At 39.7% G+C, this 250,392-nt stretch overlaps 8 protein-coding genes across 19 annotated transcripts; 7 read left to right on the top strand and 1 right to left on the bottom strand.

The window, feature by feature from the left end:
* The first annotated feature begins 18,620 nt into the window (after positions 1-18,620).
* On the top strand, positions 18,621-80,953 carry sertad2b (SERTA domain containing 2b). 10 transcript variants are annotated; one of them, XM_060926140.1, is made up of 4 exons: positions 18,621-18,864; positions 71,121-71,243; positions 76,478-76,567; positions 77,114-80,953. In XM_060926140.1, exon 4 carries the CDS (start codon positions 77,118-77,120, stop codon positions 78,180-78,182), a length of 1,065 nt encoding a protein of 354 aa, XP_060782123.1. In that variant the 5' UTR covers positions 18,621-18,864; positions 71,121-71,243; positions 76,478-76,567; positions 77,114-77,117; the 3' UTR covers positions 78,183-80,953. The 10 variants fall into 10 exon arrangements, with proteins under 10 accessions (XP_060782123.1, XP_060782126.1, XP_060782130.1 ...); XM_060926139.1 differs by lacking the exon at positions 18,621-18,864 and adding an exon at positions 49,379-49,538; XM_060926138.1 differs by lacking the exon at positions 18,621-18,864 and adding an exon at positions 64,547-64,902.
* A 19,019-nt stretch (positions 80,954-99,972) lies between these two features.
* On the top strand, positions 99,973-109,743 carry lgalslb (lectin, galactoside-binding-like b). 2 transcript variants are annotated; one of them, XM_060924782.1, is made up of 5 exons: positions 99,973-100,208; positions 100,619-100,702; positions 100,811-100,899; positions 106,404-106,593; positions 107,133-109,743. In XM_060924782.1, the coding sequence occupies exons 1-5, from the start codon at positions 100,176-100,178 to the stop codon at positions 107,274-107,276; spliced, it is 540 nt and encodes a 179-aa protein (XP_060780765.1). In that variant the 5' UTR covers positions 99,973-100,175; the 3' UTR covers positions 107,277-109,743. The 2 variants fall into 2 exon arrangements, with proteins under 2 accessions (XP_060780765.1, XP_060780766.1); XM_060924783.1 differs by lacking the exon at positions 100,619-100,702.
* A 19,860-nt stretch (positions 109,744-129,603) lies between these two features.
* echs1 (enoyl CoA hydratase, short chain, 1, mitochondrial) lies at positions 129,604-150,285 on the top strand. The gene is made up of 8 exons (XM_060924781.1): positions 129,604-129,783; positions 145,204-145,401; positions 145,503-145,630; positions 145,736-145,835; positions 145,938-146,042; positions 148,796-148,915; positions 149,170-149,237; positions 149,318-150,285. Exons 1-8 carry the CDS (start codon positions 129,693-129,695, stop codon positions 149,381-149,383), a joined length of 876 nt encoding a protein of 291 aa, XP_060780764.1. The 5' UTR covers positions 129,604-129,692; the 3' UTR covers positions 149,384-150,285.
* Positions 150,286-152,625: 2,340 nt separating this feature from the next.
* fuom (fucose mutarotase) lies at positions 152,626-159,663 on the top strand. 2 transcript variants are annotated; one of them, XM_060926137.1, is made up of 6 exons: positions 152,636-152,937; positions 155,858-155,926; positions 156,043-156,113; positions 158,150-158,248; positions 158,716-158,789; positions 158,875-159,663. In XM_060926137.1, the coding sequence occupies exons 1-6, from the start codon at positions 152,853-152,855 to the stop codon at positions 158,939-158,941; spliced, it is 465 nt and encodes a 154-aa protein (XP_060782120.1). In that variant the 5' UTR covers positions 152,636-152,852; the 3' UTR covers positions 158,942-159,663. The 2 variants fall into 2 exon arrangements, with proteins under 2 accessions (XP_060782119.1, XP_060782120.1); XM_060926136.1 differs by having other exon boundaries at positions 152,626-152,937; positions 158,716-159,663.
* A 47,336-nt stretch (positions 159,664-206,999) lies between these two features.
* On the top strand, positions 207,000-209,368 carry msx3 (muscle segment homeobox 3). The gene is made up of 2 exons (XM_060924780.1): positions 207,000-207,517; positions 207,799-209,368. Exons 1-2 carry the CDS (start codon positions 207,112-207,114, stop codon positions 208,215-208,217), a joined length of 825 nt encoding a protein of 274 aa, XP_060780763.1. The 5' UTR covers positions 207,000-207,111; the 3' UTR covers positions 208,218-209,368.
* Positions 209,369-209,756: 388 nt separating this feature from the next.
* Positions 209,757-213,912, bottom strand: znf511 (zinc finger protein 511). The gene is made up of 6 exons (XM_060926135.1): positions 213,640-213,912; positions 212,435-212,508; positions 211,534-211,735; positions 210,438-210,562; positions 210,111-210,290; positions 209,757-210,008 (listed from the first exon to the last, which is right to left on the bottom strand). Exons 1-6 carry the CDS (start codon positions 213,868-213,870, stop codon positions 209,939-209,941), a joined length of 882 nt encoding a protein of 293 aa, XP_060782118.1. The 5' UTR covers positions 213,871-213,912; the 3' UTR covers positions 209,757-209,938.
* A 5,621-nt stretch (positions 213,913-219,533) lies between these two features.
* Positions 219,534-229,144, top strand: adam8a (ADAM metallopeptidase domain 8a). Its single transcript, XM_060926134.1, has 25 exons — positions 219,534-219,739; positions 219,926-220,026; positions 220,859-220,932; positions 221,034-221,112; positions 221,205-221,281; positions 221,802-221,991; positions 222,295-222,357; positions 222,481-222,549; positions 222,661-222,830; positions 223,591-223,672; positions 223,799-223,941; positions 224,043-224,220; positions 224,326-224,415; positions 224,853-225,048; positions 225,488-225,554; positions 225,637-225,811; positions 225,900-225,977; positions 226,244-226,328; positions 226,468-226,579; positions 226,981-227,164; positions 227,251-227,286; positions 227,819-227,875; positions 228,037-228,108; positions 228,259-228,333; positions 228,452-229,144. Exons 1-25 carry the CDS (start codon positions 219,688-219,690, stop codon positions 228,500-228,502), a joined length of 2,556 nt encoding a protein of 851 aa, XP_060782117.1. The 5' UTR covers positions 219,534-219,687; the 3' UTR covers positions 228,503-229,144.
* A 9,097-nt stretch (positions 229,145-238,241) lies between these two features.
* Positions 238,242-249,289, top strand: spef1 (sperm flagellar 1). Its single transcript, XM_060924779.1, has 7 exons — positions 238,242-238,353; positions 239,072-239,183; positions 241,240-241,390; positions 241,534-241,576; positions 244,430-244,499; positions 244,607-244,703; positions 249,169-249,289. Exons 1-7 carry the CDS (start codon positions 238,242-238,244, stop codon positions 249,280-249,282), a joined length of 699 nt encoding a protein of 232 aa, XP_060780762.1. The 3' UTR covers positions 249,283-249,289.
* Positions 249,290-250,392: the final 1,103 nt, after the last annotated feature.

The raw sequence follows: 250,392 nt of genomic DNA, 5'->3' as shown, positions 1-250,392 counted from the left end.
GACCGGGCTTCCTGGAAAATTCAAGGTGTGGATGTACCAACATGGACTACTACCAAGATTAGCATGGCCACTTATGCTATACGAGATAACCATGTCATCAGTTGAGGCAATGGAGAGAACCATCAACAAGCATGTGAGGAAGTGGCTTGGTGTACCTCCATGTTTTACCTCAATTGGACTCTACAGCAGGTCATCCAAGTTGAAGCTCCCAATAACATCAATCTCTGAAGAATTTAAAGTTGGAAAGGCATGCCTAATAATGACAATTAGAGACTCCAAAGATGACAAAGTGCAGACATCTGGAGTAGAAATTAAGACAGGAAGGATGTGGTCAGCATCAAGAGCAGTCAATGAGGCTGAGAGCAGATTGTGCCACAAGGACATCGTAGGGACGGTAGCAGTAGGGAGGCAGGGGCTTGGTACAATCAAGAGCTGCTACTGGAAGGATGTGGATGCACAAGAGAGGTGGATGCTGGTGCAGAAGGAAATCAAAGCCAGAGAAGAGGAGACAAGACAGGCCAGAGCTGTGGAACTTGGAATTCAGGGGGCATGGACAAGGTGGGAGACAGAACAGTGTGAACTCACTTGGCCAGAGTTATGGAGATATCCACAGTTCCAATTCCAGTTCCTGCTGCGATCTGTGTACAATGTACTTCCAACACCAGCAAACTTATATAGATGGGATCTAGCAGAAATGCCCGACTGTTCCTTGTGTGGAAAGAGGGGAACCCTAGATCATATTCTCTCGTTGTGCAAGGTAGCGCTATCCCAAGGGAGGTACACTTGGAGACATAACCAAGTATTAAAAGAACTGGCAGATGTGGTTGAGAAGGAGAGGAAGAACGTAAAGAAACATCCGCAGGGAAAGACCACATTCATACAGTTTGTGAAACCAGGTGAAACAACTAAAGGAGATTGCAAGACAGGGTTATTGTCACAGGCAGGGGATTGGAGGTTAGAAGTCGACCTTAACCAGAGGCTAAAATTCCCAGAGATAGTACCAACCAATCTCAGACCGGACATGGTATTATGGTCACCAGGGAGTAAGAAGATGGTCGTAGTTGAATTGACAGTGCCATGGGAAGAGAGATGCAGCAAAGCTAATGAAAGTAAAAGAGCCAAGTACGAAGAGCTGATGGCAGAGTGTAGAGATAAAGGGTGGCAGATATGGAACTATCCTGTGGAGGTAGGATGCAGAGGCTTTCCTGCACAGTCAGTGTGGTGAATGTTTTCTGCTCTAGGAGTTACAGGGCGAGTCAGATGGACAGCAATCCATAAAATGGCCCAAGCAGCAGAGAGAGCATCATGCTGGGTTTGGCAGAAGAGGGATGTCAGTAGCTGGAGACCCACCACCGACGCACAGTGACTGATTACCACTGTGGACCCCCCATCCTGAGAGTGTACCGAGCTAGGGGTTGAAACACACGATGAGGGATGGCCTCAGCTGAGGACGTCGGTGGTGTAGCAGTTTATAAGACCAGTACTGTATTAAGGTAACTTACACTCATCTCATCATCTCTAGCCGCTTTATCCTGTTCTACAGGGTCGCAGGCAAGCTGGAGCCTATCCCAGCTGACTACGGGCGAAAGGCAGGGTACACCCTGGACAAGTCGCCAGGTCATCACAGGGCTGACACATAGACACAGACAACCATTCACACTCACATTCACACCTACAGTCAATTTAGAGTCACCAGTTAACCTAACCTGCATATCTTTGGACTGTGGGGGAAACCGGAGCACCCAGAGGAAACCCACGCGGGCACGGGGAGAACATGCAAACTCCGCACAGAAAGGCCCTCGCTGGCCACGGGGCTTGAACCCGGACCTTCTTGCTGTGAGGCGACAGCGCTAACCACTACACCACCGTGCTGCCCCACCATAAATCTACATCAATCAAATCAATTGTTTGCTAAACTTACTTACATGTCACAACATCAAACCACATATCAGCAACAGCCAGTCATTACAATTTAATTTACAACTTTCCAAATAGGACTTAGATCAAGTTTCTCCTGCCTTTCCTGTCTCTGTCTACATGCTCCCGGGGAGACTCCCAGAGTGTCCGGGAGACTAGGGATGTCTGAATCGTTTAATTTTGTTATTTAGTCTAGTCTTAGTACCCCACAGCAACCTCATAACTTTGGTCGAGCGCGCTAGCCAGTGGAAAAGTCCAGGCTGCCAGTTCTCACTATCACGAGGGAGGTTTGCTAACGTTCCATGCACAAAGATAGGTTAGCCGGCATCCATTAAATTAGCTAACTCAATTTTCTGATATTTACCTAAAAGCTAAAAACACAGAAAACAGCTACAACTTAGTAAATGAAGATAAAATATGACAGAACTACAGACAAAAAGATCTGAACTTCAGCAAATGGAGGTGTGAATTTTTTGACTAACATCCTATGTCTGTCAGTGTTAGCTAACGTTACTTATGTCATCTGCTGCACTAGTATATTTTGCCTGAGAAAGTTTCTCAACTAAAGACAAAATAAACAAAAGAACCATGACTTAACTCTGTCTACTTTGCAAAGGCATCGTGTTTAGCAGATAGTTACAACTTTGTACAACATAAATCCTCATAAAATATAAAGTATGACGGACTGATAGAAAACAGTGGCGCCAATTTCTCGAGCTGAAGTCCATTAATGTTAACATTAAACGTATGATGATGCTGTGTGATGTCATGCATTTTTACAGCGCATGTGCATTCAATGATAATTCCAATGAAAATGTTTTTTAAAAAATTGATGGGTGTAATTCACTTTAGCTTATTTTTTTGTTGTCTAAATCATTATTGATGAACTCTCATATTGATGGTGTTTTTAGAATAGATGAAAATGAATAAAAGTATTATATTATTATAAACACTGAAGCAGAGGGAGCTCAGCTCCTGCTGGCTGTACTGCCGAGGTGAGGAGGCGGAGCTGAGCTCCAGAGGGCTCTGGCCCAATTTAATCTCTGAATATGAATAATAATTCAAGTCAAGTCAAGTTTATTGTCAAATATGCTATACATGCTCGATATACAGCACAGATGAAATTTCAGTCCTCTCTGACCCACGGTGCAAACAGGCAATGCAATAAATAAAAATAGAATAACTGAAATAAACAATATACACTACCGTTCAAAAGTTTGGGGTCACTTTGAAATTTCCTTATTTTTGAAAGAAAAGCACTGTTCTTTTCAATGAAGATCACTTTAAACTAATCAGAAATCCACTCTATACATTGCTAATGTGGTAAATGACTATTGTAGCTGCAGATGTCTGGTTTTTGGTGCAATATCTCCATAGGTGTATAGAGGCCCATTTCCAGCAACTCTCACTCCAGTGTTCTAATGGTACAATGTGTTTGCTCATTGCCTCAGAAGGCTAATGGATGATTAGAAAACCCTTGTACAATCATGTTAGCACAGCTGAAAACAGTTTAGCTCTTTAGAGAAGCTATAAAACTGACCTTCCTTTGAGCAGATTGAGTTTCTGGAGCATCACATTTGTGGGGTCGATTAAATGCTCAAAATGGCCAGAAAAATGTCTTGACTATATTTTCTATTCATTTTACAACTTATGGTGGTAAATAAAAGTGTGACTTTTCATGGAAAACACAAAATTGTCTGGGTGACCACAAACTTTTGAACGGTAGTGTAAACAGTATAAACACTCTAGATAAGAAATAGACATAGACTAAACACTCACAGGTGTGTGTATTCAAGGGACAGCACGGTGGTGTAATGGTTAGCACTGTTGCCTCACAGCAAGAAGGTCTTGGGTTCGAGCCCAGTGGCCGGCAAGGGCCTTTCTGTGTGGAGTTTGCATGTTCTCCCTGTGTCTGCGTGGGTTTCCTCCGGGTGCTCCAGTTTCCCCCAAAGACATGCAGGTTAGGATAATTGGTGGCTCTAAATTGACCGTGAGTGTGAATGGTTGTTTGTCTTTGTGTCAGCCCTGTGATGACCTGGCGACTTGTCCAGGGTCAGCTGGGATAGGCTCCAGCTTGTCTGCAACTCTGTAGAACAGGATAAGCGGCTACAGATAATGAATAGATGGATAATAATTCAAGGCGACTTTCATTGCACTGTATCTGCATTGCCACGTGCCCAGTCTGGCTGTGTAGACCCCTGAATTATGGCATACCAGATCCTGGGCATTAATCATTGCTTTTTTTCTAGGACAAAGTCTGTCGCAAATGCTCCACTCATACCTGAAACTGATATAAAGTCAACTGTCCCACACAAGCTAAACCATGAAAGCAAATTAGAGGTCTATAATATGACTGTTTAATCAAGAGCTTTCTGAATATCCCCTTTCTCTCTGATCTAACAAGCTCTGGTATAATTATTCCAACAGTTGAAAAAAGTGACACTAAAAAGTGGAAAATTTTCAGCAGAATGAAGCTTGCTTGGGCAGTGAAAGTTTGCGTATATAAAACAAGGTAAGATATTTCTGATAAAACAAGCCTATTATATTAGATTAAAACTTGAATAGTGGAAAAACTGTAACTAGTCTGCTGATGGAAGGGTTATTTCAGTCTTAGCATACTATGTTTTTAAACATACAGGAATAAAAATATCTTGTTTAGGCATGCAGTTTCCATAAAGAGTCAAGAAAGTCAAGGTGAGAAGCTATTTTCTTTACAAAAAAAATGCATTTGTATTAATTACACAGTCTCTCTTTCATGAGCAATGGCAATGTTGCATCTATTTATCTATCTATCTGGCTGGCTGACTCGCCAGCTAACTCTATGCCCAAAAGTATATGGACACCTGACCAATACACCCATATCTGGGTCTTCCCCAAACTGTTACATTGCATTAATGGCATTTAGCAGACACTCTTAGCCAGAGTGACACACAACATACCCAGAGCAGCAGAGCAGCCCAGGAAGCAGTTAGGGATTAGGTGCCTTGCTCAAGGGCACTTCAGCCATTCCTGCTAGTCCAGGGAATTGAACCAACGACCTTTTGGTCCCAAAGTTGCTTCTGAAACCATTAGGCGATGGCTTCCCATGGCTTGCCACAAAGTTGGAAGCACACAATTGTCTAGGACATCTTTGCTGCTGTAGCATTAAGATTGTCCTTCACTGGAACTAAGGAGCCTAGCCCAAATCTGTTTCATTATGGCAGTGCCCCTTTGCACAAATCAAGGTCTATGAAGACATGATTGTCAAGGCTGGTGTGGAGGAACTTGAGTGGCCTGCGCTCTGACCTCAACCTGACTGAACACCTTTGGGATGAATTGGACCATGCACCAGGCCTTGATATCAGTGCCCAACCTCTCTAATGTTCCTGTGGATGAATGAGTACCAGGGCACTTTCACACCAAAGGTTGCCTTTTTCAAGTTTAGCTTCTAGGGTCATAAAAGTAAACTAAATGTGACATAATGTATCACTTTTGTTCACTGTTTTTGTCTGAGGGTCGGAAAGAAGCTACACAGTCAGTGGTTCTTCCATCCTATCATTATTGTGGAAATATTAGCCATTTTTAACATGTTTTTGACAGAATCTGCAGTCCCAAATTAAATTTTAAAATATTGCATTGAGTATTAAATAATTTCTGTCCCATGCATGGCTGAGCATGCTGCTTCCTTATATAGGGGGTGAGTCAAAAAATGTCGATTCCAAATTTCATGAAAATCGGTAAATTTGTTTGGCCGCTATGGTGATTTAACTGAATCATGGCATTCCGTGTTAAAACAAATAAAGTGATTGTCCTTTCCTGAACAACATGAGTAACTGATAATGTGTTGTGCATTATCAGTCTAGAATAACATTTAAGAAATTGTTTTTCGTCACTGTTTTCACCTCATTTTCAATTTGAACTGTTATTAAGCAGGTAGTGGGTTTTTCAGCTATTCGAAATCCTGATGTAGAATCTGCGTTAAAAATCTGTCCTCTCCAGAATTTAGGATAATCTGTAAAATTTACCTCAGTTTTATGGAGAAATATTCTTACTGGATTAATTAGGGCCCAACAATATAAAACCAATGAGAAACTATCGCATTCAAATGCATGGTTGAGATACATTTACATAAAAATGTTGTTAAAGGGGATGTCCTCTCCAGAACAGGATATTTAATATCATAATAGGCATATTTTGTACTGCGTACAAAATTGTAAGCGGGATCAATACTACTTCAAGTTACCAGAAAATGTCAACTTGGAATAGTTTTATCATGCATTTGTTTCCACATGCCTACTAGTACTACTAGTACATTCATGTGTAAATGATCTGTTTGAATGTAGTCATTGGTAGAACCAATGTATTGTTGTTGTTTCATAGTTTTACTGTTAGCATTTTGGTTCTTGTTTAGCCATGTTAAGTGAAAGTTGATGTTGATAATGTCGGTCCAATGCTAAAGAGGCATAGTGTGTATGAAATGAATAGATTTTGTAGACGACCAGGACTTTCAGATCAGACATTCTGTGTTCATGGGAATTTCATGTTCAATTATGGCCACTGGAAAATAAGTAGGCATAGTTTTGGTGTTGTTGTGTTTCACTGTTATGTGTTGTTCATTGTTATTTGATAAAAAGTTAAGTTTTTGTAGCATTAGGCCTTCTTGACAGGTTTTTCTACTGATGTGTAGGAAAGCGAGAATAGACAGATGAGGAACTTCTGAGATTGAACTAGGTGGCAATTTGAGAAAGAACTTTCACCTCAAAGTTACCATCTGGGGACTAGTACTAGTACAAACAAAGACCTGTCGGTCAGACAAGTCAAATAATTTGGATGTAAATGTGCCCAGGTTACAATATTGGTTAATTTTCTGAGAAAATTAAGCGTTAAAGAAAAATGTCCTCTCCTGAACAAATGCCCAAGACTCCCAACACTATTAATTCTCTCTCACTGACTAGATGTTAAATGTTTGCTCTCATCAAATGCATAGTTTAACATATGAAATTTGTGGCTCCATGTGTTTTGGATGTAAATTGCTAACTTATATGTTAAGTACTTTTAGGATAATAAGGATAAATAAACCTTCATTAGTGTAAAGGTCCAAGAAATAATATAATGGTCCAAGAAACTGTGCAAAAGGTTCTTTTTTCAATCAGAAAACATATTCAAAATTGTTGCCATAGTTTTCCTGAGTAATTTTTCATTTGAAAAGTGATGTTAAACATTCTGTCCTCTCCTGAACAGAAATATGGATTTTGTGACCTGATTTGATTTGCGCGGTGACCGGAAAGTAGATACAGTATGAAGTTGAAATTTTCTAGTCACCTACCAGATTGGTGTATCTTTCTAAAAAGGCATTTTAGCTGATTTCCTGGACCTATTTCTCATTTCTAGCTCTATTGATATGTGAAGTGACTCCTAAAATAGACTGAAAAAATTCACCAAAAACTAGATTTTCCAAAATATGTCCACCATTGATGGATATTTTGGTGTCTCTTTGTTCCATTAACATCTCTGCAATAATTAGGTGGAATGTAGGGGACCCAATCCACCAATTAGGCTTAAATCTGAATGATAATGTAAAAAAATCCAAATTTGTGAATTTTACCTTCCTGCTATGTTAAAACTAATAAATTTTGGAATTTGAAATGACTTGTAGCCTTGATACTTGAGGTACATGTTACCCAATATGTATTCTATGGAATTCAGGATGGATTTTTGCATTACATTGAAGTTCATTTTCAACTGTTTTTGGGACTTTTAAGGCAACCTTTGGTGTGAAAGTGCCCCCAAATCCCCACGACCATGTTCCAGAATCTAGTGAAAAGCCTTCCCAGAAGAATGGAGACTGTTATAATCGCAAAGGGGTGACTAACTCTATGTTAATGCCCAAGGTTTTGGAATGGGCACATATGGGTGTGATAGTCATGTAAGTTTCCCTCCACATAGGTTGTATTCAGTCACATGACTTTTGCTTGCAAGTTTACTTCTGGTGAATGAAGTGGTGGTCAGACAACCCAATTTGGCTGCCATGATGCAGAGAGCTAGTGAAACCATCTCTGACTATTTTCGCAGTTTAGAGGCCAATATACAATCAAGATACCTTCAGAAAGTTGCTCTTTGTGATGGGATGGATCCTTACATGCTAACAAATAAAGATTTGTCCTAGGAGTTGGAAAATTATCCATCTATTGAGTTCCCCGACATCTCAAACTACCTGGTGCTGCAGACATCATTCTACACAGATAAACAGATGAAAACCTGGAAGAGCATGGAGGCATACAACTTTTTATATGTGGCTGAGTTAAAGATCTGGGGATCAGGACACTACAAGATAAATCATGTATTGTTTATGCCTGGGTAAGTGGGTCTTTATGGGCTTTATGTATGCATCTTTGCAATGATTGCTAGGATGCTACAAGTTTTAGTATTGGGTGTAAACAAACCACAGCTCCTCGATTCTCAATCCTCCCCAGTTCTTCTCTTCTGGGTAAATCATTCACAGAGATCCACAGAAACCCCTTTCAAGACCTGGGTACTGGTGAAACAGGATAGAGAGGTTATCATGGCTCACTGTAACTGCATGGCCAGGGAAGCAGTTTTGTGCTGTTAACACGTGAGCTCTGCTTTTGTGTTTATGTGGATCATCTCGATTATCTTATCTATCTAGTTCAGTGTAGGAGCCCAATCTATATCATCGTGCTTATAAAGATTGCTAGGACATCCTGATAAATAAAGTGAAAACATACACGTTAGTTTACAATATGGTGACCATGATCAAACAGTAAACAAAAACACATCTGAGGACTTAAGTATCTCCTGAACTTCAAAACATCACAAAATAATGGAAAATGGTGAGAAAAGTGATTTGCGAATTCAAATGAAATAAATCAGAGGAATTTACAAACCTTTCACGAAGTGATCACTGCAAACTTGAGCATTCTTTGTCTCAGGTCCCTTCCATCACAGCGAAAGGTTCAAGAGCCACCTTTCCCATTGTCTTTTGGTAAAATCCTTTGCCCTTTCACTCTTAATCACTTCACAGGGAACCCAGAAGAAACTTTTACCAGTTTCACAGTTTGTTTGTTTCGAGCAGCTCAAAACAATGTAAGTGTAGGGCATTTTAATGACTATCAAGGCGCCCCAGTGATAGTAACACTTTGTGAACGGTGAGCTGAGCTGACCACTACTTCATGTCTTGCATATCTAATGAGGCAGATGTGACGCCAGATGCAACCCACCTATAAAGGAAAACATTCATTCATTTATTCAGCTTCAGTAAGTGCTTTATCTTGGTCAGGGTCGTGGTAGATACAGACCCTATCCTGGTAAAACTGGACATGAAGCAGAAATACCCCTTGGATGAGACATCAGTCCAACACAGGGCACCATGCACACCTATGGACAAATTAGACAGGAGTAGGACACTGGAGAAAACCACAGAAGCTCCCCACAGGAACACAGGGAGAACATTTAAAACCGCACAGACTGAGTTCATGATCAAACCAGGAACCTTGGAACTATGAGGCAGCAATGTTACATACTGTCCCACTGCTCTCCCACAAGCAAAACAGCTGGCGAAAATCTTCTGATGTGGTGTCCTAACACCCATTAGAAGTAACATTGTGTTAATCCATGCACCTTGATAATATTTACATGATCAGTTAGTCTATGCTCACAAAAAAAGTCTGGCTGAACCTGAGTAAAAGGAAATTTAAATTAGCTGAAAACAAAAAGGTGGAATGTGCTTTTTGTTAAAAAAAATTATATATATATATATATATATATTGCAAAGCATAGGGTGGAATGTGCTGTGTGTCACAAGACAAGTTATTTTATTTGTTTTAATCATTTACATTAATGTCAGTAATAAAAGTATGAAAAAGCATTTGTTGGTCAAAGTATTTTTACTGATTCTCAGATCTACAAAAATAGTCAGTTAGTCAACAATAAGTACCTTACTATCATGTGCAGCATCATGTGTGACACAGACTACTGACCAGACATGCACTTTAATTTTGTAACAATTGTATAAAAAGAAGATACGGGGGCGAAATTTATACAGAATTGTATAAAGGGGGTGGCACGGTGGTGTAGTGGTTAGCACTGTTGCCTCACAGCAAGAAGGTCCTGGGTTCGAGCCCAGTGGCCGGCAAGGCCCTTTCTGTGTGGAGTTTGCATGTTCCTGTGTCTGAGTGGGTTTCCTCTGGGTGCTCCGGTTTCCCCCACAATCCAAAGGCATGCAGGTTAGGCTAATTGGTGGCTCTAAATTGACTGTGAGTGTGATTGGTTGTTTGTCTCTGTGTCAGCCCTGTGATAACCTGGCGACTTGTCCAGGGTGTACCCCACCTCTAGCCCATAGTCAGCTGGGATAGGCTCCAGCTGGCCTGTGACGCTGTAGAACCGGATAAACGGCTACAGATGATGGATGGATGTATAAAAAGAAACATTTAGCATATTAAGATTTATTGTTTATTAAGATTTTTCATTTATGCATTGCTTCCTTACAACTGCAGGGTTTCTGTTTGATTTTGAGCCCAGGATACTCTCAGATTTTCTGTGGTCATTCTCCCCATGTGATAGAAATATATGTTTGAAACTGGTACAAGCTGGTCTGATTGCTACTTGATGCTTGAAACTGGAAGGCTGTTCTGATTGATATTTGTTTTAGCTAGATAAATCCTTGAGATTTATCTTCGCTCACATATTCTGCTATCTGCTTATTAAGGTTATGTTAACCAGTAATGTCTTTCTTATTTTCATAAGATTACGATCGTGACGGGTGATGTAGTGGTACATAATGTCTCTCTTCTTTCATAAAGTAGTGTAGTCTAAACCAGTGATGTAGTGCTTCATCACCCATTTATGTTACCTTGTCATACATAGATAACTTAGCTTCATCAATCACATCATCGCCATCCAGTCACATAGCTACAACACCCTCTTGAATGTGAATATATACTTATGTTTGTCCTACAATAAACTGGGCAACATCTCTGAACAGCTGTGTCTGTGTCAGTGACTGTTTGGTCCCAGATATCCATAAGGCAGAATCTCTTAGGTGGCAGAGGTCTACATTCTTAGATCATACTTTGTCAATTCAATCTCCTTCAGTACAGACAGATCAAAACCTATGACCATGCCTGTGTGGGTTTCCTCTGGGTTTTCTGGTTTCCTACTACCTACCAAAATACATAACAATAGAATAAGTGTGAATGTGCATGTGCAGGCTGTGCAGGGGGCCCTGCCCTCCATCCCCACCAATTTTCAGAGTTCCTGGGAAAGGCTCTGGACCCACTGTGGTTCTGACCAGGATAAAGCGGGTACTTTAAGTAAGTGAGAGAGTGTGTAGGTGGCGTGTCTGACATAGACATATAAACATAGACGCTGCCTTCTGCGTAGAATCATACGTCATCCTCGCCGCCATATTGGATGTGGCAAAGTGGAGATTCTTCAACCGTCTCTGGCATAGTGTCTAGACAGTAGCCGAGAATAAAGATGCCTCATTCATGTGCTGCGTTTAACTGTACCAACAGGTTTACCGTCCAAACGAGATCACATGGGATTACCTTTCACAGGTGAGACTGGAAAAATTCTTTTCATTGTATTTGGTCATTATAATGTAATTTTATGAACAGATTTTTCTGACTTTGTGGCTAATATGAAGTCTCGCGCATAATAGCCGCTCGGTGAAACCTGTCTCCAAACAACGAAGTATTTCCTTCGTAACAATGCTGATTGTTGTTAGTTGCTTAGCTAACTTTTCACATACTATGTAGGTTTCCCAAAAATAAAGACATGAAAAAGCAGTGGGAGACAGCTGTGCAACGGGAAGGGTTTTCTGCTACTCCATCATCCATGCTCTGCAGTGAACACTTCAGAACGGAGGATTTTGACAGAACAGGTCAGACAGTCAGGATCAGAGAGGGAGCTGTTCCTTCAGTCTTCAGTTTCCCAGCTCATCTCCACTGGGTAGGTGTATAGTTATAAGCAGTGAGAATTAGATAATACAGTGCCACACTATGATGAACGTTTTTGAACGTATGATGAATGTTTTTAACCTTTCTGAATGTGAAGAAATCAGTGATGTATTTTGTTTTGGTATGACGTTAGAACCTGGCCGAACTCAGTTTGGCGCTCATTCAGCTCACTTTATTCAACGAGAGTAGGTCTGTGTGGTGACTCAGTAAATAAAACAGTAAATTTTTATTTTCATTCACTATTTCCAGTTTTTCCACTATTTCCATCATTGTAATGTAATTTTATGAACAGATTTTTCTGGCTTTGTGGCTAATATGAAGTCTCACGGTAGGCAGTCTTGTAGGTTGGTTATTTTGGCCTCAGGTTTTGGTAGCTTGCTACGGTATGCTGACTGATTAGCTTACCTGAGCTATCTATCGCGTATCTGTCGCTAGTTTGCAGTGTACAGGGGCTGGGCGAAGCCCCCAGTGGCGTTTCAGCTGACAGGGCTTCAGCTGACAGGGCTTCAGCTGACAGTGATGCCGCTGGTGTGTTTGTCAGTCTGACTAGCATAATTAGAAAGCGACTTTAAAACGCCACCAAAGGCTACAAAAGTACCCATTAATCCAAGGACATGCATGGTGTCAGAAGATTGTATTAATAAATACATAAAACTGTAATAAACGTAAACTGGCATGACTATTGCCTCGCTCCGAGGTTTGTATAGAAAATAAATATAGGCTACTATGATGAGTATTGGGCATTTATAGATGTCTGGATACCGTTAGCCTGGGCTGCCAACTCTCACGCAATGAGCGTGAGACACACGCATTTGATTGTCTTCACACGCTCACACGCCATACCTCCGATTTCTCACGCTAGAAAAAAAATCTAGTTTATCTATCTAATCTAGGCTACCTATTGCGTCGCGCCAACCACTTGTGATTGATCAATTACACCTTACGCACGGCTAAACAGGCAGAGAGGTGTTCCCTTCTGTACACACTCCCCTATGGTAGGTGGCGCATCTAATGATGCTGCACTCGCCGGAAGTTGGATAATTGCCTACCGTCAATTTAGAGGAAGAGGAGAGAGAAGAAGGTATCCGAGTTGAAGACGGGTGTCTCAGACAAGTTTGTACATATGCACGCCAATGTGTGGTGTTACTGGCGTAATTATGAACTTGTATAAAGTTTCTTAATCGTTTTAGCCTATAAGTGTTGTGAGAATATTTAATGCCATATCAAGAGCTGTGTACTAGGCATGCTAAATCATTATAGGCCTACTGCCATGCCACAGCCTCTATCTTCCCCAACAAGCAGCACGGGAGAGCACCTCCTTAGCACACGTTTATTAAGGTGCATTTTTAGTTTGTTTACTGTATGTTATCATACTTTATGACTTTATTTGAAGCCATACTGGAAATGTTGTAAAATAAAGCAAGTAAGAGATAATATTACAAATGCAAGAAGAGCCATTAGCCACCATACCTATTGTTTATTTACAGGGTATTTATTTTTAATTATTTATGATGTATGTAATTGCTCAGTTAAAGTAAATAAAGCATGGTCACCTGTAATATCAAAGAACTTAAACTTGTGAATAATTAAAAAAAAAGACAGAGAACAATATATTGAGGAGACAGGGTTTCAAAGAGGGCAAGACAGGTAGAGAATATTTGTCAGATAACAGGCCCTGACGAATGCTCTATTACTAATAAGAAACATAGATAAGAAATAAATTAATAAGAAATATATTAATATAGCTTATTTAAGTATGACCAAAATTTTTAAGCCCAACTTTGTGTGCACATTCCCACCTATGGCCAAGGTTCAGCTTTTTGTGTTTCAATACTGTTCAAACTTAATCATTTTAATGTTTCTTGTAGCACATGCACATTTTGCTTACTGTTTAAGCATTTTATTTGTTCTTTTGCTGTTAATATTTTTCCCCATGCCAATCTTCTGCTGAACCCAGTGGTGGGGAAAGCCCTTAAATGCATAATAAATAGTCAGTGAGGGACAATCTTATTTTTTACAAGTTATTAAAAACTTAACATTTAGTTTCAATTCAGAAGGTGTTTAGGCTTAGCTGATGAAATATTTTCAAACATGAACTTGCCTTTAAATCTGAAACACAGGTCTATAGGGCTACAGGAACATTAGCAGTCATCTGCAGTTTTCTAGTGTGGGGGCTTTTAAGCCAAAACTTGGTGCTTTTGTTGGCCACAAGCTGAAGGCCTGGCAAGTCAGGGTGTGTAAGAATGTAGGTATGGCACAGCAGGCCACTCCAAAAAATCCACCAGAATGCAGGAACATCTACTAAATCCAAAATCCCCCCCCCCCCCCCCCCCCCATTGTCCATCTCCAGCTGGACGACCCACAAACAAAACACCAGAATGCAGGGGGACAAGTGAATATCAAACTGAATACAAAATTCCCACTTACTGCATGGTGTGCGGAAAAATTTTGCCATTGACACCCCCCCCCCCCCCCCCCCAAAAAAAAAAAAAAAAATCTCACTCCAAGGAATTTCAAAAAGTTGGCAGCCCTGCGTTAGCCAATATTAATTATTGCAATGCGGACTCTTCTGTGAATGAGGTTACTGGACGAACAGGTCAACGAGAGGAAGAGACCATCCCTTTCCCCCAAAAAAATATTGCTGGCATTTAGGGTTTTAATGCATGCTGATGCTGCATGTATGAACATATGAGCGACCAGTCTGTTTGCTCAAACGTCTCATCTCAACTCTAACACATTACGAACCCTGATTAGCTGGCTATAGTTATAATTATCCCACGGAATATTGACGGGTATTTTGCACACTATTTATAACCATCACATTAAAAGTTATATATGTTGTTTTGATGCCTGTTTGTTTCCCAAATATATACGTGTGTGTCTTAATGAGTGAATAAAAGGCATCGAGTTTTTACTTGCATTGGTTTACAGGGAAGATTTGCCACATCCAATATGGCGGACACTCTGACGTATCCCAGCAACGGGGCCACCAGCTCGATGCGGCGTCTATGTTTATGTCTATGGTGTCTGACCCACAAGGAAAATACCCCAATATGTGCACTAATATTTCTTTTCCACTAGATGGCACAATAAGGCCTGATTTTCTGTCCTTGCCGTTGTTTAACCCCACTATACGGAAACGTGCGCTGTCTGGAAAGGTCCAGCAGCAACAAGCTGCTAGGTAGCTAGGCTCTTGTGTGGCAAACATATTTTATAATTTTGGCTAATGTTAAAACATCTTGTGTATTTTATGTTTAAGTCAAAAATAGTGTCATACAATGAAGAACACTAGGAGATGGCAAAGGACACCTTGTACAAAACTGTTTTTCATGCTCACATCAACCTTAAAGACTGATATTTCCCTTTTCAGCAGTTCTTTCTGGGTCAACTCAAGAGTAGGAAATCACATAGAACACAACTGATGCTATGACAGCCTACAATATGGGAAATATTCAGCCAAATGCCTATGCAGGGCACTGATACGTAATACAAAATGAAAGGAAAACAAAAACAAAATAAGGTGTTGGCCCAATAGAGCAGCTTCAATGCACCTTAGAACAGATTCTCCTCATCCTCGGAACTCTCATGGAAGAATGAACATATTTTTCCAAAAGTTTTGATGATGGCGGTGGTGGTGAGTGCTGTCCAACATGTCATTTAATAATCTCCCCATAAATGCTCAGTTGGGTTGAAATCTGGCAAATGAAATCTGGTGACTGTAGTAAACATAATCAAATAATTCAGTAAACCTTCATGCTCCATGGGGGCCGGGTCATCCACTCCCACTGGATTAGAAATGTTTCAGCATAGGTTAAAGGTGATCAGTCAGAAGAACTTTGAACTATTGATTTGCACTGACCCTTCCCTCTAAAGGGACAGGTGGAGCTACACCAAATCAGAATGGGAAAATGACTCCTACTGCATAATAGGGCCACATTTTTCCCTTTAATTTGTTTGTATGTCTGGTTGTATGTCTTCTGGCATTTTTTGTGCTATGTAATCATTATTTATTGCTTTTTTTTTAATATAAACTGGTGCTATACAAGTACTTTATCTATAACACATTTAAAGTTCTATATGGAATTAATGTTTTTGTTTTAGACACAACAAAATAGTAGCAAGTACAGAGTGATTAACCCTATAACTGACTTTTAAAAAAGCAAAGACTTTAAAATAAGTTGCTCATTCATCACATCACATCACATCACATCACATCACATCACATCACATCACATCACATCACATTCATCAGGGTCCTGGTGATTCCCTGGTTCAGCACACCTGGTAATTAACTGCTGAATTGACTCAGTTATACACTCTAAGCTTTATCACTGCACATTTTTACATACACTGTATGGCCAAAAGTTTGTGGACACCTGACTGTCACACCCACATGTGCTTTCTGAACATCCCTTTCCATACTTATTCCCCCTTTACTGCTATAATAACCTCCACTCTTCTGGGAAGGCTTTCCAGTAGATTTTGGAGTGTGGCTAGTGGGATTTGCTCATTCACCCACCAGATCATCAGTGAGGTCAGACACTAATGTCATGTGAGGAGCCCTGGGCTGTAGTCATTGTTCCTGTTCATCACAAAAGTGGTCAGTGGAGTTGAAGTCAAGGCTTTGTGTAGGACGGTTGAGTTCTTCCACTCCAACCTTGGCAAACCATGTTATTATGGACCTTATTTTGTGCACAGTGGTAATGTTATACTAGAATATGTTTGGGCACCTTAGTTCCAGTGAAGGGAAACTGTGATGCTACAACATACAAAGACATCCTATATAACTGTGTGCTTCTAACTTTGTGACTATAGTCTGGGGAAGGCCCACATATGGGTGTGATGGTCAGGTGTCTGAAAACTTTTGGCCATATTGTGTACTTTTACTTGAAGGCCTACATCCTGCTTTATTTTACACACAATTTAAGCATTACACGTGTCATTTCAGCTGCAACAGCCACTTTATGGATTATATGGATATCTATCAGTTATATCTTCTGTATGCTAAACATAGGAATGAATGAATATATGGATGTCTTCTGTGTTATTTGTATGCTGGATAGGTTTTATATGGTCTTAGTGTATTTTATGAGAGAGAGAGAGAGAGAGAGAGAGAGAGAGAGCGAGCCTGGTAAGCAGATAATCACTACTCAGACAGGACAGCAAACACTACTTTAACAACTGGCATGGCCCAAGATTAATCACTGTTTTCACCAAACCACCAATTTCATATTCACTTTAACTCTTAGGATAACTGATTCCTCACAGATGCTTCTTAAAGTTCATAGTCTCCTAAAGTGTTACACTTTAAAGGGCTTAAGGGTTAGCATGAGCAGCATGGCGATGCAGTGGTCAGCACTGTCGCCTCACAGTGAGAAGGTTCTGGGTTTGAACCTCATGGCTGATGGGGGGCTTTCTGTGTGGAGTTTGCATATTCTCCATGTGTCAGTGTGGGTTTCCTCTGGGTGCTCTGGTTTCCCCCACCACCCAAAGACATGCGGTTAGGTTAACTGGCTACTCTAAATTGCCCATAAGTGTTAATGTTTGGGTGGGAACTGCTCTATGTCCTCGATATAGAAGCTTTAATGGTTTTCCAGAAGGACAAACTGAACAGGCCTGAGTTTCCCAAAAGTATTGCAGCACAAAGATCATCGTTAAATGATAGAGCGAGCAGCACAATGAACGCTTTCTCTCCTAAATAAGACACAGCGTTAAGAGAGTTTTGGGAAACCCACCACAGTGCTGTATGGTGCTTGATGGAAACATTTTTTCCCTAAAAATGTATCCATTATTGACTATGGACTACATAGGTGGTATACATCCATCCATCCATTATCTGTAACCGCTTATCCTGTTCAACAGGGTTGCAGACAAGCTGAAGCCTATCCCAGCTGACTATGGGCGAGAGGCAGGGTACACCCTGGACAAGTCGCCAGGTTATTGCAGGGCCGACACATAGAGACACACAACCATTCACACTCACATTCACACCTACGGTCAATTTAGAGTCACCAGTTAACCTAACCTGCATGTCTTTGGACTGTGGGGGAAACCGGAGCACCCGGAGGAAACCCGCGCAGACAACATGCAAACTCCACACAGAAATGCTTTCGCCGGCCGCTGGGCTTGAACCTAGGACCTTCTTGCTGTGAGGCGACAGTGCTAACCACGACAAGGTGGTACACATTGCCTGGAAAAAAAAAGATACAGTCTTCAAAAGACTCTCAGATAAGGCCTTTTTCCTGGTTTTTATGTCTGTTTTCAGCACTGGACGGCATCTTGAGCACTCCAGTTCCTTTCACGCAGCCTAGATTGAACTTAGCATGAAAAGCATTGAGCCAAGCAGTTGGAAGGCTTTCTGCCAGAGCATGCTGCCTTTTCTTTACTTAACCACTACGAGGAGAGACTGATGTGCCTTATGCATACCATAGGGGGGCTGTTCACAGAGATGCCACTATATATAATATAATATGAGCGCGATGAGTAATGAGGGGGCTGAACGGATGATCCTGCACTGCACTTGGAAAGCAGCAGTACAGCTACCATTGCTAGACACCAACAGAAGGTGTATCTGAAGGGTGCATTTCGATGGAAGTTAAGCTCCTTGTGTTAAAAACAATTTGCAGCAGTAGCTTCTTTAACACACGCGGCTGAGCGCGCGCCGCCTCGCCATGCAGCCCTGTTGGCGGATTTACACACAGTGGGCGGGGACAAGAGACGCGTTTCAGCCCTCGAGTCACTGCTCGATCTGTCAGTCTTTCCCGAGGTTCTGCAATTCCAATGGAGACATGCGGTTAGGGAATCTTTAACCTGCTTCACACGAAAGGACAGGCAAGACTCCTGACGCTAAAATGATCTGACGGATTACATCCAGAAAGTGCCATGTGAGATCAAGCAGCCGTTGGTGATCTCCTGCACAGTGCAATAGTTTACTTCAGAGCAGTCTCTGGATGAGTTCCTAAAGCGGCCCGGACAGATCTGTACAAACGGGGTAAGTGACACAGCAACACTGCTACAACTAATGTAAGCGAGTAGCTTGATTGAAGTCACCTTTTCAAAGTGCTTCAAAGGGCATGACGTGCCTCAGTGCGCGCGCGTGCGTGTCTTTTAATTCCGTTGGTGTTCAAGCAGAAGCACCGCTGATGTGTTAGATGACCGTGGACCACGTGACTTGTCCGCGAGCTCGGACCGATCATGCACGTCAGTAGCTACAGCAGGACGCGCGTGGTCGCGGTACAGTTACGTAACGTGACTTATGATAAGAGCTGCTGCAGTGACCTCTGATGACTGACAGTAAAATCCCCAGTGATGAATTAAATTTTGATACATACACACACAGTGGTGCTTGAAAGTTTGTGAACCCTTTAGAATTTTCTATATTTCTGCATAAATATGACCTAAAACATCATCAGATTTTCACACAAGTCCTAAAAGTGGATAAAGAGAACCCAGTTAAACAAATGAGACAAAAATATTATACTTGGTCATTTATTTATTGAGGAAAATGATCCAATATTACATATCTGTGAGTGGCAAAAGTATGTGAACCTTTGCTTTCAGTATCTGGTGTGACCCGCTTGTGCAGCAATAACTGCAACTAAACGTTTCCGGTAACTGTTGATCAGTCCTGCACACCGGCTTGGAGGAATTTTATCCCATTCTTCCGTACAGAACAGCTTCAACTCTGGGATGTTGGTGGGTTTCCTCACATGAACTGCTCGCTTCAGGTCCTTCCACAACATTTCGATTGGATTAAGGTCAGGACTTTGACTTGGCCATTCCTAAACATTAACTTTATTCTTCTTTAACCATTCTTTGGTAGAACGACTTGTGTGTTTAGGGTCGTTGTCTTGCTGCATGACCCACCTTCTCTTGAGATTCAGTTCATGGACAGATGTCCTGACATTTTTAGAATTCGCTGGTGTAATTCAGAATTCATTGTTCCATCAATGATGGCAAGCCGTTCTGGCCCAGATGCAGCAAAACAGGCCCAAACCATGATACCACCACCACCATGTTTCACAGACGGGATAAGGTTCTTATGCTGGAATGCAGTGTTTTCCTTTCTCCAAACATAACACTTCTCATTTGAACCAAAAAGTTCTATTTTGGTCTCATCTGTCCACAAAACACTTTTCCAATAGCTTCATGGCTTGTCCACATGATCTTTAGCAAACTGCAGACGAGCAGCAATGTTCTTTTTACAACCCTGCCATGCACACCATTGTTGTTCAGTGTTCTCCTGATGGTGGACTCATGAACATTAACATTAGCCAATATGAGAGAGGCCTTCAGTTGCTTAGAAGTTACCCTGGGGTCCTTTGTGACCTCGCCGACTATTACATGCCTTGCTCTTGGAGTGATCTTTGTTGGTCGACCACTCCTGGGGAGGGTAACAGTGGTCCTGAATTTCCTCCATTTGTACACAATCTGTCTGACTGTGGATTGGTGGAGTCCAAACTCTTTAGAGATGGTTTTGTAACCTTTTCCAGCCTGATGAGCATCAACAACGCTTTTTCTGAGGTCCTCAGAAATCTCCTTTGTTCGTGCAATGATACACTTCCACAAACATGTGTTGTGAAGATCAGACTTTGATAGATCTCTGTTCTTTAAATAAAATAGGGTGTCCACTCACACCTGATTGTCGTCCCATTGATTGAAAACACCTGACTCTAATTTCACCTTCAAATTAACTGCTAATCCTAGAGGTTCACATACTTTTGCCACTCACAGATATGTAAAATTAGATCATTTTCCTCAATAAATAAATGACCAAGTATAATATTTTTGTCTCATTTGTTTAACTGGGTTCTCTTTATCTACTTTTAAGACTTGTGTGAAAATCTGATGATGTTTTAGGTCATATTTATGCAGAAATATAGAAAATTCTAAAGGGTTCACAAACTTTCAAGCACCACTGTGTGTATATATATATATATATATATATATATATATATATATATATATATATATATATATATATATATATATGTAGAGAGAGAGAGAGAGAGAGTTTATCAACCTGATCTACACAGTTCCTCATCTCTGCACCTGGAGTTCCCCCTGTCCTGTACATTTGAGTGTTTTCCCTGCTCTCACACACCCTCTTCAACTCTGCGATGTAGCTGATTAGTTGAATCAAGTGTGTTAGACACTCATTTGTGTTGGACAATAAATCAGCATCATGCATATTTTTATGTTTGTGCAGACCATGATCTATTTGAGCAACGAAGGGAAAATCCAAGTAATTACTCATAGGAAGCTGTGTATTCAGAAGCGATTCTAGAGTCTGTTGTGGCCCCAAGCAAAAATTTCCAAGGGGCCCTTCTGACCAGTGTTCATCACCAATATGTTATAAATAATCTGACACCAACGAAAAATGTATGAAACCAAAGTTTTTTAAATTCCAAATGTGAAAATACAATGGTAAAGAACAATAAAAACAATAAAAAACAAAATAAATAAGCTCTCAGGCCCCGACTCTCGGGGTGCCCCTTGGGCCAGGGGGCCCCAAGCAGTTGCCTGCCTTGCCTGTTCACACACAAGTCTGTGTGTATTGAGACAAACTGTAGGCATATTAAGCAGATTCTGTAAATAAAAGGTTTTGTTTTGCTGTTTTTTTTTCTCCCATGATGCTGGACGTAAGGGACACTATAGCCAAGACTTTTTTAAAAAGTTTATTTTTATTTTTTATCCATTTTTTTTTAAGAAACACATTTACTCAGAACTCACTTATAACATAAGACTAAGGATAGGTGTTGGTCAGTCAGTACACTGTACACCTTCATACAAATCGTATTTCTAAGAGGTTTTCGAAACTAAATTAGTCTCTATACTAGACATACAAGTTATTTCTCAACAATAACGCTACTGTTTTAGTCCCAGAAAAAAATATCTTGATGCCCAGGAAAGAATTAGTAAGTTGATTTATGTTTTGTTCTCTTGCTCCAGTTTTCAACCAAGTGGAAACTAAAATATAACTAAATATGAACAGATTTTGGAAGACATACTCTCATGTGTGATTTAGTCATCAGTTTAAATCTTAGCCTATAAAATTGTAGTGGGTGCTCGAGTGCTTAACTCTGAACAATGTAATTGTATCCTGTCTCAATTGTCTAAGTCACTCTGGATAAAAGATAAGACATTTATTGTCATGTACTGTAGGCCTATTTAATCAAAAATACATTGATCAAAGGTTTTGTCCTAGGAGCAGTCATTATACACAGCAGGTTTTCTGGGTGCTTGTTGTTTGTTTGTTTGTTTGTTTGTTTGTTTGTTTGTTTGTTTTTTCAGAAATTTGGTACCAGTCAAATGTTTGGACACACCTTCTAAGTCAATGGTTTTCATTATTTTTATTAAATAAAACACATGTCATGTCTTAAAGTTACACCAGACTGTTGTTTATCTTTACTTAGTTGAACTGTTCTTCACATAATATGGATTACTACAGTTGTGGAATAGGGCTATTAAAAAAAATGAAAAAAAAAAAACTACTTACTGTTTGATGGTCTCAAATGCAAGAAATTCCATGAATTAACTTTTGACGAGGCTCACCTGTCAATTGAAGAGCATTCCAGGTGACTACCTCATGAAGCTGGTTAAGATAATGCCAATAATGTGCAAAGTTGTCATTGAGGTCAATGGTGGCTACTTGCCATTCCTTTTCACAGCACTTACAAGATGTTTAGGGACTGAAGACACCAAGTGATGAACCGTTTCAGGTGTTATTTTGTCCAGTTCTTAAGTTGTGCAACAGTACATGGTTGTTGTCATGTTTTTCGTTTCAAAATTCATCACTCATTCTCTATTGGGGACAGAGGGGACAGGTGCCCTCTTCTTCCACAACGCACAGAATGCGGTTTTTCTTGTTGAAATATCCCTGCAAAAGATGTCGTCTTGAAGACAATATAAGTTGCTCCAAAATCTCAATGTACTTTTCTGCATTAATGCCACCATCATAGAAGTGTGAGTCATCTTTGCCAAAGACACTGACACAACCCCATACCATGACAGACCCTGGCTTTTGGACTTGTGGTTGCTAACAGTCTGGATGGTAATTTTCGTCTTTGGTCCGGAGAACACAGTGTCCATTTCTTACAAAAAAGACCTGGAATACTGATTCATCTGAAGACAATACACACTTCCACTGCGTGATGGTCCATCCCAGATGCCTCTGAGCCCAGAGAAGGTGCTTCTGGACACACTTGTTATAAGGCTTTCTTTTTGCACAGTAAAGTTTTAACTGGTATTTGTGGATGTAACTCTGTATTGTAGTGCTTGATAAATATTTACCAAAGTAATCCTGAGCCCAGGGGCAGCACGGTGGTGTAGTGGTTAGCGCTGTCGCCTCACAGCAAGAAGGTCCGGGTTCGAGTCCCGTGGCCGGCGAGGGCCTTTCTGCGTGGAGTTTACATGTTCTCCCCGTGTCCGTGTGGGTTTCCTCCGGGCGCTCCGGTTTCCCCCACAGTCCAAAGACATGCAGGTTAGGTTAACTGGTGACTCTAAATTGACCGTAGGTGTGAGTGTGAATGGTTGTCTGTGTCTATGTGTCAGCCCTGTGATGACCTGGCGACTTGTCCAGGGTGTACCCCGCCTTTCACCCGTAGTCAGCTGGGATAGGCTCCAGCTTGCCTGCAACCCTGTAGAAGGATAAAGCGGCTAGAGATAATGAGATGATAAAGCGGCTAGAGATAATGAGATGAGATAAGATCCTGAGCCCATGTGGTTATATCAACTATAACAGAATGATGGTTCTTGATGCAGTACCATCCGAGAGATCACGGGTGGTCAGTTTAGGCTTGTGCCGTTGCCCTTTATGCAAATAATATATTGATATTATATTATGCACCGTCGAGGGTGAAATATCCAAATCCCTTCCTGTCTTTTTTTTGAGGAACATTGTTTTTAAACATTTCAAAAATTTTCTCTGATGTTTTGAAGTTCAGGAGACGCTTACGGTACGTCCTCATGTGTTTTTGTTTACTGTTTGATCATGGTCACCATATAGATGGGTTGCATCTGATGTCACATTTGCCTCATTAGTTATGCAAGACATGAAATTGTGGTCAGCTAAGCTCACTGTTCACAAAGCGTTACTATCACTGGGGCACCTTGATAGTCATTAAAATGACTGACGCTTGCATTGTTTTGCGCTGCTCAAATCAAACAAACCGTGAAACTGATAAAAGTTTCTTTTGTGTTCCCCCATGAAGTGATTAAGGGTGAAAGGGCAAAGGATTTTACCAAAAGATGACGAGAAAGGTCCTCAGCCCATCTTTGCTCCTCAAAGACTAGGCCATCCATCCATTATCCATAACTACTTATCCTGTGTAGGGTCGCAGGCAAGCTGGAGCCCATCCCAGCTGACTATGGGCGAGAGGCGGGGTACACCCTGGACAAGTCACCAGATTATCACAGGGCTGACACATTGAGACAAACAACCATTCACACTCATACTTATGGTCAATTTAGAGCCACCAATTAGCCTAACCTGAATGTCTTTGGACTGTGGCGGAAACTGGAGCACCCGGAGGAAACCCACACAGAGAACATGCAAACTCCACACAGAAAGGCCCCCATTGGCCACTGGGCTCGAACTCAGAACCTTCTTGTTGTGAGGCAACAGCGCTAACCACTACACCATCGTGCCACCTAAAGACTAGGCCTTTCCTGGATACTGATTTTGTAACAAATCATGATTACAAGCACTTGTTGATGTCATCAGTTTCAAATCACATCATTATTTAATTGTTTTACCTCATTACTAGTCCTAAATTGCCCACTTCCAAGCTTTGTTTTTGGAATATGTTGCATGGCTGAACCTCAGGAATGGATGTATATTAACAAATGAAATGAAGTTGACCAGACAAAACAAGAAATATATTGGGTTCATACTGTCTACAATGAAATACAAGTCAAAGTAAATTTGAAAATCACTGTGGGGGTTCTATCTATCTATCTATCTATCTATCTATCTATCTATCTATCTATCTATCTATCTATCTATCTATCTATCTATCTATCTATCTATCTATCTATCTATCTATCTATCCCATCCCATCCCATCCCATCCCAATTTTTTTCTGATTTGAGGTTGTAGTTGCGTTAATATCAGATATGATAATTACACATAAATATACATCATATAACATACAGTTAGGTCCATAGATATTTGGACACTGACACAAATTTTGTTTTTTTACCTGTTTACTGAAACATATTCAGGTTATAGTTATATAATGGACATGGACATAAAGTCCAGACTTTCAGCTTTAATTTGAGGGTATCCACCTTAAAATTGGATGAAGGGTTTAGGACTTTCAGCTCCTTAACATGTGCCACCCTGTTTTTAAAGGGACCAAAAGTAATTGGACAATTGACTCAAAGGCTATTTCATGGGCAGGTGTGGGCAATTCTTTCGTTACGTCATTCTCAATTAAGCAGATAAAAGGCCTGGAGTTGATTTGAGGTGTGGTGCTTGCATTTGGAAGATTTTGCTGTGAAGAAAACATGCGGTCAAAGGAGCTCTCCATGCAGGTGAAACAAGCCATCCTTAAGCTGCGAAAACAGAAAAAACCCATCCGAGAAATTGCTACAATATTAGGAGTGGCAAAATCTACAGTTTGGTACATCCTGAGAAAGAAAGAAAGCACTGGTGAACTCATCAATGCAAAAAGACCTGGACGCCCACAGAAGACAACAGTGGTGGATGATTGCAGAATAATTTCCATGGTGAAGAGAAACCCCTTCACAACAGCCAACCAAGTGAATAACACTATCCAGGAGGTAGGCGCATCAATATCCAAATCTACCATAAAGAGAAGACTGCATGAAAGTAAATACAGAGGGTTCGCTGCACGGTGCAAGCCACTCATAAGCCTCAAGAATAAAAAGGCTAGATTGGACTTTGCTAAAAAACATCTAAAAAAGCTAGCACAGTTCTGGAAGAACATTCTTTGGACAGATGAAACCAAGATCAACCTCTACCAGAATGATGGAAAGAAAAAAGTATGGTGAAGGCGTGGTACAGCTCATAATCCAAAGCATACCACATCATCTGTAAAACATGGCGGAGGCAGTGTGATGGCTTGGGCGTGCATGGCTGCCAGTGGCACTGGGTCACTAGTGTTTATTGATGATGTGACACAGGACAGAAGCAGCTGGATGAATTCTGAGGTATTCAGAGACATACTGTGTGCTCAAATCCAGCCAAATGCAGCCAAACTGATTGGTCACCATTTCATAATACAGATGGACAATGACCCAAAACATAAAGCCAAAGCAACCCAGGAGTTTATAAAAGCAAAGAAGTGGAATATTCTTGAATGGCCAAGTCAGTCACCTGATTTCATCCCAACTGAGCATGCATTTCACTTGTTAAAGACTAAACTTCAGACAGAAAGGCCCACAAACAAACAGCAACTGAAAACCGCTGCAGTAAAGGCCTGGCAGAGCATTAAAAAGGAGGAAACACAGCGTCTGGTGATGTCCATGAGTTCAAGACTTCAGGCAGTCATTGCCAACAAAGGGTTTTCAACCAAGTATTAGAAATGAACATTTTATTTACAATTATTTAATTTGTCCAATTACTTTTGAGCCCCTGAAATGAAGGGATTGTGTTTAAAAAATGCTTTAGTTCCTCACATTTTTATGCAATCATTTTGTTCAACCCACTGAATTAAAGCTGAAAGTCTGAACTTCAACTGCATCTGAATTGTTTTGTTCAAAATTCATTGTGGTTATGTACAGAACCAAAATTAGAAAAATGTTGTCTCTGTCCAAATATTTATGGACCTAACTGTATAAACAATTTTCACATATTTTGACATTTTTGGAAGTTCTACTCAAAATACCCAGGAGTGTCAGAGCAAGGAGAATATTGGAACTGACATCAAGAAATGGGAAGGGTGGCAACACAAATGGCATTGTACATCTCCTTGTCTACCAATACTTGTTCACTATTCAAATTAGTTTTTATTTTTAACATTTTCAGAAATTAGTGAAACCTCATTAAACTCTGGTCACTTATGGTGTAATGTCTGGTAATTCCACCTCATGATAATTGTTCCAAATTATTTTTAGCATAGAGTTTTAGCAATAACTCTTACTCATAATGCACTTTCTGAATGGTGACTTTTAGATGTTTGGCAGCTGGACTCAACCAATTCAGACAAGTATTTATGTCTTTTCTGTTCATGTGTATCCTTATTATACTTTTATAATAATAATAATAATTATTATTATTATAACCAGTTTATGCAGGGGGCGGCACGGTGGTGTAGTGGTTAGCGCTGTCGCCTCACAGCAAGAAGGTCCTGGGTTCGAGCCCCGGGGCCGGCGAGGGCCTTTCTGTGTGGAGTTTGCATGCTCTCTCCGTGTCCGCGTGGGATTCCTCCGGGTGCTCCGGTTTCCCCCACAGTCCAAAGACATGCAGGTTAGGTTAACTGGTGACTCTAAATTGACCGTAGGTGTGAATTTGAGTGTGAATGGTTGTCTGTGTCTATGTGTCAGCCCTGTGATGACCTGGCGACTTGTCCAGGGTGTACCCTGCCTTTCGCCCGTAGTCAACTGGGATAGGCTCCAGCTTGCCTGCGACCCTGTAGAAGGATAAAGCGGCTAGAGATAATGAGAATGAGATGAGTTTATGCAGGCTGCAAGGGCTGGTTTAAGTTGGCCTAGGATGAGATCTTTGAGACATAAACTGAACTTTATGGATCTTCCACCCTCTCCACCTGCACTTCCTGTTCTTGTCGCATATAGATGTGGTCTGGGTTTTGTCTGCGTTGGATTAGAGGAGCACATCCAAGTTTGCTGATAATCCAGATTAGAGTGTTGCTTGGGACAACTGAGTTTAGAGCTCAGGCTGATTGTAGTCACCTCATTAGCTTAGTGGTACTCACAGGCTCTGTAACATTAGCTCTTTGGCCTAAATGTAGCTGATTCAACTGTGTGTAACTTATTTCCATTTGATTTATTGATTTAATATATATTAGTGATTAAATACAAATTTGATGTGTAGGTTTTATGGTAGCTTCTGTGTCTTCGTTAATCATTTAAACACCCAAAGCTTGTTGCTCTCGATTTACATTTCTCAGTCTTGTAACTACATACCTTTCCTATTAATTTCATTGTTGTTATTGAGTTATTAATAATTATTCTGAATTATGTACTTTAAGGAGAATGGCTGAATAATTACCCAAACCTTTAAGAGGCTAAAGTTGTTGCTTGTCTATCGGGAAATTCTTCCCAGGAGCTGGAAGAGTGACCTGTTTTCTGTTATGACTCACAGGAAATGTATTCTCTCTGCTGAAGACTGTAAAAAGCAATGCTGCATTTTACAGTGCAAGTTCTATTGTCGTGTGTATATGGAGTGTTTTAGACGTTCAAATGAATCAAATTCTTCTGACACAGCAGCAGAGCAACATAAATATGGGACACTTTACAGACAACATAAAATATACTCAGAGAGGTAGTGCAGATAGTGTTATTGCACATACAAGAAGGGGAATATTGCACATGTTTCACAAAACAAATAAATGTTAAGTGGTTATGGCAGGGTTAAACAATGATTGCAAATTACATATTTATGGCGATCACAGTAATACATGTATTAAATGTATAAATGTATATACATTGTACTCAGATTCTTGTTCTTGGCTGATAGGAGTGGAACCCAACATGATCTTCTGCTGTTGTAGCCCATCCACCTCAAGGGTTAATGTCTTATGGATGCTGAGATGCTTTTCTGCTCCCCAAGGTTGTAAAGAGTAATTATATGAGTTACTATATCCTTCCTGGCAGCTCAAACCAATCTGGCCACTTTCCTCTGACCTCTCTTATAAACAAGGCATTTCCACTGACAGAACTGTTGCTTACTCAGTGTTTTACACAACACCATACTGTGTAAACTCTAGGAGATTCCCAGGTGTGTGTGTGTGTGTGTGTGTGTGTGTGTGTGTGTGTGTGTGTGTGTGTGTGTGTGTGTTAGAGAGAAAATGTAGTGGCCATATACACTATATATAATGACTAAGGAAATTTGGCCTGTGTGTCACCTCATATTTGTACCCCAATTAATCAGGAAGTCATGGATTACAGCTTGAAAGTTCCTACACATGCCAATCATGTAAAAATGTACAATTTAAATGGGAAACATGCGTCAGTTACATTGTGCTCACTATAATTTCCAGGGGTGCCAATAATTGTGTTACACGTGTTTTTGTTGAAAACAATTATTTCTTGATGAGGGATTTGTTTTTCTCTGAATAAATTTATTTCAGTTAAAGGTTGGGATTTTTCTCTTTTTTTTCAGCGTGAGATGAAGCTACTTCACCAAAGGGTGGATTTTTTTTAACCCTTTTGCACTAATCTTTACAGGGGGTGCCAATAATTGTGGAAGGAACTGTACATTTCTAGGTAAAATATACACATTTATTACATTTCTGTGAAAATATACATATTAAAGGGACAGACTATGTACTCCTGAGTATACTTCCCCAGTGACAGGGAAAGGTACACTCAAAAAAATAAAACATTGGATTTACTTAACCGAGTTATGGCAACCGGTCCCACGAAACTGTGTTAATTTAGATGTATTGAATACAGTTATGTTTTGAATAACTCAACATAACTGTATTCAATACATCTAAATTAACACAGTTTCGTGGGACTGGTTGCCATAACTCGGTTAAGTAAATCCAATGTTTTTTTTTTGTTGAGTGTACAGTTTTTTTGTGTGATTATACAGTAATGTTCCTGGAGTGCTGATTACTGATCGGTGTTTAAGAAAAGTGCCACTCTAGAAGTAGCAGTGATGGAAACTCCAGAGGTGCATATATCAAATGTCTCTGAAGCAGTAGCTACACACGCACGCACACGCATACACACACACAAAGAGAGAGAGAGAGAGAGAGAGAGACTTTCCTTCTTCTGCATTAATATTTCATCAGCCCACCTTTAATGGAGGAGGAGGATGGGGTGAGCCACAATAGTCGTAAAGACAAGCAATGCTCAGAGGCAGAACAAAGCATGCTAAGCTTTGACAAAGCTACATGTAACTTCTCACACTCTTTACATACCATTCATAACGCTGTGTACTCCAGCTCAATGTTCAGCTAGAGTAGGTGCATATTTTAATTGAACATTTTTCTTCAGTGCATCCATTATTCATTGCTCAATCATGTACTGTAAATCTTTGAAGATCTTCCCATCATTGTCTTTGGGAGTGCATATTGGGCAATTCTTGACCCATGTAAAAAGAAAAGAAATAGGTCTATGCTTGTGCTGTAAAAGTATTTTATGCCCTGTGTTGGTTATTTAGATATTATAATGACTGTATTTCAGTGCAAGTCTATGTTCACGTCTGATCAATTCTGGTTGGGCAAAAGGTTGATTAATTTTCTATAAAGCTGTTTTCACAACAACAACTGTAAGGCAAATCACAGGTTTATATTATTGTGCTCATTCTGATACATCATAATTTATTTTGTAACAATTTAAACAGGGGTTTGTGTAGTACACAATAATAAACAGATTTTTGTATATTAATATAGCTGTTGATATGGTGAAGCTTAGACATTTATTTATGGAAGGAGACACCATATAAAGTTTTCAGAATGGTAAGAACCCAAGATATCGGGTGTGTATATGTGTTTTATATGTGTTTTCATGTGGCTGGGACTCTATAAGCAATCAAGTATGCTGTGCTTCTTGCTTGCTGTTTGGTGTTTAATATTTACAATGCTCACTGTCAAGGAGGTCATGACAACTCCTGTTCTTCATATTAAAGCATATTGTTCAGTAAATACAATGAATTTTTCAGTAACTATGAAACTGATAGTAAAGGTATGTAGTTACAAGAGTGAGGAATGTACATCTGGAGCCACCACATGGTCTTGGGTTGAAGTATAGGGAAAAAAACCCAAACAAATCAGACAAAGGTTTACACTTTGTTACTGTGAATAATGGAATAGTTGGTCAGGGTTATAAAAATAATGATAATACTTGCAGTATTCCAAGTGTATTATCACGTAGTTTTTCAGTGTTGATATGATATTGACTTAACACCAGCTGAAACCCAATATGGATTTATTTAGTTTATTCTATTGCCAAATTATAACTTTAATTGAGACAGTAACTAAAATATAATGTATTCACACAGAAATAATAACAACTATTTTTTTTATTAATAGGTAATAATAACATCCTTTTATATCTCAGCCACATCTTGTATGTTCAGTGTTGAACACTATGTAAGTAGTGTATTGGGTAGCAGGATTTGCTCTTCATGCCTGCGTGGCTCTGTGTTTCCTGCTTCAGTCTCGCTTTATTGTGTTCCAATATGTAAAGCTAGACAGCAGGGGAATTCTGATGACTAAGCACCCAGATAGTTTCTGCTGTTAATGTGCACTTGATATTACATGACTAGTGCAAGAAACGGTTTTGCCACAGTTTGACTTTTATATGATTAATTTCTGTTGATACTGCAGATTGTAAGTCTTAAATTGCATCAGTAAACAATAGGCAGATTGGAAATGGTACTGTGTAACTATTTATTTTCATGGTTGTGATTTGTTATTGGCCAAAATACAATAATCAGAGAGAATTTTACAAAGGCTGTTTTTTTTCTTTGCATGGGCAGTAGATAGTTAAGAAGAATCTTCTCCTGTATTATTGTGCTGTGCACTGTAAAAAATGATTTGTTGTTTTAACTTAAAAAAGTTAGTGCAAGGGTTGCCTTAAGGGCTGCCTTAAAATTTTGAGTTCACTGAAATTAATATAGTAAGTTCACAACAATTTAACTTACTATGTGAATTCCAGTGAACTCAAAATTTTAAGGCAGCCCTTGCACTAACTTTTTTAAGTTAAAACAAAAAATATTTTTTTTACAGTGTGAATTGGTCATGGTGTGTGTCTCAGGTAAGCAGGATCAGTAGTCTGACCTCACACACCAGACTGCAGCCGAGGTCACAGGGCTCTCTCTCTCTCTCTCTCTCTCTCTCTCTCTCTCTCTCTCTCTCTCTCTCTCTCTCTCAGTCAACTGTTGGACACTGACTGATAGCATTAGTGGTTGTTGGTCTCCTACAGTCCTGGCTCTTCTCAGTGCTGGTTGAGCAGGTTGATTCGACAGGAGAGTGGGTTCTCTGGCTGTTCAACTTACAGTAGCAAGTCAGTGCAGGAAATGAAAAGTGAACAAAACAAGCAAACAGCATAGCATCCTCATAAAAATACAATATATGCCATTTTAAAAACTTTTGCTCATCTGCTGATTAATTCTCAAATTCTACCTATCAAGAAATAGTTGAGCAAAAGGTTTCAGGTTCAAGCAGGCCATTTAAACAGATTCGGTGTAAAAGAAAGAAAGATAGAAATGAATGAATGAATGAATGAATGAATGAATGAATGAATGAAATAGTTTGTTTGGCTACATCCCACATTGCATAATACCAACCAAATACCATGTCAAAATAGTGTACATTATATATCATACTTATAGGTGGTGTACTATTTTAACATATTATTTTGAATAAGTTTTGGGACCCTGATCAGTATTTTGGTATTTTGGCCAGTATTTTTCCTTTCAGACAGAAATATATTAATTCTTTGTGCATAGGTGAATACGAAATCAGTCGTCGTCTTTGCAGTGTGCTTGAGTATAACATTTTACCAATGGACTGGGATGTAATGATCAGTTGGTCTGGGTTGGCATTAATTCTTTGACATCTGCTTAGTATGTTATGCTCATTATTAATACTAGTAAAATCAGCCATAGGAATTGAGCACTTGAAGATATAATCAGCTACTATGAAGATGCAAAAGGAAACTAAACATAATAAATAAGTGTGTGTATACACACATCTCTCTCTCGCTCTCTTTATATACTAGTGCATCTCAACAAATTAGAATATTGTGAAAAAGTTCAATATTTTCCATCAGTTATTTAAGAAAGTGAAAATGTTATATATCATAGACTCATTACACATAAACTAAAATGTTTCAAGCATTTTTCTATTTTAATTTTAATTAGTATGGCATACAGTACAAAATCATAAAAAAACCCATCTCAAAATATTAGAATATTTCATTTTGAGTTTGAGTAAAACAGTATGAACACAGTGTATCTCTCGGTCTAGTTCAGTACACACAACCACAATCATGGGGAAGACTGCTGACTTGATTGTTGTCCAGAAGATTATCACTGATGCCCTCCACAAGGAGGGTAAGCCACAAAAGGTCATTGCTGAAAAGGGTGGCTGGAAAAGGTGCACAAGCAACAGGGATGGCCGCAGTCTTGAGAGGATTGTCAAGAAAAGTTGATTCAAGAACTTGGGAGAGCTTCACAAGGAGTGGACTGAGGCTGGTGTCAGTGTATCAAGACCCATCACAAACAGACATCTTCAAGAAAGGGGATACAACTTTCGCATTCCTCATATCAAGCTACTCCTGAGCCAGAGACAATGTCAGAAGTGTCTTATCTGGGCTAAGGAGAGAAAGAAATGGACTGTTGCTCAGTGGTCCAAAGTCCTCTTTTCAGATGAAAGTACATTTTGCATTTAATTTGGAAATCACGGTTCTAGAGTCTGGAGGAAGAGTGGAGAGGCACAGAATCCAAGGTGTTTGAAGCCCAGTGTGAAGTTTCCACAGTCTGTGATGATTTGGGGTGCCATGTGATCTGCTGGTGTTGGTCCACTGTATTTTATCAAGTCCAAAGTCAACACAGCCATCTACCAGGAGATTTTAGAGCACTTCATGCTTCCATCTGCTGACGAGCTTTTTGGAGATACCGATTTCCTTTTCCAGCAGGACTTAGCACCTACTCACAGTGCCAAAACTACTACCAAATGGTTTGCTGATCATGATATTACTGTGTTTGACTGGCCAGCCAACTTGCCTGACCTGAACCCCATAGAGAATCTATGGGTTATTGTCAAGAGGAAGATGAGAAACACCCGACCCAAAAATACAGATATGCTGAAGGCCACTATCAAAGCAACCTGGGCTTCAATAACACCTCAGCAGTGCCACAGACTGATCACCTCCATGCCACACCGCATTGATACAGTAATTCATGGTAAAGGAGCCCCAACCAAGTATTGAGTGTATAAATGAATATACTTTTCAGAAGTTGGACATTTCTGTATTGTAAATCCTTTTTTTGATTGATCTTAGGGAATATTCTAATAATTTGAGATACTGGATTTCTGATTTTCATGAGCTATAAGCCATAATCATCAAAATTAAAACAAAAAAGGCTTTAAATATTTCACTTTACATGTAATGAATATAGAATATATGAAAGTTTACCTTTTTGAATTAAATTATGAAAAAAAGGAACTTTTTCATGGTATTCTAATTTTTTGAGATGCACTATATCAGCCATAACAGTATGACCACTGACAGGTGAAGTGAATAATATTGATTTTCTCATTACAATGACACCTGTCAAGGGTGTCACTGATATATTATATATATCATTGGCATATATATAATATATGCCAAATATATTAGGCATGTATATGCAATATATGTATGTAGTATATGCAATATATGGCCTAATATATCAATATATTGGTATATTAGGCAGCAAGAGAACAGTTAGTTCTTGAAGTTGATGTGTTAGAAGCAGGAAAAATGGGCAAGCGTAAGGATCTGAGCGACTTTGACAAGGGCCAAATTGTGATGGCTGGACCAGTCAACTGAGTCTGAGCATCTCTAAAATGGCACATCTTGTGGGGTGTTCATGGTATGCAGTGGTTAGTACCTACCAAAAGTGGTCTAAGGAAGAGCAACTGCTGAGCCGGTGATGGGGTCATAGGTGTCGAAGACTCATTGACTCGCATGGGGCACAAAGGCTAGCCCATATGGTCCAATCCCACAGAAGAGCTACTGTAGCACAAACTGCTGAAAAAGTTAATACTGGCTAAAGCAGAAAGGTGTCAGCATTAACTTTTTCAGCAGTTTGTGCTACAGTATCTCTCATATATAACTCATATATATAATGAGTATTATTACAATATAAGCAAGTATTCACAACTTTACTGAAGTGAATGTAGTTAAATAAACAATGATAGTTCCTATTAATCATCAAATGCCTCACTGAAATGTATGATCACTCTTGTGTATCGCTATAATGACAATTAGCAGCTGATTGGCAGCTGCACCTCCATTTCCCAACATTCTATGTTTCTTACCAGCTGAGCCCAGCATTGTAGTAAGAGACACATAACTAGTGCTGGTTTGGTGCCTTGTATCATAAATGTGTGCCAGGCCTGCTGAACAGAGGCTGCAGTCAGGCGACAAGCAGCAGGAATAAAGGGCACATTCTCTCATGGCTGGCCTTCTTCTCCAAGCCCCTCATTATGTGGATGGAGTGGAGTTGAGTCCGCTCCACCCTTATTATAAAACTCCCCATTATCACACCGCACTGTGCCGACTCTAAGACTCCTGCCTGCATGAGTCTGGCTAATCACTGTTTTTTTTGTTTGTTGTTGCTTTTTTAGATGCCAAAAGAAGTCTCTTTGTCTTGACAGTTGAAGAGTATGGTTATTTTACTATTTCTTCATGGATGTTTATTATTCTTGACCTGAGCTTTCAAACACCACCAACTACTTGGTGTAATTTTCTCAATTTGTTGATTTTATAGAGCTCAAATATGTCACATTAAGACTCTAGCATGTGAATATGCACTTCAATTTGGCTCAGCAATGGCTCCCTCTATGGAAGTGTGTGCTATTATTAGTTCACGTGAGGCCCAATGTGACATAACGTGGCATAAAGCACTCCAGCTGTCTCAGTGAGAGGTGTGGCAATCACACACCTTTGATTTGCCAAACAGATGCTTGATTTCTAATCCAACCTACCCAACACTATAATGAGTGAGGGACAGAATGGCTGGATGAAAATAAGAGTGAGCAGGAGGCACCGTGTGCCAGATGAGCTCCACGCCTCCAGCTTGCCACCAGTGCTAGTAAGGATACTGCCAAGATTGTGGCTGGCAGAGGCGAGACGTATTGGATCAGCTGAAAGGCTTTGTGATTCCCTATTGTCTGTTGGCAGTAATGAACATAAGTGCAGAGCAGTTATGCGATAAAGATATTGTCTTTCTATCTCATTCTGCTAAACAGTTAGGAAATCAAAGTGCATGAGACAGAAAAGAGAGCTGCTGGGAGTCACAACCACAGATGCTGTGAGAACAGAACTCACTGATGGCCAGCTGCTCCTCTCTCGCTTTCTTATACATTCTCTCTCTCTCTCTCTCTCTCTCTCTCTCTCTCTCTCTGAGTCTCCTTTCTCTTTCTCTCATTCTGTTTCTCTCCCTGTCTGGCTCAACCACATCTATCTCAGTCTCTAATACACATACTGGTTGACTCTCTCTCTCTCTCTCTCTCTCTCTCTCTCTCTCTCTCTCTCTCTCTCACTCTCTCTCTCTCTCTCTCTCTCCTCTCTTGCTCCCTGAGAGAGATGATACATATAGATATATCGTTCTCTGTCTCTTGCTCTCTCTCCCTGTTTGATTTTCCCCTTCTATATCTCTCTGACACATATTGACTGACTCTCTCTCTTTCTCTCTCTCTCTCTCCCTCCCTCCCTCCCTCCCTCTCTCAGGCTTACAGGCTCTGTGTCTGCCTGTCTCCCTCTATCATTAGCTGTCTTTTTGCCTGACTGAGCACACCAAACATTATTGGTTTATTTCAACTCGTTTATACAACAGGTTGCATATAAAAATATATGATTATAATATGCTTTGTACAAAATCATGTGTATAATTGAAAAAAAAAACCCCATTGCTGTATACCTGTAGTTTCATCATAACCAGTCAACAGTTCTCTTCCTCTCAGATACAAGCATCTCTATGTCCTCATCCTTGAGCAAACTGTCCAAACTGAATGTGCCTTGTCTATATCCTCAGGGTCACAGGAAATAAAGACACTAATAAAACAGTCAATTCAGACAGATAGTATGATACTTGATTATCTGGTTTGTTGTTGCAGTTTATTTATAGTAACCAGCAGCAGTTCAGACTTCAAATCACTGTTACAGCACAATATGTATTTTGCCTAGTGAATGTGGACAAAGGACTTGGCGTTTGAGTATGAGGGTGGTGGGGGTGGCAGGAGGTTTAAAGGGTTAGGGGACGGGGTTGGGGCGTGAATGTGTGTGTATGTGGGTGCTGGGGCAGGGGGAATGGTTCATAGAGTGCAGGAGGGAGGGGACAGAGGAGGGGATGTGCTTTTGTTTTGTTCTCGGTTGCTGAGCAATAGGGACTAAAGCATTGGGAACAGCTGTGAGGGCTGAAGCCTTTTCTTTCCCTTTGCCGGAGAAGCCCTGAAGGCAACACGCAAATCGAGCGCTTCGAAAGAGAGAGAGAGAGAGAGAGAGAGAGAGAGAGAGAGAGAGAGTGGAGGGGGCGGAAGGCTTTCTGATGGCATACTGGGAAGGAGGAAAGTGAGGCAGAAAAGGAGGGAAACAGTGGCTGGCCAGTGGACAGAGATCAGAGGAGAAATCATTTCTTATAAATGTCTGGTGTGCAGCAGGGACAGTCTTGAACCAGTTAAGCAGAATGCAGATTGTCATGGGAGAAAAAACAAAAAGACATGTTTGTGTTTTGTCTTTGTAAACTGTATTACTGAATACAGTACTAAGTTTTAGCAGAGGATTCAATGGAGGTGAGACAAGCAGCTGGCTCATGGCCTGAAAAGGACAGAACAGGTGCAATTAGGGAGGGACAGTGTATCCTTCAATTGATATCATACTATAATGTCAGGTTTAGATGGTAATGATATATGTCATAACTTGGTTATTTTACTTTTCTTAAAAAGAAAAGAAAAGAAAAGAAATCCAGCTTGGGGAACACTTGGGTTCTGGAATGTATAACTTTATCCATATAGAACATTTCCAGTGTAATCTCTGTCTACTAGTACAACATCAATAGTGTATGTGCAATTACCAAAGATAATTTTGTTTTGGGGGCGGCACGGTGGTGTAGTGGTTAGCGCTGTCGCCTCACAGCAAGAAGGTCCTGGGTTTGAGCCCCGGGGCCGGCGAGGGCCTTTCTGTGTGGAGTTTGCATGTTCTCCCCGTGTCCGCGTGGGTTTCCTCCGGGTGCTCCGGTTTCCCCCACAGTCCAAAGACATGCAGGTTAGGCTAACTGGTGACTCTAAATTGACCGTAGGTGTGAATGTGAGTGTGAATGGTTGTCTGTGTCTATGTGTCAGCCCTGTGATGACCTGGCGACTTGTCCAGGGTGTACCCCGCCTTTTGCCCGTAGTCAGCTGGGATAGGCTCCAGCTTGCCTGCGACCCTGTAGAAGGATAAAGCGGCTAGAGATGATGAGATGAGATGAATTTTGTTTTGTTGGACTCAGAAAAGTTTTTTACACAAAACGTACAGTGTATTAAAAATAAATAAATACACACACACACACACACACACACACACACACACACACACACACACACACACATATATATATATATATATATATATATATATATATATATATATACTAGTGCATCTCAAATGATTAGAATATGAAAAAGTTTATTTTTTTGTAATTTAATTCAAAAAGGTAAACTTTCATATAATCTATATTCACTGCATGTAAAGTGAAATATTTCAAGCCTTTTTTGTTTTAATTTTGATGCTTATGACGTATAGTGCATGAAAATCAGAAATCCAATATTTCAAATTATGAGAATATTTCCTAAGATGAATCAGAAAAGGATTAATAATCCAGAAATGTTCAACTTCTGAAAAGTATATTCATTTATACACTCAATACTTGGTTGGGGCTCCTTTACCACAAATTACTGCATCAGTGTGGTGTGACATGGAGGACTGTGACACTGCTGACGTGTTATTGAAGCTCTGGTAGCGGACTTCAGCTTGTCTGTATTTTTGGGTTGGGTGTTTCTCATCTTCCTCTTGACAATAACCCATAGATTCTCTATGGGGTTCAGGTCAGGCGAGTTGGCTGGCCAATCAAGCACAGTAATATCATGGTCAGCAAACCATTTGGTAGTAGTTTTGGCACTGTGGGCAGGTGCTAAGTCCTGCTGGAAAAGGAAATCGGTATCTCCATAAAGCTTTTCAGCAGATGGAAGTATGAAGTGCTCTAAAATCTCCTGGTAGACGGCTGTGTTGACTTTGGACTTCATAAAACACAGTGGACCAACACCAGCAGATGACATGGCACCCCAAATCATCACAGACTGCCGAAACTTCACACTGGACTTCAAGCACATTCGATTCTGTACCTCTCCAAGGCAAGGCAAGGCAAGTTTATTTATATAGCACATTTCATACACAATGGCAGTTCAATGTGCTTTACAGAAGTAAAAACAAAAACAGTAAACAATAGAGAAATAAAATTACATAAAATAATTTTATTTTTATTCTAAAACAATTAATTAAAAGAATTAAAAGAAAAATAATAAGAATTAAACAATAGTAAAAATAAAATAATAAAATGAAGTAGTAGTTCAAATAGGATGAGAAGAAAAAAAAAACTCTTCCTCCAGACTCTAGGACCTTGATTTCCAAATGAAATCCAAAATTTACTTTAATCTGAAGAGAGGACTTTGGACCACTGAGCAACAGTCCAGTTCTTTCTCTCCTTACCCCAGGTAAGATGCTTCTGATGTTGTCTCTGGTTCAAGAGTGGCTTGATATTAGGAGCGCAACAGTTGTCGCCCCTTTCCTGAAGACGTCTGTGCATGGTGGCTTTTGATGCACTGACACCAGCCTCAGTCCACTCCTTGTGAAGCTCTCTCAAGTTCTTGAATCGACTTTTCTTGGCAATCCTCTCAAGGCTGCGGTCATCCCTATTGCTTGTGCACCTTTTCCAGCCAGCCTTTTCAGCAATGACCATCTGTGGGTTACCTTCCTTCTGGAGAGTGTTGATGACCATCTTGTGGATAACTGTCAAGTCAACAGTCTTCCCCATGATTGTGGTTGCGTGTACTGAACTAGACTGAGAGATACATGGTACTTATACTGCTTTACTCAAACTTGAAATGAAATACTCTCATATTTTGAGATGTTTTTTTTTTTGCACTATAAGCCGTAATTATCAGAAGTAAAATAGAAAAATACTTGAAACATTTTAGTTTATGTGTATTGAGTCAAGAATATATTACATTTTCACATTCTTATATAACTGATAGAAAATATTGAACTTTTTCCATGATATTCTAATTGTTTAGGATGCACTAGTCTGTATATATATTACTGTGCAAAAGTCTTAGGCACCCTATTGTTTTTCATCCAAACTTTGTTATAGATTTCTATTTTATGATTTCTACATTATCGAGTCAGTACAAAAACATTTTAGAGTTCCAAACATTCGTTTTCCAGCACAAAATTAAATGTTATAGAGAAAAAAGTTTGTATCTGAGCAGCATATTACATAAGAGCCTGCTTTTCAGATTAAAAGAGAAAACATAATGAAGGCTACTGGGTTTTACTGCAAAATTAAGAAGCAGGTATGACAGTCAAAGTGTCCAGAAGAACTGTGATTGGTTCTTCAAAATGCTCAGTAAAACCTACAGCTCATTTCAAAACAGCTGCTCAGCAAAAACAGTTCATTTCCTTATAAAACTGCACTAATTGTACCTGAGACTACTTTTTTTTTTTAAAGCAAAGGGTCGTCTCACACCAAATATTGACTTTGTTTCATTTATCATGGCTTACTGCTGTTTATAATATTTTGTAATGTTGAAATATTTCATTTAATTATTTTTAAGCCATTTTTGGTCCACAGCATTTCTTTACATGCACCTAAGACTTTTGTACAGTACTGTATATTTGTGTACAGTTAAGCTAATTTCTTATGTTTTTGGTTAAATATGATATCTAAATTAACATGATTGTTTCTACAGATATCATGATAATTTTAAGTAAAGTTAATATACTGCATACTGTATGTATGCACTGAAATGCATGTCATTACTAAAATTAGTTTCCATTCCTTGGTGCATCCTGAAGCTGTGCTGATATTTTGACTAGATTGCACTTGTAATTTTATGAAAGAAGAGGGTAATATTTATCATTTAACTGTGGAATAAGCATGCATTAAAATTTTACTGCAGTCCATGCAGAGATGGTGCTGACAGAGGTAACCAAACGTAACCTGGGCTATTTTGCACTGCTAAATAAAATGTTTGCTGCTTGTGGAAAGTGCAACTAGATGGATTATAGACTGATGAGGAAGTTTAAACATCTCACCTAATTTATTTTCCTGCTGTGAATCTTTCCGTAATAACTCCGGATGCTGTGTCGACTTGCAGATCATTTGTTCTATCATTCCAGGCACTGTATGTCTGTGTAATAGTAAATTGTATGTATGTGCACAACACACAGTTTACTTGTGTGTCCAGTATGCAGTGTAGTGTGGAGATTCTGGGGGTGTAAGATTGTTGTCACATTCTGCTAGTTTGAGCTGTTTGCTGTGGTAGCTTCCAGCTACAGAAGCATCAAACTGCATGTATGCTCATGCTATAGGGGTCTCCTTTATCTGGATTAGTGTCCAGCAATTGTGCCACAGCCTTACACACAGACGCACATGCACACGTACACCAGAGGACCATGAAACTTTTGTTTTTAAAGGATGCATAGCTCCAGTACTGAGAATCAATATTTGTGTTTGAGATGCTGGATAGGTATCAGATTTTGGCAGAGGAACATGAGGCTCAAGGCAGGAATACACCCTGGATGGGACGTCAGTCCATCACAGGGCTCCGTTCATACATTTTTTTTTGCGAGAAACTGGAGGAACTTGCATTGTCCATATTTCTAATCCTAAACATACAACATGCTGTTACTCTCATTCTGATACTGGTATTACAATTTTAGTCTAAAATAATTATTCAGAAGCAATTTGATCATTATATCTAATTACTGGTTTAAAGGGTGCATGACTGGACAGCTTGTTACAAGCTCCCCAATGCTGAACAGTTTTTGAAAGCAGTATTTATTCATCTGTTGGTCAGAACTGCAAAATAACCACTGCATCTGGGCCTATATTTAAAATTTTACAATCACATAATAGGAAACATGGCATAGTACATTCTCATTGGCTTCCTAAAATGGTTCTACCTTGAAACTTTTCTCAAAGTGGAAACCTCTGTTGTAGGGTTTTACATAAAACACGCAACGAGCCCTTCATGTAAGTACAGAGATTTTTGAACTGCACATTGATCACAAAATAATTAAATTCCTTATCATTTATTTTTCAAGTTTGATGTCCTTGTGAGTTTTCATCTTTTAAATTAAAAGTATAACATTTTCTTTTGCCTGTGTCATCATATGTGACAGCAGTAAGCTATAGGTTTTGACAAGATCTCTTCTTTACTCTCGACAGTCTTAAATGTCCAGTTGTGTTTGCGTATCCAATGATTGATTTTTTTTTTCAATGACCTCAATGCTTTATTTTGCTTAACACAGCACTTTAACCAGAAAAAAAGAGCGTCCATTAAGTGGCTAACAGTTAAACTAAAGCTGAAAAGCACAAAATACCAAAATAAAAATAGAAAGTTAAAAAAAGAAGTAGGATACCAGAAAACTGTTTTAGAGACATTCTTGAAGAGGCCACAGTTTGGAATCACAACTGACATTGTAACAAGTGGTTGATGGTTTGCAGAAGCACTAAATACCAAAATGATTGCTTTTTACTCGAGTTATTTTTCACCATGTTATTTGATCTTGCTTCATGCGTATTCTGCTGTTTTCCCTTTCACCATCTGTCATATCTGATAATCTGAATTTGGGTGGCTAAGTGCAGACTAGCAAACAATCATACTACCTCTAACAACTCCTGTCTGAGTTAGACACCGTTGTGCACATCTACAAAAGATTAATATCCATAAATCTTTTATCTGTGTGGCTGTCTATTATCAACTGTTTCCTATCAAATCACTAGTTAATGTGGGCTCAGGAAAATGAGAAATGTCCCTGTGGAGATCAGGAGGGAAAAACAGTCTCCAGCACAGAAGACAGGGCAATGTCCAAACTATGGAATGTTTATTGAATTAGTCAGCTCAAGAGAAAAGCATGTCTCGATAGAGGAGTGTTTGCCATCAGCAAAAACTGCATAACTAGTTGCTGTGCTTTCCAAGTGTAGGCTTGGTTCTGTGCAATTTTTCTATGAATAGTTCTTGTGGAATGTATCACACTCATCAGGCTGGTTTTGTCTAACAAGGGCAACAGTAGAGGTTTTGCTCATAGTGGGTTGTGTTTGTTCACATGTACAGATAGTGTTTAGACACCTCTACTGACAGAACACCTACATAATAATAACACAATGATGTTATATACACCAGTGTTTCTCAACCAGTGAGTCGCAACCCAAAGGTGGGTCATGGACCCTTTAAGACTGCTGAGGAGGAACAAATTGTTGCTAAATACAAATGGTAAACCATAACAACATGGAAAACCATGGAAAATATGACAATAAAGTAAATTATTGTTTCAGAAAGGGAAAAATAATAACGATAGCAATGGAATGCCCCCTGTAGCCGTTGAAAAATTCAGTCATGCCATGTGTGTCCCAATAAATGCTGTCAATTTTGGTGCTAATTCATCTGTAAACAATTGGTGTTCACGTTGAAAAATGAAGTGAAGTTCCCTTTTCCTATAAAGGACTGGAAAAAACTACATAAGGTAAATGAAAAGCATGCTGTTGTTTTTTTAAAGCATGGTAAATGACAAGCATGGTTTATGCAGACCACAGTGTGTTTTGCTTGGTGAGTTATAGGCTTGAAACAAAAATTAAGACAAACTAAAATTCTCATCTCATCTCATTATCTCTAGCCGCTTTATCCTGTTCTACAGGGTCGCAGGCAAGCTGGAGCCTATCCCAGCTGACTACGGGCGAAAGGCGGGGTACACCCTGGACAAGTCGCCAGGTCATCACAGGGCTGACACATAGACACAGACAACCATTCACACTCACGCTCAATTTAGAGTCACCAGTTAGCCTAACCTGCATGTCTTTGAACTGTGGGGGAAATCGGAGCACCCGGAGGAAACCCACGCGGACACGGGGAGAACATGCAAACTCCACACAGAAAGGCCCTCGCCGGCCACGGGGCTCGAACCCGGACCTTCTTGCTGTGAGGCGACAGCGCTAACCACTACACCACCGTGCCGTCCAAACTAAAATTAGCAGTGAAAAATAATTTGCTAACTGAAATAAAAATAAAAATGTCAGCTTTCAAAAAACCCTTCAAAAACTAAATAAAAACTATAATGAACAATGCAACACAAGCTAAAACTAAATAGAATTGCAGGTAAAATCAACTTCATTTTCATTTCATGTTCCCTCTCAAGACAGTGAGCCAAATTATGCTTTTGCGGACCTGGCTTTGCACAATGCAGATGTGGACGTGCGCATGGGTGTCTCTAAAGTACACTCGATTTTGCGGACGTGCGAATGCACAAGCTGAATGCATGCGCACTACTACCATTGAATCAGTGTGAGCTGCATACTCACTTTTACGCATGCACAGTCAACATGCACAGTCTGTGTGAACACAAAATCTGGGTGCTGTGCAGACTGTGTGTGAACCGCAGCTGCTGAAATATACTTGGGCCTACAATGAACACTCTGCATCGTACATATTGGCGAGCTGTGGGCTCTTCATGACGCCATCTTAGAAAGCTAATTTTTCAGCATCCTTTAAGCGAGTGGACGAAATTCCTTGGAATGAGCATGAATGCTTCGCAATTAACTGCACCCATTATGCCAACAAATATTGGAAGTCAAGCGGGATCACCTACCACAAGTAAGAATTCAAGTTCAAAACACATGTTTGGGCTATTTATGGTATTTTGGCATTTGGATGCGCTGATTTTCATACAGTACACTGATAAAGGGATATCTATATAATATGATAATATGTTCTTACATGGTTGCCATTATAATGATTTATGCATGGAAGAAAGGGTTTAGAATAGACTAATAGTTATTGCCCGTGAACCTGATTTCCTCTGAATGGCCCAGTGGAGAGTTGAGTGGACACATGTGATATATATGTTTTCACTATGTTCTGTTAAAATGACATAAATCACTCCCTGCGTCTCGTCAGTGACATAGTCTCGGCCCTAGTAGAAGTCTCCAGCGAGGTGCGCTGATTGTGAGGTCCTGTACAATCGAAACTCTCAGGCGAGTCAGGGAGGGAATTCCCCGCCGAGGCTGCGCGCAGTGTGTTAGCGTGAGCATGTAACCTACCGAAAATGAATAGTGTGTTGGATTAGCACTAACCCCATGTTTTGGAAAATCAAAAATGTCGTCTTGGGTCCTTCTGGGGTGTCACCAATCCATGTGCAAAGTATGGAGTATGTGCGTCCAGCCGTGTCGATTTGCATAGGTGAACAGACAGAGAGACAGACAGCCTTCCTTTAGTAGTATAGATTTATTTCAAGGATTAGATGACACTGCATGGATGGATGGATGGATGGATATGAAGATTAGTAAAGTCCGGTGTACAATGTTTTATAAATTGCTGAATTCCAAATAGTTCCAAAACCCGGAAACTAACTTTACTGGAGGAATTTATGCATGAATGAACATGATGTTAAGCAAGACAACTCCCCTGTTTTCACCTAGCTCAAAATCATATTTACACACTCTTATCTATGATGATAAGTCTCAATGTTATGACAGGTATGGTAACTGACACATGTCACCAACATTACAAACAAACCCCATTTATTTACAATAATTTTAAATTGAGCAATACTTAGTGACATTGAAAAATAGAAATAAAACTTATATTTGTTAGGAACAAAGCAGAATTCTCGATCAGAAAGACCTATGACAAAACACATGATAGTCTGTCGTGTCATAATATCCAGTTTCATTTAGTTGAGCAAACATGGATATCTTTCATGTTGGCTATAAACATGCGAAAATCATGCTCCTGGTTGAAACATTCAGAGTGATCACAAACCCTCTTTGTCGCATATTTTCATTATTTTTAAGCATCATTTCAGTGATACAACACCTCCTGCATTTTCACTGATACCGCTGACAACATAATATAAGTAACAGCTACACTTTCAGAAATAGGGGGACAGTTGGAGTCTATTTCTGTCCCCCAAGGTACAATCTACACTAATGTACCCCTTAGGATTTATTATTGGACCTCAAGGTAACTATGTGTAACTTTTTAGAGCCAAGAAGGTACATATATGTTCCAAAGCAGGATATAAAGGGTCCAAATAAGTACCTTAGAGGGTACTGCCCCAGTGACAAGCCATTGTACCCCTAAAAGTACAACAATGTACTTTATTTTCTGAGAGTGTAAACAGCTTGTGTCCTATTTCGCTATTATGGAATATCTATGACTTTGCAATACCTGAAAAACTAAAACTAAATAAAAACTAAACTAAAACTAGTCAATTCCTCAAAATAAAACTAATGCTAAAACTACTTAAGCACTTGTAAAACTAAGACTAAACTGAAATAAAAAAAAGCAAACTGAACGACTCAATAAAAATTAATGAACATTTTCAAATTATAATAACTGTGCTGCGGAAAACACGAGATTCATAAAGTAGGCTAGTTAGAGACAAAACACTCGAGCCATGAAGACAAGCCAGCTGGGTTTTTGTCAAAAGAAAGCAACGGGATCTGGATACATCTCAAAAAAATGATTAAAAACGTGTGCACTGTTCAGGAGCAAGCACTTCGCACATCGTACAAATTCGCATTTCAAAATGCAAAAATACTCACACAGTTACAGAGGATCTTGTTTTACCCGCTGCTGTCACCATGACGAGAGAGAGCCTCTGCACTAATCTGCTGCAAATCAGATAAAAAACCTCAATCTCCAACACCACCATACCGAAGAGAATACAAAGGGACATAAATCAGCAGAAGGTAAGACGCATTAAGGCGAGTGACTATTATGCACTCCAACTAGATGAATCAACAGATGTATCTGATCATGCCATTCTGATTTTGATACACTTATCAAAAAGAAATCACACCCTCACGTTTCCCATTCATTTGCGTAGGCTATGATTTCAGCTCTGTTCTTGTTACATCTCAGTATTATGTTTATGCGTTTTATAGTTGTGCATTTTTTTATATTGAATGTACAATTTATAATTCAGTATTCGGTTCAGTGTTTGTTTTAGTGTTGTTAGGTTATGTCAGTTGCCCTTACTCTGGATTATGTTCATGTATTTATGTAGTGGTCCATTTTCATATTAATGTCATGGGAATAATTAATTTTGCACTTGATTAAGCATATGCATTGCATTTAATAAACTGATATTTTCCATTGTAAATACTTAATGTACAATCTTAACATGCCAGTATGTAAGCTGATTTACATTCACCGGCCACTTTATTAGGTACACCCATCCACCTGCTGTTTTGTGCCGTTATCTAATCAGCCAATCCCTTGACAGCAGCACAGTGCATAACATCTTGCAGATACAAATCAAGAGCTTCAGTTAATTTTCACTTCAAACATCAGAATGGGAAAAATTGTGATCACTGTGACTTTCACTATGGCATGGATGTTAGTGCCAGATGGAGTGGTTTGAGTATTTCAGAAACTACTGATTTCCTGGGGTTTTCACACACAACAGTCTCTAGAGTTTATACAGAATGGTGCGAAAAACAAAAAAAACATTGAGTGAGCGACAGTTCTGTGGGTGGAAACGCCTTGTTGATAAGAGAGGTCAGAGGAAAATGGAGAGACTGGTTCGAGATGCCAGGAAGGATATACTGTAGCAACTCATATAATCACTCTTTACAACCATGGTGAGCAGAAAAGCATCTTCGGCAATAGCAGAAGTCCACATTGGATTCCACTCCTGCCAGCCAAGAACAGGAATCTTACAATCAAGAACACGTTCCTATTAAAGTGGCCGGTGAGTGTATTTTCTGTTATCTGAGATAGTAAATGATTTTTATCTAACTTTATTAGGCTGATGCAATGGATAATTATTCGTATTAAAAACATTATTATCAAAATTAACATGCATCTCTTTGTTTACTTCCATATGATAAACAGCATTTGTGTAGTGTTGGGTCCTGACTTGATGTCTAACATAAAATGTTGGTCCTGAAGCAAAATCAATTGAGAACCTCTGATCTACATGACTATGATGCCACTGTTTTTTGTAGTTATCTGGACAGTACACACACACAGTATATTAATATTGTGATAAATTATATTGTAGTGCACTTTTTTGAGATATAGCAGGTATTGTCAGTACTTATTTTTAATGTTGCTTGATGCTGCTGTCATTCACAGTGTAGCAAGTAACAGATAAGAAGGCAAGCTGAAATATTAACTTTCTCTCCTTTTCCGTGTTTAATATTTAGTTAAACAGAAGAAAGATAATTGTTGATCTCATACTTTTCACAGGCGGCACGGTGGTGTAGTGGTTAGCGCTGGCGCCTCACAGCAAGAAGGTCCTGGGTTCGAGCCCCGGGGCCGGCGAGGGCCTTTCTGTGTGGAGTTTGCATGTTCTCCCCGTGTCCACGTGGGTTTCCTCCGGGTGCTCCGGTTTCCCCCACAGTCCAAAGACATGCAGGTTAGGTTAACTGGTGACTCTAAATTGACCGTAGGTGTGAATGTGAGTGTGAATGGTTGTCTTTGTCTATGTGTCAGCCCTGTGATGACCTGGCGACTTGTCCAGGGTGTACCCCGCCTTTCGCCCGTAGTCAGCTGGGATAGGCTCCAGCTTGCCTGCGACCCTGTAGAAGGATAAAGCGGCTAGAGATGATGAGATGAGATGAGATACTTTTCACACTAAAACACTAACAATCACAAATAATCATGATAAGATATAACATCAGCCAGGGCGGTACGGTGGTGTAGTGGTTAGCGCTGTCGCCTCACAGCAAGAAGGTCCGGGTTCGAGCCCCGTGGCCGGCGAGGGCCCTTCTGTGCGGAGTTTGCATGTTCTCCCCGTGTCTGCGTGGGTTTCCTCCAGGTGCTCCAGTTTCCCCCAAAGACATGCAGGTTAGGCTAAGTGGTGACTCTAAATTGACCGTAGGTGTGAATGTGAGTGTGAATGGTTGTCTGTGTCTATGTGTCAGCCCTGTGATGACCTGGCGACTTGTCCAGGGTGTACCCCGCCTTTCACCCGTAGTCAGCTGGGATAGGCTCCAGCTTGCCTGCGACCCTGTAGAACAGGATAAAGCGGCTAGAGATAATGAGATGAGATGAGATAACATCAGCCACCCCACGAGATAGAATGACATACAGAACTGCATACACACAGTATATAGGCATGTGTATACAATCAAAATTTTAGCAACATCAGCTTACAGATACTATTAATGTTCTAGTGTACAGCGTCCCTTTAAACATTTCTTCTTCTGCATGAAGAACATTCATAACTGCTGAATCAACTCTTCATAGACTCCTCCTTTTTTCTACAGAACTTTACTGGAGTTAACACAAGTCAAAACCTTTTATCTACTTCTTTAATGTTAGACCTTACCGCTTTTGTTGCATTTTTTTGTCTTTTTGAAAAGTTTGTTTTCAGTAAATGCGGCTGAAGCTTTTTTCAAAATGGCTCTCCAGCTCCATCCAGGAGAGGCGAAATGAAAAGGAAAAACAGGGTGATGAATGGAGGCCTGTCACATATGGAGCCCACTTCTAAAACCACAGCCATTACTATCTTGGTTTCCTTCCAGCAATGGTGGGTGTGTATGTATTTGTGTCTATGCACATGTTCATGTGTTTCAGTGTGTATGAGTGCGTGTTTGCGTGAAGAAGGGTATTAAAATCTGGTGTCATATCAATATTGTTCTGTATGCTCTCCATGACAACAGAATAAACTGTTGGTTTGATACACAGTGTTGGGCTTCACTTCTATTGACTGTAAAAGCACCATTGTATTTAGACAATATGTTTTTGAGCTTAAACACACTGCATCTCTGCCCTACAAGTGAGCTCCACTAGTAATCCAATTTTACGGGCATGATGGTAGTTATTATACATTCATTATCACATACTCACATTTTAGATTAACACTGTAGTCTACAATATATTTCTTTCTGAATATTATGCTGCATGCCATATTTTTCCATGCTTGTATGCAGGGGAGTGTGTCCACGTGAAGGACACAGGGTGGCAGCTGCCATCCTAAAATAAACCCCCAGATGCAAAAAACCAACATCTTAGCAAATGAAAACATCTTGAATATAATCAGTTTTATCTAGTATTTCCATTTTAAAGAATACAAGAAGTCAAATATAAGATTATCAGACCTTTTTCGAGACAATTTTACTAATTTCAAGATTGAAATAGTCTTGTTATTTTGGCTGATAATTTTGCTAATTTTAAACATTTACTTCTAGAAAGGAACAAAATTATCTGGATAATTTCACTAGCGCTTACAGAAAGGGGGGCATTCAAATAATTAAAGATTTTTAGATTTCTCCTCAATCATTTCTGAAAGGCAAATTTTATGTTGTAGGGTTTTTTTTTTTTTAAATCAAACATTTAAGGGGTCGTCTGGGGTACAAACTGGTTCCTGTAGAGTTTTACGTAATTTAATCAAGCCCCTTGACATTTGAACTATAGTGCAAATATAAGCCAATACATTCATTAAATGTTATTTTGTGTATATTCATTTAGCTTCAAGGAACAAATAAGATATTCTGTAAATACAAACTCATTACATTCTTTTAAAAAAACAAGATTCTGTTTGTCCCTCCTTCTTTTAATGAACCATACAACCCTTAGAAAAAAAATGTTTCAATAAAACCATAAAACTATCCAAAGAACCCTAGAGTATATATAAACATTTGGGTGGTGTCACGTTTTAGTGTGCTTTGGTCCCCGAGTTTTAAATGGACACACCACTGACAACAGTCACAATTCCTCCCTTTTCCTCTGTTTCCAAACTAGGGTCAAGCTGTGCCCCCAAACCAAACAGCACCTGCCCCCCCCCCCTCCCCCCCCCCATTTCTTTTTCCAGTCAAAATGCCATTGTCTTAAATAAAGATGATCAGCAAATTAATTGTTATATTCATGTTTGTGTTATTGCTACGCTGATCAGTGAGTCCAGTAAGACAGCTGAAAGAGGGCAGGCGGTTATAGATAGAGGGAGGGATGGAGGGCTGTTCTGTAGGTTTGGGCAGAAACAGACTGGCCATGTAGTCTCCTTGATTCAGGAGATGGTTCTGTCTGGGTTTTACTCAACATCATGCTTGCCTGGCTACACGGAATGTAGGATCTCTCAGATGCACAATGTGGCAGGTAATAAATAAATAAAGACTGAATTGGAATCACATTTCAGATCTGCTTTAACTCCTTACCTACTCTGCGCCACCTCCCTGAGCTGCTGCCTGCAACACACAGCTGTTTATTGATAAGCCGTTATTAATTATGATGTTAAAATGAGACAGCACACTCAGGCACCCCCTGCTGATGTTTGGCTGCATGGCTAATGAGCCAAATTAGATAATGAGGGGGGCCGAGGCGTGCCATGTACCCTCCACAGGATGATGAGGGGGAGTGAAGTGGAGCAGAGATACAGGGTAGCAGAGAGGGGAAGTGTGAAGCAGAGGGGAGACATGGTGGGAGGGAGAGTTTAGCTGGCACCACGGCTCTCTGTGGCTTTTTCACCAAGACCCTGAAGAGGCCTGTAATTAAGAGCACTGTAATCAAGCAGCCTCTTTGTCTGTACGTACATGTATGTGTGAAATGGTGAGCTTTAGATAGTGTCATTTTGCAGTACTCTCAATGACACAGATCTGTTTTAGATTGGTAGAGTCTCTCTCTCTCTCTCTCTCTCTCTCTCTTTTACATAACAGTAGTCTCAGCTTTAAATAAATCAGTTGTTCATTCACATACAGTGATATAATAAATCCTAGTCACAAGCAGGATTTTTTCTAAATAATCCTTTTTTATTCTAAATATAGTAGTTGACATTAGCAAGTCTGAATTATGTTATTTTGGGATTCCAACTGTTGCTCATGATTTAATGGTGACTCATGCTGCCCACACTATTCGTGTGGTGTTCAGTGCGCAGGCAGTTTTGTGGAGAGAGTGCATTAATGTAATGTAAGTGATCAAACAGCATTGTAGTGTGTAAGATAATGTGTAAGAGAGATAGAGAAGGAGATATTATTTAGATAGAGAGGGCTATAGTTTCTAGTTGTGTAAGGGAACAAAGGGGATGTTGTGGATGCCGCCCAAAAGCCAGCATTTCTCATTCCTGCCCTGACTGCTCACTGAGCCATTTCCTGTTTTGACCTGAAATCTTTATTTAGAACCACCCCTCTGCTCACCACTCTCCTCCTCACTCATGACACAGAGAGATGGGCAGAAAAACTCAGCTTCACACCAGCTCATATCCCTTCCAAAACAAGTCTTTGGCAGGGACTTCTTGTTGACACTTCTAGTGGTTGCACCAGTCTAAATTTCAAGATATACTTACATATTGGAGCAAAGTGACACTACTCTATTATTGTAGAACTTCATTTCTATCATCAGGCAGTGTTTTCTCAAACGAAGTTGCTGAATAACTGTAACAAGTTAGCGCCTGAGCATGCTTCCTTTAATCTGACCATACTGGAAAAAGTGAAAGCCCATTCAGTGGCTTTCACCACCTCAGCAGCAGATACTAGAGTGAAGCTGGACTCACACTGTGTGCACTATGTGTAGCTGTTCTGAATAAACTAAATGAACATGCAGCTGATTCAGAATGTTTTTTCTGTATGATTGGAGGCAATGATACATCAAACAGCTGAACTCATTTGAATGAGCAGTATAGGTTTCCCATTAAAACAATCTGATTGCTCAATATCCATAATAATTCATATCCATGAAATTTAAAGCGAGGACTGTCAATGAGTTTGACACAAGTTTAAAGGGGTAAAGAAGCAAATCATTGTCTCTGATTTGCAAGCTATGACTTGTTGCTGGCAATGGAGCTTTGCATGGTTCTGTAGATGAGAGTTGCAGCACTCCTTGTTCTTGAACTCTTTATTTCAGATTTAGGGAGCTGGGCACCAAAAGGTTTTCCTCAGGCTGGAAAACAAACAACATATGGAAACAACACAAAGCCTTTCTTGGACTGTATTCTGTCCCATTTTTAATTGAATTTTGAAAACAACAGCAACAACAACAACATTTGACAAGAATAAATGTAAATTTAACCTGTCAGACAGATATGTTGTGTGGTACTGAGACATAGCAAAGAAGAGTGACTTACTGTCCACGACTCAGGGACTCAGCTCGGTTATCTTTATGGCCTTGGAGAATAAGCACATAGTCCACTTGCAATACAGGATTGCCTTATTTAGTCTTTTCCCTGTATTACAAAATAATAACAAATTATGTAAGATAATAACGTCTTTCCCTTCAAATAATTTTCTTTATGAGATCAACATTTGAATTAACAGACTGACACTTCAAGAGTACAACTCGTGTATGTTTGTATGGATGTTTAAAGACTTACACTAATATGGCAAAGGTTTGTGGACACCTGACCTTGACACCCATAGCTGAGCCTTCCCCAAACTGTTGCCACAAAGTTGGAACCACACAATTGTATAGGATGTCTTCATATGCTGGAAACAAGAGACCTAGTCCAAACCTGTTCCAGCATGACAGTGCCCCTGTGCACAAAGCAAGGTCCATGAAAACATGGTTTACCAAGATTGGCATGGAAAAACTCCTGTGGCCTGCACAGAGCCTGGACTTCAAGCCCACTGAAAACCTTTGGGATGACCTGGAATGCCAACTGCACCTCAGGTCTTCTCACTCGCCATCAGTGCCTGACCTCATTAATGCTCTTGTGGCTGAATGAGTAAATCCCCACAGCCACATTCCAAAATTGAGTAGAAAGCCTTCCCAGAAGAATGGAGGTTATTATAACAGCAAAGGGGGAAAATTTGGAATGGGATGTTACACACATATGGGCATGATGGTCAGGTGCCCACAAACCTTTGGATATATTCAGCCATGGGAAAAAGAAAGTATACCCTCCTTTAACTCTATATTCATAAATAACAATAGCGTGGTCTAGACCAAATTCTATAAACAAACAAATAACATCAGATGACAACAAAAATGCAACAGATTTCAAGATGTAGTCATTTTGTTAAACAAAAAGTTCAGAAACCAGAAAAAATAAATACACCCTATAATTCAGTAACATATAGAACCACCTATAGCAACAATAACTTGAAGTTAATGTCAAGTAAACATCATTTTAGGACATTTTGGCCCACTCTTCTTTACAACATTGTTTCAGTTTGTTGATGTTTGAGGACATGTGTTTATGCACAGCTCTCTGAAGATCCCACTGCAGCATCTCAGTGGGGATAAGATCTGGATTTTGACTTGGCCAACTCCAACACCGTATTTATTTATTTATTTATTTATTTATTAGCCATTCAGGTGTTGATTTGCTGGTGTGCTTGGGATCATTGTCCTGTTGCATGACAAAATTTCGACCCAGCTTAAGCTGCTGGACAGATGGCCTCAAATTTGTCTCAGAAATAGTATGGTATAAAGTGCAGTTCTTCATTGTCTCCATGATTGCAAGTTTCCCAGGTCCAGTGGCTGCAAAACAAGCCCAAATCATCACCCCTCCGCCACTAGGTTTGAAAGTAGGTATGAGGTGTTTTTGGTGTTATGCTGTGTTTGGGTTTCACCAGACATAGTGCTGTACATGATGGCTAAACATCTCCACCTTGATCTCTTCAGTACAAAGGATAGTGTTCCAGAAATGTTATGGTTTGTTCAGATGCAATTTTGAAAACCTAAGTTGTGTTGCTGTATTCTTTTTGGAGAGAAGGGGCTTTTGTCCTAGCTACCCTTCCACAAAAGCCATACTTGTTCAGTCTTTTTCAGATTGTGCTGTCATAAACATAAACATGTCATGTGACCTACAGGCCTCTGCTTACAGAGGCCTGTAGGTCACATAATGTAGCTCTTGTTTTTTTTTATATATATCTCTGAGCATTAAACAGTCTGACCTTGGACGGAATTTGCTGGGATTCCCATCCCTGGGAAATTGGCAACTGTCTTGAAGGCTGCATTTGTTAAAAAAGTCTTTCTCACTGTAGAATGTTACATTTCAAGTTGTTTGGAGATGGCCTTATAACCCTTCCCAGATTGATGAGCAGCAACAGTTGCTTCTCTAAGGCTTTGGCTGATGTCCTTTCTTCTTCGCATGATGTAGACACACACCTCAGTGCTCCAGAGCACCAATCTGCCAGAAGTGCTGGTTTTAAAGAGAAAGTCACACTTCTTGATGATTAATCTTGCACATCTCATTAGTAACACCTGGCTACTAATTATTCTTTTAAAGACTGTTGAAGTAGGAAGGGTGTACTTATTTTTTCCTACCCGGTTTCTGAATGTTGGTTTACTTCTTTGGAAAAAATGACTACATATGTTTGAAATATGTTTTGAAATATGTTTTGTGGCGTGTGTGTTTTATCGCCTGAGGTTATTTGTTTCTAGAAGTTGATGAGGACCACACAATTAGGCCCTGATAAATAAAACCATAGAATTGAAGGATAGTGTACTTTCTTTTTCCCATGACTGTAATGTATATTTTTCCCCATAAGTAGTAGTGGATAAAATTAATGAGAGATTGAATTACCCAAAAGGTTTTTTTTCCTCATGAGCATCACTGTTTTCATATAATTTTTTTTTTAAGTTAGGCCACAGATCCCTCTGATAATGCAATTGGTGCAGGATTTGTTCCTCTAACTTTAAGGTATACATAGCTTAGTATCTTAATTCTGGTGACTTGACAGCCACATAGCCACATAAGCTACTTTGTGACCAATAGGGAAAGGGATCTTGAACCAGTTCTGTTCAGGATTCTTGAAACCTTGGTGCCAACTAGTAAACCAGCTCATGTTTTCACCAATTTTGAGTAAAGCCATTGTAATCAGGGATGCATCATGAATGAAGGGTGTTGCACAATACACAGCGGAAGTAAACAGTAATAGCAAGATGATGGAGCGCATTGATTACCTGCAAGCTTTTGTTCTGTTATTGCAGATATTTGTTTCTTTCCATTTTTTCTGAAAATGTAATATTTTCCAATGCGTTGTCCGTTGCTGCGCTCTGCTTCCTTTTCAAACTAATGGCATGTCAACTGATGTTGTCATGGTTCACACTAAAAACAGCTATCTTTTGGTTCCAGCTGGGAATCAACTTTTCAGGTTCTGAACCAATTTATTTTTGATCTCTGAATGGTTCAAAATTTGGTGTGCAAACCAGAATGGAACCCATTCCCTGTTGGTGGAGAAGGGGTAAATATGACAAAATTGTGCCCTCATTGTGCCGTACTGATTTAGTTGCTTGTGCCTGTCTATACTGTTCATTTGTGTCAATCACACAACACTGTCTCATCTAAAGTCATCCAGGGTCAGGCATACCCACTCATCCACTCACACATCAACCACATGCTCATTTACATTTATTCTTTTTGGCAGACATACAACTGAGATAAGATACAACACATTCATGCTGCTAAGCAGCTGAGGGATGAGGGTCTCTTTCAAAGGTCCAGCAATGGCTCTCTGGCCATCCTGGGATTCTTCCACAGACTAGCATAACCACTAAGTTACCACTGGAAAAGCCAACAGTGCTAATCAAGGTCTTTAAAATGTGTCCTTCTCTGTCCCTGAGCTGTGTAGATGCTGATATATTTGTATATATTTTAAATGAATGAAAACTTTCTTTGGTTTTGGACCATTAGCCCCCCTTTTAAGACACTGATAATGGAAGGTCAAACAGCATTAATATTGTGCAATATCCTGACCTAGTATAGATTTCCAGCACTTTAAAAAGAAGGCTAGCTAGGTTTCAGAGTGGTGCTCTGGGTGGGAGAGAAAGCATTATAGTCTCTCCTCTGCCAATCAGAGCAACACTAGCCAGTTGCAGGTGTCTGTGAGCTTATTTATGCAAAACAGGGTAGACTGTGCTTTCCTCCAAGTGTGTTACACTGCCCTGTGATGCAGCATGAGCAGCAGTTCTAAAAGATGTGGAGTTTGGCTTCACATGTCTCCAGTGGTTAAATTGGCTTTTGTAAGGAGGGGGAGCCCTTCTTCACTCACAGTGGTCAGTACCTCTCAAAACATTTTTATTTATCGCACCATCAGTTTAATACATATTTTATCAACTTATGGCCTACTTATTTATATCTCACATCAATGTACATATTGGTAACTTATTAAGCCTACGTTTCACCATCAATCTACACTGTAATTTGTAAAACTTATTCACAATATACACCACCAATTCACATATTAGCAATAGTTATTTACATCTCATCAATCTACACTATTATTTGCATTACTTGTTTACATCTCACGCCATCAATTCACATATTAACAATAGTTCTTTATATCTCACACCATAAATCTACAGCAATCAAGTCAATTGTTTGCTAAACTTACTTACATGTCACAACATCAAACCACATATCAGTAATAGCCAGTCATTACAATTTAATTTACAACTTTCCAAATAGGACTTAGATCAAGTTTCTCCTGCCTTTCCTGTCTCTGTCTACATGCTCCCGGGGAGACTCCCAGAGTGTCCAGGAGACTAGGGATGTCTGAATCGTTTAATTTTGTTATTTAGTCTAGTCTTAGTACCCCACAGCAACCTCATAACTCTGGCCGACCAAAGCAACATTGGATTGGGAATCGAGCGTGCTAGCCAATGGAAAAGTCCAGGCTGCCAGTTCTCACTATCACGAGGGAGGTTTGCTAACATTCCATGCGCAAAGATAGGTTAGCTGGCATTTATTAAATTAGCTAACTCAATTTTCTGATATTTACCTAAAAGCTAAAAACACAGAAAACAGCTACAACTTAGTAAATGAAGATAAAATATGATAGAACTACAGACAAAAAGATCTGAACTTCAGCAAACGGAGGTGTGAATTTTTCGACTAACATCCTATGTCTGTCAGTGTTAGCTAACGTTACTTATGTCATCTGCTGCACTAGTATATTTTCCCTGAGGTTTCTCAACTAAAGACAAAATAAACAAAAGAACCATGACTTACCTCTGTCTACTTTGCTAAGGCATCGTGTTTAACAGATAGTTACAACTTCGTATGACATAAGTCCTCATAAAATATAAAGTATGACAGACTGATAAAAAACAGTGGCGCCAATTTCTCGAGCTGAAGTCCATTAATGTTAACATTAAACGTATGATGATGCTGTGTGATGTCACACATTCTTGCAGCGCATGTGCAGTCAGTGATAATTCCAATGAAAATGTTTTTTTAAAAATTGATGGGTGTAATTCACTTTAGCTTATTTTTTTGCTGTCTAAATCATTATTGACGAACTCTCATATTGATGGTGTTTTTAGAATAGATGAAAATGAATAAAAGTATTATATTATTATAAACACTGAAGCAGAGGGAGCTCAGCTCCTGCTGGCTGTACTGCCGAGGCAAGGAGGCGGAGCTGAGCTCCAGAGGGCTCCGGCCCAATTTAATCTCTGCATGTCTCGTAGAAAGAACATGTTTGCCCTACCCAAACATCCACTTGGTACATTTGTCATGTGATGGGGAGAGTTAGCTGATGGGTGGGAATTGGCAAGACCAAATGGGGGGTGTGGGGGGTTAAAAATGAAAAAGTAGGCAATCAAAAACTCATGGTGGCATGCAAACCTACTTCGGACTGTACAAGTAGATTTTGTTCCCCAAGGCACACTGTAACTGAACCCTCAGAAAAGTGGTTCCTTAAAGCATATATGCAGAACCATGGCCTCACTTTTTGTTTATAAATGTCTTGAGACCTCAAGAATGGCACAGAAATAGTTTTAAGTGTTAACAATAAATCTAATATAGTAATTTTTATGATTAAAGTGATTCATATAGGTAGCAGTCTGAGTGAATGACCTTGACGTTCGTGACGTCACAGCAGGAAGTCTATCTGTCTCATCGCCATTTCAGCTATACTAAAACACAGAGCTGACTGCAACTCCGATCCTCCATTTTGAGCTAATTTATCACCATGCCACGTAGATGTGTTGCTGGCGGGTGCAGCAACATGACAGAAGGTGTATTTATGTTGCATTCTTGGCCCAAGAATGTTCAAACTGCAAAGATTTGGGCGTGTTTTGTGAGAAGTTCACGGGCACATTGGGTGCCTACAAAGTGGTCTCTCCTCTGCTCTGCACATTTTACTGAAGATTTGTACAAGACCTCTGATCTGTTGAGGAGCATTGGCTATAAGCCCATATTGAAAGAGGGTGCAGTACCAACAATTAAAGGAAAATAAAACTATAAGAAAAGGAAAGTAAGTTCAGTTGCACCAGTTCTCCTGGAGTGCGAGCCGACGGTTGTTGCTAAAACCCAGGATGGAACGGGACATATTATTGCTCGGGCAGTGACCTCCCCGCGGATGTTGCTAAAACCGGTGACATCCCGTCCTGTCCCAGGTTTTAGTAATTGCCTGAGCCGAGCAGTAATGGCAGAGTACTCAGTATGGAGAAAATGGAGAATGAGTGGACCAGCCGTCTGATTTCTCCGGTGGATATGCTTGCCTCAGCAGCAATATCTTGCCCTTACGTGGAAGAAGCGAATGAAAGGAGAACTGAACAAACAACTGATATTCAGATTGTTTCAAAACAATCGGCCATAAGATCAGCCTTCAAGAAGCAAGAACACAGACGGGTAAGATGCGACTCTCATTTGGATACAAAACAACAAAAACAACAACACTCATTGTTTACCTGCATTTAGATTAATACATGTAACTTGTATTGTGTATTGAAGTTACCGGTATAAGATTATTTAATTTACTTCAGAATGTGATTGTCTCAGTTCATCTGATTATTTAATTAGCCTTTTACTTTTTATCAGTGAAAATGCATGCATGTACATGTATGTTGCATGAGTTATAACACCTATCCTGTTTTAATGAGATTCAACCCACAATCAGTGAAGTCAAATCAGTCTTAGTTGAGCAAGTCGGTAACAGTATTTCTTACTTTCACCATGAATTTTTATTTATATGACTTTGGTCTATAGCTGTAAAAGGCCTCAGCCTTAAAACCGGTTCCCGCTGTGACGTCACACACTCAGGGCTGGCTGACTCAGCAGGGCAGCTCAAATGCCAACTTTGTGGTCAATTTTAACTCTCAAAAATATATATTTCAATTCCCATTTATGCAGCATACAAGAGTCAAGGATGGAGATACTATCCACTCAGAAATTTATTTAAAAATAAAGGTTCTGCGTATCTCATTTAAGGTCTAACATAGATAAGGAGAAGGGGATCTGTGTTTTTAGGGACAACAACCTTACAACTCACAAAAAACTCACAAAACCCCTCTATTTGACAGTAAATTAAATTAAAATTGGTAGTTTATTTTAGCTAGATGTGTACATTAATCTGGCGACACGGTGGTGTAGTGGTTAGCACTGTCGCCTCACAGCAAGAAGGTCTGGGTTCAAGCCTAGCGGCCGGCGAGGGCCTTTCTGTGTGGAGTTTGCATGTTCTCCCCGTGTCTGCGTGGGTTTCCTCCAGGTGCTCCGGTTTCCCCCACAGTCCAAAGACATGCAGGTTAGGTTGATTTGTGGCTCTAAATTGACCGTAGGTGTGAATGGTTATTTGTCTCTGTATTAGCCCTGTGATGACCTGACGACTTGTCCAGGGTGTATTCCTTTCGCCCATAGTCAGCTGGGATAGGCTCCAGCTTACCTGCAACCCTGTAGGACAGGATAAGCGATAATGAATGGATGGATGGGTGTACATTAATCTACTATAATCACAGGTCATAGTTACGTGTTTACTGAGCTTCACTGCATATTGAACTGAAAGAATCCTGGTGTCCCATCCAGGGTGCATTCCTGGGATAGGTTCCAGACCCACTACTAACTTCATCCGAATAAAGTAGTTTCAGAAAATAGATGAATGAATGAATGAATGAATGAATGAATCTAATCATGACATGTGGCTCACTTTGATTATTCCAACATAGAAAACAAGTGTGGGGATTTATATTTTTTAGGGAAAACAACCTTTATATCACACAATTTTAGGTACAAATTGGTATCAAATTAATTGATATAAACCCACAAAAAAATTTACAAACTTGATGGCTCAAATGACCCCTCAATTTGACACCCTGGTTTGATCCAATAGCCTGTTTTTCACTGTAGCCATAAATTCTTCTCTCACATGACTTGACCTGTGTTGAAAATGCTTTTCCGTGTCTTGTTCTCTACACTTTCTATTCTATAAGAACTAATTTGCACCCAAGTTTAAAAAATGGAACGAGTAAAAATACTGCTTTTTTCATGTGGCATTGGTAACAATATCTGATTTATGCCCTCAGTTCATCTGAATCATAGGTTTTTGTCACTTTTATCACTTTCTTTGCTTGTTCATGAATAACTTACTCATTTCAATCAATCCTTGTGGGGTTTCACAAAATGGATGCTTTTCCAATGATAATCTTCTTCTTCGCTGGCTAATTTTATTGTTGCCACATACCACACAAGACAGTGTAGTTGTTCATGTGGTAAACTGCAGGGCAGCCCTAAAGGTTAGAGAAGCAGCCTTGAGCTCAAAGGGTTGTTGGTTTGATTCCCTAGACCAACAGACAATCCATGGCTGAAGTACCTTTGAGCAAGGCACCTAACCCCCAACTGCTCCTCAGGTGCTGTGTGTGTGTGTGTGTGTGTGTGTGTGTGTGTGTGTGTGTGTGTGTGTGTGTGTGTGTGTGTGTGTGCTCGTTGTACGTCACTCTGGATAAGTGTCTGCTAAATGCCTGTAATGTAATGGTAAACTAGACAATCAGGAACTGTAGCATGCCCCATGCAGTGCTTATACATGCCATGTGGTGGCAGTTTAGCTTGTTTATATCAGTAAAGGCTACTGGTGTATTTTTTTTACTGGTTGCTGAAGATGAAAATATAGACAGAACATAGTTACAGAAAGGAGAGAGAGAGATAGAGAGACCTGTGATCTAGGCTTTATAATATAATTATAATATCTGTGACAAACTGTAAACTGGCATTTATTACAATAGGTGAAGCATTTTTAGTGAATATAGTTGATTACGGTATTAAGAAAAGAATAGAATTGGAACCTGGTGTGGACTGATCAGGAACCAGGGGTGAATGTAGTAGGTTAGAGGGGAGAGAGAGAGAGAGAGAGAGAGAGAGAGAAGTTCTGTAATGTCTTATTTATTAATTAAAATATCTGTGACAAACTGTAAACTGGCATTTATTACAATAAGTGAAGAGTATTTAGGGAATATAGTTGATTATGGTATTAAGAAAAGAAAAGAATTGGAACCTGGTGTGGACTGATCAGGAACCAGGGGTGAATGTAGTAGGTTAGAGGAGAGAGAGAGAGAGAGAGAGAAGTTCTGTAATTTCATTCATTCATCTCATTATCTCTAGCCGCTTTATCCTGTTCTACAGGGTCGCAGGCAAGCTGGAGCCTATCCCAGCTGACTACGGGCGAAAGGCGGGGTACACCGTGGACAAGTCGCCAGGTCATCACAGGGCTGACAGACAACCATTCACACTCACATTCACACCTACGGTCAATTTAGAGTCACCAGTTAACCTAACCTGCTGGTCTTTGGACTGTGGGGGAAACCAGAGCACCCGGAGGAAACCCATGCGGACACGGGGAGAACATGCAAACTCCGCACAGAAAGGCCCTCACTGGCCATGGGGCTCGAACCCGGACCTTCTTGCTGTGAGGCGACAGCGCTAACCACTACACCACCGTGCCGCCCCTTTCTGTAATTTCTTATTTATTAATTTAAATATCTGTGACAAACTGTAAACTGGCATTTATTACAATTGGTGAAGCGTTTTTAGCGAATATAGTTGATTACGGTATTAAGAAAAGAATAGAATTGGAACCTGGTGTGGACTGATCAGGAACCAGGGGTGAGAGAGAGAAGTTCTGTAATGTCTTATTTATTAATTAAAATATCTGTGACAAACTGTAAACTGGCATTTATTACAATAAGTGAAGAGTATTTAGGGACTATAGTTGATTATGGTATTAAGAAAAGAAAAGAATTGGAACCTGGTGTGGACTGATCAGGAACCAGGGGTGAATGTAGGAGGTTAGAGGAGAGAGAGAGAGAGAGAGAGAGAGAGAGAGAAGTTCTGTAATGTCTTATTTATTAATTAAAATATCTGTGACAAACTGTAAACTGGCATTTATTACAATAAGCGAAGAGTATTTAGGGAATATAGTTGATTACGGTATTAAGAAAAGAATAGAATTGGAACCTGGTGTGGACTGATCAGGAACCAGGGGTGAATGTAGGAGGTTAGAGGAGAGAGAGAGAGAGAGAGAGAGAGAGAGAGAGAGAAGTTCTGTAATGTCTTATTTATTAATTAAAATATCTGTGACAAACTGTAAACTGGCATTTATTACAATAAGCGAAGAGTATTTAGGGAATATAGTTGATTACGGGGCGGCACGGTGGTGTAGTGGTTAGCGCTGTCGCCTCACAGCAAGAAGGTCCTGGGTTCGAGCCCCGGGGCCGGCGAGGGCCTTTCTGTGTGGAGTTTGCATGTTCTCCCCGTGTCCGTGTGGGTTTCCTCCGGGTGCTCCGGTTTCCCCCACAGTCCAAAGACATGCAGGTTAGGTTAACTGGTGACTCTAAATTGACCGTAGGTGTGAATGTGAGTGTGAATGGTTGTCTGTGTCTATGTGTCAGCCCTGTGATGACCTGGCGACTTGTCCAGGGTGTACCCCGCCTTTCGCCCGTAGTCAGCTGGGATAGGCTCCAGCTTGCCTGCGACCCTGTAGAAGGATAAAGCGGCTAGAGATAATGAGATGAGATGAGTTGATTACGGTATTAAGAAAAGAAAAGAATAGAATTGGAACCTGGTGTGGACTGATCAGGAACCAGGGGTGAATGTAGGAGGTTAGAGGGGAGAGAGAGAGAGAGAGAGAGAGAAGTTCTGTAATGTCTTATTTATTAATTAAAATATCTGTGACAAACTGTAAACTGGCATTTATTACAATAAGCGAAGAGTATTTAGGGAATATAGTTGATTATGGTATTAAGAAAAGAATAGAATTGGAACCTGGTGTGGACTGATCAGGAACCAGGGGTGAATGTAGGAGGTTAGAGGGGAGAGAGAGAGAGAGAGAGAGAGAGAAGTTCTGTAATGTCTTATTTATTAATTAAAATATCTGTGACAAACTGTAAACTGGCATTTATTACAATAAGCGAAGAGTATTTAGGGAATATAGTTGATTATGGTATTAAGAAAAGAATAGAATTGGAACCTGGTGTGGACTGATCAGGAACCAGGGGTGAATGTAGGAGGTTAGAGGGGAGAGAGAGAGAGAGAGAGAAGTTCTGTAATGTCTTATTTATTAATTAAAATATCTGTGACAAACTGTAAACTGGCATTTATTACAATAAGCGAAGAGTATTTAGGGAATATAGTTGATTACGGTATTAAGAAAAGAATAGAATTGGAACCTGGTGTGGACTGATCAGGAACCAGGGGTGAATGTAGGAGGTTAGAGGGGAGAGAGAGAGAGAGAGAGAGAACTTTGAATTGAACTGAATCGAAATGAATGAAATAGAATTAAACTGAGAGAAAGAGTGTATGAGAGTGCTTTGGGAGGACTGGGTGGAAGCCCGGTGCCCACGCAGGGCTGTGCTGTATCGGATAGGGGCGGAGTGTTCAGAGGCGGTGTGTGTGTGTTCAGAGGCGCTGTGTGTGTGTGTGTGTGTCCGACCAGCAGTGAGCGCCGCACAGCAGTCTCACTCTACGTCACACCTCTCCGACAGCTACTGTGCTGAGCGCTGTTCTCTGTGCCTCCGCCGTCCTACAACTGGCTGCCGATGTTTTTCCCCTCGCAGTCTCTCGCCACTCGATCCGCTGAGCGACCGCAGACGGTCCTTTTCTCCGCTGTGTGCCAGGCTCGTGTGTGATATCTCCTCTCAGACCTCAGCTTCGTCGCTGCCCGTGGCTCCACTTGGAAGTAGCGCTGTCGACATTTAAGCGATCTCTTTCCCCCATGCTTCATTTTAAAGCGCCACTCGACCTGGCCGTGGTGAGTAACGTTAGCTCTGACACGAAACCGCAACTGAAACACTGTAACTCGTCTGGCACACTGACTTTACTGCTTTACACGCTGATATATTCCAGTGTTAACTTACACACAGCCTGCGTGCCACTGAGAGAAAGCCAGTAATAATGTATTCGGGGTATTGTTGTCTGGTCCTTGTCGTCTCCTTCTTGTCTCTCTGTAAAGTTCAGCAGCTCGACTTTTCCTCTCACAGCAGCCTCCTCATCATGTCCACCACAGAGATGAGCTTTAAACTGCCTCTACACGCTTCTGTTCGTGACTTCTGCTAGTTTTGGAAGTTCGCATATCGACATATACTAGGCTATGTCTCTCACTAGGAGTGTGCGATATGGCAGAAAAGATTGTATCACAATACCTGAAGACATGTTCATGCTACACGATATATCATCTTGCTAACAGGGGCAGCAAAACAGTAGACCTAATGCTGCATAGGAGTTTTCTGATACCTTCGTTTAATATCTAATATTTAATAATTTACAAAAATATAACCTAATCCAATGTCCAGTCAGCTGCTCGGTATTGAGGTGAGCAGTGGTATATCCTGTAAAAGTACTAACAGTACCTGCGATATATCAGAGAAGTGGACCTGTATTGTTCTGTAACTTATAACAGTATCATCTATTTAATTTTTATACACGTAGGCTATTATTTAAACGATCCTAAAGGTCATACACAATAATATAGTTGGTATTGGCTTAATAGTATACCGTAAGTAACGGAAAGTTAATAGTACAGTATTTCTTCCATATTGTCAGTAAGGTGGACTGTTACTACTAACGGTGGTCTTTTCTTCAGAAATGCTGCTTCGGGGGTCACCTTTTCATCATACACTTACTGCTAAGCGCTTAAATGAAGTGTCATTTGTTTTCAGACAAATTCCTACCTTGAAGAGATATATCAATGCTGGGGTAGCATGTTAGGATAATGCTGAGTGAATATAGCTGTGGTATTTGACTGAGAGTGCCATTTGGCAGGTGACTGGAAAAGAAAATAGCCGGTGACCTGCTTCAACTGTTAGCTGGAGCTTAAATTTAGAATGCATGCAAGAAAAGGCCTAGGGCTGAAACACAGTGTTTGGAGAAGAGTTGAGCTTCTGTTCTCTCTTTTTTGTCCGTATTGTCTGTTTACTGCAGAATTGTTGAATTACTTTTTTGCTATGTAAGCATAAGCAAATGAGTATTCCATAGTGTTCCATGTATATGGTTTTGGCCTTTTGGGTTCACGTAGAGCGGGATATCTCAAGACCTTTGAAAGAAAATCAGCAAAATTTACAACTGCGGTCTACAGTACTCTAATGAGTCTCCTTGTAAGACATAGGCAGTGTCCAAAGGACACTTACATGCATACATGCGCTCTCTCTCTCTCTCTCTCTCTCTCTCTCTCTCTCTCTCTCTCTCTCTCTCACACACACACACACACACACAGTAAATTCAGTAGAGATCAAGGTCCAGTTAGATCTGCTTCTGAATGTTCACGTTGGAAAAGATTATATCCACTACCATTATTCACGTCCAACTTTTTTTGTCTTGTTTATGATACAGTGCTGTACAGTAGTGCTGTAGTACAATACAGAACTGTATCAAGATGTATGTGAATCTCCCCTTGCCATTTTGCCCTCATGTAGCATAAGAATGTAGTTATGTGCAGCTTGTTTGTGTTTAATAATGTTTAGCGTGTGTGTGTGTGTGTGTGTGTGTGTGTGTGTGTGTACCACTGTAGTAAGACCCAAGCATGCTAATGTAGGATGGGCCAGGCATGATTTGCCAAGGCTAATTGACATGCAGCAAGGTCATTTAAGTTAATGCAGAACATGTAGGCAGCTTTCACATCTTGACTTGCTGGATTCAGTTAGTCCAGTGCAATATGCAGCATTCCCGAAATCAACATATCCATGTACCGTTAGTCCATTGTGTGGGTATAAGTGCTTCTTTTGTGCGGCGTGTAGGCCCTCAAATCAAATCATACTGCAGACTCTCTTTAAACACTTTGGCATTTCTTTGCAAAGAAAAATAAAGGATCTACTTGCCCAAGACAGGCCTTCCTTAAAGTTACCCTCTTAAAATATTTTAGTAATTTGCTCGATATTCTTATTAGTAATCAGAACTCATAAACCTGTATAGACATCTTTGCATTAACTGCTTATCAGTAAAATTTATTGCAAAACAGTAAGATCCTTTGGAAATGAAGTCAGTGTGCTTTCTGGATTTTCTTAAGCCAGTAATCTTTATTGCTGCTAGTTTGATTGTATTTTTCCTGAACCAGAGTGTAAGCGTGTCTTACACCCCCACACACACATCAAGCCTTTGGCCCCTCTCGTCAAACCGGTTTAAAGCGTTCTTCTCTCTGCCAGCATTTAACTCTCCAAGCTGAAGACTAGAGTTCATGGAATCTAAACTCAGTTCACTTTTGAACTACTTTCAGTTTTGATGCATTGTCTTAGAGCAGTATTCAGCGCCGTTTGTGAAAAAGAAAATATACCTCAGAAGACGTTTGAAATGCCTCAATTACAAGATTGTGTTTTTTAAGCATTACTGCATTATAAATCTCACAGAAAGTCTTCTTCAAGGCATGTGCAAATCCCACAGCACACACCCGTAATATGCACAAGTGTAGTCTTATACAGAGTGATGTATGGTACATTAATTTCTTCTCTAGTCTGCATGGTGGGGGCTGTTCAGTGAGTTCTCTAGTTGCTGATGACGTAAAGCTGCGCTGCAGTCTGCACGCTGCTGTCTCACTGCACATGTGCCTGCCTGCTCCCTACGGCCACCATGTCCTGTCCATTCCTCCTATATACTGTATTGAGCAATAATGCAGCATCACTGTGGAACAAATAATATCTGTTAAATAAAACACATCATTGATCACAGGATGTCAGTTAGAAAATGAGTCACTCTAACCCACCTTTCTCTGATCTACTTGACAGTAAAGTTCATATGGTTATTCTCTGTACAGAGTTAATTTTGTCTTTTCGGTGCTGGTTTTTTTTCTTTTTGCAAAGGTCTCAGACACCCTATTTCTTTAGTACAAGCTTTGTTATAGATTTTTATTTTGTGACTTCTACATTACTGTGTCAGTACAGAAACATTTTAGATTTCCAAACATTAGTTTTCCAGCACAAAAAATGTTTGTATGTCGGGAAAAGAAAGCGGCATATTTCATAAGAGACCATTTTTCAGCCAAACAACAACACCAACACCATAATGAAGGCTGCTGGTTTTTGCTGCAAAAATAAGAAGCAAGTGTGACAGTCAAAGTCTTTGGAAGAACTGTGACCGGTTTTACAAGATGCTCAGTAAAACGTACTAGATGATTCCCTTATAAAACTGCACCCATTGCACCTGAGACTGCTTTAAAAAAAGAAGAAAGAAAGAAAAAAGAGAAGGCTTGTCATACCAGATATTGGCTTTGTTTCATTTTGTTCTGCTCTTTATAGTATTTTTAGTGCAGAAACATTTAATTTCATTATTTTGCTCTACAGCATTTCTTTGCATGTGCCTAAGACCTTTGCACAGGACTGCGTGATTCTGTGACACTCTCCCAAAGGTTATGTAGTTTTCATCTGTGATCAGGTTGAAAAGCAAGCCCTTAGTGTTTCACACAAATTCCTGGACCGTCCCATAAATTAACCTTTGACTCCCATTTATGAGTAAGTAGGCAGGGAAACATATCCAAATTATTATCTGTAATCACACATACGCTACATATGCCATGGCTTTATTGCTTTAAAGAGAGGATCCTACAGCATTAAGGTGTTTTATTAATGTGTTTTTAAAGAAGATGACTGATACAGGTTCGAAGGTTGAAATGCTTGCAAACACACGAAACTAACTGTCTGTCTAGCACCTGATTTTGGCATTATGAGATAATCGGCAAGTGTAGTAGTACAGTTTTATTTAACTATACAGCTGGATTATAGGTATGAGGTACACTAATGTATTTCATGCATGATACCAAACTGCTGTGAAATGTATGCCATACCGTAAACATGCCATTTGGTCTGCTTGTTTCTGTACAGTTGTGTTCTCTCTCTTTCTCTCTCTCTCTCTTCCTCTCCTGCTTGTGCTCAGTATTGAGCCTTCATCAGGAGAGCCCACACAAATGACACCCCGTCTTTGTGCCGTCAAGTGCCGTGACAGAGCACGCTGAGTAAGTACCGAGGCCAGGCGGAGAGGAGGATGAACATGTATTATGCGCCTGTAATGATACTGTAAAATGACACCAGAGAGTGTGCGCCTTCTCCCTCGTTCTTTATCGCTGTCATTCTCCCTCCATCTCTCTCTCATTTGACAGTAATGTGTGTGTTATTACATGCAGACCAAGCAAGTGATGTTCACCTGTCCAGGCTGTCTGTGTGTTTCGTAGCCTTACCCGCCATCCTCATGGTTCTGTAACGGAGCTTTGCGGCAGAGCTGCGACCTATGCATGGACACATGCATGCATGTTAGTGTGTGTGCGTGTGTGAATCCGTCCCCTCAGGACCTGAAATAGCAAAGCACCGAGGTGAAGGGGGAGGGGAAGTCAGAAGCACAGGCATGGAAACTTGCAGATCCTGTTACAGGATCATAATATCACTGATGATTCAGCGTGCGCGCGCTCGGTCGTTCGAGTCCCTCACTCATTCACTTGCCCATGCACCCCTTTCCTCTGCACACTAACATGCTCGCTCATTCATTTGTTCGGTAGATCATTCATCCACTCATGCATGCACTCACTCACTCATCACTTGTTCACTTCATCCACAGAGAGTTCTCCTCTTCTTCACTAACACATTTATCTTTAGTCATTTGTGCGATCATGGAGGAAGTGCGTAAACAATAAAAAGAATTATACAAAGATGAATACTTAAGCTATTCCACGAAATCAAGTCGTACATGAGGGCTGTAAGCCATGTATGACAAGATTGAGTGGAATAACTGTTTTACTCTGTCTACATTCACTGGATTTTGAAAAACAGAGCATTTTTATTTTTTGCAAATTTGATAAATAAAAGCTTTATACAAGACGTCTGACAAAATAATTTCCGCTTAGAATGCAAACAAACCAGCGAAATGACAGGAGCAATTTGTGAAAAATACTATAATAATAATTGTTGAAAAATAAAAAAATGATACGTTCTTACTATCAAATACTTTTATTCCATATTTTGTTGCTTTTTTGTATTTTTGGGGGTTTTGTTTTCGAGTAGAATTTTTATTTCGTCCTTGGTTGGTTCAGCAACACGCTCTGCCATTTTGTTTTTCTCTACTCATGGTATATGAGCTGATAGCGTAGTAGTAGAGTAGCTAATCAGAGCGTGCGATTGCTCATATCCAGTGAATGTGGATAGAATAGAAAGTATTATCCTAGATATTGTTGGAAGAGTTAGGTCTTTAGACCTTTGCAGATGGAACGGAAGAAGAAACTCGGGCCATTGAAGCAGTGAGAGCATGCTCTGATCTTAGAGAAGACCTTTCACACATTTTATCCGTAGTCTGGTCTGTCACATGAAATTTCTCTTGTGTGTTGATTAGTATACATTTTGCAGCCAGCCTAGCAGCACTGCAGTGTTTCCAGCCTCTGCTCTGACAGCCCTGTGTTCTCCTGTCCAAAGGCCCCAGCCTTGCTTTTACACTAATTCTGGAATTATCCGGTGCTCTGTTTCACACGCTTAGCTACTGCCAGGAGTGGTATCCAGGAAGTGAGCCGCAGCTGAGCCATGCTTTTAAAGCTGCACTGTAAAACCAAGTCATCTTCCACTATTTTACAGCATGAATAAAGAAGAAAGAACAAACGCTCTTTTAACATAGCATCTTTTCTGTTCAAGATTTTATGTAGAGGACGGATGGAAACAGGGTCATTTCCGAGTGCTGGTACAGCAGTGATGGAGAGGCAGTTTGCTGTGTGTTTCTCGGTGTCTCTGTGTGCGAGGGAACAGAGCGTGCTGAGTGAGGTGGGAACATGGCGCTCCCCACTCATTCTCTCTCTCTCTCTCTCTCTCTCTCTCTCTCTCTCCTGCTGTTGTCACTCTCTAACTCTGTAGTTTCAGGTCAGAGGCAATAGGTAGCGGCTGTTTTTTTTACACCAAGCCAGAACAAACGTTCCCTCCCCAAATCCCAACCTTAACCACTATAAAACAACCTAATAAAGTCCTCTTGCTACCATACTGTCCTAGTCTTGGCTCTTTTCCTCTACTCTCTCAGTGACCTTTCACCCCAGAGATGGAGGGAAGAGGATGGAGGAGGAGGAAAAAGGAGAAGAGGAATGTGCAGGGTGGAGTAGTAATGGCGTTTCAGTGCTGAACATATCTGCCTCCACTCCTCAGAGTGAGTCACAGGGACCTGTTCAGCTACCCTGACATTTTTTTTCTCACTAGTTCTCTGAAAGGGACTTTGATTTGTTTTTTCTTCCCTGCCCAGAACTTTCTTTTTTTTTTTTCCCGCTGGCATTAATGTATCCAACCATCATGAATTCCACAACAGTGTCTGCTTCTCTGTTCCCACCAAACACCAAACGCAAAGGAAGAGGACAGTAAATCAGAAGAAAACCACTAACTTGAATCATGTTCCTTCCCTGTTTCCACTGATATGCCAACAGCTGCCCAGGCCGTTCAGATGGCTCGAAAGTTGCATATATATATATATATATATATATATATATATATATATATATATATATATATATATATATACACAGTGGTGCTTGAAAGTTTGCAGACCCTTTAGAATTTTCTATATTTCTGCATAAATATGACTTAAAACATCATCAGATTTTCACACAAGTCCTAAAAGTAGATAAAGAGAAACTTGGAAGAATTTTATCCCATTCCTCCGTACAGAACAGCTTCAACTCGGGGACGTTGGTGGGTTTCCTCACATGAACTGCTAGCTTCAGGTCCTTCCACAACATTTTGATTGGATTAAGGTCAGGACTTTGACTTGGCCATTCCAAAACATTAACTTTATCCTTCTTTAACCATTCTTTGGTAGAACGACTTGTGTGCTTAGGGTCGTTGTCTTGCTGCATGACCCACCTTCTCTTGAGATTCAGTTCATGGACAGATGTCCTGACATTTTCCTTTAGGACTTGCTGGTATAATTCAGAATTCATTGTTCTATCAATGATGGCAAGTCATCCTGGCCCAGATGCAGCAAAACAGGCCCAAACCATGATACTACCAGTACCACCACCATGTTTCACAGGTGGGATAAGGTTCTTATGCTGGAATCCAGTGTTTTCCTTTCTCCAAACATAACGCTTCTCATTTAAACCAAAAAGTTCTGTTTTGCTCTCATCCATCCACAAAACATTTTTCCAATAGCCTTCTGGCTTCTCCATGTGATCTTTAGCAAACTACAGATGAGCAGCAACGTTCTTTTTGGAGAGCAGTGGCATTCGTCTTGTAACCTTGCCATTGCACACCATTGTTGTTCAGTGTTTTCCTGATGGTGGACTCATGAACATTAACATTAGCCAATGTGAGAGAGGCCTTCAGTTGCTTAGAAGTTACCCTGGGGTCCTTTGTGACCTCGCCGACTATTATGGCCCTTTTCCACTACCCTTTTTCAGCTCACTTCAGCTCGCTTCAGCTCACTTCAGCCCGACACGGCTCGCGTTTCGACTACCAAAAAACAGCACGACTCGGCTCGCTTCAGCCCTGCTTAGCCCCTAAAACTCGCACGGTTTTGGAGTGGGGCTGAAGCGAGCCAAACCGAGCCGAGTGAGGCTGGGGGTGTGAGCAGACACTCCCCTGTGCACTGATTGGTGAGGAGGAGTGTCCTCACATGCCCACACACGCCCCGCGAGCACGCTGGGATCTGTAAACACCGCAAACCCGGAAGAAGAAGAATTACGAATTACGAGAATTTCTGAAGCCTTATGCGCCTCGCCTCATCTATATGCTCTTGCCAGTATCTGTTGGCGTTGTCGGTGACAACAAGCCACAGCACCAAGACCAGCAACACTAACAACTCCATGTCCTCCATGTTTATTGTTTACTATCCGGGTCGTGAGACTACCGCTTAAAAGCTCACTGATGTCACTGTTTGCGCTGCTTAACGACATCACGTGACGTCCACCCACTTTCGCTAACTCCACCCAATGTGTCCACCCACTTCCAGCCAGCATGGTTCAGCGCGGTTGTAGTCGAAATGCAACTCCAACAGCCCCGCTCAGCTCGACTCAGCTCGACTCAGCACGGCACGGCTCAGCCGCGTTTGTAGTGGAAAAGCGGCATTAGACGTCTTGCTCTTGGAGTGATCTTTGTTGGTCGACCACTCCTGGGGAGGGTAACAATGGTCTTGAATTTCCTCCATTTGTACACAATTTGTCTGACTGTGGATTGGTGGAGTCCAAACTCTAGAGATGGTTTTGTAACCTTTTCCAGCCTGATGAGCATCAACAACGCTTTTTCTGAGGTCCTCAGAAATCTCCTTTGTTCGTGCCATGATACACTTCCACAAACATGTGTTGTGAAGATCAGACTTTAATAGATCCCTGTTCTTTAAATAAAACAGGGTGCCCACTCACACCTGATTGTCGTCCCATTGATTGAAAACACCTGACTCTAATTTCACCTTCAAATTAACTGCTCATCCTAGAGGTTCACATACTTTTGCCACTCACAGATATGTAATATTGGATAATTTTCCTCAATAAATAAATGACCAAGTATAATATTTTTGTCTCATTTGTTTAACTGGGTTCTCTTTATCTACTTTTAGGACTTGTGTGAAAATCTGATGATGTTTTAGGTCATATTTATGCAGAAATATAGAAAATTCTAAAGGGTTCACAAACTTTCAAGCACCACTGTGTGTGTGTGTGTGTGTGTGTGTGTGTGTGTGTGTGTGTGTCCCAGTTAGTTTTTTTTTTTACTCTTGCACTTATTTTAAGTATTTTTACTTGTTTTTTACTCTACATATCACCCACTCTGAATTCAAATGATAATTTGATTTGATTCATTTGATATTTCATCTTTCAGAGCTGTTGTCCTGCATCTATGTAACAAAACCTTTTTTTTTAATCAACAGAAGCAAAAGAACTGGAGGAAAGTGTTTATGACCAACACACACCTCTTTTTCATTTCTTACTCTTAAAAGCACTGTTTATCTCTTCATTTCTGAGTAGCTTGCACTGTGTCTGTGAGCACTGGAATTCACACAGCGACAGGAGACAGAACTTGTTTTGCTCTCCAACACACATTTTTCTGTTTCAGTTGCTTTGCCTCAGAAGCAGTACACCAACAGAAAACATTTCTTTTTTTTCCCTTTAAGTTCCCTCATCCCCACCTCCTTCTCTCTCTCCCTTCTCTTCCTCCCACCCTTCTCTCTCCCTCTTTGTCATCTCTCTGGGCGGATTCCCAGCTGACCATGTTTGTCATGGTAACAGGCAGCGAGGCAACAGGCCCAGCCACTTGCACTTCCTGACTGAGTGGAAATGCCTGACAGAGGTGCGCCTGCGCGCTGTTTGCTTGCTTGCTTGCGTGCGTGCGTGTGTGTGTGTGTGAGCACATAGACAGGACCAGGGTGCACGAAGCTGTCAGCCTGGATTAGGTTCAAGCACACTGCAATGCTGCCTACTGCTACTGGGCTTCACTTTATGGTAATGAGGAGAGGCCTCGGGAACAGGCTTCTTTCTCTCTTGCTTATTTTTCCCCTCTTGCTCTCTGTCTCTGTCTTTTCCTTTCTGTTTCTCTCTTTCCTCCACTGGTTTATGGTCTGCTTCTTTCTCCTTCACACTCCCAACTTATCTTTGTGCTTCTGCTTAGATAACGGTGCTCATGGTTGTTTTCCTGCCTGTGCCCTTTATTAGATGTGTTCACACTGATAAGAAAAAAATATATATCATTTTAAATATGAAGACTTCCTCATTGTGTTTCTCTATAGCATTTAGAATTCAATTAAAGCCTGCAGTTGAATGTACCAGACTAGAACTCGCGCTTGTCTGTGAGAAATGGCTCCAGACCAGTATGTAAAAATGCCCAGTGAGAATTGAGCTTGTCACTCGAGTAGTGTGAGTAAAACTGAAACTTCGGCGTATAATATGCACGCCGTTAGTCCGATATGGACCCTCTATGGCCAAGAATGCTACATATACACTTATGGCACAAGCAGCTGAGCTTTTCTTTATGTTTAAAATGTTTGTACGATACGTTTTACTCCAAATTCATGAAAATTCTCCTCTTCTTTGTAAACAGAATCAGGCTTGCAAGTCACATGTGAAGTGAAAGTCATGCAGTACACAAAGCAGGTATTTTCAAAACATGGAAAGTCTCTGTGTTTTCAATAACCTAAAAATTTACCACCTAAAAACTATCTGCATTTTGGAAATACCAGTATTACAGTAGTACAGCATTCCCATGTGACTTAAAAACCCAAGTGTGTTTGCAGAGAAGAGACGTTTCATGAACCTGGCAAGCTTAATCATGTGTCATGAAACATTATGCATGAACTGGGTAATTGTCAATATGCTATGCAGGGAATGTTTGTGACAGAATGCTGAGGAAAGGTGTTGCAAATAAGTTGCATTCAAACCTGTTTTTTCTTCTGTGAGACTTTGGTTTATTTCTCCAAAGTCATTAGCAACGCCATATCGCCAACTTCCTGATGTTGCTTCTTGTCAGACTTTCATCCTCTAGTCATTGAGTCATTGCTATTGCAAGTTAGCGATTTAACTAGCAGCTAAATGGCAAAGCATCAAGTTGGACTCCACGGGCAGTTTGTTTGTTTATTTTATTAATGAGAAATTGTACAACTGTACAAAAGCATTTGTACCATACATACAGTGAAACTGAAAGGGAATGTGGTATGTAGTTACAAGCTTGAGGAATAACTGAAAAGCACAGATGTTTGATTACTCATAAAATATCCAAAACTGTTATGATGTTTTATGTTGCAAGTTAGTAATTAATGTTTTAACCAGATATTATATTAACCTTTAACAGATATTATATTAACCCTCTGCCCAATCCCACCCCTTTTTCCAATTGTCACGCTGTTGTATCGCTCTCTGTCTGTCTGACTCTTGCTGCTCTCTCCACAGCACTGTACTATAACAACATGGCAGCTCCTGAGATGGGCTGTAAATCTGGTGTGTATTGTGCTGGTACAGTAGTTGAGAGCTCTGTTTCCTAACATGGGGAATGAGAGCAGCTTCGTTGCTGCCCCTTTCTTTCGCCCAGCATGCCGCTCTGCCTTTTCCGCTTCCCCCTTTCTGTGCATACTGGAGTAACACACAACACTGCGTTTTTCATATGACACACTTACACGAGCTCTTACTGAAAGTCTGACACACACTTGCCTCCCTCTCTTAGCAGCAGGTCTCAGGAAGCAGTAGTCAGAACAGGATTCCTGTAATTGCCCCTATTTCAGTGCACTGCTCCTGTCTTTTTAAAGTGTGAATAGTTCTGTATGGTGATTAATAATTTGAGTGAATCAAAGCAGTTTGAAGAGTTTGGTTTTACATAAAGTCCTTTCCCCATGTTGTGTTACCTTATCTGTTTGGCACAGTTGTAACGTGAGTCGCTGTGTGCTCTTTCCTCTCTGCGGCCACCGTACAGATATTGTAGACTCTCACCCCAGTGGAGGCTCAGAATGCTAATATGATGACAGCTTGCGGGCCAATGTCATGGCAACAAAGCTACGATCTGGTAACAGAAATGGTCTTTTATTTTTAACCCAAGTCTACCTGTTGATGCTCAAGCCAACTGCTGTTTGGGTTGGGTGTCTGTTTCATTGGTCGTGCATTCTGTCTAACATACCATGTAGCTGTTCATGATGTTTATTGCCTTTATTTATGGTTACTTTAATTTATGTGCCTAACAAGTTTTAACATACCATCTCATTGACTAAACACCATGTGTTTCCTTCCAAAGGAGCGTTTTTGTAATTTACTGTTGCATTTTGCCTTTATGAGTTGGCTTTTTGTGGATTTATCTTGTTCGGTTTGATAAATCATGTCATTGTTTTCATTTAGCATCCTTATTCGGGATGAGAAAACATCTAACACATTTTACACATGGTGTTAGATTTTCCTTCGCTCAGTCCTTAATGAAATATGTATATGAACATGGTTTATGCACTTAATTGTACATATTTTGGTAATCAGCAAACAAGAACTAAGCGATAAAGAAAGAGTTTTTGACTTTGGATTTAATATTTTCTCTTTCTTTTCTCATCTTCTCTCTCTGGTCCAGATATATGTTGGGTAAAGGAGCAAAGCGGAAGCTAGATGAGGATGATGAGGGAGTGGAAGGCAAAGCGCTGGCGATGACTGATGGCCTCTCCAAGGTCTCATACACTCTGCAGAGGCAGACCATCTTTAACATCTCACTGATGAAGCTGTACAGTCAACGAACGCTGGCTGAGCCGAGCCTGGAGAAGCGCGTGCTCATCAACAACATGTTGCGGCGCATTCAGGATGAGCTGAAGCAGGAGGGCAGCCTGCGGCCACTCTTCTTTCCTCCCTCACCTCCTCCAGACCACCCAATGGATGAGGGATTCCGGGAAGCACAGCCTGCTTTTGGTGTACTGTCTGTGGTGGCTCCACCCCCTGTGCTATCCCAGCAGTCCCCAGTCTCACCTCCGTCCCCGGCTCTAGCCAGCTCCACGCCGCTGGATGCTTGCCTCACCCCGGCTTCTCTGCTGGAAGAGGACAGCGCTGTATTTTGCACTTCTCCCTCTTCACTCCATCATTCTCCATCCAGACTCCGCCCCCCTATGGCCACTGACAGCTTCTCCTCGGCCCTGGATGAAATCGAGGAGCTATGTCCATCATCCACAGCGGCAGGGTCTATCACTACCTCCTCACTCACCGTGCCCCTTCCCATGCCCCTTCAGCCCTCCAGCCAGCCCACCACAGCCTCAGACTCCAAAAACTGCACCAAATCCTGCAGCTCAAAGCCAGAGGGGCCGAGCCCACTAGCTGTGGAGCGGTCAATAACAGGTACAGCAGGTACAGCAGCTACTGAGCCCAGAGGAGTGGACATTCTCCCTACAAGTGGCTTGGACATGAGCACTTTGCCATCCTCCTCTTCTTCCTCAGGCTTTCTCACCGATCTGGCCCTGGACGATATTCTGTTTGCTGACATTGACACCTCCATGTATGATTTTGACCCATGCACCTCGGCAGCAGGGGCCTCCCCATCCAAACTATCGCCTGTGGTGACGGCTGATGACCTCATCAAAACTTTAACCCCCAACCAGCCTTTCAAAATGGACCTCACTGAGCTCGACCACATCATGGAGGTGCTGGTAGGATCGTGACCACGTTTGACTGGGAATGCAAAAATAAATAATTTTTTAGATACAAATAAAAAAAAAACCTTAAAGACTTATCTCCATGGGTGTTTTGTACAGTTTTTATTTTTAAGGCAAGGCAATTGTTATAATGAGTGGTGATGTCACCCAGTACTACTTTTCAACACTGTGCATGCACTGTGCTCGCCTTTCCAAATATAAACATGAAGGAACACACTTGGCTTCTGTCAGATTCGAGTGCCTTCATCAAAAATGACCACTTGGTAAATTCCTGTCTTTTTTTTTATTATTATTGTCTGTATTTAATTTCTCAAGTAAGCAGAGAAGGAGTAGCAGTTCTTTTTTCCCCCCTCCTCAGCGTACAGGTGCAAGAATGTGCTTAACCAAGTCTATTTTCGTATAACTCTCATTTTCATAAAGCACAACAAATTTAAAAGAGGAACTTGGTTTATGTGCTTCTTTAGTGTTATTGTTCATATGATAATATTATAAAGAAATATTTAAGTGAATTCTCTTTAGATTTAATCTTGTGAAATAACTTTTACTCTTTAGTATGAAATGGACATGCTTTACCCCAACTGATGTATTTATATATGAGCTTTGGTATGAGATTTACCTTTAAAAAAAATTTCACATGATTTGCAGTGACGATTTGGTTCAGGCAATAAGTGCAAACTGTGCATTTCATTTAATGTGACAAGGAGTTCTGTTCCTCTTCAGAAAAAAAGTCAAGGTTAAGTCCCTTTATGTGATGCAAATACCCAGAACTACAGCCTTCTTTATTTTCAGGTTTCCAAAAAAATTTTTTTACATTTATATTATTTTTAAAATGTAATTTCCTGTTTAAAAAAAAAAAGACACTAACTAATAGTAACGGCCTGTATGTGCCTGGTAATGCAATTTCATTAATTTCATAATTTATGACATCAATAAACAAAATTAACAATGATTTAAAAAAATAATCAAAATCAAAAACTAAACATTTTCTACTTCTATCATTGGCATCATGTTTCCTTGTTTTATGAGCATTTCACTCAAGCCCTCGTTGTCAGCGGTACATTATTCATATTGCATGCAAGAATACATCATAACTGTACAAAAGCAAGCTGTAGGATTTTAAGCAAGTGGGTTTTATTTGACCTTATTCATGCCATTGGTTAAGTTTTGCCGATGGTCACCGTGTCCTGTCTCGGCACTTTGTTGTCTCTCTTGACAGTTTTGGACCATTAGAAATGGTCAGAACGATTGGGGACATAAACATTGGAGACTTTGAATTTAAAGCATGCATAAGTGATGCTTATCCACTTTTATGGTTCAACTTACCAGAGGAGATTTTTCTCGTTTATATTTCTGAACGTTTGCATTACCAGCCTTGATTCCATGGTTAAAAAGCCTGTGTGTGCACCAATAGGCAGCAGATTCCTTCAGCATTGAAACCCACTTCAAACCACTTAATGCAATCAGACTGGATGTAGGGGATTTAGACTTTGTGTTTTCAGTTCATTTCTGACTAATCACATCATACATGTGCAAAGGGACCATTTTTCATATCAGCTGCTTAGTATTATAGACCTGTTTACTGGAGAGTGCTGTTAATCAGTGATGACTTTGTAACAAATATCATTTCCCGTCACAGATTTCAAGAGCATGTTAGCTTCTTAGCATAGATTCACACAGGCATTATCAGACAGTGAACTGTAATACTGGTTCTTTACTAGTGTGACCATTTTAGCTATGGGATATCAAAATTTCTATTTACAGAGCAGCCTTCAGTGGGAGTAATGGATCACATCCTATAGTGCTCAAGAGATTATATAAGAATTTGAAAAGATGATGATCAGGAGTATATAAAGCCAAGCAGGCAATACTATTCATTAATAATTATAATTACTGATTATTTTAAGTTGTTTGGATTTGGAGTGATTTTTGTTTTAAATTATTTATTTTTCATTTCCTGTGTAAATATATTTATTTTGATGTGAATCTACCATCTGGATTGTAATGTGTACAGAATGTATGGTAGGAATGTACTTTGCTTATAGGAATGTATTATACAATGAATTGGGTTGGAAGCCATCTTTTTTTTTCTGTTTTGAAACTGTATTGTTTTTGTTTCTGTTTTGTTTCCTATATTATAATTTTTGGGGTGGTGTTTGTGGCAGTGTTTAAGTCTACACTCCCTACCCCTGTTTAAATATGAGTATTTAATGTCTATGTACTTCAGTGTGCAAGGGAAAACATTGTGAAGCAATACTTTATTCTCTTCAAAAAACTTCTGAGGTTCAGACTCCAAAGCTTATTTTTAGGAAAGTCTATCTATAACCCTCAATGCCAAAATGTATGAAGAGCAGAAATGAGTGATGCCGGTTACTGTTAGTATAACATGGTGTCTCCCTGTCTTCAGCCTATACCCCAGACCGCCTCTTTGGGGAAATATAACGAGTTCAGTGGTTTTTGAGAGAGACCACCAGGAGCTGATGAAGGTTTGTCTGTCTGTGTGTGTTGAAAGGGGTGGGGTGGGGTGGGGTGGGGGCTTCCCTTTTCTGCTCAGTAAGAGAGGCTGTATTTTTCACAGACCTTGGGAGCTGTGCCTTTTCTATGCAATTACCAACATATTCATTTTGAGGAAAACCCACCCACCAACTGATGATCACTGTATTTAAAACAAGGTGTGGACTGTAGAATATATATAAAATATGGACAGGTGTCTATGAATTTGAAACAGTCTTACTTTTGTAGTTTTATATCATACAATAAACTATTCAAATTAAAATGAATTCGATCTGTCATTTTTTAAAAATCACACGTTTACAAAATTCAATTGAAGCATTAATCAAGTATACTGTATATGAATGATTAATTGTTGTACATATAGTACAATATGTCCATACACTGCACACTCTATGGTAATCAACAGCTTATATGATCTTTTAAGTGTTTACATCACTTTTCTTTCTCTCCTCTGTATCTCAAAGCTAAATATCAAGAATTTCTGCATCAACAGTTGCCACCATTTTGTAACTGTGACTCATGAGCTGTTACTGTGAGCCTATTTCCAGCATTGGGGCCACACAGCTGCAGAGAGCAGAGCCACTTTTAGTTCATACAGCATGGCTGTGTCTCATTTGCGTTCATGAGGCAGTAGGAAGGGAAGCCAGGCAGAAACATGGCCTAGTCATCTAGTTAGGACAGTGAGGATGTTTTTTCCTTACATACAGCACTGTCTTTATATGAAGGAGTGAGTCACTCATGCAGCAACCAAGGCACCACACAGTTATGCTCCATGTACAACACTCTTAGCCTGTCTGTTTGCAGAAGTGGATTTAATTTGACTTTCATTTTGTCACTGTTTTGTCTGTTGGTCATTGTAATAGTCATGTCGCTTCTCGAGCAGGTTGATTTGTCATATTTGGGTATTTCAGTGATAGTTTGGAAAGTTTTAGAGGACAAAATATAGACGTCGGCTTGTGTTAATTTCAAAGGATTGACTGCAGTGTTAATTACTAGCTTCATCTTCCAAGCTGTGTCAGAACAGCAAACTTTATGTGTGTGCCACAACTGTGTCAGAGTTAAACTAGCAAATTCATTTTGTGAAAAAATTCATAGCCTGTCTGACATACTTTAAAAGTCAGTTGTGTATCTTAAAATATTCAATGCACTTGTTACAACACAAAGCTAGTTAAACCTCTATATGTATTTCAGAATTAGCGATCAAGTTTTTATTGAATTTGCATTTAACTACTTTAGTCATCTCACCCTCGGGGTGTTTTCACACTTTCATTTCACACAAGTCCATTTCATTATCAGATTGATGACTCAGCATTTTTTTTTTTGCACACACAAACACAACACTTCTACAATGACCCACAAGCAAACCTCCAGAGGTGATCTGAGTATGGTTTGTTTGGGGTTCATTTTCTGGTCACCTTCATGCTAAAAATGACTAATAATTACTCAAATACTGAAGTAATTAATAACAATTACTATTGTAATAATATATGTCATACAGTGGTGCCTGGAAGTTTGTGAACCCTTTAGAATTTTCTATATTTCTGCATAAATATGACCTAAAACATCATCAGATTTTCACACAAGTCCTAAAAGTAGATAAAGAGAACCCAGTTAAACAAATGAGACAAAAATATTATACTTGGTCATTTATTTATTGAGGCGGCACGGTGGTGTAGTGGTTAGCGCTGTCGCCTCACAGCAAGAAGGTCCTGGGTTCGAGCCCCGGGGCCGGCGAGGGCCTTTCTGTGTGGAGTTTGCATGTTCTGTCCGTGTGGGTTTCCTCCGGGTGCTCTGGTTTCCCCCACAGTCCAAAGACATGCAGGTTAGGTTAACTGGTGACTCTAAATTGACCGTAGGTGTGAATGTGAGTGTGAATGGTTGTCTGTGTCTATGTGTCGGCCCTGTGATGACCTGGCGACTTGTCCAGGGTGTACCCCGCCTTTCGCCCATAGTCAGCTGGGATAGGCTCCAGCTTGCCTGTGACCCTGTAGAACAGGATAAAGTGGCTACAGATAATGAGATGAGATGATCCGATATTATATATCTGTGAGTAGCAAAAGTATGTGAACCTCTAGGATTAGCAGTTAATTTGAAGGTGAAATTAGAGTCAGGTGTTTTCAATCAATGGGATGACAATCAGGTGGGAGTGGGCACCCTGTTTTATTTAAAGAACAGGGATCTATCAAAGTCTGATCTTCACAACACATGTTTGTGGAAGTGTATCATGGCATGAGCAAAGGAGATTTCTGGGGACCTCAGAAAAAGCATTGTTGATGCTCATCAAGCTGGAAAAGGTTACAAAATCATCTCTAAAGAATCTGGACTCTACCAATCCACAGTCAGACAGATTGTGTACAATTGGAGGAAATTCAAGACCATTGCTACCCTCCCCAGGAGTGGTTGACCAACAAAGATCACTCCAAGAGCAAGGTGTGTAAGAGTCGGTGAGGTCACAAAGGACCCCAGGGTAACTTCTAAGCAACTGAAGGCCTCTGTCACATTGGCTAATGTTAATGTGCATATCACGGGTAAATTCAGGAGCAAGATCAATATAATTCTCATATTTTATCTTTAACTTTGGTCAAATATCTGTCACATTTTGCATTTTGTGCAATTTTTTTATCTTGCACAGTACCAGAAAAAATCAGTTGAAATCAAGCCATTTGAGGCGAATTCGTCTGCCTCTGAAAAAACTTGCCATTTGGATTTCCCAGGAAACATTGATTTTCGTGACGTCACGTGCGGTACGCCTCCCTCTGAATCCTACGTCAGCGCTGGTTTGTTTATGAGAAAACAACCTGGTGGTTTTCTGCAAATTTCTTCAACGTTATCACATAATTATTAAAATGGTTAACAGATGTATCGTAGGAGTGCGTAGCAACACCAATCTTGATGGGATTAGTACTCATCGTTTTCCAAAAGACCGGACAATGAGAGAGAAATGGGAGTGCTTGGTCTACACAGGCTGTGCACTGAAACCATGCAAAGCTCGTGCAGCCTGCTGGTGGTTCTACAGGTGACGTCACGAATCTGGCTCCAGACTCCCTTGGGATTTTTCCAGATGCGTTTTGTCATTTTATTTTTTTCTGCTGTAGACAGATGGCCTTGTGCAAAATTACCCTTCTGGATGAGTGTGTAAAGGGACATACTTTCATATAAAAAAAAAAAAACGAAATTGGTCCAGGATATGCACTTTAATGCTCATGAGTCCACCATCAGGAGAACACTGAACAACAATGGTGTGCATGGCAGGGTTGCAAGAAGAAAGCCACTGCTCTCCAAAAAGAACATTGCTGCTCATCTGCAGTTTGCTAAAGATCACATGAACAAGCCAGAAGGCTATTGGAAAAATGTTTTGTGGACGGATGAGAGCAAAATAGAACTTTTTGGTTTAAATGAGAAGTGTTATGTTTGGAGAAAGGAAAACACTGCATTCCAGCATAAGAAACTTATCCCACCTGTGAAACATGGTGGTGGTAGTATCATGGTTTGGGCCTGTTTTGCTGCATCTGGGCCAGGATGACTTGCCATCATTGATGGAACAATAAATTCTGAATTATACCAGCAAATTCTAAAGGAAAATGCCAGGACATCTGTCCATGAACTGAATCTCAAGAGAAGGTGAGTCATGCAGCAAGACAACGACCCTAAGCACACAAGTCGTTCTACCAAAGAATGGTTAAAGAAGAATAAAGTTAATGTTTTGGAATGGCCAAGTCAAAGTCCTGACCTTAATCCAATCAAAATGTTGTGGAAGGACCTGAAGCGAGCAGTTCATGTGAGGAAACCCACAACATCCCAGAGTTGAAGCTGTTCTGTACAGAGCAATGGGCTAAATTTCCTCCAAACCGGTGTGCAGGACTGACCAACAGTTACCGGAAATTTTTAGTTGCAGTTATTGCTGCACAAGGGGGTCACACCAGATACTGAATGCAAAGGTTCACATACTTTTGCCACTCACAGATATGTAATATTGGATCATTTTCCTCAATAAATAAAAGACCAAGTATAATATTTCTGTCTCATTTGTTTCACTGGGTTCTCTTTATCTACTTTTAGGACTTGTGTGAAAATCTGATGATGTTTTAGGTCATATTTATGCAGAAATATAGAAAATTCTAAAGGGCTCACAAACTTTCAAGCACCACTGTATATGCATGGATTTTGTCTATACCAATCACTCACATCTATTACACAGCGATTACACTATGGTAAATTAGTTGTAATGTGGACAAGTGGACTGAGATCTCACCAATACTAGTTGTACAATGTCCAGAAAGAGAACTGAGTCCCCTTTTGAGTCCACTTGTATTGTGAACACCAAAAGCAGTGAGGTCTTTTTCAGCTAGTTCCCTTTCAGGTCCACTTTAACTGGACTGAGTATGATTCATTTAAAAATAACTATAGGTGTAAACACCTTTACATATAATTGTGTCTTATAACAAAGCTGAATAAAGTTTAATGAATTAATGTTTCATAAAATGTAAAGTAACTAAACAAATAATGTGTACAGTAAAATCATCATCTTCTCCAGCACTGTTGTCAGGTCGGGGTCCATGTGGACCCTATTGATCCACATGTCATGTTAATTGGAGTATAGTTTTACGCCAGATGCCCTTCCTGCCAAAACCCTCCCATTTCTGGGCTTGGGAAACAACCATTCATGCACACATTCACACCTATGGGCAATTTAGAGTAGCCAGTTAGCCAACTGCAAGTCTTTGGACTGTGAGGGAAACCGGAGCACCCGGAGGAAACCTGGACAGACATGGGGAGAACATGCAAACTCCACACAGAAAGGCCCCCATCGGCCACTGGGCTTGAACCCAGAACCTTTGTGCTGTGAGGCAACAGTGCTAACCACTACTACACCACAGTCCCACCCATAACGTGTACAGTAAAATAGACAGGTAATAGATGCTGTATATGCTAATTGTCTGGTTTCATGCTGAGGCACTGTACTTGAAAAAGGTGACACTTTGGATATATTTGATATTTGATATCATTCCAGTCGAATCTATTCATCTCTCTCTCTCTCTCTCTCTCTCTCTCTCTCTCTGCGCTTGTGTCTTCAAGAGGTTTACTTTATGAAGACTCTGACACAGTTGCAGTCCCTTGGTGCATGTACAGTATCATGATTGTCAGACAGATGGATGCAAGTGCATCAGCATTTATTAAAACAATCCAAAGTCTTGTGTCTGAGGGTCACATGATGTGCAAACTGGATCATGGTGGTTGCATTTGACAGTAAACCTGTCAGTGGGAGGTACTTCATCCATGGGGCTGGATATTATGTGATTGAGGAATAAGACATGGAAACTGAATGAGATGCAGTATTGGTGGAGTAACAGGAGTTTATTTATGTACTCATTGATGTGCTGAATGACTTTGAACTGGCCAGTGTAGATGTGGATGAGATTCTGACCACCTCTGAAAGTCTGGTGTCGAGTCGGACTCCATTTCTGGGTTCTTAGGTGGGTATTACTGATCTGCATGCAAATTCTTTGTCTTTATGTCCAGATGCTTGTTGGTTTCCTCCAAAGCCCTATCACTTTTTTGTTACCAATGTCAGATGCATCCACTGAGCGTGGTTTTCTAAAGGAAATGGGAGTTTGGTAAGCGAGCATGCACTGGTATGGTGTGAGTTGACTGGCAGAGTGACGGAAGGAATTTTTGGCTCATCTTCTCATCAGTTGGGACAGAAAGTTTGTTTGTTTGTTTGTTTGTTTGTTTGTTAACACCTGTCTAACACCCAAAATCACTTACATATAAAGTATGTAACACAAAATAATATCAATTTTAAAAGGTTCCAAGGCATATTTTTATGTCTTGGTTAGCTCTCTCAACTTGCTATTGGCCTGTGAATGATCACCAAATGATAAACTGACTAAGATTCCCATATTTTCCAAGAATGCTTACTTCACTTTTGAAGTGAACTGAGATCCCCTGTCAGCCATTGTATCTTCAAGGATGTCAAAATACTGGTTAACATGCTCAGCAGTTTCAAAGGCCATATTAGGGATTTTGATAATCTGTCCACAACCACTTGAATATTTGTCATGCCTTGGGAGAATGACAGGTTTGTAACAAAATTTAAGGTGAGGTGCAACCATGGCTATTGAGGAGTGGCAAGTATGCCAGTGGAAAGAATCATGGGGACTTTGGATTGAGCACACAACAGGCTTCATTAGATAAATTACTGAAGTATGGATTCTCACCAGTATTTAGTGGCAAGCAGCTGGTAGGTTTTGGTCACCCCAGGTTAACAAGTAGCTAGAGAAATATATGCACAGGTGAAGGCATCACAGACGTTAGAGAAAATAAATGTTTTATCTGAGGCCACTATGTCAGGACTGGTTAATGTCTTAGGGCCTGCATTATTTCATTCATAGTTAAGGTTCCAAATAATGGTGTCCACAAAACAGGATCGTTTCTGTGGATTCAGCTTTGCAGCTTGATGGGTAAATTTGTGATAAAACATCAGCTTTGACAGAATTGTGTCATATAGTAAACTGAAATATTGAAGAAAAAACCCCACCTGATAGTGTGAGATGCTTGCCTGTTAGATATTCGGGGTTTTCATGGTTGTAAAGGGGTAAGTTGATGTAGATGTAAAGGGGTAATCTGTGCCCTCTAGCCAGTGATGCCACCCATCTAAGGCTAACTTAATGGCCATTAGTTTCCTGTTACTAGTGTCTTTCTTTAGGTGAGCAATAGCTTTTTTGAAAGGAAAGTGATAGGCTACGTTTCGGCAGGAGAGCCATGAGAGAATGACATCTGCCTGCTCTTATGAGGCATCAACCTCAACTATTAATGCCAGGCTTGAATCTGGAGGTTTGAGGATGGACACTGTAGTAAATGTCTTTTTGAGATAGATGAATGCCCTTTCTTCTTATACATTCCAGATAAGTTTTTCTGTTCTCCTTTTAACAAGGACATTAGTGTAGGGCTGAGCTAAAGTTTCTAATAAATGTCTGGCAAAGCCTAGAAATCGCTGAAGTTTTTTGAAGTTTTGAGGCCAGTTAATGACTACTTGGACCTTGGCATCATCTGTGACAGCTCCTTCGTTTTTTATAATGTACCCAAGAATTGCCACTCGGGGTACACTGAATTTGCATTTTTCTGCTTTGATCTTCATGATTTTGCACGATTTGGATGTTTCTCTTTAGGACTGTCTTTACAAGGTGGATGTGCTCCTCAAGGGACTTGGAATATATTAAAATGTCATGAATGTAAGCAAATACAAATCAAGCTATTGACTACCCATTATTGGACTTAATGTCTTGTATTGAAAATTACAACAGACAAACCTGAACACTTAGACAGCTCTCCTTCATACTAGTTGGGCTAAGCAATGTGTAATTAGTTGCTAGTGGCTGGCATAATTGGGAGCAGGACCAGAAATCCCCAGTTGCTGGAGTTGTGCAGTGAAGTTTCCTCGTGAGAATTGAGGGGCAGAGTTTTGGTGCTGTTGTCACGCATTTCATGTCTTAATGGCAATGTCTGCTTTTATAAATGGAAGACAGATGGATGCAAAAACACTGAAAATCCTGATTATTTAAAGGGACTGTGAGTGAGTGAGTATAGGTGTGTCTTATTAGAAATCTGGAGATTATGATCATGGCTATGTTTCAGTTTGGACTTTGACTGAGTCATGCGATATGAGAACTGGCCGAGGATTGTGGGAGTTGGAGTTTGTTCCTGCTGCAGACTTGGTTGTGAAGTTGAAAAATTCTTAATTCTGCCAAATGCACTCAGACATCAATGCTGTACAAGATTTTTTGTTTGTTTGTTTGTTTCAACCACAATTCTGACCAATGCCAACTGCAGTAAAAAAAAAAATACAATAATTTCTGTTTCAGGTACACCTGAATTACTGGCTGATTGTGCTGATGGTTCAGTCTATATCTCACACATCTTCCTTCTCGTTCTCTGCTTTCCATGTGTAGTGTTGTGTGCAGCACAGTGTAAGAAGGGAACTTAAAAATTCTAAGCAGTCAGATTATTATTTGATTATTCCATAAATGATTACGACCAGTATGACAGAGTAGCATGCAGAGTTATTCAACTATTAGAACCAGTGGTCATAGTTGCAGAGACAAATTGCCTAAGCAGCTGCATTTATAATTGGATTCTGCTCAGTTCACAGAGGTCATCTACAGCCTTTCTTGTTTCTGTGAAAGTGTGGGGTGGGTGGGGTGGGGTGGGGTGGGGGGGACGAGACATTGCAGTAGAGTTGCACTCTGCTCTGCCCTCCTTCCCCCCTCCCTCCACCTCTCCCTGTCAGGTTGGCTTTGTGCGGCTATCTGAATGATCCTGTTCCGCTCGGCCTGTGGAGGGAATGAAGCCACGCCTGCTCTCCGCCAACCACAAGCCCAGCTCAGCACACACACGCGTGCGTGCGCGCATTTATATAATGCCTATGTCAGCACAGCACTGCCCCCACTGGCTGGAATGCAGAGTGCATTGTGTGGAGGCCCCTACAGCTCTCTGCACTCCACCCTCCAAGGAACATGGTTAACTGGTGATGATAAATTGCTGCATTGTTGTCACTTTTTGTACATTAGGAACATAACGTTTTCATACCAATACCTGCAAATGAAGCACATTCCAAAGACTCACGTGTTCACTTGCTAACTAAACACATTCCAAGAAAAAGGTAAAGCTCCGAGCCGAGTTTGTGCAGAAGTGTGTTTTGTCACACCATATCTACTGACTAGATAAACAGTCAAGTCAGTCATATTACCAAGGTCATTTATCATCACAGTAGAAGTAAAGACCTTCGAAAACAAAAGATAACTTTGCTCTGATCATTTAAAACAGCAGACTTAACCATTATTCTAGAATAAAACGTCTCACGATGCACATAGATTGTGCAAAGTCTGTAGACCTGTACTGGAGGGATGAACACCATTCTTCCAGAAGATAGTGGTGGAGATGTTGTTTAACATGTCAGCCAGAAACTACTATGTGTTTTCACTTGGTGACTGTGAAGGCCATAGCAGATGATTTACACCATTTTTATACTCGCCAAACCATTTGGTGAGCCCTCATGCCCTGTGGATGGGGCCATTATTGTCCTGCAAGATCATTCCCATCAAAATAGAAATATTTTATCATAGGATAAAGGAATATAGTTAAAATATCAAAATATCTGTATTGATTTGCAATGACCCTGCCCACTACGGGGATAAGCTGACCAGAACTATATCCACAATAAATGCCCCCACTGCATAACCGAGCCATTCATTTTTCCTTTAATTTCAGTGCTGGATGTCAGTGCCAAAGGTCTCTGAGAGTTAATGATTATGAAGGACGGAATGGATATACCAAAGATCAGCTGAGATGAGGGTAAATTTGAACAGTTTGACTTGAAGCTATGAGACATAATCTATATTAGTACTCGTCTAGTAATATGTTTAAGCTAATATGGCACTGATGACTAAAGTGACATTTGTTTTATGTCATTTCATGAATACCATTTAGAAAAAGTCACATTTGTCTGCAGATATTAATCGATATGTACTCATGCCAGCTCTTTCATACATACTAATAAAGTAGTAATTAAAGTTAGTTATCACATCCATGCTATACAAAAAAAAAAGTTAAAAGAGAGGACAGTAATGAGGTCAGAATTTTGGAATCTTGACTATTATGAACAAATTGTTCAGTTTTTGCATTTGAATTTAGGTTATGTGAGAAATGCATGTGATTGCACGTGTGCGTGAACAGGTTCATGTGATTTCCAGTGTGCAAGTGTTGAAGGGAAAGACCCAGAGTGAGGAGCCAGAACAGGAAGTAAAAGGCAGACCACACACAGCTGCAGCATGGAAGCAGTGGGTATGAGGAAGTGTGTGGGAGTGTGACATTAAAAAACAGGCAAACAAGGGAGAGAGAGAGAGAGAGAGAGAGAGAGAGAAAGTATCATAGAGGAAAAATCTAAAACCCATGCTTGAATATTGTGAAGGTTACAGACTATGAGAATCTATTTCATTCTTTATTAGGCAGTATCAGATACTATTAAACATGGGCCCATTATTATTATTATTATTATTATTATTATTATTATTATTATTATTATATTCATTTACATAACACAAAAGCCCTATTTTTCACCAGACCCATGCTGGTGGTTGACAGTTGGTGTCAGTTAAAGGGCTGGATGCTGTGAGCAGGAGAAAGAGGTGTATAGACAGATGAGGTGTTCAGCAGGCCCAGGTGCACCCAGTCAGATCACTGTGTTCAGTGTGAAGCCCTTCTGCACGCGTTTCCGCATGAGAAGGTGAGGAGAATGGAGCAGTGGGAGAGGAGCACTGTGCTACTGCAGCATTAACCTAATTACAGCCAGGCCATACTAAATAAACACTTATTAAATTTGCATGCTCAAATACACTTATGAACAGAGTCAGAATGTGAGGTGCTTTTCACCCTCATTCAGGAAACACGAAGAACCCACACAGTTCTCGCTGAACTCATGGGTGGGCAATATTTGCTTATGCTAAAGCCTGGTAAGTTGATGTTACTGATGTCAGGAGAATAGTGTACTATACTTGATCTATACACTGACAGACATTGCCAAACCCTAAAGAGAGCAAACTGAATCTTTGTGACTATAATATAACTTACTAATGAGGACCTTTAATACAATTATCCAGAGACGATTAGTAATAATGTGACATTAAATATTAGGTTTATGTGGCCAAATTATTATATTACCAATGATCTAATGATCAAATCCTCACAGATGGTTGAGCGCATTAGACAGTTTGTTGGTTTATTGCACAAGGCTGCCCTCTAGTGGCTAAAGTAACCCCAACGTCTGAAGCAAACTTGCATGAAATTGCATCAGTAAACAAATACTACACACCTGTATATGATTTATGAAATAAATGGTCCAGATAAATCAAACATAAATACAACTATTACAAACAAATTAAACTGAGATGAAAGTAACACAAACGAATTATTGTAAAAAATATATATATACAGTGGGGCAAAAAAAGTATTTAGTCAGTCACCAATTGTGCAAGTTCTCCCACTTAAAAAGATGAGAGAGGCCTGTAATTTTCATCATAGGTATACCTCAACTATGAGAGACAAAATGAGAAAAAAATCCAGAAAATCACATTGTCTGATTTTTAAAGAATTTATTTGCAAATTATGGTGGAAAATAAGTATTTGGTCAATAACAAAAGTTCATCTCAATACTTTGTTATATACCCTTTGTTGGCAATGACAGAGGTCAAACATTTTCTGTAAGTCTTCACAAGGTTTTCACACACTGTTGCTGGTATTTTGGCCCATTCCTCCATGCAGATCTCCTCTAGAGCAGTGATGTTTTGGGGCTGTCGCTGGGCAACACGGACTTTCAACTCCCTCCAAAGATTTTCTATGGGGTTGAGATCTGGAGACTGGCTAGGCCACTCCAGGACCTTGAAATGCTTCTTACAAAGCCACTCCTTCGTTGCCCAGGCGGTGTGTTTGGGATCATTGTCATGCTGAAAGATCCAGCCACGTTTCATCTTCAATGCCCTTGCTGATGGAAGGAGGTTTTCACTCAAAATCTCACGATACATGGCCCCATTCATTCTTTCCTTTACATGGATCAGTCGTCCTGGTCCCTTTGCAGAAAAACAGCCCCAAAACATGATGTTTCCACCCCCATGCTTCACAGTAGGTATGGTGTTCTTTGGATGCAACTCAGCATTCTTTCTCCTCCAAACACGACAAGTTGAGTTTTTACCAAAAAGTTCTATTTTGGTTTCATCTGACCATATGACATTCTCCCAATCCTCTTCTGGATCATCCAAATGCTCTCTAGCAAACTTCAGACAGGCCTGGACATGTACTGGCTTAAGCAGGGGGACACATCTGGCACTGCAGGATTTGAGTCCCTGGTGGCGTAGTGTGTTACTGATGGTAGCCTTTGTTACTTTGGTCCCAGCTCTCTGCAGGTCATTCACTAGGTCCCCCCTGTGTGGTTCTGGGATTTTTGCTCACCGTTCTTGTGATCATTTTGACCCCACAGGGTGAGAGCTTGCGTGGAGCTCCAGATCGAGGGAGATTATCAGTGGTCTTGTATGTCTTCCATTTTCTAATAATTGCTCCCACAGTTGATTTCTTCACACCAAGCTGCTTACCTATTGCAGATTCAGTCTTCCGAGCCTGGTGCAGGTCTACAATTTTATTTCTGGTGTCCTTTGACAGCTCTTTGGTCTTGGCCATAGTGGAGTTTGGAGTGTGACTGTTTGAGGTTGTGGACAGGTGTCTTTTATACTGATAACGAGTTCAAACAGGTGCCATTAATACAGGTAACAAGTGGAGGACAGAGGAGCCTCTTAAAGAAGAAGTTACAGGTCTGTGAGAGCCAGAAATCTTGCTTGTTTGTAGGTGACCAAATACTTATTTTACCGAGGAATTTACCAATTCTCTCATTCTCATTATCTCTAGCCGCTTTATCCTTCTACAGGGTCGCAGGCAAGCTGGAGCCCATCCCAGCTGACTACGGGCGAAAGGCGGGGTACACCCTAGACAAGTCGCCAGGTCATCACAGGGCTGACACATAGACACAGACAACCATTCACACCTACGGTCAATTTAGAGTCACCAGTTAACCTAACCTGCATGTCTTTGGACTGTGGGGGAAACCGGAGCACCCGGAGGAAACCCACGCGGACACGGGGAGAACATGCAAACTCCACACAGAAAGGCCCTCGCCGGCCACGGGGCTCGAACCCGGACCTTCTTGCTGTGAGGCGACAGCGCTAACCACTACACCACCGTGCCGCCCATAATAATAATAATAATAATAATAATAATAGGAGGAGGATTAGTTGTAAAAACAACAACAACAACATTATTTTTGATATTTAAAGCTTTGCTGCCTCATAGCTCCAGGGTTCATGGTTCAATCCTGAACATATATGGAGCTTTGAGTTTTTTCCCTTTGTCCATGTGGGTTTCCTCTGGGCTATCTGTTTTTCTTCTACCTCCAAACACACATACTGGTAGGTGGATTGGCTATGCTAAATTGCCCCTGTGTGTGAATGTGTTGTGAATGTGTGTGCATACTGCCCTTCATAGTCCTGTCCAGAGTGTATTCTTGCCCCATGCCTAGTGTTCCAAGGATAGGCTCCATATCTGCTGTGACCCTGTGAGATTCATGGGATTAGGGTATAAAGGGTATAAATGTGGTCAGTCTATTGATCTTTGGACTCTCTCTCTCTCTCTCTCCAGTGTACATCCATGGGACCATGGATATCAGATGTCACTGCCAGAAATAGGGGTACAGTTCACTCTCAGAAAATCTCATCTCATCTCATTATCTCAAGCCGCTTTATCCTTCTACAGGGTCGCAGGCAAGCTGGAGCATATCCCAGCTGACTACGGGCGAAAGGCGGGGTACACCCTGGACAAGTCGCCAGGTCATCACAGGGCTGACACATAGACACAGACAACCATTCACACTCACACCTACGGTCAATTTAGAGTCACCAGTTAACCTAACCTGCATGTCTTTGGACTGTGGGGGAAACCGGAGCACCCGGAGGAAACCCACGCGGACACAGGGAGAACATGCAAACTTCACACAGAAAGGCCCTCGCCGGCCATGGGGCTCGAACCCAGGACCTTCTTGCTGTGAGGCGACAGCGCTAACCACTACACCACCATGCCGCCCCTCTCAGAAAATAAAGTACATTATGATACCTTTAGGGGTACAACGGTGAGTCACTGGGGCAGTACCCTTTAAGGTACATATTTGTACCCTTTATAAACTGCTCGGGAACATATATGCATTTTTTTTAGCCCTAAAAAAGGTACACATAGTTACCTTGAGGTCCAATAATGAGCCCTAAGTGGTACATTAGTGTAGATTGTACCATGGGGGACAGTAATGGACTCCGACTGTACTCCTATTTCTGACAGTGAAGGAGTTCATTAGTGTCCCTCATGATACAGTCTACACTAATGTACACATAGTACACATTAGGGCTCATTATTGGACCTATGTGTACCTTTTCAGGGCCAAAAAAAGTATGCATATTTCCCAAGCAGTACATAAAGAGTACCTTAAACAGTACTACCCCAGTGACTAGCTGTTTACTATAATGTATTATTACCATGGGGGACAGTCATGGACTCCTACTGTACCCCTATTTCTGACAGTGAAGGAGTCCATTAGTGTCCCTCATGATACAGTCTACACTAATGTACACATAGTACACATTAGGGCTCATTATTGGACCTATGTGTACCTTTTCAGGGCCAAAAAAAGTATGCATATTTCCCAAGCAGTACATAAAGAGTACCTTAAACGGTACTACCCCAGTGACTAGCTGTTGTACCCCTAAAGGTACCATAATGTATTATTACCATGGGGGAGAATAATGGACTCCTACTGTACCCCTATTTCTGACAGTGAAGGAGTCCATTAGTGTCCCTCATGATACAGTCTACACTAATGTACACATAGTACACATTAGGGCTCATTATTGGACCTATGTGTACCTTTTCAGGGCCAAAAAAAGTATGCATATTTCCCAAGCAGTATATAAAGAGTACCTTAAACGGTACTACCCCAGTGACTAGCTGTTGTACCCCTAAAGGTACTATAATGTATTATTACCATGGGGGACAGTCATGCACTCCTACTGTACCCCTATTTCTGACAGTGAAGGAGTCCATTAGTGTCCCTCATGATACAGTCTACACTAATGTACACATAGTACACATCAGGGCTCATTATTGGACCTATGTGTACCTTTTCAGGGCCAAAAAAAGTATGCATATTTTCCCAAGCAGTATATAAAGAGTACCTTAAACGGTACTACCCCAGTGACTAGCTGTTGTACTCCTAAAGGTACTATAATGTATTATTACCATGGGGGACAGTCATGCACGCCTACTGTACCCCTATTTCTGACAGTGAAGGAGTCCATTAGTGTCCCTCATGATACAGTCTACACTAATGTACACATAGTACACATTAGGGCTCATTATTGGACCTATGTGTACCTTTTCAGGGGCAATAAAGTATGCATATTTCCCAAGCAGTATATAAAGAGTACCTTAAACGGTACTACCCCAGTGACTAGCTGTTGTACCCCTAAAGGTACTATAATGTATTATTACCATGGGGGACAGTCATGCACGCCTACTGTACCCCTATTTCTGACAGTGAAGGAGTCCATTAGTGTCCCTCATGATACAGTCTACACTAATGTACACATAGTACACATTAGGGCTCATTATTGGACCTATGTGTACCTTTTCAGGGCCAAAAAAGTATGCATATTTTCCCAAGCAGTATATAAAGAGTACATTAAACAGTACTACCCCAGTGACTAGCTGTTGTACCCCTAAAGGTACTATAATGTATTATTACCATGGGGGACAGTCATGGACTCCTACTGTACCCCTATTTCTGACAGTGAAGGAGTCCATTAGTGTCCCTCATGATACAGTCTACACTAATGTACACATAGTACACATTAGGGCTCATTATTGGCCCTATGTGTACCTTTTCAGGGCCAAAAATAGTATGCATATTTTCCCAAGCAGTATATAAAGAGTACCTTAAATGGTACTACCCCAGTGACTAGCTGTTGTACTCCTAAAGGTACCATAATGTATTATTACCATGGGGGAGAATAATGGACTCCTACTGTACCCCTATTTCTGACAGTGAAGGAGTCCATTAGTGTCCCTCATGATACAGTCTACACTAATGTACACATAGTACACATTAGGGCTCATTATTGGACCTATGTGTACCTTTTCAGGGCCAAAAAAAGTATGCATATTTCCCAAGCAGTATATAAAGAGTACCTTAAACGGTACTACCCCAGTGACTAGCTGTTGTACCCCTAAAGGTACTATAATGTATTATTACCATGGGGGACAGTCATGCACTCCTACTGTACCCCTATTTCTGACAGTGAAGGAGTCCATTAGTGTCCCTCATGATACAGTCTACACTAATGTACACATAGTACACATCAGGGCTCATTATTGGACCTATGTGTACCTTTTCAGGGCCAAAAAAAGTATGCATATTTTCCCAAGCAGTATATAAAGAGTACCTTAAACGGTACTACCCCAGTGACTAGCTGTTGTACTCCTAAAGGTACTATAATGTATTATTACCATGGGGGACAGTCATGCACGCCTACTGTACCCCTATTTCTGACAGTGAAGGAGTCCATTAGTGTCCCTCATGATACAGTCTACACTAATGTACACATAGTACACATTAGGGCTCATTATTGGACCTATGTGTACCTTTTCAGGGGCAATAAAGTATGCATATTTCCCAAGCAGTATATAAAGAGTACCTTAAACGGTACTACCCCAGTGACTAGCTGTTGTACCCCTAAAGGTACTATAATGTATTATTACCATGGGGGACAGTCATGCACGCCTACTGTACCCCTATTTCTGACAGTGAAGGAGTCCATTAGTGTCCCTCATGATACAGTCTACACTAATGTACACATAGTACACATTAGGGCTCATTATTGGACCTATGTGTACCTTTTCAGGGCCAAAAAAGTATGCATATTTTCCCAAGCAGTATATAAAGAGTACATTAAACAGTACTACCCCAGTGACTAGCTGTTGTACCCCTAAAGGTACTATAATGTATTATTACCATGGGGGACAGTCATGGACTCCTACTGTACCCCTATTTCTGACAGTGAAGGAGTCCATTAGTGTCCCTCATGATACAGTCTACACTAATGTACACATAGTACACATTAGGGCTCATTATTGGCCCTATGTGTACCTTTTCAGGGCCAAAAATAGTATGCATATTTTCCCAAGCAGTATATAAAGAGTACCTTAAATGGTACTACCCCAGTGACTAGCTGTTGTACTCCTAAAGGTACCATAATGTATTATTACCATGGGGGAGAATAATGGACTCCTACTGTACCCCTATTTCTGACAGTGAAGGAGTCCATTAGTGTCCCTCATGATACAGTCTACACTAATGTACACATAGTACACATTAGGGCTCATTATTGGACCTATGTTTACCTTTTCAGGGCCAAAAAAAGTATGCATATTTCCCAAGCAGTATATAAAGAGTACCTTAAACGGTACTACCCCAGTGACTAGCTGTTGTACCCCTAAAGGTACTATAATGTATTATTTCCATGGGGGACAGTCATGCACTCCTACTGTACCCCTATTTCTGACAGTGAAGGAGTCCATTAGTGTCCCTCATGATACAGTCTACACTAATGTACACATAGTACACATTAGGGCTCATTATTGGACCTATGTGTACCTTTTCAGGGGCAAAAAAGTATGCATATTTTCCCAAGCAGTATATAAAGAGTACATTAAACGGTACTACCCCAGTGACTAGCTGTTTACTATAATGTATTATTACCATGGGGGACATTCATGCACTCCTACTGTACCCCTATTTCTGACAATGAAGGAGTCCATTAGTGTCCCTCATGATACAGTCTACACTAATGTACACATAGTACACATTAGGGCTCATTATTGGCCCTATGTGTACCTTTTCAGGGGCAAAAAAGTATGCATATTTTCCCAAGCAGTATATAAAGAGTACCTTAAACGGTACTACCCCAGTGACTAGCTGTTGTACCCCTAAAGGTACTATAATGTATTATTACCATGGGGGACAGTCATGCACGCCTACTGTACCCCTATTTCTGACAGTGAAGGAGTCCATTAGTGTCCCTCATGATACAGTCTACACTAATGTACACATAGTACACATTAGGGCTCATTATTGGACCTATGTGTACCTTTTCAGGGCCAAAAAAGTATGCATATTTTCCCAAGCAGTATATAAAGAGTACATTAAACAGTACTACCCCAGTGACTAGCTGTTGTACCCCTAAAGGTACTATAATGTATTATTACCATGGGGGACAGTCATGGACTCCTACTGTACCCCTATTTCTGACAGTGAAGGAGTCCATTAGTGTCCCTCATGATACAGTCTACACTAATGTACACATAGTACACATTAGGGCTCATTATTGGCCCTATGTGTACCTTTTCAGGGCCAAAAATAGTATGCATATTTTCCCAAGCAGTATATAAAGAGTACCTTAAATGGTACTACCCCAGTGACTAGCTGTTGTACTCCTAAAGGTACCATAATGTATTATTACCATGGGGGAGAATAATGGACTCCTACTGTACCCCTATTTCTGACAGTGAAGGAGTCCATTAGTGTCCCTCATGATACAGTCTACACTAATGTACACATAGTACACATTAGGGCTCATTATTGGACCTATGTTTACCTTTTCAGGGCCAAAAAAAGTATGCATATTTCCCAAGCAGTATATAAAGAGTACCTTAAACGGTACTACCCCAGTGACTAGCTGTTGTACCCCTAAAGGTACTATAATGTATTATTTCCATGGGGGACAGTCATGCACTCCTACTGTACCCCTATTTCTGACAGTGAAGGAGTCCATTAGTGTCCCTCATGATACAGTCTACACTAATGTACACATAGTACACATTAGGGCTCATTATTGGACCTATGTGTACCTTTTCAGGGCCAAAAAAAGTATGCATATTTTCCCAAGCAGTATATAAAGAGTACATTAAACGGTACTACCCCAGTGACTAGCTGTTTACTATAATGTATTATTACCATGGGGGACATTCATGCACTCCTACTGTACCCCTATTTCTGACAATGAAGGAGTCCATTAGTGTCCCTCATGATACAGTCTACACTAATGTACACATAGTACACATTAGGGCTCATTATTGGCCCTATGTGTACCTTTTCAGGGGCAAAAAAGTATGCATATTTTCCCAAGCAGTATATAAAGAGTACCTTAAACGGTACTACCCCAGTGACTAGCTGTTGTACCCCTAAAGGTACTATAATGTATTATTTTCTGAGATTATTCATGCTTTGTGATTTGATTTAGGATTGATTTATGTCAGGTTCTTTAGACCACGCCTACACTAGCACGGTGATTCCAGTAACACCTGAATAAGCTACTTTAAAACATGCAAATGTAAATCAGTCATTTGTTCTCGACTTCTCGACGCACCTTGGGAAATTTGGGTAATTGCACAGAGGGCTGTGAATCCTTTCCAGCATGCTACCATCCTAAACAGTAGGCTGATTTAAGCAGTAGTTGTATAGACTGTTATTTTGACATGAGCCAGTCTACTATTGAGTAGTAGCATTTGGGACGTTGCCAAGATTGGATGTAGACATTGGATTAAGCTCCGTCCATGCTCTTACACACGTCAGCGTAATTCCCCGGTGCGGTGCGGTGCGGTGCGGTGTGAGGAATGAGAGTCGAGCTTTTGTGTCCTGTCTCTCATCAGATGAGTCCCGGTGACTGAGTCCCGGTGATTGGGTCTCCCGGTGATTGGGTCTCTGCTGTACCAGTCCACGGTGAGAACGCAGGCGCGCGCCGCTCTCACATTCCTGCGCTGCTATAAGCATCCTATGGTCTTCTGCACAAGATGGCGGAACCGAGCACGGAAAAGGACGCGGTAGTGAGTATCCCGAAGCCTATTATAACCTCACTGCATTAACATGATATATATGTTTCATATACTGCATGGTTGGAAATCCGGTGAGCGCGTTATATCGCATGTAGTATCAGTGGAGAGTAACATGAACCTGTAATCATGGACTAATTGGATATTTAGGGCGATGTTCATTAAATTCCTCATCGCTGAAGAATAAAACAAGACCTGAACCCTGTACTGATATACTGATTAGGTCTATAGCCATAATCCATAAACGCTCGGTTTTGAGAAATATCTGTAAGGTGTGTGCTTTTGCATTGTTCTTGTCCGCATGTAAACACAATATACATTGCATAGGCTTTTGGCCTTCTCACCCCCCCTATGGAATCTTCTGAAAGCATGTTCTCTCTTTTCTACCTTGGATAAAACTGAAGGCAACCGAGGATGATCATCTAAACAACTCATTAGGAGAGCCAGGCTTGATCTCCCCTGACAAAGAGGATATCTCACGAATCCTGGTGGAGTAGCTTCATATATCATAGTAAAAGATAAAAGCCATATAATAGGCTGCTGCTCATGCCTAGGCTGGTCTTTGACTAATCCCCCTTTATATGTTAATCTCACAGACAGTGCCGTTCAAAGGCCGGATCAGAGGAGGGATGAGGCCTGGGAAGAAAATCATAGTCATGGGTATCGTAGATGCAGAGCCAAACAGGTAAGGATGATCATATGATCAGTCATTTCATCACTGTCATTTCGATTTGGTCATCGCATTGTTAAAGAAAAGAAGAGGTATAGCCTTCTTGTTCAGAAAGAGATTTCTCTAGAGCCCTGTTGTCATGAGTGAAAGTTTCAGTTTATTCTCACCTTGCTACTTGTTCACTGCTGGATCAATATTATTAGAACCACAACGTCAAATTAGTTTATGGATGTCTAGTTAGTGTGTGAATTGAACCATATCATTTATCGTCATGCCAATGTTGGCCTTTGCAAATACTGATAGAGTTATCATAGCCTACAATATGCAAATGGACCTCTGATTATTCACTGAAGTTTTATTATGCATTGGGAGCATCCTGATCTTAAACCCTGCAGATGAGTTTCTGAGAGTGTTTCGATCATTGATTCCATAAATACTTTTATATGGGTTTTATTTTATATGATCTTTAACCATAGACAATAAAATGTTTTAACATACTTTAATATAAAATCTCAATATAGGGCTTTATCCATATCCTGGAGCCTGTGCATGGGCATGTTCTGGATCATGTAGATAAATGGCATGTGTGTAATGGTTGTTTGCCTACTCTGACAGAGAGAGATTTTACAGCAGTTAGAGCTTGTGGGTGTGTCACTGAAAGTCACCCTGTGCAAATCTGTTTTGTTTTTATCCATACTGATAAGTTGTACGCCCATTTTGACATTTCTATATCAATAAGTGGTGCCAAGACTGGCCAAATCAAAGTATGTGTCTTTCTGAAAATTGACAGTAACTAAAACATGCAGATTCCCTTAGTTGGACATGCTGTTGGTTACCATAGACATCAAACACAAACAGTATTTTGGATTTTGCCCGTTCTCCTTCAGTAGTGGCTGATTGATTTGTTGCTTCTTAATATAAAGGTAAACTGCCTTTCAGATTTTTCAAGTGTAGGTCATAAAAATAATTTTTCCTGACACCCAATTATGTTTGTTTAGTGGACTGAAAGCTACTAAATTAGAATCCAGACCTCCAGTTTTATTCAGGGCTTTGAACCGGTTCAAGGAACGAAAACGAAAACCGGGAACTTTTTCTATTTCACATGGAACAGAAACGAAACCAGAAACTTTATTATTTTTTATGTTCCGGAACAGAAACGCTTATTAAAAATAATGGTAACCGGTTAATACCGGTTTTTATTTTGTTCCTCAAAGTTTCCGTAGCCTACAAATAAAAAAGCCATTCTTCTCCTGCGCAAGTTTCTATGACCCGCTGGGGTTCACTTCCTGTGTGACGTTCGCTGACTGAATGGAGAGAGCGGGAAGGTGGACTACTATCACGTCTCCATTACTGAGTGTCTGAGCAAAGAAGAGCCTGAACGATGCAACCTCCCTATTGGCTGTTTGTAAAAATGTATCAATTGTTGCCCTTCCCACGGGAATCATCGCGGGCTCGAGAGACGAGACCTGACGAGTTAGTTCGTTGGTAGCAGAACAAAATGTCTGGACACAAATCGGGTTTTCAGAAAAGGAAAGAAAATAAACGGAGGGTTGAAAATACAAAAAAGGAGGCAGAAAATGCAAAACGAGTTTTAAGGTAGGACAAATGGTTACTTTTCTGAGGCAGCCCGCCGTGGCTGCAGGCTTTCAGTTGTGTCATTGAATGGTTACTTTTCTGAGGCAGCCTGCCGTGGCTGCCTGCAGGCTTATTTATTATAGCCCATTTAGTTAAAATAGTTGATATAAAATGTTTATAGTTATAGTTATGTGATGGTTGTCCTGATTTAGACTGGTGTTTTTTTTTTTTGGGGGGGGGGGGGGGGTTTGCGCGATGTTGCACCTGGGTCCAGATTAGGGCAGAACCGGCCCTGGCTACATTTCAGGTGTAGTTTGTTTTATGAATGTATGTACTTGCATAGATGTGTACTTGGTCTTCCAATATGGCACCTAACAAAATCTTGCGGCGCGGGTGACGTCATGCGGTAGCCCTCTATAGGGCCTGACTAGCCTTTGGTAGCACACTAAACGAATTATCTTTCATTTTTGGCACTTTTTCTGTTTGTGTAGATGGGAAGACATACTGAGAATCCAAATCGCCAACATTTGAAATAATAATTGTTTTGAATTATTTCTTGTCTTATTTAATGAAGGTTGTAATAGAATTAGCCTACATTTGGCTTAAGCTGGATGAGACAGAGGCATAATTTTATAGCCATTTCTTAAACAGCTGACAGGGAACGTAATTAACCGTTCCAGGAACGAAATTTTTTTGTTCTAACCGGTTCGGGAACGTCTATTTAATGGTGGAACCCAAAACCGGAAATGTTAAAATTCCGTTTCTGTTCGGAACGAACCAATAGGAAAAAAATTCTGGTTCAAAGCCCTGATTTTATTAGTTTTTTTTTAAAAAATAGAACAATTAATGGGCGGCACGGTGGTGTATTGGTTAGCGCTGTCGCCTCACAGCAAGAAGGTCCTGGGTTCGAGCCCTGGGGCCGGCGAGGGCCTTTCTGTGTGGAGTTTGCATGTTCTCCCCGTGTCTGCGTGGGTTTCCCCCACAGTCCAAAGACATGCAGGTTAGGTTAACTGGTGACTCTAAATTGACCGTAGGTGTGAATGTGAGTGTGAAGGGTTGTCTGTGTCTATGTGTCAGCCCTGTGATGACCTGGCGACTTGTCCAGGGTGTACCCCGCCTTTCGCCCGTAGTCAGCTGGGATAGGCTCCAGCTTGCCTGCGACCCTGTAGAAGGATAAAGCGGCTAGAGATAATGAGATGAGATGAGAACAATCAATGAATTTAGGGCCACGTGGCCCTAAATTCTCCGCTATTTTTTCTTGCTTCACCATGACTCAATTCAAGATACTATTACCCCTTTTCCACCAAATCAGTTCCAGGGCTGGTTCGGGGCCAGTGCTGGTGCTGGTTCACAACTTGTTCAACTTGCGAGCCAGCTGAGAACCAGTTTGCTTTTCCATAGCTCGCGGTGCTAAGGGAAGCCATGTCATTACGTCGCTGTATACGTCAGTTACGTCGCTACATACGTCAGTTATGTCGCTATGTTTGCATAAACCTTGGCGCGAATATTGAAGCAAAAACAACATGGAAGAAGCAGCAGCAGCAACAACAACAACAATAATAATAATAGATGACTTTGCGTTTGTACAGCTGCTGCTTCTCGTCGCTTAAAAATGGCGATCTTTCGCGGTCTTGTTATTGTTGTTGGTCTTAACATCTCTGCCCCCCCCCTGACGTAAGCAGTTCTTTCCTCTGGCCCAGCAGAGAGTTGGTGCTAGCCTGGAACTGGGTTTTCTGGCCCCAGAGTCAGTTCTTTGTCAGTGGAAACAGAAAACCCAGTTCCAAACGAAGCACTGGCCCCGAACCAGCCCTGGAACTGCTTTGGTGGAAATGCATCATGTGGTGGGCTTTCCCTATTTGCGCTAGGGATTGTGGGATATAGATTTGAAACAGGAGAGGAAAATGGAGGACGCGAATGAAATGTGAAAGACCAACTACAGTAACAGAAAGCGAGAAGAAAAGACATTATGTTGTGAAGGAAAGGAAACACAGGACCAAACTAATAAATATTGGCGGTCAGCGAGCACCTTGATGTGATCAGCTGTTCGTTTAGTGACAGAATGATGTAACTATCAGTGCACGGTCAAGGTAAACTTGTAGGTGACAGTAATGCAACACTGGATGCCAGCTGCTGTAAAACCCAAAAGAAGAAGGTAAATCTGCGCATGTGCACACAGACTTTCTCTGTCTACTTGACTGCGTGACATAAACGATTTCATGCACATTATTTGCTAGGGAATCCCCTCAAATTAAATAACTTCCCAACCACAGAATGGCCTGTTTTTTTTTTTTTGAGATATTACAGAAATAAACATGTATCACAATGACCAAATTTTAGAGGGAACTAAAGTTCACCGACTTTATGAAATTGAAAGGTCATCTAGCTTTAAACCACATTTCATGGATCTTGACGTATTAATAGTAATATTTGAAAACTTTAAAAACATGAATGAAGTGTCTTGTAACAGGATTTTTCTTTTTATTTAATTTTTTTTACAATTTAAGGGTCATAGGAAGTATTTATGGTATTAAATAATTATATTGGACTATGGAATGCCAATTGAACCATAACATTTAGTTCAATGTCTGCATTAACACCTCACATTTGAACATCCTAAGATGACAGACAATACTCTATTAACATGTCAATTTTGAAGGTCTCAAGGCATTTACAATTGGGTGCTACCACTTCATCAGTTTCTGAGGGGAAACCCTACATACAGTCATTACAAGAGAGACAACAATTCTCCACTCAGTATAACTTGTGTAATATCTCATCTCATCTCATCTCATCATCTCTAGCCGCTTTATCCTGTTCTACAGGGTCGCAGGCAAGCTGGAGCCTATCCCAGCTGACTACGGGCGAAAGGCGGGGTACACCCTGGACAAGTCGCCAGGTCATCACAGGGCTGACACATAGACACAGACAACCATTCACACTCACATTCGCACCTACGGTCAATTTAGAGTCACCACTTAACCTAACCTGCATGTCTTTGGACTGTGGGGGAAACCGGAGCACCCGGAGGAACTTGTGTAATATGAGGCTAAAAATAATATTGATTGAATTGGGCTTCTCATCTCATCTCATTATCTCTAGCCGCTTTATCCTTCTACAGGGTCGCAGGCAAGCTGGAGCCTATCCCAGCTGACTACGGGCGAAAGGCGGGGTACACCCTGGACAAGTCGCCAGGTCATCACAGGGCTGACACATAGACACAGACAACCATTCACACTCACGGTCAATTTAGAGTCACCAGTTAACCTAACCTGCATGTCTTTGGACTGTGGGGGAAACCGGAGCACCCGGAGGAAACCCACGCGGACACGGGGAGAACATGCAAACTCCGCACAGAAAGGCCTTCGCCGGCTACGGGGATCGAACCCGGACCTTCTTGCTGTGAGGCGACAGCGCTAACCACTACACCACCGTGCCGCCCCTGAATTGGGCTTAAGAAATAATATTGATTCATGGTGACATTATTATATGGATTTTTTGTAGGCTATTGGTTACTTATTGAGAAAAAAAATGCAGCTTGTATACAATATCATACCTGACATAATTATTAATGTGATGAGTTCTCCTCAGCTACCAGAGTTCAAAATTACCCATTACAAACTGATCCACCGCACACAAACGGACTGTCCCAAATACATCACAGTTGCGAAAATGCCAAAAAGGGGTTTATATGTTGATGCCAACCAATAGCATGGTATCGCCAACAGCCTTAATGGTCCAAATGCCTTAAGATGTATAAAATTGACATGTTAACAGGGTCTTTTCTGTTAAGACTCTCAAATTTTATACATTAATGCAAACGCTGAACTAGTAGTTATGGTTCAGTTGGCATTCCATACTGGACATGTCAAACGTGCATGTTAAAATCAATGTCCTATAGGTCATCTCTCTTGTTTCTCCTTGCTAAATGACTGTTTTATGTTCAGCTTTGACGTTAGTCTGACCTGTAGCTGCAATACAGAGGAGGATGAGGAGGAGGTCACAGATGTGGCCCTGAAACTTAGTGCCCGATTTGCTGAACGGCAGTTCTTGAGAAATGCAAGGGTTTCTGGGAAATGGAGTGAAGAGGAAACAGCCATTCCATACTTCCCCTTCATTCAGGACCAGCCATTCAGGGTAATTAACAGACTTTAATTTGTAATGTGTCTCTAGGCATTACCAGTGATACATTTCCTGGAGGACGATATTATGAGTAAAATCATTATTAGCAGTTAAGTGTTTCAGATGTCTGGATGTCTAGGTTGAGATGCTGGCAGTCTTTATTAAGTCTATTTTTTATTTTTTTGCAGACAATAGATATTAGGTTAAAATCAAACTAAAAGTATATATCACAGAAGTATACTTTTTATGAAATGGGATTTTTGGATTTAGTTTGTGCAACTATGCATGACAGTGAGCTGTACAGCAGATGGATGTAAAGAAGGTTGAGATAATGAGGTTTTAAAGGGGCTGGAGGAAACAGGTCACTCTACTTCCAGATCAATCAGTGATCCAATACAAAGCTGAGATAAGCATGCAAAACTGGATAAGTGCTTCCTTTCAGCATACTGAACCTACAGTGTGTAATTCAGTGACTTTTGTTTCAACTTTTCTATTACTTCCCCTCACTCTCTGATTACATGTACTTTCTGTATTTTTAATTCCTATCCATGCAGATTGAGATCCATTGTGAACACCAGCGCTTTAGGATCTTTGTCGATGGACATCAGCTGTTTGACTTTTATCACAAAGTGAAGTCTTTGCTGACCATTGATATGATCAGGATAGATGGAAGTCTGCAAATCACCAAGCTAGGTTAATCCAACACACTGACGCACGTTCCAGAGAGGACTTCTGACAGGTGACCAAACCCACCTTTGTCTGGTGATATTTTTGAAGGCCTGAGAAGTTCTGCTCCATCAAACACATCATGACCACCTACATTTCTTCACTCTGTTCTTTCCTCCCCATCCCATTTTCTAGCTGCACTTCTTTATAGGTTGAGCTGCAATGTGAATCTTTGCAATGACAGCTATGTGTGTCCATAGGTGTATAAAATTAAACAAGCTTTGTTGCGTCGACTGTTTGAGGGACCTTGTGTAATTGCTCAATAAGGTACTAAAAAATTAAGACACTCTGGCAATTGCACACACACACTACAAGTCAAAAGTTTTAACACACCTAATTCATTAGTTTTTCTTTATTTTCATGAATTAAAAGGCACTTCATGTCTTAAAGTAATGATAGATGTCGTTTTTCTTTACTTAGTTGAGTGGTTCTTGATATAATATGGATTACGACAGTTGTGGAATAGAGCTATTTACTGTATTTTTATTATTTACTATTTACTGTTTGATCTCAAACACATTACGAAGGCAAGAAATTGCACTATTTAACATTTGACGAGGGTGGCATGGCGGTGTAGTGGTTAGCACTGTCGCCTCACAGCAAGAAGGTCCTGGGTTCGAGTCCAGTGGCTGATGAGGGCCTTTCTGTGTGGAGTTTGCATGTTCTCCCCGTGTTTGCGTGGGCTTCCTTCTGGGTGCTCCAGTTTCCCCCAAAGACATGCAGGTTAGGCTAATTGGTGGCTCTAAATTGACCGTAGGTGTGAATGGTTGTTTGTTTCTTTGTGTCAGCCCTGCGATGACCTGGTGACTTGTCCAGGGTGTAACCCACCTCTCGCCCATAGTCAGCTGGGATAGGCTCCAGCTTGCCTGCAATCCTGTAGAACAGGATAAGCGGCTACAGATAATGGATGGATGGACAGAACTTTTGACGAGACACACCTGTTAATTGAAAAGCATTCCAGGTGACTACCTCATGAAGCTGGTTAAGATAATGACAATAGTGTGTAAAATGTCATGGTGGCTACTTTGAAGAGTCTAAAACATGAACCATATTTTTAACACTTTTTTTTGTTTACCACATAATTCCATACATGTTCCATATGTCATTTCATAGTTTTGATGTCTTCAGTATTGTTCTGCAATGTAGAAAACAGTCAAAATACAGAAAAACCTACAACTGAGTAGGTGTGTCCAAACTTTTGACTGGTACTGTAATATTTTATATTATGTGTGTGTGTGTGTGTGTGTGTACACAGACACACACAGGTACGCATGAACAGAGTTAATACAAAATGTTGCAAATTACAGTTGCAAATAACATTATTTGATTTACTACAGCCAAAGGCTTACACAAACTAAGAATTTCATGTATTACCCGTGTCAGTGATTACTGTTTTACTAACAGGCAACAACGATTGTAAAAACATTTATGACTGACAGTATGAATAACTGCTGTTTATTGCAACCATTCTTTTTTCTGGGATAAATATCTTGCACTGACCTAATGTGGTACATTGTGGAATAGTTAGGTGTTTTATTAATGTCATTGGAAATGATGACAGAAATAACTGGTTTACAACAAGCCATTGCAAATCGTAACGAGCAGCCAGTGATTTCCTCACTGAAAATCCTTCAGTTTTTGGTCAAAGTAGCCCTTTTCATTTTGTTTTGTCATGTGTTGTACATTTATCTTGAAGAAATTCACCTCATGTTTACAACCTCTTTTATTTGAGCTTAGTGATGATAATAATAATGATTGTAGTTAAATAAATTCTTCTTGGAATGTAACATGATCTATGCTGATAACTTGGCTAATAAGGAGGAAGAAGATGATGAAGCAGCTTTCAGTTGTCTTGACTAATATATGCTGTTCCCCCAAACCTTTGTCATTCATTACATAGCTACTTCCTGGACTGTATGCCCGAGGGATGGCCTCCTCTCATGTGTCCTATATTTCTGTCATCTATTCAAGATGTCTTTGTGATTTCCTGCCTCTCCCTAGAACTTTTAGTACCATGTTGGTTTCCCCCCAGATGGAAGGGCTCACAACTGTTTCTTTATTACCTTGCACCTGCTTACATAGAGTTGGAACATGAGGATTATGATGATTATTATTAGCACCACATGCGAGTCATTAATTACATCTCATAAGCCCGAGCACTCTCTGAGGCCAAGTTTACATTAGACCGTATCTGTCTCGTTTTCTTCGTGGATGCACTGTCCGTTTACATTAAACCGCCTGGAAACGCCGGGAAACGGGAATCTGCCAGGGTCCACGTATTCAATCCAGATCGTGTCAGCTCCGGTGCTGTGTAAACATTGAGAATACGCGGATACGCTGTGCTGAGCTCTAGCTAGCGTCGTCATTGGACAACGTCACTGTGACATCCACCTTCCTGATTCGCTGGCGTTGGTCATGTGACGCGACTGCTGAAAAACGGCGCGGACTTCCGCCTTGTATCACCTTTCATTAAAGAGTATAAAAGTATGAAAATACTGCAAATACTGATGCAAATACTGCCCATTGTGTAGTTATGATTGTCTTTAGGCTTGCCATCCTTCCACTTGCAAGTGGTAAGTGATATGCGCTGGGATCACACACACAGCGGCTCAGTCCCGAATCACAGCTTGTGCACTTCACTCGCGCGTTCTGTGAGCTGCGCAAGGCCGGAGTGCGCACCCTCCAGAGGGCACTCGCTGTTCAGGGCGGAGTGATTTGGAGCGCAGGATGCCTGCGGAGCCGAGCGTATCCGTGTATTGGTGTTGCTGTGTGCACGCAAATCGTGTATTGGTGTTGCTGTGTGCACACTAATCGTTTTAAAAACGTTAATCTGATGATCCGCTGATACGGTCTAATGTAAACATGGGCTGAGTGTCATGTCTTGCTATGCAGAAATGCAAAAGGACAGTATTGGGTCTCTATCCAGGTCTGTGCGAGTATAAAGGTTGATGTCTTAATCGTACTTTCTGCATTGGGATTTTACTCAACTCTTTCATTACGTATTTTAACTCGGCTCTGTTATGTCTTTATTTACATGGCTACAGGAATGTGAAATACCCACATGATGAAATAATTAAGCTCATTAAGCTCTGATGACCTTTTCTTCACATTCTTTAATAAACCGATTAGCACTCTGAACTAAATGAATTTCAACAGCAGAGAACAGAAAAAGCATGAGACTCTGATATTTGACAAGCCAGAGAACATGATACAGCCATTATTCAATTGCACTTCCACTGATTGTAGCCACTTGGAATATTTGCAGGTTTTACCCTGTAGGTGCTTAAAACTCTACATATTAAATCAAAGATGCTGTTTTAAAAAAGTAGCGTAGCATTTGTTTAACCGTTGCTATGATTTTGTTTTAGAAACCTTAAAGAAAATATTTTGCAGAGCTACCAGTCATTTAGCAACATGAGAATACGGCCATTGTTCAGGTCACAATTTTTAGATTAATTTTAACTGCCATTTAAATATAACTCTTCCAGAAGCAGGTTCTGATATGAAACTGCAACACTGAAGATCGACATGTTGCCCTTTTCATTTGGAAACTTCCTCTCTGACAGTACGGTCATGGTTTCTGTTGTTCCGCATTGTTTTCTGGACCGTCTTTAGCAATGTCTGTGTAGCCAGACCCCAGTATACATAGTCTTTCCTCTGAAAGTATGGATGAATTTTAGATGCTAACAGGTTGGTGTCTTATAGAAGGCATTTACATGTAGTTAAATTATAGTAGGACATTTGATTACATATTTGATTACGAGTCCAATGCAGGGGATTCCATCATAGATAAAATATATCTAAAATATAGATACAGTATATATAAATATAAAACAACTGATGGTCAGAAAAGTTTTTTAATAATCAAAACAATATCGCATTTCTAAAGCCAACACCATGCGTCTAGAATGTATTGTGGCTGTAATTGTTGTTTATGTTGCGAGTTTCCATTTGGTGGTGTTTATTTTGCTGCTTGAACAACTGCTAGAGCAAAGGGGAGGGAGCAAGCTGACTTGAGAACCCACATTTACAAGCATTCACTGTACACTCACTCTATCTGACCCTCTTTCTCCATTCATCAAAATTTGGATCTAATGCTAAAGGTTTGGCTCCTTATGATCCTGATTGGTCTCTCGGGTCTACAGATGGATATTCTCTGTGCTTAATGTTACATCGTTTTTCACCACTAATGTAAAAAGCTCTCAGACCAGATTCAAATGGATTTGAATTGGATGACATTGTCACTGACTGTACACTATAATGTTATGACTTTGGATGTATATTATTTTGATCAGGGTTTATTTTCTATGTAATGTAATTTAAAAAAAGAGTGCTTGTACATGAGATATTTAAACCAACTGTTCTTAGCTTAAACCATTATACTTCTAATTCCATAGCTTTTTTTAATATTGCATAGCATGATAAGTATGTTTTTGTTTTTTAACCTGAGAATTTGTAGTTTGGCATTTCAGTGGCCTATTACATACAGCTAGCTTGTGGGATCAGTCATGTTCATTGTGGTTGCATAATCAACTGAAAGGGTTAATCAAATGCCTGAAGTGTATACATTGGTTCTTTTCTGTAGTTGCATTTTTTTATTGAAAGATGTGCCTATAGAATAATGGATTTGGCATCCAACATTTTACCAAAATTTTTCACTGATTGACTCAGAATTTCTTTAGCACTTTCCAAACTGAGCTTAAAATGTGTGAGAGATTACTCTGAACTTCTGTAATGTAAAAGCATTTTTATAATGTATGAATGGCTATTGGTAGAATATCAAAGAAAACCACACAAAACAACTGACTAAGCAATACATATTTGCCCTTTCCTGATATTCACTACAAAATAAACTTTCAATGACTGAAATACTGCTTTGATTGATCTATTTATGTTTATTGATAAAACAGGATCCAATAGGTTGTTTGCAGCCATGTGATTCCAATGATGCGTATAATCCAGATGGGGCAGGAAGTGAAAAGCAGAACGGGCGAGGCAGAGGAAAGCCAATACTGTGCTAGTTTAGAGGATATTACGTGAGAAAGGTGTAAACAGAAAATCACAACATAAGCTCCTCATGGTTTCTCAGTTGGATCGATTTGAACAACTAAAAATGATGCAAACCTTCGCCATTTTTGAGAGCTTGTGAATGTGCTTCCTATGAAGAAAATAATTTCCTGACCTCCAGTGGCAGTTTGCGCCACAGCAGTGCAGTGATATGATGTCATATACAAACATCCTGGATTAGTCACGGATTGCTGCTGTAGTAGTAGAACATTTTGAAAAATTAATCGCATGATAACTGCACAAGCCCTGCCCAGGGTGTACCCCACCTCTCGCCCAAAGTGACCTGGGATTGGCTTCAGCTAAGTACCATTATTGGGGCCAATATTGGCTTGAAACACTGGATTAGGGGCATTGGTGCAGCAGGAGTGTTGCTGGTTCAACACTCCAGGGTTCTCGGTTCAATCTTGACCTTGGGTTGTTACGCTGGCATGCAAAAGTTTGGGCACCCTTACTGAAAATGTCTGTTACTGTGAATAGTTAAGTGAGCAGAAGATGAACTGATCACCAAAAGGCATAAAGGTAAAGACGACACATTTCTTTTCAGTGTTTTCTGCAAGATTTGTGTATTATTTTTGTTTTGTACAATTGGAGAGTGAAAAAAGAAAAGGAACACCATGCGAAAGTTTGGGCACCCTAATACATTTGAGTTCTCAGGTAACTTTTACCAAGGTTCCAGACCTTAATTAGCTTATTGAGCTGTGGCTTGTTCAAATTCTTCATTAGGAAAGGTCAGATGATGCAAATTTCAAAGCTGTATAAATTCTCTGACTCCTCAAACTTGTCCCTAAAATCAACAGTCATGGGCTCCTCTAAGCAACTCCCTCACATTCTGAATAATAAAATAATTGATACTCACAAAGCAGGAGAAGGCTACAAGAACGTAGCAAAGTGTTTTCAGGTAGCTGTTTCCTCAGATTGTAATGTTATTAAGAAATGGCAGTTAACAGAAACAGTGGAGATCAAGGTGAGGTCTGGAAGATGAAGAAAACTTTCTGAAAGAACTGCTCATTGGATTGCTAGAAAGGCAAATAAAAACCTTGTTTGACTGCAAAAGACCTTCAGAAAGATTTAGCAGACCCTGGAGTGATGGTGTACTGTTCTACTATGCAGCGACACTTGAACAAATATGACCTTCATGGGAGAGTCATCAGAAGAAAACCTTTCCTGCGTCCTAGCCACGAAATTCAGCATCTGAAGTTTGCAAATGAACATGTAAATAAGCCTGATGCATTTTGGAAACAAGTCCTGTGGACTGATGAAATCAAAGAACTTTTTGGCCACACTGTGCAAAGGTGTGTTTGGAGAAAAAAGGGTGCCAAATTCCAGGAAAAGAACACCTCTCCAACTCTGAAGCATGGGTGTGGATCGATCATGCTTTGGGGTTGTGTTGCAGCCAGTGGCACAGGGCACATTTCATTGGTCGAGGGAAGCATGGATTCGAATAAATACCAGCAAATTCTGGAAGCAAACATCACACCATCTGTAAAAAAGTTGAAGTTAAAAAGAGGATGGGTCCTACAATAAGACAATGATCCAAAACACACCTCAGAATCTACAATGGAATACCTCAAGAGGCACAAGCTGAAGGTTTTGCCCTGGCCCTCACAGTCCCCTGACCTAAACATCATTGAAAATCTGTGGATAGGTCTCAAAAGAGCAGTGCATGCAAGACAGCCCAGGAAACTTGTAGCACTGGAAGCCTTTTGCAAGGACGAATGTGTGAAAATCCCTTAGGTAAGAACTGAAAGATTATTAGCTGGCTACAAAAAGTGTTTACAAGCTGTGATACTTGCCAAAGGGGGTGTTACTAGGTACTAACCATGCAGGGTGCCCAAACTTTTGCTTCAGGCCCTTTTCCTTTTTTGTCATTTTGAAAATGTAAAAGATGAAAATAAAAAATTGTTTTTGCTTAAAATATAAAGGGAATGAGTCATCTTTAACTCTATGCCTTTTGGAGATCATTTCATCTTCTACTTGCTTAACTGTTCACATTAACAGCAATTTTGACTAAGGGTGCCTAAACTTTTGCATACCACTGTATATGGAATTTTACAGTCTACCTATGTCTTTCCTCTGGGTTCTCTGGTTTCCTCTGACTTCACAAAAATATGCTAGTATGTTGACTATATATTTAGAAAATTATTCAAAATTCTTTGTTTGGAATATTTTAAGGCTGTCCTAAGTTGTTTAAACATGGTAGGAAGTAGGAAACTGTTGCAAAATCATTATTTTAGATTTATTTATGACATTGTCATAGCATTATGCCTTTACTCCCCTACTTATTAGGATGTAATGTGTACCTGATCTGTCAAAAAAAAAGTAGCAGTAACAAAAACATTTCTAATAAGAAACTTACACCATTTAGCAAGCCCTTAACTTCTGTTTCGAAGCTGGTTACACTCTCTCACTGTAAGCACTTGGTTGAAAATCTGCTTTTCAACTTAGAATTTGTTAAACAAGAGGGTCTTTGTTTAGTCATTGTAAAGCAACATTGTTTTCTCTGATTGTACTGCTGTTGTTCATTGTGTTTTTATGCAGATATTTCCACATTGTTTTAGCAAAGTGCTTTGTCATACCTCACACACTGCCTGACTGAGCTTTACAAACAACATGGTTTATGAAATGAACTCAGTTTTGTGATTCATTCTTGTTGTGGAGCTTGAAATAAATGTTCAGAAGTATTTATTCGTGGCAAAAGATTAGCTCTTTTTTTTAAAGCTTTGCCATAGTGAGATATATATGTACATACATTATGGCTGGGAAACCACTACAGCTTGTGCCAATTACAATGGCCCCATTGTACCTAATCTGCATGTCTTTTACCCCTTTTCCACCAAATCAGTTCCAGGGCTGGTTTGGAGCCAGTGCTGGTGCTGGTTCACAACTCGTTCAACTTGCGAGCCAGCTGAGAACCAGCTTGCTTTTCCATCGCTTGTGGTGCTAAGACACGTCATTACGTCGCTGTATACGTCAGTTACGTCGTTGTATACGTCATTATGTCGTTGTATACGTCATTACGTTGCTGTATACGTCAGTTACGTCACTACGTTTGTATAAACCTTGGCGCGAATATTGAAGCAAAAACAACGTGGAAGAAGCAGCAGCAACAACAACAATAATATTATTATTATTATTATTGTTGTTGTTGTTGCTACTGCTTCTTCCGCGTTGTTTTTGCTTCAATCCATGGATGACTTCGCGTTTGTACAGCTGCTGCTTCTCGTCGCTTAAAAATGGCGATCTTTCGCGGTCTTGTTATTGTTGTTGGTCTTAACAACTCCGCCCCCCCGCTGACGTAAGCGGTTCTTTCCTCTGGCCCAGCAGAGAGTTGGTGCTAGCCTGGAACCGGTTTTTCTGGCCCCAGAGCCAGTTCTTTGTCAGTGGAAATAGAAAACCCGGTTCCAAACTAAGCACTGGCCCCGAACCAGCCCTGGAACTGCTTTGGTGGAAAAGGGGCATTTGAGGGAAACCAGAGCACCTGGAGGAAACCCGACACAGGGAGAACATACAGAAAGGACCCCGTCGGCTGTTAGGTTTGAACCCAAAACCTTTTTGCAGTGAGGCAACAGTGCTAACCACTGCACCACCCTGCCACCAATAGTATTAGTAATATTGGTTATGCAGCCTAATATTATTACTATTCCAATAAACAGTTTTGAATATAATTTTAACTTAAGTAACTTATATTAGCTAACGTGCTTATGACGTAACCATAATTTTTTTAAAATATAAAAATAGTACTTATGGATTGTCTCAAATCACACACTTCCCATAATTAGTCCATGTAAGTGCTGGAAAATCAGACAAGACGCAGTGTACTAATATTACCTGGGTGTGGACAAAAAAAGTGTCCTGGCCTAAAAATCTCTAGCTGTATACCTGTTTGTGCATGTGAATGCCTCTACTCCAGTCTGTCCTCCTTCAGTACATTCAGTCACCAGAGGGAGACAGTATGACTGTGTGAAGATCTCATCTCATTATCTCTAGCCGCTTTATCCTTCTACAGGGTCGCAGGCAAGCTGGAGCCTATCCCAGCTGACTACGGGCGAAAGGCGGGGTACACCCTGGACAAGTCGCCAGGTCATCACAGGGCTGACACATAGACACAGACAACCATTCACACCTACGGTCAATTTAGAGTCACCAGTTAACCTAACCTGCATGTCTTTGGACTGTGGGGGAAACCGGAGCACCCGGAGGAAACCCACGCGGACACGGGGAGAACATGCAAACTCCGCACAGAAAGGCCCTCGCCGGCCACGGGGCTCAAACCCGGACCTTCTTGCTGTGAGGCGACAGCGCTAACCACTACACCACCGTGCCGCCTCTGTGTGAAGATACTGCCTAAAAATATGATCATCCAAACTGAACTAAAGCGTCTTTTCTCCCCTGCTCATGTTTACTATGGTCCTGTTAGACCAAGTGTGCTTCTGATGATTTTTAAACTATTAGGTACTAGTTACTCTGTGGTTAAGGCTTTGGGCTACTGTTCAGAAGGTTGTGAGTTCAAATCCCTACTACTGTTTAATTTTTGAGCAACTCTCAATTGCTCATTTTTATTCTGTCTTAATTGTAATTTGTTTTGGCTTAAACCAAGTTTTATCCAAATGAATAGAATTAAATGAATGTTTATATGCTGTAAAATAGAAACAAGCCTGATCCATCTGATGGTTATGTAGATTCCATACTACTTTTTTAGTACAAACTTTGTTACAGCTTTTTATTTTGTGACTTCTACACTATTGAGTCAGTACAAAAGTTAAACATTAAAACATTAGTTTTCCAGCACAAAATTCAATGTTGCAGAGAAATGTTTGTATATCAAACGTTAATTAATTAAGAAATCAGCATTTTACGTACAAGACAGTTTTCAGACTGAATAAATAAATTAAAAAAGCATCATTAAGACCGCTGTGTTTTGCTGAAAAAATAAGAAGCAAGAGTAAAAAAGTCTCCAGAAGAACAGTGGCTGGTTCTGTAAAATGCTCAGTAAAACTTACCAGATAATTTCCCTGAGACTGCTTTGTTATTTTTATTTATTTATTTTATGCAAAAGGTCGTCACAGCAGACATTGACTTGCTTTCATTTATTACTATTTACTGCTCTTTATAGTTTTGTTTTTTTTAAATGTAGTAACATTTATTTTCATTATGATTTTTGAAGGCATCTTTGCTCTATAGGATTTTTTTTTGCATGTGCCCATGACTTTTGCACACTACTCTCTCTCTCTGTCTGTGTGTGTGAGATCAGCACAGTTTGGATGTGATCGTGTTGGTAAGTCTAAAAAATATAAGACTTCCTTAAAGCTATACGGCCTTTTGAGTTCATAAAATACGTGAAATTTAGTTCCCTCTGAAATTTGGTGAGTGATATGTTTATTTCTGCAATATCTCTAAAAAAAAAAAAAACCAAAAACCCAGACCATTATGTGGCTGGGAAGTTATTTAATTTGAGGGGATTCCCGAGCAAATAATGTGCATGAAATCGCTTGCTTCGTGCAGTCAAGCAGACAGAGGAAGTCCGTGTGCACATGCGCAGGTTTACCTGCCTCTTCTTCTTTTCCTTCTTCTTTTGAGTTTTACGGCAGCTGGCTTCCAATGTTGCATTATTACCATCTACAGGTTTACCTTGACCGTGCACCAGTAGCGGCTGGCTTTTGTAAAAGTGAGGGAGGAAGGAATGCTTGGTTGAAGGTCACGGGCCCCAATGCGACCGCACCTGCTGGACCGGCTATAGTTACACGCACGGGTTGAGTTGATAATAGTTGAAAAACCTATCATTTTAACGGGGTGTGTACACTTTTTATAGCTGCTGTACACATTACTTTCAGGTGTTCAACACATCTTTCTCTTTCAAAATTCTCTCAAAATCTTCCGTATTTAATGAAGCAAACCTGGCGGCCATGTTTGTAGCTCAGCCCATGGAAGGGTTTTGCAAGCAAAACATTCACCACGTCCTCTGTTTCCATTACTTTATTCGTAGAATATCTATAACATAGTCAATCCACTTCCACCTCGCCGTTCTCACTCTGACTGCCGAAGTGCCCGAGTCACCGGATCTAGAAGTTAAGTTTGATAAGATAACCCCTCCCCCCAGGCAGCTAAGGCCTCTACTTATTGGTTCATTGCGCAACGAGGGCTGCAGCCTATTGGTTGATATTTTGTAGCACTTGTCAGATCTCTTAGCTAGTCCCACCCTCTTAGAGGAGGATTTTCCTCCTCTCTCTCATTGAAGTCTATGTTAACCACGAGCCGCCAGTGCCGGAGACTGTTTGAATCGGAGTGAATGGGAGCCGAAGGGAGGAAGATCCTCCGTGCAGTAATTTCTAATAGCGAGCGATAGGGGGTGCTAATGTAATTTCACCCAGAGAAAGGAATATAATGTACATGTCGTATTTGGCAGTAAAATAGTAATATTCAAGGACAGCAATTCATTAAATTGGTCAAGACAATTTCAACTTTTTATTCTTAGAATTTTTAAGGAGGATCTTCCTCCCTCTCCTCACTGGAGAAGCCACCTGTGCCGTGCACTGACAGTCACATCATTCTGTCGCTAAATGAACAGTTGTTCGAACACCGAGGTGCTCACTGACCGCCGATGTTTATTAGTTTGGTCCTGCGTTTCCTTTCCTTCGCAACATAACATCTTTTCTTCTCGCTTTTTGTTACAGTAGTCAGTCTTTCACATTTCATTCGCATCCTCCATTTTCCTCTCCTGTTTCAAATTTGTATCCCACAATGCCTTGCGCGAATGGGGAAAGCCCACCACGTCATGCATGACATAGTATCTTGAATTGGGTTAAGCAAGAAAAAAAATAGCAGAGAATTTAGGGCCACGTGGCCCTAAATTCATTATTTGTTCTCTTAAACATAATAATAATAATAATAATAATAAAATTGGAAGTCTGTGATTCGAATTCAGTAGCTTTCGGTCCATTAAACAAAAATAATTGGGTGTCAAGGAAAATTCTTTTTATGACCTATGCTTGAAAAATCTGAAAGGCAGTCCACCTTTAAATGTTATGAATATTCAGGCAACAAAGGTGGTTTCTGGTCTCAAGCACCGTCGAGTGAATGAAGTCAGCTGATGGTCTGATTGGTGGGTCACGGCATGCAACTGGATTGTGAATGGACAGAGGATGGCAGAAGGTTGTGACGGATCAGGAATGGATGAGGGTGGCTGGAAAGACCAAGGTTGATGTACTGCAACTTTTAAAAATAGTCAGAAATGAAGGAAGCATAAGCAACTAGGGAAAAATTCGAGTGTTGAAGACACTGACAGTGATCAAAGCATGGTAGCTGCAGGGAAACAAGTTGAAGAGTATGAAATGATAATTAAACTAACTCAAGAAGGCACGTCATTCAGTGAGTGGAACCTGATTCAGCTAACCAAAGCGAACTGGTAGGTGAAGTGAAGAGTGCCAAGATACTACTAAGTGGAGCACTTTTAGTTGTTTGCAGAGATAGTACTCAGCAAGGGAGGGCTATCAAACTGGTTAAAATTGAGGACAAAAGAGTGCAAGGAACATTGGTCAAGGACAAGAAGTTTGTATGAGGAGTCATTTCAGGGTAACCCATAGCTGCGCCAGTGGACCAGATTAAAGAGAATATAGTAGGGACAAAAGTGATTGAGGCAAAACAACTGAGAATGACAAGAAACAGGGAGAAGTGTGATAGTTTAGCAGTAATGATAAAAATTGATGAGGAAAAGCTGCCAACTAAAGTATTACATGTACTATGATGTTAAGCCTTATGTTCCCCTGCCACTGAGCTGCTTCAAATGCCAGAAATATGGGCACGGAGCAGCCATATGCAAAGGAAAACAGAGATGTGGAAGATGTGCATGAGAACATGAATACAAAAAGTGTGAAAGTGGAGCCAAGTTAAAGTGCTGTAACTGTGGAGGGGAGCATAGCTCAGCCTATCGCGGATGTGAGGCCAGTAAGAGAGCAGCAAAGGTGCAAAAAGTGAAACTCTCACAAGGGATAGCATATGCAGAAGCAGTAAGGAGAATGTCTGGTCAGACAGAGAAGCCAAAACAAAGTAACACAGAAACATCATTCATTAGAAACATTAATTCAGTATAAAAGAGCACAAGCAATAGTTCGAAGAATTATTAGAATAACAAAAAGTACATATTGGAGACACTACTGCAATAGCATTGGCAGAGAAACGCAGTTGTCAGATGTCTGGGGAATGGTCAGATGAATGAGTGGTATAAGAAGGAGGTATGAAATACAAGTAAAACCAAGGAACTGGTGGTGGATTTCTGCAGGACAAGGTTCTCTTCACCTACCCCAGTGAACATTCAGAGAAAGGACATTGAGATTGTTAGGAGCTACAAGTACCTGGGTGTTCATCTGAACAATAAACTGGACTGGACTGATCACACACATGCCCTGTACAAGAAAGGCCAGAGCAGACTCCACCTGCTGAGGAGGCTCAGGGCCTTTGGAGTTCAGGGTCCACTTCTGAACTCTTTTTATGACTCTGTGGTGGCATCAGCCATATTCTATGGAGTTGTCTGTTGGGGAAGCAGCATCACAACAGCAGAGAGGAAAAAACTTAACAAACTGATTAGGAAGGCAAGATCTGTCCTGGGTTGTGCACTGGATTCAGTGGACGTAGTGGGGGAAAGGAGGATGTTGGCCAAGTTGTCATCCTTAATGGCAAACACCTCCCATCCACTGCAGGAGACAGCAGCAGCACTGGGCAGCTCCTTCAGTGACCGGCTCCTCCATCTGCGGTGTATTAAGGAGAGATATAGCAGCTCCTTCCTCCCTACTGCTGTGAGACTGTACAACCGGCACCTCACCAAACACAGCACCAGACACTCCTCACAATAATGAACAATACTGTCCAGATCACTTCTACATCCATAGAAACCCCTCTGAATGCATACTGTGTGCACTGACTATCAGCATCAGTACTTTACAGCGAACTGCTAGCTACACATGGTTAAAATGGCTCTTGCGCAATATACCTACTTACTTGTGCAATACTACCTGGGTAATACTGGTAATAATACCTGTGCAATACGTGCAATTCTACCTTTGTAATACACTTAGGTTAACTGAATATCTGCAAACCTGTCAATTTATGCAAATTTGTTAAATTTTTTTTTGTAAATTTGTAGTTTATTTCTTTTATATACATCCTTTTTTGTATACTTAGTACTTTTGCTTTGTCCAGGCCCAGCCTGAATGAGCAACACGGAACCACTCTCCTGTGGACCCACCACCCGCAGGAGGTGCCATAAGGGTCCGGCGCACTGTGGATCGGGTGGCAGCCAAAGGCGGAGGCCCTGGCGTACTGATCCCCGGCTGACAAAACTGCCTTTTGGGACATGGAATGTCACCTCTCTGGTGGGAAAGGAGTCTGAGCTTGTGCGTGAGGTTGAGCGGTACCGACTAGATATAGTTGGGCTCACCTCAACGCATAGCTTGGGCTCTGGAACCAATTTCTTGGAGAGGGGTTGGACTCTCTTCTATGCTGGAGTTGCCAAGGGTGAGCGGCACCGGGCGGGGTGGGGCTATTGGTAGCCCCCCAGTTTGGCGCGCTAACATCGGAGTTCTCCCCAGTGAATGAGAGGGTTGTTTCCCTGCGCCTTCGGGTCGGGGAACGGTCTCTGACTATCATTTGCACTTATGCGGCACATGGTAGTTCGGAGTACCCGGCCTTCTTGGAGTCCTTGAGTGGGGTGTTAGACAGTGTCAAAGCAAAAGTACTAAGACACCAGGTCATCAGGTCTACATGTGTTTTGTGGACCTGGAGAAGGCTTATGACCATGTCCCTTGTGGTACCCTGTGGGGGGTGCTTCAGGAGTATGGGGTTCAGAGCCCACTACTGCAGGCCATTCGGTTCCTGTATGACCAGAGCAGAAGTTTGGTTCGCATTGCCAGCAGTAAGTCGGACTCATTCCCGGTGCACGTTGGACTCCGCTAGGGCTGTTCTTTGTCACAGGTGGAAACAGGTGGAGTGCCTAAGGTATGTGTATATCTTGTTTATATCTTTTTTTATTCTTTTGACCTCAGTATGTTATTTTATTTTGACTTTAGTACTTTATTTTATTGTATTTTTTATTGTGTTCAAATTTACCAGACTGCTATGACAATTTAATTTCCCTTTGGGGATGAATAAAGTCATCCATCAATCAATCCATCCATCCATCCATCCATCCATCCATCCATCCATCCATCCATCCATCTATCTATCTATCTATCTATCTATCTATCTATCTATCTATCTAGGTCAGGGGGAGTTGCTACCTAAAGAGTTTAAGTATCTTGGGGTTTTGTTCACGAGTGAGGGTAAGGGGGAACAGGAGTTGGACAGAAGGATCGGGGCAACGTCAGCAGTGATGCAGATGCTAAACCGGTCTGTTGTGGTAAAGAGAGAGCTGAGCCAAAAGGCAAAGCTCTCAATTTACTGGTCCATCTACGTTCCCACTCTCACCTATGGTCACAAGCTATGGGGTAGTGACCGGAAGGATGAGATCACAGAAACAAGCGGTAGAAATGAGTTTTCTCCGCAGGGTGGCTGGGCTCTCCCTTAGAGACAGGGTGAGAAGCTTGGTCATTCAGGAGAGACTCGGAGTAGAACCGCTGCTCCTCCACATCAAAAGGAGTCAGTTGAGGTGGTTTGGGCACCTTGTTAGGATGCCCCCTGGATGCCTCTCAAGGGAGGTTTTCTGGGCATGCCCCACTGGGAGGAGACCCTGGGGCAGACCCAGGACACGCTGGAAAGATTACATCTCTCAGCTGGCCTGGGAACGCCTCGGTATTCCCCCGGAAGAGCTGGTGTAGGTGGCCGGGGAGAGGGAAGTCTGGGCTGCTCTGCTTAGGCTGCTACCCCCCGTGACCCGGATCCAGATAAGCAGTAGAAGATGGATGGATAGTACTTTTGCACTACTCCTTCACTCCCTTATCTTTTTCTCTTTATATATTTTGCTGCTGTAACAATGTAAATTTCCCCTTGTGGGATAATAAAAGGCTTATCTTATCTTAAATAATAAAATAGCAGTTACAAACAAAGCAGAGCTATTGGCACAAATGTTTGTAAAAATTCATAGATTACAGAATCTATCAAATACAGCTAGACAATCTAGGGATAATACACTAGCATTAAATCCAGGTGTTGAGGTGAGGAAAACTACATTAGGTGATAGTCTAGACTTACCCTTCAGTCTATTTGAGTTAAATAGAGTAATGAATAATAAGGAATGTATGTAATGTATGTATGTAATGTATGTATGTAATAATGAAATAATGAATGTAAAGCAAACTTCCTCAGGGAAAGATGGTATTAGTTTTGCACTCAAGTTTCTATCAATGAAGAGTTATAACATCAACGAAACTGACTTCATGTTAAAACTGTTAAAATCATGTTGTCTGTTATCACCCAAATGAGGATGGGTTCCCTTTTGAGTCTAGTTCCTATCGAGGTTTCTTCCTCATGTCATCTGAGGGAATTTTTCCTTGCCACTGTCACCGCAGGCTTCCTCATTGGGGATAGGTTATGGATAAAATTAGCTCATGTTTAAAGTCATTTAAATTCTGTAAAGCTGCTTTGCAACAATGTCTATTGTTAAAAGCGCTATAAAAATAAACTTGACTTGATATTAGCTACTGTATAGCATGTTGGAACATATGGATAATAGTTCACTTGGTGTATTTTTGAGACTATTTAACATGGTTTGGGAAACAGGAATAATTCCAACAACTTGGAAGCAGTCTATCATTGTGCCAGCTTTAAAGCCAGAATCAGTGCAGCATGTGGTAGCGGAATGTGACTTCTATAAGGAGGAGAGAAAGAAACTAAGTGAAAAGAGATACGCAGAACCATGGCCTCACTTTCATTTATAAATGCCTTGAGACCTCAAGAATGGAACAGGAATAGTTTTAAGTGTTAACAATGAATCTAATACAGTCATTTTTATGATTAAAGTGATTCATATAGGTAGTGGTCTGAGTGAATGACCTTGACATCCGTAACGTCACAGCAGGAACTCTATTGGTCTCATTGCCATTTCTGCTATACTAAAACACAAAGCTGACTGCAACTTCGATCCTCCATTTTGAGCTAATTTATCGCCATGCCACGTAGATGTGTTGCTGGCAGGTGCAGCAATATGACAGAAGCTGGATTTCCATTGCATTTATGGCCCAAGAATGTTCAAACTGCAAAGATTTGGACACATTTTGTGAGAAGTTCACAGGCACATTGGACACCTATGAAGTGATCTCTCCTCTGCTCTGCACATTTTACTGAAGACTCGTATGAAACCTCTGATCTGTTGAGGAGTGTTGGCTATAAGCCTGTATTGAAAGAGGGTGTAGTACCAACAATTAAATAAAACTACAAGGAAAGGAAAGCATATATTTTATTTTTTTATTTATTTTAAAAGGAAAGTAAGTTCAGTTGCACCAGTTCTCCCGGAGTGTGACCCAAGGGTTGTGGGTAAAACCCGGGACAGAACAGGATGTGCCATATTATCTCTCGGGCAGTGACCTCCCCGTGGTTGTTGCTAAAACCGGCACGGGCGCAGATAGAGGGGGGGACGGGGGGGATTCGTCCCACCCAGATTTAAATTCACCTCGTTCGGTCCCCCCCACTTATAGGGAGGAAAAAACGTCTATGCTGTCTTTCTTTGCATAAGGCAAACCTCACAGAAAAATCAAAAGACTAATTACCATTCGGTTTATTGAGGTGCACAGTAGTACATACATAGTTGCAACTGCGCAGACTGCACAGGTTGCGAGCTCGAGCTTGGTTGCTATGGTTACCCACAACAAGTTTGACAGGCATATCGGGGACAGCTCCTAGTTCAGGACCCCAACATGGCATGATGAAGGGTGCCAAAAGGCAGAAAACGATTGCATCGTTTTTTCAAAAAAAAAAAAAAACGACTGTGAGTAAACTGTGCCTTACTTTATCATATCACCTTGCAATTTTTTGATAGTCTGTTCAAAGTAATGTCGTAGTGAAAGTAAAATCGTACGGAGTAGAGATGCCTTTCTGGTAGCCTCCTTCTTTCGGTAGTAGCCTGTAGATACAGTGCTCAGAAGGCAGTTTTAATGTTTAATCTGGCGTTCCCTGCCATAATTTCAGCGAGCATATTGTTTCATAAGGAAACTTTGCAAAGAGTTGTTGACTGACTGCCGCTCACGCAACACACAGGCATAGTTAGAAAGTCAGGATGCACTGGTTTACACTTTACACACACACACGTAGCCCAGCCTCTCGCTATGTTTAACAGTTGGAACTTAGCGGTTTTAAAACTAGTTTTGCAGTTTTGCAATTTCTGTGCGTGATGATAATGTGTAAACTTTGGATTTCCATAGGCTATGTTAAAATGTTATCATTGTCCTGGCCTGCAGGTAGTTCCTGGTGATGGCAGTGAGGGAGGTGAAATAACATGTATACACACTACCGTTCAAAAGTTTGGGGTCACCCAGACAATTTTGTGTTTTCCATGAAAAGTCACACTTTTATTTACCACCATAAGTTGTAAAATGAATAGAAAATATAGTCAAGACATTTTTCTGGCCATTTTGAGCATTTAATCGACCCCACAAATGTGATGCTCCAGAAACTCAATCTGCTCAAAGGAAGGTCAGTTTTATAGCTTCTCTAAAGAGCTAAACTGTTTTCAGCTGTGCTAACATGATTGTACAAGGGTTTTCTAATCATCCATTAGCCTTCTGAGGCAATGAGCAAACACATTGTACCATTAGAACACTGGAGTGATAGTTGCTGGAAATGGGCCTCTATACACCTATGGAGATATTGCACCAAAAACCAGACATTTGCAGCTAGAATAGTCATTTACCACATTAGCAATGTATAGAGTGTATTTCTGATTAGTTTAAAGTGATCTTCATTGAAAAGAACAGTGCTTTTCTTTCAAAAATAAGGACATTTCAAAGTGACCCCAAACTTTTGAATGGTAGTGTATATATATATATATATATATATATATATATATATATATATATATATATATATACGCACACATACATATATACACAAAATGGAATCATTTGCTGACAGCTCAGTCCCCCCCAGTTCAAAAATCCTATCTGCGCCCCTGAAAACCGGTGACGTCCCATCCCGGGTTTTAGTAATTGCCTGAGCTGAGCAGTAATGACGGAGTACTCAGTATGGAGAAAACAGCGAATGAGTGGAGCAGCCGTCTGATTTCTCCGCAGGATATCGCTGCCATCTCACCCTTATGCGGAAGAAGCGAATGAACAGAGAACTGAATGAACAACTGAAAGTCAGATTGTTTCAAAACAATCGGCCAGAAGATTGGCCTTCAAGAAGCGAGAACACAGACGGGTAAGCTCCGACTCTCATTTGGATACAAAACGACACGTTGCTTACCTGCATTTAGATTAATACATGTAACTTGTATTGTGTATTTAAGTTACCGGTATAAGATTATTTAGTTTGCTTTAGAATGTAGTTGTCTCAGTTCATCTGATTATTTAATTAGCCTTTTTCATTTTATCAGTGAAAATGCATGCATGTACATGTATGTTGCATAAGTTATAACACCTATCCCGTTTTAATGAGAGTCAACCCACAATCATTGAAGTCAAATCAGTCTTAGTTGAGCATGTCAGTAATGGTATTTCTTACTTTCACGATAAATTTTTATTTATATGACTTTGATCTATAGCTGTCAAAGGCCTCAGCCTTAAAACCGGTTACCGCTGTGACATCACGCACTCAGGGCTGGCTGGCTCAGCGGGGCAGCTCAAATGCCAACTTTGCAGTCGATTTTAACTCTCAAAAAATATTTTTTTTTTATTCCCATTTATGCAGCATACAAGAGTCAAGGATGGAGATCCTATCCACTCAGAAATGTATTTAAAAATAAAGGTTCTGCGTATATCCTTTAAAGAAATAAAGCTTAACCTCACACTAGAGCATATCTTAGGTAAGGCATTAGGACATATATATGGCCAACTAATAACATTTTTATAAGAAACAGGTGTAATAGAGAAAAATTAGGGTTTTTTTCCCTGCCAATCTTCTGTTCCACACTCCAATCCAGTTGGTGGCGGTAATGCATCTTTAAGCTGGCTTGCCAACCGCCATTAAACCCAAAAGAAGAAGAAGGCCACAAAGGAAGAAAGCATATGATATGCTATGGAAAGAAGGTCTGCTGCTTAAACTGAATAGGATGGGCTTTGATGGCAAAATGTTTAACTGGGTCAAAGATTTTCTAAAGGATAGAACTATAGAAGTAAGAGTTGGGACAAATCTATCAAGTATCTACTCAGTAGAAAATGGAACACCTCAGGGAAGTGTGTGTAGTCCTGTTTTATTCAACATTATGCTAAATGATGTTTTTAATGCAATAGAAGATATTAGAGTTAACAGAGCTTTATATGCTGACGATGGAGCTCTTTGGATAAGAGGCCGAAATATAGATAACTTAAGAACCAAAATGCAAGCAGCAATAAACGAAATAGAAAGGTGGGCTAATGAGTGGGGTTTTAGGTTGTCTATAGAGAAAACACAATATATCTGTTTTTCAAAGAAAAGGGTAAATCCCACAATTCAGCTTAAACTATATGGTCAAAATCTTAAGCAAGTAAATGTCATCAGATATTTGGGTGTGTGGTTGGACATTAAGTTAACTTTTAAGGAGCATATACAGAAAGTAGTAGGAAAATGCAAAAAAGGTGTTAATATACTGAAGTGTATTTCAGGATATAGTTGGGGAGCATCAGGGTCCTCCTTGAAAAGGATCTATATAGCTTTGATTAGGTCAGTGTTGGACTATGGATGTATTGTGGTTATGTCAGCATGTAAGACATTAAGTGAACTAGATAGAGTCCAAGCTAAAAGTTTAAGAATATGTTGTGGGGCATTTAGAACTTCCTCAATACCAGCAATACAAATTGAAACAGGAGAAATGCCTTTATATCTTAGGCGTATTAAACTAAGCATGGCATATTGGGTTAATTTGGGTGGGCATGAGGAGTCACATCCTACTAAACAAGTTCTATTAGATTGTTGGGAGTATGGCAGATCTGTCCATAGTTTTGGTTGGGAAGGCAATAAGAAGGCAAAGGAGTTGGAAATAGATGCCATTCCATGTTGTGAAACTGTTCCATTAGTTAGAACTCCTCCTTGGTTGTTTAGTACACCTGTTGTAATAATGGAAACAAAAGAAATAGCTAAGAATGGTGGAGTATATCAGGATGTAGAGCAGTATCTAGAGATTATGTACTGTGACACTACTCAAATTTATACAGATGCATCAAAAGACACAGAAGGTAAAATGGGTATAGGTATACACATACCAGAATATAAAGTTAACATTAAAAAGAGAACTTCTGATAACATGTCTATTCTAGCAGCTGAAATGTCAGCTATTGTATTTGCTCTGCAATGGATAGATGTTAAGCCCCCTAAAGCAGTCATTTGTTCAGACTCCATGTCATCCCTGGTATCCATACAAAGTGGTAATTCTTCATGCCGTCAGGACCTATTGAATGAAATTAATCACCTCTTATTTGTAATACATCAACAGAGAATAGTCATCCAGCTTGTATGGGTTCCTGCCCACAGTGGAGTGAAGGGCAATGAAGAAGCAGACAAGCTAGCACAAAGGAAGCTGTCAAAAATGAAGTCCAGCTGAATATTCCACTTAGTCGTACAGAAATCAAGGTATTAATCAAACATAAGGTAAATAAAATCTGGCAAGCAGATTGGGACAAGGAGAAGAAGGGAAGACATTTGTACAGCATACAAAAAGAAATATCAAGCAGCAAATCAAGTTACTCAGGAAGATAAGAAGAGGTATGGTTCACACGTATGAGAATAGGCCACACTGGATTAAATAGCAGCATACATATTATTCATAAGCATCCCACTGGCATGTGTGAGTTTTGTGGAGTTAGAGAAGATGTGGAGCATGTATTAAGATGTGTAAAATACTCAAGACAAAGACAAGGTCTTGAGAATAGTTGAAGCAGCCAAAAAGGTTTTCTCTTTAGAGACCCTACTGGGGGAGCCTAGATCAAGGCATATCACTAATGCAGTAACAACTTTTATTAAAGACACTAAGATAGCTGGTCGTATTTAATTTTATCGTTTTTTTTTTTTTTTTTGAAATAATGTCCGCGTGATTACACCCCAGTCCAGTAGTTGGCGGTAATACACTGTCAACTGCCATAAAACTTAACAGAAGAAGGCCACAAAGGAATCGCCTGAGGATTGTTTCTGTAATATTTGGCAACCCTGCGTCAGCATTGCTCGCCTTGTGGAGAAGTGCTGTTGAGGTGAAACAAACTTGAGAAAAAATGGCAGTGTTTTGCAGATCAGCTGTTTCAGTTTTGAAACCAGTCAACTTACTGCCGTTTGCACCTGCAGCTATTCGACAGTGCAGCTCAGGTAAAAATAATAAGACCCGTGCTGCACTTGCTCCTTCAATGTCACACAGCAGTTTGTGCGTCCTGCCTGGTGTGAGAGGAAGCTAAACATGCTAACAGCACGTAGCTGGAGCTGTGTAACGTTTTATATACACACAACTTTAATCACGGTTCACTTCATTTTTGTCCGGGGAAAAACGTATTGTTGGCGTTTCGCGACTTTGTTTCTGCAAAGTGCAGAATTTTCTTCCTATCGAGGATAGTTTATAACAGTTTAACGTGGGAAAGCTAGCTCACGTCACTCAGCTAACCGACCTTCCTTAGTACTGAAGCGAAAAAAAAAAACTTCTCAACAGCTACTCGTTCATTAGCAAACGGGGCCACAGTGAAAAAGCTTGAACACTTAGTTGCTAATTTATTAGTTACACTTGCATTGTTGACTGATTCATTCACCTACCAGTCTAAAGAGCACACATAGTACAGTGCTTCTTCTCATGCTCATTGTCTCTGTTAGCAGCTCTTTTTAAGGGGGAACGTAGCTAATGCATGCTCTAGAAGTTGCCAGGTGAGGTCATATATTTGCATATTCATCGTCATGCTCATTTGCATATGTATGTGTGTGTATATATGTGTGTGTGTGTGTATGTGTATATATATATATATATATATATATATATGTGTGTTTTATTTATTTATTTTAGGGTTGTAACAATATGCGAATCGAAATCGCGATACAAGAAGGCAGAATCGCGGTATGCCCTTTCAAACTTCTCCTCAGCCCAAAAACAGAGGCGCTTCCAAACTTCAATTTATGAATACTTTTTATTTAAATTACATTTTAAACTTACTTAAATTACTTTTATTTTTTATATCTATTAGTAAGTCGTTTTTTCGCCGACCTGCGACAATCTTCTGCGAGTCACGCAACGTCCACACTCGCCACTGGCAGAGCATTCATTTCTTTTAAGCGGTCGCCATTCTGGTTGCGACGCGGGGAGCGAATCTGTAAACAAGCAGCTCATTGGCTGGCTAGGTGTGCCACAAGCCAATCACAATCACTTGACCGGAAAGGCATGCAGTGTTGCCAGATTGGGCAGGTTTAGGTGCTATTTGGCAGGTTTTGTACATGTTTTGGGGTGGAAAACGTTAGCAATATCTGGCAACACTGAAGGCATGTCTGCTTGGGCGGAAGCCTTCTGCGGCAGTTACGTTTTGACACGCGAGCAATGTTTCACTATAAAAATTCCGTAATTTCCATCTGTTTTCCGCGATCACAGAAAATCATTGGCCCTATGAGAGTGAGACAGTGAGAGAGCCACCCCCCCCCAAAAAAAAAAATCTTAACGGATTTACACGATTTGGAAAAATGACTTTTTCAGAACCGAAAAAAACAGAGCTTCCGGCTCAAGTATTATTTTGAGAAAGAAAACAATCTTTGGATATACATTTGTTCATTTTTGCATACATATTACTCATTCTCTGCAGTGGTCTGAATTATTTGTTATTATAGTTAATGTAAGTAAGTAAATGTTAAGTCAAATTTACTACTTTAAAAAAAATAAAAAAAAATCGTGGGCGTATCGAATCGTGAGTTGGGTGTATCGTTACAGCCCTTATATATATATGTGTGTGTGTATATGTGTGTGTGTGTGTGATTTACCAGCTGGGAGGTCCGTATGGTGAAATACCGTGTCTTGAAAGTACTGAGCGAGGCCCTCTGGGCTGAGGTCAGGGTGTTTCACCATACAGACCGACCTTAAGCTGGTAAATAATATTTATTTTGTTCTTTACCAAATTCTAACAGAAAACGAGAGCTCCCGAAAGGGAAAACCGAGCCGCTATTTTGGATCCTCATTCACGGCTTTAATGCAAATTGGTTCCTCCTCGGTATACAAGTGCACTTTCATGGCAGGGGAAAAAAAACCTACATTTTGCTGCCTATGTAGTCCCCTATTTATACAAATAGGAGTCATTCAGGATTCAGCCATGTTTTTGCTCGACCAAAGTTATACAGTATTATGACCTTTATATTGCATAAATAAAGCCATTTGGTGAAACTCTGAAGAAGAGATTGTACTGGTTTAAAGTTTTTACCTAACGTAATATGTATTAGGATAACATGGTCCAAAATGGGCCTCATTAACTAATGAGATTCAGTTTTGGGCAAGTTACTTCAAAACTGTTTTGCGTTATTTATTACTTGCTACTGTCATTTTAAAGTAATTCGTTACATTACAATATTACTGTATTTAAAATGTAAGGCATTACACTACTATTGCATTACTTTTAAGTTACTCTCACCAAAATAACTGGAAGTATGGATTTGGCAATCTAAATGTAGCTCAAGACGCTCAATTAGCTCATCACACATCCAGTGGAAGGTGATGTGGTATCTGACTGAGCTAGGCTTATGGTTAAAAACACTAGAATATAATAGCCACAGTGATGGCTAATGGCACAATACAAGGAACAATCATCGCAAGAACAGACTGGCAAATTGTGACAGAAATACTGTAACTTTAGGCCTATTCATATTAACATTAATTGAACTGTATTGTAATGTCTAAAGATATGACAGGATATAAAATTAGCATTTCTATGCCTTTATTGTTTTCAAGTTTACAGCATTAAGCATAGTTTATGCTTCATTAAAAAAAAAAAATTAGCCCTAAGGGATATGACTCCATTTCAGAAATTTAACAAAAATGAACATATGGCAAATTGTATCCTACAATAAAACTGGCCTGAAAAAAAACAAGCCTTTTAAATCACGGCTAGACAATGACTGACTATTAGCTATATGAGACTACCCAGTCACATTTCGAAAAACGGAATTAGAAATAAAATCAAAATGCTTTTAATGATATTGAAGTGCTTAGGCCTATTAGCCCTCGAAGGAAAGGCAGCTCAATCACTTTTTAGTCTGACTTCTGACCAGAAAAAAAAAACCTCAGTTATACAGGACAAAAATGTAAACAGACTGTCAGCATATCTTCAACAACATACTCCGCCACAAGTCTCCTAACCTCCTGAGGCTGAAGGAGCATCTCAGAGCGGCAGAACGTTAATTTTGGCTGCTTTGTGATTTTATCGCCACTCTCATCCTCTGCTTGCTTCCTTGCTAACTTCATGTTACTATGGCACCTCTGTAAATGTTTAGTTAAATTACTGGTGCTATTTTGGGAAGTGGACAGTTCTTTAGGTTTAGCACACAAAGTGCATTTGACTACGATGTTCTTCACATCCTTATTTTTCACAAACTTAAAGTAATGGGCGTGTGCCCATCTGAAGAATGTGCTATCCGACGTTAGATCAGCTGCAGGCTCACTCATCTCTCTCTTCTGTCTGACTAGCCTAAAGAAAAAGGAAACGAAATATTTTGAACGGACGTTTCACCTCTGCTGATCTCGCGGTGATTTTGGCGAATTTGTATGAAGGAAAAAAAGCCCACCACTTCATTCCAGGTTAAAAATGCGTTGTAATGCGCGTTACTGACATTTGTACCGAGTAAAATATTACCAATTTTTTTTTCTGTAATGCCTTACATTACCACGTTACCGCAAAAAGCAATGCATTACAGTAATTCGTTACTTTTATAACGCGTTACTCCCAACACTGAGATTAAACTGTTAGCAAGTGAGAAGTTTTCATCTTTCTCCTGAAATGTTTTATTTTATTTTGTCTTCCTCAGGGTAGTAAAACTCGCTTTCGCTGTGAACACTATGGTTATCGCTACCATGCTGTAAAATTAATGCTATTCTCCTGAGAAATAATATATTTATTTTTTTCTTTACCAAATTCTAACAGAAAACGAGAGTGCCCGAAAGGGAAAACCGAGCCGAGCCGCCATTTTGAATCCTCATTCACTGCTGTAATGCAAATTGCTTTCGCCTCAGTATACAAGTGCACTTCCATGGCAAGAAAATAAAAACTACATTTTGCCGCCTATGTAGTCCCCTATTTATACAAATATGAGTCATTCAGGATTCAGCTATGTTTTTGCTCGGTGTTAGCAAATTACAGGTTTTTAGCTTTCTCCTGAAATGTTTTCTTTTATTTCTTCTTCCTCAGGGTAGTAAAACTCGCTTTCGCTGTGAACACTGCCGTTATCGCTATCCATGATGTAAAATTAATGCTATTCTCCTGAGAAATGCTGGCAAAAATTTATAAGATTTTTGATAATCTTATAAATAAATATTGTAAAAAAAGATAAATGTTGACAAAAAATGCTACTATGTTGTTTGTTGTTGTGAACGACCGAGTTGCCAGAGGTCCGTAACTATGGAATCAATTTTGTGCCAAAATGTTCATACAATACTTTTGAAATATCAAAAAAATGACAAATCAAAAAACAAAAAAAGTCAATTTTTTTAGACTGGCAAACAAATTATTCGTGTAATCGTGCGAAATATCAGTCTATTACTCTTCAGAAACCTTTTATTTTTGTTCCGCGTCTTTCTCAGTTTTGCTTGACGTAATTTATTTGGGTTGCGATTCCAGCTTTCTCGTTTGCGCTCCCTGACTTTTTGCTTGCAGTTTTGGCACAAACTTCATGTGTGGGTGGGCTGTCCAGGAATGCATTCCCATTGGCTAACTTGTGTTTGACTGACAGCTATGCTCAGCCATTCCCCCGGAGGCTGTTGCGGCCATTTCCTACTCGGATTCTGGCGGACTGTTTGACGAGTGACCGATCCATTGACGGTAAGCAAGGATCAAGGGGACTTCAGTGGCAACTATGATATTGAATTTACACTTTGTTGAATTAATTCAATATCATAGTCGCCACTGAAGTCCACTCGATCCTTGTTTACCGTCAATGGATCGGTCACTCGTCAAACAGTCCGCCAGAATCCGAGTAGGGAATGGCTGAGCGTAGCTGTCAGTCAAACACAAGTTAGCCAATGGGAATGCATTCCTGGACAGCCCACCCACACGTGAAGTTTGTGCCAAAACTGCAAGCAAAAAGTCAGGGAGCGCAAACGAGAAAGCTGGAATCGCAACCAAAATAAATTACGTCAAGCAAAACTGAGAAAGACGCGGAACAAAAATAAAAAGTTTCTGAAGAGTAATAGACTGATATTTTGCACGATTACACGAATAATTTATTTGCCAGTCTAAAAAAATTGACTTTTGTATTTTGATTTGTCGTTTTTGTTTGATATTTCAAAAGTATTGTATGAACATTTTGGCACAAAATTGATTCCATACGTAACCAGGGTCCGTATTGTAGGATACGGACCCGCTCGCCAGCCAATCAGAGTGCAGGATTTGGACTGCGAAAAAAATAATAAACATTCAGTACATTTCGCCTGGCTCCACACTCGAGGATAATTGGGCCAATTTTGGGTCCTATTTGCCCCTTCTGATAATCGCAGGGACGTTCCTGATTCCAGACTGGTCGGAACCGATTATCTGCCCAAATAATCCTGTAGTGTGAGGGGGTTTACAGACATAATCTTAAAGTGCATATCACGGGTAAATTCAGGAGCAAGATCAATGTAATTCTCCTATTTTATATTAAACTTTGGCCAAATATCTGTCACATTTTGCATTTTGTGCAATTTTTTTTACCTTGTGCAATACCAGAAAAATTCAGTTGAAATCAAGCCATTTGAGGCAAATTGGTCCGCCTCTGAAAAAACTTGGCATTTGGATTTCCCAGGAAACATTGATTTTCGTGACGTCACGTGCAGGATGCCTCCCTCTGAATCCTATGTCAGCGCTGGTTTGTTTATGAGAAAACGCCCCGGTGGTTTTCTGCAAATTTCTTCAACGTTATCACGTAATTATTAAAATGGTTAACAGATGTATCATAGGAGGGTGTAGAAACACCAATCTTGATGGGATTAGTACTCATTGTTTTCCAAAAGACCGGACAATGAGAGAGAAATGGGAGCGCTTGGTCTACACAGGCTGTGCACTGAAACCGTGCAAAGCTCGCACAGCCTGCTGGCGCTTCCGCAGGTGACGTCACGATTCTGGCTCCAAAGTCCCTTGGGATTTTTCCAGACACATTTTTTTTTTCTGCTGTAGACAGATGGCCTTGTGCAAAATTACCCTTCTGGATGAGTGTGTAAAGGGACATACTTTCATATATATTAAAAAAAAAAACGAAATTGGTCCAGAATATGCACTTTAAGGTCACAGACTGGATTGGAGTCTCCTCAATTTTGAATCAGACATGTTTGATATTTACGGCTCAAAATCCTGTAGTGATGAAAGGAACAGCCATGGGATATTGAGCTGCAATAGCCAATGAGAGTGAGCTGAACTGCAGTGGAACGCTGCTGAATAGGCCATTTGCAGGAATTGGTCACGTGTCAGTTTTCCCCATAGCAACAAGCCTGTGGTGGGCAAGCTAACTTGACATTCCTTGACAACCATAAGAGTTTGACTGGCAATGCAAAGCAATCAATCTCTATAATAGCTGTTTTTACCTTTTCTACTGGGTTTTTTTTTTTTTACCTGAATTTTCGTGTACTTGGAAAAAGTTTGTGGCTTTAGCTTCTGTCGGAAGTTAAAGCGAATCATTGGCCGTAAAAGAGTTTTTTGGACTCAAGTTGGTCGCCGCCGAAAGAAATTCACGTGCGAAATGGCGGATTTCTCAGGTATGTTTATAACTTATTTCTCCTTTTCTACCTTTATCATTCACTTACTGTAGTTTGCACCCTGTCCAGATTTTTTGACCATGAGATCCTGCACTTTTGGCGGCGACCAACTTGAGTCCAAAAAACTCTCTTTTACGGCCAATGATTCGCTTTAACTTATGACAGAAGTTAAAACCACAAACTTTTTCCAAGTACACATGAAAATCCGGATTAAAAAAGACGGTAGAAAAGGTAAAAATTTTTATAGAAATGGATTGCTTCGCATCGCCAGTCAAACGCTTATGGTTTTCAAGGAATGTCAAGTTAGCTTACCTGCCATGGGGTTGTTGCTATTGGGAAAACTGACACGTGACCAATTCCTGCAAATGGCCTATTGATCATTTAAAAAAGACTGCATTTCTAATCATCACAGGTTTCCCGCTCCCCTCCACCTGTATACAAATAACAGTGCTTGTAGCAGTAGCATGCACTAACTCACCTGCAGCTCACGCTGCAAAATGATTCTTCTCTGCGGAGCCCTGGAAGGGACATGGTTTTTTTTTTTTTGGGCGGGGGGGGGTTAAGTTTTGTGCGATTGCAAAACTACATCCTTTTTTTGTCAACGATGTCCCTTCCGGGGCTTCCTACTTCTCAGCCATGACTTTATGTACATTTTCTTTTCTTGTATTTTGTTTTTGGTGCAAAAACATAGCGCACACAAGCAACCAGCCGGTGATGTCAGTCCACCGGCTTGTTTTGCTCTGAAGTCACTATTGATCACGCGAGTTTCTGTGAAAGCCCCAGTCCCTGAATCGCCACTCTGAAATCGGTTTAGTATAATCACCAAGTGTGTGCTTCTTTGTCTTGACTGACTCATCTGGTGTGTGTGGCATTATGTTGAAAATATTAACAATCAGTTTAATCTGTCCTTATGTCTGTGGTCTCCCATGTTTTTAACATCACTTAAGATTTGAAAGTCCTCTAGTGTGCACCAGGCCGTAAATGCAAACTAATATTCCGCTTTTATTCCTGAGGAGACCAATTGCCGTAGTTTTGAAAGAGAAAAGTTGTCCCATTCTTGCCTGATATAGGATTTAAATTGCTTAACAGTTCAGGGTCTCCTTTGTTGTATTTTGTACTTGTTAATGCACCAAATGTTTTAAATGGGAGACAGGTCTGGACTGCAGGCAGGCCAGTTTAGCACCCGAGCTTTTTTTTTTTTTACTACGGAGCCATGCGATTTTAATGTGTGCAGAAAGTGGTTTGGCATTGTCTTGCTGAAATAAGCAAGGCCTTCTCTGAACAAGATTTTGTCTGGATGGTAGCATATTGCTCCAAAATCTGTATATGGGTCAATCCATGTGAAATCACCAGAGGCCTCGCCACTGACCGTCTCAGATTTGCTTCATACTTTCTGGAAATATTGTCAGTGTGCTCAATAAATAGTGTACAAAATTTTAGGCTTGTACCTTCATTAGTTTCTGAGATATAGGGGCTTAAAAAAGGGGCGTGGCCCCAATTTCACTGTTAAAACGCGTGCTACAGAAAATGGACCTAACTTCCATAAGTCATTTCTTTTAAACTATTCATGCAAGATGCATGAAATTTTCAAGGATTGTTCTTCAATGCCAGACGCCTTTAAATACTAAATTAGAAAGTTCACAGTTCAATATTTGCCAAGTTATGGCTTGCTGAAAAATCATAAAAAATGTGCTTTGGAGCAAATTTGATGCCCCATATCTCCACATTAAAGCACACCAGATCTCTCAAATTTTCTTATTTATTACTCATGTTATGGTACTCTTTAGGCAACTAGGTATGTCTTCAGAAGAAATCAAACTTTCTGATTTATTAGGCTTTAAAAAACAAACATTTTGCGCCTATAATTCAAATGCATATTACAAATGTATGACAAGGTCTACCATAAAAACAATTATACCACTGGAAAGAGTTTGTTTTGATTAGCAAATGCACAAAATGTGAAGTTGGTACCCTAAACCAAACTCTAAATATTAAGGTATCAAATACGGCATGTTTTACAATAGACGGAAATGCTGTTTTAAGGCATATAATCTATTAGCAGACAAACTAGCAAAGCATCATTTCATTGCCAAACACCAGAGTGGATATTTGAAGGAAAATCTGTCAGCGGATGAATGTATTATGCTTTTGGATTTTGCCAAAAACTATTAATTCTGTGTACAGGATTCTGCCCAGGGATACCACTGGGACAACAGCCAATGCACTCTTCATCTATTTGCAGTGTACATTAGAGCAAAGAATGAAGATGGTACAAAAGTAATGAAATGCATCTCTATCTGCATAATAAGTGACTGACTGCCTTAAGCATGATACAGTGGCCATGCATGCATTCTTAAAGGTTTTACCATATGTATGCCATTTACATCCCCAGCTGAAAAAGGTCATTTACTTCAGTGACGGATCAGCAGGCCAATACAAAAACTATAAAAATTTCACAAATCTAATAAAGCATGCAGACGATTTTGGACTTTTGGCAGAATGGCATTTCTTTGCCACTTCTCATGGTGAATCACCCTGTGATGGTATTGGAGGCATTGTAAAGTGGTCAGCAGCTCGAGCTAGCTTACAGGCAGTCACGAGTGATCACGTACTAACCCCATCTGATCTGTTTTTGTGGGCAGAAAAACACATCAAGAACATCCATTTCATCTAGGTTGGTACAGGGGAAGTCATGGAGAGTGGAAAAAGCATTGGAGACGAGAATTTCAAGGTCAGCTACTATTCCCGGAACAGGAGACAACCACTCATTCATTCCAATCATGTCCAACCAGCTGCAGGTCAGCAGGGTGTCAGGTGGTCCTAGCTTCGTTGTGGATATGAGTGGGAATTGGCCACAAGTGATGCATAAAACCCCTGTTAAATCAGCAGTCTCTGGCAGATACAATTCCTGGTAAATATGTTGTATGTTTGTATGACAGACAGTGGTGGATAGGCAACATTCGTGCATCATCAGAGGAACAAGATGTACAAGTAACATTTATGCATCCTCATGGTCCCTCTCAGACTTACAGCTGGCCCAGGAGAGAGGATAACTGTTGGGTCCCTCTGGTGCATGTCATGAAAATCATTGATGCCCCACTTACATCAACTGGCAGGCAGTATAAACTTCCATCTGATGTGGAAAAGCAAATCAATACATTGTTTAAGCTCTTCAAATAAAGTATTTTTAAGGTTATTTTTCCAACACTGTAGGTTTGTACAACCCCGATTCCAAAAAAGTTGGGACAAAGTACAAATTGTAAATAAAAACAGAATGCAATGATATGGATGTTTCAAAATTCCATACCGTATTTTATTCAGAATGGAACATAGATGACGTATCAAATGTTTAAACTGAGAAAATGTATCATTTAAAGAGAAAAATTAGGTGATTTTTAAATTTCATGACAACACATCTCAAAAAAGTTGGGACAAGGCCATGTTTACCACTGTGAGACATCCCCTTTTCTCTTTACAACAGTCTGTAAATGTCTGGGGACTGAGGAGACAAGTTGCTCAAGTTTAGGGATAGGAATGTTAACCCATTCTTGTCTAATGTAGGATTCTAGTTGCTCAATTGTCTTAGGTCTTTTTTTGTCGTATTTTCCGTTTTATGATGTGCCAAATGTTTTCTATGGGTGAAAGATCTGGACTGCAGGCTAGCCAGTTCAGTACCCGGACCCTTCTTCCACACAGCCATGATGCTGTAATTGATGCAGTATGTGGTTTGGCATTGTCATGTTGGAAAATGCAAGGTCTTCCCTGAAAGAGACGTCGTCTGGATGGGAGCATATGTTGCTCTAGAACCTGGATATACCTTTCAGCATTGATGGTGTCTTTCCAGATGTGTAAGCTGCCCATGCCACACGCACTAATGCAACCCCATACCATCAGAGATGCAGGCTTCTGAACTGAGCGCTGATAACAACTTGGGTCGTCCTTCTCCTCTTTAGTCCGAATGACACGGCGTCCCTGATTTCCATAAAGAACTTCAAATTTTGATTTGTCTGACCACAGAACAGTTTTCCACTTTGCCACAGTCCATTTTAAATGAGCCTTGGCCCAGAGAAGACGTCTGCGCTTCTGGATCATGTTTAGATACGGCTTCTTCTTTGAACTATAGAGTTTTAGCTGGCAACGGCGGATGGCACGGTGAATTGTGTTCATAGATAATGTTCTCTGGAAATATTCCTGAGCCCATTTTGTGATTTCCAATACAGAAGCATGCCTGTATGTGATGCAGTGCTGTCTAAGGGCCCGAAGATCACGGGCACCCAGTATGGTTTTCCGGCCTTGACCCTTACACGCAGAGATTCTTCCAGATTCTCTGAATCTTTTGATGATATGCACTGTGGATGATGATATGTTCAAACTCTTTGCAATTTTACACTATCGAACTCCTTTCTGATATTGCTCCACTATTTGTCGGTGCAGAATTAGGGGGATTGGTGATCCTCTTCCCATCTTTACTTCTGAGAGCCGCTGCCACTCCAAGGTGCTCTTTTTATACCCAGTCATGTTAATGACCTATTGCCAATTGACCTAATGAGTTGCAATTTGGTCCTCCAGCTGTTCCTTTTTTGTACCTTTAACTTTTCCAGCCTCTTACTGCCCCTGTCCCAACTTTTTTGAGATGTGTTGCTGTCATGAAATTTCAAATGAGCCAATATTTGGCATGAAATTTCAAAATGTCTCACTTTCGACATTTGATATGTTGTCTATGTTCTATTGTGAATACAATATCAGTTTGAGATTTGTAAATTATTGCATTCCGTTTTTATTTACAATTTGTACTTTGTCCCAACTTTTTTGGAATTGGGGTTGTAATTGTATTGTAATATGCCTTAAAACAGCATTTCCGTCTATCGTAAAACATGCCGTACTTGATACCTTAATATTTATAGTTTGGCTTAGGGTACCAACTTCATATTTTGTGCATTTGCTGATCAAAACAAGCTCCTTCCAGTGGTATAATTTTGTTTTTATGGTAGACCCTGTCATGCATTTGAATTATAGGCGCAAATTTTTAAATTTTTTTTAAAAGCCTAATAAATCAGAAAGTTTGATTTCTTTTGAAGACATACCTAGTTGCCTAAAGAGTACTATAACATGAGTAATAAATAAGAAAATTTGAAAGATCTGGTGTGCTTTAATGTGGAGATATGGGGCGTCAAAGTTGCTCCAAAGCACTTTTTTTTATGATTTTTCAGCAAGCCATAACTTGGCAAATATTGAACTGTGAACTTTCTATTTTAGTATTTAAAGGCGTCTGGCATTGAAGAACAATCCTTGAAAATTTCATGTATCTTGCTGAATAGTTTAAAAGTAATGACTTATGGAAGTTAGGTCTGTTTTCTGTAGCACGCATTTTAACAGTGAAATTGGGGCCACACCCCTTTTTTAAGCCCCTATATCTCAGAAACCAATGAAGGTACAAGCCTAAAATTTTGTACACTATTTATTGGGCACACTGACAATATTTCCAGAAAGTATGAAGCAAATCTGAGATGGTCACTGGTGAACATTTTTCCAAATATGGTGATTTGGGTGGAATTTTACCCATATACATCATTCAGCATTAATGATGCCTTCCCAGATGTGCAAGCTACCCATAGCATGTGCACTAATGCACCCTCATACCATCACAGATACTGGCTTTTGAACTGTGCACTGATAACCAGCCGGATGGTCCTTCTCCCCTTTAGCCCAGAGGACATGGTGTCCATGATTTCCAAAATGTATTTCAAATTTCGATTTGTCAGACCACGGGACAGTTTTCCACTTCTCTTCAGTCCATCGTAAATGACCTCAGGCCTAGACAAGGTGGTGGTGTTTCTCAATATTGTTTATATATGGTTTTTACTTTCATTTGTGGATGCAGTGGATGAACTGTGGTGACAGATGATGGTTTTCGGAAGTGTTCCTGATCCCATACAGTGATTTCCACTACAGACACGCGTCTGCTTTGTTACCTGAGGGCCTGAAGATCATGGAGCATCCAGTGTTGGTTTTTGGCCTTGTCCCTTGTGTATGGAGATTTTTCCAGATTATCTGAATCTTTTAATGATACATAATATCATAGACAATGTGATCCACAAGTTCTTGGCAATTTTACGTTGAGGAACGTTATTCTTAAATTGTTGCACTGTTTGTCCACACAGTCTTTCACAGAGCGGTGAACCCCTCCCCATCTTTACTTCTAAGAGACTCAGACTCTATACCCAATCGTGTTACTGACTTGTTGCCAATTAACCAAATTATTTTTTTAAAGACCCACTGACAGTCATTTCGTATTAATTTTTAAACAAACAATATATGACTCCAAAGATACATTCTGGTTTTAATTCTTGGTTTAACTGTCCGTTTTAAACATCAGAAGTAATTTTAAATTTCACGCCGGGAGATTGACCTGGATAAGAACTGGGCTCATTCAGAGATGCCGGAAGTGACGTCACATCAGTGTGTCGTTTTTGTGATATTGAGCTGTGGTTTTGTGATTTCCTTGCGTGAAAAAGTTAAATGGCGTCTAACCGAAAAGGGATTATATGTGTGGCTTACGGGTGTTCTAACACCACGTCGGAAGGAGTGAAACTCCATTCCTTTCCTTGGAAAAAACACCCTGAAATAGCAAAAGAGTGGGAAAGAAACGTTTCCAAAACAGGTGCGAACTGGAAGTCAACAAAATGGTCACGTCTCTGTTCAGCACATTTCGAGGAGCACTGTTTCACTTTGTCGTCCAGAACTCGAAGAACGTTTGATCCAACTTATCCACTGGTGTTGGAGGAGTCAGCTGTGCCGACGTTGTTTGACAGGCCCGGGTCGAATCAATCTGTCAAAAGAGAAACGGATGACAGCAGACCCCCTGAAGGGGCGGTCAAAAAGCGAAAGTCCGGTGGTGCCTTTGCCAAAAGAGAATGAGCCAGGGTACATGGCTATGTGTTGTTATTCAATACATGTATGTTGTTTAAAATTTGTTGTAATGTCACAAATGCGTCTTATACCATTGCATATTACTTATCAATAGGCCAAAGCAGCTAATACCAGTAATGTACAACAACTGAAAGGCCAATACCTTGTTTCATATATTTCAGGGATGCAAACAGCGCGCCTTTTGGCGGATGGTGCCTTTTTCACGGCTGAATCGCGCAGATCCGAATTTTTTTTTTTTGGGGGGGGGGCGTTGGAGTGTCTGATTATAATTTCAAAGTAAATTCTGTATTAAAATTACTAAATAAGCAAATCCGTTACAGTCCATGAAACAGGAAGTATAAGGATGAGGAAAAAACGGTTTAAATCGGGAAGCTGCGCACATTTGCGCAGTCCTGCCGCTCAGGCTGCACAAATGTGCGCAGCTTCCCGATTTAAACCGTTTTTTCCTCATCCTTATACTTCCTGTTTCATGGACTGTAACGGATTTGCTTATTTAGTAATTTTAATACAGAATTTACTTTGAAATTATAATCAGACACTCCAACGCGCCCCCCCCCCCCCCCCCCCACACACACACAAAAATTCAGATCTGCGCGATTCAGCCGTGAAAAAGGCGCCATCCGCCAAAAGGCGCGCTGTTTGCATCCCTGATATTTAGTTAGGATAATATACATGATATATGTGTGGAGTGATAGATATAAGATGTCATCCGGCATGTTTTGAAAGTTTGTGAACCCTTTAGAGTTTTTGATATTTCTGCATAAATATGACCTAAACTTCTGGTAGCTACTGTATCTAACATGATCTAACAGGAGCTTTGATCTTTTTTGGAGTGGGACCAATAGTGTGACGTGACCAGGACCATATGTTTAAGACGTTATGCTGTTTAAACAGAATCTTTAATAGACGTGAGGGCAGACAATCTCGATAGCTTCCCTGCTTCATGTTTTGTTTTCATGCAATCCAGAACGACATACACTGATGTGACGTCACTCGCCCTAGCGGCAAAAACGGGCAAATGGCTCATGGCGCTTGTAGAAGCCGGGGCAAAAAACACAAAATCGGCTCTGAAATTCTTGATTTTCTACAAAGACGACCCTTTATTCAAGTTGAGTTTTGGATATTTTATTTCACAATACAGCAATAAAACAATAAATACACATATTACGTGGTGTAAAAAGTTGTCAGTGGGTCTTTAACATTACACAACTTTTCCAGTCTTTTGTTGCCCCGTACCAACTTTTTTTAAATGTGTTGCTGGCACTAAATTCAAAATGAACTGTTTAAAAAATAATTCTCAGTTTCAACATCTTGTCTTTGTACTATTTTAAATTAAATATAGGGTTTCCATGATTTGCAAATCATTGCATTCTGTTTTTATTTGTTTTACACAGCATCCTAACTTTTTTTTGAAATTGGGGTTGTATTTTGAGAACCACTGGACTAGAAGATACGGGAAATGTATATAGCAAACTGACCATTGGATTTTGGATGCAATATATCATAGCTTCTTCTAAAACCAACATTCAACACTGTCCAGAAGCTATACTGATATTTACTAAAAATAATATGCAGTTTTCTTCCACTTATGAACATTTTGGTGCATGTTTATGCCCTCATGAAGCCTGTTATTTTAGTTTGCTCTACTCTGAGCATGATCTTATCCTTATGTATATTTCCAATCTAAAAAATCTTACCCTTTTCCTAAATGACCATTTTGAGCAGTATAGTTAGTAGGCCTGCCACTTTTGTGGTGTGCAAAGCACTCAACCAGTAATTATGTTTTCGTAAAAAAAAAAAAAAAGAGGATACTTCAAGGAAGCAACTAATTAGTTTTTAAAAGAGTCTATGAATAGGATGGACTCGTATATGAAATTAATCCTTGTCTTCTTTTTTTTTTGTAGGTGGACAGTATCAGTATATACTGGTTGACAAAAAAGGTGAAAAGAAGAATGTTGGTTTCATACAGTTAAACAGGCCCAAGGCCTTGAATGCTCTCTGCGATGGCCTAATGCTTGAAGTGGGTAAGGCCTTGGACACCTTTGAACAGGACACTGAGGTTGGTGCAGTAGTCATCACAGGCAGTGAACGAGCTTTTGCAGGTATGCAACATGAGCTTAGACCTAATATTATCTGGCCATTTTTGTTTAATTGTAACAATCGTGGGTTATACAGATTGCAATTAAATGCCACTTTTGTTTAGCGGGTGCTGACATTAAAGAAATGCAGAACAGAACTTTTCAGGAGTGCTTCAGTGGCAACTTTTTGGCACACTGGAACAAAGTATCAACGGTTAAAAAGCCAGTTATAGCTGCTGTAAATGGATTTGCTGTGAGTCAAGAAATATTTTCGACTTTACATTTCCTTTCTTCTTGAATATATTTTTTTTTATTGAAAGCTAAAATCTTAACCATTGAACCAGTCATCTCCTTGCAGCTTGGAGGAGGTTGTGAGTTGGCTATGATGTGTGACATAATCTATGCTGGAGAAAAAGCACAGTTTGGACAACCTGAAATCTTATTAGGAACCATTCCAGGTAAACATAGTGAAGTATGTCTGTATCTACTAAACCACTGTTGTGATGGTACAACCATGGTTGTAAATAGCTGATGGTGTAAATGGATATTTTTGTGTACAGGTGCTGGTGGTACTCAGAGGCTCACTCGGGCAGTGGGGAAGTCACTGGCCATGGAGATGGTCCTTACAGGAGACCGGATATCAGCACAGGAGGCCAGACAATCTGGTGTGTATATATATTACAGCATATGCAATAATTTGTATTATATCCCTCATCAAAAAATTCCTGTGCAGGGATTGGCCAGTGATGGCTCATGTGACATAAAGTACTTCCCCCATTGATTAAGCAATGTATCTTGTGACATCAAAAATGGACATGGTGTGAATCAGTCACGAAAGATCCTAAATATATCATGAACTGTTATCACAATTTCAAGTTATACAGCTGACTCGAGTCACAGCTGTGTGTGTGTAGAGATCTGTGCATCATCATGATCATGCCTAGCGAGGCAGGCGATAGCATGACACATAGCACATGCACAGGTTGAAGGTCGAGTCGACGTACAACCCCGATTCCAAAAAAGTTGGGACAAAGTACAAATTGTAAATAAAAACGGAATGCAATAATTTACAAATCTCAAAAACTGATATTGTATTCACAATAGAACATAGACAACATATCAAATGTCGAAAGTGAGACATTTTGAAATTTCATGCCAAATATTGGCTCATTTGAAATTTCATGACAGCAACACATCTCAAAAAAGTTGGGACAGGGGCAATAAGAGGCTGGAAAAGTTAAAGGTACAAAAAAGGAACAGCTGGAGGACCAAATTGCAACTCATTAGGTCAACTGGCAATAGGTCATTAACATAACTGGGTATAAAAAGAGCATCTTGGAGTGGCAGCGGCTCTCAGAAGTAAAGATGGGAAGAGGATCACCAATCCCCCTAATTCTGCGCCGACAAATAGTGGAGCAATATCAGAAAGGAGTTCGACAGTGTAAAATTGCAAAGAGTTTGAACATATCATCATCTACAGTGCATAATATCATCAAAAGATTCAGAGAATCTGAAAGAATCTGTGCGTAAGGGTCAAGGCCGGAAAACCATACTGGGTGCCTGTGATCTTCGGGCCCTTAGACGGCACTGCATCACATACAGGCATGCTTCTGTATTGGAAATCACAAAATAGGCTCAGGAATATTTCCAGAGAACATTATCTGTGAACACAATTCACCGTGCCATCCGCCGTTGCCAGCTAAAACTCTATAGTTCAAAAAAGAAGCCGTATCTAAACACGATTCAGAAGCGCAGACGTCTTCTCTGGGCCAAGGCTCATTTAAAATGGACTGTGGCAAAGTGGAAAACTGTTCTGTGGTCAGACGAATCAAAATTTGAAGTTCTTTATGGAAATCAGGGACGCTGTGTCATTCGGACTAAAGAAGAGAAGGACAACTCAAGTTGTTATCAGCGCTGAGTTCAGAAGCCTGCATCTCTGATGGTATGGGGTTGCATTAGTGCGTGTGGCATGGGCAGCTTACACATCTGGAAAGACACCATCAATGCTGAAAGGTATATCCAGGTTCTAGAGCAACATGTGCTCCCATCCAGACGATGTCTCTTTCAGGGAAGACCTTGCATTTTCCAACATGACAATGCCAAACCACATATTGCATCAATTACAGCATCATGGCTGCGTAGAAGAAGGGTCCGGGTACTGAACTGGCCAGCCTGCAGTCCAGGTCTTTCACCCATAGAAAACATTTGGTGCATCATAAAACGGAAGATACGACAAAAAAGACCTAAGACAGTTGAGCAACTAGAATCCTACATTAGACAAGAATGGGTTAACATTCCTATCCCTAAACTTGAGCAACTTGTCTCCTCAGTCCCCAGATGTTTACAGACTGTTGTAAAGAGAAAAGGGGATGTCTCACAGTGGTAAACATGGCCTTGTCCCAACTTTTTTGAGATGTGTTGTTGTCATGAAATTTAAAATCACCTAATTTTTCTCTTTAAATGATACATTTTCTCAGTTTAAACATTTGATATGTCATCTATGTTCTATTCTGAATAAAATATGGAATTTTGAAACTTCCACATAATGGCATTCCGTTTTTATTTACAATTTGTACTTTGTCCCAACTTTTTTGGAATTGGGGTTGTAAACAACAAACATCTGCCTCCAGTGAGTTTTTGCCGAGATTCATTCTCAACACTTAGTTTGGAATTTTTTGATGAGGGATATTTAAGTTATTCCACGAAATTGAGCTGTACATGAGTTGTACATGAGTTGAGCCGAAGAGGTGCGTAGCCCCGAGACAGCTATAAGCCATGTACGACGAGATTGAGTGGAATAACTGTTTTATTCTATCCACGTTCACTGGATTTCGAGAAATGGAGCATTTTTGTTTTTAATTTTTGCAAATTTTATAAATAAAAACTTTATACAAAACGTCTGACAAAATTATTTCCACTTGTATAAACAAACCAGTGAAATGACAGTAGCAATTTGTGAAAAATGCTATTATAATAATTCTTGAAAAATAGATATGTTTTACCATCAAATACTTTCATTCCATATTTTGTTGCTTTTTATTTATTTTATTTTTTAGGGGTTTTGTTTTCGAGTAGAGTTTTTATTTTGTCCTCTGTTGATTCAGCAACATGCTCCGCCATTTTGTTTTTCTCTACTCACGGTATATGAGCTGATAGCTTAGTAATAGAGTAGCCAATCAGAGAGTGTGATTGCTCATATCCAGAAAATACGAGAATAATTCAGAATTCAGAAAATACTACTATGCCGGTCACCGAAGAGAATCCATAATTTCACCCGGAGCCTCTCGGTGCATGGTATATTTGATTAGTATGTTATAGTTTCAACTTAAATATAATGTGAGAGGCAAGGATTGTTATTCCAGTCTGAATAAGTAAATCATGCATGTTAACTTTCTGTAATATCATGTCACTTCTGTAGGTCTTGTAAGCAAAGTGTTTCCTGTGGATCAGCTGGTATCTGAAGCAGTCAAATGTGGGGAGAAAATCGCAAGTAATTCTAAATTGGTGTCAGCTATGGCAAAGGAAGCTGTCAATGCAGGTGAATGCGAGATTTAACCGGATTATTTTCCTAATACTTCATTTAACTTCTTCCTTTTTCATACCTCGTTAGAAAAAAAGTTTGACACACACTAGTTTGACCTTAACTTTTTAAAATACTGCTGTTAGTTCCCTGGCCGCCTTCATGGAGTAAGTGTATGTTGTCTTATCTAAGGCTTCTGGCTTTTAGATGGATAATATTCTGTGTTGTAGGACATTCTTGACATTTTTATCTAACACATGGTTTACTTTCAGCTTTTGAACTGACCCTGACTGAAGGCAGTCGCTTTGAGAAGAGATTATTCCATGCCACCTTTGCTACAGTAAGTTGTAAGATAATACAAATTAAAGACTGTTGCTGTGAGAGAAAATCTAATGATTGGATTTATGGTTTCTTAAACAGGAGGACAGAAAAGAGGGCATGAGTGCATTTGTTGAGAAGAGGAAAGCTGATTTCCAGGACAAGTAAAGGATCTGATCAGAGGGGTGTGATTTCCCCCCCCCCCCCCCAACAAACAAAAATAATACACTAATATATTGGCTTATGATCCAGTGCTGTTACTGAAAGACTGCTATAGGTATCAAACCCACAGAACATCTGTTGTTTGAAAGAACTGCCAGAAACTGAAATCAGTAGTACAATACTTACATTTTCCTTTCTTTCCATCAAAACATATGATTATTTGAGCTGAGCTGTTTTGCTACTGTTATTGAATAAATTCCGATCTCTGGGGATTAAACTGGTGACATTACAAATCCTTGAGTTGGGTTCCTGTTTCTAATGCGTTTCAGGTTGATTAAATATTTAGACAGAAATTTGACGTAAAGAATAAATTTAACACTTGACAGGAAGAAAGTTATTGGTCCGTACTAGAGTAATGAAAAGACCTGGAGACCTGAAATCTCAGTGAAATGGCTTGGGAATGTGGGTCAGGGTGTACTTACAGTTTTTACCCACTAGGTGGTGATGATGGCACTATACAGCCCTGTAGAAGTCCAGCACTAATGTTTCCCTTCAGAAGTCTGGTGGAAGAGGACAGAAAATACCACTGAAGTTTGGCAGATATTAGGAAGAACATCTATTCAGAGCTTGTTCACTCGCCACACTAAATTCCCTTCTAAATATATTCCTAGTTTTAAGCTTTTAGGCTTAATGGGCATTTCATGTGTAGGCTGGAGTTCTGGATCTGCGGGTTTCTCTTGATCCAATGGCTGATATTTTTGAGAAATGTGGTGTTACGTAGGAAAATGTAATAACAAGTGGAGAAAGTTTGTGTCCGAGTAGTATATACATTTTTTTGCTTTTGTTCAGTAAATAAACATACATTTGTGAGTATAAACTTGATTAAAAATGTCACATATGTGCAAAAATGAGTGTTTTATTATTAATTTTTTAAATTTATTGATTGCCATTTTCTTCCTCACTCGGACAGTTTTATTTATTTTTTATTTTGCTCACTTGGACAATAGAACAATTACTTAAAATAAGCACAAAACAATAATTGATCAAGTTGTAAATAATCAAATGCACATCAGTGGCAGAAATTTCACACTACAAATTTTTCTCCGTTCGTTTGCAATTTAATAGAAGGGGTTTTTTTTAATTGAAAAAAATATATACAAAGTTTCCATTCAGGCTTCACTATAAATTAATTGACAGTGAATTACTAAACTGCATCACTGCATGCAGGAATCAGGGTCGCTACACATCACTTTTACGCGTGGTTGTCTTTAGGTAATAGCGTTTTTGTTTAACTGTTTTCACATCCAGCGTGTGGGTCACAAAGGAGCACAACAAATTTCATTATGAAACCACCCTTTTATTTGCCCTTTATCAGAGCTCTCTTCTCTCTCTCTCTCAGGATCTCAGGGTTTTCTTCACACGGAGACTTCCCATATACTCTCAAAGTCCATAGCCTAATTGATTTTAATTTTCATTCAATATTCCTCTCGAGTCGACTTTCTTCTTTGCCCCTGGAACAAAACTTCTGAAAGAGGCGAAAAAAAACTTTCTTCACATCGAAACTGCACAAAGGTCTCCAAAAAGCGAGCAAAGCAGCAGTTGCGCTTTGAAGTTTGTCCCCTGCTAACGAAAGGTCAAAATAATAAATGTAGACCCAATTGAGGCGCTCTGCCTAGACAAAAGAGGCAAAACGTTACATTTTGGCAGAGGCAAACCCCTCATAGCGTGATAAACTCATTAAAAAAAGCAGAACCAAAGAGAGAGCAGCGTGGTGCCGTGCTTAAAGAAAGGAGCTTTCACACTGATCAGACGCTCTTGGCTCCGGATGGTTCCTCCTGCTTCCATCAGTCTCTCTCTTCACTTCGCCTCCGCACTTCCATCACACTGAAGGGACAGCCTCGGAAGAAAGATGAGCGTTTGTTTTGTTGTTGAAATATTCCAAGTTAGTTCAGTCATTTGCGGTGGAGAGAAATTTAGATTTGCATGCAGTTCTTTTTAACTTTCTCATTTTGCTTTATACGCAGCTGAAAATTGTGTGTGTGTTTTTTATTGTGTAACTGTGGTTATTTATATGACCTGGGATGTCACCAGGAAAACAGTACCCCCCCCCCCCCCCCAAAAAAAAAGTCAAAGAAAATAATCTATTTTTCTAACTTAGTAAAATGATCCTTTCTGGGAATTGGTACCTGTCAAGGTATATGTGTATTAAAGCTGTAGAGAAAATCCAGCATGTATCCTACATGCACAGGTGAAACCAGTTTTTAAGAATCTGATTAACATGCATGAGGAAATAGTCCATTTAATGCTAGAATTAAAAATAATTTTGTCGGTAATGATGTTTACTGAGTAGCCTATTTATACTTGCTATTTATTTATATATGTGTGTGTGTGTGTGTGTTTTATTGTGTAACTGTGGTTATTTATATGACCTGGGATGTCACCAAGAAAACAGTAAACCAAAAAAAATAAAAACAAAAAGTCAAATAAACTAAACTATTTTTCTAACTTAGTAAAATGATCCTTTCTGGGAATTGATACCTGTCACGGTATATGTGTATTAAAGCTAGAGAAAATCCAGCATGTATCCTCCATGCACAGGTGAAACCAGTTTTAAAGAATCTGATTAACATGCATAAGCAAATAGTCAATTTAATGTGAGAATTAAAAATAATTATGTCGGTAATGATGTTTACTGAGTAGCCTATTTATACTGGCTATTTACGTGTGTGTGTGTGTGTGTGTGTGTTTTATTGTGTAACTGTGGTTATTATGACCTGGGATGTCATCAGGAAAACAGCAAACCAAAAAAAAAAAAAAGTCAAAGAAAATAAACTATTTTTCTAACTTAGTAAAATGATCCTTTCTGGGAATTGATACCTGTCAAGGTATATGTGTATTAAAGCTGTAGAAAATCCAGCAATGTATCCTACATCCTCTTAATTTCCCTGAGGGAACCCTCTCAAAGGGATAAATAAAGTTTTATCTAATCTAATCTCTAATCTACATGCACAGGTGAAATCAGATTCTTAAAAACTTGTTAACATGTATAAGGAAATAGTCCGAGAATTAAAAAATTATGTCGGTAATGATGTTTACTGAGTAGCCTATTTATACTGGCTATTATTTGTGTGTGTGGGGGGGGTTGTTTTTTTTAATAAATTATAACGGTGCTTATTTTGCCTTTTAAAAAACAATATGATTGTTAGAGGTGTCAGACTCCAGTTTTTAAAGATTTTATTTTTCAAGTTCAGCTTACGGAGCCCTTGGTAATTAGCTAATGAGTTTGGTAGAGTTCTAAACTACACCACACACTCCTGTTCTACACCTTAGTGGGGTTTTTTTTTTGGACGAAGCCACAGGGACAGCAGCACAGCGCGTGCCTTGAACGCGCACGTTCTCAGACCAATTGGGTGACACGGTGTGATCACGTGACATCTTTCACTTTTCTACAAGTCTGCTGTCACCTGCTCTAAAAATGGTTGTGCTGAAAGGAATACCGTCAGTACTTACACCTGAATTGTTGTATGCCCTGGCCAAAATGGGGCATGGAGACGAACTGGGTAAGCGCCATGTAATCATAAACATTAGGTTAAAGTAACTCTATAAACGCAGCACCAGTGTGTTCAGGCGAATGTCGGCTCTACAAACCAGTGATTTCTCTCGGGTGCTACATTTAAATAGGGTCGTGTTCACCGTGCTTGCGACACTAATCCATACGAACGGTCCACTCTTCTGACACCCGCTCCACCGGAAGTCGAAACATTTCAGTGAGTCCGTAACTGTAACTTTTCTCAATATGGCGGAATTCTGAGGAAATTTGAGTACTAGTTAATGCTAAGTGTGATTCTAGTCATTCAGACTTCCGTAATGCTTCCATCATTGTTACGTCTCACTTCTCGGAATAAAAGAGCTACATGTTGTTAGCGCTTTTTTTTTTTTTTTTTTAATTCCTTGATATGTTAGCCGGCAAAATTGTTAGCCCAGCCGTCCACTTTAATAGGAACACCTGTATACCTGCTCATTTATGCAGTTATCCAGTAAGTTAAAAGTGTGGCAGCAGTGCAGTGAATAAAATCCTACAGACACAGGTCAAGCTCTTCGGTTAATGTTCACATCAAACATCAGAATGAAGAAAAAATATGATCTCTGTGACTTGAACCGTGGCATGGTTCTTGGTGCCAGATGGGCTGGTTTGAGTTTTTCAGAAATTGCTGATCTCCTTAGATTTTCCCACACAGTCTCTTGAGCTTACCCAGAATAGTGAAAAAAATTGAGTTAGTGACTGTTTTATGGGTTAAATGAGAAGCATTATTAAGAACATTCTTCCATCTGTGAAACAGACAGCGATAACGACCTTTGGGCCTGCTTTGCTGCATCTGGGTCAGGACAACTTGCCATCATTGATGGAACAATGAATTCTGAATTATTCTCGTGAATTCTAAAGGAAAATGTCAGGACATCTGTCCATGAACTGAATCTCAAGAGAAAGTGCGTCATGTAGCAAGGGCCTAAGCACACAAGTCGTTTGATCAAAGAATGGTGAAAGAAGATTAAAGTCTTGAAATGGCCAAGTCAAAGTCCTGAGCTTAATCCAATAGAAATGTTGTGCGAGCAGTTCTTGTGAGGAAACCCAACAACATCCTAGAGTTGAAGCTGTTCTGTACAGAGGCTTGGGCTAAAAATCCAAGCCGATGTGCAGGACTGACCAACGGTTACTGGAAACATTTAGTTGCAGTTATTGCTGCATAAGGGAGTCACGATAGATACTGAAAACAAAGGTTTGTGTACCTTTACCACTAACTGATATGTAATATTGGATCCATCCATCCATTATCTGTAACCGCTTATCTTGTACAGGGTCGCAGGCAAGCTGGAGCCTATCCCAGCTGATTATGGGCGAGAGGCGGGGTACACCCTGGACAAGTCACCAGGTCATCGCAGGGCTGACACAGAGACAACCAACCATTCACACTCACACCTACGGTCAATTTAGAGCCACCAATTAGCCTAACTTGCATGTCTTTGGACTGCGGAGGAAACCCATGCAGACACAGGGAGAACATGCAAACTCCACACAGAAAGGCCCTCATTGGCTGCTGGACTCAAACCCAGGACCTTCTTACTGTGAGGTGACAGTGCTAACCACTACACTACCATGCCGCCCTAATATTGGATCATTTTTCTTAATAAATAAATGACCAAGTAGAATAATTTTGTCTCGTTTGTTTAATTAGGTTCTCTTTATCTCCCATTCAGGTTTGTGTGAAAAGCTGATGGTGTTTTTTTGTCATATTTATGCAGTAATATAGAAACTTGTATATATTTCTCCAGCCTATCACATCAACAGGCAGTGTAAACTTGCTTAATTTAGAATTAGAAAATGCAGTTCTCTAATTAGTTACTACATGTACACTTGTTGGCCTTTTTCTCAGATACACACAAGTACACTTTGTAGTAAAAAATAATTATATCCCACATGTTGTTGTAACCTGGTGGTGTAGTGGTTAGCACTGTCGCCTCACAGCAAGAAGGTTCTGGGTTCAAGCCCAGTGGCCGACGGAGGCATTTCTGTGTGGAGTTTGCATGTTCTCCCCGTGTCAGCGTGGGTTTCCTCCGGGTACTCTGGTTTCCCCCCGACAGTCCAAAGACATGCAGGTTAGGTTAATTGGTGGCTCTAAATTGATCGTAGGTGTGAATGGCTGTTTGTGTCAGCCCCGCGATGATCGGTCGACTTGTCCAGGGTGTACCCCATCTCTCGCTCATAGTCAGTTGGGATAGGCTCCAGCTTACCCATGACCCTGCACAGGATAAGCACTTGCGGATGATGGATGGATGTTGCTGTAACCAATTTGTCAGCTCTCCTCTTATCAGTGGAAAAAGGACCACTGACCAGATATGATTTGGGTGGTGGATCATTCTCAGCAGAGCAGTGGCACTTGCATAGTAATGTGGAGCTGGTACCAGCCTTTCTGAAGTTTTTAAACACACTGTACCCTTTTGCATTGTACACTCTTAGACCCACCTACCTTGTTGGTTCACCTTGCAGGTTATTTTTTCTCTGCTCAGTTTGTGTTAATTGTCCTCTAGTGTAGTAGTTTTAAGATGTTTGAAAATTCCGGCAACCTGATACACTCCCATCTAAAATATCCACTCACCTGCAACAGCTGTCACTGCTGCGCTGAAATTGATTGATTCACTGCTCAAATATCACCTGGTCAGTGGTGGCTCACTTCCACAGTAGAAGATGCACAGAGGGGCTGATGAACTGTATGTAGCAATAATCCGCATCCTGCACACCTAAAATTGCTCATGAAAGTAGATTGAAGGCAGATATACACAAATAGTTTGTGTTTACTGTTTGATTTGAGACATTATTATGCACTAAATATCCAGATGTTCAACTTTACTCAACATTACAGTATCTGGTTTACGATGTCCCAGGATTTGGATTTCAAATAATTTTTTCCCCCCTCTTCTTAGTTCTTGCAGATGTAAATTTTCCTGTTTCCTCCGTTTGTAAATGTGGTCCCATAGAGATACGAGCTGATGGTAGGTATCCATTCATGTTTTAAACAATAAAACTTCATCATGTTTAAGTGAATCCACCCACCTTCATCTACAGACTAGTCAAGTATTGGCTGTTTTTTTTTTTTTTCCCCTTTTAGGTTTGCGTATTCCAGAACTCCTGGAAGCAATATTGAAAATTTTTCCTCTTGATACTTATGCTGACTGTCCGGTGGGTAATGCAGGTTTATGGTGAATCCTTTTATACTGAAATTTAAGTATTATGTTATAACCCCAATTCCAAAAAAGTTGAGACGCTGTGTAAAACATAAATAAACCCGTACTGTTTTATGATGAAGCCATGCTGTTGTAACACATCCAGATGCTCCCCGGATCTGTCTGATTCATCCTGATGCCCTACTTTTGGCTGGAGTTCTCATTGCTTTGCTCCTGTGGAGGACGGCCTCATAAGGACAGCCTAAAGATACACTTAGAATATGGCCCTGGACACTTAATACAAGCAGTTTTGCTGCACTGGCTTAGGACTTCATTTGTTATGATAACTTTAAGACTGTAATTGCCATAAACAGTTTTGCACTCAAGTCTTCATCAATGACCATTTGATAACATCAACAAAATGAACTTCATCTCAAAACTATAATGGATTTCCTGGTTACACAATTGCACTTTTCGACCATATAAGACATGCTTATAGAAGTAAGTTATTTATAATCATGCTCTGTTATCACCCAAATGAGGATGGGTTCCCTTTTGAGTCTGGTTCCTCTCAAGGTTTCTTCCTCATATCATCTAAGGGAGTTTTTCCTTGCCACCATCAACTCTGGTTTGTTCATTAGGGATAAATTTATTAATTCATATGTTTAAAATCTATATTTTTTTTTGTAAAGCTGCTTTGCAACAATGTCTATTGTTAAAAGCACTGTACAACTAAATTGATTTTGACTTTTGAAGTGGTTTGTTTGTTTGTATTTTAAACACGTGCAGAATGTAACTTAGCATTGTCTTGCTGGAATAAGCAGGGATGTCCCTGAATAAGACATTGTCTGGATGGCAACACATGTTGCTCCAAAACCTTTATGTACCTTTTCAGCATTAATGGAATGGTGCCTTCAGGTGTGTAGGTTCCCCATGCCATATGCACTAACACACCCCATTACCATCACAGATGATGGGTTTTGAACTTTGTGCTGATAACAATCTGGATGGTCCTTTTCTTCTTTAGCCCGGAGAACACAATGTCCGTGATTTCCAAAAACAATTTGAAATGTGAACTCGTCAGACCACAGCACACTTTTCCACTTTGCATCAGTCCATCTCAGATGAGTTCAGGCCCAGAGAGTTCAGCTGTGGTTCTGGATGTTGTTGAAATATATAGCTTTCATTTTGCATGGTAGAGGCAGTGACGAATCATGTTTACCAACAACGGTTTTCTGAAGTGTTTCTGAGCCCATGTAGTAATATCCTTCATAAAATCATGTCTGTTTTTAATGCAGTGCCACCTGAGGGATCAAAGGTCATGGGTGTTCAGTGTTGGCTTTTGAACTTGCCCCTTACATGCAGAGATTTCTCTGGATTCACTGAATCTTTTGATGATATAACATTGTCGATAGTGAAATCCATAATTTCCTTGCAATTGTACAGTGAGAAATGTTGTTCTTAAACTGTTGGACTATTTGCCCATGTAGTTTTTCACAAAGTGGTGAACCTCACCCCATCCTTGCTTGGGAATGACTGAGCCTTTCCAATTATCAGTTGACCTGTTTACCTGTAGAATGTTCCAAACGGGTGTTTTTGAGCATTTCACAACCTTCCTAGTCTTTTGTTGCTCCAGTCCTTTTTTGGAATGTGTTGCAGGCATCACATTGTGTATGTGTGTGTGCGCTTGCACGCACGCACAATAAAACCTAATAAATTATCAGTTTGAACATTAAATATCTTGTCTTTGTATCGTATGCAACTGAATATAGGTCAAAGTGTTTGCAAATCATTGCGTTCTTTATTATTATTATTATTATTATTATTATTATGTATAATTTTTTTTTTAATTACGTTTTACATAGCATCCCAACTTTTTTGGGATTGGGGTTGTATATGTCAAATAATGGTGTGTGTGTATAATCTCAGAACCCACATTACAAGTTAAATTGTATTTGAGTTCATGCAGTAAATAAAGTTTTTTAAAGCTAAATGAGAAGCTAAGGAAGGTTTGTCAGTACAGTACTCATTTAGTAATTTCTGTCTTTCCAGGCAGCTGTAATGGATCTAATAGAACGTGACCGGCAGCAGGGTCTTGTCGTGCCAGTGTGGCCCTGTTACACTGAACTTCTGAAACAAGCAGGATCAGATGTAAGTTTGCTGTGATCTTCCCTGTCTGGGCCAGTAAACATTTTTACAAATTTTGCTGTTCATTACTTGTGAAATGGACTGTGTTAATTTGGACAATGTAATAATTCAGTTGAGGTAGCACAGCATTGCTGCTGCACAGTCCTGAGCTTGGACTACTCTCTGGGTAGTGTTTCACATGGCCATGTTCTTTCTGTGGCCTTGTGGGTTTTCTCCAGTTTCTTCCTACATCACAGAAATATGCCGGTAGGTAGATTGTCTACGCTAAATTGTCCCTAGGTGTGAATGAATGTCTGAATGTATGTGCATGGTGCCCTGAATAGGATAAAATGGTTCTGGTTTAAAACAATGAATAAATGATAGTTAATGTATTAGATACATAATGGTTATAAAAGCTTATGCTTGAATAATTATACAGATCTCATTGTTATTCTGGAAAATGTATTTTAAATTTATTTTTGTTTTTGTAGGGGAATTTTGAAGCAGTTGAAAGGTTCGCTTTCTATGATCGTGCTAAGAAAGCTTTTGCCGTTGTAGCAACAGGGTACAGTATCATTCTCGGCTGCCATGAATCTGTAGAGTCATGTTTAATTCTACCTTGGTATTCTAAATCTTTATCTCTCTAACAGGGAGACTGCTCTGTATGGAAACATCATTATTAAGAAAGGAATCATTCGTCCTGAAGAGCTATGCTGAAGACTGCTGAAATATTCTTGTGATTTACACAAGTTGTGTATTGACTTTTTTTTTTTTTTTAATTTCAGCAAGTTGGAATTGGAGGACAGCCTAAGTGTTGTAATTTACTTCTTGTCACAATATTCATCACACTGCAGAAACTGTGCAGACATGGTGCTTGTAAGTTAGAATATTTGTTATAACTGGGGCATTACTTTTGAGACATTGACTTGGTAGAAACCACTGGCACGGTTCTACAGGTATTAGCTGGATCCTCAAAGACTTAGGTTCTCAAACTAAGAGCCAGCATTATTCAGGCGGTTTGCCTTTTCCTTTTCATCAATTTTTTAAAAATCCTACTACTTAAGTGATTTTAAAGTCTTGCTTTTGTAGAATTACAAACCATCAGCAACAAAAACAATATGAAATGTTCCTTTTCTATATTTTATAAATTAGTTTGAAACAAACCACAAAATTAGAATGCTTATAAGTTTACATTTATTAATTTGGCTGGTAGAGCAATGCAGAATTGAGACCGCGTACAATCCAAGCCTGCAGTTGAGGTTTAAGGGCCTTACTCCGGGTCCTGCTGGTGGATGTGGCAGTCCTGAGAAAGAAACTTGTAATCTTCTGATCATTATCAGAGCTTTAACTGCTATGTGAAGATGATCAGAATGAGAATTATATGGCTTTTATTTTCATCAAGCTATTACAAATTTAATAAATGCATGCATTTTAACACATTCTGTACATGGTTTTATCATTTTAAGTGCATTATTCTTGTTTAACTATGGAAGAGGTCATCTTGATCCTCTTCAGGTTCTGTATAAACCTTCTTAGGAAGGTCTTCCATGACTGGAACCTGGAATACTTGGACTGTAAAATCTCCATGATACAGACCATCTTTGTCTTCCTCTGGAGTCATATACACACTTGTTTCATGTGGCTCCTCCACTTCAGTGTTGTCAGGCACTGGTATGTCAGGCTGGACCACTCTCTCTTTGAATTCAGGATGGTAAACGTCATCCAGGTCCTCGTCAGCTTCTTGGTAGAGCCGGCCCTGACTGTGGTACTGAGATTCATGGTTGGCTTCAACCTGCTCGTTACCAGCTGAGTGCTGAACCTCAGATGGAAGGTAGAGCTTGTCTTTGTCTTCTTTGGGCTTATTGTATTTCTGCTGGCGAAACTGCTTCATAGCTTTCCATATGGCCATGTGGGGATCAATGTCGACCTCTGTCAGATCCTGCTCCTCTACAGGTTCAACTTCCTTAAGTCCCAGCATGATGTTCTCTTTAAAATCATGAGACCTGGTGTGATAAAAAGAAGTCAGACTGATGGTATAGTGCTTATTCAAAGTCTAAAGTCTAAAGTTTCATTTATTTTATATTTGTTCCATTATTTTAAGATGATGAGCAGGGGGAAAACACACACAACCTTGTATCTTGAACTGCTGTATGCTTTTCCTCTCCCTGTGTAAGAAGCAAATCATACCAATGATTAATATTTTCAGGATGTTAACAAAATTAATGCTGTTTTGAAGCTTGTCTTATCCACACTGAAAAAAATCATACAGGTTTATGTTCTGGATTTTACTCGTCAAATGAGACCAGACTGGCAGAATTATCAATTTATTTTCTGATCCAGACCATTTCACTAAAACCAAAGCCATTTTTTTTTTGCATTAGATATATTCCCAATATGTTTTAATAAAAATGCATTTTAGATCAAAGCAAAGCTATCTGAAGATTGTTCAACTAATATAGCATAGTTTTAGACCCATTGGTTTACAGACACAGATGTAATCAATTATTTAGTTGTAGGACTTTACAATTTGGCTGTAACGTTGCATTCTGTGGTTGCATACAGAACATCTTAATTATTTTGAAAGCTCAGGCTGAGGCTGCCATGTAACTCCCTTGATATACCTTACTGGTTTTTGAAATGCGAGGAAAAAATCCATGTGATTTGAGAGAGAGCCTTGGAATATATGCACTACTTAGTGTATACAAGTCAAATTCTATTCAATAAGATACAATTAAATAACTATTGGATAAATGCATGCACAATACTAACTGCACAAGTGAAAATTATGAAAGCAAAAAATACTGTAAGCATACATACCCATGATTTATATGGGCTTGCTGTGGTGTTGTACAGCACCACTGACAAACAGAGCAGAACAGAGCACCTTTTAATATGGGGGAAAAGAGTAACGTTATTGGATTTAAAAAAAATCTTTATACACAATAGAGCATATTTGTGATAAAGTTTATACGCACACATTTACTTACTTACTTACCTGAACATTGTTGTTCCTGGTCTCTTAAAAGCGCAATGAGTAAAGGAATAAATTGCCTCATGATCATAGTGTGTACCAGAATTGTCATAAAAGAGTAAAGGTCATTAGTTAACAAGCATATAGACTTTGGTCTTTAGAAGTGCACAGTAATATTATTCCATTCTTTTTCTCATATAGCTGACTATTCAAAACACAAATACACACACCAAATAAAAAGTCCCTTTATTTGCATGTGTATGAGCAAAACAGTAAGTTTATTTTTATATATATATATATATATATATATATATATATATATATATATATACACACGCACAGAGTTAGGTCCATATATATTTGGACACTGACACAAATTTTGTTTTTTTACCTGTTTACTGAAACATATTCAAGTTATAGTTATATAATGGACATGGACATAAAGTCCAGACTTTCAGCTTTCATTTGAGGGTATCCACATTAAAATTGAATGAAGGGTTTAGGAGTTTCAGCTCCTTAACATGTGCCACCCTGTTTTTAAAGGGACCAAAAGTAATTGGACAATTGACTCAAAGGCTATTTCATGGGCAGGTGTGGGCAATTCCTTTGTTATGTCATTCTCAATTAAGCAGATAAAAGGCCTGAAGTTGATCTGAGGTGTGGTGCTTGCATTTGGAAGATTTTGCTGTGAAGAAAACATGCGGTCAAAGGAGCTCCCATGCAGGTGAAACAGGCCATCCTTAAGCTGCGAAAACAGAAAAAAACCCACCCGAGAAATTACTACAATATTAGGAGTGGCAAAATCTACAGTTTGGTACATCCTGAGAAAGAAAGAAAGCACTGGTGAACTCATCAGTGCAAAAAGACCTGGACGCCCACAGAAGACAACAGTGGTGGATGATCGCAGAATAATTTCCATGGTGAAGAGAAACCCCTTCACAACAGCCAACCAAGTGAACAACACTATCCAGGAGGTAGGCGTATCAATATCCAAATCTACCATAAAGAGAAGACTGCATGAAAGTAAATACAGAGGGTTCGCTGTACGGTGCAAGCCACTCATAAGCCTCAAGAATAAAAAGGCTAGATTGGACTTTGCTAAAAAAGCATCTAAAAAAGCCAGCACAGTTCTGGAAGAACATTCTTTGGACAGATGAAACCAAGCTCAACCTCTACCAGAATGATGGAAAGAAAAAAGTATGGCGAAGGCGTGGTACAGCTCATGATCCAAAGCATAGCACATCATCTGTAAAACACGGCGGAGGTAGTGTGATGGCTTGGGCATGCATGGCTGCCAGTGGCACTGGGTCACTAGTGTTTATTGATGATGTGACACAGGACAGAAGCAGACAAATTAATTCTGAGGTATTCAGAGACGTACTGTGTGCTCAAATCCAGCCAAATGCAGCCAAACTGATTGGTCGGCATTTCATAATACAGATGGACAATGACCCAAAACATAAAGCCAAAGCAACCCAGGAGTTTATTAAAGCAAAGAAGTGGAATATTCTTGAATGGCCAAGTCAGTCACCTGATCTCAACCCAATTGAGCATGCATTTCACTTGTTAAAGACTAAACTTCAGACAGAAAGGCCCACAAACAAACAACAACTGAAAACCGGTGCAGTAAAGGCCTGGCAGAGCATTAAAAAGGAGGAAACACAGCGTCTGGTGATGTCCATGAGTTGAAGACTTCAGGCAGTCATTGCCAACAAAGGGTTTTCAACCAAGTATTAGAAATGAACATTTTATTTACAATTATTTAATTTGTCCAATTACTTTTGAGCCCCTGAAATGAAGGGATTGTGTTTTAAAAATGCTTTAGTTCCTCACATTTTTATGCAATCATTTTGTTCAACCCACTGAATTAAAGCTGAAAGCCGGAACTTCAACTGCATCTGAATTGTTTTGTTCAAAATTCATTGTGGCAATGTACAGAACCAAAATTAAAAAATGGTGTCTCTGTCCAAATATTTATGGACCTAACTGTGTGTGTGTGTGTGTGTGTGTGTGTGTGTGTGTGTGTGTGTGTGTAAAATATCAGAGAAAAAAAAAACTTGTGGAAAGTCCTGTTTAAATCCTTTATGACCATGCCTATGGGTGATTGGGAAAACAGGCAGTCATTTAACTGGAACAGAAAACAACAGTGTATAACAATTATTATGCAATGTGAACAGATTTAGGCAAACAAAACAACTGGTAGCTGTAACATGACGTTCTTATAAATGGTAATGGTAAATAACCCATTAATTTACCATGATAGTGTTTAATTGAGCTTTGCTAAATGTAACTTGCATAAAATTCAGATCATAATGTGGCAGCATAATGTGATACACTGCATATGTGTCTGAAATAACTATTTATTATACAAATTATTCTATATAATGCAGCAGTAAAGGAGACACTACACTGAATTCAGATAACATTATAGTTCACTGTTAACACACACATGCCTTTAATGTATAATGTACTGTATGTACAAGCACTTTCTCTTTATTTCTGTATTTAGGTAGTTAGGAAATATAAAATTGATTATTTCAATCACGTTTAACTAAATGGCAGTTTTGTTTAGACAAAGCCAGTCTTCTAATAAGAGGATTTACTAAACTAGAGAGACTAAGGGCACCCACACCATCCACACCCACCTCCCACGGAGCTGTGTGGGGGAGATTGAAGACAGACAAGTGTGTTGTGATCTCAGTGCCAAGTACTTGCCCTCATTAACCCAAGCAGCCTCAGTAACAGGACAAATGTTTACTCAGTATGCTGGTTAGACATGAGGGGATTGAATCTGACTCACCCTCACCTGCCTTGTTTACAGGCTAAACGGAAGAACTCTTCAGGGCATTGACCAACTGAGTTACACGTCAGAAATGACTCTCTGGAAGCAGTAAAACTAAGTATGATAAGAGTACGGTAACAGGTTTCTAGTTTATAATAGGGAGCTCATTAAAGATATAGGTTATAAATGCTAACAAATGCTCACTTTTTTCCTCCTTTGCAAATTTTCATTTTGTTAGTGATGATTAGGCATGTCCCCATTGAAATAGGTTCTCATATAAAGAAGTCATTTAACTATTAACTCTATTTTCAAAGGGGTTATATCAGTTTGATCAGCCACCTGGGCACTAAATCCAGTCCGCTACAACAGGCTCTGGGGCATCTCTCCATACGAGGCTTTTTATTGTTTCTTACTAACATGCAACTTTACATGTGCATGTAATTAGAATGATTGTAATTTTAATGTAGCCATTTTAATGAAGCTCCATACGTGCCCTTGATGTTAACGTTTACTGAACAGCAGCCATTAGTATATGGGATTGTATAGTATGATGTTGTCCAGACGTGTTATTTTCTTAAATCTGTTCTTTAATCTGTTTATTTTAGAGGGGGCAAAACAGCTGAAACAAATTAGACTTTTATACAGTCCTCAAACACCTAAAAGCCCTAAAAGAGGCCTCCAAAAATATGGGAATAAATGATGCGCATATATATATATATATATATATATGGGCGGCACGGTGGTGTAGTGGTTAGCGCTGTCGCCTCACAGCAAGAAGGTCCTGGGTTTGAGCCCCGGGGCCGGCGAGGGCCTTTCTGTGTGGAGTTTGCATGTTCTCCCCGTGTCCGCGTGGGTTTCCTCCGGGTGCTCCGGTTTCCCCCACAGTCCAAAGACATGCAGGTTAGGTTAACTGGTGACTCTAAATTGACCATGAGTGTGAATGGTTGTCTGTGTCTATGTGTCAGCCCTGTGATGACCTGGCGACTTGTCCAGGGTGTACCCCGCCTTTCGCCCATAGTCAGCTGGGATAGGCTCCAGCTTGCCTGCGACCCTGTAGAAGGATAAAGCGGCTAGAGATAATGAGATGATATATATATATATATGTATATGAGAGATATGAGTGTTTTACTGGGAAATACGCCACTCATATTTTTCATCCAAACTCCATCTGGGACATTGAGTAACATATTTTTCAATATGTCCCTCATGAGGATATTGATGAATTGTTTTGATAAATTTGGGTACATTATGTTTGTGAATGTGTCAATATGATAAAAAGAAAATCACACATTGCATTGAAAATATGAAATTTATCTTCTTGTGTTGAAAAACTCACATTTTTTTATACGAACTACATCACGGATCTGAATGACATATTTCCCAATATTTCACTCCCAGTGTTTTCCAGCTGACTTGACGTACATTGTCAAAATGGCGAACCAGTTCAAAATTAAAATTCTTTTGATTAACTTGCATTTTTTGTGGATGTGTCCATATAATATAAAGAACTTTACATGGTGGCACAAAGATATGAAGATTATCTTCTCGTGTTGAAAAATACTTTCATCATTTGAAGATAAACTTCATATCTTTGCGCAACCATGTAATATCCTCTCTCTCTCTCAATCTGTCTGTCTCTCTTTGTGTATATATTTACTGTAACAGCTATTCCACAAAATTTAGCTGTATATGAGCTGATAGCCAATGAGCTGATAAGCCATGTATGATGAGATTGAGCGGAATAACTCTTTTATTCTATCCACATTCACTGGATTTTGAGAAATGGAGCATTTTTTAGTTTTTGCAAATTCGATAAATAAAAACTTTATACAAAATCATTTCTGCTTAGAATGTAATCAAACTGGGCAGCACGGTGGCGTAGTGGTTTGCACTGGGTTCGAGCCCAGCAGCCAGTGAGGGCCTTTCTGTGTGGAGTTTGCATGTTCTCCCCGTGTCTGCATGGGTTTCCTCCAGGTGCTCCGGTTTCCTCCACAGTCCAAAGACATGGAGGTTAGGTTAACTGGTGGCTCTAAATTGACTGTAGGTGAGTGTGAATGGTTGTTTGTCTCTATGTGTCAGCCCTGCAATGACCTGGCAACTTGTCCAGGGTGTACCCTGCCTTTCACCTATAGTCAGCTGGGATAGGCTCCAGCTTACTTGTGACCCTGTACAGGGTAAGTGGCTACAGATTATGGATGGATGGATGTAATCAAACCACTGGAATGATATTAGCAATTTGTGAAAAATGTGATAATTCTTTAAAGATAAATTCTTACTACTTTTATTCCATATTTTGTTGCTTTTTTATTTTGGGTTTTGTTTTTCTTTTTTTTCTTCTTTAGGGTTTCTTGGTGGTTGGCAAACCAACTTAAAGGTGCATTACCGCCACCGACTGGGCTGGAGTGTGGAATGGTGATTTTTTTTTTTTTTTTGGGGGGGGGGGGGGGGGATGACGACAAAAAAACTATATTCTTTTAGCTATTTCCTTTTCTTTTAAATACTTGGTAACAATTTTTTGGGTTTTGTTTTTGAGTAGAGCTTTTATTTCGTCCTCGGTTGGTTCAGCAACATGTTCTGCCATTTTGTTTTTCTCTACTCACGGTATATGAGCTGATAGCCTAGTAGTAGAGTATCCAATCAGAGCAAATAATTGCTCATACTTATCCAGTGAATGTGGAAAGAAATATATGCCAAAATTATAAATATAATTATTACTATATTTCTAAAACTTCACTCATACATCTATCAGTATTTTACTAAATAACAAGGGTTGTGTAAAATATATGGAATAAAAAATTTAAGTCCATTGTTTTGAATGCTGTTCCTTCATGCAGCTTTAATTTTAAGTCTTAACTGTTTTCATTTAAACAAGCTACTCTAAAATAAAGTTCTAATGAATTTTGTGAGTTTGCAGTGGGAAAATGTATAGGTTTTTTTCTCTGAAACTTAGAATTTTGTCTTCTTTGTGACTGTGGCATTTTTTGTAATCTCATATAAAGCAAAGTAATTGTTGTATTTATTATATTAGAATGGAAGCAATAAATGCTCATTAAAATACCAAAGGTCTTATTGGTATCTGTTTAAATATTAACAAGGTAAACATCTCATTTAAGCCCAGATATTTCTTACAGTAATACAATCCTGGTATTTCTCCCTCTATTTGACCTTTGTCTTCTTATGCAAAGGTAAGGGGAAAAAAAACAGGAGGGATGTTTTCCCCCCTTGGCCCAGTTTGATTTCTGGTTGTGTCAGACACCTCAGCTTTTCACTAGACGAGGTGTAGATCTTTGAGCACCATGCACAAAGTGTACCCACACCCGGCTGGGCTGCTTTTAATTATTACAGCCTTGGTGTAACTCTCCTCGCCATCAGCCACGCGGTTGCTGAGTGACGGACTGTGGGAACAAATGGCCCACGGCATGGAACTAAATAAAGTGCTACAAAGTATTTATTGGTGCCAGTAATACAGACCTCATGCTTGATCGAGCCCCTCTGTTTCCCTCTGCCTGCTGCCAAAGACCATCAGTAGAGGGGGTTTACTTAGGGTGCTTTACTTGAGTGCATGAGTGGTGGGAATTTAAGCAAAATAATACACTAATTGATTGCAGGGAGTATTTTACAAATGTCTCTAATTAAGAGAAGTGTGTGGTTAAGGAACCCAGGAATTCTCTTGGTTAGAAGTTTTAATGCTTGTCTGTAATCTAATGTGCATCAATGATTTCATTTAATACATTTAACTCCCAGACAGAATGTCTGCTTTCTATACCACGTCTGTGTATTTTGCTTGAGTTTTAGCATTTTATTTCTTTATTACAGTATATTAGTATTATAATTTGCTTGTGTAAAAGCTGTATAGTGATTATTATTATTATTATTATTATTATTATTATTATTATTATTATTGTTGTTGTTGTACTGATTTCCTATGTGGAAGATCAAGGTCACTTTTTTCACTGTAAAATATAAAATGTGACAGCAAATGGGTAATATCAAATCAGTGGCCTATTTAATAACAGCAAATTATTCTCTAATAGTGATGCAAAAAAAAGTCACAGGAAATTTTTATTAAAACAGATATTTTTTTTTGTTAGATGAAATAAGGGGGAAATAAGTATTTGGAAAAAGCAAAATTAAGTCATAATTGTTAAAGTAACTAAACGTAAATGCATGACTCTCTCATGTCTATCAGTGGAGGGTATGGTAAGGATTACTAAAATGAAACTAAATTAAAATCTTCATATATTTTCAGTCTCTTTCTGTTTTAAAACTAAACACTCAAACCCTTTGTCTGCCTCTATGGCTAGATTATTAGACCCCAACCTTGGGATCAGAGCTTGCTGACATTTTACTGTAACCATCACTGTCATATCCAAAAATACCAACACAAGTGTTAGTGCTCACATACAGTATTGATTACTAACCTTAATTAAATATTATGATTTGCCCATGGCTTATATCTTTCTTTTTTCATAACAGGTGGGGGTCAGTTTGATTTGATCAGATTTACTCATAAAACGCAAACCTGACTGTATTTTCCTTGGCCTGGCTCCAATCTCCTACTGTGTATGTTCTCTTTTGAGCCTGTCCAGGAATGTTCCAGAGGTACACGGTACTCAGACTTCATGGCTCACAGCGAAAGACGAGCTTTGTGTGAACGCTTGCCTGAGGACACTGATGCTGCAGGGCTATATGGCAAACAAACTTGACCAGCTTATAGCCATAATATATACTGTACATTATAATGCTACACTGTGTTTATGAGACAGCAGATCACTCACTGCTTGTGCAAAATAAATTGCTAATGTTTCATGCTGGCCTGCAAACTGCTATTATTATGTTAGACTAAACTGTGAACGTTAGGGTTTCTGAAATAATTTTGGAACTTTTTTTTAAACATTTGGATAGCTGTAAAGTGTATAAAGCTGTGGTTTTACGTTTATATTAAAAATTAACTACATAGTTTCATGAGCCATCCGTGCTGTTTTGAGACACTTTTGAAATTTAAAAGACCTGGAGAACACTGAATTGCCTAAACTTATGGGCTCTTGTGTTTCACAGTCACTGCAGGCCTGATTTTAAGCATGGTTGGCACTAAATTTATGGGAGAACATTTTTTAATTTCCACTGAATCATGCAAAATGAGCATAGTAAAAAAAAAAGAGCTTGATTTGTTTATTTTCCCACCCCACCATTGCAGCCTGACCTTATTTGTTTTAGTTGGTCACAGAGCCGTCTGTGGCATTGGAAACAGACAAGTATGCTACCTATGTCTACATTCCTTCATAGATCAAAACCCTGGAAAAATTACAGGCCTGTCTTGAGAATTATGCATATCGCCCGGTTGCTGTTTCTGCTCCTGCTTGGCACCTCACCAATTAATTTAGACGACAATCTTGACATATGGCTTTAAATCTGCAAAACCACCGTTTGTGTAGAGTTGACCTAGCTAAATATACAAAGCCTACATTAAAAGCTAAGTGGCAGTAAATGATATTAACCTGTACGTGCTTTCTTGTCTTAAGAAGGATTCCATTTAATTATTCGGATGTCATGACTAAAAGCTTTCATTTTCAGGCTGGCAAATGTGTGTAGATTTGATTTTTTACAAGTTGATTGGTATCCAGCTGAGTATGTTTTTAAAATAAGCAACACTGTGTAAACGGTGATAGCTCACCAGGATACTGCCAGTTCCTTAGTTTAATGTTTAGACTTTATATGACATTCAGAATAGTCCAGTGTTTTACTTTTGCATGTTCTGCAGACTGTAAACTAATTGTTTTGCACACGGTTAAAACCTTTTTCGAAAGTGTTGACAGTTATACGATGAAAAGTGTAGCATTTAAAAACTCCTTGATCTCTCATCTCTGTGAAGAAATACATGTGGGGTTTTTTGTCTGTAGAGCATAAACATACTGAAAATTTTCATTTCAAAATTTACAAACATATGTGCAGCATCTGAGATATTGCTGCGAATGGTGCATTTCATCAAGTCAGACTATTCAATATGCTTAGCCATCAGTCAATAATGTCAACATCTCAGACAAATCGCTTGGGCTAGGAGCACATAGCTGTGCGTGAAAACAACTGTTTGAACTTTTCCCAGAAGCTCAGCGACTGCAAATGAGAACCAGTGGCAGACACGTACACCACTAACTTCCTCCGTTGAACTAAGGATGGCTCCATGTCGTCTGCATCTACTGTATCTACATTGGAGCCAATATTGGATCCATGTGTGGCGGCTTTCAGCCATTCCTCAAGAGGAGACTGCACTTCCCATACATGCTGCCCCCCAGAGGACATTAGCTTCGTGGAATGTTAAAAATGAAGTAGAGTTCAGAGCACATAAGTTCTACTCACACAAGCAGTCAGTTTTTATTCCAACCTAACTAATAACTAATATGTGACTAAAGTTTCCACGGTAACCTTTATTTATTTAATATTTTCTCATATGGAGCTATGACTACCAAGATGAATAATTCATTTAGTGTTTGTCATCATCCAACGTCTTAAAGGAAAACCAAGCAAATTGCTCACTCTTGCACTTAGCATTGATTTTAATCTCTAATATTTAAACATGTGATTTCTTAAAACATTTATGGGCCCTGATGATTCCATCGAGACTCAGCATTACATCTGAGGACATAGAAATAATGCAAAAATAATTTATACATTATTCCATATACTCACAGAAATACAAAGCTCTAAAATTAAATGGTCTTCAAAACCTGCATTGCATGATACGGTACACTTCCTTACACTCCAGTTTACAACCATGCCCTCATCATAACTTTAAGAAGCATTAAATCACTTCAGTCACTATTTCTTTCATTCATTTACATTGTTTTGCAGAAAGACTCAAAAGCCATGACATTTATTAGTAAACAGTTTACCCATATGTAAGCACGCCCAATGTTTAGCTTTCATCATGTTAATAAAGGATGCAGTAAACGCTCTCTTTGTTTGACCTAGTCCCAAGCACAAATATTGTCATTAGTTGTAGACCAAATCTCTTAATGACATCCTGTCATTAAGCTAAGGCTAATATACTAATGGTACAAATGAATTATAAAAGAGCAGACTTGGTTTCCATTAACATCAGGCTCAGAGTGAATAGCTGGTACACGCTGCTTTAATTTAGAGCATGCAAGCGCTCATTCTGACCCAGACGATGAGAAAATCACTGCCAGCTCCATTTGGATAAGGCCGTGCCTGTCGAATCTCAAGTGGAGGGAGGGGGTGCTGGGAGAGGGATCACTGTTGGATTTTGATTTCTGTTATGATTGAGCAATTATCAGGGCACTCTGAGCCAGCCTCAGCACAGGATCAGTTCCACACAGAGTGGAGTTCAAACAAATAGTCGTGATTTGTAGAAGACATTTCTGTCAAAACCATGCCATGGTACAAAATCAGCTGTTGTGGGTCAGTACTTACTAACCTGACTACCTAAATCAGCTTGAGCTTCTCATGGGAGGGTAAGCAAACTGTTTCACATGGGGCCATGGCTGTGGAGTTGAGTCCAGTACTAATATGTGTGTCATATGTGACTTTGGATAATTAAAACTTCACTCATGAAATCCAGCACATAGAAACCTAAAATCAAGAAGTGATGAATCAATGGGTGCCAATTCCTCTAAAACATTATAAGAAAGAACTAAAGGCATGTTTCAGTCCAAAGATTCATGCACAGTCATCAGAAAGATGGAGTCCTGGTTTATATTTGCATTGTTTGCAAAAACAAAACCATTTCCAATGCATTCCGATTTCGAATGATTTCCATTGCATTAAGTGTTATGTCTTTTTTTCCACAACAATCTGCTGCATGCTCTGGGCTAATCGCAGTATCCTGAAGCGTGTTAGTCTAGCATTTCAGAACTTCTAAAAAACAGCAATAAGGGGGAAAGTGACTTAGAGCTGTCAGCAAATAATGACTGTTGGCAACAAAGCGTGACACAGTCATGCTGGCATAGGTTTTACGTCGAAAAGTATGCCAAGAATAAATTGTCTGTCTGTAACTATTTAAAGGCAGCATTATGGTGTGATTTGTGCACAGAAAACTGATATTTTGGGCCAGTACTTGTTCCAAGTGTAGCAGCTTGCAGCAATTTAATTTATATGGGGGGAAACCACCAAAACAAATATTTGACTGTGTTCCCATATTGAAATGGATTTATTTATATGGATTAATTTGGCTCAAATGAGCAGTTATAAAAATTTAGCTCTATCTAGGGACCTGGGGTCTGTGCAGAAAACATCTCACCAATTTTACAGTATGTGCAATGCTAAACATTTCCTGAACTTGTTCCTGTAGCATACAAATAAATTGCTTAACTTAAACATACTGCATACGTACATTTGAATACATTTTCATTTTACATGAAGAATATTATATGTGTGCACTCATGTTCTCGACACACTTTGCCACAGTTAAAACTAAGTTGCACATACAATACATGAAGTAAACGCTGCACAAACACAGACACTACACACACACATTCACACACATGCAAGCACGCACGCAGTTGATGTGCCAAGTGAGAGACACGACATTCAAAGCTCTTTGGATGTATTATACAGCTGAAGAATAGATATGATGAGTAATATAGCTTGGACACTGTATTATTTATAGCAAATACCTGCTATTATTCTATCCACATTCACTAGATATGAGCAATCACACACTCTGACTGGCTACTCTACTACTAGGCTATTAGCTCATAGACCGTGAGTAGAGAAAAACAAAATGGTGCAAAGTTTTGCTGAACCAACATCTCATCTCATCTCATTATCTCTAGCTGCTTTATCCTTCTACAGGGTCTCAGGCAAGCTGGAGCCTATCCCAGCTGACTACGGGCGAAAGGCGGGGTACACCCTGGACAAGTCGCCAGGTCATCACAGGGCTGACACATAGACACAGACAACCATTCACACTCACATTCACACCTACGATCAATTTAGAGTCACCAGTTAACCTAACCTGCATGTCTTTGGACTGTGGGGGAAACCGGAGCACCCGGAGGAAACCCACGCAGACACGGGGAGAACATGCAAACTCCGCACAGAAAGGCCCTCGCCGGCCATGGGGCTCGAACCCGGACCTTCTTGCTGTGAGGCGACAGTGCTAACCACTACACCACCGTGCCGCCTGCTGAACCAACCAAGTACAAAATAAAAACTTTACACCAGGGGTCACCAAACTTTTTTTCTCTGGGGGCCACATTGTCGTTCCTGACTGTGATGGAGGGCCGGGGTCGGGTCAGCTATATAACATAGAATTGTATGACCCAGACAAATATGACCACCAGCAGGCCTCATTGTGTAGTAGAGATTACTAGCCTGGCACAGCCATCCCCACTACTATATCCACACTACTATATCAACACTTGATTCCTGGCACATATTTGTTTATCTTCACTAGTGGTTTGCAAAAGTAGTAATTAAGTCTTCACGCTTTGTTTTAATTTGAAATACCACAGATATTCCATTTATTTATTTTCTAATAAAAATAACATCAAAGCTGTCAAGGTAAGAAACATCTGCCTAGTTGAGGTGATTGACACTGACAAAGGTGAGTGGAAAATTATAAATTGTAGGTAGGCCTGTTGATATTATTAATAATATTAATAATAGTGTGCAGCACTTAATAAAGGTCAAATAAATAGGCCTATAAAATAAATACACTTAAAAAAACAGTGAAATTATAATATGAGCAACAGATCACAGCAGTTGTGCTGTGTCCTGCACGTCATTGCTCTCATCCATGGCCAAAGCAAAAAACTCGAATTCTGACGCTTTCTCATTCAGCTGGTCATACACGTTGTCCCCCAAATCTTCAGTTCGCCTGGTCATAGCAGGTGCGGAGAGACTCACCGTGTTGAGCACATCCTTCTTGTCGGGACACACCTCCTCGGCCACAGCAAGCATGCATACTTTAACAAAGTCCCCATCAGTAAACGGCTTTCCATGGGTAGCTAGTAGGTGAGCTACCTTATTGCTAGCTCAGACAGCAGCCTGGTTGATCTGGGTTTGGTGAAGGAATACATTCTGTTGTGCAGCCAGTCCGCATTTCATCCTCCGAATCCTGTCTTCTCTTGTTTGCTCTCGCAAACTAGCATACTCTTTGTGGCGGGTTTCGTAGTGATGACACAGATTATATTCTTTGAAAACCGACACTTTCTTTACATACAAGATAAACTGCACGGTCCTTACACTGAATGAAAAAATAATCAGTGGTCCACTGTTCTTTAAAAACTCTGCACTCTCTGTCGACTTTTCGCTTACCGCTAGCCATTTTGCTGTCCTGAACACTGGCAGTTCTCTGCACGTGCGCTGCCTGTCACTGCTTGATCGCGAGCATATGACGAAAATTCGGAAAATATGAATAGCTCATTTTATAACTAAATATCAATTTTAATTGATAAAATCAACAAAATACAAGATGCAGACATGTTATTTGCCAAAAAGCAATTTTTAAAAAAATAGGCCATGACCACTTTTGGGGATTGTCTCATAGGGCTGGTTCAAGTGGTGGGGGGCTGGGGGGCCGGTCAAAGGGGGGGTGGCGGGCCGGAGTTGGCCCGCGGGCCGGAGTTTGGTGACCCCTGCTCTACACATAAACAAAACCCCCCAAAATACAAAAAAAACCAAAATATGGAATGAAAGTATTTGATGGTAAGAGTGTATCTTGTTTTATTTTTCAAGAATTATTATTATAGCGTTTTTTGCAAATTGCTACTGTCATTGTGCCAGTTTGTTTACATTCTTCATCTTTAACCATTAATCCATCCATCCATCCATTATCTGTAGCCACTTATCCTGTTCTACAGGGTCGCAGGCTAATACAGAGGCGGGGTACACCCTGGACAAGTTGCCAGGTCATCATAGGGCTGACACAGAGACAACCATTCACACTCACAGTCAATTTAGAGTCACCAATTAGCCTAATGAGCCTATCCCACCTGACTATGGGTGAGAGGCAGGGTACATCCTGACGGAGACAAACAACCATTCACACTCACATTCACACCTACGGTCAATTTAGAGTCACCAGTTAACCTAACCTGCATGTCTTTGGACTGTGGGGGAAACCAGAGCACCCGGAGGAAACCCACGCGGACACGGGGAGAACATGCAAACTCCACACAGAAAGGCCCTCGCCAGCTGCTGGGCTTGAACCCAGGACCTTCTTGCTGTGAGGCGACAGTGCTAACCACCGTGCCACCCTTTAACCATTAAAATTTGCTGAATTTTTTTGACTGGCTCAAAAGCTCAAAGAAGTTTGAAAATAACATAACTGAAATGTCCAAGGAAGAATTAAATGAATGTCTAAAGTTATTCTATACCTAGGCACGACAGCAAGACAGCACTCTCTACAAAAAAACAACACTAAAGTCAATGTGTGCAGCCATCGATAGGTTTTTAAGAAGTCTGCCTAAGCGGAAATTATTTTGTCGGACATTTTGTACAAAGTTTTTGTTTATCGAATTTGCAAAAAATAAAAATAAAAATGTTCTGTTTCTCAAAATCCAGTGAATATGGATAGAATAAAACAGTTATTCCACTCAATCTCATCATATATGGCTTATAGCCAACTCGGTGCTACGTGCCTCGTCGGCTATCAGCTCATGTACAACTCGAGTTTGTGGAATAATTGTTAAATATCTGTTTGGTAAGTGAAAATAATAATAATTAGGGTAACTAATAAGAGAAAATTCTAGGTGCATACAGTGTTTTCAAAGTATGAGGCCTGTGGATAGTTTACAGATACCGGTTAACAGCACATAAATACTTGTATTTTATATTTTGCTTATGGCCTTATAATTCTTGATTTTAATTTTATAAATCATAAAACAGGAACATGTTTATACAATGCTTACACAGCCTGTTACCAGTGGTCACTGAGTTGAGGGTTTGTGCATATGCATGAATACATGGGGTGGGTGGGTGTGGGTGTTGTTTTTAATGTGGCTTCCACTTTATATTCTGCAATGTTAGTGATATTCTGTTGATTTATAATTCTTCTCAATTGTTTTTTTTTAAATACTAGAGCTAACCATTCTCCTTAACATGCTTTTCAACTTGTCACTTCTGACTAGTTCGAAAAGGTCCACAAATTAACCAATAAAACTGTCCATTTTGTCCATACATGAACGTGAGTTTGGTGATACAATATTATGTAACTTTCCAGTCCTTAACTTAAACATAACCATGGGCATGAGGACATATAGCCAAGTACAATTCTTATTATTTTTAATTTTATCTTCTTTGACATCCTTCATGTTGAAAATATCCAGCTCGGGACAGCACTCTGATGTCAAATAATGTAACTATATAGTCCACTGTTCAGTGACTAGCAAGTAAGTGTAGTTCCAAGCTTCATCCAACACCACAACAAAATTCCACATTTGTTTGGCATATGTGAGTAATTACGAATAACACATTTGGCAGACTGTAGGGTAATTGTGAGGATATCGTTGTAATGTTTGGCCCACAGTCTCTAGGCCATATAATTAACATTTACAACATTTTTTTAAATATATAATAACCATGAGTGATTAAAGCCGCAATCTGCCTGAAATTCTATAATAGATTTTTAATTTTTTTTTTTCCCCAAGCACCTACTTTAAACATTCTCAGGAAATTCATTGGTACATTTAGTCCTAAAGGGTTTAATGATTTAATAATTAAAAGGAATGAAAATCTTTGCACAGTTTGATCTTTGAAGAATCTAGTTGGATAGCTGTTATGTATACAGTGTTTGTGCTTGTAAATAAGACAGAGGAAAAAAAATCAAATATTAATGAAAGTATTACATGTTTTCAATCTATTTTTCCCCATATAGTTGTAGCTGTTTTCTTGACATGGTTATTTAAAGTATTTTTTCTAACATGTGCTCTGTTATGCAAATCATGACTTATTATACTGTACTAAGTTGATTGTAAGTCATAAATTGTTCATTACTAAAGCCATGTACATTTAGATTTTAGCTGGTTTCAAATCACAAATATCTATGCCAAGGCTTTCATGTATCTTTCAGGGCGGTTTACCTCCAGGGAACCATACATTATACTTAAATGAAAGTATAGATAATGTGTTAAAATCTTAATTAAAAGTGGAAATATCCACCAAAAATGTACTTCAGTTGCTACTTTTAAATGCACTCACGAATTAACAAGAATTAACATCTTTAACTGACCAAAAGTAGTGATTGTGATATTTTTATGTGAAATGTAATTTACTTCTCTAAAACTGCTAGGGAGGCAAAGAAGACATCCAACTTTATATGAGAATTTGTTTTCTCCAGTATGTTGAAACATTTTATTCAGGTAATACCAAGGATGCTCATCCTCAACATCAACACTGCAGCCCAATGGCTTGTCAATACTCAGATGCATGCTGATTTATAGCATTACAAAATCACCTTAGATGGCAAATTGTCATGATTCTTGATCATTTTTTTCTGCATTGATGACTGGATGTTAAACTAAAATGATTGGATGCTAAACTGAACCCATTAAACTTATATATAGTGCATAGTCATTGGTTGGATGAGGGGAAAAAGGGATCTTTGTTATTTATAAGGAGTACATTGAAGGCCTCAATAAAAATGTAAGGAGTAAAACATTTTTTCTTGAAAATGTAATAGGCCATTTGCAGGAATTGGTCACGTGTCAATTTTCCCCATAGCAACAAGCCCGTGGTGGGCAAGCTAACTTGACATTCCTTGACAACCACAAGAGTTTGACTGGCGATGCAAAGCAATCCATTTCTATAATAGCTGTTTTTACCTTTTCTACTGTCTTTTTTTACCTGAATTTTTGTGTGTACTTGGAAAAAGTTTGTGGTTTTAACTTCTGTCGTAAGTTAAAGCGAATCATTGGCCGTAAAAGAGAATTTTTTGGACTCAAGTTGGTTACCGGCGAAAGAAATTGATTATCGAACAACAAGTACCAAAAGAAAAAGAAATCTAAAACCTGGTGTTGTACCTTCTGTTTTTAACTGGAGTGGTACTGTAAAGCAAAGAAGAAAAATCGTACGACATGTTGACAGGTAAGAAACTGATTCAAATACATAAGAAGCAATGCTATGTTTGCAAAAGAAACAGTGCAAAAGGGGTTTTGAGCAAATGATAAAGGTAGAAAAGGAGAAATTATAAGTTATAAACATACCTGAGAAATCCACCATTTCGCACATGAATTTCTTTCGGTGGCGATCAACTTGAGTCCAAAAAACTCTCTTTTACGGGCAATGATTCACTTTAACTTACGACAGAAGTTAAAACCACAAACTTTTTCAAAGTACACATGAAAATTTGGGTCAAAAAAGACAGTAGAAAAGGTAAAAACAGCTATTATAGAAATGGATTGCTTCGCATCGCCAGTCAAACTCTTATGGTTGTCAAGGAATGTCAAGTTAGCTTGCCCACCACGGGCTTGTTGCTATGGGGAAAATTGACATGTGACCAATTCCTGCAAATGGCCTATTGAGTATTCATTGTTGATAGCACTCAAGTAAAGCATAAGTACATCAAAACTACTCATTACTCAAATATTTTCCATCCCTGTTTATCTCCATGTCCCATGTCCCAGCCATGTTCCCATTTAAATGCACTTTTTAATTAAGTAAATGGACATCAATTACCATAATCTGAACCTTCGCCAGAAATGAAAGACAGGAGGCCATTTAAACTGCATTTTAAATGCATAAATTACAAGCTATTCAGTAGGACCTTCTTGAGAACTTGATATTTTACTATGAACAGGCCAGTGGCAATTCTGAAATGAAATCACCTTTTATTCCCTTTGGAAAAAGTATCAGGAGAACTTTGCTCAACAAATTGGGCAAAACTGGATTCAGAGTCAATCCAAGAAATGTACTGTGGATAAAGTGATTGGCTCACATTTACTGACAGCACCGCAAGCACTACACAAATACCAAATGAAGACCATCTGTCTCTCTGGATGTCAATACTGTCATGCTTGTAGTCTTAATTATTTCTCAAAGGAAAGTCTGGGCAGACCATCTTCTACCCAACATTCTCTCCGTCACCTACAATTTACAACTGACTTATAACCTGCCCCCATGTCCATACACACTATATATATATATATATATATATACACACTGTGGGGCGGCACGGTGGTGTAGTGGTTAGCGCTGTCGCCTCACAGCAAGAAGGTCCTGGGTTCGAGCCCCGGGGCCGGCGAGGGCCTTTCCGTGTGGAGTTTGCATGTTCTCCCCGTGTCTGCGTGGGTTTCCTCCGGGTGCTCCGGTTTCCCCCACAGTCCAAAGACATGCAGGTTAGGTTAACTGGTGACTCTAAATTGACCGTAAGTGTGAATGGTTGTCTGTGTCTATGTGTCAGCCCTGTGATGACCTGGCAACTTGTCCAGGGTGTACCCCGCCTTTCGCCCGTAGTCAGCTGGGATAGGCTCCAGCTTGCCTGCGACCCTGTAGAAGGATAAAGCAGCTAGAGATAATGAGATGAGATATATATACTGTGTATATATATATATATATATATATAATTTTAAAATAATGCATTTATCTTGTTTGAACGGCATGTATATATATACAAAAAGCCTACATGTCAGAGCCACATGATACCTCATGAACAGGCATTCCACTGAACCGACCTGTAATAACAGGTGATTAGATGGGACAACAAACCCACATGTGTCTTATTGCTTTGAGCTCCAAGGGTGCAGTGAAGAAGAGGAAAACAGAGGGGGGTGGATTATCATGAGCCCCAACTCATCTTTAGAGGAGCTCGAGTTTGCCCATTGTCTGAATGCAGGAACGAACCCCACTCTGTGGCGCCAAGCTGACATGGCAGAATGCTGTCTGGGTCAGTGAGTCACCTGGCACCAGGCGTAATGGCAGGCAAGGGTGTGCTATGTACAGTCGCAGCCGGGCACCAGGGGCCACAATGGCGACGCTGAAACACTCCCCTCCTCATGCGATGACAGGCCAATCTTCACACAACAATGCCGTATAATTTGTGAGAGGGCCCCGCTGTGAGAGAAAAGATGGGTAATTAAAGTGAGAGAGGACAGTCTGAGATGCACGCAAACCAGCACTGATGACAGCCATCAGCTGACTGCTGTATAGAGCCTTATTATACGCTCCATCGTCGTGGAACTAAATGAGCTCTCTAACTTTGAGTTGAGCTCAGTGGCAGTGGAGAGTGAAGAGCGTGGGGTGGTGTGTGTGTGTGTGTGTGTGTGTGTGTGTGTGTGTGTGTGTGTGTGTGTGTGTCACAAGTCCGAGAAAGGAGCCAGGGGACTATTGTCCTCTGGTGCTCGCTTTCGTGGGAACAGCTTTCTGATCATGGAAAGGGGAAGTTATTACCAGCCTTCGTTCAGCTCACCTATTAAAGATACTGGTCAACAAAGCCAGCTCAGTCCTACTGTCTGTTGCAGACATCGTGAGGCCAAACATTCTGCACTGGCCTAACTGCTGAATTAGGAAAGTTCATTTGGCTATTAACTCATGAATGGAGTCTTCTCTCTGCTTGGCCTATAAATGTGAGGGTCTTTATGCTCTTCAGGAAGGTTTAGACTTTATGCTTTGGGGAATATGATTGGCTCTATTGTGGGTCGAGATAATCTGCCTTGTCACTTAACAGCTTGGTTTATGGTCAAAGAGATGGTACAAACCCCCCTCAGAGTAATGGGCATTAATAACACCAATAGAGAACGCCCATTTGTGCACTCGACGGCCATTAAGCTGCTTAAGAACTGAATATGATAGGACTTAAAGTAGAAAGGGAAGTGACTGAGACCATTCCTGTTGTTAATGTGATGAGTGATTTAGCAACAAAGGCTGACTTCATGGTGAACTTATAATGAGCCTATTTTCTGTATTCACATATGAGTTTCAGGTCTGAACATTAAACTCTATGCCAAATATTTTCTCTGCTTGATCACACATTTTGGAGTTAGGAACCCTGTGTGTCATATTTCTGTATAGCAGCCTAAATTACTCCCAGCTTCATATTAGAGCTCCATCAGGCCACACTGATGAAATGCTAATTGGATTGGTCATTTCTTTGTTCTAAGCTTGGTTTCAGGCTCAGATATTTTAGTTCTTCACACTTCACCAATGTCTGTTGTTGCCCAATACAGCTGCAGTGGGGTTTGATCATTTCTATGCTCACCCAATGCAGATGTGGCTGATATACAAGATGTGTGTGTGTGTGTGTGTGTGTGTGTGTGTGTGTGTGTGTGTGTGTGTGTGTGTGTGTGTGTGTGTGTGTGTGTGTGTGTGTGTGTGAAAGTGGGTCGCTGGAACCACTTGGCTCAGCCTTCAACAGACTGTGGCTTCCCGTCACAGACAGCACACTTCCAACTATACTCCAGCACTCATATTCACTCAGAGGCAGCCAGTCTGCTGACAGACACTAGATTTATGACCACTTTGCTGAGTTTTACTGCAAATGTTAATGTGACAGAAACTATTGACTTGGGGAAGTAATTCTGCTGTGGGTCATAAAGTGTAGTGTAAAAGTGGTTGTGCTTTCATGAGAAGTGCACTTGATGATATGTTTATAACATTATCATAAAACTTTCTTCACTGGTCCTTCTTGGTGTGTGACTTAGAAAATAAGAGTTCTGCACCCTTTGAATCACCGGAAACACAATGAACACCCAGTAACCTGTCAATACACATTTAACTGCAGTTATAGCAACTGTTGACAGAGTTACACAAATGCTTACATGAACTCTTTCTACAGTATAGCTGTGTTTAGCAATAACTTCAATATTGTAGGGCAACAGGCAAGACAACAAACATTCACACTGACAAGAAATATGTGACTATCAATACAAGATAATAATACACTTTAAGGAGATATATGTGTGTGTGTGTGTGTGTGTGTGTATACAGTATATTCTCTCTCTCTCTCTCTCTCTCTCTCTCTCTCTCACACACACACACACACACACACACACATTCTTGTACTTCTATCTATGTGGGAGGCTCATTGATATAATGCATTCTCTAGCCCCTTACCCTAACCTTAACCATCACAACTAAATGCCTCACCCCAACACTTACCCTAACCCTAGCGTAATCCTATTTCTAACCTGAACACTAAAACTAAATCCATAACCCTCAAACAGCCCTTTGAAAAAGTGAGGACCAGCCAAAATGTTCTCACTTCCCAAAAATGTTCTAACTCTTTTGGTAAAAAATGTATTCCAGTTCTCAATATGTAGCAAGTACAAGTACACACACACACACACACACACACACACACACACACACACACACACACACACACCTATACTTTCTCTCCCACAAACACATGCATAAACATCTGGTAACACTTAAATCGGTTTTAATAGCTATTTACTGTGATCTGTACTTTTTATTTAAACACATTTTCCACTCTGCTAATGCTAATGTTTTATAAAAAAAAAAACATTTCTAAATTAGATTATTGTTGTGCCAGCAGTTAGAACATTAAGTGTTGCACATGCATGTATTGTGATGTACTTAAGGCTTGGAACCAGTCAAACAACAATTATTCATGATGTGAGGCTATCAGTCCTTCCTTTTCATAATAGCCCTGGGCAAGCTTTAATGATAAACGCAACTATCCCAGTGAGAGAATATGCAGGAATCATACAGTTTTAATAAACAGTCATGAGAACTGGCCAGGCTTCAGTTCTGAGGTCAGCTGAAGTTCTGTCATCTCCATCGAGGCTGAAGCACTGTGCACCAAAAGCCCCTCTGCTCCGAAACCTGACACTGCACCGGCACAACGGGACATGTGTTCGCTCTTACTCTAATGTGAAAATGGACACTCAAACATTCAACTGTGACCTGTTTTATGGTTTTACACACTCACAGAGCCTTATAACTTCTAATAGGACACACAAGCCTAGGCTACAAAGGCAAAGCACTCTTCCAGCTGGTTCAGGAAGCATAGAGTGACAAGACAGAGGGAGAACAGTCCTAAAATATGCTACAAAATAATAAAAAATACAATACATATAGGGGTCTATTATTGAACACTGGTGGACAATGAGATGAGATGAGATGAGATGAGATGAGATGAGATGAGATGAGATGTGTTTTATTAATCCCCATCGGGGAAATTCACATGTTACAGAAGCTTCAAGTACAAGAAAAGTGAGAGAGTGAATAATAAAAATTAACACAATATATACACTATATACAAAATATATATGTTGAAATATTGCACAGAGAATAATAATAATAATAATAATAATAATAATAATAATAATAATAATAATAATAATAATAATAACATACTACACAGGAAAAAATTAACTGAATGTTTCCAGAAAATATATATTATATAATTTTATTGTACAGTGGTGAAAACATTAGATAAATATCATAAATAAATGATAAAATGACAACTGAATGATTAAGATATATTGCCTGAAATATTGTGGTAAGCATTAATTATCTTGATAATTAAAATGCATCAGATATGATGGAACAAACCAAGTTGTAATAGGAGTGTTTGGCGATGTAAAAATGTCCTAGTACATATACAGGCACCAAAAAGCTCTAATTTAATCACATTCTTTCAAAATTAAATATTTATTCATTTTAAAGCTACACTCTTTATGTATTATTATAAAATATTGTATTAGTTAATGATCTGCTGGGTGGCATGGTGGTGTAGTGGTTAGCACTGTCGCCTCACAGCAAGAAGGTTCTGGGTTCGAACCCAGTGGTCGACGAGGGCCTTTCTGTGTGGAGTTTGCATGTTCTCCCCATGTCTGCATGGGCTTCCTCCCACAGTCCAAAGATATGCAGGTTAGGTTAATTGGTGACTCTAAAGTGAATGGTTGTTTGTGTCTCTATGTGTGTGTCAGCCCTGCGATGAGCTGGCGACTCGTCCAGGGTGTACCCTGCCTCTCGCCCATGGTCAGCTGGGATAGGCTCCAGCTTGCCCTGCGACCACGCACAGGATAAGCGGTTAAAAACCAAACAATAATCTGCTGATTTGGTAGTGGCCAGAAGATGTGTAATAAGTGAACTGGGTTATAAATGAACTATTTTGTCATTATTTTAAACATATACAGCACTAAATTCAGGTTTACATGAGGCAGATTGAACAAATCCTAAAAGGGATTTCTATGAGATCTTTGCCCAGACTTTTTCAGACAAGTCACATCACATTTACTACCACGTATCATGTGTTAACAAAAATAATAATGAGAAGGGGAGCATCTTCAAAGCTGTGGAGAAAGATGATTATCTAATTTCACTGCTTGTCCACACAACTCACACCAACTCTATGCCAAAACACTTAGCTCTTTAGCAAACTGCATCTCATAAAGGAAAAGCCTTTGTCTGTTATGGATTTTCTGCTTTGTGTTTTGGCAGCAGAGCAACAGCTGGCAGGCTGGACGCCCCTCGTTTGGTTGTCAGAGTGAGATGAACACACTTCTTTTTAAGATAATTACTCCATTCAGGGGTTTGACAAGTACATAATTGATATGAAATGAGTGACTCATTGTTAATTGGTCTTGGTTGAATTTATGCCAAGTATGAAGAGAAAGAAAATAAATGTTTTCCCTTATGTTCCCTATGTGATTTCATTTTAAACTGAAGATGGCTCCTAATATTAATAATATTCCAGAAAGTAATAATTCAATCAACATGAAACCAAAAGCCAATAAGAAAATTATTCAATGTGTATTGTGCATCTTAGAAAACTCTGAATCTTATATGATTCTCTAAAATAATGTAAAATGTCCACAGAAATTGTTTTGATGCTACCAACAGCTTCATCTTTACAGGTATTAGGTAACAAAATATGCATTTCAGTCAATGCAAGAATTAACAGATGTTTCCATCTGCATTTCTCTATTTCCTTAAATCATTTCCTTAAAACTATGAGGCAAAACCTCACATTGCTGCACTACGCAGTGGAATGTGAATTGTTCTCGGTGGCTGTAATCCATCAATGATAAACACAAGTTATGTCTTTTTGGCTAACAAAAATATGCAACATTTGAGGACACCATTTTTCATGTTGTTGACAGATGATGAACAGATATTTTCCAGGGTTCAACTCATTTTAAAAAAGGATTTAAACTGCTACAGCTCTGGCTGCTTTCCTGAATTTTATTGCACTCCATTGGGCCAGAAAACTAAATTCAGAAAGCGCTTTCCAGATTTCAGGTAATTCCATTCAATATTTGTACTTATGCTATGTGCTATGAGAGTAATTAATTGCTGATTGTGAATAATTTAATGATTGAGTACCATGTGGTTTTCAGGGTCATACTACGCATTTAATTATTATGACATCCATCAAAGCAAAGCACGACTTAGCCTTTGAATTTTTGACCTAGAGCTAATAATGGAGTTCACAGTTTGTACGTCATAAAAGGGAGAGAGTATAATACCACTAAGAGCAGAGCAATAAGTCAAAGTGAACGCCCACTCTGTTTTTTTCTTGTGCCTGATCCCGCGGATCTTTCAGCTGAGGCCAGAGGCAGCGTGGGGTGGGACACATGGCCGGCGCTTAGTCAGGTGAAAGTGTCTCCCCCGCACTGGCGTCTGAAAGGCCCGTCTCCAGGTCCCACTGTGTCCCTGCCTGCCAGCTGGAGCCCCCTGACCCCTCCAGTCCAGTCAGTGAGCACAGCAATGCCAGCAGGGGCACCTCTTCAGGGTCACTGAACTCACTGTGAGAGTATGGCTGGACTCTTAATGCACTACTCTAATAATGCATGACTTTTAACGCAATATAGTATATATTGCTTTCTGAGGGTCACTGAACTCATTGTGTGCATACAACTGTCACACAGGTGAACAAGAAATATGATATATTTCATAAAATCTGATCTAAACATGGCTCAAGAATATTTATATATTATATTCTTCCTCTTTCTTATTGTTGTGCTTATTGGGTTAGTTTGCTTCATTATAACTATGACTATAGCTAAAAAAAAAAAAATACATCCAGCATGTTTACTATTCAATCCTGATTCTATGGATTTTTTTTATAAACTGTTTGACGTTTGTATGTAAAGAGCAAAAGGTTATTACTGCAGCTGCAGTAACTTGTGTAAATTACACATTACTTGTGCGATTCAAATGGTGTGCAATAGAACAAGTTTATATTGAATATGAGGCTAAGGACTGTAGATAAGGGGGGCTTTGGAGGATAATGCCCACCCATGTCTCATACTGTGCCCCCTCAAAATACATTTTCAAGCAATACCAGATATTTTTATTGTTTGCATGTGAGTCTTGTACTTAAAAGAATAGAAAGAGAAAATGTTACATCTACACCTCATCCGTAATCAAAGTAGAATAGGATTATAGTAACTTACTATTTATTTCAGAACATTAAATTACATTAATTTGGATTACTACTATGAGTCCTAAAACTCATCAGTGAACTGTTTTGCAGGCTTGGTATGGTGGATCTTGCAAAGTGGCTTAAACTTAATGAACTCACTTCCTATATTAAAAGTGAAGGTGCACTTTTTTTGAGATTGTGGAAACATACAAGGAATGACATTGACACTGGTACGCATACAAACATGGTTGGAGCATCAGAGTAATTTGCTATTGGACCTCTATTACAGCTGTTTTGATGCATGTTTTTTTCTATCAGGTTTAGTAGTTGTTAGTTTTATTTTTGTGTTATCTTGGTTTTGCGTGCCTTGAACCATGTATGCCCTTCAGTCCATATGTTTCAAATATGGCCACGATGGCTGTCATTAAAGAAAGACTTCAAACATTTTTAATTGTATTTCAAAAGCATAATACCTATGCTTACTTACAATCAAGTCTTACTATACCTCCTTTTTCTCATAAATCTTTGTACACAGAGACTTCCAAAAAAGAGGGAGAGAGAGAGAGGTAAAATCAATTGGATACAGCAGGCCAAATATACTACAGAGAATTCAGCTCTGGGGAGCAGACCTGCAGGAGCAGACAGCAGTAAATCTCCTCTACATGAAGACCCCTCTTTCCTGTACTGATATCACCCTCTCAGGTACTAAATCTTTACAGCTAAGTTAGGGCCATTAGAACCAAACCCAGGGATTGCTGACTAATTGATAAGGTTACAATTTGAAACATTCTCCAAAGCTCTAATTGAAACCATTAGGGAGGAAGACTGGAGATGTCTGGGGAACGAGCGCAGGGAATCGAAGGGGGTCTTTGATCTTGAAGCTTGTCTGCCATCCTGTTTTCCTTCAAGGTTTCCTGGTTTGTTTCAGAAGACAGAGTCAGGCTCTTGGGGACAGGATGTTAATGGATCGCTTAAAAGAGGCCTATTCTTTACGAGAAGGCTAAAGCGTTATCAGCTGGGTTAAAGACAGTCAGCATTTGCAGAAAGGAGGGAGGGCAGTGACAGATAACCCTGCTGAGTATTACAGTAGCATTTCTTGCCAAGAAAGTAACTGCACTATGTGGTGACGAAAGATGCGGACAAAACATTTCAGAAAGTCTCAAGGTGACTGCAATCAAGTTGTTGGATTGGTGAAAAAGTTTTTAAAAAGTAATTGTCTTCACCAGTGAGTTTAAGAGATTGGGAACTGATTCAATAACCTACAGTACGTAACAACAAAAATGAGAAATGTATATACATTTAAATAATAAAAGCATCATAAACTTGGAATCTCCCCAGACAATGCGCTATTGCACTAAAATAGATTTACTTGTAATATGAAGATTTATATTTATTATCTTGATTGATAATGAGCAGGGTATTTTATTAGCCAGCCTCACATCATCACTTTGTGGTCCATATTGTAAAGGTTTTAATATGGTAAGCAAATTGAAGATTATTTTTAAGGTAGGCCAAATTAAACGGCCTGTTTATATAGAGATGATTTAAATATGAGTTAGCCTACTGAAGCAATTATACTCTGTTTTTTCACACTTTGTAGCTCCAGGTTCATGCAGATTACAGACAAGACAAAATAAGAAATCATAATCCTTATTTTATGGACCCTCTTAACCTTATTCAAAAGGAATGAAAACAAATCATGCAGCCAAAGATGTGGAGACTGAGTGAATTCAGCTCTGCATCTCTGTTGTCTTTGCAATATGAAACAAATCCAATAAGACATAGCGATTTTTCCCCCACACTGCTGATCACTGAGATACAAGTGCATCAAACATATGGTAAATCTCTTGACAGACTGTAATCTAAAGACTAACTCCTGTATGCTCAGAGCCTTTGGCTTTGATTATGTCTAATCAAACTGTCTTAGATCTTCATTACTAAATGTAATGCCTTCTTTGATCTGGAGCACTAGCAACGAACATTTCTACAAAATTGTGCATTCTGATTAGACTCATGGCTGGTTTGGATAGAGCCTTAACAGCAGTGACTTCACTAACAGTCATGCATTCACAGGACTGCTCTGGGTGCTTGAAAAAATATGAATCACCAAGCTCTTGAGACCGTGGAGAACAGTTGGCTTTGATAATTCTATTCCAAATCACATTTGGCTTTGAACAGAAACATTTACTTTAGATTTTTTTTTGTTTGCGTGTCAAAGTCCCATCCATTCCAATGGCTCTGAATTATAGTGGAGATCATGCTGTTCCAGCATGAAATGGTGCCTGCTACAGAAAGATCAGATTTCATGAATTTTACTCTTTCATCCTTATGAAATAAATATGTGCGCCCTCTCCCAAAGTTATGAACAGGGGCTCATTCCTCTCATTTTACAAAGTTTACAAAATAAATATTATTTTTCATCTTGTTCAGTATACTCAGGAAAAACAAATAATTCATTTGGATGACAAATGGTGAAACAATTTTGCTAAACAATTGTACTAAAGGTCTATGTGTATGATCATATTTGAAATGCAATAAGTTAAATGTAATAAAATGTATCATTAAAATGATTATTTATCAGCCTGTCCAATATATTCAAAACAGACACATTCCCTCCACTTCTACAGTTCCTCAATTTTATGGTTTGATTTCCTGATTCCAAAGTGTATGGCTTATGCACTATATAGGATATATTTCAATGTCATCAGAGAGTGGAATTCATAACTTTAGCTTTATTATTGGGATAAAAAAAAAAAAGTGCCTCAGGGTAAATGTGCCTAACCTGTTCATGATGGCATGGCAGCAGAGCTGTGTGCTCCCTGAGGACTTCACACTTTAATTGGCCTGGTGCCACAGTCCTTGAGTGGCTGGAGATCAATGGACTGCATGGGTAGTGCAGTGGCAGTGACCCGTAGAGCTGGAATCTCCCTGAGCGTCTGTCTCTCCTGCTCTGCCTCACACCCCTACCAGGGATTGCATGGGGGGCTTGTGAGAGACCACTCAGTCCAGTCAGACAGGCGCTAGCAGAGCCAGAGTCAATAAGCAAAACTGAGCTGTGATCAGATTCGCTATCGTAATTTTGACATCCTGTGTTATATACATCTCATTTGTTCTGGCATGGTGGTGCCGTCATATCCCATCAGCACATAGTACTGTGTTTAGCGTATGCCATGTGCAGGTACACTGGAGAATGTGTAAATATGATATTGTGGCATATTGGGATTTTGAATCAATATAATATTTTATCAGTTATAATCCCATTATAAAAATTGACAAATATCTGATTCTGTATAATGCTGAGTCAAAGGTGCCCACGCTGTCTGCTTTTGAACTCTGGGCTTTAATGTGGGTCTGTATTGAGGTGTAGTGCAGAGGTGTGGGATGATATTACAGCCTGAGAGAGTGTATGTGTTTGCTCTCTGCTTATTATGGAGAGGAGCCAGTCTTCTCAGAGGCCACGGGGGGAAGATGGCAGCACTGATAGCGGCCACATGGGTTCCATCAGGGTAATTGAAGCAGTCTGCCCTGCACCAAAACGGAGCCCTGAAGGACGCGACAAAACCAATTGATTTAAAGGCAATAGAGCCTGTGCTCAAAAGATGACATTTTTATTAACATCCCTTAATGCAAAGCAGGGCTGTTTACAGCCATGTAGGTGTCCTCTGAATTTTTCTTTTTACGTTTAGATGATTAGAGAAGTTTAGGCATGCCACAGGGTCAGAGGAACAGAACTTCAGAGAAGGGATATGATGATCTTGCAATAGACCAAAGGCTTACAAATCAGTTCATATAAAGTATAATATATATATATATATATATATATATATATATATATATATATATATATATATATATATATTGCTGTGCTTGGTATCTTTATTGAAAATCATCAAAAGAGCCAACAAGACATATTTCTTATTTTCAAATTTAGTCATAAGCAAAAACCATTATAAAGGCCGTCTAAATCTGGCCTACCAAAATGCTTCATTCTTTTTCTTGCTCCTCTTTCAAGCCTGAAAAAGAAAACGATAACTAGGCCTGTGTTTGCACAATATATGGTGCAGAGTGACATAACAATAAAGGCTTTGATAAACACCCCCAGTTCAATGAGGATTACCGTGGGGCCTTTTCTACAGCAAGATATTGCCTTCATGCCAGGTTAAATAGGCAGCGGTCAAAACAAATGCCTGACCCAAACTATCCATTCTCTAATTGTGTGCCATGTCTTTTATGCTTCACATTGGACATCGCTGTGTTTGATGGGGAAGGGGGAAGACAAGGTTCACATCTCTGTCCTGTATATTGTTCACAGCCATTGTCCTTTGGATTGCCTGGCTCCAGACCTCAGAAACCGTAATTACATGTCTGCAAAAACCACATACAATACCAGAGTAATAAGGCAACTTATCACTCAAGACTTTCCATGCCGGCGTTGTGTTTGTTTTGCACCTCTCTGTATATCTTATGCATTATGAAAATGGAAATATACCAAATGTTTATTTATTGTAACAAATAAAAAGCAAACAATGAGATGCAGAATGTCAGATATGTTTCCTTTGGTTTAAATGGAGCAGATGAAGGCCTTCGCCACAGTGTTTGATAACTGAAATCTGAAAGCCTTATTCATACTAAATTGGAAATAGCTTGTATCATCTTAAAGACATTTTACAGATGTATTCTGGGGAATTTTTGACTGTCGTGTTCTGCAAACCTTTTCAAAGGGGAACATACTTAATATCATACACATATGTGTTTATATGAATGAGATATTGTAAATTTCCATCTTGATTAATCTGATTGAGGTACAGAGGTCACAACAAAGAGCAGTGAAGTTGGACCTATAGATTACCCTCACTTGCATCTACTTCCTCCTCTCCTGTACCACAAGACCATTAAAGTCTTTCAGTCTATAATAAGACATGACACACAAAGGAAAACATACAACCAAGGTCAAATGTGGTCCTCGTTAGGGTAACGAACACCCCATGAGGACACTAGTCTACACTGTTCTCACATGGCCCTTCACGTGAAACTAAGGAAAAATAATAACCACATCTGCCCTGAAATAAACATGTGACCTCAAATGCTATCTTCACTGAAATGTCTCTAACACTGACTGTTGCTGTTCACTGAGACAATTCAATTTCCCAACAATCTCTATAAGCACAGGTCATTTACTAAAGCATTTAGCTTGTGTTAAAATGGTTACCACATGCAATTTCAGTAACAGGACCAATGTTTAGATAATGGATATGATTACTTGCCCAGTCATACAGACATTCAAGAAACATTCAAACACTCAAACCATTATGGTTTCATGTTGACATGTTGGCATATTTAATCGCAACATGACTGATACAAGGTCTGCCAAAGGATGGCGCATTCCACCAAGCTGTGCCAAAATAAAAAAATATAGATTTTACTGAGAAGTTTTAAAATAACACAAGCTACTAAAAGTCATCAGAGAAGCTTGGCTTCTTTGTAAACCCTTTCTTATATAAATAATGCAGAACTTAGTGATTCTTGCTAAACTGGATCATAATTACATTATTGGTTTACATAATCTCCCAAAGGAAAGCTCTTTGGCAAAGATTTGCTTTAATATGTCTCAAAATTGTTACCAGCTGGTTTGGCTACAGGAAATGCTCCCCTCTCTTAAAAACCTCAAAGCAAAAAAAGAAAAAAAAAAAAAAATAATAATAATAATGATAAAAAAATACAAGTAGCATGCAATATTCAAAACCCTTTTTTGTTTTATTGCCTTCAATCCAACAGTGACATGTAGATCTGACCTTTCTGTATTTCGTTACATGTATTATTGTATAATGTCTTGCACAAAGTCTGTGATATCATCCAATCTCATCAGTCTGTCATCTCCTGAGGCCTTCTTTTCCCTATTCTCCTATGAAAGCATCCCTTGACCTTCTAAACCTCCTGAGACTAGCATCAGAATAAAGTCAGATCAAACCCATTATAACCCCATGTACTGATCGGGACAGGACACAGTGTATTCAGGGTGCATTTTAAATTTCTCAGTGACAGCATGACTAGGAGCTTGAATATCATTTTACAAAATAATTCAGCTTCACGTTATAATCACAAAACATCAGGAAAAAGTTATACAGAATTTTAGAGTTTAAACTTTTCCATAGGTGAATTAGCAAGCCTATCAAGAGCTGGTTGTTGCATAGACGTTAACCATTATCATAAATTCATCTTCCTCAACATTGGCTCTGAACTGTGGGAATGTTTTCTGTTTTTAGAGAGTAAAGCACAGTATGCTAAAGTGGTGACATCATGGAGGTTTAGGAATTTAAGGGGACCAGGGGATAGCGTCTGTCTGTCTACAGTCTACCTGGCTTCCATCTTGTTCATCAAAGGAGACAAGAGCTGCTCTGAGGGTAATGCTGCAGGGGCTTCTAAGATATAAACAGAGCTTAAATACTTTATAGTCACACAAAACATCAACACAAGCGATTGCTTGGTTAAACCTTATACTGATTTTTACACCTAATAGGCTGATACATAATTAAAATAATTTTATCACAAGAACTGAATTTAGAATGGCATTCAGTAGGAAAAAGAAACAAGAAAAATAATCAGGAAAAGCACAAAATAACAACCAACTTAATGCCATCTGTGAGTCTGAAAGAGAATATAGTGGAATATTAGCCCACTCTCCTCTAGTACTTTGACAGGTGGAAATCTGTGCTCTATATCATTAAGAATATATATATATATATATATATATATATATATATATATCTCCTGTTCTACAGGGTCGCAGGCAAGCTGGAGCCTATCGCAGCTGACTACGGGCGAAAGGTGGGGTACACCCTGGACAAGTCGCCAGGTCATCACAGGGCTGACACATAGACACAGACAACCATTCACACTCACATTCACACCTACGGTCAATTTAGAGTCACCAGTTAACCTAACCTGCATGTCTTTGGACTGTGGGGGAAACCGGAGCACCCAGAGGAAACCCACGCGGACACGGGGAGAACATGCAAACTCCGCACAGAAAGGCCCTCGTTGGCCACGGGGCTCGAACCTGGACCTTCTTGCTGTGAGGCGACAGCGCTAACCACTACACCACCATGCCGCCCCTTCACATCATTTATAGTACATTATCTCTCTCTCATTATCTCTAGCCGCTTTATCCTTCTACAGGGTCGCAGGCAAGCTGGAGCCTATCCCAGCTGACTACAGGCGAAAGGCGGGGTACACCCTGGACAAGTCGCCAGGTCATCACAGGGCTGACACATAGACACAGACAACCATTCACACTCACATTCACACCTACGGTTGATTTAGAGTCACCAGTTAACCTAACCTGCATGTCTTTGGACTGTGGGGGAAACCGGAGCACCCAGAGGAAACCCACGCGGACACGGGGAGAACATGCAAACTCCACACAGAAAGGCCCTCGTCGGCCACGGGGCTCGAACCTGGACCTTCTTGCTGTGAGGCGACAGAGCTAACCACTACACCACCGTGCCGCCCCTTCACATCATTTATAGTACATAATATAATTAAAGGATTCAGAGAATCCAGGGAAATCTCTGTATGCAAAGAACAAGGCCAAATACCAACATTGGATGCCCTGTGATCTTCAAGCCCTCAGGCAACAAAACAGATTCTAGTCTGTAGTGGAAATCACTGTATGGGATCAGGAACACTTCTGAAAACCATCATCTGTCAACACAGTTCATCACTGCATCCACAAATGCACGTTAAAACCATATATAAACAATATCCAGAAAAAACGCTACCTTCTCTGGGCCCGAGTTCATTTACAATGGACCGAGGCGAAGTGGGAAACTGTCCTGTGGTCTGACAAATCAAAATTTGAAATTCTTTTTGAAAATCATGGACACCACATCCTCCAGGCTAAAGAGAAGAGGAACCATCCGGCTGGTTATCAGGGGACAGTTTGGTCAGATTCAAAATGAACATATAATTTTCTCAAAAAAAAAACAATACAATTGTGTGTGTATTTATTATGTAGGCTCAAGTGTTTTACTGGGAAATACGCCAATCGTATTTTTCATGCTTGCTACATCTGGGACATAAAGTAACATATTTTCCAATATCCTCAGTTGTGAGGATATCAATGAATTGTTTTGATTAACTTGCGAAGTTTTTGTCTGTGAAGGTATCATAGTATGCAGCACGATGGTGTAGTGGTTAGCACTGTCACCTCTCAGCAAAAAGGTTCTGGGTTCGAGCCCAGCAGCCAACAGGGGCCTTTCTGTGTGGAGTTTGCATGTTCTCCCCGTGTCTGCGTGGGTTTCCTCTGGGTGCTCCAGTTTCCCCCACAGTTCAAATACATGTGGTTAGGTTAACATGGGCGTGGCCTTGGGCTGAAGTGCCCTTGAGCAAGGCATCTAACCCCAACTGCTCCCTGGGCCATTGTAGCATAGCTGCCCACTGCTCTGGGTATGTGTGTGTGCTCATTGCTCACTTGTGTGTGCATGTGTGTGTTCACTGCTTCAAATGGGTTAAATGCAGAGGTTAAATTTCACTGTGTGCTTAAGTCTGTGCTTGAGCGCATGTGTGACAAATAAAGGTTTCTTGGCTTGGCTTCATATAATAAAAAGAAAATCACACGTTGGCTTGAAGATCTCATCACTCATCTCATTATCTCTAGCCGCTTTATCCTGTTCTGCAGGCAAGCTGGAGTCTATCCCAGCTGACTACGGGCGAAAGGCGGGGTACACCCTGGACAAGTCGCCAGGTCATCACAGGGCTGACACATAGACACAGACAACCATTCACACTCACATCTATGGTCAATTTAGAGTCACCAGTTAACCTAACCTGCATGTCTTTGGACTGTGGGGGAAACCGGAGCACCCGGAGGAAACGTACGCAGACAACATGCAAACTCCGCACAGAAAGGCCCTCGCCGGCCACGGGGCTCGAACCCAGACCTTCTTGCTGTGAGGCGACAGCGCTAACCACTACACCACCGTGCCGCCTGGCTTGAAGATATGAAGTTTATTTTCTTGTGTTGAAAAACTCACATTTTTCATACAAAATACATGAATCTGAGTTGATCTGAGTGACATATATCCTGATATTTCACTCCAATGATGTCGCTCCCATTTCCTTCTCCTTGTATTTTCATGAGCAATTTGAAGATCCACTTCCGGATCTACTGCTGGATTGACGGCGTGAGGGAAACCCTCAGAACCTACGACCTGTTTGCTACAGAAGCTGCCCACCAAGCCCTTGACTGGCATTTCCAACTCCCTCTGACACCTCAAAGTACAAGCAGAAGATAAAAGAAAGAAGAAGACATCATTCCCAGTGTTTTCCAGCTGACTGGATCCATATTGTCAAAATGGTGAACTGGTTCAAAATTCATCTCATTATCTCTAGCCACTTTATCCTGTTCTACAGGGTCGCAGGCAAGCTGGAGCCTATCCCAGCTGACTACAGGGGAAAGGCGGGGTACACCCTGGACAAGTGGCCAGGTCATCACAGGGCTGACACAGAGACACAGACAACCATTCACACTCACTTTAGAGTCACCAGTTAACCTAACCTGCATGTCTTTGGACTGTGGGGGAAACCGGAGCACCCAGAGGAAACCCACTCGGACAACATGCAAACTCCGCACAGAAAGCCCCTCGCCGGCCACGGGGCTCGAACCCGGACCTTCTTGCTGTGAGGCGACAGCGCTAACCACTACACCACCATGCCGCCCTGGCTCAAAATTAAAATTCTTTTTTTGTTTTTTCATATTTTTTGTTTGTGAATGCGTCCATATAATATAAAGAACATTACACAGTGGCGTGAAGATATGAAGTTTATCTTCTCGTGTTGATGCATTCACCACTCGAAAATAAACTTCATATCTTCGCAGCACCATGTAATGTTCTTTATATACCGTATGAGGACAAATCAAAAAGTTCTAAGACAGATGTTATAATTTCAAAAGGAATTCAAAAGAATTCAAAAAAGGAATTATCTGATGGAAACATCGCTTGCAGAAGTGTTTAGACTTAAATGGAGGATATGTAGAGAACAAGCTATTTTCATAAAGATTTTTTTCATTTGTCTTAGAACTTTTGACTTACCCTTGTGTGTGTGTGTGTGTGTGTGTGTGTGTGTGTGTGTATATATATATATATATATATATATATATATATATATATATATATATATATATACACACACACACACACAAGGGTAAGTCAAAAGTTTTATCTCTATCTATCTATCTATCTATCTATCTATCTATCTCTCTCTCTCTCTCTCTCTCTCTCTCTCTCTCTCTATATATATATATATATATATATATATATATATATATATATAGTGTTTGATTTCCTCATGTGTATGAAATGAAACCTTGCCCATTCTGTGATGCATAGATAATGTGAATAAGAAAAAGGACATAACATGAATAATCAAACATATTTACTGCCCTTCATTGCTTACTGCTGTGCTGTTAACACTGACTAATTAACTGTTACTCTCAGTGATTAAAAAAAATGTACTACTGCTAATTCAAAAGGTGGCAAATATGTCATTTTACAGTATATATTTTTTTTAATAATGAAGGAAGTGCCATCTACTCATGTCCCTTTTCTTTTCATTTAATTTCATTTTATGTTAAATGAATGAATGAATGAATGAATGAATGAATGAATGAATGAATGTGTGATGCCCTGTGATAGGCCGGGATACACTCTGGGTGAATTGGATGGGGCAGGTTAAGTTGTTACTGAAGACGAATTAATTAAATGAAGCAATTCACAGCATTGTTATACTTGTTATTTAAAGTGTTAAATAATCATATTAAAACCATTTTGGATCTGTCAGATCGGTCAGTTTTATTAAACTTGTATTAAACAATTTGAAACAGAGCCTTGATTTTCCCCCCTTAAATCTCTAATATATAATTTTTCTTATCACTAAGATGCTTAAAAGAGCACTAACCATGATGACATAGTGCTGACAGTGAGACAGAGTAACTTGGCTCTCTGCCAAAACAATGTGTAAACTTCCAGGGTAACCACCCAATACTCCAGTAATTCACCTTATCAAATTCTGAATGTAATTAAGAGAAAAGTAAACAGCTTTGGGCAGACAATAACAAAAATTTGAGTTGATTGAAGAAAAGCCTCCAACATTACTTGAAATTAGACCAGTCCTGATAACATCTACAGTACTTACTAAACTTAATTAGTTCAGGCACTCAGTTCTATATGTGGGGTAAAGCTTTGCCTCAGCTCATAACCTTTCTGATAGCAGATCTATCTTTTTCAATCTCGCATATTAACAAAAGATATCACATTTTAAAATGTGCCTAGGAAAATAAGTAATTTAATAATAATAATAATAATAATAATAATGAAAAATACCACATCTAGGTTCAGCACATCTTTGATCTACGGTTTGAGGAGAAAAAGCAGACATTTGCAGCAAATACTTATAAAGTACGAGACAATATCCTCTTTCAAATAGTAAAGTAGGCTCAGCTTCTTAATTAATGCAACCTAATTGCCATGCCCTTAAGATGTGTTGAAGTGCTTCTGATCAAGATATATACGGCATGCCTTGGCACAATCCAAAGGAGATTTTCTCAGATACTGCCAATGAGATATGAAACATGAAAGGGGAAGGGTAATAGGCCTACTGGTGTGAATTCAACAAACAGTGTTTTTTCAATATGGCCTCTGCTCTAAACTCCATTGATGTTTAGGAAGCACTCCAGTGACTTTCGGCCATTGGCGTCAGGGAGCCCTCCTCCCTTGTCCATTGCGAGCTTGATGTGAGCGTGAAAGCTGTTGCTAATAAAAGTTTCAAAGAAAGGGATGAAAAGGAGGAGAAATTGAGCAGCCAGGGCTGCATTATCCCTGCTCTGTATGGTGGCTGCCCCAGTGGAGGTGTTCTGCCAATGGCAGGGGCTCGGAGAGGTCGCTGGAGATGTCACCAGTATTGCTCGAGGGCAGGGGCAAAATCACTCGCTTCTCACAGGCTTCAAAGTGCAGGGCAATTACACTCAAGTAGCCAAATGAATAGATGTATCAGCTTGCCAGCAGTTTCTTGAGCAAAACAGAAGAGGTCTTTGAGAAAGAGAGAGGAGGGCAGAGCCACACCTTATGAGTAATGCATAACAACTCGCATGATAATTGCTAGGAGGAAAAAAAAAAGCTGCCTATGCACCATCCAAAAAAAAAGGAACTTACCTCAATCTTTGGTTCTGATCGTGGAGAGAAAAATATGAATAGCAAAAGAGCCGGAATGGCTGCACTCCATATGAGCAATGCTGTTTAGAGAAGGCACTCATTGTGAATGCTTCTCTCAGGCAGTGGCACATACGAAGTCAGATTCCCATTGAGTGTACTGAAAAGAGCCTTTGATTGGAAATTGCTTTGGCAGGAGAGCTCACCTGCAGAGAGTAGTCTATAGCCTCTTTTGGAGAGCCCAGCAGCTGCCAGAGCTGTAAGTCTGGGCACCTAGTGGGCCAAAGAATGGAGGCTGCAGAGTCTTTCAATACAAAGCCACTTAGTAACAGAAGGCATGTGCCAAGCTTGCAAAGCCAGAATAAAAAGTGCCCTTCGGAGTTGACTAAATATCAGGGGCCACTTTTTTCGCTTTCTCCCAGTCCCTGCTCCTCAGCCCCCACTCACACTTCTATCACAAGGACAATAGCAGACCTAAGGAGCCCTAACCGCAGAAATATACCAACAATCGCCAGGGAAAGGGTTGAGGAACTCCGCCGGAGTGTGGAAGCCATCAATTACATAGAGCAAAAGTTAAAAACCCAGCAGGGCCCACGCATTAGAATGCAGAGATATGCAGGCCTGCAGGCAGTGGAAGCCTGAACTGTGGCCAGGCTAACAGAAGCCCACAAAATGAAAGTGTGGAGTATGAATCATGAGTAAGAAAGTTTTACCACAACTTGTCTCATTTTTTTCCCACTGATTGGAAAGATATGAGTTGGATAATTGTGTAAAAATTGCAGCTGAAATCCAAGTGCATAAAATCTCATTGATGCTAGGTAAATATACTGCCTTTACTGTTTCCAAAGTAAAAATCCAATTAATCTTCAGAAACAATATAAACTTGCAGATGAACTGTAAACAAATCTGAACAGCAGTTGTTGCATCTTAGTACAACAGCAAAGGCATAACACATCGCCATGTGTTACAGAATACAGATTCCCTGCCTGAAAGCCTTCACAAACAGCAGAGGGCCTAAAAGGGATGAAAAGCACTTGACTGTCCGGACACTGAGAGCCTGAATTCCACTGCGCCTTTTTGGCCGTGTCTCTCAGAAGGCGCCGCCTGACACACTGAGAGCAATGCGCAGGGATCACACAAAGCCTCGTCAATTCAACCATCTCCCAGCAGCTAATTTATGATGCCCTCAAAGCAATTTTCACAGTCAGAAAAGTGCAATTGTATTTTCCAGCTCATTAAACCCAAGCACAACAAAGCTTTCATCCTCCCGCTGCCCCCTCCCATTCCAGCCCTCCATCCCACAGTCTGCATTTCAAAAGAAGCATCGTGAAAACACAAGCCTCTGTAAAGTGCAAAATAAACATTTTGCACACTCTCTCTTTTTTAAAACATTTTTGGTCAACGCCTAGAGAGAAATTTGTCAACACATAAGGCCAGGATAAGAGGGCTCCAGTTGAAAGCATTCATAAACTCAGATTGCCCAAGTTTCAGTGAGAATTTAAGGCTTGTTTATTCAGAGGGCCTCTTCACTCTCCTCCCTCTTCTTTGTTCTGCGTTTCATGGGAGGACTTGGAAATTGTAATCTCAGGACAATCAGGCTGACTTATTTGTTCAGCTCCTGTCTCACTTGTAATCGTAGGAAAACCTTTAAATCACGTGAGTACCTGTCAAGCAGCTCCGCTGTGCCTCAGTTGCCCAGCCTCACAAACCTTATAACCAAAAATAAGCTCCTATGGGGCTAATAAAAAAATTAGTTGTCCAATTGAGCTTGCATAATGTAGTGCTGACAAAGCATGGTCCTGGAGTACTCCATTTTAGTGTATTACCTGCTTTAATATACCCACACTGAGTCAGGAAAAGATTTAGTTAATTAAATGATTAGTTGGTTCATGTGTTAGACCAGCCTCTAGGGCCAGGATCAGGAACTACTGACATATTGGATGTAATAACACCCAGACAGTTCTTTAAATCTAGGCTTTAAATTCAGTTACGAAAACAGTTTAATCCTCTGACATTCTTCTCTCTGCTTGTGCTTTATGCCAATTCAATCCTAAAACATGAAAGCTGAGTGACGAATGCTTTCATGTAACCACAGAGAATGTGCCGTTACAGTACTAAGCAGGGACAGTTTTAAGTAAAAGCAAATAAAATAAGTGCTACAAATGTAAGGCATTAAAAGTATAGATGTAGTAATTAGGAATTATAACACGATAAGGGAAATTATAGTTTAAGGATGCTAATTTAACTTCACAATAGGAGAGTCCTTTGAACATTTTTCACAAAAAAAAATATGCATTCTAGTTTTAGTTTGTCAGCAAATTAGCCCGAGATTGCTCACTGAGATTGCACAGAAGAGTTGCTTTGATAAAACAGTCAGCTCGCCTGTAGTGAATTTGCCCTGAAAACATTTCTGCGCTCTGCAATTTGGCCCCAGTCAAACTTGGACTCATGTGAAGGGGAATACTGACGCTACGGCAGAAGCTTTTGTGAAAACTAACTCATTGTACGTCTGGCCACTGGAGAGAGGCTGGGAGGGGAGAGAGTATTTGAATGTGTGGTCAGAGTTTTTGGTCGCTCACTAAAACCACAAAGATGCCACAATTAGTTCTTGTCCCTACAGAGAAGGCCATGTGACCACTCTCATTGTATCTGGCCTTCACTCAAAAATCCTGGTTCAAGTCTGCAATCAGAGCCCAGAAAATGACCTCAATTGTTGGTGCTAACTCTGTGGTATACCTTTAGTGCCATCTGTAAAATATATTCTACATTTCTATGTTTAAACAGAAAAGTTGGCATGTTAGAAAAATAGTACTGCTTGAAAATTAAGGTTCCATATACTTAATCATGTATGAATATAATGATGACCTTGTTTTTTTTTTTAAGCATATAAACTGAAGCAGCATCTGATACAGATTGCCTAATAAAATGAAAAGAGGGGAAAAAGCTTTGTGGTAGGTTAAATTTCCCAGCAGGGCAGCTCAGTAGTTCATGGGTAGCTTACCCTTATAATTGTTCAAAAACAAGAGCATGGCAATTGAGCTAAAGCAGGCAATGTCTTTTTTTTTTTGGAACGAAAGTCAAGGGAGTCTAGGATTGGGGCCATGTTGGGCCACGTTAGCCTAAAATGATTAGGTCAGGTCAAGCTCTTGTTAAGTCAAATAAAAGGTCAACATACTTTCTACTTATCCGTGTCACCCGAGGCCTCTACTTTAAGTGCCCCCTCAGGGCTCAGTAAAAAAAAATCCTAAGGAAACCTTATGCGCATAGATGTAAACCCAAAGCTGACTTGCTAAAGCAGTTTCCCTTTCGAGATAGTTAAGTATTTATGATGCCTGACCTCTGCCAGTTTCACTCTCAACAGTCCAGTGTGTTCTGGTTTAAAGAGAGTGGCGGAAAAGCTGGTTATTTAGTTATGAAGGTAAAAAATACAGATAATAAAATAAACCCAGTATTCAGTTGAGTTCAATATTTTAACTTACGCAATGACTACATTTCAAATCTACATCAATTCTACAGTGAGTTAGAAAAACTTTGACTCATGTACCTGGTAAGACGACAGAGGTGTGCAGTAATTACCTTTGTTATATTTTACTGTTTTGGAGGGGGGAAAAAAGCTGTAAAACTGCTATAAAAACTTTTAGGCTTAGGTTTAAATTTTAAAGGGTATAAGGACTCTAACACTTAGCAGAATACAATCTTAAAGATTCTCTTTAAGGTCAGGTTGAATAACAAATAATAATACTGAACATGAATATAAAATAGGGAAAAAATATCTGTGAAAAAAGAATCTCAGTGACGGGCTTATAAGACTACTACAGAGTTCAGAACACTTTCAATCCCAGAACAAAGCACACATGTAATCCTGTTCAGCCTGATTCACAAGATCTTTCATTCTGCCATAGGACATCACATGTTGCACAGCTATATTTTACTTGGTGCTGGCTTTACTAATTTGCCCTTCTGCATGGTTCAGCATCAATATATAGGTAAAGAGAAGCTATTTAAAAAATCCCATTTCACATAAGGAAATTAAAAAAATGCATAGATTCATGACAGAACAAACAAACAAATACATACATATTGATTCATTTAATGTAATAACATGTATTTTAATTTCATTCACTGTTTACATTATGCCATGATATACATATAATAAACATAGTTTCTTGAATGCAAGGGCTTCTTTAGAATGTTTTTCTGATTCTTGATTTTTATCCATTCTATAAAAATCTGGAATTAGTGCACTAGATGAGCTGGCCCTCATCCTCTCTGTGAAAATGGCCATCCTACTTGAGGGTGACCTTGAGGGACAGATCTGCTTTCAAGCTCTGTAATGACTTCTGACATGGTTTACTTGCCTCCACGCTGTGACAGAAATGTTTGCCGGAGTCAGAGGAGGAAATATTTGAAACAAGGCACCACTAAAGGGAGCCTGAAGCAAAACAGTGAGATTACACTTCAAGAGCAAGTTTTTAAATAAAGGTGCTTGTGTGAAGAGGTACAGTATATGAATTAACACAACAACCCTATTACTGCCACACTTCAGTGTAACATTAAAATAAAAATCATATGAACCCTATGCAGTGTAACAGGAAATACATGACCACATAGAATTTAAATGAAGTCGGCACAGTTGTTTAATACAAAGACATTTTACAATGAACTCCAGATGAAAAAGTTCACCTTTGGCTTTCAGTACACGGGAGACTCAGAGCTGCTCAGAGTGACACAACATGATGCTCAGATGAAAATACACAGAATTAGACTTCAATCAATGAAATGAATTTATGTTGACAAGCCATTTTATTAATTTGGAACATGATTTAAAAAAATAAAAATAATAGAAATTGAAGGCAAAAGTTTAAGCTCTATGTCTTAACGAACTTGAAATGTTAGTTAGAACAGAACCATTAGAACACAATTAATATATTGCTGTTTGAATATTTTTGGTCCACATGCTAATTATATAATGTGATGTATGATTTGCACCTTTTCATGTAAGGAGACTGTATTTAAAATGAGCCAGTGTTTAATGACAGTTCTTATTCCAGAAAAAATATATATTTAAAAAATATACAGTTAAAAAGAGGTTTGGTTGTAATAATTCTGACACCAGATATTTTTCATGATCTATTATAGTCTGTACCTGCACAAAAATAAAATCCCAATGATGAAACAGAGCAATGACAAGAAACTGCTGCAGGTGTTGGGAGTGGTTCTCTATGTTCGGTATGTGATAGATGTGCATGTGAAAACTTGTGTGGGATACTAATTGGCATTATCTAATTACAGCCATTCATGCCAAGAGGATAATCTCACCCTTGCTGATGACTTTCAGTCGTTAACCTGTACAATACAAACTTGGCTGAAATTAAAGCCATCAAAAGTAAATATTATAAATATTTGTTAAGGACTGCAGGGTTCCAACATCTTTAATAGAGACAAGTAAAAACATTTCTGCTTTTCTCTCTGTGGTTTTATAGATGTGTATACAGTATATACACCATTCAAAGGTCTGTCAGACTCAGTAACATGCTTAAAATGTTCATTTTTGCTCTTTCTTTTTTGAGAATCAGGGCGGGGGATGCATGAGAAATCTATATAACCCCCCTTGGACACAGACAAACATTCCATCCAAAATCAGATCTTTGCAAAACTTTGAACTCACACACAAAGATCTAACATAAACAGTACTGCACTGCACCAAAGCAACTGCTCCACTGGCAAAGCAGTAGTGAAATCATGAGGGATTCCCAAAGAAAAACACTTTGTGTTGATGTTTCAAGCAATTATACTAAGCCCAAGAAAAGCAACAGGAAAAATTAACTATTCAATAAAAGTGGCTGAGAGGGATGGGGTGGGGGAGGTTTCCAGAATGACATTGAATTGAATTCCCAAGAGGTGAAATAATGCCCTTAGATGACTGCAAAGGAAATTACTTAATAGCTGTAAAGAAGCAAGGAGTAAGAGCGATATTGTTAGATACAACGCATAATGTCGATGTTTAACCACTGAGGTCTGACCTCTTGTAGTTCTCCAGTGAAGAACAGCAGAAGTAAGTGATTATACTGCAAGGGTTCATTTACTGATTGCATTATTGTGCAGATGGGAATTTTCTGGGACAAATTACTGTTAAATAATTTGATCAATCATAATGAGTGTTGCTGATTTATAATGATAAACAAAACACATAACAGCACAGTAATTAGAGGCATCATTTCACTCATTAAAATACTCACAACACCTATTAGTTTCCTGATGCAAAAAACTGGGTCAGTGCAATATGATGAGCAAAATACTAATAAATAAGCACTAATGCGATTTGATTTTCTTTGAGGTACACTAAGGATATAAACCATGTACAATTCACAAACTAACAGAATGGAAATTCATGAAAAGGATATACTGAGAGGTGCAACAAAAAAAGTCATATTTGGAAAGAACTCAGCACATAAGGTTATTGTTTACTGAGGAACAAATCTGAAAACTCATGATACTCGTGTTGGCATATTATATCCCTAAATATTTAGTAGAGTAGTAGGGCACAGAGGTAAACAATTAAAGCCCAAAACGCCCTTGCCAGAGACAAATTCACTAGGCCGTTTTAATAAGTAAGACTCCTGTCATTTTCTGTCATTTTGAGTTAAAGAGCAGCGCACTGTTTACAGTATTCTACTTTGTAATAAATCAGAAGACCACTTCCTTCAGGGAAGTAAACACTTCAATATGTGCACTGGTTTTTGAAGAACATTCACAAGTGCTCTCATTAGAGGAGGATACATGGGCCGAGCCACTGCACTGACACACCAACTTCTTAAGAGGAAACTGAGGCACACTGAAAGCTCTCAGGCCATTTTAACATTGACATGAGGAAAATATGCTTTTCGATGCTTTATTAGGCTAAATAAGCCTAATCTAGAAAATCGTTCAGTCATAAAATGGTGCCTATATTTTAACCTGAAGTTTTGTTTGTGTTTAAAGTTTGAATTGTGGGAAACAGACCAATATGCAGTCACTGTTAAGAAATAACAAAACAAAATGTGAAGACAAAACCCCACTGCAAAATATGAACTGATTTTGAAAAATAAACCAATAAAAAGATTGTGGAGTGAGTTTATTAGTCTAAATCAAACGATCAAACGCACTGAATTCCTTTGAACTCCTTTGAATCCTTGAACGAACCAAAAACAGTGTTATATTTTTAAAATGTATAAAAGTTTTCTGGAGTAAATATTGTTTTTAAAATGCAGTGTGTAGCTGTAGATTAAACTTTAACACACTTTTGCTTTACCGGCAATCCGAGCAAACCCATACAATTAAAAAAATGCATGTGTATATAGGCTATGGATTAAATTTATATTATTTATTTAAATCCATTTCTGTCAAATAAAATAGCAGCTCAAGCAGCAATTAATGTAATTAAGTGCATTGTTAAATATTTAACTTTCCTCGAGTGAATGGTTTGTTTACAGTCAAGTGTCCTGAGAAAACAAAAGCGGCCATGTGAAAGTGTGTTGTTTTTTCTCTGTCTATTCGTTGTAGAAAAATTAATCAAAAATTACGATCGATTGTGTGTTTTGATCGAACAGTCATCAGCTCGGAGTTTGGGCGTGTAGCTGTAATGTGTGTGCATGGGAACCGCTCGTTCTGCACTTATTTCCCTGCCATTAAAGTGCTGCAGGAGAGAATTGGTTAAGTGGAGCTACCCGCTGCCTTACTCTCCCCGAGGTAGCTTCCTTTTTGATCTCGCCGAGACTGGCGCCTTCCAAAGCACGACTTGTCTGCCTTATGAAATGCTTTGACTTACGGTGAAGGCTTGCCAGTTGCGTTTCAATAGAGGCTTTTTTTTTTTTTTTTTGCAATCTTAAAGGGCCAAGACAAGCTTTAAACTGCTGTAATGTGGCGTGACACAATCGTCATTCATTCATTCCCATCGTTTATCAATTGTCCCTGAAGATCAAGCTAAACATGGTCTAATTGATGCACTTTACTTTGTCCTACTTAAATTGTAATTTCTGTATAGCTCATAGTTTCTTCTGGGGGAGGGAATAACATTGTTTACAAATAATTATCGGTCATTTTATGTAGTCTAAGGCTGAAATGAGCTTAAAAAAAAAGAATCAAGTTTTATGATAGATTCAGATAGATTTCTCACAAAAGAAAAAAAATGGAGGAAGAAAAGCCCAAGGAAGTGACTAGTTGTCTTGCTGCATGGTTTCAATAAGGGTTAAGTTAATGAGTGTGGAGTCTCTCTCTCTCTCTGGCCCCTCTGGTTAATTGCAACAAAAGTTCTCAAATAGCTCAAACACTGGAGCCCTGGAGCCATCAATAAACCACCGCGGCAAGACAAGTATGATTGACCACGCACATTGCTTTCAAAATCACTTTGACGTCCGTCCCGAAGAAAGTTTGCTGGCCAATCAGAAAGCAGAAAAGGGGAGTCATGTGGGCAAAATCAAGCGCCGATTGGAGGGCGGCGAAGAAGAAAGCGAACTTTGGGGAGTTTTATAGCTGGGAGAGCTTTGGGCTAAAGCCTACATGAGAGAAGGGATTGTCGCAGAGACGCAGCGAATGACAGAAAGGAAAACAAGCCAGGACGAGTTAGACTGAGAGGGCCTGGCATTTGGAAGTTGTATGGCCCCTTTACCCTCCACCATGAGCTCTATTCAAGGACCGCTTTCTCAAGAAGGTGAAGCACAGAAGCGCGCAAACCCGGACGCAGAAGAGTCTGAGAGCACCGAGAGAGCGGCGGCGGCCAAAGGATGTAAAAACAAGGCGTTCAGTCTTCCCTTTAGCGTGGAGTCTCTAATATCGGACAGAGTAACTTCCAGGACTTCATATTCCGCATCCGACTCAGGGCTTATTTCCCCTTCTGAGGAGCGAGCACAGCTCTCCCCAATGGCTCTTTACACAGACAGGAAACTGCCTCTGGAGAGCGTCTCAAACTTAGCTGTGGGGAAAAGAGGAGAGTCGGAGGAGAGGAATGAGAAGGCACAGGGCGGATGGTTTCACACTGCACCGTCATACGCCTCTCCACCGAGTAAGTGAATTCAAAACAATGGGCTTGATAGCTACACATGGGCTATATCTCTTCATGATGGATGGATGGAACAGGTTTTGTCGTGGGGGAAAAATCTTTGACTGAATGTGCATGCTGTCACTAATAGGCCTAAATGATTAAAATAATAATAATTAAACAATCTCTATCCAAGCCTTTAGCTTTTAACTGCATGGTTTGTTTCTTTACTCGTCTTCTTCCAGGCTATCTATCATTCTCACGCTTGTTTTGTTTTTGTTTGTTTGTTTGTTTGCTATTTACAGGACACTCGAGTCCGTCTCCTTGCGCGCTCCGAAAACACAAGAACAACAGAAAACCGAGGACTCCGTTCACCACCTCGCAGCTGCTCGCGCTCGAGAGAAAGTTCCGCCAGAAGCAGTACCTCTCCATCGCAGAAAGAGCGGAGTTTTCCAATTCACTCAATCTAACAGAGACACAAGTGAAGATCTGGTTCCAAAACAGGAGAGCGAAAGCAAAGAGACTTCAAGAAGCAGAGCTGGAGAAACTGAAACTGGCCTCGAAGCCTCTGTTACCGGCGTTCGCGTTCCCCTTCCCGCTGGGAGCGCACGTGCAGGCTTCCCCCGGTCTGTACGCAGCCTCGAGCTCTTTCCCGAGGCCTTCACTGCCTGTCCCGGGACTTTTCGGAGGACCTGTCACCTATGGGATGTATTATTTGTCTTAAATGTGTTCAGTGTAATTAACTGCAAGACTGATGTTTTTGCCAGTCATAAACAAACAAGTAAAAATGTCCCAGTTTGAACTTTAAACTCAAACAAACTGGCGCGAGCCTACACACACACACACACACACACACACACACATTTAAGTCTGACAGCAACAATTTAAAAAAAAAAAAATATATATATATATATATATATATATATATATATATATATATATATATATATATATATAATATGCTATAGAAAAGCTTTCTGTGGTGCCCTCAAAATAAATAACCTGCAGATTACAGGCCAGACTATTTAGGTCCATTAAAACAAAGTCAAAAAGGCATGTATTTAAAATGATCACCAACTTCATTTTAATTAAAGGTAAATATATCTTTGGAGAAATCAGTGTTTCAATGAAGCCTGTTGAACAATATACATATAAAATGCCCCCCCCCAAAAAAAATGTTGTCAAGGCCAGAAACATCTGTGTCAGACTATTTGAATACATCCCGAGTTACCTCTAACTTGAAATTATTTTTATATATAAAATGAAAATATCACTATAATCTACATTTGGGGAAAACGGGAAGCGCATCATTTTCTGTGTGAACTCTTCTGGAGTGTTTCAGCTGCAGTCGCGCGCCAGATTCACTTTTCTCAGAGCCGACGTGGTGAAAGTTTGAACGTTCCCTGGGTTTCCATTCACCCACATTGATGACTTTCACTGGTTTTTCGTTTAGCCACAATACCCTTGTGCTGCATGTACTATGCTATACTTAGATAGATTGTAAAATTAACCTCTAGACCCTTTTATAACTGTAAATAAGCGTATATATTAGCATACAGATATTTTCAACTCCATTTGAAATCACGAATAGAATTGATATTTATATACTGTGTTTACATTTACCTCCTGTAAATTATTGTATATATTTGTACATAAAATAGAAGAAAAATAATCTTTTGTATTAAAAAATGCATTTTGAACCAGATGAGTGTGCCTTATTTTACTAGAGATTAAACTGCAGACCCGACCTACAGGATATTATTATTATAAAAATCGGAAATGATATTCACGATCATTCACATGTTCATTCACACGCATATACATGTAGAATCAATTTGATGTTTAGGGTAAACTTTAAGCCACTGCATAATGAAGATCCAGGTATTTTTATATCTATTACAAATATAAATACAGAAAATTTGTGTTATTTCAAATGATTTTCCTCAAAGGCGACAATTTGGATTTATAATCAACAAACTTGCTATTAATAAGAAAACTAGTCATTTATATTATCAAGTCTGGTATATAGGCTATCACTAGGAGCTTTTTATTTGATTATGCATTATCCATTAAGGCAAATTAATTTAACAGTTTAACCATCAAAATTCTAAATAATTCGTTCTCAGAGATGCATTTGGGTTCCTTTTGAAAATGAAACCTCAAAGGGTAACACCATTCCCTCCTCTCAATTTAGATCAAGTTAATTACACTCCAAATTAGTGCAATAACGAGCACAACTAGAACCATTTTAAAGACAGAATGATTCATTCCAATACATTCAGTTTATTACATGCCTTGCACCAATTTAACCAAAGAATGATGGATAAAGAATAAATTACATTCTTCCAGCAAAGTTTTGGATTTTACATTTGTTTTATTTTTATTGTAAAATAGTCCTCCAAGATCATATAAAAGATATAGTATGTAACAAATGCAAGCTTTCCTCTACTTCTTTTTCCTTCCACCTTTGAAGCCTCTGACTGAGCCATGACCAAAGCAAACAGTTGGTGGCACCCTGGAAAAAAAATACACAAATTGACATTAAATAAACATTTAAAATATCAACACACTGTCACATTTTAATGCTGTTTAGACAGAATATTTTATAAATACTTACTTATATGAATAATGTGGCTTTTGTCGCTCAGGAAGGACAAGTTTGTGACTCTCGGACACTTGGGTCGGAGAAAAATCCATCAATTCACAATTCTCTGATTCTCCATGTCGACTAATTACATTAGCAGGCCCTGTCAAACACATTTCTTCCTGTTGAGGAATCTTTTCCTCTTTTGTTCCTCTGAAAGATCAATAAAATACTTATTACAACCTGCTCACATATTACATGCCATGAGCAAGCTTTTAAGTAAAAAAAAAAATGGCACATCACTAATCATATTATATTTCCAACAACTGAATAGTCAATTCAAAGTTTCACTGGTCACACCTTTTGATTTTCTTTGGTTTATCAAATCTGAAGTCTGATGGATAGCTGTGAGTTGTGATCAGATGCTCTTTCCTTTCTTTGCTGGTTTGGAATTTCAGTCCACATCCTTCAACCAAGCACTGATACTGAAAAGCCATATTACATTGGACATCTTAACAACAGTTGAGTTGTTCCCAGTCGTGTAGTAAGAGTAAAGGCTGTTTCCAGTTTGTATGTGGTCATACTATTTTAAGTCTTTTACTATTAGGATACAATACAAAGCAAGAACACGGTTAATATTTTCCTAAACTGAGCATGTAGACAAAAGACAAAGGGATAAACAACGACTAAATTATTTTCCACTCTTCAAAAATACACTTCACTGACTACAGGCAAAAGATGGTGGCATAAGTTACAAACATCACATCATAAATTATACCATATTTTCTGGTAATCACCACGCAGTGAAATATTGGCTGTTCACATTTACTGTAAAATAAAATAAATGGCTGCTTATTTTTAAAAGTGTTCCAGTGGGATACCGTTTACTTTTAGGTTTACAAGTAAACTTAGAAAGGAAAAGATTGACTGCTGCACATTAGGAGTGTCTTCCTGTAGCCTACTGCAACTGATTCCTACAAAATGTCATGTTTTTGGAGGCTCTCTCTTTCAGAACATGTGTAACAAGTTCTTCCTGTATTATGTGCTTTCTTGATGTGCTGGATTACAAGATTCAGAGCTGTAGCAAATGTCAAAGTAGAGCCAATTTTCACCTTAAGTTCAATGCAGCATGTACTCTAACTATTTAGCTATAGGAAGCTAGTAATGTTAACTTACTGCTAACTTAATTGTCATTAGCGACTGTTCACTAATACACGGCGGGTTCAAGATGCTTCGCATTAATCACACAGTAAAGTTTCCATGCCTTGCTTTAATCATTCAAGTGTTTGTAAATGCTGTAGGCGTTAATTCAATACGGGGAATTTGGCTCTGCAGGCACATGGCATAACCGGGCTAAAAAATTTTAACTTGACATGCAAATGTAATGTTTACACTTCATACAAATGTAGTGTTTATATTTTATAATGATTATGGGCATTTCTGGTGTCAACATTACCATACACTCTCTCTCTGCCATGACCTGAAAGAGAGAGTCATGCCACTCTAATATGTGTATATCCAGCAGACGGTTGGATGGAAAGGCGCGCTTGCAGCTGGAGCACACATGACGATGAAGTGAATTATAGTGGTGCTCGTATCCCTCAAGAGTGTCAAAGAGCTGCTTACAGCCGGCGATGTGGCACTGGAATTCTGAAATGCTTAAAGTAAGTCAAAGACATATGAAGTTAGTGCTTATCATAATTATCAATTAATAATCAATCATTCTCAAATTAATATAAAAAAATTTCTTTGACATTTCACAAGTTTAGAATGGATATGAATTATTACAAGAAACTTTAGGATGGCTTGCTCATTACGGAACACATAATTGATAACAGTATCTCCAAAAAAAAAAAAAAACCCTGAACGATGTTTACTGAAAAATTCACCACAATTATTAAGAGCCTGGAAGCAATTATTGGTGTTGCACTGATCAAATTAAAACTGTATTATGACCAAAATGTTAACCCATTATTCTATTATTTTATTTTTCATGAATTGTTTTTAATAATGGCCCCATGAGGCCCATTAAATAGTTAGATTTGGTAAACTTTAAATAAAAATTATTTGTTTCATCTGCTAAATTATGTTTGTTCCATAATTAGTCACCCACATCAAAAGTAAAGATTATACATAGTCAAGTATTTCTGTGGATTTTCTACTATATCACTCACTGCTATTGGTCATGCAATAAACACTGAATTTATTGCAGAATAAATGTGTGTCTGTGCAAAAAAAAAAAACACCATTCCTTTTTACAGGATAACAGTAACGCTGGACTCAACCATACTGTCAATTTTCACTCCAATACATGTGAGAAGGTCACTGAGCTCTTCTGTATATCTAATAACACTCACATTAATGCTGGAGGTCTTTCTGCAAGTGGCGTCATGAGATCCTGCAAATATAAGTGTCGGTGCACGTCGCCATCCTGTTGGGGAGAGGGAACGGCTTAGAGTAGAACCAACTGCAAAATTAGGTGTAGGGAAAAAAACAGACGCATATACTATGATCGGAACACAGGAGTAAAAACCATCTGTTGCGATAACAGGCACATTAATTATAGACTACTTATTTTTAAGTTATAGAACTTTAGTAGCTATAAACCTATTTATTTTAAGTAACCAGTATGTATTTGTTAGTTTCCACAACTACTAACAGTATAGTTGATACTGATGTCCCTGTCATCCCTGAGCGATGTAACAGACCCCTGACAGTCACTGGACAACACTTATGGAGATGTCACATCACCTGATTCCTAGATACTCGGTGTAGATTTAAATAGAGATTACAACCTCTACATTCCTGTTGCCAGCAGGTATACTGGGACTATAACTGATGGAGTGTAACGAAAAGTCAACATCTTGTGCAAGGAATAAATAATCAAATTTGACAGTAACACACTTTTTGCAGCAGCATACATCAGACTTATTTCATTAAAGCCTTTACATGCAGAGGTGGCTTGCACTGCTCGAACCCAGTGCTCTGAAACACAGTAAGGCTTAAATTACCATCATGTGTCTGCAGGGTTCCTGGCCTTGAAAAATTGCCAGAGCTTGAAGATTTCAATTTTCCAGACTTTCAGCCTTTTACAGATCCGAGTACAGATTATTGGCTATTAACTGCATTATTAAAAGGGAAACATTACTAAATGTGACCTGCATTAGACAAGTTGCATTAATAAGACAGGGATTAAAGACAAGTGATTTAGAAAAAGTCATAAACTCATTGTCTCGAGAATATTTATACTTTTATACGAAGTAAATAGAATTAATGCTTTAAAAACGTTTTACAGTTTCTGAATTTGCACACTCTGCAATGCCTGGAAACAAGTTTCGTTAAATCCCAGTTGTTGTTGTTTTACAGACTTTCCAGATGTGCGCATGAACATTGGGTTCCAGAGCTGATGGACAGAGAAGATGAGATTAAATGTGGATTTGGGAAATTTGAAGACGAATCGTCTGAACATCCTGTTTGACTCGGAGAAGTCGGTGATGAGCTTCAGCACTGTGGCACTAAACCACTGTCAGTGACAGAGTAAAGATCAGAGAAGAAAACATACCACAAATAACTCATCATCTTTATCTAAACGAATTCTCTGGGGTGTGAATTTAAACGGAGAGCTGTTTTCCTCCAGTCCATCGCCTCTTCTGACTAACTGCTGAGAAAATAAATCACTAGAATTTTCGACCACTGGTACTGAATGAATATCGATGCTCGGTGCATCACATCCAACTAAAAGTTGTATCAAATTAGTCGACTGTAACATATCTCTGACTGTCAACACGCTCATTTCTCACATGCTGCACTTCCGGATACGTCATTCACACGTCACTGCAGTCGACGTCTCACAGGTCCTAAAACCTTCCGATTAAGAACAGGTTTCGTTTGTCTTACACGTTTCACCTCCAAATAATAGCCGCAAGAGGGCAGCAAAGCCCGCAGACCGAGGCTGCAAACACACAACACGTTCTAATCTGGCTTTCCACTACATTTTGGAGCGTGGTTCAGAGGATTTGCTCATTCAGCTACAAGAGCACTGATGACAGGAGAAGAGGCCTGGGGTGCAGCCAGTGTTCCAGTTCATCCCAAAAGGTGTTCAGCTCCACTTCCTCCACACCAACTTTGGCAAAACATGTCTTCATGGATCTCGCTTTGTGCACAGGGGTATTGTCATGAAGAAAAAGGCTTTATTTGTGATATGCACAGTATCAGTCAAAAGTTTGGACACACCTCCTCATTCATAGGTTTTTCTGTATTTTGACGGGTTTCTATATTGTCGAACAATACCGAAGACACCAAAACTATGAAATAACATCCAGCCATCCATTATCCGTAGCCACTTATCCTGTTCTACAGGGTCGAAGGCAAGCTGGAGCCTATCCCAGCTGACTATGGGCGAGAGGTGAGGTACACCCTGGACAAGTCGCCAGGTCATCACAGGGCTGACGCATAGAGACAAACAACCATTCACACTCACATTCACACCTACAGTCAATTTACAGCCACCAATTAACCTAACCTGCATGTTTTTGGACTGTGGAGGAAACCCACGCAGACAACATGCAAACTCCACACAGAAAGGTCCTCGCTGGCTGCTGGGCTCAAACCCAGGACCTTTCTTGCTTTGAGGTGACAGTGCTAACCACTACACCACCATGAAATAACATATATGGAATTATGTATTTTTTTTTTTTTAAGTTTCATATTTTAGATACTTCAAAGGATCCATCTTGATGACACTTTACACACTTTTGGCATTTTGGCCAGGGTGTACCTCACCTCTCGCCCATAGTCAGCTGGGATAAGCTCCAGCTTGCCTGCGACCCTCTAGAACAGGATAAGTGGCTATGGATAATGGATGGCTGGATGTTATTTCATAGTTTTGGTGTCTTCGGTATTGTTCGACAATATAGAAACCCGTCAAAATACAGAAAAACCTATGAATGAGGAGGTGTGTCCAAACTTTTGACTGATACTGTGTACAGTCGTGCTTGAAAGTTTGTGAACCCTTTAGAATTTTTTATATTTCTGTATAAATATGCCTAAAACATCATCAGATTTTCACACAAGTCTTAAAAGTAGATAAAGAGAACCCAGTTAAACAAATGAGACAAAAATATTCTACTTGGTCATTTATTTATTGAGGAAAAGATTCAATATTACATATCTGTGAGTGGCAAAAGTATGTGAACCTCTAGGATTAGCAGTTAATTTGAAGGTGAAATTAGAGTCAGGTGTTTTCAATCAATGGGATGACAATCAGGTGTGAGTGGGCACCCTGTTTTATTTAAAGAACAGGGATCTATGAAAGTCTGATCTTCACAACACGTTTGTGGAAGTGTATCATGGCACGAACAATGGAGATTTCTGGGGACCTCAGAAAAAGCGTTGTTGATGCTCATCAGGCTGGAAAAGGTTACAAAGCCATCTCTAAAGAGTTTGGACTCCACCAATCCACAGTCAGACAGATTGTGCACAAATGGAGGAAATTCAAGACCATTGTTACCCTTCCCAGGAGTGGATGACCAACAAAGATCACTCCAAGAGCAAGGCATGTAATAGTTGGCGAGGTCACAAAGGACCCCAGGGTAACTTCTAAGCAACTGAAGGCCTCTCTCACATTGGCTAATGTTAATGTTCATGAGTCCACCATCAGGAGAACACTGAACAACAATGGTGTGCATGACAGGGTTGCAAGGAGAAAGCCACAGCTCTCCAAATAGAACATTGCTGCTCATCTGCATTTTGCTAAAGATCATGTGGACAAGCCAGAAGGCTACTGGAAAAATGTTTTGTGGATGGATGAGACCAAAATAGAACTTTTTGGTTTAAATGAGAAGTGTTATGTTTGGAGAAAGGAAAACACTGCATTCCAGCATAAGAACCTTATCCCATCTGTGAAACATGGTGGTGGTAGTATCATGGTTTGGGCCTATTTTGCTGCATCTGGGCCAGGACAGCTTGCCATCACTGATGGAACAATGAATTCTGAATTATACCAGCAAATTCTAAAGGAAAATGTCAGGACATCTGTCCATGAACTGAATCTCAAGAGAAGGTGGGTCATGCAGCAAGACAACGACCCGAAGCACACAAGTCGTTCTACCAAAGAATGGTTAAAGAAGAATAAAGTTAATGTTTTGGAATGGCCAAGTCAAAGTCCTGACCTTAATCCAATGGAAATGTTGTGGAAGGACCTGAAGCGAGCAGTTCATGTGAGGAAACCCACCAACATCCCAGAGTTGAAGCTGTTCTGTATGGAGGAATGGGCTAAAATTCCACCAAGCCGGTGTGCAGTACTGATCAACAGTTACCGGAAACGTTTATTTGCAGTTATTGCTGCACAAGGGGGTCACACCAGATACTGAAAGCAAAGGTTCACATACTTTTGCCACTCATCGATATGTAATATTGGATCATTTTCCTCAATAAATAAATGACCAAGTATAATATTTTTGTCTCATTTGTTTAACTGGGTTCTCTTTATCTACTTTTAGGACTTGTGTGAAAATCTGATGTTGTTTTAGGTCATATTTATGCAGAAATATAGAAAATTCTAAAGGGTTCACAAACTTTCAAGCACCACTGTATATCACAAATAAAGCCTTTTTCTTCATGACAATACCCCTGTGCACAAAGCGAGATCCATGAAGACAGCTTCATGAGGTAGTCACCTGGAATGCTTTTCAGTTAACAGCTGTGTCTCGTCAAAAGTTAATCAGTGCAATTTCTTGCCTTCTTAATGTATTTAAGATCAAACTAAACAGTAAATAGTCCTATTCCTCAACTGTAGTAATCCATATTATATCAAGAACCACTCAACTAAGTAAAGAGAAACGACATCTATCATTACTTTAAAGGTCCCATGGCATGAAAGTTTCACTTTCTGAGGTTTTTTAACGTTAAAATGAGTTCCTCTGACCTTCTTAAGTCACCCCAGTGGCTAGAAATTTCATAATGTGTAAACCAAACTATGCCCACCCTTTGTCAACATTTGAGAATGGCGCGTCAAAATGGCGCGTTGATAGGCTCTTCCCTTTACTATGTCAGCAAGGGAGATGATCCCCACGCCCCCCCTCTGGATTCCCACCCAGCTCAAAAGTTGCCACCAAACATGGAAGTTCCGCTGTACATGGATGTGACAACACAGAAAAGAGTCTGTTTTTACTGCCGACGGGAGAGCCCCTGAAGACGCAGTGGCTTAATTTTATTTACTCCAATAATACGCCGTCGAGTCTACCTAAGACGGTGTATGTTTGTCGGAAGCATTTTCCTGATGAATGTTTCCACAACTTGGGACAGTACAGGGCAGGTTTTGCACATCAACTGTCACTGAAGCCTGGGTCCGTACCAAGCATCCCTGCCGCATCAGCCACAAACAGCGAACAAGTAAGTGTATAACTGTTAAGTCGTTTTGCCGTGTTTTAAAATCGGTGCGTTAGCCTAGCAATGGCTACATTAGCTGTGCAGCTAACCGCTTCCTGCAGTTAGCCAGGTACTCTGTGCTACAAAACCAAAAAGCATGCAGCATGCTCTGTTATAATAGCCAATCAAAACAGTTTTTACAAAGACACCCACATTCTTTTTTTTAAGTCACTCGTTCATTTTATTTGTTTGTTTGTTCAGTAAAAACCCAAATATTTGTTGAATTTATTTCCTCGCGTCGCACCTTAATGACGTCAGCGCGCAGTATTTTTCCCTTCGCGGTTTGTTCCTTCCCTCTCGCCACAGTAAGACACCCACATCCGCTTGTTCTGACCCACTGGAGGTAGCGTCACAGTGCTGTTAGCCAATCAGAGGTAACACGTTTACATGTCATGAATATTAATGATAAGAGCTGAAATCCTGTCGCTCTCCCGCCACCCGCTCCTCCACCAAACTAGAACAGCCTGAAACAGGAGAACCACAGCATTTTTTTCACCAAAACCGGCTCACAGGGCATTCATTCATACTAAAGACTAGAGCTGTGGTCAAAAAATCGATCCACGCGAAAAAAACACGATATCGATCCAACAACATGTGAATCGATTTCTTCCAGGTGCCTATAACACTATTTTCTCCAACGCGCAAGGAGCACTATAAAAGCGGGTGCCGGTAAAACGAAACTTATAAAGAAAACAAGAAGATGGACGAAGCTGCCCGGTTAAAAACACAGCCGGGGATGAAGTCGGATGTGTGGAAACACTTCGGCTTCAAACGGTATGAGGACAGAGACGAACTGGACAAAACGAATGCAGTTTGCAAGTTGTGCCAAATAGAAGTAAAATATCTGGGCAATACCACCAATCTAAAGAAACCATTTATCCAGGCACCACCCCCGAGACAGCTAGTGCTAAACCTGACGCGAAGCAGGCGGCACTTGAAAATGCATTTGGTGTGAAATTTCCCCCACAGTCTAAGCGTGCTATGAGCCTTACAGAGGGAGTCGGGATCTTTATTTGTAAAGACCTCCGCCCCTACAGCGTAGTCGAAAATGCTGGGTTTAGGCTACTAGTAAAGAGGTTAGAGCCACGCTACGTCTTGCCCAGCCGAAAACATCTAAGCGAGACAGTATTTTCTTGACTGATGAGCTTTTTTTGTGTGTGTTCAGAAACCCAGACCTGGGTATGTTATTTAACTAGAAGAGGGCCACCAAATGTCATAGTTTGTTACACTCTGAGACTTATCAGTCAAACATAATTTCTTGACTGATGAGCTATTTTTTTTGTGGTCAGAAACCCAGACCTGGGTATGTTATTTAACTAAAAGAGGGCCACCAAATGTCATAATTTTGATTTAGACTTCAAATAAAACCTGGATATGTTTCATTCCAAAATAAATAAGCTTTCTTTCAAACTTGAACTCTTGTCTCTCTGTGTGTCCCTCTTACACATACACAGATACAAGCACAAACAGACATGGAGCTGTTTGTCAATAGGGTCAGTTTTTATTTAAAAGTTTTAAAGTGACAATACAGCAATATGTACATGAATCGATATCGAATCGTGGATCGAATCGGATCGTGACCTAATGAATCGAAATCGAATCGATCCAGGAGACCACCGCGCAATTAATGAAAAAAACGATGCCATGGGACCTTTTAAGACATGAAGTGTCTTTTAATTGATAAAAATAAAGAAAAACCATTGAATTAGAAGGTGTGTCCAAACTTGCGACTGGCACTGAATATTACAGCACAGTGAAACTCTTTCCTTTACATGTCCCAGCTTGTTATGAAGCTGGGGCCAGAGTGAGCCGTGATAAAGCAGCCTTGCTCAAGGGCCCAACACTGGCAGCTTGAACCCCCGACCTTTTGATCAGTAACTCAGAGCCCTAACTGCTGACTGTAATTTTCTTGTAGTTTGTATTTTGGATTTGGATAAGTATAGTCCTGTAGATGGCGTGTGTGGTTTAAAAGGGAACTCCCCTTTTCTTGTTAAAAAAAAAATAGCGCTGACTCGACGATGAGTGGCTCTTCCCGGATGCGGAGGTCACATAGTCTCTTCATGCTCATGTTAATACTCAGAATATTGTAACCCGGAGGCGGAGCGTTGGCCAAACTGACAAGAAAAGTCCGAGAAGTCCGAAGTTTCTTCATTTTACAACCAAGAAGCCCAACAGGACAACCATGCGTTTTACTGGATTATTTTTATTACTCTGTTCGTACAGTTCACTTTGGGGTGAGTGGGTTACACATATGACAGTTATCTATTAATGTATTTGTTTTAAAGCTGTGGAAAGGCGTGGAAGCTAGTGTGTGTTGGGGGTATAGTAATCAGTGATACACTATGATTATAGATGTGTAATATATCTAACCTGACATACGAAACAGAACATAAAAAGTAACATTTGAACTGGTTGTACAGAGATTTGTGGAAGTGCGCATGCGCGGCTCCCCCATGTGCGAAGCTATGAAGTGGTCCGACTGCGGACAGGGAGAGTAAAGAGGAGCGCAGTGCATCAGGAGGTGCGATTATTTCTGAGTTATAATAAATGTTTCGATGCATTTTGTAAATGTAATTTACAGTGTTGTTCAATACATTTTTGTACATGCTGTTTAAGTAATAAACAGTTTATATCTGATTTTTTTTAAACATTAGACACTAAAATTCTGTTTTTCCTATAAGTACATTTAAGAATTTGGCAATTATACACAGTAGTGTGTGCAAAAGTCTTAGGCACATGTAAAGAAATGCTGTAGACTAAAAATGGCTGAAAAAATAATGAAATGTTTCAACGTTTAAAAAAAATACTATAAACAGCCATGATAAATGAAACAAAATCAATATTTGGTGTGAGGCAACCCTTTGCTTTAAAAAAAAAAAAAGTGGTCTCAGGTACAATGAGTGCAGTTTTATAAGGAAATGAGCTGTAGGTTTTACTGAGCATCTTACAGAACCAGCCACAGGTCTTCTGGACACTTTGATTGTCACACTTGCTTCTTAATTTTGCAGCAAAACCCAGCAGCCTTCATTATGTTTTCTTTTTTTAATCTGAAAAGTGCTCTCTTATGGAATATGCTGCTCAGATAGAAACTTTTTTCCCCCCCGGTAACATTTAATTTTGTGCTGGGAAATGAACATTTGGAACTCAAAATGTTTTTGTACTGACTCGATTGTGTAGAAGTCATAAAATAGAAATATGTAACAAAGTGTGTATGAAAAAATAGGGTGTCTAAGACTTTTGCACAGTTTATATATATATATATATATATATATATATATATATATATATATATATATATATATATATATATATAATTATTGACTTACTTACTTGAATGTCTTTTATGACAATAGAAATATCCTACTGCAGTTGAATATGCCTTGGATATCGATGGGAAATCCTTTACAATATCTCTGGAAAAGAATAGGTGGGACACACATTCAAAGCAAATGTATAAATAATGAATAAAAATTTTGAGGGGGGAAAAACAAGTCCTACATTTACATGTTAACACTGTTTTCGCTGCAGGGATTTGTTAGGGAAGAATTACTCACTGACCTATTACACAGAGGATGGGATAAAAGAGACTACATATTCATCTAATGTGGTAAGACAGTTCAAGATCGAATAAACCTTACCTTCACTTGTTTGTACATATTTAATTGTAGATATATGATTGATCTCTTTTGCTTTCTGTAGGATCACTGCTTTTATCAAGGACATATTCGAAATATAAATGATTCCTCAGTCAGTGTTGGCATGTGCTCAGGAATGCGGTAAGGAAAGCTACGTTGTGATGCCGGCAAACTTTCTGTTGATTATATGTGGTTATTAAACATACACAAAAGTGTGTGTGGGGGGTGTCTGTTCTTTCAGTAAGCATAGCATGATATTTTTATGTTTTCAATATAATATAGATTTAATACCAAAAAAGTTCTTACAAAGAAGCCACAGATTAAAGCAGTTTAAAAAAGCAACAAGATTGACTCATGTCATTGTCTTATGAATAATAATAAATTTTCAAAGGAATGATGGGAATATTTTATAGAAGTTTAATAGATCCTAATAGTCAGAAGATTTTATTGTGTTTATTTTCATCGACTTGATTGGCTTTCACTTTATCAGTCAGTGATCTGTCAATACACAGAGTATAAACATAACATGACTGCATCACATAAACTATGCTTACAGTTAGCCTAATGCAGTTTATATTAAATCAATATATGAGAAGCAATAAAGAATGCTTACTTCAAGCCTCTTCTCTTATTGAACGTATCTGGCATTAATATTTTTCAGAGGATTGTTGAGAGCAGAAAATCAGGTCTATCTGATCGAGCCACTGGAGGATTCTGTGAAAGGGGATCATGCAGTTTACAAACAAGAGCACTTGAGGACTAAGAGGGCAACTTATGGATATATCAACGATACAGTCTATGGTTATGGAGTCGCGCCGAGGCTTGCTGGACTGTATAAAAATAAAAACATGGTACTGAAAATATAATTAATATTTTGTTATAGTGTTATTTGCTGAGTTTTGTAATTCTATATAGAAAATGCACTGCTAGAGAAAAAACCAACAACTTTGATTAAAAAGTTCTTCAAGACATCTTTCGGTAAATAATGGTCCTTAGCTTCCGAAAAGGGTGCTATGTGGAACCCATTATGCTGGGCAAATGCTCCATTGTAGCACTTTACACAAAGCCTTTAACAGTGTCTCAGTCAGGGTTCCTCTTGTTTTCTAAGAGTGGACGTCTCTAATATAAACCTAAAACCATTTTCATGTCCCTAGAAAATCACGGTGCCCAAAGGAGGACGATATATTGAGATGGTTATAGTGGTTGATAATACAGAGGTATGTTTTTTATATGTGTATTTTTTGTAACGCCTTGTTGGGACCTCCTTTTTAATACTTTGTCATTAAAAAAACTCCCTACTATACAATATTTATTTTAATATATTTATTTATTTATTTTAGTATACAAATTATGGAAGCTTGAAGGCTATAGAGACGAGAATGCTGGAAGTTGCCAATCATGTGAACAAGGTATTTCATCTTATTACATTACTCGTGCTTGGAACTGTAATGATAAAAATACAGATGAATGTATTAATAAATGTGTTACTGAATACATTATTTTGTAACACTTTTTTGCAGCTCTATCGTCCTCTGAACATCCGTGTTATGTTGGTGGGATTAGAGGTCTGGAATGTTCGAGATCACTTTGATGTCAGCAGTAATTCAGATACTACTCTGAACCGTTTTTTAGAGTGGCGTAAGACATACCTCCTGCCAAGAAAGAAGCATGACAATGCGCAATTTGTTACGTAAGTAATTTAGGGTTTATCATGGTTTGTTTAAAGCATAACATAGAGGCAACATGTTCTTTAAGTGCAGTTTTACAGCAAAACACTGGTTTAAAATAATTGCTACCCCACCACTTTCTATACCTAGATTTGTGCATGTGGACTGGACTGTCCTCTCTAATTCGTACCACAGGTTTTCAAAGGGTTTAAATGTCGAGTATGTGTTGGTATTTGCGATATAATCAATTCAGTTTTATTCCATTTTATTTGTATAGCACATATACCAGATGTATTCTGCTGTTAGTTTTGAAGTATGTTTGGAGTAAACGGTGTTGAAATTTCCATCTATGATCAAGCTGAAAATCCTGCCAGAGACTATTTCTAGTACTTTGCCAACAGTATTCGCTACCATTAAACAGTCCAAAATGATCAATAATCCACCACCAGGTTTTACAGTGCCTATCTGATGCTTTTACTTGCATGCAGTTCCCTTTTTCCACCAAACATCTTGACATTGTGCATGAACAAAAGTTTAAATTTTGTCTCAACTGACCACAACACAACTTTTATTCCAATCATGCTTAATGAAGTTCTAGAGCTACCTTATGAGCATATTTTATAAAAAATATTTTTGTTTATTCTCTTGACAGTTGCTATTTGTGTGATCGTGTCGTGCTGTACTAATTGTAACCTGGACAGTCTGAATACACTGTGCATATACTAATATACATTTTGCAGAATTATATGAATTTTACATCTTTTCCTCTTTGAATTGATGCAGCGGGGTAAATTTTCAGGGATCGACTGTTGGCTTGGCTCCCCTGTATGCTATGTGCTCACCTTCATCTGGTGCTGTGAATGAGGTTTGTGTTACCCTTCAGTGCTGGAACAAGAACTAATATAAAATAATTATTTTAGTTTTGATTCTTATATTTTATGAATTTATTCAAATTACTTTGCACCAACTGAAAGCATTGTTCTTTCTTCAGGACCATAATAACAGTCCTCTTGGGATCGCCTCCACTATCGCACATGAAATGGGCCATAACTTGGGCATGTCACATGATACAGCAAATTGTGCCTGTCAAAAAAAACAAACTGGCCAGACCTGTGTGATGGGAGAGAGCATTGGGTAAGAATAAAAGTGTACTTCTTTAAAAGTGTGCATTTTAAAACTAAAAGACACAGGTCCTTGGTTTTTACTGTAATTTTCCTTTCATCATCTTTCCATAGATATGTGTTTCCTGAGTTCTTCAGTAGTTGTAGCGAAATGGCTCTGGAGACATTTTTACAGAACTATAATGTCCTCTGCCTGCTAAATGTTCCAAATGAGGATGATTTGTTTGGGGGTCCGATATGTGGTAATTCAATTGTGGAAAAAGGCGAGGAATGTGACTGTGGAACTTTGCAGGTAAAATGCATTTATGTCTGTAATCACGTTGTAGCGTGGTCTATTTATATTTCTAATATCATTACAGAACCTTTTAATTTTTAAAGAAGTTCTGATCATTTGTAGGAATGTAAGAACACATGCTGTAACGCCACCACCTGCCGACTGACAGAAGGCTCCCAGTGTGCACATGGGGAGTGCTGTGACCAGTGCAAGGTAATAACAGCAATTATTTATTTCATTACAGCCCAAGATTTAGGTGCTGATTGTCTTGAGTTCTGCTAAAGCCTCTCATGTCAATTCCACTTAGTGCAAGAACCAAGCACAGTGGAGTGTGTTCATACCAGTCCAGCGTGTTTGGCTGACAGACTTTCGGGCTGCATACTCTTCATTTAGATGGGTCCCTTTCAGGCTTAAAGTTTAAGCAGTCGATTGAGTTGTATCAGAAACGGAACATTGTGTGTGTATGGCAGAGTGACACATTTATGTATTTCTAAGGTTCCTTGTTAGCATTTGGGTGCTCTCAGTAACGTTTTATTGTCTAAAAATGTGCTGCTTTTGCCAGAATAAATGTTTTGCTTCTATATTATTTTTAAAAAGTACAGAAAGCTTCACTGTTTAAACTCTTTGTTTATGTTCTTATCTGCCTCCAGCTGAAGTTAGCAGGAAGTGTATGTCGACCCATTGCTCATGACTGTGATCTGGAAGAATATTGCACGGGGAAATTAGCATACTGTCCCAAAGACGACTACAAGATGAATGGACTTCCATGTAACTCCAACCAAGGCTACTGCTATAATGGCCAGTGTCCATCACACCAGGAGCACTGCAAGATGCTGTGGGGGCCAGGTATGCATTCTCCAGAGTGTTTCCCCCCATATTTGATTTTGAACATTTTGTAAATATGTAACTATTTTGTCATTTAAAATTAAATGAAGTTATTTTTATGTGAATAATTGAAGTTGGTAGCATTGCTGCCTCACAGGGTGTGATCTGTGTTTGAGGTTGTCTGTGTCCTTCCTGTGCTTTTGTGGGTTTCCTCTGGGTTCTCTGGTTGCCTTCCACCACCTAAAAACATGGCAGTAGATTCAATGTGTGAAAATGTGTGTGCATGACACCCTGCGATGGACTGGCATCCCATCCAAGGTGTTTTCCCACCTCATGTCCAGTATTCCTGGGATAGCCTCCAGATCCACCACAACCATGACTAGGATAAAGCAGTTACAGAAGGTGGATGAATGGATGAATATGTATTAATTTGCTAATTTAATACATGTTCACTTTCTAGATGCTGATGTTGCTCATGATGAATGCTTTAACCGTAACTGTCAGCAGTTCAGAAGATGCTCCCAACAGTAAGTTTGCTTTTGCTACCTGCATTTACTTTTAGGATAATTGTGTTTACTTCAGAATAACTATATATATTTTTTTCTGTAGAAACAACAAATGTGGGAAAATATACTGCATAGGTGGAAATGAATTTCCCATAACCCAAAGGAAAAATGAAATAACTACCGGTATAGGCCGAATAAAGTGCAAAGAGGCTGTGGTTGACGCTAGCACAGAGGATATAGGAATAGTGCCAACAGGTACCAAATGTGGGACAAACAAGGTCAGTGAATGAAATGTGTATTCAGTTTTTTGCCTACTGTACACACATCTTCTACTTTTGGAAGTCTGATAGCTTTTTTTGTTAACAGGTGTGTTACAACAGCGTTTGCCAAGATATAACCATCTATGGAACTGCTAACTGCTCTGCAAAATGCAATAATCACGGAGTATGTATCCAGATACAATATTTTGGATTCTGTTATGTGTTTCAAGTGAACAGAAACTAAGAGGGATTGCTATACACAAAAAGTTAACAGATGGAGTGAGGTTTTCTTAACAGTGAATCAGATTAGAATTTTAAAGGTCTTTTAAAGAATAGGAGTAGATGCCCTTTTAACCTGACATTTATTCCATTGTTTGGGAGTATTTAGTTTGCATTACCCAGCTGATGTGGAGATTTTCACCATGTGTGACTGTACTATTTTAATCATAGGTGTGTAACCATGAGAAGCAGTGCCACTGTGATCCAGGCTGGGCTCCCCCCTCCTGTGATAAGAAGCTTTACGAAGTTTCAAGCTGTATGTTAATTATTTTTTTTTATTATTTTTTTTTATTGCACAATTAAACTATTCAGGTTATCTATTTCTAAAATTTATTTTAATGTTTGAACAGTGAGCTGATGTTGCCATGTCAAATCTCTGTGATTTTGTCTAACAGCGCAAGGTGTGGTCACTGGTGTAGCCACTGCCATAGGCATCCTGCTGCTGATCATTGTAATTATTGGAGGCTTGGTGTATTGTAAAAAACAAAAGATATTCAACAAGAAAAGGTGAGAACAAGTTATTACATTACATTACATTACAGGCATTTAGCATATGCTTTTATCCAAAGTGACGTACACGTGCAAAAGTCATGTACAAGAAGTGCTGAACTTCTAGACAAGAAACTTCTAATGCCAAATGTACAAGTGACAGAATAACACCTAGTGTAATATTGTGTTGAAATAACAATCAGCAAACAACCAAGTAAAACAAGCCAACCATACAAATGAGATGGCAAAGTACAACTAAATAGACAAAATAAAACCCCAAAGGCTAACACTAAGTCATTATGACCAGGCTAGGCACAGCTTGTTGTTAAATTATTCATTGTGGTTGCATAATCAGTTGTCATATTTCTCATGTAAAACGTCTTCTTAAAAGTTTGTGTGTGTGTGTTTTCCTCCACAAGCTCCTTTGCGGATATGAACGCATACCCAGGTCAGTGCAACCCGGCATTTCAGCCAGTCAGTGCAAAGAATAGCCCCAAATGTGGACCCCCTCGTATCAGTCAGCCCACCTTTCTCGAATCATCTGCAACACAAACCTGCACGCCTCTGTTTACTCCCATTACACCTAGCAGAGTTCCACCACAGGTTAGATGATTCATCATTTTTAACCTGCGCATACATTTATACTGATTATACCAGAATACTGATGACTGCTTACATTTTACCTGCAGCCTCCAGCGGTAGCGAAACCATCCAAGATGCAACAGGTGAGTTATTCATTGCAATTGTGTAATGAAATATTCAATAAAACAAACAAGCAAACAAACACTGGTTTGTATTAATCGAAGCCAATCAGTCAGCACTTTCTTGATGTTCAGTGTTTGCTTCTTTAGTTTAGCATCAGAGTAATGAAGAGTATGAAGACTAACAGGTCCTTGAAATCCATCTGATTAATCCTTTATATTAATGTGCACGATGGCTATAAATGCATGTGCACAGTGAATTCTTCAGACTTACAGAAGGTTATGCTGCATCCTACACCACAATGGGAAGTCTGTGTGACATTACTGATAAACTAGATTTGACACATGTGTACAGGCATATATTTACTAAAAAGATTTTGGGTGAGAAAGATATCGATTACTTGTTAGCAGCATTGGCCTCATAGCAACAACACAACTTATGATCATGACTGATGACTGTGTTTGTACCAAATTGTTTCAATTTGATCTTTGACCTGTTTTACCCTTCCACAATTGTTTATCCAAATTCACATTCCTTTTATGATTCACATTTTAGGTTTTGATGCCTTCAGGTCCACATCCTGTTGTCCCCAACAACACAAATTTCACTCAGGTATAAATCAAAAGAAGCATTTACAGTGTACTGATATTATAACACCACATTTTAAGAATCACACTTACAGGACATTTGCCATGTAGGTTTCTTCTAATTGTTTGAAAAATTTTTTTGAGCGTTTATAACAACGGAATTTTGATATCTTCCTTTGAATCCAGGGAAAGCCTTTGCTTCCTGAATCTAAACCACTACCTCCATCAAAACCTTTACCTCCACTGACTACCAAGCCTGTAAGTCTTTATCTTCCACAGCTTGTTATTGTATGTAGTCCTATTGTGAAACCTTTGCCATTTATTTATTTCTCTTACCTCCTATTGATTGTTTTATACTGTACGTTATATGGTTATTTCCTGAAGGTTCTGCTTTGTTCACTTTTATAGGTGAATAAACCAAAGCCCCCTCCAGTGCCTCCTGTGAAACCATCAGGAACAAACCCCAGATGGAATCCCCCTCAGGTGAGGTTTTTTTTTTTGAAGACAAAAGATTAAACTGATTATTCAGGATTGACTGTATTGCTGAATCAGTTGGCTGAGTCTTTTTATTGATTTTTTTTTTTTTTTTTGTGCGCATCAGGCATCTGCAGTACCAAAGGTTCCTCTCAAACCGTCTCCAAAGTTCAGATGATGGGAAGCAGAATGACTTTCTCTGAATCACCGAGAGCTTCAGGAAGAAGCTTTTATGAGCAATTTTAATGCCTCTACAAGGGACACAGCTGTGAAGATTATTCAGACATTTGTGTGCACTTTGGTAGGGAGAAACAGGATGGGCTTCAAAATGGTGGGAAAATATCCCACAAAGAACTGAACGTTTTAAGCCCTTTGGGGTGTACTCCATTTTTCCTTGATGCTGTACTTGAAGTAGTTGCTTGAAGAATGTTCTGTTTTGGTACATCTTGATGGACTTGACTTGTTTTAATGATTTTAATTATTAGCAGAATCTTCTGTTATAGAAAGCAGGGTATACAGTATATGCAAAAACAGTTCAAGTTGTCACACTGTAATTTAAAGTGATTTGTCATTTCATTAACATATACAACAATAGTCATTTTACTTACAATGCTCTTTTAATGACTGCATCATTTTTATGCTGTTTTAGTTGTTTGTCTCCTCCATTATGTTGGTCTTAATATTATCTTGGCCAGTTGTTAACAATTCTCAGCTGGTCTGAGAACATGAAGATTTTCAGTTTCTAGAGCTTAAATATTTTCAGTGTTGAATTAATTAAATGTTATTGATGGTTTTCACAACAAATAAATGATTGTTTTCACATTGTTGTCTTTCTAGTTTCAATAGTTTGGAAGTTGATATCAGTGGTTCTCAAATTGGTTAAGTAGCCAGGGGATCGATAATTTTAAAATGTAGTTACAGTGGGGGGAATCCGGGGTGGCATGGTGGTGCAGTGGTTAGCACTGTTGCTTCACAGAAAGAAGGTTCTGGGTCCAAATGTTGGGGCAACTGGAGTTTGGATGTTCTCCCCAGGCCTGTGTGGGTTTCCTCCAAAGGCTCTGGTTTACAGAGTGTGAGTGGTTGGTTGTCTCGGTGTTAGCCTGGTGACAGATTAGTGACCTGCCCATAGTGTACGCTACCTGAGGGCAGCTGGGATTTGGCTTCAGCTTCCCCCATAACCCTGATGGATAAGTGGCATAGAACAAGGATGGATTGATGGTGGAAATCATAGCCCATGATTATCAAAATTTATTTGCAAGTCTTCACATTCTGTTTTTATGAATGTTTTACACAGTATCCCAACTTTTTGGAACTGGAGTTTTATATATAAACTCCAATTCCAAAAAGTTGGGATACTGTGTAAAACATTAATAAAAGCAGAATGTGAAGATTTGCAAATCATTGAAAATAGTACAAACGCAACACATCAAATGCTGAACCTGAGAAATTTTCTTTTAAAAAAATGCTCATTTTGAATTTGATGTCAGCAACATGTTTCAAAAATGTTGGAACAGGGGCAACAAAAGACTGAAAAATGCCTGTGATTTTCAGGCCATCAGGTGACACTTCATTAAAAGCAGACACATGTCTATAGTGGAAATCAGTGTATGGGCTCAGGAATACTTCAGAAAACCATCATCTGTGAAAACAGTTCATTACTGCAGCCACAAACGCAAGTGAAAACCACATATAAAGAATATCCAGAAATACTGCCGCCTTCTCTGGGCCTGAGCTCTTTTACGATGGACTGAGGCAAAGTGGGAAACTGTCCCATGGTCTGACGAATCAAAATTGGAAATTCTTTTTAGAAATCATGGACACTACGTCCTCCAGGCTAAAGAGGAGAGGGACCATCTGGTTTATCAGTGCACAGTTCAAAAGTCAGCATCCGTGATTAGTGCACATGACATGGGTAGCTTGTGCATCTGGGAAGGCATCATTAATGCTGAATGCATTTTCAGGGAAGGCCTTCCTTCTTTCAGCAAGACAATGCTAAACCGCTTTCTGCACTTATTAAAACTGCATGGCTCTGTAGTAAAAGAGTCCAGGTGCTAAACTGGCCTGCCTGCGGTTCAGTCCTGTCTCTCATTTAAAACATTTGCCACATTATGAAGCACAAAATATGACAAAGGAGACCCCGAATTGTTAAGCAACTGGAATTGTATATCAAGCAAGAATGGGAAGACATTTCTCTTTCAAAACTACAGCAATTGGTCTCCTCAGTTCCCAAACATTTACAGAGTGTTGTTAAAAGTAGAGGTGATGCAACATAGTGGTAAACATGCCCCGTCCCAGCTTTTTTAAAATGTGTTGCTGACTTTAAATTCAAAATGAACATATATTTTTCAAAAAAACAATAAAATTTCTCAGTTTCAGCATTTGATATGTTTTCTTTGTACAATTTTCAATGAAAATAAAGGGTTTCCATGATTTGCAAATTATCACATTCTGTTATAGACTTTTTTGGAATTGGGGTATTATATATAAAACCCCAATTCCAAAAAAGTAAAAAACACACACATATATATATATATATATATATATATATATATATATATATATATACTGTGCAAAAGTCTGAGGCACCCTATTTTCATACAAACTCTGTGATACAGTTGTGGTCAGAAGTTTACATACAGTGACATGAATGTCATCTTGGATATGAATGTCATGGCAATATTTGGGCTTTCAATGATTTCTTTGAACTGTTCTTTTTCTGTGGCAGAATGTACAGCATACAGCTTTTAAAAAAACTAGAATTCAGTGCACAATTTTCTTTGGGTTTTCTGCAATCGACACAGGGTCAAAAGTATGCATACATGGTCAAACATTTACATACAGCACACCTAATATTTGGGTAAAATGTCTCTAAGATTCACTTTGACTAAACATTTTTTGTTTACCATGAACAAGCTTCTGGAAGAATTCTGGTTGGATATTTCACGACTCTTCATGGTAGAATTGGTAGAGTTCAATTAAATTTGTTTTTTTCTTGGCATGGACTCGACTTATAAGCACGGTCCATTTTTTTCAAAAGGGTTAATGTTAGCTTAATGTTAGCCTGCTTTATCCTCCACAACCAGCTCTGATGTGTGTTTGGGTTCATTGTCCTGTTGTGACTCCCAGTCATGTTCAAGTTTCCAGTGGTTTGAGGTTATGCTGAATTCTGAGGTAGTCCTCGTTCTTCATTATTCCATCCACTTTGTGCAATGAACCAGTTCCACTGGCAGTAAAAGAGCCCCATGTCCCTCTGTACATGGTGGTCATTGTGGCCAAACAACTCAATCTTTGTCTCATCTGACCATACAGCTTTCCTCCAGAAGGCTTTTTCTTTGTCCGTGTGGTCAGTTGCAAACATTAGTTAAGCTTGAAGGTGTCAATTTTTGAGCATGAGGTTATTTCTTGGATAGCAGCCTCTTAGTCCATGGTGATATAAAACTCACTGCACTGTAGACAGTGATCCATCAGCTTCCAGTTCATGGCAGGGCTGTGCCATGGTGGTTCCTAGGTTGTTTCTGACCATCCAAACCAATGTCCTTTCAGATGAGGGTGACATTTTGGGTTTTCTTGAAGCAAAGTGGCGTGGCAAAGTGACTATACCTCCCAGTAACTTACATACAATTGTTTGAACTGATCTTGGGATCTGCAGTTGTTTAGAAATGGCTCTAAGAGACATTCCTGAGTTGTGTACATCTGTGATCCTCTTTCTCAGATATGCACTGAGCTCCTTGGACTTTCCCATTTTACTGTATGTTGGTCAATCCAATGAGTGCTGTAAACAAACCCTTTATATGAAGGCACAGAGGAGCTACCAGCTGTAGTCAATCATAATCACTAACATGAAGTTCAGAGGCCTTGGTCTTGGCAAGATAAGAGACATTTTGGAAGTCTCAGCACCTCTGAATTAATAATGTAAGTGAGTGTATGTAAATTTTTGGCTACGTATGTATAATTTTGACCCTGTGTTGATTTCAGAAAACCCAAAATAAATTAAAACCTCTGCACCAAATTCATGGGGTTTTTTTTTTCTCTTGAAGAAATATGTTGTACAATCATTTCACCACAGAAAACGAACAGTTCAGAGAAATCATTGAAAGTGCAATATTGCCATGACATTCATGTCACTGTATGTAAACTTCTGACCATAACTATAGATCTACATAAAAAAAGTTTATATCTGAACAGCATATTACATGAGAGACCACTTTTCAGATTAAAAAAGAAAACATAATGAAGGCTACTGGGTTTTGCTGCAAAATTAAGAAGCAAGTGTGACAGTCAAAGTGCCCAGAAGGACTTTGGCTGGTTCTACAAGATGCTCAGTAAAACTGACAGCTCAATTCCTTATAAAACTGTACTAATTGGACCTGAGGCTACTATTTTTTTTTTTAAAGCAAATGGTCGTCTCACACCAAATATTGACTTTCTTTCATTTATTATGGCTTACTGCTGTTTATAGTATTTTTTTTAATGTTGAAACATATCATTTTATTATTTTTAAGCCATTTCTGGTCTATGGCATTTATTTACATGAACCTAAGACTTTTGCACAGTACTGTATACAGTATATATATATATATATATATATATATATATATATATATATATATATATATATATATATATATATATATATATATATGGAAAAAAATAAGAGACCACTTCAATTTTTTCTTAAATCAGCATCTGTATGTATGGCAGCCATTTCATTCCATTCCAGTGTCTATGCTGAAATTCCAACACAAGCACACTTCATTTTACTTAATGAGGTACTGATTAGGTGATCACCTGAATAAATCTTATTTGGCAACAAAAAGTATAAAAACCACTGCTGTGGTCATCATTATCCTCTTGCAATAGGACCAGTTTGGATGGCAAAAACAGTGCTAGTAGTACCTCTATTAAATTTAATTGGAATACAATAATAGCAATTCATCATGGCAAAAAAGTTAAAAAGAAAAGATTTGAGTGAGAAAAAGAAGGGTTTGATTCTGGCTTTATTGGCAGAGGGATACAGTGACTTTCAGGTTGCTTCCATCCTCAAAATTTTAAAGATGGCAGTTCATAAGAACAAGGTCAAGCAGCAGACATTAGGGGACACAAAGTTACAGACTGCCAGAGGGTGAAAATGACTCTCCACTGACTGGGATGATCGTCAACTCCTTCCAATGTCACTCAGTAACCACAGGATGACATCAATTGACCTACAAAAAGAATGGCAGCTGGGGTTAAGTGCATGGCAAGGATGGCTCAAAACAGGCTCCTCTGGGTGTGGCTGAAGTCATGCAAAGCTAGAAAAAAGCCCTTCATCAATGAGAAGCAAAGAAGAGCCAGGCTGAGTTTTTCTAAAGCTCATAAGGAGTAAGGTCATCTTCTTTGATGAGTCCAATTTTCAGCTTTTCCCATCACCTGGTAATGATTAGACAGAGACCTGGAGAGGCCTACAAGCCACAGTGTCTCACACCCATTGTGAAATTTGGTGGAGGATCAGTGATGATCTGGGGGTACTTCAGCAAGGCTGGAATGGGGCGGATTTTAGTTTGTGAAGGACACATGAATCAAGCCATGTACAAGGTTATCCTGGAATAAAACTTGTTTCCTTCTGCTCCGACAATGTTCCCTAACTCTGAGGATTGGGGATTCCAGCAGGAAAATGCTCCCTGTCACACAGCCAGGTCAATCAAGGTGTGGAAGGAGGACCACAAGATCAAGACCCTGTCATGTCCAGCCGAATCTCTAGACTTGAACACCATTGGAAACCTCTGGAATGTGATCAAGAGGAAGATGGATGGTTACAAGCCATCAAACAAAGCTGAGCTGATTGAATTTTTTGCACCAGGAGTGGCATAAAGTCATCCAAGAGCAGCGTGGAAGACTGATGGAAAGCATGCCATGACACATGAAAGCAGTGATTAAATGTCAGGGTTATTCCACTAAATACTGATTTCTGAACTCATCCTAAGTTCAAACATTAGTATTGTGTTGTTTAAAATAGAATATGATCTTGATTTCTATGTATCATTCAAGGTCTGAAAACACTTTATCTTTTTTTTTGTTATTTTGACCAGTTGTCATTTTCTTCAATTAAATCCTCTAAGTGACAAAATGTTTATATGAAATTCTGGGGAAATGTCAGTAGTTTATGGAATAAAACAAAAATATTCATGTTCCTCAAACACATACCTATAAATAGTAAAACCAGAGAAACTGATAATTTTGCAGCGGTCTCTTACAACCACAATTCCATAAATTTGGGACACTGTGTAAAATGTAAATAAAAAACAGAATATGGCAATTTGTAAATCTTAGAAATCCTACATTACACTGAAAATAGTACAAAGACAACATATCAAATGTTGAAACTGAGAAATTTTATTGTTTTTGGGATGATCTTTTTATACCCAATCATGTTACTGACCTGGCAGCATAGTGGTGTAGTGGTTAGCACTGTCGCCTCACAGCAAGAAGGTTCTAGGCTTGAGCCCAGTTGCTGACAGGGGCCTTTCTGTGTGGAGTTTGCATGTTCTCCCCGTGTCTGCGTGGGTTTCCTCCGGGCGCTCAGGTTTCCCCCACAGTCCAAAGACCTACAAATTAGGCTAATTGGTGGCTCTAAATTGACTGTAGGTGTGAATGTGAGTGTGAATGGTTGTGTGTCTCTATGTGTCAGCTCTGCAATGATTTGGCGACTTGTCCAGGGTGTACCCCACCTCTCGCCCATAGTCAGCTGGGATAGGCTCCAGTTTGGGGTGGCACGGTGGTGTAGTGGTTAGCACTGTCGCCTCACAGCAAGAAGGTCCTGGGTTCAAGCCCAGCGGCCGACAAGGGACTTTCTGTGTGGAGTTTGCATGTTCTCCCTGCGTCTGCGTGGGTTTCCTCTGGGTGCTCTGGTTTCCCCCACAGTCTAAAGACATGCAGGTTAGGCTAATTGGTGACTCTAAATTGACTGTGAGTGTGAATGGTTGTCTCTGTGTCAGCCCTATGATGACCTGGCAACTTGTCCAGGGTGTACCCCGCCTCTCGCCCATAGTCAGCTGGGATAGGCTCCAGCTTGCCTGCGACCCTGTAGGACAGGATAAGCGGCTACAGATAATGGATGGATGGATGGATGGATGGAGGCTCCAGTTTGCCCGTGACCCTGCACAGGATAAGCAGTTACAGATAATGAGTGGATGTTAATTGACCTTTTGCCAATTAACTACATTATTATTATTATTACTATTATTAAAATTTGTTATTTATTTATTTATTTTTTAGCATTACACAACTTTTTTCAGCCTTTTGTTGCTCCTGTCCCAACTTTTCTGAAACATGTTCCTGGCATCAAATTCAAAATGAGCATCTCATCTCATTATCTCTAGCTGCTTTATCCTTCTACAGGGTCGCAGGCAAGCTGGAGCCTATCCCAGCTGACTACGGGCAAAAGGCGGGGTACACCCTGGACAAGTCGCCAGGTCATCACAGGGCTGACACATAGACACAGACAACCATTCACACCTACGGTCAATTTAGAGTCACCAGTTAACCTAACCTGCATGTCTTTGGACTGTGGGGGAAACCGGAGCACCCGGAGGAAACCCACACGGACAGAACATGCAAACTCCACACAGAAAGGCCCTCGCCAGCCACGGGGCTCGAACCCAGGACCTTCTTGCTGTGAGGCGACAGCGCTAACCACTACACCACCGTGCTGCCCAAAATGAGCATATATTTTTCAAAAAACAATAAAAAATTTCTCAGTTTCAGCATTTGATATGTTGTCTGTGTACTATTTTCAATGAAATATAGGGTTTACATGATTTGCAAATCATCATATTCTGGTTTTTATTTATGTTTTATACAGTGTCCCAAATTTATGGAATTGGGATTGTAATTGTACACACACACTATCTATCTATCTATCTATCTATCTATCTATCTAGTTAGTTAGTTAGTATATTAGCCTGTTTGGCTGCTCATCTGAATTGAATGGTTTTAATTCAAAACTCAATAATCCAAAACAAGTCGACCTACAAATACACTGTGTGCACAATTATTAGGCAAGTGAGTACTCTGACCCTACCATTATTTCTATGCATGTTTTCCAACCGCAAGCTAGATACACTTGAATGCTAATTGGATTTAAGCATTCTCAGGTGGTATTTATTTGTGTAATGAGGGAGGGTGTGACCTAAAGTCATTAATACCCTATATTAAGGTGTGCATAATTATTAGGCAGCTTCTTTATCTCAGGCAAAATGGGCCAAAAAAGAGATTTAACAGACACTGAAAAGACAAAAATTGTAAAATGCCTATCAGAGGGATGCAGCACTCTTGAAATAGCTAAGCTATAGAAATGTGAGCACAAAACAATCAAATGTTTTGTTGCAAATAGTCAACAGGGTCGCAAAAAATGTGTGGAGAAGAAAAGACACAAATTAACCGCAAAAGACTTGAGAAGGATTAAACATGAAGCTACCAGGAACCCATTATCCTCCAGTGCCACAATATTCTAGAACTGCAACCGACCTGGAGTGTCCAGAAGGACAAGGTGTTCGGTGCTCAGAGACATGGCCAAGGTAAGGAAGGCTGAAACACGACCACCACTGAACAAGACTCACAAGTTGAAATGTCAAGATTGGGCCAAGAAATATCTGAAGACAGATTTTCCAAAGGTTTTATGGACAGATGAAATGAGAGTGACTCTGGATAGACCAGATGGATGGGCCCATAGCTGGATAACTAATGGACACAGGGCACTTTGACTCAGACACCAGCAAGGTGGTGGAGGGGTAATGGCATGGGCTACTATTATTAAGGATGAGCTAGTTTGACCATTTCAGGTTGAAGATGGACTTAACATCAACTCCCAAACCTACTGCCAGTTTCTAAAAGATACATTCTTCAAGTAGTGGTATGGGAAGAAGTCTGCATCATTCAAGAAGGCCATGATTGTTATGCAGAACAATGCACCATCACATGCACCCAAGTACTCCACTGCTTGGCGAGCCCACAAAGGCCTTAAAGATGACAAAGTAATGACATGGCCCCCTTCCTCACCTGACTTAAACCCTATTGAGTACTTGTGGCCCCTTCTTAAGCATGAGATTTACAGCGAGGGAAGACAATACACCACTCTGAATAGCATTTGGGAGGCCATGGTTGCTCCTGCACAAAAAGTTGATCGTCAACAAATCAAAAAACTAACAGACTGGATGGAAGGCTCATGGCAGTTATTGAAAAGAAGGGTGGCTATATTGGTCACTGAATATTTTTGAAATGCTAGAAGTGTTTATTTGTTAATTCTGAGTTGTTTATTTGTTACACTGAAAATTAAAATAAACAAGTGAGATGGGAAACTTTAAGCTTTTCATTTAGTTGCATAATAATTCTGCACACTAAATGTTGCCTAATAATTCTGCACACTTGTATATTCCCCTGAGAAGGCCTAAACTCCCCTTTCGTTTGTTAATCATTCTGGTTTTAGGTTTATTAACAATTTGGATTGACTGAGAGCACTGTATTTGTTCAACGATAAAATTAATCATCAGGAATACAACTTGCCTAATAATTGTGCACACAGTGTACTGTAGACTTGGATCTCAGTGTCAAATTTCAGGAATAGGAAGCTTTGTGTCTCTAATATATAGACAAAATATTATTGTACGTGTAAAATAAATGCTGAGGGGGTCCCTGGGATTTGTTTTACAGTTAAAGGAGTCTCTGGCTGTTTGTTGGAGAAGTCCTGGTCTCTGTTTCTGCTGCTGCTGATGATGATGATGGGAATTTTTGAATCGCTTTTCGTTTTGACTGTATTGGCCTTTGCCGTGTGCCGTAGTTTGGTTGCCTAGAAACTGTCCAAGCAACCCGACAGGTGTAGAGCTGAAGTGTGCGTTGTTGGCTGTGTGTTTAGATTTTCCAAATCGAAAAAAGTGCGTCTCATGATGAATAAGGAGCTAAGTGAAGAAGCACTGCTAGATCTCTACGCTTGGATCGATAAAATAAAATTCTCCAGACCTATGAGGAATATCTCCCGCGACTTCAGTGATGGAGGTAACTCAGACAGCGATGCTGCTTGCTCGCACACTAACAACACTAACTCTCATCCGGCTTTTAGAAGTTTTTTAAAAGTTTGCATTTTGGCAAAAATAAATGAATTGATGAATGAATGGATGAATGAGGATCCAAGGAAATTTAGTAGCAGTTTGTACCTATTTCAACCAGTATCCTATGAATCTCTCTTAGAAATCAAGCAATTTGAATACAGGTCCCAAAATAAAGCCATTTTATTTTTTACCTTCTTCCAGTTACATTATTGACTTTTCTCAGTTTGACCGATTTTCCCCCACTGCATCCAACAGAGCTGCGTATTTGATGGATAAATGTAAAATGATTCCACAGTTTTACTTGCTTTATTTATCAGTCAGTCCATGCAGCAGGTGAGCAATAAGATAAAAACATCACATGGAAAGCAGACCATATGTAAAAGTTACTAAATGAATATCATCAGGTGTGCAGTGGATTTAAGAAACACTGCTTACTAAGGTGTTTTATTTTAACATAGTATTTTCTACTGAGGATGCAGTGGTTGTGGGTCAGTGTTGGAGAAATACTCCAGAGCCCTACAAAGATTTCATGAAATAAATACATGTTGAGACGATCTGTGCGATTCATTTTACTGTTAAATGGGTCCCTGGCTGCAAACCATTTGAGCTCTCCTGACGTATATCACTGAAAAAGCTCTGTATCATTCTGGTTTTCATGTCTGTAGTTATGGCTGCTGAAGTTGTGAAGCACTTCTTCCCCAAACTGGTGGAGCTACACAACTACACACCTGCACACTCCACTCAACAGAAACTGAGTAACTGGAACACACTAAACAGGTAAGCAAATTTATTTCTCTTCTCTTCTTTATTTCTCTGCCACTGCCTCACACAGTTCCAAGAGAATACGTGAGACTTTCAGCTACATCTATATCTTCAGCACTTATAATGAACTGGGGCTGAATATTTATTTTTGACCTAGTGCCTTTCCTCAAATAGGCATATTTAACTTAGAAACCTAATTCATAAAAAACATCATCATCATCGTCATCTCAAAATCCATGAAAATGAGTTCCTGTTATCATTGTATATGTTCATATAAAAGCTATGACCAGTCGTTCCTTCACTTAGTTTTAAAGTTAGTAAGACTGGGGGGAAAAAACAGCGTACAGTACAACACTGATATCGTAAAGTCCTTGGGATATTGGAAAAAACTTTATGATATCAGAACTTTATGATAAGCCTAAAGTCACTTTTTAATAGAGAGCAAAGAAACACACTTTCAAATTCAATCTTTATTTGCAAACACATAACACATACATGCATTATATTTAATAGTAACACCAGTACATCAGAAGAAATCTTTGATTGTGGTTTGTTTGACACTGATCACATGGTGATTGACATCAAGATCATTTTCAATAGCTAACAAATCCTTCAAATATTCCTGCATCTTGGGAAGGGGTCGTCCAGGGAGGGCCACCATGTACCTTCGAAGTTGATTGAGACCTGCCATGGCACTGGCATATGATGGCTTGTCAGAGTCGTCAGATGTTTCTTCAGATATTTCTTCTGCTTCTTCTGGCTTGCGCTTCTTTGGTGTGATCTCGCTTGCCATTTTGAGACTGATTTACAATTGAGAAAACAGCTTGCTCTTTTATACTCTCCCCAAATCACCACTTAACTACTGATCAGATCAGCTCAAGCCCAGCAAGATCCTCAAGTGCAATTGATAATTACTCACTGCAGCCTGACACTCATTAAAAAGCTTAACACAAACAATGGTCAAGTGCAATCAGTAATTACTTAACAATCAACTTTGCAGGCTTCTGGGGTGCTTGACAGGAAAACTTTATGATAAGTGTAATTTATGGCCCCTGGGGACATCAAAATGACTTTACATTATACCTAAAATTTATGATAAGCAAGTTTATGATAAGCCAAAAGTTTTATATCATATTTAATGGACTTTATGCCGGGAAATGAAAATCACTTTACATTATCCATAACTTTACAATATCAGTGTTTATGATATCTGTGCTGTACTGTATTATAGAAAACCCATCCATCTATCCAAACCACTATACGGCTTCTCTGTCTGACTTCAGGCAAGAGGTGGGGTTCACCCTGGGCGGGTTGCCAATCTGTTGCAGGACTAACGCAGAAACAAACAACCACTCACACTCGCCTTCACACCTATGGGCAATTTAATGTAGCCAGTTGACCTAATCTGCAGGTCTTTGAGAGGAAGCCAGAGCACACGGAGAACACGCAAAGAAAGGCTCTAGTCAGCCATGAGGTTCAAACCCAGAACCTTCTTGCTGTGAGGTGACACTGCATCACCATACTGCCCTATAGAGAAACCACAAAAAAAAGCAGACTCATTTATCCTGTAGACTCTACTATGGTGGAAAATTTAGACTGTAACAAAGTGCTGACCCTTGAGACTCCTTCCCCAAATGTTAAATAAACATCCAGTTCAAGAAAGCTTCACCATATCAATGATTAAATGTTTTTCTTTGTTAAATAATATTTTTTAAAATCTGTTTATTAATTAGATTATGTGGCATGTCCACCAAACAAGTCTCTTCGAATGAGTCGTTACTATAGAAACAATAGCATATTAGAACGAACATGTGAACATAAAACTGTGAGTTGATTTACAGCAGGTACTTATGTCAGAGCTGCTTCTATAGAAAATGAATCAACACCTTCTGACCAATCAGAATTGAGAATCGAATAGCATTGTGGAATAAAACAGTTTCCAAGAGTTCTGTTTATTAAAGTGTAATAAATTGTGTATTTCCTTTGCTTTACACTTATGAACTTATCTGTCATGAAAATGCACAGTCAGCATCTGAAATGTATAAAATGGCAAACGTGATTGTTCTCACAGGAAGGTTTTCTCCAAGCTAAATTTCCATCTACCAGTGGACACTTTAAACAAGCTCACAAACAGCACCCCAGGCAGCATTGAGCTGGTTCTGTGTGCCCTCAGAGAGAGATTAGAGCGCAAAAAAGCAGGGAGAGTTTTAGATGGAACCCAGGTTAGTTACTGCAACTTCATCCCTGTGGGTGGTGTGTGTGTGTGTGTGTGTGTGTGTGTGTGGGTGGGTGGGTGGGTGGGGTGGGGGGTGTTCCTAATGTATCACTGACTGCATAAATAATGAAATGTCCCTGTGTACTTTAGGATTTAGAATGCAACAGCACTGTAAATGAAAAAGCAAAAACGGGTAAGTTTACCTGAACTTTCCTGAAATTTGAAAAGTCACTGCTCACATTGTGTACATCATCACTACAGCTTAGCTGTTATGTGGTTATGCATGACTGTTCCTCATTTCACCATAATGTAAACTCAAAACCTTCATTGTTGCAGTTCTTCTGCTTGCTCATAACATTTGTTCTACTGACCAGCAACAGAAGTCCTTACTAACACATTTTTAGAAAAGCAAAATGCTTATGGTTGCTATATAAAAAAATTTTTTTATCTCATTGTCATGTTACATTGATACCTTTAACCCATCAGCTACAAACACTAAAGATATTTTCCTTCTCTTAAGAGAGGTTTACAGGAATGTGGAATCCATGGGTCTGAGAGGTCTTTATTTTGCATCCTATATTGTTGTTTAAATATATGTGTGTTTTGGTTGCACCAAGACATTTTTGTTCTTTCATATTACCTCATCAAGTTCATATCAGAAGATGATCACTAGCACTCACTCCACGAAGGAATCAATAAAGGGGTGTTAGCTCAGTTGCATGCCTGTCCTTTGTTTGCAACCACGTGACCAAAACTGCTTGCATCATTAACCGCTGCCATGTTGGAGGATATATATATATATATATATATATATATATATATATATATATATATATATATATATATATATATAGACACACAGTGGTAAGAGTACAGACTGGAAGGTAAAGAGGCATTTCTTTCTGCACTCTGTAAGCCTAGCATTTTGAGCTACCAGTTCAGTACCATCTTTGATTTTGTTGTGGCCCATATTTTGTTGGAGCCCAGTCTGGATCCGTAAAATTGTAGAGATCAGCTGGTTTCCCTAATGGAAAGAAAAAACAAAATAAAAGCAGAGTCATCAAAAATGATATACAGCTCTTTTTTAAAATTAAATAATCGTAGAAGCCTTTGATTGTCGGATCACACACTCGATGATCATGACTTTGTCACGTTTGACAGCGGCGAGTTTCTGCACAACCAGGCTATTAAACAATCCAATATTTCTTATATATTGCGATCTTTCATTAATAATTAGTTCATAGCACTTAGCATTGATAAAATGTTCACTGAAGACTCGTGTGGTTTTTGCTTTCTCATCACTTAGATCAGCCTGGTTTATGTTGGACAGCCATTGACGTCTATGCTCCATGGACAAATCTCTTGTTTTTTCTCCTTGATTATTTATAATTGCTGGAATTCAAAAAAACTTAGAAGTCCCCTTGTCTCAAATAGAGTTGTGCCCACATCCAATTACAGCACAAAGAAGCGGCATAGCGAAGAAACAAAAGGAATTCTTGAACATAACAACCTCTCGAGCATATCCTCTATAGTAAATGTGCACCGTGTGAGTTTGTGTATATCTGCTTCGGACATAATGTGTACAATTGTACACATGAAGTTCCATAGCATTTTTCCTTGTGTCCGAAGGGGATATCCTCCAATATGGCCCACTTCCGGTTCAAAGCCTCATGCATAATTAGCTATGATGTCACGTGCAAACAAAGAATTTTATGTCAATGTATTAAGTGATGCCAGTGCTTTGGCCTAGTTGACCTTCACAAAGAACAAAGATACTCATCATGTGATCATTGTTTGCCAACATGGAGCCTCAGTGATTACATTCAGTTTAGAATGAGAATGAAGAAAAAACCTTGTTCTTCTACTCATTCTCATTCTTACAGAGAAAGGTTCCATAGAGAGCAAACACAAATTGTCTCAAATAATAATGATTATATTAATCATTGACCCTTTTATCCAAAGCTGCTTATAATTGAGACAGGTTAGAGCTGATAGTTAAGGGCTTTGCTCAAGGACCCAACACTACAGCTTGTTTTTGCTGGGATTTGAGGTTATAACCTTCTGACCACAAAGCCAAAGTCTTACCCACTGAGCCACCAGATAAGCCGTTGCTGGAAATATGTCAGGCAACAATGTTTTGTCCATTTCAGGCATTTGTTATAGATGTTTTAATATCTCACAGTAATATGATTTACATGGTTTTTTTTTTAATCTTTACAGTTGAATATTAAAGCCAAATACAACCACTATCAGTTTGTTGATAAGACTTGACTATACCAGCCATTTCAGCTCTCCGTTTCCCACACCTCATTATTACTATCTCTAAGCTATGGCCTGAGGTCAGCCCAACTCCTTCTTTTCATGTAGGAAAAAGCTTTTTCTATCAGTTCCTTTCACCAGATGGCCCTTATCACTATCCACAGACTCTACACCAGAGCCAGACTTTCCACTCCTGTTAGCACAAAGCAGAATGTCCCAATTACTATCAGATCAGGAAATCTATGCTGATTCCAACATAGGCACAAACTTTTCATGGAAAAAAATCCCCAACTATTACTTTTATAACCTGTTGCTCTGTTTAAGTTCGTTAGTTTCCTTCTGTTATGGGACCCTGTAAAGGTCAAACCTTGTTGGTGTTAATGCATAGAGCTTTCAGCCAAATAAAAGTTTCTAATTGTAATGCACTGTAGTCTGGTGCTCTCTATTGCCTTTCCTTTGATCATTTGACCTTAATGTGTTTATTAGGTTCACTTAGAGGCTAATTAGATTAGCTTTGCTTGCTAAGGATCTATTAAATCCAACTGGCAAGAAAGCACTTATTTTTTCAGCTCACTAATTTATCGTTTTGAGACTCAAAGTTGTCTGGTGGGTGGGAGTTACATTTTAGTTAAAGTTTAGTTACATTTGAAATATTTAAGCAGAAATACATGCCGCTATCTGGGTTTTTGTCATTTTGTACATTAATCATAAGGTTTAGACACTTTGAATTAATATTTAGTTGCATTGTTCTTTCATATATTAGCAAACATTGTTTTGAATCTTGCAGAAAATGACCAGAGCACCCTTGAAAATTCTCACAAGACAGCAGGTCCTGCGAAAAAGATACAGAAATCTAAGTATTACCTGTGTTGCTTTAATTACTATTTGCATATAATCACCTTATATTATTAAAGAATTGGACAGTTGAAGTCGTGTGTCTTATGACAGTACATAATTTTTACAGCCCTCCGATAGTACCAGGTGAAAATGTAGACCCATCCTTCCGCTTGCTTTTGGAGGAGAAGGAGCAGGCTCTGTTGGTTTTACAGGAGACTGTAGAGGTGAGGATTTTTTGTTTTGTTTGTTGTTGTTGTTTAAAAACTTTACAACACTGTTGCACTTTTCTGTTTCAATTCATTATGAAGACCAAGAAGGGGCAAGGTGAACTCTCCAGTTTCCCCCCACATTCATTCATTCGTTCATTCATTTATTTACATACATTAACCACCACTGGGATACAAAATCGTCAGTATGGTCACAAATACTGTCACTGATAGCACCAGCAATCAGAGTTCGTTGCAGCCTCCAAACATGGCCGCCACAGACTACAATTCCCAAGCACCACGGCACTCTCCCTCTCCTGAGTTCTAACCATTGCCGCAGCTGTTTCCCATTTCACATCATCAACCAATGCTACTTAAAGACCGCTCTCACAAGCTACCAGTGCGAACTATTGTTCTGTCTACATGTACCTGATCATACCAAGCTGTTGGTCCTCAGGCCTGACTTTAGGCCTTGCTTCCTGTTTACACTTTGGACTCTGAACATTAGCTATTTCTCTGACATGCTGTTTGCTGATCGACCGACCCTTTGCCTGACCCCAACAATGCCTTTAGTTCTACGATTTGGATTTGTCTGCCAGTTTGCAATGCAGCTGCTCTCCCCTACAACTGCATCTGTAAGTGCCGGCACTCTGACAATAACATACTAATTGCTAGTTTTAAATAAACTGCCAACGCTTTCTTCAGGCATCCCTCCCGATTTTTCTAATTTAGTCATGGTCAATTTTCCACCCAACAGACAGTTTTCCTTTATTACACAACAGCTACCAAGCAGGGAGGGTGATGGTTAATCACATGTTCCCTCTAAGGCATGTGACGCCAGTCAGCCCCATCTTTTCGAACTGCTCCTCATGCAATGTCAGTAGTGGAATAACACACTCAGAGGAAGGTGCTATCCGTCTACTTCCACACACACAAGCTCACAGATGCCCATCATGGGCTAGTGTCTCTGTAATTGACAGCGAAGAATGAGACCACACTCTCCCTCCCTAAGAGCACAGCTCTTTTTTTTCCCAGTTTTGCTTCCTTGGGCTCCTGGCCACGGATGTCTTCAGGAAATTTTTTTCACCTTCTTAATTAGTTAGAAGGAAAAACACTTTGGTCAAGATGTCTAAAGTCCTTCAGAACTGATAGCAAACCATCCCCCTTCCTTATTGTACACCTCAGCTCATGTTAATTTGTATTTTTATCTGGTAATTTGATGTAAACTGATATGGGCCATCTGACAAAACATTAAGACTTGGTAGACAAACTCTTGATACACAAAAACCCCACTCTTTTAGGCACGAGATGAGACAAGCAGTTAAACCCAATAGAGAGACTCTTTGACACATCAGTCCCAAAGTTGAGCAAACTTGTATCATCCTGGAACATACAAATTCTTGGTAAATATAAATTTTCTGTAATGCAAGAACAAAACATCCTTCTCATGGTTTATGAAAGCTCAGAGGCAATGTCCTGTTTCTTTTGAACAACAACTTCCTCCTACTGTTGCAACTGTAGTGTCGTAAGCAGAAAGAGATCAGAGGAGTGTGATTACTCAAACTGCTCAGTGTGTTTATTTATGTCATACAGTTATTTTGAAGAATTAAGTTTTCGGCCTTGACAGTAACACTTAAAAGTGTACCTAGTGCAAATTAACCAATACTGAAGTAAAACTTAGACATAAGTTCTGATATAAAAACATGCAAACTTAACTCCTGCAGATAACGTGTAAGAGAATTTACTTACAGGGACTACAATTTTCATGTGCTAAATGGCACGTGTGGTGTATGCCTTAAAAACTATGCAACTTGGAGCATTCTTACCTAAAAGTGCCAATGCAAATACAGTAATTTTGCACAACCAGGAAGTCCCTGTCAGAATGATACTTGTATGTGCAAATTAGCACACCCAACACACAAGTATTACAGTATATTTGCTGAAGTCAGATTCAGCAAATATAGACATCTATCCAACCATTAGCCAATCCCAGGTGACTTTGGGCGAGAGGTGGGGTTCACTCTGGACAGGTCTCCAATCTATCTCAGGGCTAACACAGAGACAAACCACTATTCACACTTCCATTCACACCTATGGGCAGTTTAGAGTAGTCAAAGTTATATATAATTCACTGGGCTTAGATGATGCTTTGCCAGATTATGCCTTAGTATACAGTACCAGTCAAAAGTTTAGACACACGTACTCCTAGATCAGTTTTTCTGCATTTTGACTGTTTTCTACATTGTAGAACAATACTGAAGATACCAAACTATGAAATAACACATGGAACATGCATGGCATTATGTGGTAAACAAAAAATGTTTCCTATTTTAGATTCTTCAAAGTAGCCAGCGTTTACCTCGACACTTTACAGACTATTGGCAGTATCTTAACCAGCTTCATGAGGTAGTCACCTGGAATGCTTTCCAATTAACAGGTGCCTTGTCAAAAGTTCATTAATGCAATTTCTTGCCTTCTTAATGCATTTGAGATCAAATAGTAAATAATAAACACAGTAAATAGCCCTATTCCATAACTGTTGTAATCCATATTGTCAAGAACCGCTCAACTAAGTAAAGAGAAACATCCATCATTACTTTAAGGCGTCTTTTTTTAATTAATAAAAATAAACCATTGAATTCGAAGATGTGTCCAAACTTGACTGCTACTGTATATAAATGGTCAAAGTTTATTAAAATGATTACAACTCAAATATTTTAAAGTAGAAGATATTCTCTTCATATCAAGCTAGAGCCTGTGAAAAGGTTTTCATTCTGAGAACATGCATTTATCGTATTTTGTATTCATATTGTGGGCGACACGGTGGCGTAGTGGTTACCGCTGTCATCTCACAGCAAGAAGGTCCTGGGTTCAAGCCCAGCAGCCAATGAGGGCATTTCTGTGTGGAGTTTGCATGTTCTCCCCGTGTCCATGTGGGTTTCCTCCGGGTGCTCCGGTTTTCCCCACAGTCCAAAGACATGCAGGTTAGGTTAATTGGTGGCTCTAAATTGACCGTAGGTGTGAATGGTTGTGTCGATGTGTCAGCCCTGCGATGACCTGGAGACTTGTCCAGGGTGTACCCTACCTCTTGCCCATAGTCAGCTGGGACAGGCTCCAGCTTGCCTGCGACCCTGTTGGACAGAATAAGCGGCTACAGATGATGGATGGTATTCATATTGTATTTTGAACATTTCTTGATTCATGTTGCTGCCTTTAATGGTTGCAGTTTTGCCTAGTTTTAGTTTCCATGAGTCTGTTAGAGCACTGAACTCACCACAGATATCAAGCACACAAAAACGTAATTAATATATTTTCTCACCTACTTTGCATGTGAAGAGGTTCACAGAATTATTCATTGTAAATCAGCTGCAACATGCCCACTTTCTGCATGCATGATTTATCCTGTATTCGTGAGAAAATTAGTGCATGTTACTTGGGATCAGATCTTGATTGGTAATTGATCCCCAGTGAACAATGTGCATTTGATGCAGGCAACGATGGAAAAAGCTAGTATTAAATGCAAGAGTTCACATACCTTTCAGACAAAATGATTTTATACATTTCATTCATAGCAACAAACATTTTCAGAGATGTTTTATCACAAGTAACATTAAAAAATGGTCAAATAACGTATGTTAAGATGTTAGTGTACAATGGTGTAACTTCAAGGGTTTTTATCTCCTTTTTTAAAAATGTGATGTTAAGTTATTCCACAGAATTGAGTCAGACATGAGCTAATGGCTGACAAGGCACGTTGCGCTGAGTTGGCTATAAGCGATGCATGACGAGATTGAGTGGAATAATGGTTTTATTCTATCCACATTCACTGGATTTTGAGAAACGGAGCATTTTAAATTTTTCTGCAAATTTGACAACTTGATACAAATGTCTAACAGTCATTTCCGCTTAGAATGTAAACAAACCGGTGAAATAACAGTAGCAATTTGTGAAAAATGCGATAATTCTTGAAAAATAAGTTACATTCTTACCATCAAATACTTTTATTCCATATTTTTTTGCTTTTTTTGGGGGGAGGGTTGTTTTCGAGTACAGTTTTGACACTCCATTTTGTTTTTCTCTGCTCGCGGCATATGAGACAAGTAGTAGAGTAGCCAATCAGAGCACATGAATGCTCATATCCAGTGAATGTGGATAGAATAAATATGAATATCAGTAACACATAATGCTCACATTATGTCTCCAGCCTCTTTCATAATCTCTGGACAGCTTTTTGGATCCTTCCAAATGTAATATTTGTCCACCACACATCCCATATAGCCCATCCCAAAACATTCTTCTGACATCTTATTCTAACTCTGTCAAACTGCAAATTTAGCCAGTGATTTTTATAAATGAGTGAAGCATGTTTTTAGTGGGTCAAGCTTTGACAAGTAGACTAGTAAATATTCATCTTTACTGATCATTTCTTTCAGTAGTGATACACCAGTGTAATGTTCATTATGTCCTACTGCTCTGCCTGCAGATTTTACAGATAAAAGTGAACAGACTGGAGCATCTGGTTCATCTGAAGGATTTGCGCATTGAGGATCTGACTAAGCGCTTGGAGAGATATAAAACCCACACCAATATTCCATGAACGCCAGTACCATGGACACAGTATGAAACCATACATGGACTGAAGACTTTCTGTGCCAGATGAAGAAGGCACATCTCCCCCTTCCAATTCTCACCACCTTCTACAGAGGCACTATAGAGAGCATACTGACTTGCTGCATCTCTGTCTGGCCAGGAGCCTGCAGGGCCTCTGACTGGAAGTCCCTGTAGAGGGTGGTGAAGACAATGGAGAAAATCATCGGGACTTCACTTCCTCCGATACAGGATACTGCAGAAAAACGCTGCCTGACCAGGGCTCGCAACATCAGCAGAGACACCTCCCACCCCCACCATGGACTGTTCTTGCTGTTGGTTTCTGGAAAGAGGCTATGCAGCCTCCGGAGTAGAACAGCCAGGTTCTACAACAGCTTTTTCCCACATGCTATAAGATTGTTGAACCGAATTAATCCCCACCACCACCTAGGCAATATACTTTATATTCAGGCAATACACTTTATATTGTATTGGATTTTTTTTTTTGCATATTTTTAGGTAATATACTTGCTGTTTCGTTCGGCGCTACACTGAGCCAAAGCAACGAAATCTCATTCTGAAAGACATTTTACTTTTGTCCTTTAATTCATCTGGCAAAAGTATCTTCGGAATTTAGTAATTATAAAGAATAACACTATAATAAGAGTATTCACTGTGATCCTGAGCATTCTTAATTGTATCAGCATTATCACACTGCATGTACTTTTTGGGGTGGCACGGTGATGTAGTGGTTAGCACTGTCACCTCACAGCAAGAAGGTCCTGGGTTCGAGTCCAGTGGCCAATGAGGGCCTTTCTGTGTGGAGTTTACATGTTCTCCCCGCGTCTGCGTGGGTTTCCTCCAGGTGCTCTGGTTTCCCCCACAGTCCAAAGACATGCAGGTTAGGTTAACTGGTGGCTCTAAATTGACCGTAGGTGTGAATGTGAGTGTGAATGGTTGTCTGTGTCTATGTGTCAGCCCTGTGATGACCTGGCGACTTGTCCAGGGTGTACCCCGCCTTTCGCCCGTAGTCAGCTGGGATAGGCTCCAGCTTGCCTGCGACCCTGTAGAACAGGATAAGTGGCTATAGATAATGGATGGATGGTATTTTAACAGGTTT

The sequence above is a fragment of the Neoarius graeffei genome, chromosome 7 (assembly GCF_027579695.1).
Source record: "Neoarius graeffei isolate fNeoGra1 chromosome 7, fNeoGra1.pri, whole genome shotgun sequence".
In the NCBI taxonomy this organism is placed as follows: Eukaryota; Metazoa; Chordata; class Actinopteri; order Siluriformes; family Ariidae; genus Neoarius; species Neoarius graeffei.
The sequence above is the reverse complement of the archived record's forward strand: the minus strand, read 5'-3'. Positions and strand labels throughout refer to the sequence as shown.

Excerpts from the sequence above, each read along its gene's own strand:
- sertad2b (XM_060926147.1), top strand. The coding sequence starts at position 77,118 with ATGTTGGGTAAAGGAGCAAAGCGGAAGCTAGATGAGGATGATGAGGGA.
- lgalslb (XM_060924782.1), top strand. The coding sequence starts at position 100,176 with ATGGCGGAACCGAGCACGGAAAAGGACGCGGTA. Across the intron at positions 100,703-100,810 it reads AGGATATCTCACGAATCCTG|ACAGTGCCGTTCAAAGGCCG; the intron begins GTGGAGTAGCTT and ends TTAATCTCACAG. Across the intron at positions 100,900-106,403 it reads GTAGATGCAGAGCCAAACAG|CTTTGACGTTAGTCTGACCT; the intron begins GTAAGGATGATC and ends TTTTATGTTCAG.
- echs1 (XM_060924781.1), top strand. The coding sequence starts at position 129,693 with ATGGCAGTGTTTTGCAGATCAGCTGTTTCAGTTTTGAAACCAGTCAAC. Across the intron at positions 129,784-145,203 it reads TATTCGACAGTGCAGCTCAG|GTGGACAGTATCAGTATATA; the intron begins GTAAAAATAATA and ends TTTTTTTTGTAG. Across the intron at positions 149,238-149,317 it reads TCCATGCCACCTTTGCTACA|GAGGACAGAAAAGAGGGCAT; the intron begins GTAAGTTGTAAG and ends TTTCTTAAACAG.
- fuom (XM_060926136.1), top strand. The coding sequence starts at position 152,853 with ATGGTTGTGCTGAAAGGAATACCGTCAGTACTTACACCTGAATTGTTG. Across the intron at positions 152,938-155,857 it reads GGGGCATGGAGACGAACTGG|TTCTTGCAGATGTAAATTTT; the intron begins GTAAGCGCCATG and ends CCCTCTTCTTAG. Across the intron at positions 156,114-158,149 it reads ATACTTATGCTGACTGTCCG|GCAGCTGTAATGGATCTAAT; the intron begins GTGGGTAATGCA and ends CTGTCTTTCCAG.
- msx3 (XM_060924780.1), top strand. The coding sequence starts at position 207,112 with ATGGCCCCTTTACCCTCCACCATGAGCTCTATTCAAGGACCGCTTTCT. Across the intron at positions 207,518-207,798 it reads GTCATACGCCTCTCCACCGA|GACACTCGAGTCCGTCTCCT; the intron begins GTAAGTGAATTC and ends TGCTATTTACAG.
- znf511 (XM_060926135.1), bottom strand. The coding sequence starts at position 213,870 with ATGAGCGTGTTGACAGTCAGAGATATGTTACAGTCGACTAATTTGATA. Across the intron at positions 211,736-212,434 it reads GAAAGACCTCCAGCATTAAT|CATTTCAGAATTCCAGTGCC; the intron begins GTGAGTGTTATT and ends ACTTACTTTAAG. Across the intron at positions 210,563-211,533 it reads TGGCAGAGAGAGAGTGTATG|TATCAGTGCTTGGTTGAAGG; the intron begins GTAATGTTGACA and ends ATGGCTTTTCAG.
- adam8a (XM_060926134.1), top strand. The coding sequence starts at position 219,688 with ATGCGTTTTACTGGATTATTTTTATTACTCTGTTCGTACAGTTCACTT. Across the intron at positions 221,282-221,801 it reads GGCATGTGCTCAGGAATGCG|AGGATTGTTGAGAGCAGAAA; the intron begins GTAAGGAAAGCT and ends AATATTTTTCAG. Across the intron at positions 227,165-227,250 it reads CTAGCAGAGTTCCACCACAG|CCTCCAGCGGTAGCGAAACC; the intron begins GTTAGATGATTC and ends TTTTACCTGCAG.
- spef1 (XM_060924779.1), top strand. The coding sequence starts at position 238,242 with ATGATGAATAAGGAGCTAAGTGAAGAAGCACTGCTAGATCTCTACGCT. Across the intron at positions 241,577-244,429 it reads AAATGAAAAAGCAAAAACGG|AAAATGACCAGAGCACCCTT; the intron begins GTAAGTTTACCT and ends TGAATCTTGCAG. Across the intron at positions 244,500-244,606 it reads AAAAAGATACAGAAATCTAA|CCCTCCGATAGTACCAGGTG; the intron begins GTATTACCTGTG and ends TAATTTTTACAG.